The 213965-nt window shown below is 51.8% G+C and overlaps 49 protein-coding genes and 22 pseudogenes across 49 annotated transcripts; 37 read left to right on the top strand and 34 right to left on the bottom strand.

The window, feature by feature from the left end:
* Positions 1-1782: 1782 nt before the first annotated feature.
* SAPIO_CDS9812 (uncharacterized protein) lies at positions 1783-3857 on the bottom strand (the record flags this gene model as incomplete). Its single annotated transcript, XM_016791114.1, has 7 exons — positions 1783-1986; positions 2035-2182; positions 2291-2340; positions 2561-2761; positions 2859-2903; positions 2961-3641; positions 3702-3857. 7 exons carry the CDS (start codon positions 3855-3857, stop codon positions 1783-1785), a joined length of 1485 nt encoding a protein of 494 aa, XP_016639624.1.
* A 4704-nt stretch (positions 3858-8561) lies between these two features.
* On the bottom strand, positions 8562-13866 carry SAPIO_CDS9811 (uncharacterized protein; the record flags this gene model as incomplete). Its single annotated transcript, XM_016791113.1, has 5 exons — positions 8562-8799; positions 9356-10855; positions 11325-11398; positions 12327-13163; positions 13219-13866. 5 exons carry the CDS (start codon positions 13864-13866, stop codon positions 8562-8564), a joined length of 3297 nt encoding a protein of 1098 aa, XP_016639623.1.
* Positions 13867-16102: 2236 nt separating this feature from the next.
* SAPIO_CDS9810 (uncharacterized protein) lies at positions 16103-20928 on the top strand (the record flags this gene model as incomplete). The annotated part of the gene is made up of 7 exons (XM_016791112.1): positions 16103-16726; positions 16797-18073; positions 18142-18238; positions 18452-18465; positions 19135-19181; positions 19246-20083; positions 20169-20928. 7 exons carry the CDS (start codon positions 16103-16105, stop codon positions 20926-20928), a joined length of 3657 nt encoding a protein of 1218 aa, XP_016639622.1.
* Positions 20929-21619: 691 nt separating this feature from the next.
* On the bottom strand, positions 21620-22610 carry SAPIO_CDS9809 (uncharacterized protein; the record flags this gene model as incomplete). Its single annotated transcript, XM_016791111.1, has 3 exons — positions 21620-21913; positions 22092-22386; positions 22447-22610. The coding sequence occupies 3 exons, from the start codon at positions 22608-22610 to the stop codon at positions 21620-21622; spliced, it is 753 nt and encodes a 250-aa protein (XP_016639621.1).
* A 660-nt stretch (positions 22611-23270) lies between these two features.
* On the bottom strand, positions 23271-25655 carry SAPIO_CDS9808 (Uncharacterized protein; the record flags this gene model as incomplete). Its single annotated transcript, XM_016791110.1, has 4 exons — positions 23271-24795; positions 24962-25350; positions 25443-25581; positions 25642-25655. 4 exons carry the CDS (start codon positions 25653-25655, stop codon positions 23271-23273), a joined length of 2067 nt encoding a protein of 688 aa, XP_016639620.1.
* Positions 25656-26258: 603 nt separating this feature from the next.
* SAPIO_CDS9807 (uncharacterized protein) lies at positions 26259-28217 on the top strand (the record flags this gene model as incomplete). Its single annotated transcript, XM_016791109.1, has 7 exons — positions 26259-26665; positions 26741-27012; positions 27090-27135; positions 27201-27331; positions 27528-27775; positions 27875-27890; positions 27961-28217. The coding sequence occupies 7 exons, from the start codon at positions 26259-26261 to the stop codon at positions 28215-28217; spliced, it is 1377 nt and encodes a 458-aa protein (XP_016639619.1).
* Positions 28218-28706: 489 nt separating this feature from the next.
* Positions 28707-30449, top strand: SAPIO_CDS9806 (annotated as a pseudogene; the record flags this gene model as incomplete).
* An 829-nt stretch (positions 30450-31278) lies between these two features.
* Positions 31279-32196, top strand: SAPIO_CDS9805 (annotated as a pseudogene; the record flags this gene model as incomplete).
* Positions 32197-32954: 758 nt separating this feature from the next.
* SAPIO_CDS9804 (uncharacterized protein) lies at positions 32955-33741 on the bottom strand (the record flags this gene model as incomplete). Its single annotated transcript, XM_016791108.1, has 3 exons — positions 32955-33057; positions 33120-33394; positions 33475-33741. 3 exons carry the CDS (start codon positions 33739-33741, stop codon positions 32955-32957), a joined length of 645 nt encoding a protein of 214 aa, XP_016639618.1.
* Positions 33742-35963: 2222 nt separating this feature from the next.
* SAPIO_CDS9803 (Uncharacterized protein) lies at positions 35964-37787 on the top strand (the record flags this gene model as incomplete). Its single annotated transcript, XM_016791107.1, has 2 exons — positions 35964-36173; positions 36273-37787. 2 exons carry the CDS (start codon positions 35964-35966, stop codon positions 37785-37787), a joined length of 1725 nt encoding a protein of 574 aa, XP_016639617.1.
* Positions 37788-38411: 624 nt separating this feature from the next.
* On the bottom strand, positions 38412-40246 carry SAPIO_CDS9802 (uncharacterized protein; the record flags this gene model as incomplete). Its single annotated transcript, XM_016791106.1, has 4 exons — positions 38412-38897; positions 38957-39789; positions 39844-39999; positions 40162-40246. 4 exons carry the CDS (start codon positions 40244-40246, stop codon positions 38412-38414), a joined length of 1560 nt encoding a protein of 519 aa, XP_016639616.1.
* Positions 40247-42027: 1781 nt separating this feature from the next.
* SAPIO_CDS9801 lies at positions 42028-42714 on the bottom strand (annotated as a pseudogene; the record flags this gene model as incomplete).
* A 183-nt stretch (positions 42715-42897) lies between these two features.
* On the bottom strand, positions 42898-43863 carry SAPIO_CDS9800 (annotated as a pseudogene; the record flags this gene model as incomplete).
* Positions 43864-49933: 6070 nt separating this feature from the next.
* Positions 49934-51105, bottom strand: SAPIO_CDS9799 (Chitin deacetylase; the record flags this gene model as incomplete). Its single annotated transcript, XM_016791105.1, has 2 exons — positions 49934-50506; positions 50596-51105. 2 exons carry the CDS (start codon positions 51103-51105, stop codon positions 49934-49936), a joined length of 1083 nt encoding a protein of 360 aa, XP_016639615.1.
* A 5254-nt stretch (positions 51106-56359) lies between these two features.
* On the bottom strand, positions 56360-56788 carry SAPIO_CDS9798 (annotated as a pseudogene; the record flags this gene model as incomplete).
* A 3466-nt stretch (positions 56789-60254) lies between these two features.
* On the top strand, positions 60255-61871 carry SAPIO_CDS9797 (Ribose-phosphate diphosphokinase; the record flags this gene model as incomplete). The annotated part of the gene is made up of 3 exons (XM_016791104.1): positions 60255-60365; positions 60425-60572; positions 60625-61871. 3 exons carry the CDS (start codon positions 60255-60257, stop codon positions 61869-61871), a joined length of 1506 nt encoding a protein of 501 aa, XP_016639614.1.
* A 625-nt stretch (positions 61872-62496) lies between these two features.
* Positions 62497-66019, bottom strand: SAPIO_CDS9796 (uncharacterized protein; the record flags this gene model as incomplete). Its single annotated transcript, XM_016791103.1, has 3 exons — positions 62497-62658; positions 63548-65199; positions 65641-66019. 3 exons carry the CDS (start codon positions 66017-66019, stop codon positions 62497-62499), a joined length of 2193 nt encoding a protein of 730 aa, XP_016639613.1.
* A 1092-nt stretch (positions 66020-67111) lies between these two features.
* SAPIO_CDS9795 (Uncharacterized protein) lies at positions 67112-69408 on the top strand (the record flags this gene model as incomplete). The annotated part of the gene is made up of 3 exons (XM_016791102.1): positions 67112-68479; positions 68568-69057; positions 69149-69408. 3 exons carry the CDS (start codon positions 67112-67114, stop codon positions 69406-69408), a joined length of 2118 nt encoding a protein of 705 aa, XP_016639612.1.
* A 230-nt stretch (positions 69409-69638) lies between these two features.
* SAPIO_CDS9794 lies at positions 69639-70631 on the bottom strand (annotated as a pseudogene; the record flags this gene model as incomplete).
* A 740-nt stretch (positions 70632-71371) lies between these two features.
* Positions 71372-73693, top strand: SAPIO_CDS9793 (annotated as a pseudogene; the record flags this gene model as incomplete).
* Positions 73694-74084: 391 nt separating this feature from the next.
* On the bottom strand, positions 74085-75926 carry SAPIO_CDS9792 (Duf1237 domain protein; the record flags this gene model as incomplete). Its single annotated transcript, XM_016791101.1, has 5 exons — positions 74085-74143; positions 74230-74397; positions 74466-74706; positions 74764-75673; positions 75763-75926. 5 exons carry the CDS (start codon positions 75924-75926, stop codon positions 74085-74087), a joined length of 1542 nt encoding a protein of 513 aa, XP_016639611.1.
* Positions 75927-77027: 1101 nt separating this feature from the next.
* SAPIO_CDS9791 (uncharacterized protein) lies at positions 77028-80314 on the bottom strand (the record flags this gene model as incomplete). The annotated part of the gene is made up of 7 exons (XM_016791100.1): positions 77028-77906; positions 78035-78498; positions 78742-78767; positions 78889-79036; positions 79106-79928; positions 79995-80062; positions 80110-80314. 7 exons carry the CDS (start codon positions 80312-80314, stop codon positions 77028-77030), a joined length of 2613 nt encoding a protein of 870 aa, XP_016639610.1.
* A 1153-nt stretch (positions 80315-81467) lies between these two features.
* SAPIO_CDS9790 (uncharacterized protein) lies at positions 81468-82280 on the top strand (the record flags this gene model as incomplete). Its single annotated transcript, XM_016791099.1, has 2 exons — positions 81468-81519; positions 81679-82280. 2 exons carry the CDS (start codon positions 81468-81470, stop codon positions 82278-82280), a joined length of 654 nt encoding a protein of 217 aa, XP_016639609.1.
* Positions 82281-82560: 280 nt separating this feature from the next.
* On the bottom strand, positions 82561-84052 carry SAPIO_CDS9789 (uncharacterized protein; the record flags this gene model as incomplete). Its single annotated transcript, XM_016791098.1, has 2 exons — positions 82561-83929; positions 84003-84052. The coding sequence occupies 2 exons, from the start codon at positions 84050-84052 to the stop codon at positions 82561-82563; spliced, it is 1419 nt and encodes a 472-aa protein (XP_016639608.1).
* An 814-nt stretch (positions 84053-84866) lies between these two features.
* Positions 84867-85709, top strand: SAPIO_CDS9788 (annotated as a pseudogene; the record flags this gene model as incomplete).
* A 161-nt stretch (positions 85710-85870) lies between these two features.
* SAPIO_CDS9787 (Methoxy mycolic acid synthase 1) lies at positions 85871-87042 on the bottom strand (the record flags this gene model as incomplete). Its single annotated transcript, XM_016791097.1, has 3 exons — positions 85871-85981; positions 86063-86318; positions 86384-87042. The coding sequence occupies 3 exons, from the start codon at positions 87040-87042 to the stop codon at positions 85871-85873; spliced, it is 1026 nt and encodes a 341-aa protein (XP_016639607.1).
* A 2627-nt stretch (positions 87043-89669) lies between these two features.
* SAPIO_CDS9786 (DNA replication licensing factor mcm6) lies at positions 89670-92735 on the top strand (the record flags this gene model as incomplete). The annotated part of the gene is made up of 3 exons (XM_016791096.1): positions 89670-89956; positions 90020-92531; positions 92619-92735. The coding sequence occupies 3 exons, from the start codon at positions 89670-89672 to the stop codon at positions 92733-92735; spliced, it is 2916 nt and encodes a 971-aa protein (XP_016639606.1).
* Positions 92736-94003: 1268 nt separating this feature from the next.
* On the bottom strand, positions 94004-97988 carry SAPIO_CDS9785 (uncharacterized protein; the record flags this gene model as incomplete). Its single annotated transcript, XM_016791095.1, has 3 exons — positions 94004-97209; positions 97287-97788; positions 97926-97988. 3 exons carry the CDS (start codon positions 97986-97988, stop codon positions 94004-94006), a joined length of 3771 nt encoding a protein of 1256 aa, XP_016639605.1.
* An 872-nt stretch (positions 97989-98860) lies between these two features.
* On the bottom strand, positions 98861-99565 carry SAPIO_CDS9784 (uncharacterized protein; the record flags this gene model as incomplete). Its single annotated transcript, XM_016791094.1, has 5 exons — positions 98861-98886; positions 98942-99007; positions 99079-99229; positions 99418-99432; positions 99518-99565. The coding sequence occupies 5 exons, from the start codon at positions 99563-99565 to the stop codon at positions 98861-98863; spliced, it is 306 nt and encodes a 101-aa protein (XP_016639604.1).
* A 333-nt stretch (positions 99566-99898) lies between these two features.
* Positions 99899-100628, top strand: SAPIO_CDS9783 (NADH-ubiquinone oxidoreductase 21 kDa subunit, mitochondrial; the record flags this gene model as incomplete). The annotated part of the gene is made up of 3 exons (XM_016791093.1): positions 99899-100074; positions 100139-100249; positions 100319-100628. 3 exons carry the CDS (start codon positions 99899-99901, stop codon positions 100626-100628), a joined length of 597 nt encoding a protein of 198 aa, XP_016639603.1.
* A 527-nt stretch (positions 100629-101155) lies between these two features.
* Positions 101156-102345, bottom strand: SAPIO_CDS9782 (uncharacterized protein; the record flags this gene model as incomplete). The annotated part of the gene is made up of 3 exons (XM_016791092.1): positions 101156-101635; positions 101842-102049; positions 102272-102345. The coding sequence occupies 3 exons, from the start codon at positions 102343-102345 to the stop codon at positions 101156-101158; spliced, it is 762 nt and encodes a 253-aa protein (XP_016639602.1).
* Positions 102346-102805: 460 nt separating this feature from the next.
* Positions 102806-104488, top strand: SAPIO_CDS9781 (uncharacterized protein; the record flags this gene model as incomplete). Its single annotated transcript, XM_016791091.1, has 5 exons — positions 102806-102888; positions 102942-102969; positions 103043-103343; positions 103419-103658; positions 104175-104488. The coding sequence occupies 5 exons, from the start codon at positions 102806-102808 to the stop codon at positions 104486-104488; spliced, it is 966 nt and encodes a 321-aa protein (XP_016639601.1).
* Positions 104489-104866: 378 nt separating this feature from the next.
* On the bottom strand, positions 104867-106986 carry SAPIO_CDS9780 (uncharacterized protein; the record flags this gene model as incomplete). Its single annotated transcript, XM_016791090.1, has 2 exons — positions 104867-104883; positions 104952-106986. 2 exons carry the CDS (start codon positions 106984-106986, stop codon positions 104867-104869), a joined length of 2052 nt encoding a protein of 683 aa, XP_016639600.1.
* A 1531-nt stretch (positions 106987-108517) lies between these two features.
* SAPIO_CDS9779 (uncharacterized protein) lies at positions 108518-112724 on the bottom strand (the record flags this gene model as incomplete). The annotated part of the gene is made up of 12 exons (XM_016791089.1): positions 108518-109001; positions 109095-109326; positions 109517-109544; positions 109611-109696; positions 109759-109801; positions 109871-110015; positions 110141-110190; positions 110275-110641; positions 110708-110960; positions 111253-111293; positions 111367-112500; positions 112573-112724. The coding sequence occupies 12 exons, from the start codon at positions 112722-112724 to the stop codon at positions 108518-108520; spliced, it is 3015 nt and encodes a 1004-aa protein (XP_016639599.1).
* Positions 112725-113479: 755 nt separating this feature from the next.
* On the top strand, positions 113480-114512 carry SAPIO_CDS9778 (uncharacterized protein; the record flags this gene model as incomplete). The annotated part of the gene is made up of 3 exons (XM_016791088.1): positions 113480-113630; positions 114067-114345; positions 114457-114512. The coding sequence occupies 3 exons, from the start codon at positions 113480-113482 to the stop codon at positions 114510-114512; spliced, it is 486 nt and encodes a 161-aa protein (XP_016639598.1).
* A 306-nt stretch (positions 114513-114818) lies between these two features.
* SAPIO_CDS9777 (Ribose-5-phosphate isomerase) lies at positions 114819-115746 on the bottom strand (the record flags this gene model as incomplete). Its single annotated transcript, XM_016791087.1, has 2 exons — positions 114819-115243; positions 115344-115746. 2 exons carry the CDS (start codon positions 115744-115746, stop codon positions 114819-114821), a joined length of 828 nt encoding a protein of 275 aa, XP_016639597.1.
* A 932-nt stretch (positions 115747-116678) lies between these two features.
* On the top strand, positions 116679-117595 carry SAPIO_CDS9776 (Uncharacterized protein; the record flags this gene model as incomplete). The annotated part of the gene is made up of 2 exons (XM_016791086.1): positions 116679-116726; positions 116816-117595. The coding sequence occupies 2 exons, from the start codon at positions 116679-116681 to the stop codon at positions 117593-117595; spliced, it is 828 nt and encodes a 275-aa protein (XP_016639596.1).
* A 2054-nt stretch (positions 117596-119649) lies between these two features.
* On the top strand, positions 119650-124895 carry SAPIO_CDS9775 (Sulfite reductase [NADPH] subunit beta; the record flags this gene model as incomplete). The annotated part of the gene is made up of 4 exons (XM_016791085.1): positions 119650-119752; positions 120164-120312; positions 120412-124782; positions 124863-124895. The coding sequence occupies 4 exons, from the start codon at positions 119650-119652 to the stop codon at positions 124893-124895; spliced, it is 4656 nt and encodes a 1551-aa protein (XP_016639595.1).
* A 900-nt stretch (positions 124896-125795) lies between these two features.
* Positions 125796-126614, top strand: SAPIO_CDS9774 (annotated as a pseudogene; the record flags this gene model as incomplete).
* Positions 126615-127054: 440 nt separating this feature from the next.
* Positions 127055-130648, bottom strand: SAPIO_CDS9773 (Chitin synthase 2; the record flags this gene model as incomplete). Its single annotated transcript, XM_016791084.1, has 3 exons — positions 127055-128241; positions 128317-130078; positions 130151-130648. 3 exons carry the CDS (start codon positions 130646-130648, stop codon positions 127055-127057), a joined length of 3447 nt encoding a protein of 1148 aa, XP_016639594.1.
* Positions 130649-131542: 894 nt separating this feature from the next.
* On the top strand, positions 131543-132332 carry SAPIO_CDS9772 (uncharacterized protein; the record flags this gene model as incomplete). The annotated part of the gene is made up of 3 exons (XM_016791083.1): positions 131543-131615; positions 131717-131991; positions 132039-132332. 3 exons carry the CDS (start codon positions 131543-131545, stop codon positions 132330-132332), a joined length of 642 nt encoding a protein of 213 aa, XP_016639593.1.
* A 749-nt stretch (positions 132333-133081) lies between these two features.
* SAPIO_CDS9771 lies at positions 133082-134965 on the top strand (annotated as a pseudogene; the record flags this gene model as incomplete).
* Positions 134966-135387: 422 nt separating this feature from the next.
* SAPIO_CDS9770 (uncharacterized protein) lies at positions 135388-135972 on the top strand (the record flags this gene model as incomplete). Its single annotated transcript, XM_016791082.1, has 2 exons — positions 135388-135390; positions 135514-135972. 2 exons carry the CDS (start codon positions 135388-135390, stop codon positions 135970-135972), a joined length of 462 nt encoding a protein of 153 aa, XP_016639592.1.
* A 1078-nt stretch (positions 135973-137050) lies between these two features.
* Positions 137051-137947, bottom strand: SAPIO_CDS9769 (Uncharacterized protein; the record flags this gene model as incomplete). Its single annotated transcript, XM_016791081.1, has 2 exons — positions 137051-137202; positions 137323-137947. The coding sequence occupies 2 exons, from the start codon at positions 137945-137947 to the stop codon at positions 137051-137053; spliced, it is 777 nt and encodes a 258-aa protein (XP_016639591.1).
* A 3047-nt stretch (positions 137948-140994) lies between these two features.
* SAPIO_CDS9768 lies at positions 140995-141789 on the top strand (annotated as a pseudogene; the record flags this gene model as incomplete).
* Positions 141790-143040: 1251 nt separating this feature from the next.
* On the top strand, positions 143041-143715 carry SAPIO_CDS9767 (annotated as a pseudogene; the record flags this gene model as incomplete).
* A 228-nt stretch (positions 143716-143943) lies between these two features.
* SAPIO_CDS9766 (uncharacterized protein) lies at positions 143944-146394 on the bottom strand (the record flags this gene model as incomplete). Its single annotated transcript, XM_016791080.1, has 5 exons — positions 143944-143990; positions 144100-144305; positions 144393-145060; positions 145120-145266; positions 146164-146394. 5 exons carry the CDS (start codon positions 146392-146394, stop codon positions 143944-143946), a joined length of 1299 nt encoding a protein of 432 aa, XP_016639590.1.
* Positions 146395-147712: 1318 nt separating this feature from the next.
* On the top strand, positions 147713-150142 carry SAPIO_CDS9765 (uncharacterized protein; the record flags this gene model as incomplete). Its single annotated transcript, XM_016791079.1, has 4 exons — positions 147713-147960; positions 148037-148112; positions 148177-148541; positions 148660-150142. The coding sequence occupies 4 exons, from the start codon at positions 147713-147715 to the stop codon at positions 150140-150142; spliced, it is 2172 nt and encodes a 723-aa protein (XP_016639589.1).
* A 1331-nt stretch (positions 150143-151473) lies between these two features.
* On the top strand, positions 151474-153401 carry SAPIO_CDS9764 (Cysteine transaminase; the record flags this gene model as incomplete). The annotated part of the gene is made up of 3 exons (XM_016791078.1): positions 151474-151587; positions 151720-151779; positions 152322-153401. 3 exons carry the CDS (start codon positions 151474-151476, stop codon positions 153399-153401), a joined length of 1254 nt encoding a protein of 417 aa, XP_016639588.1.
* A 2291-nt stretch (positions 153402-155692) lies between these two features.
* SAPIO_CDS9763 (Uncharacterized protein) lies at positions 155693-156856 on the top strand (the record flags this gene model as incomplete). The annotated part of the gene is made up of 2 exons (XM_016791077.1): positions 155693-155737; positions 155804-156856. 2 exons carry the CDS (start codon positions 155693-155695, stop codon positions 156854-156856), a joined length of 1098 nt encoding a protein of 365 aa, XP_016639587.1.
* Positions 156857-157653: 797 nt separating this feature from the next.
* Positions 157654-158705, top strand: SAPIO_CDS9762 (uncharacterized protein; the record flags this gene model as incomplete). The annotated part of the gene is made up of 2 exons (XM_016791076.1): positions 157654-157743; positions 157812-158705. 2 exons carry the CDS (start codon positions 157654-157656, stop codon positions 158703-158705), a joined length of 984 nt encoding a protein of 327 aa, XP_016639586.1.
* Positions 158706-159125: 420 nt separating this feature from the next.
* SAPIO_CDS9761 (60S ribosomal export protein NMD3) lies at positions 159126-160743 on the top strand (the record flags this gene model as incomplete). The annotated part of the gene is made up of 2 exons (XM_016791075.1): positions 159126-159190; positions 159267-160743. 2 exons carry the CDS (start codon positions 159126-159128, stop codon positions 160741-160743), a joined length of 1542 nt encoding a protein of 513 aa, XP_016639585.1.
* A 293-nt stretch (positions 160744-161036) lies between these two features.
* On the bottom strand, positions 161037-162116 carry SAPIO_CDS9760 (annotated as a pseudogene; the record flags this gene model as incomplete).
* A 1414-nt stretch (positions 162117-163530) lies between these two features.
* SAPIO_CDS9759 lies at positions 163531-166499 on the top strand (annotated as a pseudogene; the record flags this gene model as incomplete).
* A 373-nt stretch (positions 166500-166872) lies between these two features.
* SAPIO_CDS9758 (putative Succinate-semialdehyde dehydrogenase) lies at positions 166873-168488 on the top strand (the record flags this gene model as incomplete). Its single annotated transcript, XM_016791074.1, has 3 exons — positions 166873-167277; positions 167415-168299; positions 168375-168488. The coding sequence occupies 3 exons, from the start codon at positions 166873-166875 to the stop codon at positions 168486-168488; spliced, it is 1404 nt and encodes a 467-aa protein (XP_016639584.1).
* Positions 168489-171434: 2946 nt separating this feature from the next.
* On the top strand, positions 171435-174971 carry SAPIO_CDS9757 (annotated as a pseudogene; the record flags this gene model as incomplete).
* Positions 174972-176075: 1104 nt separating this feature from the next.
* SAPIO_CDS9756 (uncharacterized protein) lies at positions 176076-179900 on the bottom strand (the record flags this gene model as incomplete). The annotated part of the gene is made up of 8 exons (XM_016791073.1): positions 176076-176089; positions 176140-176263; positions 176334-176747; positions 176824-177354; positions 177417-177560; positions 177718-178155; positions 178245-179716; positions 179789-179900. The coding sequence occupies 8 exons, from the start codon at positions 179898-179900 to the stop codon at positions 176076-176078; spliced, it is 3249 nt and encodes a 1082-aa protein (XP_016639583.1).
* A 634-nt stretch (positions 179901-180534) lies between these two features.
* Positions 180535-181538, bottom strand: SAPIO_CDS9755 (Uncharacterized protein; the record flags this gene model as incomplete). Its single annotated transcript, XM_016791072.1, has 2 exons — positions 180535-181350; positions 181434-181538. 2 exons carry the CDS (start codon positions 181536-181538, stop codon positions 180535-180537), a joined length of 921 nt encoding a protein of 306 aa, XP_016639582.1.
* Positions 181539-183013: 1475 nt separating this feature from the next.
* SAPIO_CDS9754 (uncharacterized protein) lies at positions 183014-184001 on the top strand (the record flags this gene model as incomplete). The annotated part of the gene is made up of 2 exons (XM_016791071.1): positions 183014-183345; positions 183434-184001. 2 exons carry the CDS (start codon positions 183014-183016, stop codon positions 183999-184001), a joined length of 900 nt encoding a protein of 299 aa, XP_016639581.1.
* A 370-nt stretch (positions 184002-184371) lies between these two features.
* SAPIO_CDS9753 lies at positions 184372-186627 on the top strand (annotated as a pseudogene; the record flags this gene model as incomplete).
* Positions 186628-187204: 577 nt separating this feature from the next.
* SAPIO_CDS9752 lies at positions 187205-187570 on the bottom strand (annotated as a pseudogene; the record flags this gene model as incomplete).
* A 1001-nt stretch (positions 187571-188571) lies between these two features.
* SAPIO_CDS9751 (uncharacterized protein) lies at positions 188572-191628 on the top strand (the record flags this gene model as incomplete). The annotated part of the gene is made up of 2 exons (XM_016791070.1): positions 188572-191352; positions 191545-191628. 2 exons carry the CDS (start codon positions 188572-188574, stop codon positions 191626-191628), a joined length of 2865 nt encoding a protein of 954 aa, XP_016639580.1.
* A 1913-nt stretch (positions 191629-193541) lies between these two features.
* Positions 193542-194855, top strand: SAPIO_CDS9750 (annotated as a pseudogene; the record flags this gene model as incomplete).
* A 110-nt stretch (positions 194856-194965) lies between these two features.
* SAPIO_CDS9749 (uncharacterized protein) lies at positions 194966-196694 on the bottom strand (the record flags this gene model as incomplete). Its single annotated transcript, XM_016791069.1, has 4 exons — positions 194966-195159; positions 195246-195713; positions 195781-196109; positions 196207-196694. The coding sequence occupies 4 exons, from the start codon at positions 196692-196694 to the stop codon at positions 194966-194968; spliced, it is 1479 nt and encodes a 492-aa protein (XP_016639579.1).
* Positions 196695-196807: 113 nt separating this feature from the next.
* Positions 196808-198522, bottom strand: SAPIO_CDS9748 (uncharacterized protein; the record flags this gene model as incomplete). The annotated part of the gene is made up of 2 exons (XM_016791068.1): positions 196808-197831; positions 197912-198522. The coding sequence occupies 2 exons, from the start codon at positions 198520-198522 to the stop codon at positions 196808-196810; spliced, it is 1635 nt and encodes a 544-aa protein (XP_016639578.1).
* An 844-nt stretch (positions 198523-199366) lies between these two features.
* On the top strand, positions 199367-200599 carry SAPIO_CDS9747 (annotated as a pseudogene; the record flags this gene model as incomplete).
* A 313-nt stretch (positions 200600-200912) lies between these two features.
* SAPIO_CDS9746 (Acyltransferase) lies at positions 200913-203590 on the bottom strand (the record flags this gene model as incomplete). Its single annotated transcript, XM_016791067.1, has 3 exons — positions 200913-201371; positions 201432-203289; positions 203424-203590. 3 exons carry the CDS (start codon positions 203588-203590, stop codon positions 200913-200915), a joined length of 2484 nt encoding a protein of 827 aa, XP_016639577.1.
* A 641-nt stretch (positions 203591-204231) lies between these two features.
* Positions 204232-204963, top strand: SAPIO_CDS9745 (annotated as a pseudogene; the record flags this gene model as incomplete).
* A 1693-nt stretch (positions 204964-206656) lies between these two features.
* Positions 206657-207484, bottom strand: SAPIO_CDS9744 (annotated as a pseudogene; the record flags this gene model as incomplete).
* A 538-nt stretch (positions 207485-208022) lies between these two features.
* Positions 208023-208350, bottom strand: SAPIO_CDS9743 (uncharacterized protein; the record flags this gene model as incomplete). Its single annotated transcript, XM_016791066.1, has 2 exons — positions 208023-208190; positions 208282-208350. 2 exons carry the CDS (start codon positions 208348-208350, stop codon positions 208023-208025), a joined length of 237 nt encoding a protein of 78 aa, XP_016639576.1.
* A 2307-nt stretch (positions 208351-210657) lies between these two features.
* Positions 210658-211986, top strand: SAPIO_CDS9742 (annotated as a pseudogene; the record flags this gene model as incomplete).
* Between the last annotated feature and the right edge of the window lie 1979 nt (positions 211987-213965).

Here is a 213965-nt window from a genome sequence, read left to right as displayed (position 1 = left end):
CAAAAGGGGGGGGGGGTCCAAGAGGGGGGGTCTAACTTATGACCAGGAGTATTGCTTTCGCTTCTGCGTGAATCTTTACCTCTTTTGATATTGGTTAGTCCTGAGATGTTCGCATCAGGGCCGATTCTTCGAGTCTTAGAACACTGGCCGTCATCCTCGATGACTGACGATATCTGCCCGTCAAGTACTTGCTGGACATTCTCATTCGCCCTTATAATCATGGGAAGTGCAGCTGTCATCCCATCACTCAGCCTCCCCGTGATATGGACCTACACAAGCAGGATTCGAGTCGCAAGCTCGTCCTTCGCCGCATGGAGCCGATGGAGAAGGGCGCCGAGGCGATGATCTTTGTCTTTGGAATATCGAAGAGCATGGAAATATTGATGGCCGATGGATCTCCACGCGCCCTGCTCCATTTTCCGGAGAGATTCATGCATCTCGACCGCGATCAGGTAAACTGCTCGCACCTGGTCTCTTACGGCCGGGGTATGGAGGTTTTTCTCTCGCTTGATCAAGCAGAGCGTATCCAGTAGGTCATCTAGGTCCTGCTTACCGTCCTTGAGCCGCTTGGGGACATTTTGCACAGTGTCTTTTGCCTGCCTGATGTGCTAGACCACCAAGATTGCCTGCCCGGGTAGCTGGGAAATGGCGGCTGCGGCGGAAACGATCTCCTGTAGGCGAGGTCAAATCCGTCACTGCTGCAGTTAGAAATTGCCGTTGTCTACTCACCATTATAGTTAGGCTTGGCTTCGAAAAGAAAATGAGTATGGCGTGTATACCTTCGGTTTGTGCTCTCCTTACTTAGTTACCGAACATGATGCATCCTTCCTTTGTCCTTGCTGATATTTCCCTCCTATCCTCATTATCTTCATTCCCAGTAGCCCTTCCCCTCCTTTCTTTCCGCCATTTTCTAAGCATCGAATGGTTGGGGACCGATCGAGCCCGGCAAATGCGTAGAATGGACGCAGGCATTGCATCCACAAACCCTGGGCAGATGCCAGACATCGTCCACGAACCCGTTTTCACTTTGGGCAATCAAGGCAGCCAGGCTGAAGTCCCTGGCACACATGGTGAGTCCAGGTCTCGCATGCACGAGGCGGCTTGTTAGGCAGCCTTGCAGCGGATGCTGCCCAACCATCTCACAGCCACCACACCCCCCATAGCCAACCTTGCCCTGTATCGGAGGATGGAGGGCGTAACCTACACAGGGACCAGCTGTAGGTACCTGACACGTACCAGTCAAGCCCACCGACAATACCAACTTCTCTTTTTCTTCTTTCTTCCACCAGGCTGCTTTCATTAATTTCCGCTAAACCATCCCTACCTAACTATTAATGGACATCTTCCAAAACTCCGAGGTATTTTCCTCAGTGTGTGTAAGTGTGTGAGGAGATTCTAACTCGATGAAGCAGGGCGAATTGTGACTTACGACCATACCTGGATTAGTCGTCACTGTGATCTGGCAGCTGTGTGTACTGGTAAAGATATTAGTATTGGCGATTGTGCGAAGAGCCATATTCCATTCCAGCCACTTTTCATCCCTCAACCTCTTACCCTCCATCAATCTACCTATCTACCTATTTTAGCTGGAGAAATGTCTGCGAACGCAGCAGTTTTTCGGCAGACGCATGGATTCAGACACATTAATTTTAAGCCTATAAAATTTTTTTCAATGCCCAAAGTCATCATTCTGACAGATAATTACTAATTATTCCATCTTAAAGCATAAAGTCTACCCTCACAAGCATGGTCCTAGAGCAGTAGTAGGTTCCCGAACACAGCTTATGTAGCGCGCTTCCGGACCTCCAGCATAGCTGTGAAGTCGGGTCTTTTGGCGAGTTGGTCAATCCCGTGGTTAGGCTGCTTACCGTCTTTCAGACGGATGTCATAGTGACGGATGAGGTCGATCATGAGGGCCTTAATTACATAGATGGCGAAAAATCGTCCGGGACAGGCATGCGGGCCATGGCCAAAGTTCAATGATTCCTAGATAGGTCAACACTGCGGAGTGTCACCTTTACTCAGGCACCTTACCTGACTTGTGGCGACGGCCTGGTGCTTCGTTTCACGGCCAGGGACCTCACGCAGTCTAGCGAAGCGGAAGCCATCAAAAACCTCGGGTCCAGGATTACCCGCTGCAACATTGTACTCGGGACTGAATGTGGTTGTCTCCGTGGAGTTGCTGATATCATGTCAGTATGATCCTCTCTACGAATCAAGTACTTGGTGAGCTTGGCTCTGTGGTTTCCCAAACGTTTGGGACGCCAACAACGGGCGAATTAGGACTCACTAGATTCCCCACATAGGCCAGGTAACACGCGTGCCTTTGGGCAAGGTCAACTATTCAACTCTAGGAGTAGCAATTTCCCCTCCTGGCAATAAAATGAGTTGTGCGGGAGTCAGTGTGGGAGAATGAGGCATGTCTCGCGAGCAGAGAACTCTGCCGGGCTACCTCGACTCTAAGTTCCGCCTTCAAAAAGGAAACTATGAGCTCCTGAAATACCTACTCCGTTCGATAACGTGAAGTCGGTCATAACTGTCCGAGAACCGATGTCTTTACCTTGTCAGGTGGCAGGGCCGAGACAACTTGTCGAGGGATCAACTCACCGAAGCCAAGCGGATTCCAGCGTTGACTCTCCTTCACGAAGCTATCGAGCTTCCACATCTTCTGGAATGAGGATTTTCTGATAAATGGGTTCCCGTATTCATCCAACTCCATACCGTCCTCTTGGATAACTTGCTCAACCTCATCTCGTAAGGACTGAATGTATTCGGGTCGAGACGCCAGGTCGAAGAGCACCCGCGGGACTAGTCAGTTTCTTGATGAAGAGGAGCATTTAAGCGTCAGGAAGCCTTACAAAAGTCCCAGTCATGGATGTCGTATGGATAGACGCAAAGGAGATCTACATGTCATCAGCAATGCGGACAATCTTAGCCATCATGCATTGGCGGGGACTTACGAGCATCTGGTTAGTGCCAACTGTCCCTGCAGTCTTTTTATGCTCGGGCAAGTAGTTGAGCATCCAAGAAATGAATGCTCCCTTTGTCCCAGCCTTGACAGGCCCTGACCTCTCGCCGCCACGTCCACTCATGATCTCGGAAACCAGGGGCGCCACCCACTTGAGGCCGATCTTTAAGTCATTCTGAGCCTTCCTAATTTCGGGCAAGAATGGAGCAACAAAAGGTCGGATGAGGTAATTCCACTTCTGAGACGCACGCAAAACCGCGCCGATATCAGTAGCGTAGTTGATGCTAGCCTGAATCCATTCCTCTTCGCGAGACACGGGCAATCCGACAAAGACTCGGCCGCTAAGGAGGGCAACTATGCGCAGCATTTTGGCATAGAGGGGAATTGCCTTCCATTCTGTGGGGTTTCCTAGCTCCTTGTCGAAGGCATGCCGGCTCTCGTTCTGGATCAAGGCGAGGATTCGGGGAATGTTCTTGGTCAAGTCGGAGCGGATGCTCATGATGATAGCAGGGTTTGGGATGCCAACATGAGTGTATTTGCCTTGGAACGAATCATAGACGTCTTTCATGAAGGAAATCTGGCTCTCTGGCGCGTGAATGGCCTCCTGGAAGAACGCCATTGGCAACACAACGCGGGGTGGGCTAACCGGGATGATGAAGGGGCTGTTGGGATACTGAATGGTCTCGCATTAGAATAGCCATGAGGTGAAATGGCGTTGGGACGGACGTATTACCTTCTGGTAACCCTCGAGGAGCGCGCCTGAAAAGTCCGTATCACCCGGCTTGCCGACGACGGGAAAGTCAAGCTTCGGAATTCTTTGTTCGTGGCTTTTCTGGATAATAACTACCGCGACGAGCAGCGCAGCTGCTAGCCAGACGTAGACGGCCATCGTAGCATAACTGGGGAGGTATGTGCGTAGTCAAAGATATCCAAGTCCACTGAGCAACCGGAGAGTGGGGAGCAAAGGCAGGCCGGGGATCAAATAATGTATGGAAGGCGTTAAGGGGTCGGCGAAGTTTACAAACGTCGAGTCCTGTGGGCAATAAGGGATACATTCGTGTATGCTCAGTCGTTATTCAAGGGTCCTGCTTCCTGCTTTCTACTTGCTCCTTCGGCTGCTTATCCCCTGGGGTACCTTGTGGGGAAAGTGTTAGAGATAATTGAGAACTGACAGTCAGATGGGATGATCTTTGAATGGGCAAAGACTGGGTCTCTCTAAGGAGGGGGGACAGTGTGCATGCGAAGGACAGCCAGACAGCTCGAGACAGACCAGTCACCAGGAGGGCAGGGAAATTTTGCTCAGACGATATCGAAGATAGCGTTCGTCTTGGTTGCCATACTAACGTGATCTTGTCTACTCGAGAAGCCTCCATTCCCACACTCTCAAAAGTCTGCGTCGCCCAACTAGAAGAGAGCAGTAGATAGCAGAGCCACGTCGACTGGATGGGACTTCAGCGGAGGCCCAAAAGGTGGGAGCACATGTTTGGAACCAGATGGGACAACGCATCCCCATTGGATGGGCAGAGACATGGAGGCAAGAAGTGTAAAACCATTTACTTCATTCTGACGTTTGTTTGTCTACTGTCGATAACGGCAAATGCCGTGTGGAGAAACCTTGAGTCCGTGCTCGGACTGCCTTCCAGCATTTCCTAGTCTCTCAAGGAAACTACCGAGCGGGCACAAGATCTCTTCCAAGTTCTCTAAGAGAATATGAAGAGGTAAAAGAAGTAGCGGCAGGTAAGAACGAGAAATGTCTCTGGGGCCTCCGACTGATGGATCCCCGCGACGACAAGCGGCGTATTGAGGCCACAAAAAGGTGGCCTATTACCGAGCGCAAGCAACTGGATTTTTAATAACGCCGATGTCCGTCGATAGCGCGACGACGAACAGAGTCGACTCCTTTGGATAAATGGGGATCCCGGCATCTTCAACAGGTGTAATTTGCACTTTGTGACAATTCCGATTTATATACAATATCTGAGATGCCTGTGAATCTGGATAGGCCAAAAAAAGACAGGGCAACCTTACATATAGGGACTCCGTCACTTGGACATTTTTGTCATCTTGCTTCCGAGCCTTAACTCTCCCCCGCTGCCAACCCATAAAGTAACGCGTCCGACAAGCAAATGTGTCTGCTCGTATCGAAGTAGGACCCATCACCTGTGAGTCGAGCACCAATGCTTCGGGTCATTTACACCGAGGGCACACTGGCAGTCTACACCCAGGACGGAAGACCCGAAGCGATATATCCTAGATGGGGAATTCACTTTGACCCTTTCCTTAGTATTCACCAGAGCCTGGAAGGCAGACTGACAGCTGTCGAAATATCTGTTCATCATTTGGAAGGTCTAGCTGGCATGATGGTTGACCTTCTGCAGCCAGAGATTGACTGGTGATATCAATGCCGTTTATGAGGAGTGCGGGAAAATTATAATCTCCAACAAGCTCCTCGACTGTTACTTTAATGTGCCAGGGAATATGGGAGATGACTGGGAATGGCATTTGTTTTCGTATAGGCGCCAACGAGCTCAGAGCTGTCCTCTTGGCTTCATAATTTTCTCCATATCCGACAGATGGATTCGCCTCCTTTGTATGGATACCCTTTATGTAGTAGGAGTCTAGAGTGTACTCCCCAAGTCGCTGACTTTTCATAATCAACCATATTTCCTCTTTATGGCCGGGCTCTATATTATAACGATGGTGAGACATGAAAAGGATTTTTTTGGGCCTAGCTCCTCCGGTCTCTCAACTATCACAAATCTATCGAAAAAGCCGATTGTTAAATATCTACTTACTACACAAGTTCGACACAATATCAAATAATATCGGCAATGTAAGCGTTTATAGGAAGCTACTGTAGAAAGAATCACAATCTTTCACAAAGCCCTTGGCATTGACCCCAACTTGAGGATGGCTTACTCATCCAGTTTTAGGTGTTGAGCAGGTGAGGGTGCGTCTGTTTAGGCCGTAGCCAATTCCGTTTAGTATCAAGAATCAACTACACGAACCAGCTGGGGCATGACAATTTGATGATGAGCCATATCACCCAGGGCAAAGTGTATTTTCGCGTCTATAGAAGCAGGGAAAAAGACACTCATTTGATTAAAAAAAGAACCTTAGTTGTGGAAGTTGGGTGCTTGTCTCAACCTGCCTCACGAGTTTGGGCATTTTGTCAGGCTCTGATTAGGCAGAGTGATGTGGTGCAGTCTGTTTTGGAAAGGCAATTGGGGCAGTGAATCACCTGGCCAGGGAAATATTATCAAGGCGCTGGGAGTCAACAATTAGACCGGCAGATTTTGGTTCCGGCCGGGAAGAACCTATCCCTTCGTTGTCAAAAGGAAATTGTTACACTGACCTACTATATACACACAACTCACTTTAAGAGACACAGGGTTATAAGGTAACCTCAAAGTGTAGCTAAGTATCTTACATATTAAACTTGCAAGGCAGTGACAAGAGTATATTGCAAAAAAAAAAAAAAAAAAAAAAAAAAAAAAAAGTGCAAACATGGTACTGACCGTGTACCCTAATGTACATAAAAATTTGTACGAGCCAGCTGGTTCATCCAAATCTAACCTCTTGCTCACCACCAACCAAGTACTCTCAGAATAAAACGCGCGGATAGTCTCCTACAAGGCATCTAGAAATCATCATGGTCTCATCAGATTCTTTGCACAGTTCGGATCCATGGAAATATCTGGAGTATTGCTGTCAAATTTGCGGAGTGAGCTTCAATATCAGCCGTATCCGCCACCGCAACGAGCCTTTTAGCTCATCCTGGTGCGGTAAAGACGATGCAGACTGGACAGGGGAGCCTCTGTTGGCATCTTCCTACGTCCTAGCAACGGATAAGTCATTTGAATCTTGTCGGGGTTGGACAAGTTTGACCCGCAGTCCGAAGACTTGGAAAGCCCCCTTTTCTATGGCACAGAACACATAGCAGGGAGGGAATGCCAGTGCCCGGAAGGATACAATGGCCACCGTATTTCCGCCGAGGAGATGAGAGCATGCACTACTGCTCAATTCCTTGTCCCGAAACAATACCTCTACGGAGGACCCTGGAACCCCGAACCGGACGACGAAGAGTTTGAAAAGGGCGACTATTTCTTAAGTGGTCTCACCGATATAGTCCCAAGAACAAATTCGCGGCATTCTCCGCCTGTATGGCCAAATCGTCACGGAGTATGGAGGGTGGGTGCGGGAAATTATCTTGCACACTGGGGCGCCGCTGCAGAGGTGTCTATGCCGTTTCATCCGTATTGTTTGGAGGTTTATAAACGAGCAAGTTTGCGACGCTTTGGCAAGCTAGGCCTCGAAGCCTTATTAGATTGGTATCGTCTTGAGAATAACGTTAGGGATTTCCATTCATTTCCAAGGCACCCCCCGGTATGGCGAGGAAGAGGGATCACATGGCAGCATCACGCCGGCGACGAATGGCTCGCTGCAAATCCCTGTTTTATTCCTAAGCTTCCGTCTCTTTTGGACTCTGTTAGGATCTCGGAGCGGGAGAACCTGGAGCTGACCAATTCGCCTTGCAACGTTTTCGCACGTTTGCCTACTGAGCTTCAACTTGAAATCCTTTCTTACCTTGAGGGGGTGGATATTGTCGTCCAATCAAGCCAGGTCTTCCGAAAAATGCCACAATCATTCCTCCGCAAGCGTTTGCTAGAGAACATGCCCTGGCTTTGGGAAGGCTGGTGTGATTTACCCTTTTCATTCTGGGCTACGACGACGGAGGCGGAGCTGCAAGCCCTAAGCAGTCGCTGGAAAGCGCAGCGCGCGCTGAACTAAATGATTGGAGGATTCCCATTCTAGTGGAAGAAAGCCAAAATTACAGAGTGGGTGACTTGGAGATGGCAATATCAACACTCAGAGCACAGTCTACAACTTCTCGCCGAGACGAGATGAAGGAACTCGACCACACCCTGCGTACCGCTTGCCCGATACCGAGGTAGATTGGCAGCGGCTATTCATAATTATTACAGGAAACCTTCCTAAGCTAAAAGGACTGCGAAATCGGGCGAGGATATGGGCGGATTGTGAATACATTCTAGATAGGATTGAGTTTCACCGAGCAGAAAAGCGGATGGGAGATGGGATAAGAGTTGATCCCGTAGCAGTCGCTCGGAACTACTTTAGAGAAAACCCAGGCCGCGCTGGGGTCGTTTACCGGCATTGAACATAGAGTATTTACGCCTTCAAGAAACCTAAAACAATAAAGTTCCCTTTATAATCACTCTCGTCTGCGCTGTGCCTACTTGGCTATTCTATTCTTTCTACTAATACTGCATGTAACACGGGGGGCTGATGTCGTGTCGGGCTTAAGGAGTTTGCTGACTCAAGTCCACTTAACTCCGGACAGAAATGTAAGCCGCTATGGTCAGCAATTCTTCGAAGGCTAGGATTCCCTGCGGATTGTGAGAACCAGCTGCCTGAGGGGTTTCGCGTGGGACGGCACTCCAACCGCCCACGTCGAACAGCTCACCGACCGGAACCAGGCGTTACGCAACAGGCAACAATAACGATGTTGGTATCCTGGAAACTCGTTACTAGGGCTAAGAAAGAAGGCGGAAACACCACAATGTCGAGCGCATTAGAAGGCATCTACAAACCAGACATCATAGACCCTAGTTTCCCCTCCCACAACAGCACCCAAACCTTCTAGCACTCCCAGCTCCATCCCCATGCACGCTACCAGTCTAAATGGCCCGCGGGCGTGGTTGACATCATCATCATCGGTGCCGGCATTACAGGCATAAACCTCGTACGCACCCTGTTCAAGAAGCAACCCAAATTGCGCATCGTCCTCGTCGACGCCTGGGGTCTCTGCTCTAGCACTATTAGCTGTAAAATAGTGGGCGCTGCAAGACTATGACTTAGGCTATTTAGGAAGAGTATAAGTATTCTTTTAGTATTGAGGAAGCTGTGTGTATTTTGGTGTTTGAGTATGTGTATTTGAGGCTATAGTGGGGGTTATTCGCGAAGATGGGATTGACTGCGATCTGGTAGTTATAGATGGTATATTATGATGTAAAGGATTTTGAGAAAGCTGCTAATATGCTAGAGGATATGTGTGCCTATGTGCTGGATTTGGCTGTGAAGTATATTATAGTTTATATGGATAAGAACCACATGTGCAAGGTGCTGGGACTTTCTGATCCTGCTGTGGGAGTTATTTCTGTCCTAGTAGCTTCGCTTTAACCTTATGAATGGATTGCCACTGTTCTGGGCTCTTATATTGACTATGGCAAGATCAATGTTCGGACGCATACGCTGGTAAGGTCAATCATTGACAATGCCTACAGATATCCATTGTTTCAGGCCAATCATACATTGCTTTAGTGATAGGCGGTGCCATACACTTTGTGTCTGCGTGTATCATGGGACCGCCTAGCAATAACCCTCTGCAAGAACTGCCGCACATGCGACCCCCTCGACAACACCGGCGCAGCCTTAAACTCAAAGCACCCGCGCTCCGCCATCTCGTCCGCCCCGAACTCCCGCGCCCAGAGCAACCCATGTGCCCCGCAGTCGCAGATCCGCCCCCACCCCCTGCGGACCCATTCCTCATTGAAAGACTCGGCTACGCGTTGGAGGCTGAGCGGCTTGAACGCCCCTGGGTCCGAGTTGCGGTTCAGGTAGGACAGGTCGCACAGGTAGAGGCTGGCCAGGCCAGCTGATCTAGATGCGAGGTCTGCCAGTTCGCGGCGCCAGTCGACGCCGTAACCCGGGCGTAGTTCGAGGAACGTATTAAGAAGCTCGACGCGCTCTAGGCGTGGGTGCCGTTCGACGAAGGCAGGGAGGTCTCCGGCTCGGATGCAGAGTCCGCGGAGGACGAGACGTCGTAGTTGCGGGAGCACGACGCGCCTGTGTACTAAGGCACCGAACACCCGGTGATAGTGGCATAGGCGGGAGCCTCTCGCGTAGCACTCGTATTGGAAGGTTTGATACATGTGCAGGTCCAGGGATTGTAGGTTCGTCATATGAAGGAGCAGGCCCGCGACGCCGGGGTAATTGCCGCGACAGAGCGCTTGGGGAAGGTCGTCTCCGTAGCGGCCGCGAATCTCAGAGCCCTTCTCGTTTTCTATAGCTTTATCGAAATCGGCATCGTATTCATCCTCGTCATCGGAATCCTCTCTAGAATTTTCGGCGCCATCTTCTTCATCGCTCATTATGTACTCTTCTTCGTCGAATATAGACGCCCATTGTCTTCGTTGCTGTGCGCGCTCGACCTCCCCCGCCTCCGCCCCATAGGCCTGTATCCAACCCTTCCAACCGTGGTCTACCCTGGTGGAGAAGCTCAAGGCCAGCGTCTCGATGCCGGAGACCGCTGCTTTAAACTTGAGCCCATTTTCGACCAAGCCCTTTAATCCAACGTTGATGTCGTAGGACGGTACGCTGCAACAAATCGTGTTGCTGAAGATCTCAAGGTTAGGGACTGTCGCACCGCTTCGCACAATTGCCGCCATCGTGAGGCGGTATACCTGCGATGCTCTGGTGAACAGCGCCTGCCATTCCTCGGGAACTATATGCGGTTCATGCGGTTTCGCGTACTGGTTTCCCGGACCGTCAATGAATCGCGCATCAAGTTCCACTCGTGGAATACCACCCCGCCCGTGTGCCTCCCACGCCACAATGGACGACAGGAGCTCTATGACGTCTTCTTCTTCGATGTCATCTGCCGGCTCTTGCATCCAGGACAAGTCCTCCCGTATCTTACCTGCCAGCTCCCCCGACGCCTCTAGGGCACTATCCCGGGTTGGATTGTCTTGTGTGTCGGTCTGGTTGGACAGTAAGGCTGGCACTTCAGCCATGATGCGGACATGTCGGACCAGTTTCCCATATCTGCCATGGCGACTAAGGGTCTGGAGGGAGCAGAGGCTCTGCCTAGCGAGATTTGTTGTTTGTGACTCAAAATGGGCCAGGTACCGCTTGCCGACTACCTTCCTGCCCAGTTCCCGACAAACTAGACGCAGATGTGCGAGGTCATCTAGGGGAAATTCTTCGATAATACTGTGTAATATCTCGGTAGGAAGAGCTGATAGTTTATTGTCCATTTCGTTGTATTACAGCGCAAAGCGAGGGTGATTGTTTTCATGCCGTCGGCTTGGATTAATATTGTTTTTTTTTGGGGGGGGGGGGGGGGGGGGGTTTCCGCTTTGCAGTCACTGGAATCTGCTTCGTAGGATAATGGCTGGGATGTATTTTGAGAGCCTCTGCCAATTAGAACCGAGGGACCAGAAGTGAGCTGCTGCCTGTTGCTACCTGGGTGTTATTTGACGAATTATATGATGGTATAATACTGGTCACCTCGAGAATAGGTCTTCCGCTGAAAATGGGCCAGGGTGGGGCTCACAGTCCCTGCGCGTGACGACATTTGAGCTCGACCTTCTGATTCGGAATCAACAGCCACCGCAGCGCCGATGTCGACTATTACATTGTAAGGAGTAGATGAATTACATAGCCAGTTCTAAATAGACAAGGCCGTGCCAAAGGTTTTGTGTCCCTTATCCCCAGCGGCACTCTGGGGCCAATATAAGCACAGACTGCCTGCGATCAGGTTGGCCGAGCATGACCTCCAACTCCCCGTTGAAGAGGCAGACATTTCTATCTCTAGATGTTCCCTCAAAGATACGCGACTTCCAATCCCGATCAAGGCTAACGCGGCGTACATCGCCCCTCTTTAGATATACCTCCACCTCTTGGTGAAATGCCACAGCGGAGGTTTAATTAATGTATACTTAGTGCGACACACCGTGTGATGAAGAGCCCCTACAAAGAGTACCCACCTGTACATGCTCCCTACCGAGGCAGTGAGCGTATTTCCATCTCTTGTTCCCACCGAAGACAACCGGACGCATCCGAAGATGACGGTACAAAAGTTGCGTTAATGCGGACATCCAGACGCTGCTATTATCTGGGAAGAGTATCTATCCCATGTCAGGTTGCCATATTCAAGAATGTTCTGGGATGGGATGAGGGTTACCACCTATTGGCTAAGCCCTGCGGTAACAGTTAGGGAGATCATATCGGTTACGGGAAACAAACCTTCGACTAACGTTGAGCATCTGAGGATTCTCTTATCTCCATGTCCGCTGATGCCTCCATCTTGATAGCTGCGAGCTCACGGGCTATGTTTCCGGCGCTTTTCCGGCCTGTTCTACCTCCTGGCTGAGTCTCATTCTCGACAATTAGAATTTCCTGTTGGATCATATCTAGAAACTTAACGAGAAACTTGGTGCACTTCGGGTGTGAACGAAGATCGTTTATGAACTGACAAGGAAGCTTACGTCAATAGCCAGTTTTGGAATCGATGCTGTGGATGACACTAGATTTCCAAAACTTGAAAGAGACGCACCTCTGTTACTGCCGGCTTCACCTTGGGGATGGGGGCCGAGGAACCCCGGCTCTCAACCGTAAAGAAGGTGTCGCAAGAAACGCCTACCCAGTCGAAATCGGGGGCAAGGCGTCGTTGCTCGAACTCCTGTAGGTACACAAATCCTCCAAGGTACCACGCGATGAACTCCAGATAAACGCACCCGAGAGTCCAAATATCATACGATGTGCTGATTATAGGGTGCGGGAGATCCCACTCTGGAGGCCGGTAAGTGGGGGAGTTGGGTGCTCGCCCTCTTTCTCTTGCTGACACTGAGTTCACAGTGGTAAACCGAGAGATCCCGAAATCAGTTATCTTCAGAATTTCTTTGTCTCGTTCGGGGCCCTTAGGAAACCACAGTATATTGGTCGGTTTGATGTCACCATGACGTCCAAACAAGATTTTCATGTTCTCTTCTTTTGGTGCTGAATCTGGTCCCATTGCGGTTCGAACGGTTTCCGTCTGGGTCTTTCCTGGAGAGGACGCCTGGAGGAGGGCACTGCTGGAAAGGGTCTGGTATCGATGGATCTTTGCGAGTCCACTCGCAAGGCCTAAGCATTGCTCTGCCAGCCACATGATGGTTTCCGTGTCATGGCGTGGCTTGGGATTGATGTTCTTCCAGTAATCGCGGAGGTCGGCTCCAGCCCATGGAAATATGAGATAGTACGACCCATTTTGCTCATAGGTTGCCAATAGCGAGATGAGATGACGATGGCTGTGCCTCGGTTCACTAAGCTTCCGTAATATTGTTGCCTCGAGGTCGCATTCTGCTTTATTTTCCACTGGCAACTCCTTGATAGCAAAGACTTGGCTAGAGCCCTGTTTTACTTTTAGCGAGAGTCATTTATACGACGGGGCGTGGAGTACGGCTTACGCTGACGTTGGGAAAGGTGTGGTGATCCTGGTGTATCTCAGTTTTATAAACTCTGCCCATTCCCGAGGCAGCCACCAGTTTCCAAGACGTAAAGGGCAGGATGAGGTCGTCAAAGAAGCAGTAGTGTTGGACTTTACCTCGCCTATCCAAGGTGAACGTGGGTGCAAGCATTTTCCACTGGGTTTTATAAAAGTCGGCTTGTGTCTTCTCGCTCCACTTATAACCGTTGATACAACGGACAGGGGAGTCTGAGGCGTGGCCGCGTCGAAGGCTGAACGATTCCCGCTGTGTGCCAGGTTGCTCCTTGACTTTGATAAGCGGGAGGTCGTCATCAGAGACGCCTTCTTGGACAAAGTGGTCTATTCTATTTTCTCGTTCTATCAGCAACAAAACGGCGAGGATTTTGCGGTACGACTTGGGCTCTCCGTCAGACCTGGGCCTGTCTTGTTCTGAGATGCCGCATATCCTTCGTGCATCGGATTCAATTTCTTCGGATGTTCTGAACGACGTCCCGGGGACTCTTACCCGAGACTTCTCGCAGGCTCGGAGGATCTCTACAACCGACTCCACGTTGATGATTCTCGAGAGTTCGCTCGTAGGAATGAATGACCGCTTATGATCAGGATGTTTGGGGCTGACCCCGACCATGGCATCAGAGAGTTTGTCTCGAAGCTCATACGAGACGACCGAGCTAAGAGGCCGAGTCCTGGTTCGGTTTCGCCTATGGCCTATTGCTAGAGCCTCAATGTCTAGCGGCCTGCGTGGAGTTGCGCGAGCCCCTCCACACCCTCCCAGGGAAGAAGACTGGACAGTAGCGACCTATAATAACTCGTGAGCCATGAGTACGATGAGTTTCGGTTGTTGTCAAGGTACTTCTTTTACCTGACAGCCAAAGCTCCCCGGTGTTAATCCGGTCCCTTGCAAGCCGACACTGGCGTCTGTACCTCCCATATTAGATGTTAATCCGAGTAGAAGTTGTTCTGACATCTTGTGCAGGCATGTCGGGTTACTTTGAAATCGATGATTGTTACGATTCGCTCAAGTTAGCAGGGAGAATGATTTATGAGAAGTCAGCAGAAACACAAGTACCGAGCCTCCATAAATAAATACAACCACTCTCAAGCCTCTTCGAAGTTGATTGCCGGCCGGCATGGAAGGCCTGGTCTGTTCGTAGGCGAGACATTGTTGCCGAGCAGGCTGCAGCTGAAATGACCCTTGTCACGGAGTCATTGGAGCCCTGTCGATGGTATGTCCGTGTGACCAATCCTGGCAGTGCTTCGTCGTATGTACCGGGGCATGGGGACTCGGAGACAAGCTATGTTATGTCACTAGGGTTTTTCTACTTTGAAATCATGCCCCAGTCGTTTCGTTCCTTTCGACAACGCTTGACAATCTCGTTGGATGATGATCTCGAAGCCCTACGAGGGACGAAGGGGCATAAGAGGGAACGATCACCCCCAACTGATGGATATTAAGGGTCAATAAAACATTGATCGCGAGGGAACCTAAAGATCAGCTCCAAACGTTTCTCCCTTTCCAAATATTTAAATTCACCCGTTTCCGTTCTCTCCTTCCCATCAACCTCTTCCCTTTAGCCTTTCATTCTCTCGAATCCGGGCAACACCTAGATGCAACTGATTTGCTCCCGGCTTGCTAATCTCTAGTGAAAGCAATCCCCGCCCTAGTACCATCCTCAGATTCGATCTGTGTCGCGTGCGTCACGTTGCCAGGCTACCGACATGGCGCAGCCTGGGAAGGAAGACTTCTCTGCACAGCAGGACTTAAGTGTCGGGAATATTAACCCTTCCAAGTTGGTCGAGAAGCTGCGACTTACATTTGGCTCCGGACGATTCAAAATAGCTGTATGCATATCCGCCCAGGAAAATCTATTCTGCCCTTTAAACATTTATTGACATTCGGCCATAGATGATGCATAACGAATACATCATCCAAGCGCCGAGGCCCTTGTCGCTGGTGAGTTGGAATTACCATAGTCCCATACGGCAATCTTCCAACCACGATCGCAAGCTGAGAGTAAACTGCTCACCTCGTCTGATGCAGGAGGAGATCGCCGAATGCCGATAGCCCGCTCGCCGCAAACCCTCTCTCCACCCTTACTGTGCACTTCTAATTCGTGCGGCGCCGTACTGGAGAGAATGGCTGATGCGGCGTGGAGACCAACGAAGGGTGACTCTATTCACGTCACACCAATGGAAGAGCATCCGCTGAACCCAATGGTCATGATAGTGGCGCAGGTTGCAGGTTCGGTTAGGCATTCCCACGCGCAGCCAGCCAGTAGGACTGGATGTGAGCTCATATTTCCAAACGGCCCGACAGGCTCTGCATACCGAAACTTAATTAATTATTCACTGATTGGCTGAGGTTGTGATAGCTCTGTCCCCTGTTCCCCCCTGGTCAATATGTGAGTAGGTCAAGTGTACAAGCCACCGCAGAGCCTGGTGTGGTCTAACCACCCTCACAACCTCCATCCACTTTCCCCTCGCTTCCTGGCCTCTGGCATCCGACGGGAGATATCTGCGAGCAGTCATTTCTCGTCCTTTTGCTTACTTTCCCTTCCTTTTCGGGAACAGAGGAGGGCTAAGATGCGGGAACGCCTTAGAAGAGTGGAAGGGACAGTGTGGCGGCGGATAGCAGGATTCGGATTGATTCGTAATTAGGAAAGATACGTGTGGAATTCGTAGTGTATTTTCTGGCCTGCCGGTGTGAACTTTTCTTTTTTTTTTTTTTTTTTCTTTGCATTTTAACTCGAGTTAGGCACTGCCCGCCTCCTCTTTGAAGTTCACAAGCTAATGGAAACCCCCATCTTGAACCCAAAGGTCCGCCCGAATTAGCTTATTTGCCGATCCAGTGCTTGACCATCGCCATGGCCCCAGAAGATGCCGCGGGGGATGATTCGCTGGGTACCGTCATAGAAAGATGCGCCTGCGAGAGTGTGTTCGACAAAAAACCATGCGACTTTTATCCAGAAGGCACCTTACAGGATGCAATTACTGAAAAAGTCGTTCAATGCTACATGTGGGAAGATGGAGGTGACTTGGACGCAGATGATCAGGAGTTGGTCCGATTCATCCTTTCGAAGGCGAAGAAGCTCTTCGCCATCGCAACCGCGATCCACTTTGAATTCGAGAAGCTGAGGAAAGTGATGGCATTATTCAAGAACAACGGAATCTGCGACGAAATCTTGAACAGTCCCCCCCAAACCACAAGCACCGACCCTGACGCCGTCCATTCAGACCCTTGGCCTGATCTGCTGGCGACACTAGAGCCTGCCAATACTGGTCGGAAAAAACTTTGGAATTCGCGTCGCATCAAATCCTTTGAAAGTAAACGGTGGGAATTTCTGGCACCCGTGTTCTCACCGACCAAGATGTCCTACGACTTGCCCTCGTTATGTATTCTCCCTTTCATATCGAAAGGTGCCGCGTCTAAGAACGGGTCATTTGGTAGCGTCCGCAAATACGAAATCCATCAGAATCACATCGAACTAGTAAGTCTAATGTCTGCTTCGGGAGATCGAGCAATGATTAAACGCCGTTCGTTAACGTTTCATTTATCAGGGGCAGCCGACCTCTTCCTTCTTCTTCGCAGTCAAGGAAATTCTGCCAAGTTCAGACCACGATGAAGGACGGCGGGACTTAACCAAGAACTGGGAAAAAGAAGCGAGAGCCCTGTATGACATGAATTCACGTAACCACAAACATATTGTCCGGTTCATCACAGCCTTCCGCCGTGGCGAGGATGGCAAAGGAGACCACTACCTCATGTTTGAGTGGGCTGACGGTGGCAACCTCGAAAATTTGTGGGACCAAAACGAAATGCCGGTCTTGAACGCGAACCTAGTCAAGGCATTAGTCGAGCAGCTGAATGGCTTGGTCGATGCACTTTCCGTCATCCACAAGGGATACAAAAAGACGGGTCACTATAGGCACGGGGACTTGAAGCCCGCCAATATCTTGTGGTTCAAGGATGGAGGTTTGATTGGCACCCTCAAAATCTCAGACTGGGGCATCGCTAAGGAGCACAATATCAACACGGAACTGCGAGCTCACGCAACTTCAGCCCGATACGGAACCGTGCGCTATGAGCCGCCTGAGATAGTGACAGGAGTGGATCCTACCTTCCTAAACCAGCCGCGGAATCGGAGATCGCGCCTATACGACATTTGGTCTCTCGGCTGTATTACTCTCGAGTGTATCATCTGGCTTCTTTATGGCACGCACGGACTGAAATTATTCACTCAGCGTATCAAAGAAGGTTCTTCCGAACCAAAATTCTACCAGGTCAGTGTCCAAAACAACAAGAAGGTCGCCAGAGTCCATGACGAAGTCATAAGCTGGATGAAGAACATGGCTAAGGACCCTGCGTGCGAGGTTGGTGAAACGGCGTTGGGGGATCTTCTCGAGATCGTCAGGGATGACATGCTCGTGGTCAAGTTGAGCGAGAGAAAAGGGTCTGACCTTTTTGACAACGAAACGGATGGTGTGCAATCTAATGAACGGCGTCAGGCGCCTCCGCCTGAAATTTCTGCACCAGCATCGTCGGGGCGTCCTTCCAATCCACAGCTCGTCTTGCCCTTACGTGGCAATGATACTCCTGAGAGCTCATTACCAGACCCTGAAACACTGGAAAAGGGACAGGAGCCACAACAGAATATCCCCACCTTCACCTTCAGCCCGCCACTAGATTCCGTTAGTGTTCCTGACCAACGGGAGTCACGGACGCGAGGTGGGCAAAACCTTCCGGGGCGCCTGAGAGCAGATGAAGTTCTGCAAAAGCTAGGTCATATCCTGAGCGATGAAAAGGACGAGACATACTGGCTTCCACCTGCTTCAAGGTCAGTACCACCTCAGGGGTTCCACGATGCCTTCCGAAGATGGATAAAACTAACGGCTATGAGTATAGAAAGGACTACAGCCCCGAGACATGGGCTTTGTCCGATGAAACAGGGAATTATAATCAGTCAGGTTCCCAAGTCCTGACCGTGCCTACTAGAGAACAAGTAAAAGATACCCCTGTCAATCTTTCATCCCTAATCTCTCTTAAACGCTTCCACCATCATTCTAACGCGGGAACTCTTACCATCCACTCATAGGTGGTAGGTCATACATAGCATCTGAGAAAATGTAGCTACCCTCACTAACATACGAGGGAACCATTATGCAGGATGTAAGTCGCACATAACGAACCATTTCCTGGCTAAAATCGGATTTAGGCTAACATGCAAAAGTACGTAAGTTATAATGGAGCTCCTAAACGCGTGGAGAGCCGCAGGCATATTAACAGTGGTTTTTCTCCCTCCCTAGGCAGTAAGTTCTATACTTTTTGCAGCCGCGAGCCAATCTTAACATCGGCAAATAAACTAAGCAGTCGTCATAGTATGTAAGTGATGTGTGCAGCAGGCCGGTTAGCTTCCAGTCGCGTTGATAGGGTTTCCATCTTTCTAATCGGGGAAAAAATATGTCTTAGCCGGTAAGATCAGGACAAGTCATGCCAGAGTGTTTCCATTCTAACTGACAATGACCTTCGCAGAATGTTCGTACTCTAGCCTCCTTAGAGATGTGTAGAGCGAGGTAGCTGACCAGCGAGACAGCTTGACGAGGTGTGGGAATTCATCGTAGACAACGAGTTCGCGTCAAAGATAAACTCCACTTTGCGAAACTCGAGGACCTTTGAAGTGCTAACCCACGGGGTCGAGAGCCTCTGTGCTGAATGTCAAGAATTTCGAGAAAGTCTTTGGACTCCAGCCTTTAGTGTCACATATTCTACAGCACGGTTGCGGATGAGGGCCATATCAGGAAATTGCAGCCTGTGCAGTCTGTTTTGGAGAACTTGCGAGCGGCACAATGCAACCGCCTATTTGTCTGCCAAGTTTGACCGGACTGATTCCTCGATTAGACTGAACAGCGGAACTCTGCCCGTGTTGTCCATTTTTAGAACTCCTGGTAAGTAGCGAAATTGGTGGTCATATCAGCATCCACCAACTTTTCTCTTGGAATGTCTTGTAAGCTGATGCACCGGGAACAAAAGCCACCAACCCAGGTCTGCGAAGAAGACCTGAGAACGAAATCCAAATCGGGTTTCCGGAACTCCCTCATGCTGGCAGCCCCGCTCATTTTGAGATCCTCCGGCAGTGGCTTCATGCTTGCGATACAAAGCACAAGAATTCGACCTGTAAGCAAATCACCTCAGGGACTCAAACGAAACCCGAGCAAGGTAACCCCGAAAAACGGCTGCCGACTCGGCTCATCGATGTTGGAAGAGAAGGGGACGGAATCGTCCGGCTTTGGGAGACCAGGCCTAAGGATAATGGGAGGTGGATTGCCCTCTCCCATCAGTGGGGGATTGGAAAACATTTCTGTACCACTCGCAAGAACATCGAAAACCACATCAAAGGCATAGCCTTGGACTCTCTACCAGCCACCTTTCGAGACGCTGTTATTACTACACGAGCACTGGGATGTCGATACCTCTGGATAGATTCGATCTGCATCATTCAGGGAAAAGACGGCGACTTCAAAAACGAAGCCAGACGAATGGAAGACGTCTATAGTGGGGCCTACTGCGTCCTCGCTGCCAGCCGCGTGAATAGTCATTCCTCTGGGTTCCTTCGACCGCGCAACGAGAGAGACTACGTCGAGTTACGCGATGAAAATGGAACCTCGTTCTATATTTGCGAGACTATCGACAATTTCAACAACCATGTTCTTGAGGGCGCACTTAATCAGCGAGGCTGGGTGCTGCAGGAGCATGCTCTTGCCCGCCGAACAATTTTCTTTACCGAGCATCAAACGTATTGGGAGTGTGGTGACGGAGTGAGGTGCGAGACAATGACCAAAATGCGCAAGTAAGTTACTATACTCTTGCGCTCCCGCCAGGCTTGCAGGTAATCTATTGCGCTCTTCTACTAACTACTACTTCTGCACTGACAGCAACTTGGCCGCTTTCATTGGCGATCCCAACTTTCCACGGATTGTCATGGACGCGTCCCAAGGCGAGAAGATTCTTCGCTACCAGAACTTCTACCGCACGTATTCCAGACTTGCCTTTACCAACTGGTTTGACCGACCGTTGGGCATCGACGGGTTGCAGAGTCGTCTCTTGCGGGCCATGAGAGCCAAAGGCGGTTTCGGTGTGCTTGAAGACCCTAAATCTAAAGGGCTACTTCGTCGAAGTTTACTATGGCGCCGTGGGCAAGACACGAGTAGCCTGTCCCGCATCAAGTTTCCGTCGGAGGCTGCAATCTCCGCCGTTCCGTCATGGTCGTGGATGGCCTACATGGGCAGCATCGACTACCTGGATGTCAAATTCGGTGGTATCGTCTGGTGTGACATACGCTCTCCGTGGTCGCGTGATCTGGAGGGCGGCCATGGGGGCACAGAAGGCCGTGGGTTGAGCCTATTCTTAACAGCAGAAGCTCGCGCGTATACGGTCGATCCCACTCTTGCTGGGAGCGAATCACAGGTTATTTTTGATAGCCCAGGCGGATCGAAGCAATCAGAGACGATGTGCGTCGTTCTTGGAAGGGAAAGGGGGCGCGGCGACTTAGGCAGCATGCTTCATTATCTGCTGATAATTACGCAGACCGCCTCTCAACAGCAGGAAGGATACAAAGTCTACGAAAGGGTGGGGGTTGGATACTTGCCTGGGCGGTGCATCTCGCAATCTGGCGAAACTGTCAACATTTGCTGAAGGCAGATCGAGGGTTTTTGTCACTCTCCTGGTAGACTCGCACAGCCGAGGCAATAAATTGAACCGAATTTGCCAACTTGTCTTACATTCTCTCTACTTTCCCTTCCACACTTACTCTAATGTGTTCTAGGGTACCAAGGGAGTCTACACAGTCCTTCTCATGATCTCCTCAGAAGTAACTTGTGGCCCAAATTGAGGAAAATGCCACACGAGCAATGTCAACAATTCCATCTCATTAAATTTTATGTATGACTCTGCCTAAAAAGCAGTAAGTGTCGTTAGGGAAGAGAATTAACAAGAAAGGTGTAGGATAATGCGGCCTGGGAATGAAGGTAGAAATTAACAGCCGGACAACTTGAAAAGCGCATGCCGCCGCGACTGCCAAAAAGACTTCGAGCCCGGTATAGTACAGTAGCTAATGTGGTCGATCTAGACGTAGGAAGAGGTATTTGCGTTTCGGCGAGGAAGTGAGTCCCGGTACACTGAGGCGCAGGTGCCTGATGTGAGGGCTGGGCAACGAAGGGGATTCCAGGAAGTCTCGCTTTTTCTTAGCGTTTACTGCATATCCTCTTCTACCTTCGTGAAGAAAGACTATAATCCTCCAACTAAGCGGTCGAATGTGATGCAGCTGTCGTCGTCCTGCCCCGAAGGCGTCGTCTCCTAACCTTTCTTCCCTGTCCGTTGGGGCGCACTACTTCACCCAAATAATCTTCTTCTGGTCCCTGCCCCCGCCAAACTGGAAGAGGCTGGAGGAATTTGACCTGGAGACCAGATAGTTGAGGATAATACGGGAATCGAAACCTAGGCCAGTTGAAACGTTGACATTCCACCTCGGCCGGTAGGAGAAACGGGCACTCTGGATCCTCGTCGCGGATCGCAAACCATTCCCACCGCATGGTACCAAAGTGATGCTCTGGGGTTCCAAGTCCCTTGATCCGAGGCCAGGTATGCTTCTGGGGCCCGATACTTCGATGTCCGCGTGGAGCTGCGTCGTCGATATTACAGAAGCACCCGTCTCTGCTTATCCTGTATCCCGGCGTTGAGCTATCAAAAATGTAGAGATGCGTAACATTCGGAAACAGACTGACAAATTTCGGGAAGTTGTCTAAATGGCAGGATGGGTAACACTCGGCTCCTCGGCAACGTGTAGGGCAATGAGGAACTTGATTAAAGACGGCCCGGTACTCGAAAAATGACATGGCCGAAATACCAAGATGCCTGATCCCATGATAGGTAGGGGTCCTTGGGTCACCGCTGAGATGAGCGTCGATAAACATTTGCCTATCTGAAAGCTCAGCGGCAACCGAGATGACGTCCCTCAAGGCATTGTAACGGAGAACCGACGAGGAAGGGGTGGGCCTCACGTCTGAGGATGGGGCGGGTGAGACCTGGTCCGGGTCGGGGAGATAAAATTCGATTGTGTCGGGAAAGATGCGATGGGCCAGTCTGCGGGATTCGCTACAGACTGCGGAAAGAGTCCTTCCGCGTCGAGAAGCAACCCCCATGGGGATAACGTACGCGGGGTTAATATACAGCATGCCGACGCGATGCCAGAGGGCTGGAGGTTCGGGAGCCAACGAAAATTCATACAACTGACGGGGCTGCTCGCCAAGGAATTCCATCCAGACGGAATCCCGAAGCTCGAAAGGCAAATAAGAGAATTTGTGGAAGGTTTTGGCCATGATGACGGATAGTCGATGATGCTGTGCCCGCGATGTTCGGGAATTTGAAAAAACATGGTTCAAGTTCCCCGACCGCGAAGCTTGCGAAGTAAGATCACTGCCTAATCTTGGACCCCGAACAAGCTTTTTCTATTGATTGGTCCGGTCCAAGAGTCAGCAAGATGGCGGCTGATCAGAAAGGCGAGTAATCCTCGTCTGACACCAAACATTTTTATCTGGACTACTGTACATCATCGATGTTTGTTTTCTATTTTTATTTCTGGTAAAGTGATAAGTTTGGTCTGGTGCAACCCCAGTTTATGGAATTCGGCCGCCGGTTCCTGCATGTACGTGGTCAAGTATTTGCCAGCAAATGTCATTTACTTCGCTCTTATTCTTAGAATTGCTTGATAGGGAGCCCATTCAGGGCAACTAGTTTGCGATGTTCCCCGGAATGGCACAGAAATAGACACTTGCCTCACCCTACTCAAGGAGAGGGTCCATACCTTTTGACCTCTTACTGTCGGCAATAAATCTTGTCTGATAAGCGCATAGAATCGTCCACTTCACTTTTTCCGTCTGGCCGGAGACTAGACACGGGGCCGAAAGGTCCTTCAGTGTCAGGAAAATTGTCCAAATTATAGTGCCGGACTGGATCCGGTTGGGTTACATTAATACACCTTATACACTAGTAATTGCCCCGGAAATCTGAGGTTGGGACCCTGTTGTCCGGCCAGTAGCTGCCATCTCGACGCCAAGACCCACGCCCGCCCTCCTCTGCCTCCTCTCCCGCAAGTTAGGGTTTGGAGCGATACCCTCAAGCGTCATGTTCTGCAACCGTGGGAAGAAGCCGGTGGCTTTTCTCTTTTTTCGGTCCGTCCGCGAAGGCGTTGTGTCCGTGCTAACCGTGGAGGCAGTATCGGACGCTGCATCATCCGCGCCTTCTTGTTGTTGATCTGCCTCTGCGCCAGTACTTTGGCCATTTTGGCCGGGCACAATACTGGTCTGAGCGGGCGCCACTGACTTTTCGGCCCCTGGTGCCAAGGGCTCTGCGGGAGGGGATTCGATATCTGCCGGTTTCCGGGGATATTGGACTGCTGGGAGATACCAGGATATGGCTGCCGCGAAAAGCATGAGCGGCATGCATACGAGGAGTCGGATTCCCAGTGCCCGGGGCGTATTCTGCGTGGCTCCAATAATGGCCCGGATGGTGATGGCGCCGACTTTGCCGCCGGCCGCTGCTATCCCGTAAAACGTCCCACGATAGACTGTTGGGAAGATCTCAGCCGCCAAAACGAAAATCAATGTGTTCGGCCCCACGTTGTACACGAAGTGGGTAAGAGCATAGAACACGAGAGACGCGGTGGGCTTCTTCCCATCCGCGCTAGCCTTGAGTAACGTCCCACCCGTTATCGTGAAGAGTAACGCTGACAGGCAGAACGTCACGGCGAGTATCTTTCGTCTTTGGAAGTAGTTGACGAGACAAATTGCAGTGATGCTGCCTGCTATCGACGCAATGGAAACTACCCTAAGTGACCTGACCGAGTTCAGTTCCAACATGTGGTAGATGGTGGTGTTTGGGTCTTCGAGCGTTGCGAGCCAGTTCATGGAGTCTGGACAGCTCGGGTCAACAGACAACGATTGCGATTGGGTGGCAGATCTTGGATCATTCTCGAGGGTGGAAAGAGCGTTTGGGCTATCTAAAGAGAGTCCGTAAAATCCCACGTCCATAAGACCCCATAGAACGCTTATGCTGATAAGCCTCCATAGCGCCCGTCTCGAGTCGCGGTTGAGATACGCCCAGGCCCCACTATACCAATGGTCGTTCTGATCACTGTTTTGTCTGACGGGACCCGCGGCGACAGGGTTCGTTTCTGTTACTTTCTTCGTCTTGTAAACTTGCAACGCGTTCTTGACGGCCTTGCGCAGATCCTTCATAATATCGACGTAATACCTCGGCGTCTCGGGGATCGTGAGTCGGGCGAGGATGGCGATTGCAGCTGGAATGACGGCAATGCCAATCACCCATCTCCACACGCTGTCCACGATTATTTTCGATTCGTTTATCTCTGTAGGCGTTGTGAGAGGATGTTTGAAGTCCGTATCCGTATGTCGTGTCATTTCTCTGAGAAACCCTAGGCCGACGGAGACCGCGAGGATGCGTGCCAGGGACTGCATCGACTTTACGGCGGCAAGCATAGTGCCTCTAGATTCCGTCGCAGCCCATTCAGCGGTGATAATGGCAGAAAGCGGGTACTGAATAGAACAAGTTAGTTCAGGTTCTCTCCATGTTGTCGTGGATGGGGGAAACACTTGCTTCTGCGCCGATCCCAAATCCGAGAGCCGTCCGCCACCAAGCTATCCATGCGTACATATTCATCGAGTGCTTGTATGTGATGCCGTCGTCGACTTGGTAGATGAATCCCTCTCCAGCTTGCACCATGCCGATAGTGGCAATAATGAGAATGGAAAGTTCGAAACCATAGAGTCTTTTTCGGCCAGCACGATCAGCCAAGTGGCCAACGACCAGCATTCCAACGATCGTGCCAATCAAGGTCAGCAAGTCGATCACCAACCCCGAGTCCTTGCCCAAGCGACCACATGCTGGGTAAATGTAATTCACGGCCGGGGTAATAACGTTTGTCGAGAAAAGACTGTAAGAAGAAGCTAAAAATCCGGACGCGGCGACGAAGAATACTTTGAAGTTGAAGCCGTTGTCATCGACGAGCCTTAGGATCTGCATTTCTCGTTCCTTGACGCTCTAGTGGAGGGGCACCAGTTAGCTGCCAGAATAGGTAGGGGATCGGCCGAAGAGGGACAATCCAGTGGATCACCGGAACGGGTCGAACTCACGTAGTTGACGGTGGTCAGGTAGCTCACTTCGTCGTGCACATCCCGATTCCACCATTGCCACCGGCGGCGTCTTCGGACCGCGGGCTCGCTGTCTTGTCGTAGGACCGGAGTCGGTTGCGGTTCTTCCATGCTCACAGACCTGCAAATGGCAGTGAAATGGTGACAATTGAGCAAACTCCCAAACCCGGAAATGTCTTACTGGTCAGCGTCCATATTAAGAGGAACCCAATTGATAAGGGATGGACCCTGGGACTTAAGCGACATGGCATCTTCGGGAAGCGGGTTCCCGCCCGACTCGTGCTCATGTCTACAGGGATGGAATTCTGTGTACGACCGGGGCTAAAGAGACCACGAGTTCAATATCAAGAGCCTGCTCGAGCACACGAAATAAGAAAACCCACCCCTGCACTGCCCTTCCGTCGTCGTTGTGGGCATATTGTCCAAGACCATGTGTCATTTTCCCCTTTGAGGTGCGGGCCGTTTATATCCAATCGACTAGGGGCGTGGACAGATTCGCAGATCTGAGTGGGCGGTAAGATTAGGCGCGGACAAGGGTGCAAAGAGCAACGCGAGAGTTCCTGGTGTGAGCCAAGACAAATGAGATTTGACAGGGCGGAAGCCATCCCACAGCCACGGTTCTGGCGTACGTTATGTCCCACGCGATGCATACCAGATCCGCTCAGAGCATGTCCACGCGAACATGATTCCTCGGGTCTCGGGCGATCAAACTACTACTTAGGTCTACCCTTAAGCAGAAGGAAGAGGGAAAGTGCCCGCCCGGATAGTCCCGTCTTGTCATCTTATGAGTAAATCGTCATGGCCGCGCTGGGAGTCGGTGATATTCTAGCCATCACTTCGCTAGTGCTGCAGGTCGTCGCAGCAGTAGACAAGGTGATTAAAGTTTTCGAGAAAGCACAAAATGCGCCGTCCGAATTAAGCCAGCTTCGGGTCTCGCTCGTGCGACTGTCGCGACATTTTGAGATGCTCCGAGCAGAACACGAAGCGACAGGATCCTCACTCATTCATAAAGACGATACAGACGAGATCTACGTCACACTGCAATGCTGTAAGGCATTATTTGATGACTATGACAGGGCGAGAGCAAAGACCGCTTTGCATCAAGTGGCGTGGAGCACTCGGTATAGCACTCAGCTTGCTCGGTACCAAGCCCGAGTGGATCGGCATTTTACCCAAATCCTGCTGCCACTCTGGCTTACGACTAGGTAAATGATCGCCTACCCTTCAAAATGCGCCATTTTGTGGAGCAAGTTTTCCGTAGCTGACCTCGCCCTCCTTAGCACTCTACATATTCGGACCACGGCTCAGACCGAGCTAGCGGTGCCCTCAAGCAGCAAAGGCAAGCAGCCCGAAGCTGTCTTTGAAAGGAAACCGTCCGTGGTCCCGTCGCAGCATCTTGATGATTTATCCCAGGGCATCAAGCAGTTGGAAACAGACCTAGACAGAGATCATGTGGAGAGAACCTTGCAGTGGCTCGATCAAACACTTCGAAAGTGCTGGTCAGATTTGGGTCTCGACGTACATCACTTGCCGGAAGTAGTCGCTTACCAGGGTGAGTTCAAGTTCTCGTTCAGCATGTAACACAAAGGAGTAGGGTTTTGGGATCGACACTGACAGATCCCCATGCAGAATTCCGGAATCGATCCGTGTCGTACGAGACCGCACCAACAACTCTGTGAGTAGTGCACCTCACAAACTGACTGACCATATTGGACCATCCACTAATTCTCTTGGCTTTAGGAAATTAGAAAATGCTCCGAAAAAGCATAAACGCCTTGACTTGGAACGAGTCCACGTTATGGCCAGGGACAACGAATCTCGCATTTTGCTTTACCAAAATCGAGATGGTTCCATCCAAGTCACACAAATTGGTAACTTTCTTCTAACTTCTTCAGAATTAGACCGAGATTCTAACTAGAGATATAGTTCATTTTGGCTGTATCCCTTGGACATCCACTAAGGACTCAACACGGGTCTCTTTTCTCCATACACACGTCATTACCGTTATCGACAACGACGGATATCACCTCTACAACATCGACCCTAAGTACCGCTTCAAAAATCTAGAATCATGTCTCAAGTTTCAGGAGACCCTGAGAGAGCGGAGGCACCTGGGTGCGTTTGACTTTGTTGAGCTCAAGTCAAATGGTGTTGCAATGGCTCGACGACAAGTTCTTAGGTTCTGGAGAAGAGATAACCCCGATGGGTCTCGGGAGTTGACGATGACTTTCCTGGCGTCATCTCTGAATACCGGCCCCGGAAAGAGCCATAAGGAGTACAACTTGGAAAACTACCATCCAGATGCCGAATTTTATGTATCTGCCACGAGATATCCCCTTCGGAAACCAAAGGAAACGGATACTATCAGGATAAGAGCGAGCTTGCCCTCACCTCATGGACAGATACGAATACAGTTTGAAACTGTTGATGGTAAGTGTTGGTGTTTCCTCGCTCCGTTGTTCCTCCTTGTCTACCGTCGCAACGTCTAACGAATCAATAGAGGCAAGAGACTTCAAAACGTTTTTCAAGAATCTTTACGCCCTCGCCCCCCAGATTGATTTCCCGCGGGCTTCGGCCGCATCTATTGCTTCCAGCAACACTGGTCCTACGCCTTCGGATGTCTATTGGCGCGACGGCGCTCCGCCCCCACCTCCAAGTGAACTGAGCCTCGGCGAATCGTATGATAACTCGTACTGGGATCCTTTATTCGCGCGGAGTCCTACACTCGTATTGACAAGAGACGATGATGATACCTAACGGCAACGCCGCCTCTTAGAGTTACATTCGTGGCTTTGCGTCTAGAATTACCAAGTTTGTTCCCATTACCGTCAGTCCTATCACGGCATCCGTGTCGTCATGAATACCTCTAGGAGACTGAATGGATATTCATTCGTGCAATTTCTCGGAAACGCGGACTCCCCATCGCTCCGACGGTACGAACAGTTCAAGATTTTCCTAAATGGCACGCGGGGCAGAATGCAATGGCTCCCACGGGTGTTGATTCCTCGAGCCTGATAGGGGCGCCTGTAATTACAACAGGCTAAATGGTCGAGCAATCCGACGCTGGCAACGTCTTCTTTCTACACAACTTGGGTCCGCTCTTCCGCAGGGAGGGTATGTATTACAGTTCCACGAAATGGCATATAACTACTCTTTATTCGATGGCCATCCTCGCCTCCTGTCGTGTGGTTATTAGCGAGCACACCAGTGAGGCGAAGCCCTAGAAAGGTTGATAACTAATGAAGAATGATGCATCGACGCGGATTTTCTTTCTCTATCTTCTCCCTCCTGTGGGCTTCGGTTACCGCCCAGTCAGAGAATTCCACCTACTATAACCCTGTCCTCCCCGGATGGCACTCTGACCCGTCATGTGTCCACGTTGATGGCATCTTCTACTGCGTCACGTCCACGTTCATCGCCTTTCCTGGACTCCCAGTCTACGCGTCCAAGGACCTGGTCAATTGGAAACTCGCCAGCCATGGATGGAACCGAGAGAGTCAACTGCCTGGCCTAAGTTGGAGATCGGAAGGGCAACAACGGGGCATGTATGCACCGACTCTTCGTTACCACGATGAGGAATTCTACCTAATTTGTGAATACCTTGGGATGGCAGAGGGCACGGTCGGGGTCGTCTTTAAGACATCGGACATCTTCGATGACGAGGCCTGGAGCGACCCGGTAACTTTCGCCACGGATCGCATCGATCCGGATCTCTTTTGGGATGACGATGGCAAAGTGTATGCAGCGACGCAAGGCATTCTCCTCCAAGAGCTCGACCTCGAGACTGGAGAAATGAGCCAGCCACCGATTGAGATTTGGACGGGAACCGGAGGCGTATGGCCTGAAGGACCGCACTTTTACAAAAAGGATGGATGGTACTACCTGATGATCGCCGAAGGCGGAACTGCAACCGACCACGCCGTCACGATTGCCCGTTCGAAGAACATCACGGGGCCGTATGAGTCCAATCCGAAAAACCCAGTCTTGACGAACCGTGGCACCAACCAGTATTTCCAGACAGTTGGACATGCTGACCTTTTCCAAGATGGGGATGGGAACTGGTGGGGCATGTGTCTTGCCACGCGTTCAGGTCCTCAGTACCAGATCTATCCCATGGGCCGCGAGGCTGTCCTCTTCCCCGTTACTTGGGAGGACGGCGAATGGCCTGTCATGCAACCAGTTCGAGGCGAGATGACTGGGTGGCCATTACCACCAAGAAGCCGCGACCTTCCCGGAAATGGTCCTTTCAACTCTGATCCCGACGAGTACGACTTTGGTGAAGACGTTGGTCTTCCTCCCCACTTCGTCCACTGGCGTGTTCCCAAGAACGGCACCTTCTCCGTAGCGGAAAATGGTCTTGAGATTGTGCCTAGTCGCAACAACTTGACCGGAATCCTGGGGCCTGGAGAGACCGCCGAACTCAGTGGTCGCCGCGGCCTAGCATTTGTTGGTCGGCGGCAAACCCATTCGCTATTCGACTTCACTGTCGATTTGAGCTTCGATCCCCAAGGAAACAACGAAGAGGCGGGGGTCACGGTCTTCCTAACTCAAATGAACCACATAGACCTTGGTGTGGTACGTTTGTCTGAGACAGACCCTCAGCTTTCTCTACGCTTCCGGGCCAAGGGTACCGGAATGCGTCCACAGCCCAAGGTTGTTCCGGTCCCCGATACTTGGCCAAGCGGGCCTATCCGGTTGCAAATCCAGGCCGTGAGCACTTCCCAATACGAACTATCGGCAATGCCTGTGGACGACCCAGAGAGTAAGATTGTTGTTGCAACTGCTTCTGGGCAGCTTTTGAGTGGCGGCACTGGATCTTTCGTTGGTAGCCTTGTCGGCGTCTACGCCACCTGCAACGGTGAAGGGACAGGAGTTGAGTGTCCTGGAGAGGGCAAGGCGATCTTCCAACGCTGGCGGTATACGGGGGAGGTACAATACATTACCGCGACGGAGACCGTTCCGGAAGATTATAACACCGGTGAGGCCTGAAGTTGCTAGCTTAGCTTCCATCGTCGCGGCGAGTAGAGACGATTCCGGCTTCCAGCTAGAGACGGCATAACTAGATTTCTTTCCATACAAGGAGCACTATATGGAAGTATTATTCGTGAGCATTCAGGCCTTTGACAACGGCTTTACCACTGGGCAATACAAAATACAAAATCACATCCCTCGTCTGATCAATAATTTCCTACCGTGAGACCGCAAACAGCGCCAATTTTTTTTTTTTCTCTTGCAACACCAAGACGACAATTTTATTTCTTTTTTCTATAATACAATGTTGGAGTCGAGCGCCGAAGTCAGGGCGTCGACGTTAATAGAACGTACTTGAACCTTTGAAGAGATCATTGATGTATTGCGTGATAACCTAGCTACGCCGAGATCGGGCATAGCTCTTATGGCGGGTATCTTCGTCTTATCGTTATCGATGGACCCCCCTTCGAGCTGGAATTATTGTTGACTTGACCTTCCAAATCTGAATCTCAGGTCCAACGATTACAAATAGCGCAAGAAACGATCCCCCTCGGTCATGGGTTAGCAGTCACGTGGGTCAGAACTCCAACCTCATCACCATAAAGTCGCATCTGGCCCAGGTGCTTCTCAAGCCGACTAGTTCGGAGTAGCACCTCGTTCGAAAATGTTGGTAGCAAAGCCTTTTCGCTTTAAGCCAGTCCCCTGTAGGCAAGTCGCAGGCTTCTTCACTCCCCTCTTGGACGAATTGGCTGGCGTCCCGCTAACACACAACAACTCAAGAAGCTCTGGTTCTGCGGTGATCAGAAAAGCAGCTGGACCTCTCTTTAAGCAGCCCCAGCCTTCAACCATGCGACATCAATCCGGGGCTGCCGCCGTGCAGGCCTCTTCTACTACTGACGAAAAATACAAGATCGTGGAAAGGGCCGACAATTTTGAGAAACTCGAGGCTGGCCGCCCCGACTTCGACCACAGCAATGCCCCCATCCCAATGACCAAATCTCCCAACCCAGGTTGGCAGTATGGTTCCGGAGTGCCCAGAGATATTGGCAAGCTCGATATCCCGCACAAAGAAATCGATCCGTATGCAGAAGATCGGCCAATGGTGAACAACTACAGACTCTTGATCTCCGCGATCTCCCCACGACCGATTGGATTTCTAAGCACAGTATCCAAGGACGGCAAAACCAAGAACTTGTCACCATTCAGCTATTTTCAGGTCATCGACCATGATCCGCCCATGTTTGTGGTCGAGTTTTCATCACGGCCAGGCCGTGTGAAAGACACGTACCGTAACCTCAAGGAGACTGGCGAGTGCGTGATCAACACCGTCTCCGAGAACATGATCGAAGCCGTCAACGCGTCCTCTATTGACGCCCCATATGGCGTCTCAGAGTGGGAGATATCGGGACTTCACGAGGCTCCGACCACAACAGTCAAACCATCACGAGTTCAGGAATCAGTGATGTCTGTGGAGGGCAAGGTTGTCGACATTAAGGAGTTTACAGACCACGGGCAGCCTGGGATGAGCGTCGCGTCCCTGGTCCTAATAAAAGCAACTCGGTTTTTTGTTCGGGAAGACGCGGCGAACGAGGACTACAGCCATATTGATTTGAATGTGCTGCGCCCTGTTGGACAGCTCGGGGGCATGGCTTATGGTCGCATCATGTCAGCTTTTGATCTGCCACGCAGGCGGTGGGTCGATGAGAAACCCAAGAGCGAGCTCTTGACACAACTACAGGAGAGACATGAGGGCGATAACCAATAGTCATGGGCCATATACAGGGAATTTGGTGGTGAACTCGGAAAACCGACCAAGTACAGAATAGCAAGCGGATACCATACTTTTCATTCTTGACCCGAGTAGATTTAAGACCTTTGCTTCTGATGTCGGAGTGTAAGTTGTTCATGTTCTGTGTACTACACTCTGTAGAAACAAGCAAGTCCTCATCATCATCGCTATTTGATAATACCCCGATCCCATCGTGGTAAAATCGCCGCCAATTATCCATCTGGGACTCCGGCCCCGGCGCTCTTATTAGATGTGAGGATGTTGAGACGGCTGTCGCAGGAATTGAGATTGGACGGCTCTCGAGGAGAAAAATCAACAGAATGCCAGTCCGTAAAGCCAGGTTGCCTATAATGGTAGCTGGGATTTTAGGAGTGGTGAAAGTTGATACTACATCTGCAATGATGGTGCCGCCCCGAGTCCGCTCGGAATACCATTGTGGGTCAAACTTCAGGACGACGTTACATAGCTGATAAGGACCAGCAAGACACGGGGTTTATTGGTGTCTCTTGGGAACGGCTTTAGTCTCAAATGCATCAATAGCTCAATTCTATCGTCCTAAAGACGTACCACTAAAACTAAAGTGAGATCAAAACATACCAAATTCCATCCTCCGCCCCTAATAAAGTTGACCAAGATCACCATGAGTGAAGAACTCTTCGGTTTCTCACACTGTCTGTCCCACTCCCTCTTCCAGCGACACACATTTCTGTGTATCGCCTGCGTTACTAAAAACCTCAGCCGCTCTCGCCTTCTCTGACAAGTTGAACTCGTAGTACCGGTGGCCTCGGGCGCTTCCACTGCGAAGCTCGAAGGAAAAGCAGCAGCGCATGAGTCACTCTATCAAATCGTTAGCTGGCAAGGCGGAGAAACGCTAGCGAAGAAAAGAAATGAACACGAACCCAAAAACGAAGGTAACGAAGAGATAAACCCAGAACAAAGGCTCAGCACGTCGCCGCCACGCCTCACACTCCGGGTCGGCGGGGCGTTTCTCGTCCCAAGGAGGGCGGCATCGGTTGGCGTGGTAGAGGAGCTCTTGCATACCATAGAGGCTATGGAACAAGAAGAATAGGCCGGCAAATATGTCGACGAGTATCCCTGTGAAGCCTTGCGGAGGTGGGACACCGTCTTTGGTGCCAGCTAGGGTGATAATGGAGTGTATGATGGCCACGATGGCCTTGACGGGGGATGAACGAGTCAGCGCTTTAATGGATCTTGCGTGATTTCATTCTTTCAGTCAGGGCTCGGGTAGCTCACAAATCCCGCGATAGGAGCGAAATAGTAATAGAGGTCAAACGGCGCGTGGTAATCGTCGGGCTGACCCGTCAGGACAATGCTACTTGCGAGGAGAAAGACGATGGTTAGGACGCCGGACACCACCGAAGTGATAGTAGCAAGAATGAACACCCTCTGCCACGCATCCTTTACGGGTGCTGGGCCGCCGTTCTGGCCCTCTTCTCTGTCCTGATTGCGCAGGAGAGGAGACGTTTCATTGACGCTGTGGCTATTCTGTGGTTCGCTCATGTTAAGAGATCAGGTGTCGAAACTTGATTAATGAGGGAGGGGTTTAAGAAGTGGACGAAGAAGAAAAGACAATGAATTTATTAATAAATTTCAAGCCTATGCGTACGCGTACTTTGGATGTGTATGATATTGAGACGAGGAATTAGGCAGCAGAATAAGGTCGATGCCTTCCTTCCATTATTCAGGATCCGATCCTTCTGGGTCCGCATGGAGGTCGCGTTGCTCTGCTTGCACGCCAGAAGCGCTGTATTGGAGGGGGTGGCGCAGAAGTATGCCCAATGATCTGATGTCTGGGGACTTCATCCCGTCGCAGAGAGTTGTGGCCGAATACAGCTACAGCAGTCTCTCGAATTCTCTACCAATATTTAATTTCAATTGCTTTCCGAACTTAAAACTTAATGCGCTATAATAGACTCTTCCAATATTTAGTATCGTCGAGTTGTAGATGAGCTGCTTTGCGAACTCCACAAAAACGCAAATAAGAAAAAAGAAAGTGCAAAAGTTAAGTCCTCGTTTCGAATCAGCAACGTCTCCAAGTTTTCCCGCTCTACCTCAACTCCACCCAAAACATCTCCAGCTCAAGATCTCAAAATATTACAACTGCAATAGAGCGCCCAGAGAGATATTTTCTCGGGAAAAAGGAGATAGAAAATATTTCCAGTATAATTTAGCCCAAAAAAAAATAAAAAAAAAAAATAAAAAAAAAATAAAAAAAAAGACGATAAAAAAAATAAAAATAAAAATAAAAATAAAAATAAAAATCCCACTTCTCCCTCCCCAAGTCCCAATTTCCTCCGCGCCTCATGGTTTGACCAGACCGGGTTCCACGCCGGCGCCTTGCGGAAGTAGCTTGTAAGCAGTGCGTCACCGCTCGACCACTTGAGCTTCCATGAGTCGTCGAGAATGCCGAGCTGGATTTTCATATATAACACACACGCGCGCGCAAACTGTCACACTCAAACCTGGGAAGGTGCGTTCCACACGAATTTCCACGCGAATTTTCCGCAACTCGGATTGTATTCGTTGCCTATGCAATGTTTGTAACGAGGGCTGGAAGGTATCCTCGACCGACCTACACAATAGAATCAAACACTCCCCCAACTGGGACCCGCGAAAGGGGGCATTAAGCCAAACGCGGAAACAAAGGATATCGGGAGCGTAGATAAATACACCATGACGGGCCGGTAATCCTTAAATTGTACCAACAGTCAATTAAAAGACCGGCTGGCAGCCGCAATATTCATCGTTTCGTGTTATTTTATATGCAATACCGTTGTGCAAAGAGAAAGGGTCAAGGGTGGAATGAGAGTCCCGGCTCCAGCTCTCCAACGCTAAGATCTCACTTGCATCGAAAGAGGTAAACGCTCCCAAACCACCACGATCTCATCTTCATATTTCTCTGCCAGGAAATTCTATCCTAGGTGCACATGTGTTGGACTTGGTATGGCTGGAATCTTCTCATCGATTTGGAAGCCCGGAAGATGCTCACATGTAGTTATTTAATAATAAGGGTCACACTGGCAGGGAGGATTCTATGGGGCATTGAAGATGATAGTATACCACCATAACTTCTAAAAAATGATTAATTGATGTTTCGCCAAGAGATTTGACCGGTCAACTAACGCCGTTTACGTCGGCTTCGTGGTCGACCGAGCTTTCCGAAGCCATAAGGTTACGTGGGGGGCGGATACCGTTAACCGGATCGACGTCATCACGCTCGTTGCCTACCCGTGGGCCGGTAGTACCACGAAGCCAACGGACTTCAGCTTCCCCAACGGCGGCCGCCCTGCTAGGGCTTCTAAACTCGTTGAATGGATGAGCACTGAGCAGTCGAAACTGGGGCATGTGGGGTATCTGGAGTCTTCAATTGCTCTGACTAGACCTTGTAGGCCCGATTAACGCAATGCAAGTGGTCAGCCCCCGCCCTGAGACGTAGCGACTCAACTCGGCTGACGGGTTACATCTCATCATTGTCTAACTGTTTCCTTGTCGAGTAGGACTAATTGTAAACGGCCCCAATCTCGAGAAAGTATAATAGGACCCGGTCAGGCCAGATCAACATCCTCTTGTGGTCGCTGGTAATAATAGACAAAGAGGACGTGATCGAGCTGACGCCACATTTATTCCGGAGGAGTAGCTGATACTCGTGCCCATCATATTTCAATTCCCTGCTTGTTCTCTATTTATATTGATATTACTTAAATTCCAGGCGTCCAGAGAAGATGGAATCCACTATCTATGATGTTATCATTGTCGGAGGTGGAACCGCCGGATGCATCCTTGCCGCTCGTCTCTCGGAGGACCCGGGGCTTGAGGTCCTCGTCATTGAGGCGGGCGCCGATCAGCTAGCCGATCCGCGGGTGAATGTCCCGGCCCTATGGCATACCTTGCTCAACGGTCCCGCAGACTGGACCTTCCGCACCACACCACAGGTACGTTTCATGTTTCTAACCTACTTTGTCAGATTCATTCGGGCCATCAAATCACGAAGGTCGTATTTGCACCCTGTTAACAGTGTTGAACGAATCTAGAAATACCTCGAGGGTCGCGAGCGCCCGATCCCCCAGGGCAAACTTCTCGGTGGCTCTAGCGCCATGAACGGCCTCATCTTCACGCCTACGCCCAAGTCCAATGTTCATGCGTGGACCCAGTTGGGCAACCCTGGCTGGGAATGGCCCAGCTTTTCGCAGTCTCTCGGCAAAGTTTACAGCTTGGCCGGCCGGCCTAACAATGGTCCACTTCAGCTTTCTTTCCCGGACAACTCCGATAACGAGTGGCCACAAGTCTGGAAAGACACTCTAGCCGGTCTTGATATCCCCGTGACTGGCGATCTCCTCACCGGCGAAGCAAATGGATTAATTGTGAACCCGGAAACAGTCGATCCTGAGACGAAAACGAGAAGCCATGCTGGAAGTGTCTACCTTGGGCCAGCCCTCTCCAGGGGCAACTTGACGGTTGTGACAGAGGCCACCGTTGAAAAGATTCTTTTTGACAAGTCGAACCCTGCCGAGGTCTTGGCGGAGGGTGTCCAGTACACCAAGGCTGGGGAGACGAAGGTTGTTCGCGCCCGAAAGGAAGTTGTGCTTGCAGCTGGTGCAATCAATTCCCCAAAAGTGCTCGAGCTTTCCGGTATTGGCGACGCCGGTCTCTTGGAGAAATTGGGCATCGACGTCGTAATCAACAATCCCAACGTCGGAGAGAATCTTCAGGATCCTGTCATGTGCATCTTGTCGTTTGAGGCCAAAGACGGCATAAAGACCTTGGACCCCGTGGCCCGACAGGAGCCCGAGGCCGTTGCCGCCGCCCAGGAAGCATATGCAAGGCTAACGGGACCACTAGCCACCAGCGGAACCTCGAATACTGCCCAGCTCCCATTCCCAGGCATCGAGACTGACGAAGGAAAACGTGAACTTGACCGCCTGCTGGACACCCTCCTCAACACCAAAGTCGATGAGGATAAGCCCGCGCTCCTGGCCGCTGAAGCTAACAAGAATTTTGTACGCTCCATCTTGGCTTCGCCAGAGGAGGCTTCTGGCTGCTACATTACACTTCCAGGTTACGTGGGCTTCGATGCCGCTGGCGCTATGGTTCCCCCACCTCCGGGCAAAGAAGGCTACTTCTCGATCGCCTTGCTAACTACGCACCCGCTCTCTCGAGGTTCGACGCATATTAAATCGGCATCCGCCGCCGTTCAGGATGTCGATCTTGACCCACACTACTTTTCTCATCCGCTGGACCTGGAAATCTTCGCTCGACACCTGCGCCACCTCGAGACTGTACTTGTGGCCTCGAGTCCACTCTCTGACCGCCTCAAGCCCGGCGGCAAGCGTAACCCCGAGGCGCCATCACCCGGAGGCTTCTCAGATCTCGATAAGGCTAGAGAGTATGCGCGGAGCACGGCGATGGACGCTCATCACTTCGTGGGTACTTGCTCCATGATGCTACCTGAGCTCGGCGGCGTGGTCGATCCGCAGCTCCGTGTCTATGGAACTAAAAACTTGCGGGTTTGCGATGCGAGTATCATTTCCTCTGATCCCGCGAGCTAATCCCCAGGCGAGTGTTTACGGTGTTGCTGAACACGGTGCCAGCATCATCAAGGCTGGTTTGTCGGGATAGGCGAGCTTTCGTATCGACGTTCGTGCGTCCTGGCAGTGTCGATTGTCGGGACCGAATTATTTTTGAATGAGCCGGGTTGACATTATACCTAAGTATATATAGCGATCCTAATGTTAGATCTCAATATATTTATATGTTACTAGTAAGATTACCAGCCACCAGGGTTCGGTCTGTTACGTTTCTTCAATCCAGTTCTTCGGAGTTAGTTCCGTCAGATTTGGCACCCGCGTTGTACTGACCTTTTACAGTGAGGTTGTGTGTAAACAAGGCCACCTCGAACCCCGTTTCAGTTTCCCATTCCGTTGAGAACCACTCTTGTGTGTTTCCCACATGATTTTCCGTTAATCGACGGACCCGGCGTCTGTCAGTTGTTGTAGAAGATTCAAAGTTCTTTATACGGGTTCTGGTATTGATCACTGGCCACCAAGCCACTGTTTTCTTCCTTATGTGTGATGTTTCGTTCAGGGCTGCACTGATACATTTTAACAGAAGCGAGCATGCTCGCTTCCAGAAAGGAAACTGAGAGCTTCTACCCCCGCCTCCTTTCCCGTGCCTCAGAGCTCCATCGCAGATCCCACCTCAGAAACAGGAACTTGGGCCTGAACTTGGGCTGCCCCAGCCTTGTTCTCATCTCCAAGTCTCTTTGCCGGAATACTTCTATCTGCCCAAGCCCCCAACGGCCTCTCCTTACCGCCAACTTCCGCACCCAGGCCAGACATCTCCTTTTCTTGAGCACCCCACTTCTCGTCCTCGTACACAACCATCTTATGCTTCCGCAGGAGCAACCCAACGCAGACGGGTCCGATTATGGTGTTCAAAATTATAGCCCAAGCTCCCGTGATGAAAGCGTTTTGTGAGAGGTACGATGTCTCGTTGAGTCCAACTTGGATAATGAGTAGACCAATTTCTCCACGGGCCACCATGGCCATGCCTAGGAATGTTGCGGGTTTCCAGGTCCGCTTCAAAATGCCACTTTTTGTTGCCTCTCCCTTTTTACGGGTCAAGGCATCCGTGATCGGGACGACAATCCCAACAGCGGCCTAGCAATTTCGTCAGCCTCGGGTATTCGTAGCGCATAGCCCAACGGGAAACGACTCACCTTGCCAACCACCATCAGTAGAGTTGTAACAATCCCCCTCCAGATAGCCTTGCCAGTCCACAAGGCCGAGAATGGGACGGCGAACCCGATACTAGCAAAAAAGAGAGGCTGCAGAATATATGTTTGCGCACCGGCAATGTACTCTTCGAATGAGTGCGCAAATGTTGGCATCTTTCCGTCCTTCTCCTCACCTTCCTCTTTGCTCTCGACGATGTAAGGCCCAGCAGGATGCGTGCTCGGCAGGGCGCTAAGAAACGCCCCGGCCAGGAACGACCCGTAAAGCACAGACGCGCCGGCGAAGCTCGAAATGGCGATAAACGCGCAAAGCACAAGTGTCATGAGGATGATGTTAGGCACATGCTTAAACTTGACGAGCCTTGGCTCCAAGTACCGCCTGAAGATGGGACTGAACAAGTACTTGCAGAACAGCGGCGTGCAGACGGCCATGGCGAAGCTCGCTACGATGGGGCGGCCGATGATCCAGCCGACGTTGGGAGATTGGGAGCCGGAGAGGGCACCGAGTTTGTGGACTACGCTAACCATGACAAGAGCAGAAATATCGTCCAATAAGGCGGCACTTAGAAGTACATTGCCCACAGTAGTTTGGATAAAGTCAAGGCCGGTGTTTGCCGGGCTCATTACGACAAACGTCGTGCCGAGAGAGGTTGCCGAGAGCGCAGCCCCAATGATGAATGTCTCAATGGGCCTGAAGCCGAAGCCGAGATAGAGCAGAAGATAGCAAAACGCGATAGGCGTTAGTATGCCGATGCAAGCGGCACATACACTGAGGATGAAGTTTTTCTTCAGCAAATCCAGGCGTACGGCGAGGCCACCTAGGCATAAGTCAGCACGACTTCTCCAACAAAGTGCAACCAATGTTGCGATACCTTCAAATACGATGAGGATGAGTCCTAGATAACCAAGAGCAACGAACGTTTCCTGCCACTCGATCGGCAGGATGTTCCCAATAGGGGCACCATAGATCAGACCCACAACAATCTGTCCGATCAGTCCAGCCCTGACGATGACTCCAGCGAGCCAATCTGACAAAGTCAAGAAGAACAGGAAAGAGACGAGAGTGAGTAACGGAATGACTACCGATCGTCAGCGAACTCGTTTTCCACTGAATATTACATAGAGCACCATTTCCTTCTATATCTGAGATATAGAAGATCAACCATAGAGTGGAGAAGGGAATAGCACACCAGTAGGCTCATGGTACTCGAGAAAGCCGCGCTCGGCTGCACCTTCGGCGCTCTCCGCCCTTACGAGGAGATTCAAGAAACCCATTTTTAGGATGAGAGATTCTATCAAGAAGCTAGATGCTCAAACTGGGAGAGGCTTTCTCCTATCGGCGGGAAATCGTCTTGAGATAAGATTTTAGCAGACGAATCCATTGAAAAGACTTCAGAACAGGTCGGGCGTAGCGCTCGGCCTTATTTCTCTTGCAGAAAGGAGCGAGGTGGCTTCGGTTAAGAGGGGGCTGTTTATAGCAACGTTTTGTTGAATATGAGCTTGTTCGAATGGTCTCTTTGGCTTGGTTTTTTGTTCGGAAATTACTTGCTTGAGGTCGAGGTATTTATTTAATTGAGAGTGATGAAGCTCTCCCGCCACATGTGGCTTCGCGACCGGAGAAATCTCGGTTCCGCATTTCCAACGAGCCACAGAGGTCGAAGACAAGGCGCTCCTAATCAAGTGCGGCCAGCCGCGACGCTCGAAGCTGCCAGATGCCCAACCATATAGCTACGATATCTGGAGGCGATAATTACATGGATCGGCACAAACTCCATCAACGGCCATCTACCATTAGCTGTAGCGCTCCACTTCGCCAGATCTCTCGTGGCATCGATGTTACAGTTTCATTCCACGCCATGGCTGCGTGAAACATGGCGCAGTCAGGACATTAGGTTCTTTAGCACTCGGGAACTATCCGTAGAGGATGAGATATAACTGTGACAACCTCATTTCAAGTAGAATTCTTCAAGCCCATAAAAAAGAGCGTGACACAGTATTCCGAGGCTCGGGATCTCACCTTGGTCAGTGGTGAGGAGATTTTGCTGTCCGGCGCTAGAAACGAAATGCTCTTCCGACTCGGCTTTGTCCTTCCCGAAGTTAGATTCTCACGCCCGTGGCATAACCTACGTGAAGAGATTCTCAACTCAAAGAAGCCGGCCCTCAATCATCGGACAGATTACCACATTGCGGTAAAACTATGTGCAATCTTGAGGAACCAGATGGGACCTAGATACCCACGGAGCATCCGCACATGCATCGGATGCGACTTTGGGCTTGAGGAACTGCAGGACGACTTGGAAGCAAGCGAAGAATCACAAACGGTGTTTCTGCTGGACGTGGTCGATGAGCTTCACCACCTAAAGGAGCGAGTGCAAGCGCTGGGCTGGGGGAGTAAAAGTCCATGACATCTCACGAACATCGACGACGTTTGGCATTTGATGAAAGGGGTGATGGCAGTACTAGGCGGATTATACGAGCCGGGAACAAGGGGCAATGGAGGACGACTGGTTGGGTAGAAATTATACGGGGGTGAGGGATATAAACTCTTTGCAAGTTTCGAATTTCAATCAGGGAGGTTACCATAAAGTATGGACCGATTACCAAGAAGAATAGAGGCTCAGTCTTGATAACTGAGGCATATTGTGTGCAAATAGCCTCCTCGAAATTTTTAACCATATGCCGCAATCCGTGTTCGAGGCAAACAGCCTTGGTTTGGTTTCAAAGATTAGGCATATCCGCGCTGTCTATCTTGATGAGCTTGACGTGAGCTCTAGTGATATTATTGGGGGTGAAGAGGCTAAACGAAGGGTCCAGCTTCTTCTCGAGCAACTTGCCGCACTAGATGTTGGGTCTGCTACTAATGCTCTTCCACCGCTAGAAGCGTCGATGCTACTGAGATTTGAACAAATTTTGAGGCATTGAAGAGTTGTTAGAAGCGAGGGTTGCAGAAAGTTATCTTATAAATTGTATACTTTTCCTAAAATATATATATGTAGAAGATATGAATCATCTTTTGTCCTCTCTTTATGTGATTCGATACAGGTAGGCATATCCATTCATGTCGACCTGGTTGCTTCAATCTTTGGTCGCACTGGCAGGCGTTCAAAGTACGTCGTAATTTTGTTCCTCTGACCTTCCCCATCCAGCGAAACCACGCTCTCCGAATCCGACTGATATCCAGGCAAGTGTGCGCCCGGCTCGGGTAGCGGCGTGCGTGGTGGCGGCGAGGGAGAGACGTAGCCTGGTGGCCTCCAAAGTGACTTGAAAATCTGCGATGCCCCGTTGCTCTCGCATGTGAGCCTCATACCGACAACCTCGAACTCTTTGGCCAGCGCGTCTATCCTGTCCCACGGGTATACCACGGTGGCTGCGTCGAACGAGTAACCCTCAAAATAAGGATAGAAGTCGATGTGCACGTGTCTCAGGCGCGACTTCTTCGCCATGGCCGTCCTCATCATGCTCCGTACCCACATCTCCTCGGCCTCACCGAACTCGCACGGATGGCACCCCATGCCGTCGATCATGCCATCGATGTTGAAGGACCAGGTAAGTTTTCTCAGACGCGGAGCCAGAAGATTGGCCTGTTCCGCCACCTGCGAGCCGGTGGACCAGTAGGATAGGTTGAGCTCTTCGAGATACGGAAAATCCGCTACACTGAAGCCAGAAAGGCCTGTATTATCCAGGGGAAGCCTCGAGATGGAGAGGCGACGCAACTTATCCTTTTGGAATGTGAGGATCGGCATCAGCTGCTGTAAGCCCCAGGCATTTATGTCACTGGTGCTGTCATAATGACACATAGACAAAGGTTCAAATTCCAACTCGGTAATGGCCTCCGGCCAGGAAACTAGGTGCTTGATTGTCCTAAGGTCTCCACCGAGGCTGCTTATACTCATATTTTGGATAAACATTGGGTGTCGCTATCAATGCTAGTCAGAAAACGTGCGCTCTCTCTGCGAGGAAGCGGCGATAAGAGGTTGTAGACAGGAAGCGAGGACTAGGTAAGGAGATGAAGCCAGGCAGAATGAGTCAAAAGAGTAGAAATGGGTGTAGGGGGAAGGGAAAAGGAGGGGGAAGGATGAGAGGCTCGCCTTTTTGACCTCCGCCGATGCACCCGATATCTCCGAAATACCCATAACTTGGAGGTATTTCAACGTCCCGGCGGCGCAGAGCGAGTCGCATATTGGACCTTCTATAGGGTAGTCCAACTGAGATAATTCGACTACTTCGAGCTTCGGCATATTGGCGGTCGCAATCCCAAGTATGATCCATATACCCTCATATCGGCGGATCTCGCCCGAAAAGTGAATGCTCTTTGTTCCGCGGAGGAGAGATGCCAACCCCGTAACGACCTCGATATCGACCTCAGCATTTTCGTCAAGCGGGACGTCTGGGATGCTCAGATGCTCCCAGTGATCTGACCCCATGTCCCTGGGATGGTTAAATCTGATATCCAATTTCTCACAGTATTCTCCAAGATGTGGATTCTCCTGGTAGCTTCGGAGCAATTTCCTCATGACCTCGGCAGACCATTTGTCGCAATAAGGGTCTGTTTTATCTGCACCCACATGAAAGATCAAGCTCGAATACATCATGGGCATCGTCAGCCGGTGGAAGAGCCGACAAGTCCTGATGAGCGAGAGAAAGTGTCGGTAATGGGTGACGCGCCCGCTGAGGTCGTACCGCGAGTGCCGGGGCACCGCCATGTTGAGGATACCCTGCAGTAGCTCGGCGGGGAGCCCCAGGATCCCCTTTGAGCCACGCGACGGTGGTCTCAAGGTCTTTTTCCAACCCGGGGCTGGAGGGCGAGTGAGGGACAGGCCGTTGGCGGCCGAGAAACTCATAGTAGCCTGGCCGATCCAAGGGCCATCGGGTGGATTGCGTGGTTCGTCCATCCTTCTACAGGTTCTGGGAATAGCGGCTCAGAGGAGTGAATAGAGCCTAGTCAATTGCTGCGGAATATTTCACGTCGGGCTTTGAATAAAATTGGGTAATGTCCTGCACGACAAGTATTGGCGAAAGATGTGAACGGCGGTGAGCCCCATCCTTCAGAGCCACCGCCACAAATTTAATCCTTCAGAGCCCGAACATTTGGGCATCGGACCTGCCATGCCGCCAGCTAATGAGTGGTCTAGAACAGGCGGTCAGACTTTATTATCAGATCTGCAGCGAACATTACACCGCACTACCAACATATTGATACTCTAGGTCACCAATTCGACAAGGTAGCAGGGAGAAAGGAGGCATATCACACAAGATTATGTCTTTTCATTTCAAGATTCGCAGGGAAGATCACTAATAGCCCACATTACCTTATATAAGAACTTAGGAGGAGCACCACGACTATAGTTGTACTAAAACAGTTTCTATTTCCCCTCTCCGTGGTCCTACTAGACAGCTCTGCTCCAAAATCTGCCGTTATGCAATAATGTTACGCCCATGGTCGTTTCTCAATACCTCCTGTTTCGAAAAATGGACTCACACGAAAGGAGCAGTATTAATATGTCCCACCACCCCGGCCTAGTTTCCGGTGCGTAGGCGAAACGAATTCCGTGCGTACGGGCATCTAGTCTGGTTTCAACAATCGAGGATCCTGGTGGGTGGATTGTTAATTTTGGCCCCCCCCAGCATCCTGGCATCTGGTGGCTCGAATAGAGGAGGCGGAGGAAAAACCAAACACCCTCCGTCCTGGATCTCGGTATAAGTAAAGAAGGTTGACATAAACCGTTCTGCAAGCCCAGTGAATATTACACTAGGGCTGCGGCGGCTTTTACTGAGAGGGACATGTTCAGTAATACACACGCCAAGAGCGGGAGAAGTCGGTGGTTTGGATATACCTAAGTTCCCTCCCATGCGCATTCCCTCTCGTCTGTGTTAATACTTCGAAGGCGAAGGTGGGAGAAGGAAGGGTTCACCGCTTTCTGGTCATGCAGCCCTAGATTTCTCCCTCTGATTTAGGATGAGTGCACGCCGGCTTGTCGCTGGTGTAAATAAGGTTATCGAACGTTGAAGATTCGCCTCTAGAAGCGGATGCACTTTGGGCCTGGCGGCAACAGGATGGCTTCTTTACCGCGCATGAATCTATGATCTGTTAAGCAAAGAGAACCAGTTCGGAAATGCGCCGTTCTCGTCGCAGAGCCGAACATCCGAGGAGGACTCTCGTTCCTCCTCAGACGGATTTGTCAGAGAGGAACACCATTTTGTTTTTAATGTTAGGTCTCCTCCGTGTTCCAATATTAATTACCGAGTTTATTAGCACACGCAGAAGGGTGACAGCTCTAGTGAATGATTGGGTCATGGGCGTGACTCCTAGTCTCCGGCTGATGAAGAAACCTCTCGTATTTCCAGAAGACCTTCACCACTCACGAGCCACAGGTTAGAACACAACCCCGCTCCCCTTGTCTGGTTAGATCTCCTGGCTGTCGGTAATACCTCGCTCTATCACCTTGAGCTCCATCATAACTGTATTCCTTCCAGACTAGGGAGCAGTTGGGAAGGGCATGCAGCTACCATCGCTGTAGCTACAGAGGAGGGGCTGGGTTTGGCCCTCAGTAACCCCCGCCATGGCTACACACCTTTTAGGGCCTGTACTTCGTAGTGGCTACCGGGTCTCGTGTTGCGGCAGGAAAAGCGAGCCAAGCCGTACAGGAGGCATTCCGCAAACCCACGCCCAGGCTGCTTGGCCGTAATCCCCAGATCGCCGGGGGCAATAATAACAAGGGCACTGGGGAAATGGGACCGAGTACGAGCCGGTACGTGTAAATTGTTGAAGGAGTCTATGAGGAAACGAGAAAAGAGTCACATCCGTGGGAGAGATGATGGTATTCATAACATGCAGTGATGAATGCAAGGTCTGGTCTTAGCAAATACTCGAGTGCCGTGAGCCGAAAGCGTCCTTCAGACACAGCAAAGGTTCAGCGTAGAAGTGTTTGCAGATCGAGTATTGTCGGGTCGTTACCTAGTTGTTTAATACCAGCTCATAAGCTCCTTGCTTGGCTCCTTACTTGCGTACATTTACACTTACTTGAACCCGGCTCGTTCCTTTAAGGCATCCTAACAGGGGTGTAATATCGTCCTATTTGGCAAGTATGATTGACCCTCTGGGCACTCGATGATGCGCTTTCCTTCGTCATCATCGATGATTGAGAGCCAAGTTGTTCTACCCACACAGGCGAAGGTGGCCTGGGATCTGATCGGCAAACATATAACCTTACTAAAGAAATGGAAGAAGGAAAAGAAGAAGAAACCTTCGTGACCTTCTCATTAATCAAGGGGACCCTATTTCCCCGTCCCTTTCCAGCCCAAGACCGTGCTATTGGCTATGCAATCGCCGCCGAGATCTTTGACTTCACAAAGAACTGGATACCCGCGATCGTAAAGGGACATATGGTCCAACCTTAAATCCAAAATGCGTCCTTTCCAGTCCGGTCCAAAAAAGGTAATTTCGATGTCTTAGAATCGTATCAGGTAATAATGGCATGTAAAAGTGTGCGTGTAAGAGTGCTTTTTCTTACATTTGCTTTCCTATCGCCTTGCCCATATGCGCGTTTTGGGGTACACTGACCCCTGCACCGACAATATTTCACATGCCATAAGCGTCTGACTGGCTGGAAACGATGCAAGCATTCATCGGGTGCATGTAGCTGCCACTGTCGTATTGGCAGTCTTAGAACTTGGCAAGAAGATATCATAATGGCAGCACTTGACCCACATGATAAGAGTTCAGGCCGATAAACTGGGGTTGAGATTGGACCGGGTAATGACTACTCGGTTCCGCCCGCAGACCAGTTTCTGCAACATTTGTTGGCCCACCGCTTTCAAAATGCGGGGAGGTACGTATAGGATCTTCTCACCGGGCAACTGTACTAGTCCGCCATGAAATCGAGAACTACATCGGTCCACCCTTCCCCAGCATTTCCGCCTCTATTTCCAAGTTAATTAATCAGATCACCGTGCAAGCAAGCTAACATGGCTGGATCACCAACTGCTCCAGCCGGGATCTCACAGGCCACAGATGCTTCTGCCTCCGATGCGGTCGACTCGGCGCCGCTTGAGGTCGACACAGCACATGAGGTTCTAAACTCCTTCTAGCCCCGAGTAGCCGTCGAGCTAACATATATCGCAGATAGGTGATAACGACTCCGCAATTGATGAACAACTATACGAACCATAAGGCATACACAAGTGCGTTGCTAACAAGTTATTAGCTCCTCGTATACAGCATCATTAACCTCAAGCGTCCTCAATTATCCAATACACCATGGGCGGCGCTACCATGCATTTCGAGCAGGAGGCAAGTAACTTTAGACCTTTTTTGAGGTTATTAGCTAACAGAACTAGTATAGCATATGCTTTTCTAAATGACAAGGTATCATCCGAAGCGGCTAGACATACTGCGAATTTGCTGACTGTATTTTTACACCTCAGAAAGAGATAGATCGCCTCGATATGACCTACTTGGCGATAGTTAAAGGAATTGGGAACAAACTCTTCCTCGCTCCGATCATAGAGGAGAAAATCCATCGGATTCTCGATATTGGAACAGGCACGGGAATTTGTAGGCATTATATCATATATCCCGATAAACTTAGCTATCTCCGAACTAACGATACCAGAGGCTATAGAAGTAGGCAACTTATTCCCAAATGCCAAGGGAAGTTCCTATAAATATATTCCTACCTTGATATTTCCATACTAACTAGCAGACAGGTCATTAGAAATGATTTAAGCCCTATCCAGCCAGCTTGGTACGCAAAATCAAATCCTTTCATATTTATACAGTCATTTGACATTTGCTAACCGGAATATAGGGTTCCTCCAAACGTGAAGTTTGAAGTTGATAATATTGAAAGTCTGTGGGTAGGAAACACAAAGTTTGACTTCATTTTCTGTCAGTATATGGCTGCTTCTATTCTAGACTGGCCGAAGCTAGTTAGATATATCTCTGAGTAGGTTCTCCTTGTATATTCCGCTTAAGGCTAGCTCCGCTTATAAGTTATTTAGCAACCTGAATCCGGGCGGCTAGGTTGAGTTTCAGGATTACAACCTGCGGCTCTATTCAGAAGACAGCTTGCTTACAGAGGAGTTTCATACTCTAAAGTGGGATAACTATTTCCTTCAGGCCGCTAGGAAACTCGGCCGCGACCTGTCTCCAGGGCCAAAACTCGAAGACTGGGTCAATGATGCTAGGTTCCAAAATGTTGTCCATCGTCGATTTAAGTTTCCACTTAGTCCATGGCCGCTAGATCCCCACAAGAAGGACCTAGGTCTTTGCAACCTGGCACAGGTTCTCGATAGACTAGAGGGGTTCTCGCTGCAGCTTTTTTGTGGGGTACTCGGGTGGAAGGAGGAAGAGGTGCTGACGCTACTTGCCCAGGTTCGGAAGGAGTTGAAGTGTGGTGTGTTTCACGCGCAGTTTGATTTGTAAGTGCCACCTTCTAAGTTACTACTAGCTCTTAAGGCTGACGGGTAATGCAGTCATGTCGTTTATGGCCAGAAGCTGTAACAGTCTTCTTTTCCTCCACCATGGTTGAGGCCTATAGGACCAATGGTGCCTCGGTTTGCATTTCGATGCATCCGGAATACGATCAGTGGAGTAAAGAGTATAATGCAGTTTGAAACCCACATCTTAGTTATATGATAAGAGATCTCCGCTCTATCATCCGATTACTATATATCCGTATATCCTCCTAGATCCATCGTGTGTCCGCTATGATAGAAATCATAATGTACTTCGCAGGAGCTTAACGACTGCCTCGTGCCTCTCCGCTGCCGCCCAGCTTAGCGGCGTCCATCCGTCCCTGTCCTTGGCATCTGGGTCGATCTTTCGGGTATCGAGCAGCAGCTTGACGGCCGCCTCGTGCCCGTTTGCTGCTGCTAGCCACCGCGGCGTCCATACGCCTTTGCCCTCGATAAGTAGATCTATTATTTCCTCTAGCTTTTCTCCCTTTCTCTAACGGCTGTGATCCGGGTAAGTTACCTCGAGGTTGTTTATGCTTCTTAATGCTTTTTCAAAAAACTCCATTGCTTTTTGCAGGTTGTTCTCTGCCTCTTCATATATTTTCATGTCTCGCAATACTAGTCCAGTATTCCGTAACCTCGTCGCATTATCTAGATAATCTTCCACCTCTGTCTTTGGACACTTGGGCACTCGACTCCGCATAAAGTATTTGTAGTCTTCTCTATCTTGCGACTTGTCTGGATATATATCCCAGTCCTAGACAAGCAGAAAATCATACGGAAGGGTTGTTATATCTCTGCTCCTAGCTTCTAGATCGTCCGTAGGGGTAACTGCAATCATTATAATAGCCTAATAACTATTATAATAACCTGATGATTGTAGGCGTAGACGCTTCTTGTAGAAAGCAGACTGCATCCCCTACCTAGATGGATTTCGCTATCATCACAGAATCGCTCGATTAGTCGAAGTTGGTCACGGTTCACGACGAGAAAGTCGTCGTCGAGGGCGGTGGAGGTACTAATAATAACAGGGGCACTGGGAAAATGGGACCGAGTTCGAGCCGGTATGTGTAAATTGTTGAAGAAGTCTATGAGGAAACGAGAAAAGAGTCACGTCCGTGGGAGAGACAGAGCTAAGTTGTTCTGCCCATACAGGCGAATGTGGCCTGGGATCTGATCGGCAAACAAATAACCTTACTAAAGAAATGAAAGAAGGAAAAGAAGAAGAAAACCTCATGACCTTCTCATTAATCAAGGGGATCCTATTTCCCCGTCCTTTCTACCACAAGACCGTGTCATTGGCTGCCGGCACATGCCTCGCCAGCCATCAAGTCACTTTATATATACATGAATTCACTAACAGTAAGAACGCCGTTTCTATCCATATGCAAACCCGCTTAGTATTACACAAGAGCCAGCAATGGAAATGCATCCACTGCATGGAAGATTAATAGGTAATTACGGAGTAAGATAAAAGGTTCAGTGAGAAGGGAATAGTCGAAGACCTTACATCCACCACAAGGCCATGCCGAGGAGGAAAGCTAGGGAAGGGTATACACCGCGTGCGGCCGCCGACTGCTCGCCAACTGTCTCAACTCCCTTATTCTCGGGAGGTCCTGGCAGCTCTCCATCGGCAGTCTCAGTTGGGAGGGCGGCAAAGGACGAAGTGGGAGCTGTGCTTTCCTCCAGAGAGCTCGTGGCTTCAGCAGAAGTGGACGAGGCTTGAGCAGAAGACGTAGTGGTCGAAGCAGGAGCGGAACTCGACGATGAGGGGGTCGGCTTGGCGCCGGCATTTCGAAGCCTTGATTCATCCACAGGCCCTCCAGTCTTGGAATCGCGATACCAGTTGACTTCGGGATCGCCGAGACATTCACCAACAGTGACCAAGTTGTAGCCAGCAGCGCGGGCCTTGTCGATCATGAACTGGGTGAGTTCGCGAACGGTGTTCGCGTGAATGTCGTGAGCGAGGGCGATGACGCCGGACGACTGGGGGCTGAATCCGCCGAGCAAGCCCGCGAAGTTGTCTTTGGCTTGCGACACGCTGACCTCCCAGTCCTTGGTATCGAGATTGTAGTTGGTCTAATTACCAGGTTCAGTTAGAAGCCTATCCTCGCTAATGCAACCACGAGAAGGCTCATGGTCATCCATAGATCGCGAGGACAACATACAATGTGATAGCCGAATTGCTCAAGCACGGCGAAGCACTCTCCATTACAGTGGGTATACGGAGGGCGGTAGTAGGTGGGGAAGAATCCGAACAGCTTGGTGAAAGCAACCTCATTAAGAATAACTTCCTGACGCTTCTCCTCGGGGCCGATAAGATCCGCGTCCTGATGGCTCCACGAGTGACTTCCGATCTGATGTCCCTCGGCAAGCATACGTTTGAGGAGAGCTGGGCGGCCAGTCGACGGGTCGTCAATAGGTCCCGCATCACCGTTGAGACCCGTAACGAAGAAGGTGGCCGCTACATCGTTTTCGGCGAGAATGTTGAGGAGCTCGCCAGTATATTCGGCGGGGCCGTCATCGAAAGTGAGGGCCAGAGTTCCAGGGACCGAACAGGCTGTGATGTCGACACCATAGGGCGCGTTTCCAATCCTCGGCCTTGGAACATCCGAGATGTCGGCGATGGCGGCCCCGGCTAGAGCCAAGGCCAGACTGAGACCACGAAGGGATATCATTGCAGCAGTCGAGATGGACAGTTGTTTTTGAATCGAGTAATGAACGTTTGTATCAAAAGTTAAACGAGTGTCGTTGGGTCGTCTTAAGCCCCAGAAAGAATGTAGTTTGGTCGGTTGGGGTATAAGACTCAAGAGTCGATGAAGAGAGTGTAAGTATCCGGCTAGATCATGTCAAGTGAGTACGACCAAGTGAGTGGACGGAGAGACGAAACTCGAACCCGGGTTGATTGATGCTTGGGGGTAGTCAAACGAACCGGGCGACGGGTGTTACCTATATTCTTCGGGTGTGTGTCCCAAGAGTTGGGTCCCGGGTAATGCACCTCGCTTAGCGCCGAGAAGGGGGACTCGAGTGTTAATTTTTTTTTTTTCTCTTCTTCTTTTTCTTCCCATTTCTCATTTCCTTAGTTTGGGCCCCATGGCCACTCTCGTTCTCAATGATCAGAACACGAGGTTCTCGATGGCACCACACCCCCGAAACATGAACGTGGGGCGCGTGCAACCAACAGAAATCTCGCGCCAAGCACCTAGCGATGTATTAGCACGGAGATATTGAAGACGCACAAAACTTTTGGAACAAAGACATTGTTAGTCGGGCCCCATGCCCCATGAAGAGATTGCCGTTTTGTCTCTTATTGGTTCTGCACACCAATGCTTGGTCCCCATTCACAAAGTTCATGATTGTCAACAGGGGTAATATGTGATGTGTGAGCTGGGGATGTGCGGATCCCAAAAGACGGCAGGGGATTCTTGACTGATGTGAGCGAGAGCCAAGACAACGCCAAGACAACCACGGCCCATCGGAAGGTTTTTTCAGGGGTACCTGGTTTGCTTATCCGACAGCGCATTCTAAAATAAGCCCAACGTCAATGGATTTCCAGGTTCGGCCGAGAAGCGAGAAGATTGGCTCGTGTGTACCTCACATCAGATAACCCCCTATCAAGGCTTCCTATAAAGTAGTACTGTTATATGGGGGAAGTCTGGGACGTGTGGTTGCGGACGGCAGACGCGAACCTTTTGTCGACTCCTCATCGCATGATATGCGGGTTGGCAGGTTGGCAGGTCTCATTTCATCCTGTTGTTGTGTCTGGGTCTAGCCTCTCAGACAACCCCTTGGCTGCCAAGAACCTAAGACGAGTCGGAGGAGTCAGGGCAGCTTTCTGCTACGATTTTTTCTGATTCAGCAGCCCCATCTTCGCCATTAGTTTGGATGATCATTTTCTCGCGTTTTTTGACGTTTTTCTTTTTCTTCAATTTTTTTTTTCGGTCCCCTGTCTTCTTCCCTTCTTTCCTTTTCATTCTCTAAAATCCAAACTTTCCTCTACCCCGTTTTTTCGATTCCATGCATTTACACAAGGAGTTTGCCGACAATGCGGGGCAGCCATGATTCCTTGGTTCCTAGCCTGGATTGTCGAGGTGTGCCTGCCAAGACGTTGGACTAGGCCTGCATGAGAGGTGCCGGGGTGTACTTCGTCCTTCGAATACGAGGGTGCATTGCAACTGAGCGCTCGGTTAGAGGGCTTGTGGTAGGCCTATCTCGTACCTCACAGAGTACGACGGGAGATGAGGGCATGAAATCTCTCCCAAATTTTTGATAGCGCAATGCGGGGGGTCAAGGTACGACTCACGTCAAACGAATGATGTGATTGTTAATCCTGGAAGCCCCGTTCGCTACGCTCGGGGAGAAGCGAGCGACCTGGGTTTAATGGAGTGTAGTTTATTTCCCTACGCATATTAGCTTAATTACCACGCGCCCGTGGTGAGTGGCCTGGTTTGTCCCGGCGCCAAGCCCTGTGACCTGACCAGGCTGTAACACGCTTCATCTTGCCAATATGAAGTAGCATTGAACATGAGGAAAAACACACCAAATTGAGCCAACCAGTGATCAGCTCAGTGTTGGTAATGTATTAATTATCCTTGATGAGTGCGAAAGACGTCGTATTCACCGAGCTACGAAATAGCGCGTGGGAGTTTGGTGTCCCTGAAAACTGGCTGAGAGTTTTAGTTTACTGAATCTCCCTCCTGTCTTCTTCCTAAGTTATATATAGACCGCAACATGTCTTCAAATAGGTTTACCGTCGACCTCGGGCCAGGCCAAGCGCAATGTAAACTAATCAACACTACTTCGTACAGTGGGGAACGATTCCGTAGTCGTCGATCCTCCGATTCTGGACCCTCATCTTGGCGCCCAATGATAACAATATTACCTAATTTCAGCGGTGGCATGGCTCCGCAAAGGAAGTGCCGAGGTGTACGAAGTACTCCGTACGAGGATAGGGCAAGTATGCCACGATTATTATGATCTGACATCATCAGGGAAGGGGCCTGAGGGTGTCAAAGACGGCAGAAGGGGTAAACATCGGGCCGACGACCAGTCCCTGAACCAGAGAACATCAACCGCTTCTGCCCAGTAAACCGAGTGCTCTGGGTTGGGCATGCCGCGCCACATCACCCTAGAGGCGAGTTACACTGAGTATTAGAGCTTCCACGTTAACAACTCCTGTCCCGTACTTGCAATGATCGTGTTAAGCAGGCCGTCAACCAAACTTTGGTAAGATTGTCGGCTACTTGGATTTCGGCCGTCAGAAGGGCGAGAATATAAAAGAGGCCTGGGGGACCACACCTTGCGTCCTTGGGGGACTGGACTGGGCTCACGCTTGCCATCGCCCGCTTGGAGGAGATCTAGACACCATCAATACGCCGAGGATGAGATGAAAACCTTGAAAACGCGGAGAGTTTGTTCGGCGCCCACTGGTGGACTCGCGGGAGAATTGAGTGAGGACGACAAGACGACATTGGCACGACCACGTCTGTGTGTGCTTGGGCTGAGAGGCTCCAGATCCAGACTGTATTGCCCACAGTACTTTAAATGCAAGAGAGGACCACCCCGCTGCATGGAGATGTTAACAGAGATGTGCATAAAATAAAGTGGGGATATGTGGACTTGGGTCTTTGAGCGCGTTCCCTAGTGTTCTGGCGCTCAATTTCACTATTCTTGGAAGGAATCATCGTAATATTACACCTTTCGCTACTTTCGCTACTTTTTTTTTTTTTTTCTCCTTCTTCATCTTTTAACGGGACATGGCTATTATGGGTGAGATAGTGCTCGCTAGAATGATTCCCTTTTGTCTAAGCTAGCTGTACGTTGTGTCCAACCTCCAAGGTGAGCCGAAACAAGCCATTCATTCTGTCGTTGGAGCGATACTTCGGCACTTCAGTAAAAGTGCCGTTTTCATCCCGGATTGGAACCACCCAATGTCGCTTTGCCTCCCACAGCCCTCCGGCAGACGTGAGCCCGCAACGAGGTGGTGTTCGTATTGCATCCAATAGAGAAGTGATAAAACGCGACCGGTGCGGCTTATCTGAGGTCAGGCTCTGAATGTTGCACAACGTAATAAACTCGGCCACGTCACAGTTGTCACCCCCTCACTTTCCCGCCCCTACACATTCCCAGCGGGCGAGCCTCATCATTTCATAAATTAGGGAGGGGTAACATGACTCCAATCACTTGGGCCTCATAGCCATGGCGTACTACGGACGCACACTTGTATCGTGGCGAAGACAGGTTTTAACGTCTGTCTGGCATCCCCTTTGTTTGCACTGGATATAAACATGTCACTTGGGACTTAGACATGGTCGGATTTATTCGGTTTTCGCATTCCCGGGATCCTGGTCATCGGCATTCAGATTAAGATGCCCGTTATCATTTCTCTCTTTGGGTATATAGAGTAACTTGAGGCACGAGTCTGTATCTAAATAATTTTACTAACACATGCGAAATGACCATAATATTGTATGATGCATCGAGCCTTGCAAATCCGATCTGTTCCAGATCGAATCGTTCCCCAAACTCCAATCCCGGACTGATAACGGCAATCATGATGGCCCAGACAAACAGTTTATCGCCATTTCGAGTAACAGCCATTTGCAGTCTTCCTTTCTGGTTCTTCCAGTCTCACCGGATAGGAAAGTGGCGCACGTAGTGACGTAAATTGTCCTGGCTAGCGTTGACCGAGCAAACCCCCCATCTCACGTCAACGAATAGCAGCCTCGTGCCGCAACCGTCAATATCATGTCTGATCATCTTCCCAACGGCGTCGAGCACAGTAGATGGGGCAGTGTAATGGCCTTTAGAGTAAACTGTGATCAAGTTGAAGACAACTGCCTCTCTTGTAGACTTCTGACCGTATAGCTGGGAGAGCTCTACGACTAGTAACCTGCGTGCGCAAAAGTGGAGGTGTTCTTGAGCCAAGAACATGACGGCGGATGCTGCCAGGTCCGTGTACTCGTAACTCTTTTGTGTTCATATGCCAAACAGTATTGAATTTCTCTGTCGAGACGAGCATAAATTCGTTTTACGGATCTAACAGCAGCTAATGGACGAGGGTGTCCGCTCGTCTGCCCATCAGCTTCCTTGCAACCCTCCGGTCACTGGCTTGGTCACAAAGCAAAGAGCAGGCGATAAACCGGCAAGCGGTGTCGCTGATCGCAATGAAACTCTTCAGCGATCCATAGAAAATCGAAGAATAGATATCTCATAGGCATGGCGAGAGAGCACTTTTCGCAGTTCGCCGGAAACAATGTCCTGGAGAGAGACAGAGAGGAAGAATTAACCAGAATCGTGCAGACTCATACTTGCGACTTCCACTTCTTCGTTTTCGATGCCTTTAATAATGGGGTCGCATCATTCTGCGGTCTCTGTTGCGCGGTCATTTCCGGCCAGCTCCCACACTTGCACAGGGTCCCACGAACATCCAAGAATCGGAGATTATCCGCGCTAAACGCGATACCGCGTATCCCGTGGTCGGCGGCACTTACTCGGTAGGACAGTTGTAACTTCGAATTCTAAGAGTTGGACCATCCCATGTGACTTACCAGTTGCCGATGTCAAGCCATCCGGGTTGCAAGCCACACTAGTTTGTGCATTGACCTCGATCATGTTCAACTGTACGAGATCTTCATAGTCGAAACGACATAGATCACACCAGTCGTAACCCCGCTTGCCGCTGTAGGCTAACCCAATGCCCTCCCCCCAGTTAGAGTGCTGTGGGATTGGATGGTCCTGGTGTGTAAGAGGATGATGCCATGTCAACGATCAATGTGAGAGCGCTTTAGCCATCAACGTGAAAGTGAAGGTTATTTGATTAAGATTTTTGATTCTCTCGAGGGTTTCACGTCGAGGAGCACGTCAAATTGCGAGATCTGAGTGTGGAAAAGTATGTAAGGCCTCGCCCTTCGCGTCTTTCCCAAAAGCATTCTAGGCATCACCACGGCGTGCCTTAATAGCCGCTAATTTTGCCTTGATCTCACGCGCTTTCTCCGCATGCTCCTCTCGACGCGAAATTCCCTTCTCAGGATCATAATATTTATCACCTTCAATTTGCTCCCTATGGAAATCCTTCCACTCCCAGTACTTATGGATATCCGCCGGCCGCTTCTGGATCCATTCATCAAACGGAGGATATGGCGATGGGTCCATGTGGAGGCGTAAGGTGTACCAGTGACAATATCCACACCCATTGTATTTAACGGGAAACGTGCCCTTGTCTAGCCGAATGCTGTACTCCTTAGCATTGAAGGCTTCGGGGGCGAGGGTCGTGTCATGGAGCTCTGTCCATTGTTCGTGGTCGGGCAATCGACGTTTAGACATGGTTATGGTAATGTCCACGGGTGGGATTTCGCCCATATTATCGACTTCGATGACCTGATGAAGGGATGCTGCATCTCTTTCTGACAGGGGCTTCCAGTCGATTACCGCGGCGATAAATACCCACATCATATCCCAACTCAAGTATAACTGGTTCCAGTATTAGGAATGGCCGGGAGGGATCTTACAGGAAACGGGAAGTTTAGTTACCTCTCCTGTGCCATCCTCATTGAACTTGATCCCAGATGTAGTGGCACCCCAAATCCACGGGTCTTTGCAAAGGATGCAACGCAAGGTTGTTGCCATCATGTGAGAGAGGACAGGGAATTGTGGTGGAGGGAAAGTCGAAGTTTTTCATTGTGTAAATCCCTGCGCTTTATGCCATTCGCGTAATGATCTGACTGGCCAAGAAATGGCTCGACAAAATATTACCCCTCAAATTCGAACGTCCAACAGCTCTTCCAAACACTATCTCCGGACAGCCCTCCCCCTTTCGCATTTTTCTCCAGAATGGATCAGGCGATTCAAGACTTACTTGGTATGTCTGGGACGTGGAATGACAGATGGACTGTCGGTGCATCCATGCTACGTTCTATTTGAGCATCATGGGGCGCCTCTTCCATCCTAGGCCTATTCGCAATACTGCACCATCTTCCGCCCCAACTGGACCAGGACTACGCCAAGTGGATTATGCTTTTTACCTAATAAGCATCCTCCGGTTTTACTGACACATTAGGAGTAGGATGCAGTGAGCCCGTGATTCGGATATCCTTTTAGATCCAGGTTCGTTTATGTCTCCACTGCTAATTAAGATATTTAAACATATTACCTTCCCTCGACAACCGAAAGTTACTCAGTATCTTACACGATGTTAATTATTTTATATGAATCCCGAACTTGAAAACTCTGCTACCTACAAGTGGCCCCGAGAAATATGTTACCTGACCACTATTATCTATTCACCGAGTAGGCCACGGTCCATCACAAGATTTACCATAGTCCCGTTGTTTGTAGGTACAAGAAAAAAAAAAAAAATAAAAAAAAGAAAAATTCCGAACGGGAGGCAAAAAAAGACAGTAGGTCGTACCCGGGTTCGAACCGGGGCTGCCGGAAATCATGTTAGTCAATGACTAGTCAAAATCCGGAGTCCTAACCACTAGACCATACAACCTTAAATTTTTAAGTCCTTATTTGTATTTGTCAAGCATTCACGTTTTCCATCTTTGTCGTGGTTGTGGTTTACTGACTTACAAGTCCCCGACACAAGCAGCTCACAAGAAACAAGGCAGAATGAGGGTAGCATTTTCGCTTTTCTTTTATATTTCTCTCTTTTTCTTCATTGACTTCCTTTTCTTCTTTTAATATAGGCTATTTATAACGAAATTAGATCATTACTCGAAGCCAAGGGCATGAAATCTGTTAAGAGATGGCGAGTGCCTTTTTCTTCCATTGCTTTCGCAGACATGAGCCTCCTCTCGTGATAATAGACCGGTCGGAGCAGCACTGCCTTCTGTTACGGTTTTGGACTGGGTTGGATTAGCGACCGGCCGCGGCGGTATCAAGCGAGCCTGCAGGTGGTGTAAAAAATCTAGTGTAGCACCTAACGATGGAAAGTCCCGAAGTGGTGGAATCGTAGCCAAATAGGGCTGTAGAGAGGCATGCGCATTTTGAGCATCCTTCCCTGGCTTTCCATGAAGTGACAGAGAGAGTATTTGCTCGAGAAGCCGAAATGAGTAGCAGCACGCCTGGATCTGGGCGCAAAAATGTACCAAGTCCCACGGCATGTGGGGAACCTGTGTTATGCCCAGTCCCTGGCTGTTGACCAGGGCCTCAGCCAACCCCCTTTTGCTATTAGAATGTGCGTAGTCATTTTCTAGGTGGAATGTCACGGCTGGCCAGAAAAATCCGTCATGCTTTAGTCGAATGAATGAGAGATCATCAGCCAGTCTGAGGACGGAACGTTCCAGTTCCTCACTGTTAAGAAATGAAACGTGAGACCCCTTTCCCTCGATGGTCTGAAGGCGCGTGAACTCTTGGACACCTTGGATATTCCCCAATGAGCCAGGGCGGAGAAGAGAATACGCAATCTGCCTCACCCTGATGCTAGGGCTAAAACAGTTAGAGCGCACTGGGTTTTCCGGTATGTTAGGTAGAAAGATCCTCGCTATTCCGCACTGATGAGTGGCCTGTTCCAGGAATGGATATATGCGCTTGCCATGGCCGCACTGCAGCACTAGCTCTAGGAGCCGTACATCTAGCTGGGGCGTACCAACAGCTAGAGGTGCCGCGATGTCAAGATGACATGTACTTCGATAGGGGGTTAAGAACCTGTAAAATGTGCCTTTATCTGGTGGGGTCCGACAAGCTACTAGAAGCTGCTGCAGCGTATCTCGAGGTGCCTTTTGGAGCTCAAACGCCAGGCGAGCAATGATACCCTCGGAGCTAGGTTCTTGAAAAAGCAGTCTTTGTGATATAGACGTTGGCCAGAAAACCGAACATCGGATGCCGCGATGCCCATCGCAAAAGTCCATGTCATCGAAAAACACGACCTTACTACCACCTGTGTCATATATCAGAAGGTCAGAGTCCCCGGTTAAAATCAAGCTGTCCGTGGTGTGACGAGCCTTTTCGGCGCAGAATGCATCGGCTTCGTCTGGAACAACATGGGTGATATGTTTGTAGTGTTGGGATTCCTTCAAGATATCTATGACACATTGGACCGTAAAGGGGTTATGCGGAAGGCGGTGACGGGCTCTCCAAGATGAGCGACGAGGGGGAGTACCGCTGAATGCGCTACTGTGCAGCTCGGGAGGCTGGCAAGGCAAACCGCTCGGACTAGAACGGTATAGGAGTAGGGATTCTGCGGTAGTTTTCAGAACCCTACCCATGCGAACGGGAAGCTTTTCCTGGGGAAGATATCCATCGAAATAGATGGCCTCGCTAATAGAGGAAAGTCAGCTAGGGACCTCCCGAATCGGGATGTGGTCTATACTCGCATCGAAATACCAGATGAGCTCAGCTTATCTAGCCATCTGACACATTCGGTTTCAAGGGTCTCGCACGACGGGACTGCAGGCGAAGCGGATGTGCAGAGATTATGAACATGATAAGCAAAAGCTGGGCCATCGATGATTGCCCTCCCATGGCTTAATTCCACTTGAACAGCAAGAGGCTGGAGACAGCGTCTCAGGCCTTTTACTCCCATATCGGAACTTTTGCGTCATCCAATAAGTTAATCAACGCTCAGAGGCCCATGATATATCTTCCAGGGCTATATTTGATCGGTTTCCTCAAACAAATATTGTGGAGCAGGCAGATTGTCAAGGAACAAAAGAAGCGGCAAGCAATTGTGATGGGCGTCGTTGTTTGTTACTAAGCATGCATTAAATAAGCAGAGCCAGGATCAAAAATCGTTCCCCAAACTAATAAGGTTATTTTTTTGCTACTCTAGATCCCTGCTATTTTTTTTTTTTTTCCAATCGTTCTTTTCCCTTCCCCAGAAATCATGCGGAACACGGTAATCTTCGCCGGGACATCCTGCCCAGCCCTTGCAGGTCAGATATGTGAGAATCTCGGGATGGCACCGGGAGATGCGGAGCTCTCCCAATTCTCCAATGTGAGTTTACTTCCGACAAGAGTCTCTTCGGTGCTACTCACACAACTCGAATCTTGCAGGGCGAAACCAGCGTCAGAATCTTGACAAGTGTCCGGGAAAAGGATGTGTTTGTGGTGCAGTCTGGGAGTCCCAGAATCAATGATACGATAATGGAGCTTTTGATCATGATATCTGCCTGCAAGGGCGGATCCGCAACCAAGGTGACTGGTAAGAGGCGAACGTAACTTTGCTACCATTTCTAAAACTGATCGTCAAATAGCTGTTGTTCCCTACTTTCCGTACAACCGCCAATCCAAGAAGAAGTCGCATCGTGGGACAATTACTGCTCGACTTCTGGCGAACCTAATGGGGGTTGCCGGGGTCAAGCATGTCATTACCGTGGACCTCCATGCGTCTCAAATGCAAGGTTTCTTCAAATGTCCTGTTGATAACCTCCATGCCGAGCCCCTCGTTGCCAGATGGATTCGCCACAACGTCCCTAACTGGAGAGAAGGTGTTGTTGTATCCAAAAATGCTGGGGGAACCAAGCGTGTGACTTCGCTGGCGGATGCCCTCAAACTGAACTTTGGCATTGTGACAACTGATAAAAAGCGGGGTCCAAACTTGACGACTAGCATGATAATGAATCATCTAGATGGAATTGAACGGCTGTCTATCCTCGAGTCCTGGAGCCGGACGGGACCGCTGAAAGCTGGAGATAACGATCCTTCTTCGGCTCCACATCGGGTCCCTACCAGACCTTTGAGAACTCTAGCCGATTCCAATGGCTCCCCAGTTAACTCCAGTCGTGAGCCATTGCTTCAGTCTGAGGCGAGTCGGTCATCCTCCTCACCGCACTCCTCGTTATCCAATGATCCATCTTCCCAGGTGGATGGTACTTCTGAAGACGCCGACCTTGGCTGTGATGATCGCGCAGCTGGTGAAGTTACTCACGGGCGACTTGTCCAAGGCCATATCGTGGACGATGACTTCCCGTCACCTGCTATATCTGCATTGGATGCGAGTCAACCCGATTTGGATCCTATGACTATGTCACATGCCTCCTCCTTTTTCGCAGCGGAACCACATCCTTTCGGGCCGCCAGGCGGCGAAGACCCCGTTTCCTCAGACGAGGAGGAAGAAACTTTGAAGGATCCCAAGATAGAACATATGATTACCCTTGTCGGCGACGTGAGGAACCGACCGGTATTTATTGTCGACGACATGATTGACAAACCTGGCTCCTGGATCGCGGCCGCCGAGACTGTTGTCAAGCGGGGGGGTGCCCAGAAAGTATATTGCATGGCAACGCATGGCGTCTTTGGAGGCGATAGCCTTGCGCAACTCCAAGCTTGCGAATGCATCGACACCATCGTGGTGACCAACAGCTTTCCGATTAACGAAGAGCAGGCCCGAAGCACTAGCAAACTGGTTATCCTTGACTTATCCTCCTTATTGGCAGAGGCCATAAGAAGAAACCACTATGGCGAATCCATCTCGCCACTATTCCAGCACTACGCGGATTGAAGGAGTACCCAGAAACAAGGTTAACAAGGTTCACAAGGCTGGGTACTGCAGCCCTTTCCTCAAACCAAGCTCACATCTTCCATCTCTTATCTTTCCTCTTGATCATTCTGGCGAGGGTTTGTATAAAGTATTATTTACTGTTCCTCTAGCTTACTGCAGTGAATCTTGCATTGACGGGACGAGGCGAATGGCGAACATGGCAGCAACTCTGAGGATGACGCCAGTGATCGTGCTAACTGTTTGACCTCGCATGGCGGCATTGTGATCTGGCCTGAAGTTTATAGCGTCGTCGACCCAACGATGCTGTCTGTGGACAGCAAGAGCCCCATTCTTACCTAGAGATGGGTTCTTAACGGAGCGTTGGTATATTGAACTCGCGAATGTTGAAGGCCCTTTGCTTATATCACCTCGAATTGGGTTTCCCCAAACAAGGCGGATGGGTAAGGGGTAAGAGAAAATTTCGCACAGGCATCTCCTTTTACTTAGTTTTATTACTTGCATACATAGATTCACCCCCATATATTCAATTAGAAGCACCCTTCTTAGGAGTGTTGATGACTTGGCGATAGAACATGGCATCCTGTGCATCTGGCACCATGCCGGACATGCTATGGGGGAGGTAAGATTATGACCATTCGGCCACGTGAATAGTGCGGTACAACTTTTCTCCATTTTCAAAGATGAGATTGTCAAGGGGTCCGTTCCAATTGGCCCCGATGCTGAATCCCATTGCGAAGTCTGCGAGGCCTTGCGCATCACATTTGGCTCCCGATTCCGATGCCATAGGCTGTAGGAGGTCAGGTAGCTCCATGAATTTCATTGATGAGGCCGAGGAATGCATTCCTTGTCTCTTGTTTGCTCTCGGATTCAACAATTTCCAGGAGGTCTTCATCCGGACGACCGTGACCAGCGTTTTGGATAATACGCCATGCTCTTCGAAATTCATCTCGGATGGAGACAATTCCGTTATGTGTAACGGTACGGGCAATATTGTGGTCAACCTCAAATGGATCCTCTATCGCGAAGAGGTACCGGTGACGTATCTCTTTCACTTCGCAACTCTTTTGGGGCCGATGGGTAGGCCGTAGTGGCGCCGAGCTCGGCTGAGACCCCGCTATAGAGGAGGTTATGGACGAGGAGGCGAGATCTGTTATTCCATGAGCGGGTCTTGGTAGCGTTGACTCGATATGTATCTGGTCAACGACGGTGACGGTCTTGGCTCCGGTCCATCCCTTTTCTTGCTTTGTGAGAAGGCCTCCAGCAGTGCGAATGCTCACGACCTCTCTACCCCAGTCGAATCCCCTCCCCGAAAGCGTCGACAAAGCCCCGCTTTGCGCATAATATTCAAAGAAGCCCCGAAGTAGTTGCCCAATGGTTTCTCTATTCTGGTTCAGACTGTTACACTGCGCGAGCCGAAGAATTTCCTGTTCGTCTCGCCAGAAGCGTACGTCCCTGCCCATGCATAGACTTTGTTCCTCAGCCTCAGTGGTAGAGAGGCTGGCGTGTGAGGTAGGTGCTAACATCTGTAGGTTTGGGCATACGAAGGGTTGTGCCACGTTAATTAGAAAATGTAATGCCATTATCACGTATCCGTAGCTACTCAGCGTCCCACGATAAGGAGAGTTGATCCCTCTCACTTTCGACCAATGCTTGATAAACAGAATCATGGGTCTCACCCTGGCATCTGTATGAGAGTAACATCGGAGCAGGAGCGTATTCTGGAGCGCAAGATGGGCAGCGAAGTTAATATCGCACTGCACGCCGACCCCGGCCTTGGGAAACTCTAGCTTGTCGTTGTAAGGATCCTTCGGCCTATTCGGCGCGAGGATGGCTGGGTCAGGGAGCTCCCGAATGGCGGCGAGGACCGACGCCGACTCATTGGTGACCGGTACGACCCACAGCTCTTCTGTACCTCCAAATGAAACTGACTTCAAGGGCCCACGGAGTAGCAGCATATACTTCTCGATGTTCTCTTTTTCCGTGTCGGGGTATAGACCTTTTACTAAAGCCCTCTCAAACTCTCGAGCTAGCTGGAGCGTCTTGTGCCTGAGAAAAGTGCCACGGAGAGAGGGGTTTCCTCTCAAGCCAGCCGAGAATTCCGCAACTGCCTGGCGGATATCGCAGTTCTGTATGCCGGTGACATATTTTTCAATTACGTGTCGTCTCAAATCCGCATCAGTGTCGGGCTGCTGCGGAGAGAGCTCAGCAAGCAACTTCAGGGTTCGGTCCGAGTAGTGGTTTGCCGACTCGTATTGCCCTTGTTCTAAAAGAATCAGTTGCATAGATGCGAACTTCTTCATTTTCTCGAGGGATGATTGCAATTCCTTCGTGTGATGGGCCAAATTGGCACCAAACACAGCTTTTTGGCGCAGAGTCTGCCAAGTTTGCACGACGCCGATCAGACTTTGTTCCCGCTCCTCCACCCTCTCCCTGAATCTGCGACGTTCCCACCCTATGAGCATTGCTTCACCTTCCGCGCAAATATATAGGGCAAGAAGGCTACGTGCATTTTGTTGTCGTTCTGATGGTGGGTGAACTTGGAGAGGTTGTTCTCTCCCTAGTCGATTTCGCAGGGCTGGGTCGCGGAGCCCTGCGACGAAAGAAGAGCATACCGTGTCGAGGACCTCACAATTCTTATCGGTAAGGATTTTTGAGTTTGAGATGGATAGGTCATAGCCACCTAGCCTTCTTAGGACACGCTTCGCAGATGAATAATAAGCTGAGAGAGATTGTGCTTCCCCCTGGTGGAGTGGGACTGAAGCCCGGTCTGGAATAAGTACAGGGTCGGATATATCCTGTATTTGCGAGAGCTTGTGCGACTCTGAAGGATCGTAGGAGGGAACATCTCGCAACTGCGTGAACTGAGGTGCGATTTTCGAAATTCCCAAAGCCATTCCGCTCTCGGTCTCTTCTTGCACGTCATCGGGTAGATCAGCATTATCCGCATTGTCTAGCCCACTCTCCCATTTCTCCCGCTCATTCCGCAAGTTAGCTAGTAGCTGAGGGGGCGGTTTCTCGCATATCTTTATAATCGGGACCCTCGTGCGCGTCAGGAGGCGAGCACCAAGGCCGAGGTCTAGGAAAGCTTTCTCAAGAAGGCGCGGTATGGGCGAGCCTGGCGCACACGGCTGGACTGATGATTTCGGCGATAGCAGGCCAAGGTCCATGTCGGAGGATTTCGTCGCAAAGCCAGACGAGAGGCTGCCGAAGCACCTGAGCTGAACGGAGTGTTCCGAGAAATCCGATGCCTTGCCACACTCGCGCTCGAATTTCGAAATGACATCCCGGCATATGGACTCAAGAACAACGCGAAAAGCCTCTTTCTCAGCTATGTCACTCCGGTCAACTTCAGCTCCGGCTAGTATCCTCGGGTATAATTCGTCTAGAAGACTGGCCTGACGTGCCAACACATCGCTTTTCCGCGCATCTCGGTGGCTCTGATGTATGAAATATTGATGGATTTGACCCGGTCTCTCTAAGTCATCTGGATGCATAACAGGGATGGATCCCATCGAACGGTGTATCCTTCGTCCCTGCGGGTGTGAGTGCGTGCGTTGGCGGCCTGGGGACGTGTATGGGGTCGCCAAATTTTCAGGCAATGCTTGATGCGGTGCGCTTGACCATGGCGATGATACGTGCACATGATGCTGCCTGCCGCCAAACGTCGCTTGTTGGCTCCAGCCCTGGTTCGAAAAAGTGTCCGAAACCGTGTGGGAAGTATAATGCTGAATGTTAGATTCGAGGGGACTCGAATAATTGGTGAAATTACCATTTGAGCGGGCCGTGTAGGGCGCTGAGGATGGCGCGGGGCGATGTACCGGGGGCCGAGTGTCGATCGGTAGGGTCAATTGAGCACTCATCTGTCGCCGCTGAGCTTGGTTCGGGCGTCTTCTTGGCGTTCTCGGAGAAACGGGTCCGGAAGCTTGCGTATGGGAAGCGGTGCTCTGACCGGACGGGTTTTGCAACGGTGCTTGCAGTCTAGGGTTCGGGGAGAGACCAGGGTGGGCGGGCTGTGTGTCTTCGTGAGAGGCAGCGTTGCCGAGTATCAATCCTCGGAGATGGTGTTCAAGCGTATTGCGCTCGCCCTGCAAATGGGAACTATCATCCATTCCCGCGATGCCGGGGACCTCTTGGGTCTGATGTCTCATTGTAGACCATGAGTGGGATATCGACTAAGAGAGGTAGAGATGCCCATTACTAGCTCTGTGCGAGGGGCAAAATAAGTTAGACTAGAAGTTATCCTGGAGGGGAGGGCGAAGCAATCCAGCGTTTAACGTGATCGAGTCGTGTGGGATCGCCCTCGGCATAAGGGCGCAAGAAACGACGACAATAATATTGATGGCAACCCCACTTTCCTCAACTCAGTGCAATTCGGGTGATTTTAAATTGAGTACGGAGGTAAGAAGTGGACAGTTGATAATAGCTGGAGGAAGCCTGGCGCAGCTGCTTCGCAGAGTTCAATGTTACTTGGAGAAAATGTGGAGTTCAAGTGGCAGTTTGAAGGCCCCCAAAGATAAAAGACAATGTACCTTTGAGTCTTTGACTCCACCTACGAAGGTACCGAGGTACTTCGTAGTTTACTCGTGCTACTTCATCTTAGCCTACAGTATCAGCTTGTCATCCTGTCTTCGTGTGGTGTGTAAAGGTAGTACGTACGTGGGTACCTCTTTACTGTCATTGTCTGTGGTTTGCGTCGAGGCGTTGTTACGTAATCACTATTCGCATTCCATCATCCAATGTCGCAAGCCATCATCACCACTGGAGAGTTTACAGCAGGCAGACTTCAAGTTCCCATCCGCCTCCTTCACTCTCGCATCCAAGATATCAATTCTTATTCTCATAATTCTCAACGACATCAGCTCTAGCCACCAACCCCGCTACTAGGCTAGAGTTCCATCATCCATTGCCACCAAATTTCCTCCAACCCGTGTGTTCTTTCTTTTTTCTATTCTCTTTTCTTCTTTTTTTCCCTGTTCACCACCTACCATCACTTCGTCAACTTCGCCTTCCTTCCTCCAAACATCTGCGTGTCGCCTTTCCAGTAACTTCCTACTCCCCCCACGATACCGCCCGTAAATACCTCCATCGACAAAATCCCACCTCTCCTCTCGCTCTTACCTCCCAGCTAAGAGATGAGTATCTTGGGATAGAGTTGAGCTTCACCCGCGCAACCCGCCCGCGCGAGTCTATATTGCCACACCTGGTATTTTCTGGTTGCCTCCGTCGTTTTCGAATTCGCCATGAACCCTACTTCATCGGCTCCGCGCAATGGCCAACGCCAAGACGCCTCACATGTAGCGGCCCCTCAGGGGTTGAACGCCGACCTCCGTCGTTTTAATCGTCCCTCGAAGAGACGTCCCGCCGACCCGTTGGTTCGTCGGAGAAGGAACCCAACCGCTCGGCCGTTAGGGCCACCACGGCCTACCGAAGGCCCGCCGCTCGGTCTCAACCCCCTTGGCGAGGCCAAGTCAGTTGCCAACTTGGAGAGTCTAAGGAAACAATATGGTGGCTGGTCTGAACCCGCACCCGAAAATTTCAGAGATTTTCCAATTGTAACTACCGCTAAGGCTCTACGAGAGGGTATCCGCTACCACGTCATGAGGTTTTCTCGTCCTACAGCAACCGAGGAGAGCAAACCCGTTGATCCAACTGACCAGAATGCCTTTACGAGACCTGTTACTTTGCATCGTCGGGATCCAAGACAGCCGCCCCCCGGCAGAGCAGTACAGGTGAAAGAGGTCACACCTGAGCCCAAGGCCGTCGATGACAAAGAAGCCGAGAGGCTACAACAAATCAAGGCAGAACGTGAAGCGCAGCGAGCTATTGATCAGGCTAAAATTGCACCCACTGTCAAAGACATGATTACAAAGAAGCAAAAGAAACCGAAGGAGGAGAAAATAAGTTTCAACCGCATGCCTAGAACGGAAGAAGGGCGAAAAGAGGCGGACTTACGCTACGAAGAAGCTCTCCCGTGGCACCTGGAGGATGTTGACGGGCGAAATGTTTGGGTTGGAAACTACGTTGCGGCCTTATCTGAGACGAACGTCGCCTTTGTAATTGATGGCCCCCGTTTTCGCATGGTGCCTCTCGAGAAGTGGTACAAGTTCACAGCAAAGCCCGCCTTTGAACGTATTCCGGATGATAAAGTCGAAGACTTCATGAAGAAGACCACCCTGCCTGGCCGTTGGATGATGCAGGCCCTGGAGAAGCGAGAGGAGGAGAGAAAACTTAAGGATGAATTCCGCAATTATGGAAAGCGCCTTCCCCCGCGCGCTGCATCGGCAGCCAACGAGGCCAGGGGATATGACGAGGTTGATATGGAAGGAGATGAGTTTGACGACGATGACGAAAACCCGGGCTTTGAAAACGATGATGAGGACACAAAGATTTCAAATGCGCGTATTCGACAAAACCAGTTAGGGGCAAACCTCTTCGGGGCTGGTGATGAGAATGAAGTTGATGCGCAGGAGGAGAGTGAAATGCGGCGAGAATTGGAGCGGCGTAAAGCTACGAAGAAGCTGAAGAAGACTTTGATCAAGAGAGAGAATATCAACGACATCGAATCCGATGACTCCATATCATCCGGCGATCCGTTTGCCGGCTCTTCGGTGAGTAGATATATCGCTAAATCCGAACCCGCGACTGCCGCCGCCTGCCATATTTTTGAAAGATTTGTAGAAGCGCTAACATGTTCAGCAGAGCGAGGATGAAGACGAGGAGGACGAAGGTGAATCCCAAGTCAAGGCTGAAGACGAGGACAAGTCTAAGGGTGATAAGGATAAAGCCTTACCTGGCGCTGCACCACCCAAGGGCTCCACAACACCCTCCGGGAAGCGGCATGTCGACCTTACCAAGAAAGGCAAGGGATTGAAAAGACCCGGTTCGCCGCATCTCTCTGAATCTAGTGGAAATGAGTCTGGCCTCAGAAAGAAGGCAAAGACGAAGTCAGAGTCAATTCCGGGACAGAGTCGTTCCACAACTCCGCTACCTCAAGGCCAACCGGCTCCAAACCAAGCCGGCCAAAGAAGGAAAATAATGGGCGGCTTGGCCAGCGATGGCGAGGCCACTGCAGGGGAAACGTCGGACAGCCAGCCGAGAAAGAAAAAGATCAAGCTCATCGCCACGAGCGCTAGAGGGACACCAACTGGCTCACGGGCTACGAGTCCGCTCCCAGCACAGCCAGCAGGTATGCACTACGCTCGACAGAAGCTTTCCCTAACCCACCCTTGTAACTCCCCGGCCATCGTCTTGGGTATTTTCTGCTAACATTTCCTCAGGATCGCCGTCTGTATCACCCACGAAGGATAGCCAAAGCATGCGCCTGGGCTCCCCGAAGCCCGCTATTGAAGCATGGGAAATTGTGCAGGCACTGCCTCAACTTCCCGATGGCATTACTATAACAAATTTCCTGAAACTTTTCGAGGGACGCGTCGGCGATAAGGCTGATGGGGGTAGGATGGCGAAGTCGGACTGGATCAAGTTGGTCAAGGAAAACTGCAACTACGGGCCAGACAAGCTTTTGCGCCGCAAGAGTTGAGACTCGCACGGCATTAATGCTCCAACCTCGCACCATGGCACTATGTCCTAATATAACGAAATAGAGGATTTGTTCTTATGAAAAATCTCGGGGGTTGTACTCCCGGGTCTTAGGGTTGCGATCGTGAGCAAATCTGAGAGGTGTAGCAGTATACAGAAACCTTGTAGCTAGAAGGCATAAAATGGAGGGAAGTATTAATATATACGAAGTACATATGCTGGTATCGTAATCTACACATCTATCTGCCACGAATAATCCAGTTCCTTATTCATCTCTCGTCTGTTGAGTGCCTTGAATCGTTCAGCTTCGAATCCATTTCCCCGATCTACGCCGTCCCATCGGTACCCAGGGCGTATGCCATAACGATTCGGAGGTGCCGGGCCGGGATAAACTGGGTGGCTGCTCTTCTTCCCAGGAGCCTGGTGCATCCGGCGTCGCGTGTCGCCCAAAAAGCGCATCATGGGATCGTCCCACCTCTCCTGCTCCTTTAATTCGCGGTTCAATTCTTCATCATCAATGGTCCGAGCTAGTGGCATGAATTTTGCGTCTTCGACTCTCTCTCGGCGTTTACGAGCCTCTATCTTCTGGATGTCTCCTTTCAAGGCTTCTTTTGCAAGACGTTCCTTTTGCTCGGCCTCCATGGCGGCCTTCCTTGCTTGCGCGCGTCTCATAGATATGTCGATGCGATTGCCCGCGGCATCACGGTATGCGGTTTCTTCCTCGCCACCTGCTTGTACGTGCTTGAATTGTTCATGTTCCTCGCGGCGTCTTTTCTCGAGCTGGGCCGCGATGGCGGCTGTGCTCTGAAGGCCAGCATGTGTCCCATCTTTCATCTTGACAACATCCGAGTCTCCTGCAATAACAGGCGCATCATCAGCAGCCTCACAAACAGCAAGCTGCTCGGCTGCGGCTGACGCGATTATTGCTTCCGCGACCGTCGCATCTTCCTGGCGTGGAGAGGGTCGAACTCCTCCACCAATGGACTTCCAGTTTGAGTTTTTCGTCTTTCGAAATTCGAAAGTCGTTCCGGTTACCAGGACTGGGCCGTCATCTTCACCATCTGCCTGCGGCTTGGCTTCGAAATGTCCCCAGCCAGACTCATCCTCCTCAGTCACTACTAAGCCAGCCTCTTCGGAGGCTCCTTTCCGTTTCCTCTTCTTACTTGGCTTGGGGTCTGCGACAAGATAGCGCGTGGCGATGTAAGAGTCTAAGCTTGGAGGCATACCTAAGGTCGTGGGTTGCGATGTGGCACGAGGTGCAATGGATGATGGGAATCGTTGAAAGTAGCGTTGAAGTGTTTGGAAATACTTCGAAAATAAAATAAATACTGTTGCCTTGGTCGCCGCCTGATGTAATTAATACATGATTAAAGAATAAACCCGGTTTAAAGCACGGACACACATCATTATAAATAAATATTTATGTCTCGGTTCTTGCATACATATAATATGTATGGGATACACAGTGTCCATGAATATAACCGTTCACTCCATCTCTGTCACAAATTATTATTCATCTGGCACTGATTTTTGGATCGGACATCTACATTCTGGGCTTCCACCACTGCTTGTACCAACCAGGTCTCCTTTGCTCCTCGAAGTAACTCACCGTCGCCAAACCTCAGTGCTGCATCATGAGAACATGAAGCTGTTGCCTATTCCATGATTCCAGGGGAACCGTTTACATTTCTTTTAAATCTCAAAATCTCCATCAGCTCCGTACTCTCTTACCTGTGGACTGTTCCTTCTACACTCTAACCTGCTGCGCTTCCCACTTCGATCATCCCTTTCGAAGCACTGCTCCGGGGCTGATATAATTTGATGCAAGGCGTGGCTAAAAGCGCCATACTCGGGCATAGGAGGGACCATGAGGGCCACTGATAATTAGACCCCATTAATTCGAGCCAACAACGCGGAGACGTCGCACCCGACCGATCCCACCTGCTGCATAGCGACCGTCCTTCATGAAGTCTAACCACAATGAAGTCGCCACTCAAGCAATACAGTCGTTACCCCCAGCCGCATCCACCACAAGGCCGCAAAACGCAAGGAAATTGGCCTCTAGTATGAATGAACTGGGCAGTTCAGATCCGACGACTGTTCCTCGCAGGCGGACAGGCCGACCACCAACCTCCCTCTTCGCGGCTACTTTAACCCCGCCCGGTTCGCGATCCATGTCGCCCGCCGCCGATGGATCGCCGTCCAGAGCAGCGCCGGGATCTATGGCTGGCCGCGATGTTCATACCCCGTTGAGCGAACGGTCCGCCAGTAGCGTTGGCGAGCCTCATAATTTAATCCTTCAGGCCTTCGCGCCCCATGTGGCGGTTGTTGCCTCAGAAGACACTGATGCCTTGGTCAAGGGAAAGGGGTTCGAGCGTGGACTTTGGCAACTTCTCCGGCCCTTTGGCGACATCGTTCTTGGGAAGGTCACTATAAGGGATAGCAATGGTTCAAGCCGTTCATGGGAGGATTTCTCCATACGTTTTATCCGTACGGGGGAGATCGGGGAGAACCCGGAGCCGGCGAACACGTCGAGACCCGGGAAAACTGCCCCTGGCAACACCTTAGCGAATACAGAAATATCGAAGTCCAGACTCCGAGATGCCGATGCTGTCGTTGAACGCCATCTTCAATACGCCGAGGATTCGTTGCTCGTGGCACGCCGGCCCGATGCATTGGCGGGACAACTACCAGGTTCTAACTCTAGCTCGCCTTATTACTCTCTTTATCTACGCCGCATCCTTTCCGGCATCCCGCTTGCGCCACACACTACTTTCTCCCACCCTGTGGCCTGTGTCATTGCTATTAGCTCCAGGAACGAGGCGCCGATTGAAGAGCTTAGACGGCTATATAACGAAACCTCGCAAGGATGTCATAAGTTCCCTGCCTGGGTCGATGGGGAATACCTTCGCTACTATGTGCTCGTACACGACGAAGAGAACGACGATATTAAGCGATCGTTATCACTATTCGAACAGATGAAACGACACTTGGGTCTTCATTGTCATCTTCTGAGATTACGGAGCAGCCAGTGTGCTGAGACAGATGACGACGGTGAAGTGCTGCCAGAGAGTGCGTGGCTTACAGCTGCAGAGGAGCTCGAAGCAATTCGGCGAGGAGAGGCAGAGGATGACTTTGTCCACACACCATCTTACGTATTCGAATCTGATATTACTGCCATACGATCATTTGTTCGCGAGATGGTAACACAATCCATCATACCTACCATGGAGCGCCATGTGGCCCTGTGGAATGAGAATGTTGCGTCGCGCCGACGGGGAATCGCTGGGCGGCTAGTAACTTTCTCTAAAAAGTGGGCAGGATTCGGAACTACCTCCCGTGCTTCAGGCCAGTTCGCTCCCAATCTATCAAACGGTTATGACACGCTGGGTTTTTATCGACCAGAAACACCCGAGGCAACCATGCGGAAGCTTGCCGATTTCGCGTTCATGCTCAGAGATTATAAACTGGCGCATTCGACCTATGATCTCGTCAAGAGCGATTTCCACGAAGCTAAAGCCTGGAAATACCATGCAGCGGCTAGCGAAATGGCTGCAATAAGCCTCTTGGTAACTCCAAAACACTTGGTGTACAAATCGCGCGTAGAAGCAACGGATCAAACGTTGGACGCCGCATTCTATTCTTACCATGCTCGCTGCAACGATCCTTTGGGTGCTCTGCGATGTGTAATGCTTAGCATGGAGCTCCTCAGGCTTCGCGGCGGGAGCAGCATCGATGAGGCGGCAAGATGGGGCGTTAGACTAATAGAGTCAAAAATCCCCGGCCGTGTAGCCGACGCATTACTCAAGGAGAGGGTTGCTGTGTGCTATTCTTCCAAACGTGGTATCGGAAGCCACTCTTGGGGCCAGCGACGTCGGAAAGCGGCATTATGGAGCATCTTAAGCGCAGAGGCCTGGGTAGCCCAGGGGAAGTACATCCAAGCTCAGAGATGCCTCGACCTGGCGCAGACGGTATATTCTGGAGAAATACCGGAAGGGCAGATACACAAGTTTTCCTTTGCTAGTGATTTCATGGGCAATCTACAGGAACACCTGGCGCAGCATCTGGAGCCGCCACATCCTACCAATCTAGAGAGTGGTGTGGACTATTCAACGCCAGTGGTCGATGAGGAGAGCGAGGCGTTGGACGTACCTGTTCGGCGCCCGAGGGCAGGCACGCTGACCTCCGCAACCGCTGGGGCAGCCAACTTAGAAACAGCTCCTCTGAGAGACGCAATGGGCAGCGATACTGTTGAAAATGGTCCAGCTCAGGATGCATTTGACTAATCACGAATCGAAGTCTTGGGGGCAGCGGATAGCTTGCCCTACTCTTTCTGGTCATGGCGACTTTCCGTCAAGGCGCACCGGGTTCGGCCCGATAGGCCTGTGCCGGCAGCATGCCTCTTACTTTCTCTTCTTAATTTAGAATCAGAAGGGTGTAAATAATACCCTTCATCGGATGATGATGTGCTTATGAATAGACAGCCGATGGAACATTGCCATGCATGCTATTACTAGGAAAACTATCGTGACTGGGATGAAATGTGCTACATGCGAATCAAGCTACAGCATGGCCCGGCCCCTCGTAAGGTGTGGGATCCGTAAAAATTAGATGAGGCTTTCGCCTCGCAAGGTCTAGTATTGTCTCCGCAAAAACGCCGTTACACCCTGGAATTGGTTAAAACCTGCTCGCTTCACTTTTGGGGCTGTCGGTCAACTTACAAGCAAACCAGCTCCCTGTGGTAGGTAGGAGGTTAAGTATGTCAGCAACCTTGATAAATCCTGCCGGTGGGTGATCCACACGAGATGGAGGGCGAACTCACTAGTATATGAGGCAATGTGATTCACATTAACGCTCTCGTGCATGAGGCCCAGAGGAGCTGATCTGATAACGAGTTCAAGGCACTCCTCAATCTCCTCATCGTCATCGGAAGTCTGGGCCTGAATCAACAGGCTCATCGGCCAGGCATTACTGACGCCAATATGTGGTCCTAGTGAACCGCATCCTTAGCCCGCTATTCTTCAGCCCTCCCCAAATGATGTCGTTTATGGATCTTACCTCCGATGCCGTGAAAATGTCGGCCGGTCAAGTAATACGGGTTAGATAAGTGAGAAAGGAGCATTCTCCGCGTATTTTGGTACACCGGATTCTCTCTGTCTAGGAAGCCCATCCGCGGGAGGGCAAGTAGAGACGGGTAGTTTGCATCATCCATGAGTATATGAGAGCCGTATCCGTCAACCTCGAAAGCAAACACCTCTCCGAACTTGGCATGCTTGATGACACCGTGATCCCACACGCCCTTTGAGATTTTTTGGCTCCAGTGAGACAAAGATTTCGATAAGTCCAGCTTACCTACATCCCCAAACATCTTTGCAGCTTTCCGCAGTTCAACAGCCATCATGGCATTCGCCGGAATCAAGAATCCGAGGATAGTGGCATCATCACTGGGCCGGAAGGCTGATCTGATAAGCCCGGTGCCGTTGTTGAGGGGATTGCCGATACCCCTGAGGTTTAAGGTCTCGGTCCCGAGTTTTGTTTGACGCTGGAAAGTGTATTCATTCATCCGATGCTGGCCAGTCGCGGGGTCAAAGGTAGGCAGGGATTGCTGCTCGAGAACGTCGAGCAACCGTTCAAGAGCCGCCAGCCATCTCGAATTGAGAAATTCGGTCGATCCGGTGTGTTCATAGAAATCATTGGCGAGAGCGAGAAAGTGGGCCAATGAGTCAAGTTCGTATTTGCATTCAAAGACAAAGCTGGGCTCGTACATCGGATGGACGGTGTCATCTTGTCCGTTGGCTACCGGAGGCAAGTTGCTCATAGGAGGTGCCTGAAACGCATTACAATACGGCGATTCAATGACGTACTCGGCCTGAGTGTTGATGGCGCCAAGAAGAAGAGTATGGAGATGGGGATCTAGCTTTGCTAGGAAATGATATGGCGACAACTGGTTCGTAGAGTCTCGCAGCCACTCCGCGTTGATATCACCGGTGATGACGAACGTTTGGGGGCCTTCCCACTTTCCTTCGTTGTTCGGCTCTCCGGGATCAACATCCATGAACCTGATTGATTTGCCGTCTGTGTAGAACTTGATGGTAGTGTCAGTCGTGGACGGAAAGGTGTTTTCGAAGAGACGCGCCAGGTCCGGGTCTTTCATTCTGGAGGTGACATCCTTGATGACCTTCTCGATGGCCTGAGAGCGAAATGTTCGACATGCCTCCGCCGGACGCTGAAATGGCAGTCGGCGCGGTCCTTCGCTGAAAGGTGGACTGGGAAGTGGTGTCAGTCTAGGTGGTATAATACTCCCGAGGACGACTACTACCCTCTCGACGAGAAGATAGAGAAGGGAGAGGCTTACTGCGGGTACTGGGAGTACAAAGCATAATCAGGGCACTCTGGATCGCCGACGCCGACGCCGACGCCAACGTTGCCGATCGGCCTTTGCGCGTCATGACCGGAAATGATACCCGCGAAGAGGGCCATCACCAACGCGACGCAGGGGGCTGCGGTGCGAAGCACCATGGCGGCGATTCGAGTTGAAAAGAGAGAAAGAAGAGAAAGAAGAAACGAAAGAAAAGGGAAAAAAAGCCCGAGATCCCCAAGTGCCAGGTTTAAGGGCTCCAGGACAAATTGTATTATTTGATGTTCGCTAACGCAGCGCGCTGCATACGTGAGGGTGTTGAGGCCTGAAGCCGTCAGCTCGCGCCTCCACAAGTATCAATTGATATTAGTTGATGACCTCTAATGTGGGAAAATGTGAGAAGCGAGGGTGAGAGGTGAGAGATTGGGCCGAGGGTGCCAGCCAGAGTGGTGGTGTGTGAATTGTGAATGGGAACATTGAATGGACTCGGTCAGTGATCTCATTCCTTATTAATTTTAATTTTATTTTGAATCCCGCAACCCGCCCAAAACATCAATGATCTAAGTCATCGTCGTTCCTAACCTTCACGGGCTCGTCTCGCCCACAAGTTACAGCTCCGCGGTGCCCAGTGCCCAGTGCGGCCAGCAATCACGCTCCTTCGTGTTCCGGCTTTGGGTGAAGGAGCACCGAGAAATTCAAATTGTTATTTCGTCGCACAGTCTGCCTAAAACATTGATCATAAAACACCACTGCCCCATTTATTCCAACGTAAAAAGAAATCGCCTCCGGCCGACCTCACAGATTGGCGTTTGAGACTTGGTGGTGTATCGATCAATGAGACTGACCGTTGACGAATCCAAATAAACACCAGAGGTGTATATCCCCGTGTATGACAGCGTCGCAGGGGAATGTTCATATTATGTCCGGATTTTTTGGTCAGACTCGGAAGCGTGCCAATACTGATAAAACGTCACGGTGATCCTACACAGCATTTGACGATAAAGCAACGACGTCCAACACGGGCGGAACATAATCGGCCCAGGGCGAGTGCGGTGCAGCGAGAGGCGAACATCACGGATATATGGCGACTGATAGCCGATAGCGGCGGTAAATGCCCTGGCTCCATTTGAACTCTTGGGCGGGCGAGATGCGAGATTACTTTGTTGACAACGAATGCGGTACCCGAGACACTCGATCTCGGTACATGAGCCAAGTAATGGAGCTTTGAGCAAAGCCCTCCTGGTCCTTTTCCTCCCCTGCATCTACTGGGACGGGATGCATGTCATGGACTGCTCTAGCTGTGACCTCACGATATTGCCCAATCTTTGGATTCCTTCGGCCAGAGCCTCCTCGGGCTCCCAAGAAAAAGAGAGCCGGATGTGATTCCTGAACAAGGCCGAGTCCTCGTCGCCTCGCACTTCGAACATCTTTCCATGCCCAATAGTCAGATTCTCCTCTCTCTCCGCCCGGGAGGCAATGGCTTCAGAGTCCAAATTGCTCGGTAGTGTTAGCCATACAAAATAGCCCCCATACTGCGAACTGCCTGCAGCGTGGTTGGCATCGTCGAGGGTTAGGCCTAGTGGAATCAAGTGTTCTCTGATACTTCTCAAAAGTTGCCTGTGCCGCCGCTGGAGCCCCGGGATGATAACGGTCTCTAGGTGCGCGTCTAGATCGCCGCTTTTCAAAAGTTTCCACATCAGCGTAGCTCCGAATTGGCTCGGGCTTCCGCCGGAACGAGTCGATCCCGTTTGGGAGAGTGCATAGGTGAACTTGGGCGTCGCTTCTGTCCACCCTGTCCGCATACCCGGTGCGACTATCTTGCTGAAGGACCCGTTGCTTACGGTATTCCCAAAATGACATGGATCATCTGGAGAAGGCTCGAGAGCAAGATCTATGTCACACAATCGCGGCAGAACTTCTGGAGCAGCTGCTCCGTTGCCGTGGCCCGGTTCCGTCAACAACGACCACTGGAGGGCATCATACACGTCGTCACTAATGACCAGGGCGTTATGCTTTCGAGCAAGATGGACCAAGTGCGTTCTTCTTTCGAGGCTCATGGACTTGCCCGACGGGTTGGCGCTCGTGGGGACCACATAAATGATGTGCCTATAAATTCTAATCTCGTCCCTGCTCTCGTATTTCTAAGATGAAATGTTAATTTGATTGGACCCAGGCGAGAGAGGGGAGCTCCCAGAGTATCTTTCCCATGATACTGCCGGCTCATCGCCACTCCAGGCTTCACCCATAGCGTGCTAGAGCGTAGACTTACAGGTGCGTCGGCTGACAAGTCGGAATCCGAAAGGGCTAGTCCTCTGGCAAGATAGGCAATATCAATGCCCTCTGGGTCCTCGGGAACAGCCCGTAGTCTGCCAGAAAACCCAGCATCTTCAAAAATTGGACAGGCTAGATAGTAACACGGCGCCACCATCCAAACCATGCGCGTGAAACGAGGATCGGTGAATCTTTGTAGAATGCGCGCCAGATTTTGACTAGCCCCGCCAGTAATGCATATCCTCTCAGGGTCCGGCGATACAGAATACATTCTTGCAAGCCACCGGGAGAGCTCCTCTCTCAGGGCTTGAGACCCCGGATCTGGTCCATACTGGAGCGCAGGAACGTACTCTGTTGGATTGGAGAGAAGATCCAGAGCCGCTTCACGAAGCTGACCTGCAGGCAGTGACTGGGGCGCTGGCCAACCCCTGAGGAGGTTGACCCGTGCCTTGGGACTGCGGACTGTTTCACCCATTGTACATTGGCACGCAAGATGCCTCGAGTAAGTCGATGCAGAGTTCGGCTCACAGGAAGATGGTACTTCGTATTTGTTGTAACTTGGATTACAACATCTCGTAGTTACACTTAAATATGCACTAATCCGCATTCGATAGTGTGGGCCCAAGAACCATCAGAAGGTCTATTTCTATATTGAAGTATTTGATTAAATCGAAATAGTTACTCTTACTTGCTATGGAGACATACCAAAGTCAATCGAGAGGTATTCGCGCCTCGGGTCAAATCGGTTGTAAACGGTATTGCCAGACCAGCGCCAAACCGAAGATTGAACAACATCAATCCATACAATGTAACAACCTAATGTGGGGAACCCCCGGTTCCCACCGAGCTCACGGCTTCTTCGCAAAGAAGGACATAATGCTTCCCTGTCCCTTCGGGGCTAGCTTCTTCGCCTTTGTAGAGGCGGCTGCCGACGCAGGCTTCCGTGGCTGGGGAGTCTCGTCCTCGGAGAACGATTCCCAAACAGGCTCCTGGACAGTAACTGGGGTTGGGAAGATTGTCTGGTTAGTTCTCGTAAGAAGGCAATTCTGTTTCATTCGGCATGACTTACTAAGATACCCCTCTTCATCCTGGATTTGCTTCTTTTTCATCACTCGCCGCTTGCCTCTTCTCCGCCCCTCACCGTTGCCTGATTCTGTGGCTATAGGTTCTGCCTTAGTCTCCATATTATCCGGAGGGGCTTCTTCACCTCCGTCCCCCGTGGTCTCCGCCTGAGAATTGTCGGATGGATTTTCCTTTTTTTCGATGTCGACAGTGGTAGATATCCCGGAAATTTCGTCATCTTCGTCCATCATTCGCCGTAGCTCAGCTTCCCTTTGGAGCCGAGATTTGCGATTCTCCGCGTCGTCGCCAGTGATTTTCGGCCGAGGTAAAACGGCGCTGTCGTCGTCGTCATCGCCACCATCATCATCATCATCATCATCATCATCGTCATACATGGCCGGCTGCTGTGAATCCGCATCAGAGCCTGCTGTAGGGGTGGGGGCGGGTTCAGCAGCACTGCTAGACTTCGAAGCCTTGACAGAGGCTTTCGCAAAGGATTGCATGATACTGCTTGAGGGTCCCTTGCTCCCACTTTTGGCTGGTGCCCTGGCAGATGAGGATATTTGCCGAGAAGAACTAGCAGCAGGTTTAGGTGACTCGGTTTTCTCTTGGGAGTTGCTTGAAACCTTCCAAGCTGATTTCTTTTGCGATGGGGTCTCTTTGGCAGCAGCGGACGCATTGATCACGGGGGGTTTGTAACCCCGGCGATCTCTGAGCCGGACCCGGGAATTTGCAACTCCACCAAAATGATTCTGAGCACCCACAGGCCCGAGGTTGGCCGAGTAACCCGACAGACCGTCATTATTCGATTCCGAGAGTAACTGCAGGTCCTAGAGAAGTCGATCAGAGATTCATGATGCCAAAAAGCACCTAGTAAACAGAATGGTTATAAATACCTGACCTGCATGGGGGCTTAAACTGTAGACATGGATCGAATACACAGAGTTATACTCTTTGAGAGCACCTAGAGCGAAATCTTAGTTAACATTCGACATTCCTGTCTGGGCGTACTTTTTTGCAACTTGCCTTGTAGCTCCTTTTCTTCAACCAGTGTCAAAATTGTCCTCCAGCTCGTATCGGTATCCGCAGTGCTGCTCATCTCCACGTCTCCATCACTGGCAGGAGAGCCTACACTCTTTTCTCCATAGACAAGGTAGGTTGCATAAACACTGTTCGGCGACTTCTGATTCTGAAGCCTATGGAACTCGAAGAGCATTCTTGAAGCGAGTGGCACAATTGTAAGTTCCCCACATCCACGTTCAAAACACAGGTAGGTTCATCTGCTCAGCTCAACTAACTGTTTAGCAGTATTTACGTGAACTTTCAGTGCACGACTAAGTACGCGATAAGTCACCTACGGGGTCATCATCAGCAATACGAAGTTATCGTCTAGGGCAAGGAGATTTAGTTACCGGCTTTGCGGAGGAAAGAATCTCCGTAGCGAGATATTTCTGATACTCGTTCATGATGGCGGCTACAAAAGAGTAAGAGAATGATGGTGAATTGGTGGTTGAAACCGGGTTGGCCACAACTCTCGCCGTTGACAGTCCAAGACCGCTTCAACGTTAGCCTCAAAGCGCGACTGCTGCAGACTCTTGCCAGAGGCTTGGGGCGGTTTGCTCGTCAACCCTCTCTCAGCAACAGAGGATGGCAAGTCAATGCCTGGAGGAAAACGCGAAATCATGTGACTGAGAGGGACTCTCCTGGTACCTACTAAAGTGCGCCTTTACTGTGCCAACCTCTCGCAGGTGGGATGTAAATAGGAAGTATTACCTTTATCGAAGTATTCAAGTCACCCCTAAGTACCCATTATATAATCCCCATTGCTGAAAGTGCTCCAGTCGTGCTTCTTTTGCGTCGCGCCCAAGGCGCGCTACCAAAGTGATTTCGGAATTTGAATATTATTGACGATAATGACCACCGAGAAATAATTAACGAATCCATTCTCCAACACCCGAACTGCTCCCTTAGATTCCGGCCTTCCTCCCTTTCAACTCTTCCCGCTACGAACTCCTCCCGTATCGATGGCCGAACCGGATTTTTCCGCCATTGCAGATTCCACTGACTGGCTTGCGACACCCCTCAGCGGCCTAACCGCCGTCGAATCCACCCTTCGCTGTCAAGTGTGCCGAGACTTCTACAAAACACCAATGCTAACGACATGTCTGCACACATTTTGCTCCCTCTGCATACGCAGGTCTCTCGCCAATGACGGAAAGTGTCCCTTGTGCCGGGCACCTGACCAAGAGTCAAAATTGCGGTGGAACGGTGCCATGGACGATGTGGTTGATGCCTATGTCAGGACACGAGCTGCCGTCCTTGACTTCGCCAGGAATACAAATGAAGGCGAACGCTCACCTAAACGCAAAATGGACACCGAAACGCCTGAAGACGATGACGCTCCTGCACCAAAGAAGCTGCGTTCGTCGACAAGATTACGAACGTCTCAAGGACCTCGTCCCCCCGTACAGATCGAAGACAGTGGGGACGAGGAACATAGACTTTCCGGTAGATTATTTTGCTGTCTTACCCCCCAGTGGATTAATAGTTCTAACATACCCTTCGGTTTTTACTTTTCAGACGATGACGGTATGACAGCATGTCCAATTTGCAGCCGTCGAATGAAGGAATGGCAGGTGTTCAGCCATCTAGACAAATGCTCCGGCCCAACTCCCTCTTCTCCATCCTCCTCAAGGGCCTTAGGCAATCTAGAAGCCGGTCGCCAATCCAATGCGAGCCCCCGAAAGCAGCAGAACAATATGGAGCGTTTGCCAGCGCTAAATTATTCGATGATTAAGGAACAGGCGTTGAGAAAGAAGCTAGCCGAACTAGGCATATCATCTACTGGGCCTCGTGCGCTCCTAGAAAGACGGCATAAGGAATGGTGCACTATGTGGAATGCAAATTGCGATGCTGTCAAACCAAAGCCGAGAGCACAATTATTGCGTGATCTTGAAACTTGGGAAAGAACACAAGGCGGTCGGGCTCCGCCTGCTTTCCGAAATACTACTTCGATCAAAGACAAGGAGTTTGATGGGAGCGCATGGGCCGCGAAATACGACGAATCCTTCAAGGACCTTATTGCTAATGCGAGACGGAATCGACCGCAGAAGCCGGAATCCCCGAAGAAGGATGGGGATGCTGCCGATGACGCTTGCAGCAACGAGGTCCTGAGTCTGTAAGCAATTAATTGATGAGAGTCATTTACTCAAAGAACTTTTCTCTTCCATTTGTTACTTCTTTTTGTAAGCATGGCAGCACCTCGTAGAAGAGTGCGTCCCCTTATCAGAACAAGGCACACTTGATGCTATGAGTTCATAGAAGCTTGGGTGCCAAACATGCCGGCTCGGCGTTGAGGATCATCTCTGACCGCGCAGATGATATTCCCAGGAAACCTGTTGGACATGCCCGTGTAGATGTACAATTGGTTCTATTGGTTCTTTAAGCCCTCCTCTCGTGCTCCTACTTTCCCTCGAGTTGTAACCCCGCAGTGCGCTGCAGGACGTCATCCGTGGGGCTCCCTGCTCGTTCACCCAGTGCTGCTTCCTGCGCTTCGTGCGCAATGCCGCCCTGTTGAATTACCGATGGTACCGCTGGTATTTGGTCGAGCCGTCGTTCGAGATCCGCTGCGTCCTTGGCGCCTTCTGCCACGGAGGCACCTTGTGCTTGCTCCATCTGAGGCTTCTGCGCTGCCTCCATCTCAGCAAGTTCGCTATCCAGCTCCGCTTCGTCAATTACAACTGCTGCAGTACCCGCGCTCGCGAGAACGTTTCCGAGTTCATCAACCTCCTCCATCTGCTCCCTCAGCTTATCCACGGCCTCCTCAACTCTATCGACCCCGCCGACTTGCTGGTTAAGGGAGCGTAAGATTCCAGTTGAGGCCTCCATGACCTCTACTAGTTGCACTTGATTAGCAGCTTGCTGAATTTTATGGGCCACTTCTTCGAGTTGCGTCAGGGTTGCGTGCCGCTTCTCGAGGGCGGTTTCGGTAAGCTTCCGAGACTTCAGCAGACTCAGGGCAGAGATCTTGTTGTTTCGCGCCACGCATTCTTTCGCTTTTGAAGTGAGGTCTTCTATTCGAGTTTCCATGGCGGCTACCTGAGACTTGATATCGTCCATGAGCTCCTTGAGTGATGAGATTGCCGCATCTTCCTCGGTAATACTGCTACGGTCGGGATTGGTGACATCTCCTCGTAGCCTGATCGTTTTGCCGTCGTAGGCTATGATGTTCCTGTCACGGGAAGCGTATTTGAGTAACACGTCCAGGTCGCGGTGAGAAATACGATGGCCGCCCATGAGATTTTTGCAGAATGTTTTGTAGAAGTGAGATTTTGTAAACGTGCGATCGAAGGGCGATGCGGAGGTCGACGCATACTCGGCCAAGGCTTTAGCTCCCGCTTCAACATTCTTCAGGACAACAAAACGACCCTGAGGCAGTCCCTCATCCCCCTTCGCCGAATCCGAAGACCATAGTTGCTGGAATGCCCAGGAGACAACACTTTTCGGCACAGCTGTCCAGGAACGGCTATATATGCTCTCCCTAGACCGTAAAAACTCGTCTAGAGGGAAAAACTGCTTTTCAGACACAGCTTCTTTGACTACGGACCCGAGCGCAATTGGACGGCCATACTGCTTGTATTCAAGGCTGCGGAGGAGATGGTCGTTTACCGACAAGATGAATAGGTCGGCGGTAGACGCATCGGAGGATATCCGACCCTCCCTAGTGGCTCGCGCGAGGGCGTCCCTCCAAGCAGTAATATTGGCGTGGAAGCCGTCGGGGTTGAGAGTGCGCTGGGACCTAAAATCTGAATAGAGAGCGGGCAAGCGAGCTCTGCGTAATAGATTAACATTTTAGCTTAGACCACGACACGTTCAGCTTTGGCGGCTATCGTGCGGAGGCATACCTCCTAAAATTGTGATCGTGTTGAACTAGGAACTCGGCAACGTCACCCATATCCGCCGCTTATAGTGGGAGTTCGAGGATGGCGTTGATGTCGATCTCGAGCAGTCTCGAGTTCATGGACGATGAAGGGGAGCGGGTCTGGGAGTATTTAGACTACTTTGTAGCCGGGCAACAATGACGTTTTGTAGTTGATTATTTAGGGACAGACGGCCAGGCTTTTAGGGATGAACGGCGCTAGAGATCAATGATTTGAGTACTTTCGGGGGGGACGCAGTTTGTCGTTGCATCTGTCAATGGAAGGCTCGTCGCGCTGAAGTACACTCGCGTAAACTGCACGGGCCGAGCTCAAGACAGCTCAAGACATACGTTTAAACTACCTGTGTACGATGCAGTCGTCTATTTGAGCCATGGATGTCATGGAGGCCATTTGGTGACGGTGATCGTGGGAGTGGAGGAGCAGGTCGCACCTGAGTGTAATCTCAAAGCCAGGGGTCTGTCATCATTGAAATCAAATTGATCTTGGGCTGGATCCAGTCCCTGGATCATGTGAAGGCAACCAAAGCACGTCCCCACTTCGCTACTTCCCAGGGTCGACACCTCAACTTCGCGAAGTACGAAGTACACCAAACCTTGAGGAACAGGTATGATTTTCATCAGCTACTTTAGTACCTATTGCTCCAATAAAAACCTCTACCATCTTCCCCTCGGAACGGCATAATTGCCAACTAAATATTGGAATCACTCTTGGATTACCGCGAAAGATGAACGGGAGCCAAATTCGCCATGGCACAACGCAACTGAGGAAGTAGATTTCATCTTGGCTTTCGCGAGGAAAAGAAAACTTCCGCCAACAGATTCCTGCCCAATGGGGCACGCCCAAAGCTCGCGAATTGAGATCACCGCGCCGTCCACCAGGACTCCTGCGTCGGTGTTACGGCTGGCGGATTATGGCGAAATCTCAGCCGAAGATTTGGCTGATGCATATGGCCTTGGCCTTAGGGATAACGCAATGCTTACCTGCGAGGTCGAACAGATGAACCATGGCCTAACACCTGGTTTGAGACTCGGTAACTATGTGGCTCTCGACTGCGAGATGGTGGGCGTCGGGCGAGGAGGCGTCGAATCTACATTAGCTCGTGTCAGCATAGTAGATTTCCACGGCCGCCAGGTCTACGACTCGTTCGTGCGTCCGAGGGAGGAGGTCACTAACTGGCGTACCGATATCACCGGCATTGGACCACAACAGATGAGCCATGCTCGTGCATTCGATATCGTCCAGCCGCTCGTCGCAAATATTCTTAAGGGGAGGGTCTTAGTCGGGCATGATGTCTACCATGACCTTGGTGTGCTACAACTCAAACATCCAAAACGGGATATACGAGACACCGTCATGCTTCGGGACTTTCGCCGCTATGCCAACGGCGGCAAACCTTCGCTGAGGGTATTGGCGTATGAAATACTAGGTCTGGAGGTACACCAGGGTGTCCATTCCAGCATAGAAGATGCTAGGGTTACCATGGCACTCTTTCGTTCTTTCAAGCCGCGATTCGACTCCGACCATATCGCAAGATTCCCCGATTCCTCGTCCGCGCGGTATAGAGGGTCATCGGATGCAAAATCGGAAAAGGGGGAGAAGAAGAAGAAGAAGAAGAGGAGTAATAAAACCAACAATAAGAAGAAGTCAAAAGGTCATGGCAAGAAGTCCTAGACTGCATATTCATTGAGGACACACCTACCCCAATCCTTCATTTTCAGGGACATCCATGCTTCACGGGCCATGCGGCTGAGGCTATTCTCGTGCCAATCTTTTCTACCTACTGCTGCTCGCCGTTCACCTTCCCACCCCCAGTGCACACATTCCCGTTGATGTTAGAGTGGGATGCCCTCCATCAATTCCACCGAGCATTCCCGCCCAACGGTAATGATGACGTCTCCGAGAGTTTTGGTGAGAAAGCCTGCCTCGCAATAGGTGAAATAGTACTTAACGGTTTCAATTATTAGCTTCCCTGCCAAGACCGTGTCCCCTTCCCGGGGCGACTGAGCGGAGGTTAGTGTACTTACCTCCCACTTCCTCCTGAATACTTCCGCCTCCTCTTCGCTCATCCCTGGGTTTTCCTGTTCAAGGGCGGGGCGAATCTTCTCGTCGAAGTTGGCGAGGAACGCCTCCCTCCACAGCCTCAGGGTCTTCGCGTAATGCCCGCCAATGTTTTCCACTTTCTCCACAATCAGTGTGCCCTTGGATGCGGTGCTGATGTGATTGAGGAGTTGGGTTATGGATGGTAGATAGCCACCCGGAAAGATGTAGTGGTTGATAAAGCTGCGAAACTTGTTAGCTTTAACTCTCAGAAGACAAATCAGGGGCGCTCGGACTCGGAGACTTACTCCTCCGAGGCCGAATACGCAGCGTGGCGGCCCTCGGGCATAGTGATACACTGAAACATCGCAATGCCCCCATCGCTTTTGAGAAGACTATCGATGCATTCGAAATACGTGGCTAAGTACTCTGGCCCAACAGCCTCAAGCATTTCTATGGAGACGATTTTATCAAACGGGGTCGAGGGAACCGTCAGTGCTCGGTAATCCACTAATTTCACCTCGATCCGCTCAGAGAACCCAGCCGCCTGAATGCGCTTTTCCGCGAGGACCTTTTGCTCCTTGGACAGAGTAATGCTGGTTACACGGCAGCCCGTTTGCTTGACAGCCTCGATTGCAAACGAGCCCCAGCCCGTTCCTATTTCGAGGACGTGGTCTGAGGGCTTGATTCTCGCACCATCAATGAATCGACGCAGTTTCCTCATCTGTGCGTCCTCTAAGCTCTCCCCGGTCGAGCCCTCAGTTGGGCCCACAGGGGCCCAGATGGGGCACGAGTAGGTCATGTCTGGGGAAAGAAACGCAGAGAACATGTCATTACTGATGTCGTAATGAGCGGATATGTTGAGGAGGGCATTTGAAAGTGTATTTGTGCTCCGTGCAAGGCCCGAAGCCGCCGACGAGAGGATTGAGATCCAAGTTGTCCCGTTGCCGAGTTGGTCTCGGTTCATGATGAAGAGCTGTGCCGCAAGACATGTTAATATGCGCGCCTTCTATGAAAACGACTTGGAGCATCTGCGCGTTGCAAGGGATGCGCCGCGCATGGGAGGAAGTTACCTGGAAGAACGAGGTGAGGTCGCCACAGGTTACCTCACCTAGCATATAGGCTTCGGCGAAGCCCATGTCGGCAAAGAGAAAGGCCCGCACCCAGAAAGCATCGCTCCTCACCGTTATTTGAACCCTTGGAACACCATCAGCTCGGCGGAGGAGTCGGGTCCCATTGGTCCCAGTACTGGACTTAGACGTCAGGTTCTGACCGAATATGTGTCGATCCCCTGTTGTCTCATCGGTCAATATCAATGTTCCAGCTTCAATCCGCGAGAAGACGGAAAGAATTGTTGGTTTTGCTATAGACAAAGCTGGGCCCCATGTTAGACCGCCAACGGTACTTCTCACATTGTCGACACCTCGCGCAAATTGTTTTGCAACTACGGATGGGAGTATGGGCCACATGGAAAACAAGATGCGGAGTCAAAGGTGTTTCCTAAGCAGGGAGAGGCAATCTAAGGGGGGCGGGAGCTTCGTTTAGAACAAGGCAGGAGAGTTTAGGTTTTGGAGAGGGGGGATCGGGCTGCTTTCTATAGTGTGGAAGACATCGCCGCTCCCTCTTTCTGGAGAGAGGTACGAGCAGCGTCGGAAAGCCAGGGTGAACGAGCAAGTGACGTGGGGGAAAGGGGGGGATGGTGTCACGACCCTGGCATTTCACCCTGTGTCGTTCAACTTTGATTTGTTTTAGCACCGGCAATCATTTGGCTTGCGGTCAGATATCCGGCTTATAGAGTGGCAGGTAATATATGGTTCTGTGTGTATGAACGGGGTTGATCTATGCTGCATGCTGCGTCCAGCATCAAAGCGAGATCGGGATTGGGGTCCGGGCCCGGGGATTCGCTCGGACCGGTTCTAGGACGATAACCTGAGACAAGGAAACCTCGGAAAGCGCTGTTGACACAGAATAAATCCCCCGGCCCTGGAGGCAAGACTACACTGATAGATCATAATACTCAGGGGAATACAATTGCCGCTCCTGTCGGTTGGCATGGGCACGTACGAGGCGAGGCCAGCTGCAATTGCGATGTCGAACCTGGACTCTGCAGGATGAAGTTGGTCTTGAGAGGTACGGGAGGAACCCGTGCCCTCGTAGCGTGCGGGGCACGAGTCCTCGTTGCTATTTGTCCTGGATGCCCTTTAAACTAAGTGGTTTTTGTGATGTTCATATCAAGGAGGTACCTGGAACAAGGTCACGTGCAAACAATTCGTCATGCTTGGCTTGCTGCTGCAGTGCCACCAACCTTCTTTTGCCCTTTCCTGGGACGCGACGCGTCGAGAGATTGATCTCTGCTCCGGATGGGATTTCTATACTTCGTACGAATTGGTATTAAAAGTATTAGAAGTATTACTGGATGAGTACGGACCAGACCCTTCTCGGACCCTTCTCTTTCCTCCCTTCTTCGCCCTTGGTTCTATCTTTTTCCCTTCGGAAAGTACGTAGTTTCACGTTTCGCTTGAATTCGGATTCGCCCTTCGAACGAAATGACACAGCCGAAACACTTCATCCTGGATAACCAGCCTCAGACATCAGTCGCTGCAAATTTATTACCCTGCAAAGTGCACCATAATGGCCCCGTCTCTGCGAACCAGTCCCACTGGATGACTTCAAATTCTACGACCGCGAGAGGTATTATTCAGTCCAATATCATGTTGCGCCGGTGGTAACGGTTGAATTCTTGTTCTGCCGTCGTAAAAGAAAAGCCTGACCTTCATGATAATAGACGGAATGCAAAGTGCGTATTTTCGAGGCCGGGAGCTTCATGGCCAGGCAATCCCACTGCCGAAGGACCATCGTGGACTCCTCGTACAAAAACAGAGTGACCAGTTAACAAACGGAACTACTGAGGCCGGGCGTCCTGTGAATGAACGCGAGGAAAGAAGCCCGGATGAGGGGGAAAGATTGCAGACTCTGGGAGAATTCCAAGACTTTATCGTCTGGACACAGGAGACAAGTGTTGATGCATCATCAGATCCGTATGTCAGGTCTGTAGACGAGCTCATACAGGCTTCTCGGAAGGTAAGGAACGGTTGATTGTTTTAAGTCAGCTTTTCCCAACTATTGCTAACTCGAATAGATCCATGCATTTTCAGGAAAATAGTCTGGGCGTGGGACGGGTGCATGACGATAGTGCGAACAGGGAGCAAACACACCTGAAGAAGCTTAGGTGTAACAATAGCACGAGATAGGAAATGTGCATATTGAATATTATGATTTTTATGACCACTTGTGTACCTTGTATAGCGATTAGTGCTACTTCAGTTGCAATTGCCTGTGACTATTCAAGACATGTCAAGGTACGAAGTACCTGTGTTATGAGGTATATCGGTACGTACTCGGTGCTATTCGAGTTCTCCTGTCCAGGGCAACGCGCTTTGACGCGAGTGGGACGCGAAAATCAATTTAACCCTTCTCGATGCCTCTAGACCCCTCAGCAAGGCTTCGTCTCTCAGTGTTCTTTTCCCCCATTTTCATTCACAACAGTTGTCCATTCACTACTTCGCCATTGCTTGTCCTCGGGTTAGTGCGAACATGGCGCCATCCAGCGATGTTGGCTACATGATGTCGGATACCTTGTCAAGGGTAGGAACGGCCAGGCGACCGGCCTTTCCCAGCTCCTCAGGGACGCGGCCAAGAGCCCCTCCATCAGAGTCTAATGTCGGAGCCCCGAGCGACGATGAAGGCGATGGTTTCGGCGATGACCAGATACCTCACCGGTCCCGTCGCGCCGGAGCGGCAGATATCCCGCGAGTCGAGGATAAGCTGGGCTTGACTGTGCAAGAGAGTTTTGAAGACTTTATTGAAAAGTATGGCATCTCGTCCGCAGCTGCATTTTTGTTTTATGGTTAACGAGAATCCTCGACTAACCCATATTTTCGTAGATTTGTTGAAGATCCAACCTCATCCGCAGCGCCTGTCTCCAGCGCCGTCACAACAGACAAGTACTATGTCGCCCAGATCAATAACATGCGAGCCTACCAATTGTCAACCTTCTACGTTGATTTTAGGCATCTGCTTGCGTATCAGAATGGCGGCTTAGCGGATGGTATAATGAATCAATACTACCGATTCTTACCTTTTTTAACTGCCGGCCTACACAATATGATCGCCAAACACGAACCCCAGTATTTTAGGGAGCACCGGCAACCCACCACGTCGAGCAATCTTGCGAGCTCTGCTGTGAGCAATGCGGGATCCGCGAGCCAGTCGGAATTGGGGAACCGGACGAGCAATCAGCAAACCGACAAGCTCTTCTCCATTGCGTTTTATAATCTCCCCTTGGTGTCGAGAATCCGCAGCCTGAGAGCGAAAAATATCGGCATGCTTCTTTCCATCTCAGGCACAGTAACGAGGACGTCCGAAGTCCGACCCGAACTGTCGTTGGCCACTTTTGTCTGTGAAGCTTGTCGCACCGTTGTACCCAATGTAGAGCAGACATTCCGGTATACCGAACCAACCCAATGTCCTAATCAGACCTGCTTGAATCGGCAAGCCTGGCAGCTCGACATTCGCCACAGTACCTTTGTTGATTGGCAAAAAGTGCGCATTCAGGAGAACAGTTCAGAAATCCCCACCGGTAGCATGCCTCGCACTATGGATGTGATCCTTCGCGGGGAGATGGTCGACCGAGCCAAGGCTGGCGAGAAGTGCGTTTTCACAGGAGCATTAATCGTGGTCCCCGACGTTAGTCAACTCGGTCTTCCGGGTGTTAGGCCGACGGCAGTCCGCGACGACAAAAGCGCAATGCGTGGAAACGATGCTGGCGGGAACGGTGTGACGGGATTGAAGACTCTCGGTGTGCGGGATCTTACCTACCGCCTCGCTTTCCTGGCCTGTATGGTTACCCCTGATATCGGGAATACCACCGCAGCAGCTGGCAAGGGGTCTGTAGCCGACGTCATCAGTGCCTTGACCCAAGGTTCCTCGAACGAAGCTGAGTCTGTTGAGGAGGCCCAGGCAGCTGTTCTTGCTTCCATGAACCCTTCTGAGATCGAGGAATTGCGGCAAATGGTACACAGCGACCACATTTACTCCCGCTTGGTTCACTCTATTGCGCCGATGGTTTATGGTCATGAGATCGTGAAGAAGGGCATACTACTCCAGTTGATGTCGGGCGTTCACAAGTCAACGCCAGAAGGCATGCAACTCCGAGGCGACATCAACATCTGCATTGTTGGCGACCCCTCAACCTCAAAGTCTCAGTTTCTAAAGTATGTCTGCTCCTTTGCCTCTCGAGCCGTTTATACCAGTGGTAAAGCCTCCTCGGCAGCTGGTCTTACCGCGGCGGTCGTCAAAGATGAAGAAACTGGCGAGTTCACGATAGAGGCCGGCGCCCTCATGCTTGCCGATAATGGCATCTGCGCCATTGATGAATTCGACAAGATGGACATTGCAGACCAAGTCGCTATTCATGAAGCTATGGAGCAGCAAACTATCTCAATCGCGAAAGCTGGTATCCAGGCAACACTTAACGCGAGGACTAGCATTCTTGCCGCCGCAAACCCCGTTGGAGGCCGATATAACCGCAAGACCAACCTACGATCTAACATTAACATGAGCGCTCCGATCATGTCTCGCTTCGATCTCTTCTTTGTCATTCTTGACGAGTGTAATGAGCAGATTGATAGGAGGCTAGCCGACCACATTGTTAGCATTCACCAATTGCGCGACGACGCCATCGAGCCGGAGTTTAGCACGGAGCAGTTGCAACGATACATACGCTTTGCGCGGACTTTCCGTCCCGAGTTTACCGACGAGGCCAAAGACGTCCTCGTCCAGAAATATAAGGAACTCAGAGCAGATGACGCGCAGGGTGGTATTGGGAGAAACTCGTATCGGATTACTGTCCGTCAGCTCGAGAGCATGATTCGTCTATCCGAAGCCATCGCCAAAGTCAATTGTGTCGAGGAGATCAGCGCAACCATGGTGATCGAGGCGTCCAATCTCCTTCGGCAGAGTATCATCTCAGTCGAGCATGACGACGTGGAGATGGATGAACCAGATGAAGAAGAAGACGGAGAGACTCTCCGTCGCGCCGCTGATAAAGCTGCCGGTCGCTCCGAGGGAGGTTCACCTGTTGGACCTACCGGTGCTGGTTCCGACGTGGACTCTGATTCGGATATGGAGGGGCAGCGACCGCAGGCCACACCACGCCCCAGCCAGACGCCTGCACCGGCACGCCCCAAGCAGACCATCACGTACGACAAGTATATTAGCATGGTTAATCTGTTCGTCCAGCGTGTGAACGAGGATGAGACAGGCTCCGGTGAGGGCGTCGAGGGTGACCAGCTCGTGCAGTGGTATCTTGAGCAGAAGGAGGAGGAGCTCGATGGTGAGGAAGCCTACAATCGGGAGATGGCTCTAGCCAAGATGGTATTGAAGAAAATGGTCAAGGTAAGATTGGCTAATATTGTTTACTCTTTCGGTTTCCCCCCTCCCTTTGTGTTCAGCCTCGTCGCTAACTGTGGGTGTCAACTCTAGGATAACATTCTCATGGCCATTCGCGGAGATTTAGCAGACGAGGATGAAGGTGCCCCGTCCCAAACTGCCAAGGTCGTTTATGTGCTTCACCCCAACTGCGCTTTGGAGGAGTATTGAGTGTAGATGGATGATAGATATTGTTATTGGCAGAGGGGCTGGAATGGTTAATCTACGAGTTTATATCTTGTCTTGGAGGGGCGAACAAGGGGGTATTTAAGGTGTTTGGCGTCTACGAATCTGTTGTCTGCACTGCCCTGGTAAACCATATGTAGAGATGAATGCATGACTTTAATTCTCAACTTCTTCTGTGTTTGAAAAATCTACGAACGTTGACTGCCCTCACGGGTTTCATCAGGCTTTTAGGCATGAAACTATACACATATACCATGCATCGGATCAATAGAAACGAACCAATTTCAAAAACAAGCTCAGATCATAGTTCTCATGTATTTTGTAGGTATCAGCTTCGCCGCGTCGTTCTTCTCAGCTATGACAGACTTTGCCATCACGGCAATGGTACACCTCTGGCACCTGCTGCCCGGCAGAAGTATGGATTTTCCAGGGGCACCCACTCCCCAACAACAAGGTAGATATAAGAGAGAACTGCAGTGCTCCTTTCACGCCTTGTGCACCACAAGATTAGTCCCAATCCCGAAAATCACTAACACTAATTCCTCCCTTTTTCTAATCCATATGCATCATGACCATTCATTCAGCCAATACTAAAAGTTTCCTTCTAACACTGGATTGACCGAGAGAGAGGTAAATGGTGATGTAGGAGGGCTTGGGGGCCGAGGTGAGTAGGCGAAGCCTGATGACCAGAGGATCGAGGACAAGGAGAAAGACAGAGAGAAAAAAAAGGGAAAGAGAAACGCAGAGGGAAGAAGAGATAGAAACAGAACCAAGGGGTTGGATACTTCGCCCAGGATGATGGGTATCCTTCGCCACACGTTGTTGCTGCCTCCTGAGAGTTGTGCCAAGTCTCCAAATTCCGTGTGTTATGACTGGAATAGACTAGGACGGCAGGGTAGTCGCGCGAAGAAGAATAGGTCGGAAGAAAGTAAGGAGACTAATAGGACTGAAATTGTACACACTGCCGTGATCATTAGACAAGATCGGAGGCAGGGAAAGTTTCACCGGCGGAGCCCTGTGGGCTCGGCAAAACTATCAAATTGACGACGAGGTCTAGAGCTGGAAGGCCAGGGAACTGATAAGGACGGTGTGAAAACTATGGCGAAAACCCCAGTTCCCTAATGACGCGTGACTTGAAAAGAGGTTGATGAATACTAGACATGTCCACTGGAGCACATTCAAGCTTCAGGATAAGGGGATATAGAGGTGACCTCCGATTCCGTCTTCTTGTTAAGATAGTTTAGGCCGTCCGATTAGTTGTTTGTCGAGTGAGTGGATCGCCGCGACCACGTCTCTCCCGCTCTAGTGCGGTAGCCTCCACGGCCCCTGGATCCTAAGGACGAGGTTGGGCCTTGGGCGCTACTCGTCGATTCGTTGGTAAATCCACTGGAGGCGTCCCTTTTCCCGCCGCTCCCGCCTCGATAATTTGAGCCCGAAGCACGATTGCGTCCACTGGAGCGGCCATGCCCTGTGCTTCGACTACTTCCTCTATTGCTAGAATGGAAGGTAACTGTTTTGACTTCCATAGGCATGCCTGGGAAGGAGATGCGGACCACCGAGTGATCAGATAGATCGAGGTGCTTTGCCGTATTTGCGACCACCATGAAAGTCCTCGGAAGAGGCTTGTTAGCGGGCACGGCCGGCTGCCAGGCTGCATCTGGTGCCTTATGCGGGATTCGAATTAGGGGCAACGAGCCCATTTCCTGTTCCTCAAAGCACTCATCAGCCATGGGTTTGCTTGTCACTTCGCCCTTGTCCATTTCTTTCACTGCAATGTGGCTGGGAAGTGAAACTGTGGCAGGGTTGTGCTGGGATGAGTGGTCGAGCATGGTTCGGCTTGCGGATTCAACCGCCGGCGACTTTGGTGGTGCGGCCCTACGTCCGGTTAACTCGTATATTTTCTCCTGCCATTCTTGCTGAGATTGTGGTGGACTATGTATGGTTATAGAGGAATGATGGGCCGCGGTTGAGCCACTTGTTGAAGAGCTGTGAAGAGGCCTGTGATGGGTGGAGTTGAGCCAAGTCGAATCTGCCTTTGGAGCTTGACCAGATGCCGACGTTGGGGGAGCAGGTGGCAGTTTAACAATGGGTTGAGGCGGGGGCAAGGACACATGAGGGTGGGATGCATCGCCATCGTAGGCAGGATGATCGTCCATTGTAGGGGGTGGAGGTGATGGAGACTTTGGTCGTTCGGATTCCGAATTGGTGTGTGTGCCGGCTCGTGTGTCTCTTTCCTTGGGTGGGAAGAACCTCGACGCGCGTGGTTGCGCTGATGTGGCGGCCGAAGCGTTTGAAGTGAGAATGGCGGCTGCCCCGGAACCGCTGATCACACCATTGGGAGCGTGTGTGTCCGGAGATATCGAATTACTATGCTTGCTACCTTCATCGACGGCTCGTCCCCAGGAAGTGGCCGCTACACGAGACACTTGCTCAGGTCGGGATGGGCCTGAATCTGGGCGCCAGGATTGCTTAATGGTGGGTTGAGCATCATCGTACGTTAAGCCCTGCTCAGCAAGACGCTGGTCAAAATCGGCTCGCTCCCTTGCCCGCTGTTCCCGTAAGGAGGCGTCGCTCTGGAGAACCGATGCCACCCACTGATTCTGTTTCTCGCTGTATTGGCGCGGTTCAGGTGCGCCATATCTGTCCAGACGAGCGGCCGGGTAAGCTTGCGTAGGTGGCTGTTGGCTGAGTACTCTTGCGCTGGGAGGTCCAATCGGAGCTGGCTCTTTCGCTGGGTGTTGGGGGAGTTGAGTTGCTCGGGATTCTGGTACCCGCCCTAAATCTGGATTGAAGGTGCCGTTCCCTAAGCCGCGGTCATTGTTTGGAGAGCCCCATACGTTGCGTGATGGTTGTTGGCTACTGGATGGCCACGAAGTCAGCCGACTGGAAGATGGCTGTGCTGGAGCCTGCCAGATATGAGGCTGGCCCATGTCTTGCTGCATCGTAGGCTTTGACTGTGGCTGGGAGTCTGCAGATAGCTCGCTCGGAAGACCAGCCGGCAAAGTCGTTGCCGTGGAAATGGTTGCCGGTTTGGAAGTACCTTGGTCTTCTTGAGAAGCGATGTTCTGATCATTCGCGGTGGTGGTCGCCTGGCCGGGAACCGAAACGGTGCTATGGGCGAGGGATGGGGTGGTGGTGGCGGCGTCCGCGTTGTCCGCAGTAGTGAGCTCCTTTTTTGCACTCTTCCTCTCTGGGGGAGGTCCCATAGCCTCGAGTTTCAGGCGAATACGTTCAGCCTTTGCGGCCTCTTCCCGTGCCTCTTCTTCTAATCTCCGTCTGATTGCTTCCTCGCGCCTTTCCCGCATCAACCGTTTCTGGAACTCCACTGTGTCCTCTTCAGATTGTAAGGCGACATTAGACCCGGGTCCACCCTGAGGAGTAGGTGGCTTTTCCGAATGGGCGTGGGAATAATGCGGAGTAGCATAGGCTGCGGCCGGAGAAGTCCTAGACGGCCAGCCATGACTGGACTGAAGCCTTGCTCCGGCTTGACCGGACGGCGAGAAATTCCTCGGTGAAATGTGACTGTCGGTAGAGGCGGCAAACGACCCTCTTCGGGTATTTAGAACATCTGGTGGCGGCATAGAGCCAGCGTCGTAACCCTTCCCTGCCCTCTGCAGAAGTCCACTGCCACCACTAACGTTGGAAGAGCCACGGCGTCTGCCGAATGGACCATCTTGTACTGGCCGGGAGGCTTGAAAAGTAGGGGATGGTTCAGTGGAATCATGGTGGTGTGGGTGAGGGCGTTGTAGAAGGGCCGGTCGACTATACACGTCCCCTCTAAACGAGCCTCGGCGATCCTGCACTGGCTCGTAGCGCCCGGACTGGGAGTTGTAGAGTTCCCTGCTTGCCATGTTGGGGCCATCTCTCCAAGATGACCGGCTAAAGTCGTCTGCGGCGATTTCCCTCGCTGCTGGGTGCTGGAACGACTTATGGGCGTGGGGCTCCCTCAGCGGGAGGCGGGGGCTCGTATGTAGGGGAAGGGAATCTACGACCACCGGAGAGGCTTTCTGAATAGGTGGCAGAGGCGCCCATGGAGACTTGGCCGGGGGTGGGGGTGCGGAAGGCTTGGTGACTAGAGTGACCTTCTCCGTAGATCCCGCTTTCAAGATTAAGCCTTTGCCGGATGCTAGACCACCTGATCTGACAGAAGGCGAAGCAGTCCTCGACGGCGCCGCTGATCTCGTCTTGTCACTCGCTGACTTGTCTTTTGCAATCGCGGTTCCACCAGCCTGGGCGGGCCCCACAGAACTGTTTTGCGTCTCATCGGGAGGGGGTAGGGTTATCTTTGTGCCGTCCGTCCAAGTGATGGTCTCTGGTGCCCAGTCGTCATCGTCGTCGTCGATATCGGCCCAATTTGACTGGCCCTTGTTGTCCTCTGAATGAAGTCGAGTTGCCATGTGGATACCGTACTTTTTCAGTTCTTCGTCTGACATCTTCTTGGTTTCGGGGGTAGGTGTTGCTGTCGTGATTAACTGTCAGTAAAAAATAAAATAACACCAAGCGGACGCATTTGTTTTAGAGGATGACAGAGCTTACGTCGATTTTTGTTCCAGACGCTAGTTGGGTCTGGTGCTGCTGCAGGCTTGCCGCCGTTTGCTGCGAATCGTGGAATCGAGTCCCGGCTTCCGCTGCCAGTTTTGGCGATGAGCCGTGGGCGGTTGGATAAGAAACCCGAGGAGTTCAGCGGCGAGCTTGACATGCCCGATGCTGCTGAGTTCTTGTCGCTAGATTTAGCAGCGGCTGTTGAACCTCCAGCCTTGGACGCCAGGAAGGTCTTGTTGACAGAAACCGCCTTGAAGGTAGTCGGTTTCTTAACAGTAGATGAGGTCCTTTCATGGCCTTTGTCGTCATTCAGAGGCTTCGACGAGTCCGCTCTAGATGCCTCTGTGTCCGACCCTCCACTCACGCTAACGTCCGTGGAATGACTCTGGTCTTCGACGGCGGTGATGCGTTTATTCTCGATGTCGTCGCTGGAGCGGCCGCCGTTTAGAGATGGCTTCTGGACACCATCTTGGCGGGTAGTTTCAAAGTCAGGAGTCTGAAGAGAGTCAACCTAGTAAGTTAGCGATGAGAATCGAGCGGACACGGGAAGGAAGCTGGTGTAGCCTAGTGCCCCAAGTTATGGAAGAAGGCGCAGCAGAGGGTAACTAATGCCCCATGGATAGTGTGACTTACGGGTTGAGAATCGGTCGAGGCAGGAGCATCGGCGGGCTTCTCAAGAGTGGCTTCAGTGGCCATCATACGTCGTCGACACGCGCCGTTTTGAACGGATTTGGAGTCTCGAGTCGCTCGGGAGGGCTCCTCGAGGTGACGGCAGATGGAAGGAACGCTATGCGGGATGGATTGGTAAAATGAGATTTATCGGCGGGATGATGCGCGTGGCAGCTGTGTTGTCAGAGATATCGGTGCCTCGATGGCGAAATAAAGTTAGGCGTAAGGGCGCAACAGCCAAGCGCTGATGGTTGATGATTAAGGTGCGGGTAAGTAGGAAAAGAAGGCTGAGATCGAAAGTCTTCCAATACTACGTATCTGAGTAGTGTACAAATGAGGGATGCGTTTAGTTTTGGGGAGTTGGTTTCGAACAGCAGCTTGTAGTCCTTCCCAAATTGGATTAGCGCCAGTTCATATTTGCGAAAGAGACGTGTTTAGCCGAATATAAGCCGGCCTTTCTTTTCCTGGCTCTTGTGGGAGACGACTCCTGCCGTTTGTTCGACAACACAGCATCGATTGATCCAATTGTTAAATTAGGAATGCGAGAAAATTGGTCTATCAATTAGACCAATTCAGCCCGCTTCATTTGGGTACGAAATACTGGTAATTCAGGTCCGGCTTGATTCCCCATTGGGGTCCGTGAAAGAGAGGGAGGTAGTGGGTTACGATCCACCATAACATCATCCACTGCCGAGGCATACGCACACACACATCTTAAGTCTAGATGCTCGATATGGACATTGGGAGTTTAATACAGAGAAGACATTTCTATAGTCATATATCTAGACACCGCTGAAACAGAGCCTTGGTGAGCTCTGGTGCTACCTAGCAGACGGTCCCGCATCTTTTATACATCTCCAACTTGACGACATGGGCATCCTTATCCGAACAATGCGGGCTTAGTGGGCGTTGTTCTTATGGTGGCCTATAAGAGGTAGTTAGCAGGGTGTTATCGACAAGTCTGTCTACTTATTACTCACGAAGATGGTAGTAGTAGTTCTGGGCATAACCAATCGCAACTAGGAAGACGACGACGTGGATAATGGCTAGACGGTCAAAATGAATTAGAAACATTGGACCTCCATAGTATAGAGATGTGGGATGTTGTTGCTCGTACGCTTGGCAGTGGGGGTCTTTCCGAAATGCTTGGCCTGGTATCGGCCTAGAAGACCGGTAGCCTTAACTTCAGGAGCAGCACCTCGGGGGAGCTTCTCGTAGAAGTTTACTACCCTCTGCATTCGGACGGCATCGGGGTTGGCTCCAATGGCCTGTATTGAATAGCGGTTAGCATCCAGTCCCGCGAGAAACCTCAGCCACGACCCGAGGATTTAGTTCAGCAGGGTCGATCGATTGGGAGAAGAAAAGTCGATGTTCCTTTTCGGAGTCGCTTGCAAACGGGAGGCTCGAGGGAGTGTTCGGTAACAAAAAAAAAAAAAAAATTCAAGGGAATGAATACCTTAGGAGACGCAACCTAGAGACATTGTTAGCGATTGTTGTGTGTGGCTGGATGGACGTGGCCTCGTCCCAGTACAGGCGCCAACCGAGGAAAGGCATACCTTTGGGGGGATGAGCGTGGACAACGCTCGCTTAGGTACGTAGCTCATTTTCGCGGTACTGCTCAATTGACTTCCGTACGCCGGTGTGTTCAGGTCGAGAAGAGAGGCCGGGGACGAGATGCGGCAGTATCGGCTTTGAGAATGATTTGCGTGCAAGGAGGAGTGGAAGCGTGATGAATTGGTCTGCCGAAGTTCCCTGCAAAACCACGCAGTTTTCGGCACAACGTTTTTGCGGGACAGCCAATCAGATCGCACCAATCATCAACACCACCTCGCCCTCGGAAAGAAGTCCTTTGCCATAATATCGCCTGTTCAAAGAGCGCAGGTGTCGACGTCCAACTCGAATCTTTGTTTTCGTCGACAGCAACTAAATCGACAACAATGGCAACTCTGAGGACGGCAATTTCTGCTGGCGTCCTTCGAAGGACCGCCATTCTCCGACCCGCAGTGGCCAATCGACGGTTCCAAGGTTCTCTCTCACCAACGGAGCAGCCCGCAGCTCCTGGCCTCCGCCAAAACCAACCCGACTATAGCATTGAGGCTGACAAGGCGACATCGTATGGTTTCATACCCGATTGCACATCCAAATGACTTTCCGAGCGGTCCTGACATGTCTTCTAGGACTTTCACCCCCGTGCCGAAGCGAGTTCAGGATGGAAGCGAGGAGAGCGACATCATCCCGGCTGCCGTGGTCTCCGGAGCTCCGATCGAGCTGCAAGCCAGGCAGGTGAGGTACGTGTTCTTCCATGATACCGTAACTTCTCCTTGCCCATTGTTCTAACTGAAGCCTGTCCACCTCAGAATCTACAAGGAAACTAAGCCGGCTACTCAATCTGGCAACTGGAAAGGCCACCACTGGCGAATGGATTGGGATATCCTTCCCAAGGGCCACCGATGGGAAAATCCTCTTATGGGATGGCAGTCGTCGGGCGACATGATGCAGGGAACCAGGATCTTTTTCGAATCCAAGGAGGATGCGATCCGGTTCGCTGAGAAGCAAGGCTACGAATACTACGTGCAGGAGCCGAACACCCGTGCCTTTAAGCCAAAGTCATACGCCAACAACTTCACCTACTCGGCAGGAAAGCTCAAGATGGCCCGCACGAAATAATATGGGGAGCTGACAATACACGTATCCACCTCCATACAATTGGAGAAACGACACTCACTTGCCCCTGAGATTCGTTGACCCTCCCTGGTTCATGATGGGCACATCAGTTCGAAGACCTTGCAAACGGAGCCAGGCCTCCGCATAAGAGACTCTTACTTGTATACTCAACAGGGGCACTGCGTACTTTTAGAACAATTCTTCAAAAAGAAATTATATTAGAACATCAAGCTGATGAAGTCATCTAACCGTCACCCACGCTAGCAATGGTAACAGACGGTGAATTCCCGTCGCCAGCGAGGACAATTCGTGTTCTCCGCTCAATGATAGGTTCGGAACCAATCCGTTTAATAACGCATGCAAATCCTAAATAATCCTGCCGTACCCTCCCTTAAACTCCGTAAAAGTGCCCGTTCCCGTTCCCATTCCGTGCCCAATATTCGTAACAATCATACATCGTGATTACATCAAGGATTATCCCGATTTCCGGTTATCCCCCTACAAAGCTAAACTCCCTGACTAGGGTTTGGTTATAGCGAGGTATTCATTTCTTCACTCCCATTCTCAGATGCCCTTGAGCGGTGTCCTAGCAGGTCCAAGCTCAGGTCGAGCCCCATTTGTTCGGAATGGCTTTTCCCTGAGTCTTGAGCGGTCTTGCCGGCCCAAGCTCTCGTGTGAATAAGCATTCTAATGGCTGCTTCCCGACGGTCTGCCTGTCTCTGAAGAAGTGCTTTGTTGACATTATCCGCAACTTCTCTCCGGAGGTTGGGATGGAGGAGAGGTTCCAAATCTGGGCCGAGTTTGTCATGAGGAAACACGATTAACGCCATTGTATTCTCAAGATCCTCTAGAAACTGGGGACTTGTGGGCGCTCTAGGAGCCAGATGTGTCTGTGCGAAATGCAGGGCAGGCGTTATATCACCGTCCGGGCTCGTAGTGCACTGCCGGATGAGTTCAACAAGCTGGAGTCGCAGTAGAGAGAAATGAAGGACAGGGTCGCCATCGAGGATCTGATAAGAGCGTTAGACAAGGTCAAGCCACGCAAAGATCAACGGTATATCGATAGGGATAGAGCAACAAGTCATAAAAAATGGTGGTTGGTTCTCAGCACAGCCTGATGCTTCAGAGTGGTGCATGTACAACTGGTTTGTAATCATGGAAAGTTGGGAGAGTTTTTCAAGGCGACGAAAGAGGGCACGCCAGGACATATATTTACCTCTGGGTCAAGGTCGTTCAAAGCCTCGATTGCCTCGTGGACATGGCCTCGGTGAATGGCATTTTGGATCTTCTGGCGGGTGAGGATAGACTGGTTGTCTTGGTGAGGATCGAGGTTTGCCTCGCGCGAGAAGTTTGCTGCCGCCCGAGAATAGCCGGATAGCGTCAAGTAGTCGAGAATGAGGGCGTTCATCTCACTATTAACATCGCTAATTGGCCAAGCTTGTTAGAAAGGTCGATAGATGCAGAGGCGTGCGAGTCGGGGATCGGCGGTGAAAAACATCAGAAAAGAAGAAGATCGATCAAAGGATTTCCGCATGAGAAATGCTAGGAGAGATTCCCATTGTTGATTTGTTCATCAGGTATCGAGGGGTGGTGATGGACACTCAAACCCGCAGACGAGGGAACTGATCCACGGAATGTAGACTCACCGATTATACGGTAAGGCATGTTCAGAACGCCCAGAAAACAAATGGTTTATCGGCGTTGTCGTCGCAGAAGACATGGTCGTTGATGGGAAGTCTCTGGCGGATAGCCACCTTAGATCTTGGGGGAAGAAGGGAGAGATGCAAGGTGCAAATATTTCAAAGGGTGGAGACTCCTTTTATTGCCATCAAAAGGTTGCCATGCGGTTTTGTAGGCAGCTCGGTCATGGTGGTGGGGAAACAAAATGAATGTGTGGGTGGGCGTGGGGAGGTTGGGTTTTGGAATCCTATGCCTCGGTAGTCGAATGTCATTTACCCGATACCCTTTTAGATGCATGACTCTCACCGCCTGATAAGATAAGCAGCAACCTGATTCTGCCGTCGCAACTATGCGAAAGATGCCCTTCTTTTTTTTCCTTTCTCCCAACTCAAGAATCTCCTCCTGATCGCTCATCGCCGTCCATCAAAGGCATCGAGATCCATCGAACCCATCACGCCCGTCGAGTCATTGGAGCCCGGCCGATCAACTTGAACGCAATAATGAGTCCTCCACCAAAAGATGGCCCGGTTGTGGGCTCAGATGTACCCCGCCAAAAAGCCATTGCCACACCCGACACAGTCAGGTTTGTCTCTTCCCGCCCCATGCCGTCGCAGGTTCGCTGACAGTTTGTCCCAGAGTAGGGTGTATCGCAATGGTCGAGAAGGTTAGAGAATGCGCGAATTCACATCCGTTGACATCTTTGTTCTCTCTTCTAACCGAAATGAATACGTGCATAGGACGGTCAACCCCGGCGCGCCGAAATCCTTAGTATACGAGATACCAAGAGCGGACGGCAGTTTTACTGTAACTTCGACAATTTCAATAAGCGATTGGATGAGTGGGTCCCTGTTTCGAGGATAGACTTCACAAAGGAGATCGAGTGGCCAAATCCAGAAAAGGACAAGCCCAAGGAAGGGAAAGGGAAGAAGGGTTCATCTCAACCCGCAAAGAAGACGGTACCCAAGAAAGGCCAGAAAAGACCTTCGAAGCGCGAACAATCCGTGACGTCTGAAGCCGCGACGCCGCGTCCTTGGTCGGGTGAGTTGCCTCTCTTGAACATAACTTGCGCCAGAGTGACAGAAACAGGGAACTAATAGTCTGGCGATCTTGCAGATTGGGCCGAGTCACAGGACCAGACCCCGAGTGCGGTAAACGGCGAGGGACAGGATGCCTCACAAGTCGGTACACCCCGAAACGGAGTACCACCAGTCGGTCCTGATGGGGATGTTGAGATGACCGGAACAAACAATTTCAACCGCGAGGAAGAGGTCGAGAAGCTACGCACATCTGGATCGATGACGCAGAACCCAACGGAGATTGCTCGAATACGAAATATCAACAAGGTTCAATTCGGTGAGTGGGATCTCATCCCTTGGTATTTTTCACCATATCCAGAAGCTCTTAATGAGTGTGATATGGTGTATATCTGTGAATTCTGTCTCTGCTATCGCGGCGACCTCAAGGCTTTCGCGCGACACCGTCAGAAGTGTACATTGCAACACCCACCTGGGAATGAGATTTACCGGGATGAATACGTATCGTTCTTCGAGATTGATGGTCGAAGGCAGCGTACATGGTGTCGAAATCTTTGTCTCCTGTCAAAGATGTTTCTCGATCACAAAACACTCTATTACGACGTGGATCCCTTTCTCTTCTACGTGATGACTCGCGTCGATGATAAAGGTCACCATGTCGTAGGGTACTTTTCCAAAGAAAAGGAAAGTGCCGAAGGCTACAACGTAGCCTGTATTCTTACCCTTCCCCAATATCAGAGGAAGGGGTACGGTCGTCTTCTTATCCAGTTCTCATACGAATTGTCGAAGATTGAAGGAAAGCTAGGGTCCCCAGAGAAACCCTTGTCAGACTTAGGTCTGCTAAGTTACCGGCAGTATTGGAGCGAGAATATTGTCGAGATGCTATTGGAGATCAATGAACACGGGGAAGGGTGCACGATGGAACAAATTTCCAATTCCCTCGCGATGACTATCAAGGATGTCGAGCATACTCTCCAGTTCCTTAGGCTTCTGGTCTATCATCGAGGCCAGCACAAAATCGTGCTACCCGACAAGCTTATCGAGCAGAGAGAAAAGCAGAAATCGAAGCGGAGGAGGTTCATCGATCCTTCGCGGATCCAGTGGACGCCGCCAGTCTTCACTGCGTCTGCCAAGACTTGGGGTTGGTAGAGGGGACAAAAGGAAGGGAAAAAAGCGAAAGTGCAATTCACAAGAAGAAATGAGACGACTGAAATGGAGGACAAAGCAGCCTATGAGACACGAAATTATGGATAATTAATTAGAAGGAAGAGCTTGGCGTTTCTGCCCTTTCTTGTATGGACAATTTCATCGCGCTGGACGCTGTGAGACTCCCAATAATGCAGCATTGTCCATTGATAGCTCGACTCTGTATGTATTGACTCTACTCATGGGCGATTTCCACCAGCAGCTGTGATCTCGATTCTGCCTTCGTCGACTCCCACCCATAATGGGGCGAGGAGTATGCGAGTTGGGAATAGAAGCCATTAACAACGACAAAAGAAAGTCCTTACCCCAGTCAGACAATTCTCAATAACTCACCAGATCTGCATCGTCTGAGTTAGCGAATGGTAGTTGACAGAAAGAAACACATGCAAATATAGGAAATACACACCTCTACCAAATAAGCCTCGCTTAAGCCAATCCATAGCCATAAGGATTCGAGTCCGTATGCTAACGCTCTGGGCGAAGTAGACGGATCTCCAAGCATACACTGCCCAAAGGCCGCCCGCGAGATTCCAGCCCTCGCCCAAGTCAAAGACGGCCGAGTTTCCGATATAGGCGAGACTGCCAAGGTGATGGTACTTGAACGCTTTGTACACAGCCGAATCGAGGTCTCCATGGCCGGTATGGTCACCCTTTAGAGCCGCTGTAGCCTTGGCCATGCGATTGAATTTAAAGGCTAGGTACTGGCCTTGCTGATGGGCGCGCTGGGCGGTTGCGGGCAGGGAAGTGAGCCTGGAATCGATCTGCCTGAGAAGCTCACGAAGCTCGCCAAAGTCGAGAGTCCCCGATTGGTCCTTGTCAAACTCTTCGAAGAGCTTATCGAGGCGCTTCAGGTGAGCAATAGCCTGGGGAAACTGTTTCTTCACCTCGGCGGCAACCTCTTTCCAGTCCTCGAAGCGAATTTGGAGCTTCTCGGGATTCCTCCCGTGCTTCCACGACAACGTTCGCAAAAACGAGACGACATGGTCAGCGACGTTGTTTTGCACAGTGGCACAGTCGCCTATGGCATACACATCGCCGAGAGGGGCCCCAAGCAGACGGAGATGAGTATCGGTCTCGAGGGCTTTCTGGTTGGACTGGTCCGGAGCAAGCTTAGCGACAAGCCGTTTGCTGAAGTCCCGTTGCGAAACACCAGTGGACCAGAGGCAGAATGCAGTAGGAATCTCCTTGGTAACCACACTACCGTCGTCGGCAATCTGGGTGAAGATTATTTTATCCGCTTGAACCTCCTTTACCCTGGCGTTGGTCATGACATTAACCTGCTCTCGGGCAAAGCGTTCCTCGGCATATTTGGATACCTGTTCGTCGTAGGTGTTCAGGATGTGGCCCCTGCTCTGGATCAAGTGCACCGAAATTTGGTTCCGGAGTAGCTTTGGGAAGTGCTGTGTCAAGTCCTCGTTCAGCAGATCGTAGAGCTCGGCAGCAAATTCGACACCGGTAGGACCGCCACCGCAGATGACGAAGGAGAGGAGACGCTTGCGCTCTTCTTCAGATGTAGTGGGTAGGCAGGCGATTTCGAAGTTGTGTAAGATCTGGTTGCGGATCTTTCTCGCATCCCGCACATTCTTCAGGAAGAAGGCGTGTTGAAGACCTCGCACGCCGTGGGGGTTGGAGTGACACCCGACAGCAATAACAAGCTTATCGTACGGGACATAAAACCTACTCTCGAACCCATCGTCATCCACGTGGGAAACCTCAACGAGCTTATTCTGGAAGTCAACGTCTTCAGCCCTTGCTCGGATGAAATGGCCGGAAACGCGATTAAGAATGCGACGGATCGGCTCGACAAGGGACCTAAGCTCGACGGTACCGACGGTCGCGGAGGGCAGCATCGGCGTGAAGAGGAAGTAGTTGGTAGGGGAAACAACGGTAACGTGGTAGTCGCCCGGGTTGAGGTTCTTGAGCATGGCGACTGCTCCCCAGCCGCCGCCGAGAATGACGAGACGCGGCTTGCCAGCTAGCATCTTCCGCTCTTCAGTATCATAGTCATCAATGAAAGCATCGGCGATGGGAAGATTCTTTGGTCCGCCGCGTCTCGGATTCAACGATAGAAGAGACACATTGATCTCGCGGCTTGTTGAGTGCTCCTTGTAAGTAGATGCATCATAAATAAAGAACGCCACGACGCCAGCTCCAACCAGTAGAATAGAGCCTCCAAGAAACAGCGCAGTTTTGTAGAGTGTGGTGATCAAGCGCGACTTCCGCTTCGGGGAGGGTTTAACTTCAGAAGAGATATTTCGGCCATTCTGACCTCGCAACACTGGGGAAGGCCTGGAGGCGAAGTAGAGTGGACCGAGAACGGAGGAATTGGGCGTGGACCGGACGGGACGGGTGCTAGCAGCGCGGTAGAAACTGGGCGCATTGAGGACCGCAACTGGACGATAGGCTGGCGCCGTCCGTAGAAATCGAGGAAAGCACTTCATGGCGGGCAATGGGACGGGCACGAATGCCGTGACATGTTGGGAGTGCGAGAGATGACTCCGGAAGCGACGGCGGCGCGATGTGGATATGAGAAGGGGGAAGAGGGGGGGGGGATAGCAAGATCAATGTATTAATCCGAAGTTGTATGGAGTAAGGAAGCTAGACCATTCAGCTCTGCAAGGATGGATCAATTAACCATGAGGTGTTCCACTGTCACACAGCTCATTGTCGAGCTGGCTGCCCGCTTCCCAGGTACCGAATGGCATCGATGCACGTACGAAGTACCCCGTACTTCGTACACTTGATGTTGGCAGGACCAAGCACCGAGACACGTTGAAGTACATCGATGGAAGGTCCAACGTCAACATTAATTGAAGAAATACTTCGTAACAACATGGTACATATCTAACCCCCCTTAATACGTACATTAACATTGAAACCGAGCCAACTGTCTACTTCGTCCCTCATCTATCTCGATGTACTTCAGACGTCATCGGCCCGGGGGGCTCACTTCAGCTTCTGGGGATGGCCTGGGGATGTGGGGATGGACCATTGCATTGGCATTGACTGACATTGATCAATCGATCAAATAGCATGACCGCTGCCTGCGGAACTGGACGCCAAGACGTCTGGTCTTTTATTTTCTTAGGTATTAAACTCACCAACTCTAAGGTATAAGAGTTACAATTCATCATTCATGGTTCTTCTGGGGCTGATTCCCTAGGCCCAGCGGACTTGATGCTAATCGATTGATACAACTTAATCGATTGATTGTGAGACTTCGACAGCGATGGCACGAGACCGACCACAACCAGTAACAGTACCCAATCTATTGATCCATCGAGCGTGTGCTTCTTAAGTACGCATACGTGAGGAGTACTGGTTAATGTTTTGTATTGTTAGTATCGAGGAGAACTAAATCGGTCAACTCCGAGGACCACACATTATCGGATACCCAGCTTACGAACTTACAAACACTGCAGCAACGATGAGACTCTTTAAAGCTCTATCAGGTTTGGGAACGTCTGCTTGTTTGCCGCTTGTGAGCGAGCCCCGAAGTGACGCTCATTAGGTGGGCGTCCCTTGGTTCCTTCACCTTAGGCAAGCAAAGAGGGAGTCATGAATAAAATGATTCGATTGACCCATATTCCTGAGCTACAGTTTCGGTCGCAACCACTGATTGACCAGTTTGCGAACGGACAAGGATTGGCTTTCATGGAATATCAGTTGACATGATCCGACCCTAGCCCAATGGATTGGGTTCAGTCCCCGTCCATTGAACCATCCACTCAAGCGACATGGTACCTATAAGAGCTTCCCGAGCTACTTCACTGCTATCAAACTGACCAATGTCTGGTTGTCCAGTGGTCCACATCCTCTGGATCCTCTGGGAACGGACGCGGTGTCTTTTGGTTTACGACAGTTGATACTCAGAGAGTTGATTGTCGCTCTATCAAGATCTGACGTGACTCGAGGACTTGGAAATATGGCCACCTATTCCTGAGCCCCGAAAATGCCTCGCAAGTGCTGAGATCAACAGCGGAAATATCGTTTTTCAACCCACCGTTCCTCGATATCCGGCACCACGCTGCACAGCACCACCGAGATTTCCGGAAACACCATGGTCAAGCGGTGAAGGCCCATCCGACCGGCACTATAGGTGACGAGCACAATCTTCTCCTGCTCAACCCCATGGTCAAGCAAAACCTGTACGGCCATCAGGGCCGACCCTCCGCTTGACATCTGCGCATCCAGCAGCAACACACTCTCGTGCGTGCTGATATCTTCGGGTAATTTCAAAAAATGGAGCTCCGGTTCGCCGGTCCTCACGTTGGATTGGATCAACATCCGGCCCATCTTGCAGTCGGGGATGACCCTCTTCAATGCCGTCTCAAATGCGGCGCCCCCGCGCAGCACGGCTACGGCGCTCACTTCGCCTTTGGCCTCAAGACCGCGATACGTATATCCCGCCGGCGTCTCGACGACCAGCTCCTTGAATCGCACATTGTTGAGGGCCCTTCATGTAAATGTAGAGTGAGCCCCCATCCCTGCTCGACGCTTGTAGAACACTAGGTCAAAAAAAGAAAACAAAAAGAGAGAGCCAACTTACAACTCGATCAAAAGGCAAGCCAGCCTGTCAAAGTAGAAAATAAAATCCTCTGGCGACGTGTCGATGTCCCTGATAATCGTGTTCATGCCCCTTCCTTGAGGAGTACCCTCCAGGATGGATACCTTCTTGGAGAGCGGCTGGCTTTTGGATCCAATTTCCAACTCGTAAAGAGCGGCGCGATGGTGTGTCGATTTCTCAAGCAGTTTTCTCTCAATGTATTGTACAACCATGCCTGGTAGTATTAGTTAGCAGCCGCGGGATAGAACTCCTCGATGGTTTTCCTCGGCCGGTGGACGGACTCATCGCGACGTGATTTTCGATGCCTCTCGGCACAATAATGTCTTGAGGCTCTTAGCGTTAGTATTCGGGAGAGAATGCACGGCACATCTCTGGTCATTTCCTGAAGAAGGGAGTAGTCGTACCTGCTGATTTCCGCTGCGGCTCAACGTACTGTTGGCAGAAGCATGAAAATGTCAGATAGTTTCAAAAACGTGAGAGCTGGTATCGCGGCTAGACCTTTTCAAAGTTGGGCTTGACAAACGCAAACCACTGCTTAATGCAGCCTTCTACGTCTCTGCCTCGTTCCCTTACGTCGCGTAATACTATAGTGGCGAACGAGTATCAGATAAAGACTTCACTACAACAAAAGCACATATTGACTAACTTCGTCTCGAGAGGCAAGTATCCAGGTCTGCCTCGCAGAAGATCTACCAAGGCAGTTAGTTTAGATCTACAGGAATAGACAAGCAGACGATTGGGAACGGTCATCTTCCTACCCTCATGTCGAGCAACTCCAGAACTCGGGGGTCGTACAAGGCAAATATACCCTCTAGGACCAAGACATGGGGCGAGTAGATCGATGTCGTTTCCGCCATACGTTGATGTTTGGCAAATGAGTAAATAGGGATTTCGGCCCTCTTACTAGATGAATGACCATCATCAGCAAGAATGGGAGTTGGTGAGAGCAAAGACAGCAGTCACTTGCAGCCAAGATAAATCCACTGTTCCGATAAAGCGAAGCTGTATGGTGGGTTGTTCAAACGTACCCTGCCTTGAGATCACGCAGCGCTTTCACTAAGACATCGAAATCAAGTGCCTATGGTCATGGTTGCCATGAGTCTTTGACCAGTCCGGGGCGTTTAGACCGAGGGGATGGTAAGGGGGAGCGAGGAATTGATACCTCGGGCGAATCGAAATCGTACTCGGACGCAAACGCCTTCTTGGATTGCTCTTCATTTAGTGACTTGTAAAATGAGTCCATCGACAAGATAACAACCCAGGGCAGGTTCAGCTGCTTCACAATGGCATGGGATAATGTCGACTTTCCGGAGCCAGAGCTCCCCGCGATACCAATGATACTAACATCGGCCCATGGAGGAGAGTAATGCACCCGCTTCTTTATGGAAGCATGCACACCGGCCTCTCTGCTCGTATCCATATCAACAGGTGGGTTTAGGATGTGCCGACTGTGTTTCTCGATTCTGAGTATATGCAAGTCCCCGAGGCTCAAGCTACGACGGGTCACGATAAGGACCGGGACGGTGAGGCTGAAGCGGAGAGAAGTACAAAGGTATGAGATCCGTTGAATCAGGCTCTCCCGTGGTGGAGCTCACGTTGCCTCGGGGTCATGCAGGTACTCGAGGGGGGTGGGTGGAGGCTGGGTTCTCAATCCCACAAAGATCAATAGAACGTTCGAGGTCGAGGTCGAGGTCGAGGTCGGGGTCGCGTGAAGCGATGAAGCGATGCAACGGCAAAGGATCGGCTCGGTTTTTCGCCAGGAGGCGCCAGTGTCGAGATAGTCAACTGTGCCTGGCCCCTGACCTATTTCGTACAGCCGATAAGCATTGACTGCCTCGAGATCCTCAGCTGGGCTTGTGAGGGATGAAGCACGACTCTGGAGTACTTTTCGTACTTGGTGCACTAATACTGCTGGCGCTAGCCAAACAGATAATGATAATAGACCCTAGATCGACTTGCCCCTAGTCGGGGTCCCACGATATGGTTTCTTTTATTTTGTTCGTTTAAGCGGGTACAAAGAGATAAAGTTAGCAGAACCCTCGGTATATGCATGTTCTTATCTCGGTACCTGGTGGATCATACTGGACCCAGACCTTATTACGCTGGGTACACACGTCACAAAAGGCACACGAGTTCTTACCCGTAGAGGGAGCCAGAATCAGAAGGAGACGTGAGTCGTTTCTAATAAGCCGTTCAACATTGGTTGCCGGGGATATCTACTCTCATCTCTTAAAACAAAGTAAAATCCTTGTACGTCCACTTCTCCGTCATCTTGCCCCTCGCCTGCTTCTTGAATGGAATGTGCTTGCGAGACTCTAGCTTTCCGCGGACGAGCAGGTTTCGATACCTGTCTCTCAAGAGGTTGCCCTCAGGCCGTAAAAGTCTCAGCGAATCTTGAAGTTCGTCGGGTAGCACAAGCTCCAATTCCTTCTCAGGCACCTTCGATTTGCCAAATCGGCGCCGCCTTAGCCTCTCCTCGTCTCCCTCGCTATCACTCTCATTTTCTTGCGCTTTAGCCACAATGGCCTGCTCCTGCTCCGTTGCCTCCCGTGTGAATTTCTTCACAAGATTCAGTTGAGCCTGTTTACGTTTCGCTGCTGTCTCCATCTTCTTCTTCCTCTCTTCTTCCTTTCTTCTCTTGATCTTGTTTCTTTGGGCCTGTGTTTTCCTCTCAGGGCGCTTAGAGGGTTTAGCGTCCTCCGCACCGCTCTGGAAGCCCTCCCATTCCGAATCTTCATCCCATTCTGAAAGCTCTGCCTTAGCTTCGGCTGCCTCTGCCTCCGCGGCTGAGCGAGCAGCAGCCTCTCGCTTTAGTTTCTCCTCTTCTCTAGCAGCCAAGCGTTTCATCTCCGCGTCAACAGCCTTCTGGCCCTCTTCATTGAGCCGCTTCTCGTATTCTGGGAACGAAGGATTGTAGCTGTAGCCTCCAGTGGGTTTGCGCACGGCCGGTATTTCCCTCCCGTTCGCTGCCAAGGATATGGGCTTCTCACGGAGTGATCCAGGCACCTTTGCCTTCACAACTGGAGGAATGAACGCAAACTTTTCGCCATCAGTCTTGGCCGGAGATGCGGAGCCCCAAATATCGTAGGTGGCATCCTGGACCACGACGGTTTGGTCATGGTGGCCATCTGCCACTTTCCTCAGCCTGCTAAGCTCCTTGTGAGAGACGTAATTCGTTCGGAGACGCTTCGTGGGAATCAAGCCGTCCGTAGTCTTATCGGACGCCCGTTTTCGAGAGGAGACGGCGGGGACTTTCGACCTCTGGGCGATAATCTCGTCTGCTTTGAGGGTTGTCCGTAGTTTCCTGGGCAGTTGCTTTTTGAGGTTATGGTCTCCGACGGTGTCGATGGTGAAGAGCTCGGTTGAATCCCTTTCTGCAATTGGTCCACTGGAAGAAAATTAGAAAAGCTCGACATCTGACTGAGAAAAAACTGCCGAGGGGGCCAGCACTAGGACATACCCTCTGATAATCTCCTCGTTCAGTTCGACTAAGCCCTTTTCTACCTCAGAGATGTCGACATTTTTCCTCCAGGCCTTCTTGCCTTTACGAGATGGTTGATTGCGCTGCTGTGGTCGGTCAAGAGACCCGGTACGAGCTTCTAAGACAGGCATCTCTACACGTCCTTGGATGGCAGACTGGGTAAGTTGCTGCTTTGCCAATGCTCCAAACACTGTTGAATGGAGGCGCTCGAGGTTTATGCTTTCCCTGCGAAGAGGAAATGTTTAGTACTTTGTATTGAAATGGCAACAGATAGTAATGGAGGGGCGCCAAAATTTTTCCAGCCTTATCGCAGTAACGGAGTTAGCTTATCGGCACGTGCGATCTTTAAAACTCCAAGAAGAGTACACAGGTACGATGAAGGTACCCAATCTATGCTTGGATACCTCCGGACTTTGTACAAGTACTGTTAATGGTTGGACCCTGGTTTTGGAGAGACTTCCGGGGTACGTCGAAGACCAGGAAGTAACATTCGAATGATGGATATTATTCTACCGGGGAGGTGACCAAGGTACAAGCAGAGGTCCAAGGCAACATCGAATGGCAATGACATATTTGCCCTTAGTCCAGCCCAGGAGGCCAACTTCGAATATCTAATTAACCAAATATCCTGCATCACTGATCATCGCCTTCTTCAACCAAACTCGGAAGACACGCAGGCTCCACGACTACCAATATTCCTTTATTCTGGAATCTTGAATGTCCTGCGCATGACCTTGCCTGACCGAACTTGCCGCCTTTTGCTACCCCACCATCCTGCTATAACCCACGCAAAGGGAGCCTCGACGAACTCCCTCCCCGAGGAGTGCATCTCCGTTGCTGAGGATTCGATTTGCGCTCAAGTCTATATTTGATTCCGCGTTTCACCATGGCGCACGCGGGGAGCTCATACAATGCTCCGTTGAAGAAGTTCAAGTACATCCTCACTCCTCTCCTAACACGCTTTACATTTCCCGATGGTTTGTGGGGCGAGACTGACTCTGGAGTTCATAGGCTAGTCTTCCTCGGCGAGCAGAGCGGTATGCATATCGCAGTTTTTTTTCATAGGCACAGTATTTCACGGACCCGTACTGACCGGCTCGGACCACAGTTGGCAAGACATCGCTCATTACGCGCTTCATGTACGATTCGTTCGACAACATGTACCAGGCAACCATCGGAATCGATTTTCTCTCCAAGGCATGCATACTCCACTCGTTCCGCACTCGCACGCACCCACCAGGCGTACGGATGCCATGCTAACTCTACCCGCAACTAGACCATGTATCTTGAGGATAGGACAGTGCGGTTACAGCTCTGGGATACGGCAGGCCAAGAACGATTCAGGAGTCTTATACCATCATATATACGGGACTCGAGCGTTGCGGTGGTTGTTTATGACATTTCAAGTGAGCCGAGATTCCTAGCAGGTCTCTGAGCCTGACCTGTTGACAGACCTTTTTCTTTTCTACATAGACGCAAAGTCCTTTCAAAACACGAGAAAATGGATAGACGATGTCCGAGCGGAACGCGGCAACGATGTTATTATTGTCCTTGTCGGAAACAAGACGGATTTGAACGATAAGCGCGAAGTCACGACCCAACAGGGCGAGGAGGAAGCCAAGAAGAACAACTTGATGTTCATCGAGACGAGCGCGAAGCTTGGCCATAACGTCAAGACATTATTCAAGAGGATCGCGCAAGCCCTACCAGGCATGGAGGGGACCGATGCTGCAGTTCAGGCTTCGAACCAGAGTATGTCTCCCCTCAGCAGCGCGTTTTGCTCGGGCGGCGGGACTTTATTCCTACGCTCCCCCCCTTCCCCCTTTTTTTCGCTTTTTCTTAGCTATTGCTAATATCGTGTAGTGATTGATGTCAAAGTGAATACTACCCAAGCGCCGCAAGAAGGGTGTGCTTGCTAAGCTCTCTCGTCAAGCTGGAGGGCTAACAAGCCGGCCTCGGTTCAAGGATGGCTTCACTGGAATAGGATATCTAAGCATAGCGTGTCACAGGAGCTGCGGAGCATGGGGTTGGTATAGTACAATAATAGTCAGTCTCAGTCTCTGACTGAGCCACCTGCATATTTCACATATATTTATTTCTATTTTATACGACCAAAAACCTGCAGTGAGATGACACAAATATGACTGCATGGCGGAGAGTTTTCTTTGTCGGTTCTTTACTCCATGAAGTTATGTTCCCGCAACGGCTCCAATGGTGGAGGACTTCTATTGCGCAGTCTTGACTTCTACCTCGCCGTTTTCCATTCCGAAATATGCGGCGACGGGCTTCTGGGGAGCCGCTCTCCGGCCGGTGAGATTCGCAGCCTCGATTCCGTTGATACCCCAGAACAGTCCGGTTTCCACGACGCCCGGCAGTTGTTTAATGGCAGCCCCGAGCTGCGACACTTCCCAGCCATCGCCGGCGGGATCGCTCTTCAGTTTGAGGGGCTTGAACGGGGCGTCAATGATCCAGTTGCCGTTATCCGTGACACATTCGCCAGCCTTCGCCGGGAGTCCCAAGCGGATTTTGGGCTCAATTGATCCCAGTTCTTTGAGATCGACTAACACATCCAAGGCGAAGAATGGATCTACCTCAATAGGGATGCCGGAAGTCCATTTTGTGCACAAACGATCCGAGATTTTGCGGTAGTCTATCGGGAAAGAGAAAAAAATTGGGTTAGTACAGCCGCGCGAGAAATCGGCAAACACGTCGCCGCCCAATGGAGGGCGGACGGAAGGCATCAAACATACCCGCAACAACGACGAACTTCTTCGCCCTCACGGCGACTCCCTTCTCCTGCAACAGACAGCCACCACCACCCTTGATAAGATTGAGCTCGGCATCCACCTCGTCGGCGCCGTCAAACGCCACGTCGAGAGCAACGGGAAGGCCATCGGGGCCTGACGGTCGATCAGGCAGACTACAGAGCGTGAGGCCAGCATTCCTGATGAGGGCCTTGGACTGGCTTCCCGTCGGGAGGAAGACCATGTTGGCGTAGAAGGCGGGGCCCTTGGCGGCAATTGCGTCTACAACATAGACGACGGTGCTGCCGGAGCCAATGCCGACGAAACGAAACGAAGGGTCAAGGTGCTCGTCGACGGCGCGATAGGCCGCGGCCTTTTTAGCGGACTCCACGAGATTGGCGGACGACATGGTTCTTGGTCTAGCACTGTTGGTTGCGAAGGAGGGACTGGCTTGGGGGCGGAGAGGAGGGGCAGTCGAAGAATTGAGACGTAGTGGGGCTAGCTCGATGGTTTTTGTCGACTTCGTTCGCCAGCTCCGGCAAGAAACGCGACCGGAGCAGTGGATCCAGGCTTGGGCGTTTGAGGATGTCGGGCGGGTAATTCTAAATGGAGCAGAAGAGAACCTGGAAGAAACAGCGTGAGGGCCTACGAGAGGAAAGCGTGCGCAGAATTTAGTCATGAGTTGTGAAGCCGTCCGTAGCGGGCATCAACTGATCAATTGATGTTAGTTTAGGGTTTGCGCTGAGAGGCTACATGAGAAACTAGTTAATTAGTTGGCGTCGACTCGCAGCAGAGCACACACGACAAAAGCAATTGATGCTCAGGTATGCTGCATGTGGTGACGGCTGGGCGAGGATGGAATCGTTTGAGGACGATCGCCGAGGAAATTCTGCCGGATTAAATGCAAGACGTATAATTTAGGAGCATCATAGTTCTGTTCTTATTCACTAGAAATTATTGGTACAGAATGACCAGAGCTCGATTCTTGGGCAGATGGGAGTCAGAGCAACATGAAAATGAAATGATCAAATCCATCAATAATAGATGACGAAATGATCGACCTTGGAAGCAGGATCGTTTATCTCCGATATGCAATTAAGAAGTCTATTCAATATTCGGGTGGATCCATCCGCACTTTCCGGTTCGACGTTATTTGCGGCTCCTTGCCAACGGGTCTTGGCAAAGGCTCTGCAATATTATTATCGACTCACAACCAGACAGGAATCTCTGCTGCACTTTCGCCGGCTAGGTTTTCCTCCCTCGCTCGCGTTTACGAAGGAAGACCTCTTTCCCCTGGCTGTCGACATTTTTACGCGACTGCGGTCGAACACGGTCGGTCCAATGTCCAGCATGCGATCGTTTCTCCACATCCGCGTCCCGCGGCCAAAGGTAGGCCTTCCTCATCCCCCTTCCACGGCTTCACAGAGTCCCTCGGGAGGGTTATTAGTGGCCGAAGTTCTGACATGGCGGTTTACTAGTCGCTCCTTGGATTGATCAGCCTTCAAACAGGCACGGAGTTCATCTCTCTTATGCTCGCCTTCAACAAGCTCACGGGGTTGTACGGTATCCTCGCTATCCTGACTGGCTTTGAACTTTCGCTTTTGCAACTCACGACCTACATCTATTCGATTCTTGTCCTCGGTTTACTCGCGATCCTTATTCCACACATAAAAAAACAAAGCCCGTTCGAGTGTCTGTCGTTGGCATGGTTACATATAATCGATACGCTCATTAACTGCGCATGCACGACCTTCTTTGCCGTACAGTGGTACTTTAGCAGCGTAGCGGAGTCGGATGTGCTCACGCAGCAACATGGAGCCGGCGAACAGCTAAACGGCACGGCTCTGCCGTTCGTGTCGAGAGGGGCGTCGACAGTGTTGTATAAGCGACTCCAGAATCTTCAGGGCGGAGTGCCCGTTGCCATGCCTCACGATACGGCTTTCAGCTTCGTCCTCATCACCGCCTTTACGCTTGTCCGGATTTATTTCAGCCTTATCGTCGCAGCCTATGCTCAGCAAGTCCTGATTCGACACGTCGACCTTGAAATGGAGAACGACAGGCCGCGGGCCAAGGACGCCAACGGACCCTTTGCGGTCGGTACCGACGAGGGCGAGGGCTGGAAAGGCAGGGTTGGGCGAGTTCTCGTTTCCCTGGGAAGGAGTTATTGGCTCGATTACAAGGACCAAGAGGAGTGGGCGAAATCGATGAACGAAAGATTCCGAAAGTCGTCGACGTCCCTAGCCTCGGCCGAGGTTTGATAGTCAGCCACGGAGCAACAACCTATACACACTGCATAGCGAATAGCATATCAAGCATTTACAGCAATATATATGGTGTCACCCTGCGAGCATGATGCGGGAATAGGATGGGTCTTTCCCAGGGTTGAAGGACAGCTCACGAGGTAGTGAGACCCTAAGCATTTCCTTTTTTTTTTTCTTTTGAGATACAGAGAGTATACGAGACACAATCACGTCTTTTTGTTTTATTATGGACCTAACCCGACACGGCATCTTGCATCACCACCCGGGTCGTACCTCTTTTACCTCTCCGGCTCGCGGGCGTCCGAGAGCCGCCGCCAGCGGAGTTTTCTCGGCTATCGGGGGAGTTGATCTGCCGGTATATGGTGTGGAAACGCGGGAGTGCGGGAGCGAGGAGCGATGGAGCGATGGCGGGCAGGGGAAGAGAAATCGGAGGGAGGATCCAATGTGACAGTGCAGCAGTGGGTAACTGCAACTACGAAGTAACTAGTATTAACGACGACCCAACCTTGGGTGTATAATTTCTAATCAAGGAATGTCTAGCGCGGCAGAGCGCTGGGCTGGCATTCGACATTCGACTCAGACGAGATGTTCACTAATCCGTCGATTTTACAAGAGCCAGCCATTGTCTCCCGTCAGCCATATATGATCTTACCACGCATCTGAAGCGGTATTGCAGGCCCTTGCCTTATTCCATGAGACAAGAGGGAAAGAGAGAAAGAGAAAAAAAAAATTGAAATAAAAAGGAAAGAAATTTCGTAAACCCGAGAAAGGGCAAGACAGGGCGGAGTTGACACCAGTTCGGATCCGAAAGAAACCCTCAGCCCATTCTCATCTCGTCCGGCCCGTGAGATTTAGCTTCGATCACATCATCAGGCCTACAAGGGCGCTACGCGAGAGAGGGCGTTGAATTAACAAGCTAATGTATGCTTGTTCTGGCTGTTGAGTTGGAATAAACGGCAGTCGGAGACGCTCTGGAGATGCCTTCGCAAGACTTGAAGACTTTAGCCGGGTTTTCGCTGAACCTCTGTCCCTCCTTCTAAATGTGCTTCTATACCCACGGCATGTACTTGTACCCACCCACGCCGCCACAGTGTTTGTCCTCGAATGGCACTGATGCTTCGTGGTTTTGGTGTAGTTCGAGAGTCTCCAAAGGAAATAGCCTCCATCGCAGACGTTGCTGACTTGCATGAAATCTCCCTGCCCTGTCTTCCCGAGGAAAAAAAAAATTAGTCATAATGTGTGCATTGGCGAATTCCCCCATTCTACCCCTTACTTCGAAATACGTTGAAAATAGTCTTGTCGCTCTTGTTCTGGAGTCGAAGAAAACAGTCAGTCATCAGCAACTTTTTGCTTGATAAAGCGGTCATGTGTGATGTTCTCTCACGAGGTAAAATCCCCAGAGCGTTCTATCGGCACTGTACGCTAGCACGGGAAGTACATGGCTTACAAGCTGCCAATTGGCCTGTGCCTTCCGTAATTGAATTCCCGCGAAGCCGTACTACGGGTCCAGGGCAGGCAGGACCAGGGAGGGTCCCAGCACTAGTCGATCACGCAATCGGACGCCAGAATAGAGGAATCGCCGGCCCCCCCCGCAAAACCCACGAAACCCACGAAACCGCAGGGAAGTCCGGTGAGGGAAATATGAAAGCGACCAAATATGAGGCAAAGACTGGAGAAACCAAGGGGTAAAGACCGAAAGAGTCGCTTGACCTCCAGGCTAGCCAAGCCTTGCCAGGACCAATCCGCGAGCTCGGGTTGCACCATTGCAGGACCCTTCCAAAGCTTCCACCCCTTCCACCCCTTCGAACCCTCCATTCGCGGGGGGTCAATCTATTACAGCCGAACCGATCCAGTGTCTGGCTGTCCTCAAAGTATTACGAAGTATGCGGTAGTCTTAGTTCTTGGGAGGGGATGTGCCATGTGGAGAGGCGAGTTCGCAGGAAACCAGCAAGAAACTCAAAAAATTTTTACCTTTTGAATAATGACGAGCGTTTTATTGGCAGCGACGAAAAGAAGACAAAAGGCCGAGCTCGTCCTCTCCATCGTCAGTCATGTCGTTCCTGTTCAGGGCCTTTGATTCCTCCACATCCTCTCCCACCTCACCAACTGCTGTAGAAGCCATGGCTGCTCGCATCCAGACGCCAGAGCTGGCTGGTAAGTCATAGTGATACGCTGCTTCCTGCCTCCCTGCCCTCCTTCCTTTGCCCTTCGTTCTCTTGTTGTTCGTCTCTACTTCTGAAGTTGGAGGTTGAGGTCATCGCCGTGTGGGTCATGGAGCGCGTTCCCAGTAGCTTACACCGGCAATGATTCAACTTGGTTCTCCGAGGGCTCAATTGCTACAGAAGCTGCCGAATTGGTTCCGGATTTCGTTTTGCTACGCGTCCGAATAATTTCCGTTGTATTTGTTCGAGGTCTAGAGGTTGTCTCGTTGGGGGAATCAATTTCCTGCTCTGGTTTTGCGGTGCCGCTCGATTTCGGTGACCTGTCCGATATCACTGATTTCCTCTACCACACGGCATTGGCAACCATTGTCTCCGATATATCATACTAACACACCTGTCATAGTTGCGCGGATCGCCTACCTTGCTAGCGATGTCATCATCTCCGTTCAACCCTCAAATGCCACTGATTCCTCCTTCTCAAGCCACCTGAGGCAGCTCTCCACAAGTGGGAGTCGCAGCTTAGTGGCAACCACCCCAGACTCTATCCCAGAGGTATGTGCAAGCCGCGGGGGGGGGGAGGGGGGGGAGAGAACACCTTGAAGTGTCTCGTTAACTTTCTTGATCCGTCGGGGTTGCTAACACAACGACTAGATTCTAACCACCCGACACAATGCCGATCCTTTGCTCTCGGCCTACCAACTAGCTCGATCAGGCCGCTTGCTCTCCGTCACGACACCCTCTACCATCCTTCTCCCATCCATTGCCCATCTTTACAAGCTCGCCAACCTCCCCGTCGTCATTCACGTCTCCCTCTATCCCACCCCCAATGCCGATTACTCTCCCATCACAGCAATTCGTGGCTCAGGATGGACCTTCTTGCAGTCCGAGACCCTGCAGGAGGCTCAGGACATGGCCATCACTGCCCATGCGCTAGCTTTAAGGTCCGGGAAGGGTGTCATCCACTTCTTCTCCCCTGAGACCTCGGCCCGTGACGAGCCCATCCCAATTGAGGATATCCCCTTGGTGCGGGAGCTGCTTGATATGGACACCGTTCGAAGGCTCCAATCGTCCTCCACACCGGGAACCACCATCTACGCGGATGATGGGCAAGTAGCGGTCACCCAAACCCAGCCCTTGCCTGTAGCCACCGCCCAATTAGATATCAATCGTCTCCACCTTGATGTCCAGAATACGCCCTCCAAGTCAGGCTCCTCCAGGAATTCTGAAGGCCACGGAAGCCAGTCTAGCACTCCTCCCCACACATCTAGCTCCCCCGCCACCTCCATTGAACCGCACGCCTTCCAGGTGACATCGGAAGATGTCTACAAGTATGTCAATGGCATTTGGCAGCAGATGAAGATCGTCTTCGGCCGCGAATACCACGCTTTCGAGTACACCGGGCCGGAAGATGCCGAGAACTGCATCTTCGTTTTCGGAGCCGACACTGGTCTCTTTGCCGAGGCCATTGACAACGCCAAATCCGACGAGGTATTTGCCAAGATCGGTCTTTTGACGCCACGGCTTTATCGCCCGTGGTTGGGTGCTGTCCTCCTCGAGGCAATTCCACGAGCCGTTAAGAGGATTGCAGTGCTGGAACAGACTTACAGGAAGACGACGAAATGGGGTCCCTTGCTTCTAGATATCTTGTCTACCGTCAAGGGTGGATTAAGCGGCGTCAACACCGTCGTTGGATATCAACTGGGGCATATAACGGCTGAGACGGCGACTCAGGCGCTTAGGGGTGTTGTCCAAAACCTCACCTCCGAAACCCCGATTCAAAATCTCCCCGTTGGCCTACCTGAGGCTGCCCCTTCAGCGAACGAATATAGTCTCGAGAAGCCAAAGGTAGAGACTGCCTACATGAAGATTCTGGACCAGCTGTTCGGAAAGCGCGTCTACCTTGCCAACGCGCTCTCGTCTAGCAACGCCGGCATCTCTGCCACTATTTCCGCGTCCCCCGAGTTTGGATTCGGATCTCTCTTGGCCCGGAGGGAACACCGTGGCCGGTTCGTGAATGAAGTCAAGGATGCCATCAAGAGCGGTGCTTTCATCACAGACGCCCCTTCGACGTGGTTGACGAGGTGGTCCCTGAACGCAGAGGACCCCGTGAAGAGCGGGGAGCTGGCTGACGATGTGATTTCGAGACTCGAGACTGACGGATCGTCCCTTGCCAAGAGTCTTCTCCAGCACAAGGGCCTTTTCCGAAAGGAGTCCCTTTGGCTAGTCGGATCCGATGCTTGGGCCTACGACCTGGGCAACTCCGGTGTCCACCACGTCCTCGCTTCGGGAGCCAACGTGAACATGCTTATCATCGACTCTACGCCTTACTCCGAACGGGCTGCCGCTGACGCGAATCGACGAAAGAAGGACATTGGCCTTTACGCGATGAACTTCGGCAACGCTTACGTGGCCTCCGTCGCCGTCTATAGCTCGTACACACAGGTTCTCCAAGCTATGCTCGAAGCGGATAAGTTCGAGGGTCCTTCCGTTGTCCTAGCCTATCTTCCCTACTTCGGAGAACACGACTCTCCCTTGACGGTTCTTCAGGAAACCAAGAAGGCTGTCGACATTGGCTACTGGCCACTTTACCGCTGGGATCCAACCAACGAGAGTCGAGGCGAGCTTAACTTCTCTTTGGACTCTGAACGCATCAAGGCCGAGTTGAAGGAGTTCCTTGACCGCGATAATCAGCTAACCCAGCTGATGCGGAAACACCCTCGCTTCGGGCCTAACCTGGCGGAGGACTACGGCACCGAGGTCCGCGCTGAGCAGAAGCGCAAGGCTAAGGATGCCTACAATCAACTGCTAGAGGGTCTTTTCGGCGAGCCCCTTACCGTCCTCTTTGCTTCGGACAACGGAACGGCCGAAATGATCGCGAAGAGGTTGGCGAACCGCGGTAAGGCCCGCGGCTTGAAGGCGGCTGCCCTGGCGATGGAGGACTACCCCGTCGAGGACTTGCTCACCGAGCAAAATATTGTCCTGGTCACCGCCACTGCCGGTCAGGGCGAGTTCCCTCAAAATGGCCGTCCCTTCTGGGATGCTATCAAGGACTCTACCGATCTTGATCTAGCCACCGTCAAGTACTCCGTCTTCGGCCTCGGTGACAGCCACTACTGGCCTCGCAAGCAGGATAGGATCTACTATAACAAGCCTGCCAAGGACTTGGACCGGGTTCTCACCAACTTGGGCGCCTCCCGCCTCGCGGACATTGGGCTTGGCGACGACCAGGATCCCGATGGCTACCAGACGGCCTACCAAGAATGGGAGCCCAAGATCTGGCAAGCGCTCGGCGTGGATAACGTCGAGGGTCTACCCGAGGAGCCGCCGCCGCTGACGAACGAGGACATCAAGCTGGCTTCTAACTACTTGCGCGGAACCATTGTCGAAGGATTGAGGGATACCTCTACCCTCGCAATTTCAGCTGCAGATTCACAGCTCACCAAGTTTCACGGAACTTACATGCAGGATGACCGCGACATTAGGGAAGAGCGCAAAGCCCAAGGTCTCGAGCCGGCCTACTCGTTCATGATTCGATGCAGATTGCCCGGCGGTGTCGCGACGGCCAAGCAGTGGATCCAGATGGATGACATCAGCACGTCTCTCGGAAACGAAACCATGAAGCTCACCACCCGACAGACCTTCCAGTTCCACGGCGTTATCAAGACCAAATTGAAGCCCGCCATGCAAGCCATCAACCGTGCCCTCCTCACCACCATCGCCGCCTGTGGTGACGTCAACCGTAACGTCATGTGCAGCAGCCTTCCGACGCAGTCCAAGCTCCACGGCGAGGTTTGGAAGTGTGCCAAGAAGATTAGCGACCACCTCATCCCCGCTACCTCGGCGTACCACGAAATCTGGCTCACGGACGACAACGACGAGAAGACCCAGGTTGCTGGTGACGCCGTACAAGATTTCGAACCCCTCTACGGACCTACGTACCTGCCGCGTAAGTTCAAGATTACTATTGCCGTACCGCCGCACAATGACACGGATGTGTACGCGCACGACATCGGCCTGATTGCCATCAAGAACGAGGATGGCGACCTTGAAGGATTCAACATGCTCATCGGTGGTGGTATGGGAGCTACGCACAACAATAAGAAGACTTATCCCCAGATCGGCCGGATGCTCGGCTTTGTCCCCAAAGACCAGATCGAAATTGCCTGCGAGAAGGTTATGCTCGTGCAGAGGGACTTTGGCGACCGGAAGAACCGCAAGCACGCCCGTCTAAAGTACACGGTCGACGACATGGGCGTCGAGGAGTACAAGGCTAAGGTTGAGAACCTGTGGGGTCACACCTTCGGAAAGGAGCGACCCTTCAAGTTCGAGAGCAACGTGGATACCTTTGGATGGACCAAGGACGAGCTCGGCCTGAACCACTTCACCTTCTTCATCGAGAACGGCCGCATCGAGGACACTCCGGACTTCCAGATGAAGACTGGCCTACGGGAAATCGCCAAGGTTCACAAGGGCGAGTTCCGCCTCACAGGCAACCAGCACGTTATTCTCAGCAACGTCGCAGACGAGGACGTCGGCGCCATCAACGCGCTGATGAAGAAGTACAAGCTGGACAACGTCAAGTTCTCTGGTCTGCGCCTCAGCTCGTCCGCCTGCGTGGCTTTCCCCACGTGCGGTCTCGCCATGGCCGAGAGCGAGCGGTATCTCCCGGTGCTCATCGGCAAGCTCGAGGCGACCCTCGAGGAACACGGCTTGCGCCAGGACTCCATCGTCATGCGCATGACGGGCTGCCCCAACGGCTGCGCGCGTCCCTGGTTGGCTGAAGTTGCGTTTGTTGGCAAGGCGTACGAGACGTACAACATGTACCTCGGCGGTGGTTATCACGGCCAGCGCTTGAACAAGTTGTACAGGGCTAGCATCAAGGAGGAGGAAATTCTGACCATTATGAAGGGCCTCTTGAAGCAATATGCTGCTGAGCGAAATCCCGGTGAGAGGTTTGGAGACTTCTGCATCAGGGCGGGTATCATCCACGCCACTGCGGAGGGTAGAGATTTCCACGAGAATGTAAGTTCTGGCCTTACCTGATGAGTATAACTTCGGCGAGGAAACAAAGAAGTTTTGCTAACGGGATTTCTTTACTACAGGTTGCCGAGGATGATGGATCTGACGAGGAGTAAAGAAGATTCGGGAAAGTTGCATGATAATGGACATATTTATACACTTATACATACCAGCCACCATTTGCATGATTTTTGAGAGGTTTCTTTCTTTCTTTTCTTTTTTTTTTCTTCAAGATTTACATCCGATAAGATTGGGAGGGTATTATTTTCTTTTCCTTTTTTTTTTTCCCCATTCCTTTTTCAATGATGTTGTTCGGGGTTATAGCGCATAGTTATCGTGTCGATCAACTAGGACCAGACTTTTTTCTAAATATCAAGTGCCGTAAAGAGCTTCAACAACAGATATGAGTCCATGTGTATAACATGATACATTAGACGCCAACGCAGTGACAGCCAAGAGAGAACGAATCAAGGTAAATCCGTCACAGAGGCGAGGAAGAAAGGGGTATGTCCCGTTGATTCCTCTTCTAAAGGCGCGGAGCGTGAGCGACCGTGATCTCAACCCAGCTTTCGCCGAACACGGAGAATAAACATCAATTGATGTCCTACGTCAGACGACACGTCTCTTGGGACTGGTGGAAATCAACCGACCTGATCGTCCTCATACATATGCAGCATGCGCGCAGAGTTCCATTCGATTAAAGAAAATGAAAATGGGATAAGACAGACAAGGAAAGCTAAGCTCCGATTTCGCCTGGATTCAATATCAAGAAAGGATTTCCAAGCGCGGATCTACGGTCCGGCGAGAGACCTTCGACGTCACTCTGAAGATTGTTCCTTCATTGATTTTTTTTATTCCTGCTTCATTTTATTTGATTCCATTCTTTAACTTGCCCGCCATCCTACTTTCTTCTTTTCCTTAATACCTAACCTGACCAGTTGCCTTAGCTAGACTGTCCATACCTCCAGAATCTTCCAGTGGTCTAACTCCCACAAAACCCATCCAAGGACGCAGCCATGTCCGAAGAGCCAACGCACTACATCCACGGGCACTCGTCCGCCGTCCTCTCGGCCCACGCCCACCGCACCGCGACAGGATTCACCCCCTACGTCCTCCCCCACATTAAACCAACGATGACGATCCTCGACGTCGGGTGCGGACCAGGTACGATCTCGGCGGACCTCGCGGCGCTGGTCCCGCAAGGCCGCGTGATCTGTTTCGACGCATCGGAGAAGGCGCTAGAGAGTGCGCGCGCGACTTTTTCGGAGCGGGGGTTGACGAACGGCGAGTTTATGAGGGGCAACGTGGAAGAGTTGCCTTTCGAAGCGGAGAGCGTCGATCTAGTGCATGCGCACCAGGTGGTGATTCACCTGATAGATCCGGTGCGGTCGGTCAAGGAGATGACGAGGGTGTTGAGACCGGGTGGTATCCTGGCGTGCAAGGACATGGCCGTCTCCTCGATGCGGTACTATCCCGATCTTCCGGGTATGGAAGCGTGGAAAGTTGCGTTAGAAGGGACGATGAGAGCCGCGGGGTCGGATCCGGACATGGGGCTTCGGCTGAAGGGGTTGGCGATGAGGGCGGGCTTTGAGGCGGAGAAGATCGCTTGTTCGATTGGGAGCTGGAGTTTTGCTACGGAGGAGGACGTGAAGTGGTGGGGGGAGAGCGTGGCGGAGAGGATGGAAGAGGAGTCGGAGCTGAGGTGGAGGGTAAAGCAGTTGGGTGTGATGAGGGAGGAGGAGATGGAGGATGGCGTCAAGGCCTGGAGGAAGTGGTCGACGTCCAAGGAGGCCTGGTTCGGGGTGATGAATGGCGAGATTATTTGTACGAAGTAGCATCTCGACATGGGAAGTATGAGAAAAGCCGTCATCAGAAAGCCAGGATTGAGGTTAGAAGGAGAGGGAAGGGTATATGTGGATTTGATTCTTTCCATACAGACATAACTCTAGAACTGAAGCCCCCGAGATTCTCGTACCCATTCATCATTATTTTGACTTACATGCCGAGTTTCCTTCAGTCTCTTCATGTTGCCATCTCCCATACAATCAACCACATTGCGAGAACGGAATCGTCTAACACCTCAAACAAGAGAACAAAAAGGCGAAGAAAAAACACAAATGAACAAACAGCATTATCATCAAATGCCCAACAGAAACCCGAACCCAAATCCCAGAAAAAATGAAACAAAAAAGAACTCGAACAAGTAGCCGAACAAAAAAGACAACCATGAACCCCGAAATTCAAACAAAACCCTTGCCTCAACCATATCCCCAGATCACCTCCTCACGCTACTCCCTATGCTACTCATAGTCTCCGACATCTTACTCCCCAACCCGCCCACCCACTCGGGTACCTTCAAACTCATCCTAACACGACCCTCAACAATCATATTAACGGCATTCAGAATCGCAAACGTCGTGCTCCCCAAAGCTCTAAAGAGCGCCAAACTAGCCACGCTCCAGAGCAGGAACCGCACGTAAAAGTTGTCTCCTATCACACGCCCCGCGTACGCCTCCGACACGGCCATGGCGAGGATGGCGTTGGCGATCATCCACGTGACGACCATGTAGGTCCTCACGCTCTTGTAGTAGTCCTCCTGGAGCTGTGCCTCCGAGATGCCCGTCTGCGGCACCTCGAGCCTGTCGCGGAGGTTGCGGAGGGCCTCGTCGTAGCCGCTGTCGATGTCGAGCTGCTCGGATGGCATCTCGAGTTCGACCGTCGAGCCTTGGCCGACGGCGCCGCCGAGGTCCGTCTTCATGACGTTGTCGCCCTTGGTTCCCCAGGTGACGTCGTGTGTGTTGCAGAAGGCGTAGACCTGGAGCGTGCAGACGTAGCTCGGTAGTAGGAGGAAGTATTGCAGCGAGGAGGTGAACATATGCCAGGGGTCGAGGTAGAGGAAGGACATGAGGAAGTAGAGGCCGATTGTTGAGGCGATGGAGACTACGAGGTTGGTGAAGACGTTACTGCCGAGCTTTAGGCCGATTTCGTTTCCGTCCTCGTCGAGTTCTTTCTTAGTGAGCTGCCGAACGATGATGTAGATACAGCCAAACGTCGTATACAACATGATAACGCAGTAGACAATCATGCTCGTCAGGTAGAGCTTCTTAGCACCCTGCGGCCGATTACCTAGAGACAAGATGAACTGAGTGGCGATGAGCAGAACGCAGGTGTACCGTAGAATCGTGTAGATATATTTCGCAATGTTGTGACCGAACGGATCGACGGTGGGGTCTGCGAGACCGCCGGCGATGAAGTAGAAGGCGAGGTAGAAGTTGGCGAGAGAGAAGTAGGTGAAGAGGAGTTGCAGGAATTGGTAGAGGAACTCAATGTGCAGGAGGATCTTGCGTGCGATTGTGTGGTCGGTGTTCCAAATTTGCCTGAAGTGAACGAGGGAATAGACGGCGGCGAAGAAGGCGCCGTTGAGCCAACGTCTGCGTTGGGATATGAACTCGGGAACAGTGTCTGCGGAAGAAGAAAAAAAAAGAGTTAGAGAATGACAAGTATGGCTATGGCGATGACGAAGAGTGAGAAACTTACCCGGTACATCTGTCTCTCCGGTACAACTCTTGACATATCTCAGCACCCACCTCTCTTGTCGCTTCGCGACGAGCTCCCAGCAAAGAATTCTGTCCTCGGCGAGATACATGTTTGCAGTAAACACATCCGCATGCTGACCATGCAGCGTCTCACCCTTGAAGTACTGGCTAAGGGGCCCGTGGCCGGTCTCGTCGTTTTGAAGAGCGTGATACCGATAAGCGCTGAGCGCACCGGGAAGCACAGTAATGTAACCGAAAACACTCTCCAGCGGCTTGTCGAGGATGTTTGAAATCTTGTACTCGAAGTTCTGAGAGGCCACCAGCGGGTTGAGCAGGTTGCCGCCGAAGCGGCCCTTCATGGCTTTAATCTCGCCGCAAGCGCCGGCGACGTTGGAGTCGGTGTCGAACGCCTTCCAAAGGTGGTACAGCGAGTTCGTGCCGGGGCGAGTACCGACGTCGAGCAAGATGCACACGTTGGGGTTCAGGGCCTTACCGAAGGCGTTGAAGAACCACCGATGCGAGTTGAGCTTCCTCTGGTTCTTTTCCTTGAGGCAAAAGATCATCTGGCACGGCACGATTCCCTTCTCGGCGCCCTTGAACTTGAGGTCGGAGTCTAAAGAGACCTGGGTGGTGTACTCGTACACGTGGGCCTGGACGGCCTTTTGGTTCACGTAGTTCTTGGCGATGCCATGCTGGTAGACTCCCATGGCGGCTAGGGCGTCGAGGGTACGCGGGTGGATCTTCTCTCGGCCGTCGGAGACGATGCAGACCACAATCTTCTGCCAGCCGTTCTCGCCCCACGTCCTCGACTTGCTGCGGCTGCAGAAGTGAGATACGTTTTTCATGACGGCGTGCATGGTACGGGTGAAGTTGAACTCGTCCTCGTTGTACATGGTAATGCAGATGAACAGCTCCGTCTCGCGCATCGTCCGGCCAATGTTCTGCCTCAGCTTGTACCCGCGGTCGACGAAATCGTCGGGGTCGCAGGTGACGGCGGTGTATCTCATGTGGGTGAATTCGATCTCGTCGCGGCGCGGCAAGAAGCTGTAGAGGATGGTGGGGATCTTACACTCAAGCACCAGTTCGCCGTTGATGAGTTGGACTTCCTTCTTGGAGGTCTGAGGGGCCCTGACGCCACGACGTTCCTGCTCGCCCTCGGGGGCGGGTCCGTAGTGCGATACCTTTTCGTTAAACTCGTCATCGTCCCCGTGGCCAGCTCCGCTCAGAGTTGTTTGAGAGTCCCTCCCATACGAATCTCGGTCATGGTTGTGGTGATCACGGTAGTCGTGGTAGTCATGATGATCATGGTGGTCATTGTCGTCGTGGTGATCATAGTGATCATGGTGGTCATGGTCGTAATAGTCATGGTGGTGCGACTCCACATAATCACGATCGGGACCGAAGACATCGTCGTCGTGATCTCCATCGAGAGGTATTGAGACAGTAGCGTCATCGGCGAAGGCAGCAGAGTTCCTCGCTCCGGTCGAGAACAAGGGCTCGGGAGGCAATGGCCGCCGAGGGCTTCCGCCGTATCTGGATGAGGGTGTTCCCGGACGTGGCGATCCATTGAGTTCTGAAGGTTCGTAGTGAACACTCGACGGAGGAGAGCGCGCATAGCTTCCAGACATCCGCGATGGGCTCCAGCCTCGGGAACTGGCGATGCTGTCTCTTCGTTGAAACGGCACATAGGTGGAATCTGGCGGGGGCATGCTCGGCGGATCGAGGATTGAAGAGGGTCTGGAGTGAGAAGAAGCCACGGAAGGCTGATATGGCCGGTGGAGTGGTCGCGTGCTAGAGACATGGTCTGGTGAGCTTTGGTTGTCACTGTCACTTACAGGTTGTAGACCACTGGCTGACATAGCAGCTCTCGGGCGGACCGGGCTGCCTGTTCTCTGTTCGCGAAGGAGACTTTTCCTGCGAGACGGCCCGTCGGGCAGAGTGGGTAGGCTCTGGAGAATCTCCGCTTGCAAGATGTGTTCGGGCTTGTTCTTCTTCTGAAGCTTTACGGTAGGAGAGCCGTCTACGGGCTTCCTCCTCAGCTCGGCCAAGGAACTTCCTGGCGTGCGGACTGGCGACTGGCCAGTGAAAGAAGGATGGGACAGCACACGCCCGCCTGGAGAGAGAGGCAAAGGAACAGGGGATTCGGGCTGCATTGCCGATGCGAGCGGCTCCCTGGTGGGAGAGGTTCGAGTCACATACTGTCGGCTGTCAAGAGGATCATCCATAGAGGTCAGCAGCCTCACACCGCTTCCATGGCCGGGTGTGTCTTCATCTTCATAGGCGGGAAGGGAGTAATCGGGAGGCCGCGTAGGAGTGCTGGGATGGTGGTCCATCTTGCTGTTATCAAAGGGCTGTTGGAGTTTGTCGATGCGCCTGTGTCTGTGGATGGACGATGGTCCTTTTCAACAGGCGGAGCGCAGTGTAAACACGGCGGTCGCGCCGGGAGGCTGTGGGGTTGGTCCCTCGAATAGGCGTTGCGTAGCTGCCCTGTCCTCGTGCTCGTCAATTGGCAATTACTATGGGAGATGGTGCTTCTGGTTATAGTTGGAGGTTGGGCGTGGAAAGGAGGAAAGAGGGCAGTGTGGTGTGGACTGGCTTGCAAAGGCTGCAGCTGGACGATTGTGCTCCTCGTGGGATTTATCGGAGAGATTTCCAATTCCAAGTTGCTGTGGGTTCGTGGTCCGTTTTGGGTGTGGCGGCGGGGAGCTACAAGGAGAACTGGAGCTGGACGGATTTGGCTCGAAGACTGCAGTCCGGTCGTGGGAATATCGAAAGTACACAAACGGTTGCGTCGGTATCGCATCCGTCGCGGTTAACGGGGCAACGGGGCAAACCACCAAAAATCAAGCTTTCTCTAATTCTAAATTTCTAATTAATCCAAGTCACTCGAGGTCACTTCTGTGAGCAAACACCAACCAAAATAACCTTGCATGCAACCGCTCTTCTGTTTCAACATTTCAAGGGGCCAAGCCAATCAACGATGCACGACTCCGTCATTCGTCTCTGTTGATCCAAGGAACTGATCCGTCCGGTTCCTCCGGGCAAACAGCTAATCCATTTGGGGATCTTCAAGTTATCAACACAAAGTAGAAACCCAGCTGCGCCTCAGCCAGTCGTCAAGTAGCCTGTGGTTGCCCTCAAGCTGCCTTGAAGTCGCGTGAGTGCTTGGATTCAACACGTAGTGTGCTGCGTCAGACCTACAATGATTCAATTCACCCTTACCAAAGATGGCACCTCCAACAAACCAGGAGCTCAATGATAAACGTGAGGAGCACTGCGTAGCCATCACACCCGAAGAAAGTATTACCGCGTTGGGGGAACAACCCGGATTAAGCGCAGCCTTCGCCCGAATGAATGGCAGACACAAAGGGGATATTTGCATGTTCCACTGTTTAATACAGAGCGCATTCTGAACGAGGGAGCATGTCTCAAGTTTCTTACCGAGAAAACCAACATCCCATTGCCGAAGCTTTATGTCTGCTTTAAGGATGATGGCGCCGCTTGCTTGGTGACCGAGTATGTCGAAAGGACCGCGATGAACGACCTGGACGAAGAAAAGAAGACCGTCGCCAAAGAGCTAGAGCTTCATCTAGAGACTCTCAAGAAGCTGACATCTGACACTTGGGGAGGGCCGGGTGGCATGGCAATCCTCTCTCCAGGCTTTAATCAAGACTCCGTACTTAGCCTCAGCGAACCCGAACCAGATCGCTAAATCATAGTTAGATGCTCCCACCATACCGCGTTTTGCGTACGTCGAGGGGCGGAACCTGGAAAGTGCGAAACCGAGACAAGCGCGACCTCGTCTTCTGCCATAACGATCTCTCGGCTAGCAACGCCATTGTCGACGCTGATAGTCTCAAGATCAAGGCCATTATCGACTGGGAGTATGCGGGCTTTTATCTACCTGAGTTGGAGGCCCCATTTTATCGGAGACCCGGCCCATCCTTTGCACTAGAAGGCGAGGTGGATGATGTAGACATGCTTCTAAAGATGATCTCCCAGGAGAGTGAAATCTAGACAATGCCCCTCGTGAGATTTCTGGGAAGCTTGCCCCTTTTGAGACGTTTCCCTCGCGTCCACTGTCCATCCAGCTGTCCATAATAGCGACCTTGGCAACGATCTAAGTTAGGGCGAGTCGACCCCGCCCCGTGATGGTTGTTGTCTGGCAAATCTTCTCACAACGATGTTCCCCCTCTCTCGTACTCTAAAGCAAGAACAGAATATCTGTATCTATCTATATGTATGTGGTATTGAATAAACAGCACGTACTTCGTAATGAAGATAGAATCCAAACACCAATGGTGATTCCAAAAAGAACTCTCGGGCTGTCTTTAAAGGAATAAACGAGAGATTTCCTTCGGGGAAAACGGGCACACACGAAGCATCACTTCGGCAGGAAACCGCTCGTCAACAACCACGGCCACTATTTGCCCGTCCCTTGAAATGAACGCCCATGCCCAGGCTTTTATGCCTCCTGCATACATCAATGGATACTTTTTCACACAAGATACTTCCGCGGTCAAAACATTGAGTCATCGCGACGGTTCTGATCCGCGATCGGTCATTCTTCGCCCTTTGAGAGCCTATTTTCCTTAACCCCGTAAACTCCGCTGGATCATGTCCAAGCGACCAGTGACTTATTTCAACCGAACACGGACAGCTGCCTGTGTCGTGTGCCCTACGGAAATCGAAAAGAGCAGGAGAATCACCATGAGATGAGCTACGTTTCTCCTCCTTAATAAAGAAATCTTCAATTGGTCCTTACAATGCGGCCTCAGCTCTTCCGCTCCCCCGTCATTCGGGTCGCAAATGGCACCTTCTTCCGGCGACATCCCAACGCCCTCGCGTCGGCCGCAAACCCACCTCTCTTCTCTAACCTCAACTTCGAGCTGCCCTCCTTCTCTGACTCGCCCCAAAACTGGTGTGTCGTCGGTCCTTCTCTCTCGGGAAAAACGACCTTCCTCCATATCCTGCGCGGACGTCTTCTCTGCGACCCTCCAACGGCTAGATCCTACCCTTACCTATCCAGCGATGCCGTGCCTCATGACCTAAGGACCCCCGATCGCGCCATCGCCTACGTTGGCTTCGATGGCGAGCGCAACGGGGGCGGTCTCACCGATGGTGTCACTACATCCGCCTACCTCTCCGCACGCTACGAGTCTCTCCGTGAGTCCACCGACTTCTCACTGCGGGACTATCTCCTAGGCAACACCGAGCTTAACCCCTTATCCAAGAACACTCTTAGTCCCGAAATGTCTAAACTCCTTGACCGTGCTGTTACGGATCTACGCCTTTCACAGCTACTGGATCTTCCCGTGGCCTTTCTCAGTAACGGCCAAGGCCGCCGCGCGCGCATTGCTAGGGCCTTGCTGACAACCCCCGAGGTTCTTCTCCTCGATGAGCCATTCATGGGGCTTGACCCACCGACTGTGCGTTCTCTCGACCCGCTATTGGAGTCCCTTGCGAATCAGGCAAATCCGCGTCTCGTACTTAGCGCGAGGCCCCAGGATCCTCTACCTGACTGGATCTCGCATGTCGTTTATCTAAAGGGCGACTGCGAGATCGAAGCTATGGGACCTAAAACCGAGGTGTTGTATGGGCACAAAGAGTATACTAAAGGAGTATGGACTGGTGGCTTACGGAATGACGCCGAGGTGCCTACGACGGGCGGACCGGCTGCATCTAACTCTTCCTCGAACACCCCAGACAGCAATAGAGACGTGCTCGTGGAAATGGACGGGTGTCAGGTCAAGTACGGGGACAAGATTGTCCTCGGAAACTGGTCAGAATCTACACCGACAGGCGCCAAATCCGGCTTACAGTGGAAAGTGAGAAGGGGCGACAGATGGGCCGTCTTCGGGCCCAACGGCTCCGGAAAAACAACTCTCGTCTCATTACTGTGTTCCGATCACCCTCAAACCTATTCACTCCCCATAAAACTGTTCGGAAGAAGTCGGCTCCCCGAACCGGGCTCCGCACAACCCGTCCTCACCTTCTGGGACATTCAATCTCGAGTCGGCCATTCGAGCCCCGAGGTCCACCAGCATATGCCCCGCAGCCTGACCGTGCGGCAAGTCGTCGAAAACGCCTGGGCAGACACTTTCAAGAGTCGGCCTAAGCTCGACGGTGACGCTTCGTCTAAAGTAGAGGCGGCTTTGCGCTGGTTCGCACCCGACTTACACCCGTCATACCACCTAGCAACCGAACCTACGCGAGACCTCTCCTGGGCGGACGAATATCTCCTAGGCGAGCTCTCGTTCAGCGCTCAGCGCGTGGCGCTCTTCATCAGGGCCATGGTTAAGAGTCCTGATATCGTCGTTCTCGACGAGGCCCTTAGTGGCATGGATGAAGCTGTCAGAGACAAGTGCATCCTCTTCCTCTCTTCGGGAGAAGAGAAGATCATTCGAGACGGAAATGTCGTCGACAGCGAGGTTAAGAAGGCTGGAAATGTTAAGATTACTGGACTTTCTAATGATCAGGCCCTCGTTTGTATTAGCCACATCAAGGAGGAAGTCCCCGACTGCGTGAGGGAGTGGGTGTGTTTGCCCGAGGCCAACTCGGGGCTACCTGCGCGCTTTGGTAGGCTTGAGAAGCCGCTCAGGGGCGACAACAAGGGATGGTTGGATATATGGAACCTCAGCGAAAACTAGACTGAGGTGGGTCTAATAAAAATATCCAGATTTCCTCGCTCTGCTTCTGTTAGAGGAGGGTTCGATGTCCGTAAAGAGTTATGCGTGTATTAGATAGAGATATACTCATTAATCGCATATAGAGATACCCGCCATGCATATTTCATTTCCGGAATAGACAGTGCGAATATCGAGCACTGGGCACCAAGGCTAGCCAATAAGCGCTGCAGTGCAACGTCCATACGCATGCCTGCAGCCTACGCATTAGAGCTACGTGCTTGGCTCCCAAGCTCTCCTCCACGTCAAACCTGATCAACTTCACATCCACATCCAACCCACCATTCTATCCCAAACAGCCATTGAAACGAACTCATCGCCTTCTCTATACGCATTCCCCCATATTAATCATCTTGAGATATAAACAGTCGCGAGAAACCTTCAATATGGTAAGCTAACTCTCCAACTAGCTGGCCCACGCCTGCTCTCTCCCCCTCCCCATCTCGCATTAGCACTACAAAGAAAATGAAATAAAGGCGGCACAAACGCTGACTCTATACTCCCAAACCAAGTCGATGCGAATCACCCCCGCCAGCGCCCCCGCAACAAGCTTCACCCACACCACCAAATCCACCTCCGCCCCCTCAGCCCCCGGCCTCCACGACACCCTCCGCGCGGGCGTCGGCCCCTCCAGCGCTCCCACTTCCACCGACGCCCCGGCCCCCGTCGACTCGGCCCACCCCCTCGAAGCGCGCCTCAAGAACTGGGACGCCACGCAGGAGGCTCTCCGCATGGAGACGCTGCGTCGGATGTTCGGCATGGCGGAGCCCATCCGCCAGGGCATGGAGCTCAAGATCGTCAGGGATACGACGTGGAGGCCCGCCGTTTTGGGAGCTGCGGGACCGGGTGTGCATGAGGATATTTTGAGGGGAAGGGATGAGAGCGTTACTTGGGAGGATGTGTTTACTGGGGAGGAGAGTAGGCCTGTTGCTGGGTTCCATGATGAGATGGAGAAGAAGTTGAAGATGTAAATGTTGAGGAAGGACTGGGAGAGAGAACAATGATGGTAGAAAGTGGATGGATCTGGGGACTTTGTATCATAGACCTATTATTGATAACAACTTAGAGGACACTGGATCCCCTTTACTCGAAACCTTCGCGTGATACTACACTCGGCCTTGTACGTACACAACTCTTACGCTTGATATTCCTGCTGCGTTGGAGAATAGCAAACTATCTCAGGTTGCTAGCGTGTATTTCAAAGCCCTCTATACACCTATAGACGACAAGAGGTAAGCCCTATAACCGTTGCTCCCTTAACCAACAGAAAACAAAAATTCTCGCTCATGTCATAGGTGCAAAAGGGGGATGGAATAAAATGGACGAGAGGAACAAGAAAGAAGAAACAACTAGACAATACATATTGTGATATCCTCGAGTCAAGGACGCCAATTCCGCTCATACCTTCGATACCTTCCTTCTCTGGCCATGCCATTCCGAATTTCATTGCAAACAAGAAAGGGAAATGACAAGAAAGCAGATATGAACAACAACATGATATAAAACACACGTAGACACAGAGAATAACAAGAAAAGGGGAGCACAATCCACCCTCAAATAATCACGGGTAATAAAGCTCTCATGTTAACAACCTCATGCGCCAATCCCTTGAAAATCCGCTTCAGAAACAAAGCTCAAAAAACCATTGACCCCTTGTGGTCATGTGCCTTCAACAAAAATCAGCTTGACTTTGTGAGTGCTGGTATGTACTGGAGCTTAGGTTGGATGCTCAAGAGGATCCTGAATGCTCCCGGAATTAGAGGGGGGAAAATAACAGATGTAAAAGAGTGTCATCAAGTTGGTGTTGTCTCTCAATCTATAGAGGAATGACAGAAAAGATGAGGTCCAAGTATCGCGGAGTCATCGTCTGACTTTCAAGAGGATCGTGGTCTAAGAGTCGTAAGCCGTCACGATTCGTATGTCATAAAGAGACGGATGCATGAATCCCCCCATTAGAGTCCTTCGATGGCCATAGCGACCATGCTCTCGGCGCTATATCGGAGGGAGGGGTATATATCCGTCGCAGGGTAGAACTGGGCATGGGACCGTTCATAATATGACACAGCACCGGCTTCCGCTGTCCTGGCTCCTGGAATCCCGGCCGCCTTTTCCTGAGCCCTTGGGTTCGTCTTCCTCGACAATCTCCTGAGGGCGAACGGACATGTGGACGACGTTGCTGGTCTCAGCGCTAAATTTATACTCTAGAGAAAAGAAAGGAGACACAGGTGTCAGTTCTCCATTTAAAAAAGGGAAGGGGAACGGTTAATTCCCGAGGGAGACGGCGCTGGCGATATGTAGTGCGGATGTGAGGATATACTTACGATTTAGCTGATCTTTGTCGGCCAAAAGCTTTCCGAAGTGAATCAACCGGATAAGAGTCGGGCTGGAAGGTTTCGGCTCCCACTCCTCACGCCATTCCCTCAATATTAACTCCTTGAGAGTGTACACACTGATACTAAAGGGATCCTTGTGACCCGACTCGGTGGTGCCGGGGATGTGGACGTTCCTCTTCGTGAGATATTTCTCGTCAATCTTGTAGGGATGCTTCTTTCCCGACGTCACCAGCAAGGTTATGACGCAGACGGGGCCCTCGTCCTTCGATGCGACCGGGATGGCCTTGGTTGCGTCCTCGTTCGTCGCCGCCTCAATAGCAGTGCCAGAGTAGTCGTGCTTAGCGGGCGGCGATGGCGCCGTCGTCTCTTGGGAAATTACCAAAGAGTCTTCTTGTTGGGCCGGAGCAGGGACGGCCTCGGGAGGACTGGGGGTTGTTGTATCGGTGGCAGCTGCGAGGGTATGCGCATTGCTATCTGAAGCCTCGACACTTTGTCCTGTGACGTCGGGCTGATTGGAGGGAGAGCCGGATGGCAGGTCGGGGTTCGCCATCTTTGAGGTGGTGGTGGATTGTTCAGGGATATCAGTCTTGGGGCGATCCGACAAATCCGTCATCGCGCAGATGGTTGGTCAATAAGGAGGTGAAGGAAAAGGAAAAAGAAGACGGCGGGGAAATAAAAGAGAGGATGAAGATTCGCCCGTCGCGAGAGGGAAAAAAAAAGAATGCGAGGTGGAATTAGGAGAAAGGGGTGTGTGGTTTGGCGTCAAGGGGAAGGCGCTATGGCAGGCTCGAAATGAAGTCAAGAGCAGCAATCGATCGATGGCGATGATGGATAACTGGAACCTTATGGGGCAATGGGCCAGTCAGATGAGGAATAGACGAGATGTACAAGTACTGAAGCCGAGTACCTGGAGCAGCTCGATTCGAAAAAAAAAAGAAGGTGCGAATGGACCGCTAAAGCATCAAATGCTCCGCTTCTCAGGCCAGAAGGGTTTCCGTCTCCTGCTCAACGAGATGAGGCAAGCAACGCAAAAAATTATAGAAATTGAGAATGTACGAGGGAAATATGCAGGGAACAGGAAAGGATCGATGTTGCAAAGGTCAAGATGGATTGGGGAAGGGCTTTAGTGGTCGACGAAGTATACTTCGTAGGAAACCAAGGGGGCGTTCTGGTGGTGCAACGGAGCCGCCGCTAATTCGATCGTACTGTAGTGGCCGGCTTGTGGATCCGGGGACGAGGGAAGGAGGAGGGGAGGGGGCGTTACATGAAGCAAGCAATCATTGATCGCTCGCGTCTTATGATTGTAGTGCAGTACTTGGTACTTTGTACTTGGTTTGGTCCAATGCCAGTTTGCCATTATTGATCCATCATCAGCACAGGGCGGGCTCTATGCCACCCGATCAAGGTTAACAAATCGAGAGTTTAAACAACATTGAAACCTTTGCTGTGTTTGTGGGACCGCATAGCCTAGGTGGGCTCAAGATAAATACTTGTACACGTTTCTCACTTATCACTTTCATCATCCTTTATCCTCCAGTTGTACATGGGACATGGGGCGTATGAACGGGTTTGTCATGCCTTGAAAGTTCATGTTGACGGCCATCATCAGTTGACACCAGGGACAACTGCCATCAAATACCTGGTTGATAAGAGAGTGGGCAGGCAATTCTGTACATAACCTACAACTTCGTACATGGACATCAACGATGTATTACAAGTAGTTTCCCTCATAAAATGCCAACCGATGAACCATTGAAACCTTCATCGCATGGCAAGGTTGACCGGAGCCACTTTCACTGTGATCTGACTGATGTGAGTTACTGTTACATTAAATCAATCAGAACCAGCTTCGGTACCCGATTGGGCTGCCAAACGATGATATTAGGTTCAGGAGCATCGGTAACCTAGCCTGTAAGTGTCATCATTGATCATTAAGATATTTAATCCATCATCAATTAATCGAGCGCGTTCCGGTCAATTGGAGTCTAGGGATTTCCTGCGGGCCCTATATCTGCCCTGCTTGTACATTAGGAAAGGCTATCCGGGTGAAGGAAGCTCAGATGATGGATCATGGGTGTTCCAGAACAAGAAAAAGGAAACAAAACATTTTTCAAGAAATTCGCAAAAAGAACGAAAAATCCAGAGATCCTGCGGCGACATGACTCTGACGAGGCAATGCACGAGTACGTTGCCTAGATAGAACCCGGCCGTACATAAAGCTGTTAGTTCGATCTCGACTTGTCTCAAGATGTTTGAGGACCACAAGATGTGGATATTATAGCAGATGATATGGGTCCCCGCGGATCAGAGAAACAGGGGACTGATCATCAATGGAAGGCAAATTGAAAATGCCCGCTAGGCTGCCCAATTGACATCAATGCGTTCTAGAATGGCGGAACCTTTTCCTCTGCATCTGTCGATCGGGTTGGGCTCTCTTAACGTTAACGCCTCTCCCCTTTCCCGCACGGCGCACACCCGTAATAAAGCACTGCAGAACTTGCAGCCGTATTTTCCGATGATGGCTTTCGTGTCAAACTCGGTGACCCACCCACACCCACCCTTCCAAGGCGATCTCATTCTCAAACGCCTAAGTCGGGAAGTATGGTCGGGGAGATCCGCCACATTTACACTACGAAGTACTTTCTTGTGTAGTGGGCCTGACGTATGATATCAAGCGGACATCAAGGGGAATTATATTAGTTGCTCGCTGTTGATCACGTTATTATTTATTTCTTTTTATGATGCTTCTCACCTCCATGACCTTTTCGTCCAAGGCTGGATACGGTCGTCATTGGCGGACTTAGCGGATCGAGGTAAGTGCGCTCCTCCAACCTAGTCCGGGCGACCTAGGGCCAACTCTAAGCACTTCCGTCACTTCCGGAGCCATGCTTCGTAGCTTAGATGATGGGAGTTTCGGCTGGTGAGGAATTTGGCCACCCATCCGAACTTGCCCGACGCCATGGCTATGCCCTGCAACGCCAAACCCCGTTTTCTCTGCCGTTGATGTGTTCCCCAATGCCGGAAGTCCAGGGAGACCGCGTAGCGCAGAAAGGTGTGACGGGAAACACTCTGAATCAGGATTCAGCATCAAATACGGGACGGGTCCGAGCAACCTTGACCGCAGCGTCACACGTAGAAGAAGAGAACAAATGAGTGGCCAATGACATGAAACAATTGATTCCTGCCAAACCACCGCAAAGCCTCTATAAGAACTGTCGAGTGCGGATTCTATTGATCAATGGAATGAGGGTGGTCGTCGGATTCGAATTCGAATTCGAAAATCCTGGCGGCCAGCTGCCGTTATTGGGGAGGACGGGACAAATCAATTAATCAATTAACATTAAAATATTTTTAATCAGGGCTGAGGAGGATTATGTGATAAGCTATGGGTACTTTCGGTTGCGAAATTAGAGGCCCAAAATATCTCATCAATGTCTAGTCCTTCCGCAGAGAGGCCCCCAATGCATCGTGCCAGCACGCTCTTAGCGTTAGGTACTAGTCGCCAACCAGCCTCTTCTGTTCCGCGCACCACAACTTCAACCCCGAAGGGACGGGCTGTGATACGCGAGAGTCCCTCTGCCTTCGGTGTGGCTGGGTCGGGGGTCGAAAGTGTCTTGGATCTCAAGGCAGACAGCTTCTCAAACACTCTCTTCCCATAGCATGGCCGTCCAAATCCTCTCGGACCTCCATCTGGAGGCTCCAAAAGCCTACGACATCTTCGAGATCGTACCAAGAGCGCCCTATCTTGCGCTTCTCGGCGATATCGGCAACACAGCATCACATAAAGATGACTACCTCGCCTTCCTCATCCGACAGCTCAAGCAATTCCGCGCTGTATTGCTCGTCCCCGGGAATCATGAACCCTATCACTCTAACTGGCCCGAAACGCTTGCCATCCTCCGCGCGTTCGAGCAGGATGTCCGCAAGGACCCGTTGTTAGGGGAATTTGTCCTTCTCGACCGCACAGCCTTTCGTCTACCCGGCACAAACATCACTATCCTCGGTTGTAGCCTTTTCTCTGCTATCCCTCCTGAGGCCGAGATGGCTGTTAGCTTCGGCCTTAATGACTTTTTCCAAATCCTAGACTGGGATACTGGCGCGCATACTGAGGCACACAAGCAAGAACTTGCATGGCTTAACGAGCAAGTGGCTGCCCTTAAAGGACGCGACATCATGATCTTCACACATTGGAGTCCGTCGAGAGACGTACGTGCAGTTGATCCTAGGCATGCGAATAGCCCTATTATAAGCGCCTTCTCAACTGAATTGTCAGGAGAAGAATGCTTTAGGAGCGATAGGGTTAAGCTCTGGGCCTTTGGCCATACGCACTACAACTGTGACTTCATGGTCGAGCGGGACACGGCAGCGCCGCCCCTGAGGCTCTTGGCAAACCAGAGAGGGTACTATTTTGCCCAGGCTGAGGGATACGATGGGGAGAAGACGGTTTCAATTTAGCTGAAGAATGGTCAGCACCGTCAAGCCGAGCCGGTTACTCTCTGACCCGCAAGTTGCGCTGCTGCAGACTCTCCATGGACTTGAGGGGTGGTTCATCTTGCGAAGCAGATATTTTATATTAATTGCTAAAGGGAATCTAGCTACTGCGATATTTGAAGAGCTCTCTTTAACTCCACTGTCCATGGGCGAACTGGCTTTCGCCCTTCCCTTAATTCTCCATAAAACGTCCTAAACGGCTCCGGAAGTTCGCTGACGTCTAAGAATCCGTCATCGTCGACATATTCCTCGATATATGCAACCATAGACAATCCGAACGTACCCGCGCGTGTCCCCGCATCCCGTGCATATATTCGCATCAGGGCCTCCAGCAAGACATGTGACTTGGGAGCAACAACTTTGTCTCCACCCTCCTTGAAAAAGCCCGATCCCCGACCCGGTCGCCAGGGCGGGAGAACTGTATCGTCGGAGGCAAGAACGAAATGCGGGGGGAGCTTCGACTTCTTGGGGAATAGAAGCGAACCGTCTAGCGGTGGGAGGTACCAGAGGACATCAGCTTGCGGATACAGCCTAACCGTGACTTCCGAGTCCTCGACGTGGACATAGACAGCTGGAACTGGTGTACACCGATCTGACGAGCTGGACGGGCAGAGTTTATCATCTGGACACGGGGAAAGGCTCTCAAGTTGGGATAGGGCTTTCAAGCCAGCCCCGAGACGATCGTCTGGGACGATGAAATCAATCGACTTGGAGCTTGTTAGCATAAAACCGTCCCGTCATTTTTACTAGAGGGTTTACCTACGCCGACGATAGACCGGAACGCCATGAAGTATCAGGAGGTAGTGACCCCAAAGGACCCAGGGAATCTGGGCCCAGTTGAGATTTTGCGCAATCGACGCGACAAAGGATTCTGACAGGCTTGTCATATTTTCTCTTTGTATTCTCGGCACGGGATGGGTCGTATTAGAGGGTAGGCGATCGATTTTTTTTTTCTTTTTTTTTTTTTTTTTTTTTTTTTTTTTTGGTTTGTGAATGAGAGATCAGATTGTTTGCGGGTGGGAGATCTGGTACGGAATGTTTGGAAGATACCTGGAATGAGGCTTCCTTACAGCGGTGTCCGAGTCCCATATCATCATCGATGCATAGATCCCCATTACTTGACAAAGCCCACTAACTGGTCTATAGAGTTATATTTAGACGGCCGTCCTGGCCAAGCTAACATTGAAATCTCTGATCTCCAACAAACATTCGAAAATGGCCACCAGTTTCCCCAAGTTTGGCGCTCTGCCGCCAATGCTTCAAGACCAGATTTGGGACGAGGCGCTCGCCGTGCCGACCGTCTTCTCTGTGATTAGCGCGCACCCAACCTCCGATGGAGTCAACACATATCAGCCGCCCCTCAACGTGGCCTTCGTTGGGCCAAAACCATATCTTGTAGGTCTGTCCTGTCAGGTGGCTCGCAGCAGGCTTGACCGGACCTATGGAGGCCCCGTCCACCTCCGAAATGACCGAGCAGGAACCTCTGGTGTCTACTGGGTCAAATTCGACTCGGCGGTCATTTACATCGGCTGCTCTGCCCGCACGGCAGCGGTTCTGGGGAGTTTCAGCGAGTATGACTTGTCGAGATTCAAGCACGTCGCTATCGCGTGGTCCGGGTTCCAGGACCTAGCCAGAGCGTGCCAGCGTTTCGCGACGTCATGTCCGGCTCTACGCACCATCATCATCCAAATGCGCAAGAGCTATTACGGCGCGGATGACGGCTCAACCTTGGACCCGGAAACGGCCGCCCACTACGCGGCCATTGCTACGGATAACTGCCCTGAGTTGGAATGCGGGGCACTGGATGATTTGCCCTTCCGAGGGCTTCTTCCCAAGTACTTTGGTGATTCCCCACCTCGATTGGTAGTCGTTGACCCTGAATCCTACTAAGCGATCGTGACGGCGCTCTTCTGATTTTGATGAAACATCGTACACCATCTCTGCGCCAGGTCAGGGCTGTTGGTCGTTGGTCGTGCCACCCATGGTCTGTCTCTCCGCCTCGATTCAATATAACGTTAAGGGCTGGCTTTAAGTCTTCCGCGGGTGACTCCATAGCTTACCAAAAATGAATATGTTATATGCCATCACCTTGTCTCTAATAATGCCTCCTCATATCCATCATGATAACCACCTCGCTTCGGTCTCAATTCCCCAATGGTGACCGCCTGGCACCTGTGAAAGTAGACTCGCTCATTGTATTATCATCGCCCCGTCCCGTCCTCATGATTCTATTGCACAATTAAATTACAAGGTCCCACACAATCAAAAACATACACAGTCCGCTCGCCGCGAAAAACGTGTACCTGGCCGCGCTGGGACGTTGGGTTGCTTTCTTGAGCTCTTTGTTGCCTCCTCCTACGTTGTCTACCATGTTGTCGGAGTCGGCGACGAGCTGTTCGATATGGGCGGATTGAACGGCTAGATTGTTTACCAGGACGGTCTGGAGCTCCGCGATTTCTACGAGTGATTGTTCCGCAGTTCTGTGGTTTATCAAGTTAGTCGCCTCGTGTTCTCTCCAGCAGTTGTAAATTGTGATCTTTGGTTTCGGGGTGGTGGAAGAAACGCACCTGACTTTGTCCAGCGTCATTTGGTAGTGTGTCATCATGTCCTGGTTGCCCTTCTCAAACATTTGCACCTGCTCCTCTGTCAGGCTCGAGTCCGGCGCGAAGGACTCGTATTGTGGAGACGTAAAGTCGGAGGAGCTACTGGATGCCTTGACGGCAGCCTTCTCCTGGGGAGCGGTATACCCTGGTAGGGGGATGCTGGCGTTGGCTAAGACGCTGCGGTTCCTCTCCATTTCCCTCGTTAACCTCGCCTCCATCATGGACTGTTGGGTCGCACAGCACAACTCCAACCTCTTTCTTAAAAACCAGAGAATCCCATCCCTGTGTATTCCAATGTCCCGTGCCCTCGACTCTGCCGCCTCGTGCTCGTCCGTCTTCTTCCCCCCCGCTGCCCACGAACCCAAAGCTCCCAGCGCGCTCCCATACTTTTTCCGTATCGCCGCTTCTTCATCATGCCGTCGTTTGCTCTCGGCGTCGTCTAAGATGCGTATACTCGCATTGAGCTCGCGTATTATTTGCTTGGCATTGGCGTCGATTTCTTCTCGGTCCCTATCGGTAAGATATCTTTGGGCCTGGCCCATCCGTAGATGTGTCTTTCGGGGCTGAGCGGTGGATAGGTACGCTTGGCGGACGTCTTTAAGTTCGTTGTGGAGATTGGAGATGTGCGAGTTCTGTGATGAGGACGCCTGTCAGTATATGCCGACCGAAGGAATCGCCACATTTCACGTACTATCCTGTAGGCCTCTTTCAGGAACTCCTCGAGGTGATCGAGCTCCGGCCTCCGCTGGATGGGCGGAGCTTTGTGGGCTTGCAACAGCTCATTAAACGATGCTGACAAGTCCATTGCCCCCGAGAACTGCGTGCGATAGCTTGGACGCTGAAATGAAAAAGGATTTCCTGGAGTTTCTCTCGGGTTCTGTTGGCTGGTGTGGCCCTGGTGTCTATTCTTGCGATTTTTTTTGCGGTGTCGTGTGGTTGAAGTTGCCAGATGTTCAAGCTAGTGTATTATTGCGGCATACCAACATGTGGAAGCTTGACCGCGCTGTGATGTGGTGAAGGATCAATGGATAAAATGTTAGTGCACAGGCCCACCTCACAGATGACTTGGCATCTTCGAAGGCTCTGAAGCTAAACGTCATTCGTCAAAGCTGCAAACGAGGATAGAGTCAACGCTTAAAGGAATATTTTATCTCCGCCGGGGGCTTCAAAAGTAAGGATGATATATGGCTCTGGCGTAGCTTTTCCGCTTGTTCTGATCTTTTCGGCCAATTGTGGTTATAATTGTACTATGACCCGGATCTACCTAATCATCATGCAATCCAGCCCAGCATCGCATCTTCTATCACAAGGGATGAATTGGGGCCACCATCCTAGCCTACGACGTATCTACGATTGAATGATGCACAGGGCCGGCCACGATGGTGAAGCTTGGTAAAAAGAAAGAGTATCTCTATAGGACTCGTGCCATGCAAACGATCAGAGACGTGACACGGGTTCCAAACCCGTTTCCCTCCATCCGTCAAGTCGTAACACTAAACATATAATACAATTTCAAGCCTCATCATAAGGTTGGGATTGCGTATTCTGTAGGCTCCCTCTGCGTTTCCCAAGCAAGCCAATCCGACCGGGTCGTCCTAGAAGAGGCAAGTCAGCACTTGTGATAATGCAAGCGATGCAGTCGAGTCGTTGATCGGAAAACTTACGGAAGCAATCCCATAGAATTTATCTTCCATACACCCACTCCAAGAGCAAATATCTGCATTGCGACGTATACCAGTTTGATGGGGACTATCTGGGAGCGGTTGGTTTCGGATTCGAAGCGTGCAAAGGCCTGGTTCGTCGAGACGAGTCCCATGATGGGGTTCTTGAAGGCCATCCACACCATCATGATGCTGAAAATTTGTAGCGAATTTCCGGACATGTACATCATAATCGCGGTCATGGGCAATGACTTTACAGGCGCGAGGGCCACTTCCCACGCCTTCTTGACCTTGAGCGTGTCCATCTCGGCGGGGGTCTGGGGCTGTCGCTGGTGGGTCTTGGCATCTTTCGATGACTTCTCTTTCTGTATTTGAGCAAAGCAAGAAAGTCAGCACTTTAATTCTTATCGCATCTGGTTATTTTGAAGGGCTAGGGGGGTTGCTTGCCTTGGATGACTTGTTGTGAGAAGGGAAGCCTGGAGGGTCAACGATTCCGGACGACGCATGCTTCGGTAGCGGAGGATTGTTCAGGTCGGCAATCCATCCGGGGAGCTGCGCCTTATTCTGCCACATTATGTGAAGTGTAATTTCGCGACGTAAATATTTTTGGGTGTCGATGATTCGAAGGGTGCAGAGATCGAGGCCGGAAAGGGCTGGCGTTTTCGCATTGAAGCTCTCTGGGAGCTCCGCAGCCTGCGCTTGATTCTTGTGGTGCGGTGACGATTTGAAAGGTCAATGTTATTTGACCCACTCTTAGTAATACTGCCAATGCCCGAGTCTGGAACATTTGAACCGTCCGCTTGGGGGCAACAACTGAATGAAGTCAGGGGCCAGTTCAACCACACTCCCTTTGGCATCTCGAGTCTGTCCATCATATATTGAGCAACTGCATCCCATCCAAAAATTTTCCTGGGGAGTTCATGCTTTGAGTTGAGTATATACTAAAAGCTGAGCAAGAGTGAGCTGCTGGAGATACGCGCGGTTGCTTCGGGGGAAATTTCTTGTCGGTACATGCCGTCGCGCCGCTGCACTCGCATTCCCTCACAGCACTGTCTATATTTCGATATCTCACAATTCTCTCTCAATTGGGCACACAATCCTCGCGTGTATTCTTGGTTTTAGCCACGGTCGTTGGAAGGGGTGAGAGCCAACTTACACGGCGCAACAATCTTTCGAAACTGGTGACCTCCATCCTCGCGGTTATTCCAGGAATCAGGGGCTACGTACATCCCACCACGAGTCTCTGCACCCTCGATTTACTGCCACACACCCGCCGGACTACTTCATCGCCCAGACCTTGAATTACCGTTTAAGGGAACTGCACCATGTCGAGTTCTCAGGGAGGCGACTCGAAGCTATTTGCTCGAGTAAGTTCATCGCCCCTCATTTTCTTCATGTCTCCTGAGTCGCCCTTGCGGCCACCCATCATGATCTTCCTCCTCCATCCAGCCTCATTTCCCCTTGCCTCGCACTATTTTGTATCTGGGGGAACCATCGCTTTCCACGCTGGACTGCGATGACACATCAAATGTTCTGTTGCATTTGCTCTCTACTTGTTGTTCCACATTCGACGAAGCCTACCGTAGTCTGTTTCTGCTTCCCTCTCTGCTTCTGATATTCACCATGTTCCCCCTGTACATGCCTCCACCTTCTTTCTATTCCTCTTCGAGACTAAGAAATTCGCAGGGCAAAGTAGCGGAGCTGCGCCTTGAGCTAAATTCTGGGGGGAAGAAGGACAAGAGTTATTCGACAAAGAAGATTGCTTTGAAGAAGATCGTGGCCAACATGACTATGAGCAACAATGACATGGTTGCCCTCTTTCCCGACATTATTGGCTGCATGCACATACAAAGCCTGGAGATAAAAAAGATGTAAGTGACAGCGCGCGTGACGGAGGACTAAACATATGCATGACTCGATAGTGCGATGCTAATGGCGGACTGAAAGGTGCTTCCTTTACCTTGTCAACTACTCGAGGATGCGCCCTGAGATTGCCGTCAAGGCGATTCCCGTTCTCGAACAGGTATGTCTGCATCTATCCTACTCCCAGGCGTTCTCTCGAGTACCCCCTCCTAACAGTTGTCTAGGACATGGCCGACCCGAGCCCTCTGGTTCGAGCTCTAGCGCTCCGTACCATGTCGTACGTGCATGTCAAAGAATTCGTCCATGCCACAGTTCCTCAAGTCAGGCAGCTGTTGAGAGACAACGACCCGTATGTTCGAAAGACAGCGGCCTTCTGTGTCGCCAAGCTGTACGATCATGACAAACACATGGTAGAGAAATCGGACCTGATCGACAAGTTGAACTCGCTGCTCCGAGATGACAACCCGACCGTGGTTGCCAGCGCGCTCGCCTCGCTCATGGATATATGGGAGAGAAGTGAGGCCATCAAGCTTACCATTGATTATAACAATGCCTCGAAGATGGTAGCTATCCTTCCCGACTGCTCTGAGTACGTTCAGCTGCTCCTCCTCCTGTCCCCACTCCTGTCCCCACCCCCGCATCACTTTTGCTGCCGCCGCCGCCGCCGACAAGGCGGTCTTAAAATCCCGCTAACACGCTACATATAGATGGGGTCAAACGTACATCCTGGAGGCGCTCATGACTTATGTACCCCAGGAGTCCTCGGAAGCGTCGCTATTGGCCGAGCGCATATCCCCGCGACTTTCGCATTCAAACTCGTCGGTTGTGCTGACCTGCATACGCGTGATCCTGTACTTGATGAACTACATCTCGGATCAGAAGCAAATAGCGGCGCTCTGCAGAAAACTGTCGCCACCGCTCGTCACTCTGCTGGCGAAAGGACCAGAAGTGCAGTATCTTGCGCTCCGGAATGCTTTACTCATCTTGCAGAGACGCCCGGAGGTGTTGCGCAATGACATCCGTGTTTTCTTCTGCAAATACAACGACCCCATTTACGTCAAGGTCACGAAGCTCGAGTTGATATTCATGCTGGCCAACGAGAACAACATTGAAGAAGTGCTAACCGAACTGCGGGAATATGCAACAGAGATTGACGTGCACTTTGTCAGGAAAGCTGTCCGGGCGATTGGAAAGTTAGCCATCAAGATAGAGCCTGCAGCAACACGATGCATAAACCTCCTGCTTGAACTGGTGGCGACAAAAGTCACATATATCGTGCAGGAAGCGACGGTGGTGATTCGCAACATTTTCCGAAAGTATCCGAATCAATATGAGTCAATTATCGGCACGCTATGCGAAAACCTCGACTCTCTCGACGAACCCGAGGCCAAGGCAGCCATGGTGTGGGTGATTGGCCAGTACGCCGACCGCATCGAAAATTCGGATGCCCTTCTCGAGGATTTCCTTTACTCGTTTGCCGAGGAGCCGGTCGAGGTCCAATTAGCGTTGCTCACGGCGACCGTCAAGCTCTTCATCCAACGACCGACGAGGGGCCAGGAGCTCGTGCCCAAGGTTCTAAAGTGGGCGACGGAAGAGACGGACAACCCGGATCTACGAGATCGAGCCTACATGTACTGGCGCCTACTCTCCACGGACATGAACGCAGCCAGACAGATTATAATGGGAGAGAAGCCACCGATTACGGCGGAGTCGGAAAGGCTCGACCCGCAGACCCTCGAGGAGATGTGTTTGAACGTCGGGACCCTGGCGACGGTCTATCTAAAGCCAGTGCAAACCGTTTTCCGCTCAGCGCGGCCGCGGAAGCTGCAGGATTCGCCTTGCCTGCAGAGGGACTCCTTAGTGGCGCCCGGAGACGGACAAAAGACCCTCAGCATGTTCGGAAAAGGAGGACAGCCGTCTGACATCGACCTCCGGAATAGACCGGCGGCGGCGGCAATACCTTCCAATGGCGGAGCTGCGTCGTCGTCCAGCGGCTTTAACGATGCCGACGCATACTTTGCCAGCATCGGTCCGCAGCAGATGGCAGCCATGAGGATTGACCAAGGTGACGTATTCGGAGGAGGGGGAAATGGGCAAGAGAGTGGGTACGTAGTGAGTGCACATGCACCTCAGCATGTGCTGCAGCCGGCGCAGGGCCAAGGCAGCAACGGTGATCTTCTAGTTCTGTAAGGAGAATAGGAGGAAACCGAGGGACGCCGGGCCTTTGTGGACTCGTGCCATCTACATAGAAAGAAACGTGATGTCCGATTTCACAGCATTGACCAACCTTGGTGGTTCGAGGCGACAGGGAACTCAACCCGAGAGGGAGCGTGGATTGACAAGTGGGTAAAGGAGTTGGAAGTTGGAATTAGGGGGGAGCGGGCCGCTTGGGGGGGGGGGGGGGGGGGACAAGGAGCTGCACATACTAGTACTGTACACTTCACTGCGCTACGATCAGTTGAGCCAATGGTTCGACCAACCGCGCAAATCACGGGGCTCTAACGATAGGCATCGCTAGCGTAATTTTTTAGCTGAATGGGATCAATCAATGTCAGTGCTTTCTCTTGATTATGACCTGTATCGACTTAGCGAAGCTGCAAGGGTTTATCGAAAGGGACCGAAAGGGGGTGTCGCTCGAGATTCCAGAACGTGTGCTCAGCGACAGGCGGTTACAATTGCAGGATTTGAAAGCTCATGTCCCTTCCAATTACAGAGGTATCCCGCGTGCTTTTTTGGGGGTGGAGGGAAAAATGCAGAAGTCAGCCGATGAAGGGTCAAGGAACATTGAAGGGAGCACGGAGCTCTTCATAAAATGGCTAAAATTATGGCTTCATCGAGCGATACTTGGAAACCGGGCGATTGTACTCGTAAGCGCAAGTATATCTCGTGTACTCGGTCAAGTACAGCGTGGTATTTTGGGAGTTGGGTGGTGTATTTTGTCATCAATAGTGGTAATAGTGGTGGCAGGAGCAGACGATGTCAAACGGACGGAGATGACGCTCACAGGAAAGGCAGGAGCGAGGAAGCACATGCAACTGGGAAGGGATCCGGCTCCGGGCGCAGTTCAAAAGGTACGTAAAAGCCCCGCCTCTGCCAGTTTTAGTTGCGGCTTGCGTTGGGACGGAAGCCGCGCTCCAGTAGTTTCACTTCGCATCCGACTTCGTACATAACCTACATATTTCAACCACGTTTGGTGCCACACACGGCAAAAACCCATTTGACTCATTTGAACTCTAGAACACATTGTCCGTGGCGGGAAGGTGTGGTTGCAGTTTTACACCAATTTGCTTGATCCCAGTTGATCCAGCAAAACCAATCCATTTGCAAACGTTTTTCTTCCCGAGTTGTCCTGGTGCTTCCTTCTTGCATGACGGGACGAGCTCAAAACCCCCTCCACTGCTTCAGAAAAAATCCCAGCTTCCATTTGATTTCCTCTTCTCCAAAGTGTTTCGAAGAACGACCGACGAAGAAACACCATCATCTTTTTTTCTTCTTTTCCCCTACATAATACACATATCACCATGGCTTCGACGACCAACTTCACAGCGGACATTGTCCCGCAAGCTCCGGAGGATCCGCTCTTCGGCCTCATGAGGGCGTACAGGGCTGACGAGTCCACAGACAAGGTCGACTTGGTAAGCTCTCCTCTCCCAAGCTCACCGCTTCTCCCATCCCGTCGCCCAACAGCTCAAGATCATTTTTTCTTTTCCTTTTTGCAGTTTCTCTTTCTCCAGCTCGACTGACAAGCTATTTTCTCTGTTATCTAGGGTATCGGCGCCTACAGAGATGATAATGCGAAGCCCTGGATTCTTCCTGTTGTTCACAAGGTAAGAGAGCTCCTTGTTGCTCCTTTACTACTCTTGCAGCTCCCCGTGCCCCCTTTTTTCCTTGGTTTTATTCCCTCTCCTCCTGCCCGAAGCTGCACAACCCCTATACCCTGCTCCTCTGCCATGGCCTCTAGTGATGGGAATCCATTTTCCTATGGATTCCTAGCTCTACCTCCTTTTCCTCCTGGTCGTGTTTGCGGTCTCATGCTCTGCCGAGGAGTCAGAACGGATCCGCATGTCACCTGCGGAAACTGAAGCTCGGTAGCTTTTCTTGCATGGCCATTTTACCCCACTATTGCGACCAATTTTGAACTACGGAGCAAAAAAAAAAGCCCCACCTTCATAGAATCCGTTGCAGCACATTTGCAGAGATGCACTGTGCCCCTCCCCCCACTATTTCCATCGATGTTCCAATGTCCTTCGTCCATCTATCCCAACCAAGCCTGCACTAAAATTTTTACCCCAGCTCCTTAGCTGCTTGCGTCTCCTGCTTCTCTTCTGCTTCCCAGAGAGCTTGCTAACAAGTCAATTCAATCCCCCAGGCTGATGAGATCCTTCGCAATGACCCCGACTTGAACCACGAATATGCCCCGATCGCGGGTATTGCCTCCTTTACCAGCAAGGCCGCGGAGCTGATTCTTGGTGCCGACAACCCAGCCCTCAAGGAGAAGCGCGTGGCTTCGATCCAGTCCGTCTCCGGTACCGGCGCTCTGCACCTTGGTGCTCTCTTCCTCTCCAAGTACTTCAACGGCAACAGGACCGTGTACCTGTCTAATCCCACTTGGGCCAATCACGGCCAGATCTTTAAAAATGTCGGCATTCCCAATGCGCAATACCCCTACTTCTCCAAGGAGACCAAGGGTCTAGACTTTGCCGCAATGAAGGGAGCCCTAGCCGCCGCCCCGGAGAGGTCGATTATTGTTCTCCACGTCTGCGCACACAACCCCACCGGTGTTGATCCCACCCCCGAGCAATGGAAGGAGCTTGCGGTAATCATCAGGGAGAAGAATCATTTCCCCTTCTTCGACTGCGCCTATCAAGGCTTTGCCTCTGGTGATTTGGCTCGCGATGCCTGGGCCGTCCGATACTTTGCCGAGCAAGGTTTTGAGCTCGCTCTTGCTCAGAGTTTTGCCAAGAACTTTGGTCTCTACGGCGAGCGAGCTGGATGCTTCCACTTCGTGACGAGCCCTGCTAGCGATGCCTCTGATGCTATTTCGAGGATTGGCTCTCAGCTCACCCTCCTCCAGCGAGCCGAAATCTCCAACCCCCCAATCTATGGTGCTCGTATCGCCAGCATCGTCCTTAACGACCCCGCTCTTTTCGCCGAGTGGGAGGACAACCTCCGCACCATGTCCGGTCGCATCATCAGCATGCGAAAGGCCCTGCGCGCGAAGCTCGAGGAGCTCGGCACGCCCGGTACCTGGAACCACATCACGGATCAGATCGGCATGTTCAGTTTCACAGGCCTTTCTCAGGCGCAGGCCCTCCAGATCCGTGAGGAGTCTCACGTCTACATGACCGGAAACGGCCGCATTAGCATGGCTGGCCTAAATACCCGCAACATCGACTACGTGGCCAAGGCCATTGACAAGGTTGTGAGAGATGCTGCTGCTAAGCTTTGAACATGAGAAAATGGAAACCAAAAAAGAACCCCCCAAAAATTATACAGGAGATGGGTGATGGTGGTCGAGGTGAGGAGATGAAGCTCTCTACTCTTTTTACGAACGAGCCTGGTTGAAGATGACGACGGGCATATACACCGCAGACGATTTCCGGTTATGGTTATGGATAGAGGACGGGTTAGTGTTCCCGTAACGCTCACATAGAGAGCGCGCATTCTAAGACCAGGTAGAAAATAACAAAACAAATGCACATGTGAACCTTCCTTCGCGTCACTCTCCAAGGTTGTTTGTTACGTGCGTAGTTGAGCAATCGTGTCAACTTTGTTAAGCTTATCCCCGTGCCTCAGTCCGGTGTGCAATCCGAGGGCAGAAATGTGATAAGCAGACTCTCGCACCTTCTTTGAGAATACACCGTACGATGTCAAACCATAGATGGACCGTGCAAGGTAACCAACGCCTGGGGGACAGGGAAGGGGGCTTATCTCTCAGTCGAAGCGTCCAGTTTCGCCGACGCGGGAATGCGGGAACTAGCGTAGACTTTCGAAAGGCTTATCAGACTCGTTGGGGGAGGGGTTAGGATTGCTTTTTTGGGGGGCGCGCGAAAGCTTGATTTTGAGGGACGCATAGAGGTGAAGAAGAGTAAGACTGGCTATGTCTCGGGGAGTTGCTCGATGAGAGACTCATTCAAATTGCTGTTTCGAAGTGAGGATGCGTTATAAAGGCAAAGAGAACAAAGGAAAGAAGGGGAAAAAAAAGTTGCAAGCTGCCCCATGGCGATTACTTTATTCTTATCTTTTATTTCTTATCACTGGCAGGCGCAAACATGTCAACCCTAGAGCATCCTCCATTGACACTCGTGCGCACCTGTAAAGATGTAACTGGCCCGAGGATCTTGACAGTCGGAGATAAGGTGCGGACCCGGTGAACGAGAATTGAAGATGTCGGCATCGGGCTTTAGGTCTTTATTACACGACCTGGGCTGTCGGGAGGCCAGTGGGGCCACAAAGCCGTGGTTGCAGGTCTCGTATGTATGTCGGGGACTTGTTAGAGACGAGTCTTGCCATGTTCCAGGGCAACGGAGAGCTAAGACGTGAGCCTGTTGCATCGTGAATAAAATGACAGATGGGGTAAAACCAGGCCAAAACCTCCCGAGTCCCACTGTGACTGGGGCAGCTGATGTATGTCCTAGTCGTTGATGTAGACTAGCGCAGTGTTGTGATCTGCGAAAATATGAGTCTCAAGAGATGGGATGCGCACAAAGTAAGAGTCGTGATGCCCTCAGAAATTATCCGTCTGACATGACACGACGGAATCGGCTTTCGTTCATCGTCTAGAAACACGGGGGAGGACGTGGCACAAGGCAGGCACCGCGTCACCAGGTCCTTGGGAATGGACTCGAAAGGCTTATTATATCCCAAGAACGAAAAAAGAGAACAAGGAATGGACAGAAGCAGAAGAACATCATGCCAGGCACGCACAAGGATCCGCAAGTTGGGTTGGCCCCATGGTCTGCCTTCGCTCTTTTCTCGTGCTCAGATCGGCTCCGACGTGGCCCGCCCTCAGGCGCATCAGTCATGCTCAGTGCGCTGTGAGGCTGATCCATCATGTTGACGTCGGCGAACCGGCACCGACTTCGCCGACTTCTCCCCTCCCCCTTGCCCCTTGCCACCACTACGAAGGAGCGCTACGGGTTGACGTTGACGTAGCCGGCTTCCCCAGCCGACTTGTTCCTTCCCCCACCCCCTGTCAAATAAAAAGAAAAAAAAAATTGAGAAGGAAGAGATTGAACCAGCAGACCGGTTCGCGGGCGATGTTCCCAATGTTCTTTTTTCGTTGTTGGTTGCCCTGCAATAGGCGGAGACTTTCACGTTTAGTACTTGTATATCGTTGCGAAATCACCGACACCTACAATTATTATCTCCGATCCCGTTCGCGCTCGAAACCGGTTGTGTAGGTGATGTGTGACTCGGAGCAATTCTTCTCCACTGCAGCTCGTAAACTTCGCATTGGGAGACCTAGGCGACATCACCTTTCGACATATAAAGCTTCATTTCCTTGGAATCTATTCCTGGATGGAGCTAACGTCCCAACGATCAAACTCGCCCCGAGAGTTCTAAGAGAACCTTGAATTCAAATCTTACCGGCGATAAACAACGGCGCTATGGTAACTAGCCGCACTTTGAAACTCTCCGACCATACTTTATAACGACTTATCCCACGATATAAGTTGCGAGGTTGACAATTCGAGAGCACCCCCCGTCCCACAACAAGCACAACCTCCTTTTCACATCATGTCATCACCCAATGGAGCGCCTTCGGGCGGCGCACCCACCATGGTACGTTGAATCTCAAGAGAAAGGAAAAAACCTCACATCCCTTCTAACCTAGATTTCACCATCTAGCCACAGGGTCCGCCATACCTACCAAACGCCGCAATCCTAGGTGGAGTGCCAACACCATCCATCGACGACCCGATATGCGGCGTTCTCCTCGCCCTCTTCATCGCAGCCGCCGTGTTCAACATGGCCGTTCTCCAAATCAATCTCCGCCGAGAGCACAAGTTCATCATGTCCGGCCTCCTCTTCGGTTTCTGCATGGCTCGCATCGTAACCCTGATCATGAGGATAGTCTGGGCGAGTCGGCAAACCAACGTTCGCATTGCCATCGCTTCCAACATCTTCAACCAGGCTGGCGTGCTTTTGCTGTTCATCGTCAATCTTATTTTCGCCCAGAGGCTTGTCAGGGCGTACCATCCTAAATTCGGCTGGCACAAGATCCCCACCATGTTCTTCCGTTTCTTCTACTTTAGTGTCATCGCTCTGCTCATCATGGTCATTACCGCGACGGTTAGGAGCTTCTACACCCTCAACAAGAACATCCTCCTCATCTGCCGCGACATCCAACTGTTTTCCGGTACCTATCTCGCTGTTCTCGCTTTCCTACCTATTCCCATCGTCCTGTTGGCCTGGGCATGGCCCCGCAAGAATAGGATCGACAAGTTTGGCGAGGGCCGCTTCAGGTCAAAGGTCAGGCTGGTGCTATTTACCTCGACCCTCCTCGCTTTTGGTGCAGGCTTCCGTATTGGCGGCTCCTACGACCTAAGGCCGCGGAATAACCCAGGCTGGTACCACCACCGGGCGGCGTACTACTGCGTCAACTTCGTCATCGAGCTCATCGTCGTGTACACCTACGCCCTCCTACGCTTCGACAAGCGATTCCACATTCCCAACGGTAGCTCGGCTCCGGGCCACTACACTAACGGCGTCCCCGCAAGCAAGGAATCGGGTGGGCTGGATGATCGCATTAACAGCGAGGCAGATGCGTTTGGTGGCGGAAGCGACGAGGATACGGCCGTATTTAGTCGGGATAATGAGGAGGCTAATGAGCGGAAGTGGGATAATAGGGCTCTGGCGGACCTGGAGAAGCAGGACCAGGGTCGACCGATTTCATCTTGAGTTTTGTGGGGAGAGGAGGATTGTAATGTTTTTCGATGAATATTGACGGCGAGAGTATGGTTATTGTCCTGGGAAACATAGAGCGCTGTACTTTATGCATGGTTTTTTTTTTTCTCCTCTCTCTTCTCGCGTCTTGATGTATTAGCGGTATACCCCAACTCGTAGGGAACGAGTTCTTTAGGAGAATACATAGAAGGGATTCTCCTATGCTTTCACATTTAGATGAATAGGGTTGAGTCGAGTGGTGGTAATATGAAGGATTTCCCAACGCCTCTGGCAGCTTTACGCTGTTCTTTGGCGGGATTAAAACAGGATTTTGTACCTCTGCTACTTTCCCGCGGGGATTAGTGTATTTCTCAAAAAAAAAAAAAGGGTCTTCCAATTTAACGGCTCACGTTGACGTGATGTCAGTTTGGACTTGGAGATATGGATGTCGACCCTGTGAGCCCCCAGATGGCTTGCCAGCTGTCAACAACCGCGAGACCTACCAAAATGCGACTGAACCAGCACGTCGGATCCGTGAGCTTTCATCCTCTCTCACCTTGCTTGCATCCCCTTTCCTGTTATTACGTCGAGATATAAAATTTCAGTGTTGGCCCGGAAATTTTGGATCGCGAGCATGGGCCGTAATCTTCCCTGGAATCGCCGGAGGACTGAAGACCCTGGACGGGGCTCTCGCAGTCTGCATCCTTCTCCAACCGCGTCAGATCGGTCGCCGCGTCCGAGCTGTGCTTCGGTCACGAGAACTAGCACTGCGAGCCGACACATTCGATCTGGTATGAAAGTGTTTGGCAGCGATGGGAAAGGAGGTATTTACCGGTTTGGCTGATGCGATTTATAGTAAGAAGTCCCTCAACTTCGCCACCCCCGGAGCCCCCAGCAGAAATGTAAGTGTCTTGTTCGTGAGACGGGCCCCTTTCACATCGCTTACGGATTACTCAGATGTATGATTGAGGGCCTGGAGAATGACGACAAATACCGCATGGTAGAAGATGAACTCATCTCCATCGCGAGGAAATTTACAGTTCACCTCCACGCCGCCGAGTATCACCGCCTAAAGCAACAAGCCAAGGCACGTAATGCCGAGGCGATAGATTCGATATCACGGCCCGTTGTAGGGCGGATGAGCTTAGCTGTGCAAGCCAGGAATGACCGCCTGGAACGGGCGCGAAAGAGAAGGGATGGCCTCAAGGCGGCCCTCGCTAAGGGCAAGGGCAAGGGATTGGAGGTCGAGAGCGATGATGATGGGGCGCTGATGGGGACCTCGCTGCAAGGGTTAATGGAAGCGCCCAAAAAGTCGGCAGTGAAGCTATCGCGTCTCACTTCCGTAGCGCCGAGCACAAGGGACATTACAAGGTTAGAGAGTGGCGAGGCGCGCAGTAGTCGACGAACACATTTGACGAGGCCACCTGTGAGAGTGGTGGACAATACTATGGAGGAGAGCAGCGACCCGGATGACCTGGACGTGCCTGTGCGCAGAGCGACACTACCCCCTCTTCCAGCGCCGAGACGGACTCCCTTAGAAAGCTGCCATGATGCGGTCAACCCGGGGCTGCCTGCAGTTAAGCACCCTCGCCAGTCAACTTGGCCCTCAATTTCGCACCCGTCCAGGGAAAAGAGACCGGCCGTAACGAGACAGGAAATAAAAGAGGAGCGGGAGACTACATCTATTATTCTTTCTGATAGCGACGAAGATCTCTTCGCCGGGTTGAAGAAGAAGCGCAGAGAGACTAGGCGGACGATACCCCAGGCACGTCCGAGGGCGACGGGAGCATCTTCGGCGTCAGCAAAATCGGAAGGAACCTCCAAGACGGCTCCTACAGATATAATACCGTCGTTCTTATTTTAAGAACTGAAAGAGACCCCTATCGTTTTGGCCCAACCTTTTGAAGCGGTCGATCCTAATAGGGCGGCAGTGATCCTTTGGGGCCAAGCCAAGCAAGGTCTCGCTCGAGATGATGACAAATGCAAGTCTTTTTAACAGTGCAACTGCTATCAAATCCAAGACTTGATTTTTTTAGGGTGCGACTAGCTGCACTAAGAATTTTAACGTCGATTCTGCTTATCGATAAAAATATTTTTGGAGGGGCAAACTTGAAGTTTTTGTTGCCTCTGCCCCGCTGTTGCTGCGATTCCTCCGCACTTCGACTTGAGATTAACGAGGTAACGATATCGAAGGCTTTCTTTTCATCTGGATTAGCAGGACTAGGCCTCTACGGCAATAGCAACAAGCAGATTCTTACGGGATACGATTGACCTCAGCTTCAACATGGACTTGGACGACGTCGTCCCGTTCAACCCCGCCGACGCGCCGGCTCAGCAGCGAGTAGCAACGTATGTATCGTCGCAACATCCTGCACCGCCATCCTCCTCCGCTTCTTCGAGTCTGCGAACTAACATCGAGACACAGGATTCTATGCTATAACTGTGGCGCACCTCTCGACGGCACCGTCTCGGGCGGCGCTCTCTGCGATGACTGCATCAAGCTTACCGTCGACGTCTCACAAGGCATCCCCCGCGAGTCCTTTCTTCATTTCTGCAGAGACTGCGACCGATGGCTCTTGCCGCCCAATACCTGGGTCGTTGCCCAGCCCGAGTCCCGAGAGCTCCTGGCCATATGTCTCAAAAAGCTGAATATCCACAAGGTGCGCGTCGTCGACGCCAGTTTCATCTGGACCGAACCCCACTCGAGAAGAATCAAGGTCAAGATCACCGTCCAGGATAGCGTTGCCCACGGTGTTGTGTTGCAGCAAGCCTTCGAAGTGACGTACGTGGTATCCACTCAACAATGTCCCGACTGCCGAAAGAGTTACACAGCCAACGTCTGGAGGGCCTCTGTCCAGGTGAGACAGAAGGTGCCGCACAAGAGAACCTTCATGTACCTCGAACAACTCATCCTGAAGCACAACGCCCACCGAGAGACTTTGAACATCAAGGAGGCTCGGGATGGTGTCGACTTTTACTTTGCCGAGAAGAATCAAGCCGAGACATTCGTGCACTTCCTCGAGTCTGTCGTTCCGGCTGATATCAAGTCGTCCAAGGAACTGATTTCCGAAGACACCCATACCTCAACGACGAATTACAAGTTTACCTGGGCCGCGAAGCTTGTCCCCATATGCAAGGACGACCTAGTGGCGCTACCCATAAAGCTGGCCAAGAGTATGGGGAACATTTCGCCTCTCCTACTCTGCCACCGGATCGGAACCCATGTGTATCTGCTGGACCCCAACACTTTGCAGACAGCCGATATTAGCAACAAGATCTACTGGAGGGCACCGTTCACATCCCTTGCTGACGCAAAGGAAATGGTGGAGTTCATCGTCCTCGATATCGAATCGACGCCAGTCCAGAAAGGCAAGTGGCACTTATGCGAGGCTACCGTAGCTCGTGCTGCGGATCTCGGTGTCAACGACAACACGTACTTTACCCGGACTCATCTCGGACACCTGCTGCACCCGGGAGATTCTGTCATGGGATACATGCTCTCGGGGACCATGTTCAACAACGAACACTTCGACGCCATCGAAGCGTCCAATACCTACTCTTCTACCATCCCTGACGTCATCCTCGTAAAGAAGCACTTCCCCAACCGCAGGAAAAACAAGCGCAGGAACTGGAAGTTGAAGCACATTGTCAAGGAGGAGGATGACTTGTTCAACAGGAAGGCCAACATGAGCAAGGATGACAACGAATACGAAATGTTCCTCCGCGATGTGGAGGAGGATGAGGAGATGAGGGCAGCGATTGCGCTGTACAAGGCGCCGAAGAAGACGGATCCCGATGAGATGAGCGTTGCAGAGACGGAGGAGGATGATGAGGTGCCGCGTATCAATGTGGATGAATTGCTGGATGACTTTGAGGATCTGACGGTTCAGGACAACCAATGATTGTTTTCTTTCTCGTTTCTTGATATTCTTCTTCGCCTCCGGCTTCTATGTCAGGGCAGCAGCCGACAGTGGATAGGGAATGCAGCATGACCGCATGACTTGAAAGAGTTTCTGAAAACAAAAGCCCGTAATGAGATGGGTGAGCTCAAACAAATCTAAAATGTGTTAAAAAAATGTGAAACTACCAGAACTCCATGCCAAAATACCAGTAACTCGCCACATACGCTTTGGGAACTCCCCGGCGCGCCCTTGGCTCTCGTCTCTTTCTTTTCTCCTTTTTCTTTTTATCTTCTTTAGAAAATCTTGCTAAGAACTCTCTTGACATTTTCCGCCGGCTCGTCATTACCTGCCCCGGCCTTCTTCTTCGACACCTGAGCCACCTGCTTAAAGGTCCTCGCCGGCGCCGTTTCAGCAGAACTCTCCTGCTTCCCCTTCTTCTCCTTCTTCGTCTTGATGCCATCCAACTGCTTCGCCTGCTCAACATTCCTAACAAACTCCAGATTCTCCCTCGTAGCCTTGCTAATCTCCGCACGCATCCTACTCTCCCTCTCGGCATTCTCCTTCTCAATCTGCGCCGTCAAATCGCGCCACTTGAACCCCTTCAGATAAACCAAACTCCACACATCATCCCTATAATAACTCCCCTTCTTCCCACCAATAGTCCGAGCATTCAGCAGCTCGAACGCCTTCTTCGCGTCCTTCTTGTCCACGAACTCGACCCACCCCTCGGTGAAGAGCTTCTTCTTGTTGCCACCGGCGCGCACGCGGCGCTGGTGGCTCGCCGGGTCCTCGGGGGCCAGGTAGGTGCGGTTGATGGTGCCGAAGGGCTCGAGGAGGGTGCGGAGTTTGTGGGGCTTCATGAAGGGGGGGATGCGGGAGACGTACAGGACGCCGGACTTTTTGATGGCGGATTCGGTGGAGACGAGGTTCTTTTTTACGAGGGTGCGGAGGGGGTCGGTTTTGCTTGTGAATTTGGGGAGTTTGGACTTGGCGGACGCGGGGTCTTCGTCGTCGGAGTCTTGATCATCGTCTTCGTCGAGATTGCCCCCGGGTGAACGTTGCGCAGCATCTGCTTCCTCGGCGTCGGAGTCGTCTCCCTCCCGTCCCTTGGTTGAACCTATGGAAGCGGCCGACTTGCCCTTGCTCTTGGCCTTGCCCTTGCCCTTGCTCACGACTGGGACGCCGCCGGCTTCGCTGTCCGAGGCACTTTCGTCATCGGAAGATGCGTCCGTCGGTTCATTTAGTTTCCTCCGCTTGGCGGTTCGTGCGCCTTTGCGGATTTCGTTGTCGGAGGAGTAGTCGTTTTGGGACTCGGCGTCGTCGTCGCTGTCGGAGGCGGTGTCGAGGAACTTGTTTCGCTTCTCGGGAGCCATTGTGTAGGGGTTGAACGGCAGAGGAGGGGTTGGCGATAGGCTCGACCGAAGGGGGAGTCTCAGCTCTCCTTGTGGGGGGTGAGGATGGGGAGGGAGTATAGTACGGGGTGTGGTGAATATGTGGTTGGTATTGCTATTTTTCTTTTTTTTTCTGTTCTTCCTCTTTTCTCTCCAGTCTTTTTTGATGGGTGCGAGGAAAAAGAGAAAAATGTCTTATCGATAAGAATTTTAGCATGGAAAGCGGAGGACAGTGCGTGTCTTGGTCCTCGCACCTGCTCATCGCCTTTTAGGTACAATGTCGATAAAATCGCTTGAGATCTCGCTCTGATCCTCCATCTGCATTCTCCCTAATCCGAAATCCGCAAGTCTTACTAAAAGCCCTGGCCGTGGCTACGAGCCTCAAATGCAAGGGAGGAAATCCGAGTTTCGTCTCCAACAAACAGTTCCAGCATGCTGACCGGACCCTCTGTCATCTTCCCTCCTCAGGGAGCAGCAAGCCTCGGTGGACGATCCTCTCCCTTCCGCTAGCACCGGAGGGCTTTTTCTTTCTCTCCCTTGCATGAGGACCCGTGCCAACAGGGATGGCGGAAAGCCCGAGCCCTGCTCTCTAATTCCGCCCCGATTTCATTCCTCGCTTTTTTGCTGAACCTGCGACATCCGAACCAGGTGGCTGTCGGGCTTGGGGGTTGGGCTGACCGGCCGTTGGGCCCATATCCATGGAGTGGGCCTGAAGATGTGGCTTGCAGCATTCCAGGCACGCTGGCCTGGCTTCTATATCGGTGTTGGCATGGCGTGATGAAACCACGGCGGCGGGCCGTCGTAAGCTAGTTGTTGAAGAGCGGACTGGATCTTTGGCTGGGGGGCGTGTGGTATGCGTTGGGAGAGTGGACCGGCTTGGGATTACGGGACATAATATTTCTATATATATATATATCTTGGGTACTAGCCCTGAAGTTCCAGAAAAAAAGAAACGGAAAATATCCAGAGTCAAGGCTCCTCTTGTTCTTCACCGCGGACCCTTCCGCGTGTGTGTATTTTTATTTTACATTCCTAGCTCCCAGAATTATTCGCCCTGAATGTGTCACATGCCTGAGCCGAAGACGCACTTCCAGACTCATCCTTGGCCGTCATCGCTCATCGTCTCGACTTCAAAGGAATCCTCTCTTTGTTACCGATTCTTTTTCTTTATAGTAGCCAGTTTGAGGACTTGGCAGCTTGATAGTTACTCCTCATCTCATGTCTTTTGCATCTTGGTCATCATCGCCTATCCTTCCGTTCAAAGCCGTCCTCGTGTTTTCTCGTCCTTTTTATTCTTGGTCTGCCCCCAACACTTCTTAGACAGTGTCTTTCCAGCCTCTCCCTCGAATCTCGTATCGAACAGCTATCATTCACCAGCCAGAGTCAGGGAGTCAGCATGTCGCTGGGAGAGAACATCAAGAGCTTCTGCGCCAGAGTCCAAGCCAGAGTCTTGGGGAGGAGATTGAAGTCGATAAGAGGGCTCCAGATTGTAAGTTTACCTTTTTTTTTTTTTTTTTTTTTTTTTTTTTTTTGATAGTGACGCCAAAACCAGCTCTTCTCCATGAGTTCTAGTCTCCCCAAGTCCTTGCGGTCTCCGCTAACACGATCTTCGCCAGTCCACCCCATTCGGTTTCAGGCATGAAGACACGACACTCCCAGGCATCTCCCATCTCGAGTAAGCCCAATCCAACCCTCCGTGCCTGACAAAGAATACTCGTTTCTAACCGTGCCTCTCTTTTCGCGGCAATGACAGACTCGCACTCCTAAAAGAGAAGGCTGCAGCTAGCCGCATTGGCGTTGTGGATTCGCCGACTCCCGGATCCTCGAGTGCACTACACCCGGCGTTTTCCTTGGCGGGATCGAGACCGGAGAAATGTACGACTGGCGATGGGTGATGTTTGGCATGAATAGAGTTTTTTTATGCCATCGCAACTACAACAGCAACAGAGTCGTCACTATACCAATATCCATCACCATACTTTTTACTACATTCATACCTCGCCCGCCCAAGGCCAATAAGGACAAGGCTGCTGCTGTTCCTTTGCCTGTTATGCCCGCTGTGGCTTCTCGAGCTGTTGAGGTTGTCAGGAGACATCAATGGATTTAGTTATTTATTTATTTATTATTTCCTTCCTCCAGCTGGAAGGAATGTGTTATCTAGGAAGACATGATTTGGGAATTGGAAGGAATCCGGAACATTGGGTGTCGGACGGGATAAAGGGTGAACAGGGTATAGCAGGAGTGAAGACATCATCGGTGTTACTTTTGAATTTACCAAGGTTTAAATAAATACAGTTGCATCAACTTCTGTCGGCTTGAAATTGTAACTGTGCCTGCGTTGTGATGTAGTGAGCAGGAACTCGGTGTTTTCCGGGTTGTTGTCGTCGTCCGTCGTTGTCGTCATAGCTTCCCGAGGTCTTTCGCGGGCTTGGAGCAAACAGAGACCAAGAGACTTTCTGATTAAAGATGCTTGGCCTTGAATTTCACGTGTGAGCGAGCCTACAAGGTTTTTCGGACCTTGAATTTAACATTTTGTCAACGATTGCGCTCTCCTTATCCTCGATCGATGATGGGAAGTCGTGGATTAATTTGATGTGAAGATTTGAGGAAGTCTCAATGCTGGTCCAGTGCCTCTAACAATTCATCCCACTTTTTGCTTGCTCCGAGCTTTGCGCTTTGCGCTTTGCCCCTCACTTCAATTCGGAGCTCTCAAATAACCTCAGCTCACCCCCACCATCAGAAAAGGATAGCAACAGCTCCGAACCTCCAATTCCTCACCAGCTCTACCGCTCCCACTCCTTACTAGCTGCTCTACACACCATCTCCGAGGAGCTTCTCTCATCTGCCTGTGCTGCTTCCACCCAGTTTTGTAGAACTTCCACCTCCCAAAATTAGCCCGCAGAATCCAGACCAATGGAGCCAACCGTGGCGGTGTCCGCCCCTGGCAAGGTTCTTTTGGCTGGTGGTTACTTGGTCCTGGATCCCGCTCATAACGGCCTCGTGCTAGGACTTGATGCCAGGATAAACGTAGTTGCTGGGACGATCCGGACCGGTGAAGGCGTGCAACTCTCCGAGATTGTGGTGACGAGCCCACAGTTCCTGGATGCCGTGTGGAGGTTTGGCTTCCATCTGGCGGAGAATGACGGCGGCATCAATGTCACTCAGCTCCAAAGGTATGGCTTTTTTTTCTCTCCCCTTTTTCTTTACATATATATGTAAATTTCTCTATCCTCTTTGGCGTTTTACTCGTACGCTGGTTGTTTTGTGCGTTCCAAATATTTACTCGAATTCTCTCCCAGCGGCAAGACGCTCTCAGCAAAGAATCCCTTCGTGGAGACTACTTTGACCTACGTCTTGACATTCATCCACCGTCGGCTTCGCCTGGAGAGCCACCAGAGCCTGAGCCCAACCCGCCTAACGATCCTAGCGGACAATGACTACTACTCGAATTCGCACGAGGAGACTCCCAAGGTTGGCCTAGGCAGGTTCGCCAAGTTCCCCTATCCGATCCGAGAGGCCCCTAAGACTGGCCTCGGATCGTCAGCCGCCCTAGTCACGGCCCTAACCGGTGCGCTTCTGACGCATTACCTGCCCGGCGCATTCGACATTTCTTCGCCCGAAGGCAAGAGGACTTTGCATAACCTCGCTCAGGTGGCTCACGGAGCGGCACAGGGCAAGATTGGTTCCGGTTTCGACATTGCCGCCGCTGTATACGGCGCTTGCAACTATCGGCGCTTCTCGCCTAGCATCTTGTCTTCTCTACCGGAACCAGGAAAGCCTGGATTCTCCGTCGCGCTTGAGGACGTGGTTTTGAGGGAGTGGGATGGGAGCATCGACGACTTTACGTTGCCCGCTGGCTTGGCGATCCGCATGGTAGACGTCCATTCAGGCACTCAGACCGTGTCAATGGTGAAGAAGGTGTTGGAGTGGAGATCGAAGAACCCCGTCAGGGCAACCGAGATCTGGTGGAGCCTTCACGGATTGAACCTCTTCCTGGAGCAGCAACTTCGGGCCAAGGACGGAAACCTCGAGCATCTTGCTGAGACGATCTCTCGCTGCCGTGCTCTCATAAGGACCATGAGCGAGGAGAGTGGCGTGCCCATTGAACCACCCCAGCAGACGGCGCTGCTTGACAAGCTTACGGCCGTCGAGGGCGTGTATGGGGGCGTTGTCCCTGGTGCTGGAGGTTTTGATGCGGCGGCTATTGTGGCTAAGGATGATGAGGAAACTTTGAAGAGGATACGGAAGTGCTGTGAGGATGCGAGGACTCCTGATTACCAGGTTGATTTGATGAGGGTTAAATGTGCGAGTGAGGGAGCGAGGACGGAGCATCTCAGGGACTTTGATGGCTGGTTGAATGTTTAGATAGCCACTCTTTATTCAACAGATTTTATTACATGTCGTGATATGATCGCCACAGACATATATCAGCAAAAATGATTATACCAACGTCTTTTTTAAAAAACCATTGGTCGCTTGCAACGATCCGGAAGTTCTGTCGATCCAATGTCGAGGATGAGCTCGGTGTCTTATCTTATCATTATGGCGGGGCAGCTAAGCTCCAGCAAGGAAACCTTGACCTTGAGCGGGGTACCGAGCACATCAACGCAAACGGAAGCGCGCAATCAACCTGATATCTTTTCCTCCCGCTCCGTCCGAGATCGAACTTAGAATTATCTACCCGGCCGTCAATTCCACATCAAAGAATCTAAGAAAGCATTGGCACGAGGTTCCGACAATGTCTGTCGAGGTCATCACAACCATCTCCCCAAACACCAACAAGCCCATCCTCACCCGGAATGGTATCTCCGACGTAGACATCGAGCTCCTCCCCCAAGCCGCCACCGAAGCTTTCCAGAGTTACCGCAAGACCTCGCTCGCCGAGCGCGTATCCATAGTCAAGAGGGCGCTCGTCCTTCTCGAGGAGGACAAGGATGTTTTGGCCAGAGAGCTGACGGAGCAGATGGGAAGGCCAATCGCGTACACGGCGAAAGAGATTACGACGGCGGTTAAGAGGGCGGAATACCTCGTCAAGGTCAGCGACGAGGCCCTCAAGGATACCGAGGGCGAGCCGGAGAAGGGGTTTAAGAGGTTTTTGAGAAAGGTTCCGGTTGGGCCGGTGCTGATCATCTTTGCTTGGAATGTAAGTGAACCGCGGCTGACCGGTCCCTAGGGTATTCAACCCCCAGGATTCTGAACCAGTCCTATGTGCACTCTACAAACAAGCCCGTCGTAATCCAGACTGCATCAGTGGCCTAACATTTACGGATTGACGAGCAGTACCCTTATTTGGTCTTGGTGAATTCTCTAATACCTGCCTTGTTGGCCGGCAACTCGGTGATACTCAAGCCGTCACCTCAAACGCCTACGGTCGCCGAACACGTCGCTCGTATATTTGACAAGGCAGGTCTGCCGACGGGTGTCTTGCAGTATTTCCACTCCGGCTCTCCTTCGGCCATCGAGACCATCGTCCGGGATCCCAAGATTCGACATATTTGCTTTACAGGATCAGTGGCAGGAGGTCTAGCAGTCCAGAGGGCTGCAGCGGATCGGATCGTCAACGTCGGGCTAGAGCTTGGTGGTAAGGACCCTGCATACGTGCGAAAGGATGTTGATGTTGCGTGGGCGGCAGAGGAGATTGTCGACGGTGCAATTTTCAACTCTGGTCAGAGCTGTTGTTCCATCGAGAGAGTCTACGTCGACGAATCGATACACGACCGGTTCATCGAAGAGATACAAAAGGTATTGAAGGGATACAGGCTTGGCGATCCGTTCGATCTGGCTACGCATATTGGACCGGTCATCTCGAAACGGTCGAAGGAGACCATCGAGGAGCACATCAAGGACGCCTTGGATAAGGGCGCGACGGATTCAACGCCTCAGAACGACACTTTCGAGAACCCACCAGCTGGTGGTAATTACGTGAGACCGACGCTTCTTACCGGGGTCACACATGAGATGAAGGTTATGAAGGACGAGTCGTTTGGGCCAATCATTCCCGTGATGAAGGTCGCGGGAGATCAAGAGGCCATTGAGAGGATGAACGATAGCGAGTTCGGACTTACTGCCAGCATCTGGACAAAGGACACGGAGACGGGGTATCGGATCGCCGATGAAATCGAAGCTGGAACTGTATTCGTCAATCGATGTGACTATCCAAGCCCGGTAAGGACCAACACGAGCCCTTCCTCCTTGATGACCATCCCCACAATCTGCATGCTGACGCCAGAGTTTGGATAGGATCTTGCATGGACGGGGTGGAAGAACTCGGGACGGGGAGTGACGCTAAGCAAGTTTGGGTTCGACCAATTTGTCAAGCTCAAGAGCTATCATCTCAAGGATTATCCAAAATAAGGGATGACTCTGCTTCATAATATGTAGTTACTACGAGTGTGCAGATGCGCAGGTCCCTGTCCTATCGCCATCACATAGACTAATACCAAGAATGCCTCATTTGCCAATGTACTTGCTATTGGTTCAGGACAAGGAAGTGGAAGAAGCATCCGCGACGCATAGCAGCGGACCTCAATTTCCACAAAGTCATCGAAATCTGGGGTTTGGAGCGCACTAAAACAAAAGCGACAGGATCAGCCACGAGGCAATGTCGGCGACCATCCCCCGTCGGCCTAAAACCCTCCGCCGGGGCTATGGGGAAAGGAGGGTATTTGGAACCTCGGAAGTCCCGGAGGTTGCAGCGCAAAATCAGCAAAATCAGTGACTTTGGACGGCTATGATGTCGACGCGCAGGTACTTGCGCGGGGTGCGGCTGGCTTGCCACGGCTAAAAGCCAAAAGGGTAAGAAAGAAAAAAAAAACCTCAAGCATCGACAACTTTTGCCGTCTGTCCGAGGGTGCACGGCGGTGGCGGGTCATTTTCGTGGGGCGGACGGCATGTGACTTGTTAGAGAAGGGATGTTGTGATGGGTGGAAAACTTTAATAATAGCTTCAGGGGGCGGGATCGAGATGAAGGGAGTGTTTCTTTTGGTAAGGGGTGACGAGGGGGAGGAGGGAGATATCTGGATTGATAATTTTGATAATTATTTCCAGTTTCATGCTGCGGGTTGACGATACTACCAGAGGGAATTACTTCGTAAGGGGCGTCATTTGGTTTTTGCTATTTGGTTTCTGCTCTTTGGTTTTTCTTTTTTTCTCTCGTGATGCACCGTGATGTCCAAGTCGAGGTCGATCAAATCCAACTTCGAGCTTTGCTTTTCCCCAAGCGAACGTTGAAAATCAAGTGATTCTTGCATGAGAGCTTGTGCAGTCGATCATGAAGCTATCCAGACCGTTGTGAAAAAATTTTCACTGCCCTTTTCCGACAGGGACAGGGATGTTGTGGCGAGCACATGCCCTTTGCTGCACAAATCCTTCGCGCAGCTGCTCTCATCCATGCTCGTTTAGTCTCGCATCCAGAAACAGCATGAAAAGCAAATCTCGGTCCAGTCACAGTCGACGTAATAATCCTTGAATCCTTGAACCAGAGGTACCATCCTAAGCCGGGGCACATGAACTGGGATGGTAGGACCAAGTATACCCACTAATACTTCGTACATGATGTCTGAATACACCGAATCCCGACAGGCTGGTGCTCATCCATCTGCTTCCGGCTTCTTCCTTCCCTCCCTCCCTGCCGCGCAGAGGTATTGGTCCAGCGGGCGTCGGCGGTGGCACTCGGACTTAGACACGCGGGAGCGATTGGACCGGCACCAGGGCCGGGGGCTAGAAGGAGGAGAAGAGGGTCAAGGGCTCCCTCGTTTTTGGTCGTATTCCCTTTCCCCACCACGCGTCCGCCCTGGTCGTCATTGGAAAGAAGATGATGGAATTCCATTTTCCTTGTCCTGGGCCAGAACAGCCAGGAAAGAGGCCAGGTCATCTTGGTACTGTTACTTCGAACTTGTACTTGGATACTACTACAAGTGGTCTAGCCTGGCCTGAAGGAGCAATTTGTGCAACATCTACTGTGAGTTTAGGGGTAGTGTAGTGTATGCGTACACGTTCGATGTTTCTGCCTGGTTCTTGATTCGTCATCAACCAAGATCAATCAGTGATCTGTCCAGATTTGGCCGCCAGGCCTCCTGTCACTGTCAGAGTACATTGAGTCGACTTCTAGTGTATTTGCGGTACCTTGGCTAGCTTGGTACCTGTAATACTGGGACTTATTCGAGAACTCTGACTTGTGCCTGTCATGGTGATTATCGCCAATCTCGTTGATATCTGAAATGCGCGTAAGATGCACTGCCCTTGAAGTGTCATTCGTGACTCTCATCGTCACTGCCGTCATCAGAGGGAACCAATTGATGCCTGGGGCTTATCGCAGTACTTGGTACAACAGAGCTCATGTGGTCGCGGCTGCAGCTGTCCCTCTGCTCGCAATGCACGCAACGGCTAGCGAACGTGGGCAAGAGCATGCAGTACCAAGTACAAGTACGGCTGGGAAGTAGCCCCTAGCTGGAATTGGACGGCCCATTGCAGTATGAACATCAACATTAAAGTACTGGTACTATTGCCCATCCTTCAGTGGGTTCAATTGTTAGTGGCACCTTGCAGTGGACTCTCGCCTCCCCGCCCCACCCCACGTTTTCACACCTGAGTCATCGACCTTTGAGCCCCGGTCCAAATTCGCCTCGTCCCGAGTTCTTCCCGGTACCTTCGTACTTGTGGTAAATTCCTTGTTCCCATTTGTATCAGCGCCAGGCCCGAGGCCCCTTCCGCGAAAAATTTCCCCCAACCACCAATGTAATTGATTGTGTCTCACTCCAGCGCGACTTCCTCGTTAAATCAACACCGAAAAAAAAAGAGGAAATAATACCACAACCCTCGCTGCCTTAATCCCGCGGCTTCTTGACTCTCGTTTCTCTCTTTTGTTTCTTTTTTTCCTCCTTCCCCCTTCTTTGGAACTTCACGACTTTACACTTAATATCCCAATCCAACTTTTTAATACCATCCTAAGGTAGCGCGTTTGTTTGACAGCGTGGGTTGCTGTCAAATGAACCTGCATTCAAGCTTTAACCCTTCTTTTCATGTAAGTTGACGCTTCAATTGTCTTGCTCGTCCGATCGATTCCGTCGAGTCGTTTCACCAAGCTCCCTGGCTCCGTCTTTCTTGGCCTTAGCTGCCCCGAATATTCCCTACCTGGCCGGATATTGAGCTCATGTGGCACCACCTCACCGGTCCTCATCTCTCTCAGCTGGAGACGGACACACGAACACAGGCACACACACCCTCATTGCTTGGCCCGTATGACGATATGCATACTAACCTAAGATTGCCTTGCTTAGATTTCGTAGCCCATCCATCTAAATGCCCGCTCCTTACTCATCGCTGTACCAGAATTTCATCCGCTCCGGATTAACGAAATCTGTTACCTACGGCTACGCCCAATCGGTCGTTGCTGTCTCTCACCCTCACCTCCTCAACTCCCAGAACCGTTCCTCCTTTGCTCGTCGACAGAGCCACCGCTTCAGCAGACTCCATACCCTCCAGACCCAAGCCGCGTCCGCGTTCCACTCCGAGAGGCAGGCTCTTGCCAACCTCTCCACCGACAAGCGCCATGATCGCACACTAAGTCACGGAGGCCTCGATGCCTACTTCGAGGCCCTGAAGAAGCGTGAGGCGGAAGCAGATGAAGAAGGTGCTGAGGAGGAATGGACCCAATTCGAATTCCAGAAGCGTATCGAGTGGAAGCCTACCCCGGCTTCGATTCTTCTGGGTGAAGTCAAGGTTGGCCCTGACGGCCAAGTGACTGAGCAGAATGCCGGAGAGGGTAGCATAAGCCCCGAAGACCAGGCAGTCCTGGCGCACATTGACGCTGCTCTAGAGGAGGCTATCGAGGAGAGAAGACGCGCTGAGGCCATTGAGGAGGAGCCAGAGACTGCAGAGCGAATCGCAACGCCTGCTGCTTCTGCCTCTGCCCCGGTTTCCCGTGCTCGAACCCCTGATAGGTCGAGGACGCCTGCCAGCATTGCCCGCACAGTCACGCCCCCGATCCATCCTCAAGCCCGCACCTATGCCGACCACCTTCTCTCCCTCGCCCAAGGCGGCCGGTACAAGGAGATCCCCCCGGTCTTCGAGGCCATGCTTGTTGCGGGTGTGAGGCCAATTGCCCCTGCCTACAATGCTCTCCTGCAAGCCGCCATCCAGCTGTCGTCGGAGAAGAACGAGGTCGTCTCGAAGGCGCTGGACGTCTACGCCGACATGCTCCGCCGCAAGGTCTCTCCCGACAGCGAGACCTACAACATTCTCGTCGATCTGCTGGCGAGCCGATCCCTCGAAGTTTCTCATCTCAAGAAGTCCCTCGAGGAGAAGAGGATGCGATACGGTGGCTTTGAGGAGGCTGGCAAGTTCATGTTCGCTTCCCACGAACTCGAATTTGCCATTCTCAGCGAGGACGATCGCCTCGATCTCGCCTTGCGGCTCTTCGACTCGTCCGTTGCCACCCAGAACGCATGCTACTCATCCGAGACCTACACGCAGGTCATCACTGCGTGTGCTACCGCCGGCCGTGTTGACGACATGCTTCGACTCTTTGAGCACATGGAGGAAACTGGTGCCATCCCGATGGCGTCCATCTTCCCCGCCATGATCACTGCCTTTGCCAAGGCTGGAGACCTCATCAGCGCCGTCGAATGCTACAACGAGTACCGGGCTCTGGCCATTGCCAACGACCAGGGCGAGGCCACCATCGCTGCTCGTGCGGATTCTATGGTTTACGCCGCTGTCATTAATGCTTACATCGTTTCTGACAAGATTGAGGGTGCCATGAAGTTTTACAAGAAGATTGTCCGGGAGTATGGCGTTGGCGTCTCCGACATCAACAATGCTCTCGTTGCCAGCGGCTTCGTTGACGGCTTCATTCGACGCGGCATCTATCAGCATGCTCTTCGATGGGCGCTCTCTGTAGAGAACGAGGCTAAGACTAGGGTCATGTCTCGTGTTGCTACCGCCGCTGCCGACCGGGGCGACAAGGCGACTGCCGTTGCTGCTTTTGCCCACATTCCTCTCGGCGCTTCTGAGATCACGGGTCCCACGTCGGCTCTTCTCGCTCTCAGCATCCGGGAGGGCGATGTCGCCGCGGCTACCCGCTACTGGCATGTCTTGAGCAACCCCGCTCTCGTGCCCACTCAGTCCTTCATCGAGCCCACCGTCATGTATGCTGTCGGTCTCATGTTGACTGGCCAGGTTGCCGAGGGCTTGACGCAATCCGAGATCATGTTCGACAGGATCCGGGCCGCCGCCGGAAACCACAAGGATATGCCTTTGGTGGATGAGATTGAGGAGGGTGTTGCCTACATTGCTCGATTCATGGAAAGCCGGGGTCTTTCGGACCCCCGAGAGATCACTCCCCCGCTCTCCACCATGTCTCCTGCCCCCTTCACCAACTCCCCGTACTTGTCGACCCCCACCGTCAGCAGCTTCGACGACAGCTTCGATCCTTATGCCCACAACACCGACTTCAAGGGCTCGTCTTTGATCTCTGACGAGCTTGAGGGCTCTCATGGACGACGTGGTCCCCGTCTCAACGAAGCTCTCACCCGATTCCGAAATATCCGCCGGGCCGGTCGTCACCCGCGCTACATCACCTACGCCAAGCTCATCTCGGCTGCCGCTCGCGAGGGCAAGTTCGACCTCTGCAACGACATTCTTGCGATGGCTAGGAGCGATGTTCCTCTCCTTCTCCAGTATGCTGTTGTCCGCTACGGTTGGTCGTCCATTCTCGATGCCATGATCGGTGCTTGCCTTAGCGTCAGCAATCGTGCCATGGCCGAGACTTTCCACCAGGAGCTTCTTAGCATGGGTGCCACCCCCACCGCCAACACCTACGGTCTCTACATCACCACCCTCAAGGAGTCGACGAAGACTTTCGACGAGGCTACCGAGGCCGTCAAGATCTTCCACCGTGCCCGCGCTGAGGGTGTCGAGCCCAGCTCCTTCCTCTACAATGCTCTCATTGGCAAGCTCGGAAAGGCTCGCCGCATCGATGACTGCCTCTTCTACTTCGCCGAGATGAGGGCTCTTGGCGTCAAGCCTACTTCGGTCACCTACGGAACCATTGTCAACGCTCTCTGCAGGGTAAGCGACGAAAAGCTTGCCGAGGACCTCTTCGAGGAGATGGAGTCGATGCCCAACTACAAGGCTCGTCCCGCTCCTTATAACAGCATGATGCAGTTCTTCCTTACCACCAAGCGTGACAAGTCCAGGGTCCTCGCCTACTACGAGAGGATGAAGTCGAAGGGAATTGCGCCCACCTCGCACACCTACAAACTCCTGATTGATACTCATGCCTCTCTCGAGCCTGTGGATATGGAGGCTGCTGAGGCCGTCTTGGAACAGGTGCGGTCCGCGGGTATGCGACCCGAGCCTGTCCATTATGCTTCCCTCATTCACTCCCGCGGCTGCGTGCTCCACGACTTGGAGGGCGCCCGCAAGGTGTTCGACTCGGTCATGGCGGACCCATCCGTACCGACCAGCGCGTGCATCTTCCAGGCTCTGCTCGAGGCCATGGTCGCCAACCACCGTGTTGCCGACTCTGAGCCAATCCTCGCACTCATGCGTAAGAAGCGAGTGGAGCTTACCCCTTACATCGCCAATACGCTGATCCACGGTTGGGCTGCGCAGAAGGACATTGCCAAGGCCCGATCCATCTACGATGTCGTCGGCCGTGACAAGCGAGAGCCTAGCACGTACGAGGCGATGACCCGGGCTTTCCTCGCCGTGGAGGAGAGGGATAATGCCCAAGGTGTCGTCCGCGAGATGCTCAGCCGTGGATACCCCAGCGCCGTTGTCAACAAGGTTCTCGAGCTCTTGGGCGGCGGTGAGGAGACTGCAGCTGCTGCCTAAAACGGAGAAGAAAAACAAAAAAGGCCCGTAACACGGCCTTTTGGGCAGTGAATCGCCAACTGCTCGCTCCATCCCCCAAGGCTCGAGAGATTTGTGACAGTCTTTCACTCTAGCCATTCCTTTTCTCCTTTTCTCTTTCCAATTGCGTTGCTTTCTTTTTCCTATGTCAAGTCTGTTGACTCTCCCATCTGACTGTAATATGATACCCCGGGGGACTGGTCGAAGAAGCATAGAAGGCAATTGTTTTTTCTGTTTGGGATAATTTTGGGTTGGTCGATGGGAGGGACCTTAGACTCTTGTTTGTTTGTGTTTCAAGCTCATCGAGCATCTCGGCAGCACGGCCCGATTTCTTTTCTCTTCGTTTCTTTTTACTCCCATTCCATTACCTTTTTCCTTGTGTCATCACCATTTCCTTTGTCTGAATCTCTCGCAAAGTTTGTTTTCTGGCCTCAGAACATTTCTACAAAGGTGGACAACGGCGTTTTATCGAAGGTGTACCAAAAAAGAACAACGGGGTATTTCATTTTTCAGGTCTCTCGGGGGGGAAATTCTATCAAAGGGCAAAACCAAAAAAAGGGATCTTCATTTTCGGGCTTGTAATCCACTAATTCGGACAAGACCCCCTTCATATGGACATAAACTCCACTCTGCATAACAGCACGGCGAAAACAAGCGAGATCTCTGGGGGTTTGGGTTTCATGATATTTGATAAGGGCAGCATAGAAAAAGGGGATCCGGATCATGGGAAAAACATTTGTTTGTTTTGATTCTTCGGGTGTTTTTTTACATGGAACGGTCCTTTTGTTTGGCTGCATTGTTGGATAGGAAGATCCTGCCCGTTGAGGAGAAGATATATAAATGGCTTAACAGGCCAAACTATTTCGCTTTCCGTTCTGTTCCTCAGCTATTCGATTCCTCTAGTCTGGTGTGGTGAAGTGTGAGATGAAGAGAGTCCATTGATCCCAACTAAACAGAACACCTTACCGTCAACGACAACATATCTTCTGAACGCTCTCTACCCGGAGCTTAAACCTAGGAACCAGTTGAACCTGCGCCCAGAATCCACCCAGTCTCGTATCTTCGACTGTAGTAGAATCGTCGGTTTCACCCGAGCTTACCTGGGGCGCTTTCGTTGAGACAATGATCGGCAAAGGACGTTTCCACCTACTGCCCCCGCCAGCGCCACCGCTCTCGGTTTCTGGGGAAGGCTGGTGGCTAAGACGAACGTACGGGGTGTCTGGGTGATGGAGCGTGATGTCTCGGCCTTCGCGAGAACCACTCATGGTCTTGATCTTTCGTTGTGATCTAGGTTAGCTTGCCACCGTCCTGCCAGTTGTTAGGGTTTGTGAGGATGTTTCTTACCACCAGTATCATTGCCTCAGCTCGTTCGTTCGTTTCCAGGGATGCAAACGGATACTTCTCCGTATATACATTCTCAAACAACTCGCCGGTCCCCAACTGTACGGACTCACAATGGCCTTCGAGCAACCCGATGGATGATGTCACCACCTTGCCCCCGCTGCCGTAGACGAACTCAATGCCGTTTATAACCTTATCCCCGAAGAAGGCACGAATGCCAGTCATTGACAGCGTGTTACCGGCCGTGTCAACCTCGGTATAGGGAAAGATCCGAGCCTCTCGCTTCTGCCGTTCGCTCAACGGCGGAGAAGATGCCGGAGGTGTGAAATCAAGCCGTTTTCCGAAATATCTTGGTCGGGGCCGGCGGACGACGTGGAGACTGTCCCAAGAGGCGTTGATGCTCCAGGAGATTGCGTACTTGAGCGAGTGTTGTCAGTTTCTCTTTCTTGAAAATAAGAAACACATCTACCCTTGACAAGCAAAGAGGACTTACAATCTCTTCCATGGTGTTGGTGTAGAAGTCCAGGACTACAGTGTCCTCCACATCTCCACAAAGAACCCTCTTCGAAGCACCATCCCGAGTCGTCAACTCAAGTCCCATAACCCGGCCGTTATTCTCGTCCGGCATCATATATCGATGGAAGCCATGTTCCTGCTGGTGATACCACACACGCACGTGTACAATGGCGTCTCGTTTCCCAATCTCGAAGACATCGTCTGTCTCCTCCATCCACTGGCCGACGATTCGACGATGCTCCTTCTCGCCAAACTCGAGCAGTAATCCCGACAGACAATTCTCGCGCGCCCTGTTCCTAATGCCCCGGGAAAATCGGATGCGTCGTACGCCTTGCAACGTGGAGCCTGTGACGCCGCAGCCCTGGCGCAGCATGTATGCGTCAACCCGTGGTGATGATTTCAGAAATTCCAGGGCCCTCGTTTTGACTGGATGAACATAGGGCTGGCTCAAAATATCGAGGTATGGGCAAGTAGCGATCCCGAACGATTCAATAGTATCCTCGCGGGGCTGGAATGCCTTTGTTAGTATATTGTGCACATATATCAAGGAAAGTCTACCGAGCATCGTACCTTCAACTCGGCTTCTATTCCGGTAAGCATCTCACCGGGCGGAACCTGAAATATCTTCACGCTCACAGGCTCGTAACCACCAGGCGAGTTTTCTTGGCCTTTCTGCATTCCGACCCAATTCGATTGGCCCATATTCGTCAGAACCTAATATATGGGTAAGGCAGGTCATGCGTTAGCTCTTGTAGGTTTTAAATATTTGAACAACGGAATATTGATGGGTATATGTAAAAGAGGTGGACGTCACCCTTAACGATCTCAATGGCGGTCCCCTACGTCCCCGGTAATGTTTGTCCCCGTAGACTTCTATGCAGGTTATCCGCTCCCCGAGGCGACCGAGGATGTAAAAGGACATCTCGATCGATGGTGTCCGTCGGGGATGAATCGACTGATCAAGTTCGTACGAGCCGCATGACTCTTCCGACCCGTCATCGTAGAAGAAACCGAACCCGGTGAAGAGGTTAGATTTCGGATCCATGTAGAAAGACACGCGGTTCAGCATCGACAGCCTTTCGCCTTGGTATCCTCCAAACTCGATCCGAAGACGTTCTACGTATGGAGAGGGAAAACCCATATCCAGACTATCACCACGCGTCACGAGTAGCCTGGGGATTACCCAGACGTCATCGGGCTCGTCTGGTCTCCAGAGGATGCTGGGGGTGTGTATCGGGGAATGCGGCTTGCCTGACTCCTTGGGCGGCGGGGCTGGCTCGACGACTTTGATGGCTGAGCACTTGCACACCTGGATTCCAAGTCAGCCTTGAGTATCAATGAAAAAAAATGAAAAAAAAAGGGAATGATGGAGATGAAAAACGAGAAGAATCATGGCACGGGAGATGTTCGTGAGTCGTGACTTGCATTCGTTCGAACGATCAGTCCATTTAAATGGCCTGGCCCTTCTAGCCGTGGTCCCATCTCGCCAACACGAAGCTGTTCTTTGTACTCTGGCAGGGACGGGTCGCCGAGATAGAGTCTCGTCACGTCGACATTCTCTTCGTTACGGTCAACGAAAAACGCAACGGCAACCACGGCGTCGTCCACCAAGTATGCTCTGATCCAACAGATGCGGTGCTCGGGCTCGACGTCGATGGATTGCTGGTGATCCTCGTTAAAGACGCCAGCCTCCGCGACGAGGCCGTATGACCCGTCCTCCGACTTGGAATGCACACGGAAGCCCGAAATGCAAAGTAGCTCGTTGGCCGGCCACCGTATGAACGAAGCAGTGATGAGAAGAGTCGATCTCAGCGGATCCGGGAAGAGAAGCAGTTCCTCAACGTAATGGCCCGTGAACCTCGAGTTGACAAACTCACCAGCCATCCTGCCTCTGGGCACAGGAACCCGAACATCACTCAACATAGTCCATACATCCTGAGGCCAGGTCAAGCCCTTGCAGGCCATGAGAGGATCTAAAGCTCCGCAGAGGCGCTCGAGGCATTCCCAGATTCTCCTCTTATTGCGGAGCCAGCCAGCGTTGCTCTGGGCACGGAGATGTTTGTACAAGGCACCCCAGTTGACGTTGGGCTTTGACGTCTTCAGTGAGCTGCCTGCCAAAATAAACTCCATCTCAAAGCCGGGAGTGAACCGAGACTTCCAAAAGGCCTGAGGCAGGGTTCGGTCGGTACACAATGTAGCTACGGTCCTGGACGCCAGGCGGAGGTTGCAGACGTCGGTCGAGGCCATGCTCGTGATCAGCTCGTAGATGATGTCCAGAGGCAGGAGACGGAAGGGATCCGTGGCATAGGAGAAGCTGCTTCCTTTTTCTGACGCCTCGCTCATCCAGTGCATGGTCCAATCCTTGGTCGCTTGGTCATTCGGGAAGCGGCCAGCCAGAGTCAAGGGGTTTTCCGAAAGCGGATCTTCGGCGAGAAAGCCGAGATGCTCGGGAAGCCCTCGAGAATACTGTGTCAGTCCGATGATGCGTCGGAACTGCGAGGCCCCGCCGAAGGTGTGGTCGATTTGCATCAGGCCGTAGCCGTCCATCTGGTGGGCGTTGAAGAGAGAAGAGAGGTGATGAACGAGTGCCCGGACGAGTTCCCGGGGCTCAGTTTTGTCCCCAGCAATCATCTTTCGGAACACTGTCCTCGACACTAGCATCCGCCAGCAGGCTTCATGGAATGGATACGGGTCGAGGTGGCCGAATTCCTCCACTTGTTCGATGGGCTCGTCGACCAGCTCGTAGTCGTTCCTGGTACCAATGTGATCCTCCCATTCATCGGGGAACTCCATAACTATATCCTCAATGACAGTGGGCTTTGTGAGCCGCGGAGATCTGCAATTTGGGCCTGTGCCTGTGCCCATCACGACTAATATATTTTTCGAATCATTAGCAAGGTATTGCGAAAAAAGTCAATTACGAAGCGGGGAAAGGCACTCACCGGCTCGGGCTCGATTCATCCAAGGCAGCATATTCATGTCCGGAACAGGGTTGATGGTGACATTTGGAGAGAGTAAAACCCCACAGAGGGAGCAGAAGATATTAGGGGGCATCGCGATCTTTCAAATCGTACGGACGACCATATGAGAAAGGGAAAAACAATGCGATGGTTGTCGGTGTGTGATGCTGCGTTTGTGCGATGAGGGCGAGAGAGGGCGAAATGTCGTGGTAAACCAGCGGATTTTCTATATTCGTCCTTGTTTGTGTCGCTCAGGTTGTACAACCAACATGATCAATAGGAATCGAATGAAAAGGCCAGGGCGCGTTTGCAGATTTGCGCCACAGCGGGGGATTTTTTTTCTGCAAGCAAACAATCTCGAGGCTGGTTGGATTCGTTTGTAGAAGATCCTGATGAAACGTGGGAAATACGTCGTCTCCCTGTTGCCCAGCCCTACGGATATAGATGCTGGGCAGTCACCGTGTTTGAAGGAGAGCGAGCCAACGCTAAGCAGAATTCACATTGTATGAATATCCAAGTGCAGGTTTGGAGAGATTGGGTATCTTAGATTGACTATTGTCTTGGAGAAAACAAAAAGAAACCTTGATAACATATTAGGGTAGAGGATCCTCTATGTAATGGTATCTATATCTATATACATTTATTCGTGAGAGAGAGAAAGAGAGAGAGAGTGTGTGTGCGTGTGTGTCTGTGTGCATGCTCGGGTGCGTGGTGTGTGTTGCCCAGCTTCAGTAGGCCCGCCGACGTCCTAATATCATCTTCACCTCCGGACACCACTCCTCAATCTCCGTCATATGGCCCGATTGCCATCTCGACGGCTGATGATAGCCAAGGGGCCGCTCATGGTATATCGACTCAACAGCGAAATATTTGGCCGTTTCCTCAGTAGGCAGCACGACACCCTGCCCTACCCGGGCGGACGTCTGGTTGAAGAACCACTGGTCCTCAAACTGGACGCCGCTGTGCTCAAAGTCGGACTCCTGCGTTATTTGCAGGAAGAGTTTCGGGTTCCGTATCGATAGGCCGCCGTTGTAGCCTTTGCCGTACGCTTTCTGGATCGGTGCGCCGATATAGTCGTAGCCGAAAAAGTCCTCGACGGCCTGTTCGGCCTTGGAGCAGATGATGCTGTCGGTTTGCCATAGGAGGATACGGTAGGCCGACTGCAGCTGCTCCCAAAACCAAGGGCTGGTTAGGAATAGCGACACCGCGCGACTGCTTTTCAGTTGGGTTTCGGGAGGCAGGAAGCGGACCTCAATCCTGCCAGCGTCGAGTGCGCGGTCAAAGGCCAGGCTCGATGGTGATTCCCAGAACTCTTCTAACGTGAAGAGAACAACGGACCAATGTGGGCCGAGAACATTGGAAAAGTGCAGCATAAGAGGGATGAGGTTCGGCGTCGCTTGAGTCTCTATTACTACCGCCAACGGCCTGCCGTCGTTGATGTTGTTGATGTCGTTTGATTCGAAAGTTGGAGAGGCATCACCGGGATGCTCCGTTGCAGAACCAGCCCCCGCTGCTTCTGGTAGGGATTCTGGTATGCCATCATCCTGAGTTAAGGTTAGCAGGTGCCGACGATTTTTGTTTACCGGAACAAGGATGGTTGGCGAAGCATTAAAGCCAAGACACTCACATTTCCACTAGACGTTAGGACCACAACCCACACAACCACGAGGATCAGTAGCGCAATAAGGGATCGCGATTTTGTGGATCTGCTCTCGGAGAGTATTACCGCCATCGTCCAAGTGTCTAGTAAAACAACGAAGGAGAAGAAAAAGAAGACGAAGGAAAAAAAAAATTGAAGTGCAAGTATACTCGAAAAAAATAAGTGAAGTTTTAATGAATGTATGTATGCTCGTATCTGCGGGAGCCCTCTAGCGCTTCATCAAGCTAGCTTCGCCAAAGGTAGCGTGGATCGTCCGAGAAAAGAAGAATGAACAAAAGGAAATGAGGAGAATGGGGAGGACTTCATATTCAAGAGTCTACGAACAGAGGAAACTGCCAAAATTTTTTTTTTCTTTTTTCTTTTTTCTTTTTTCTTTTTTCTTCTTTTTTTCTTTTTCCTTTTTGTTTTCATTTTCATTTATTTATTTATTTTTTTCCTCCTTTTGCTTTTTTTTTTTTTTTTTTTTTTTTTTTTTTTTTTCCACCCTGCTACGCTGGTTCGTCTCGAAACCAGCCACCGACCTTCTATCGTTCGATAGCGTCGTTTGCCATTTGGTCATCGCCAACATGATTGCGTCTTCGCCCGAGGAGGACGCGTCGCCCCCCTGTGGGTGCTCAGTGGAGTGCGTTGTTTCGTGTTCCATCTTCAAACAGCCCTGCGGAGACGCCCGAGATAAGCGCCAGGGGGAAATCCTTCAGTCTGTCCACGTGGGGGTCTCCGGCTCTCTGTCTCGCGGAGTGTTTTGACATCGATTGTTTAATTTCATTCGGAAATCCCAAGCGGGCGCTTCAAGCAGGGGTTTCGTTCGCTAGAAACCACAAAACTGAGCAAGACTCTGATATGAAGACTCGATGAGCGATGCCCTTATTTCTTCACCCCGCTGTCAACTGTCAATGAGACTCGGGTAGGTTTTAAGGTTCCGTTGCCTTTTGCCGATCGGTGCGACACTGTGACGGAACCGTCTCATTCTTGGCCTTGGCCCGACAGACCGGTAACCCCAAATAAGTATGGGTGAGCTAATTGGGGCTGTTCGCGCCAGACATGGCATGGCCTCGGGTCGGTCGATTAGGCAAGCGAGCATGCGGTCAATTGAACGGCCTAGTCTTAGGCCTGCTGCAGGTCTCGTCTCAACAAGGGGGGAAGGAGTAGAAAAGACTGGACGATGTTGCTCGGGAAGAAGCCCAGGACCAACACTGCTTGCGGCGCAGTCCCAAGACGTGGGTTGTGTTATTTTTGGATCTCGTAGACATACAAACATGGCGTGAGAACGCCAGAGGATGAAGATCGACTACTACTCGGCGAGGAGAGAGGGGACTGGCGGCTGTTCAGGGTATTGATGTTCGCCGGATCTTGCCCACGCACCCCTCGCGTGTTTATCATGAGGGAGAGTTAAGTTCTGTGCTACTCAATATCCGTCATCGCATCGTTCCTGTGTAACTCTCTTCCTGGCACTTCTCACGCCCGGTGCCTTGCAGCTTCAAACCAGGCTGCGGGAGGCTTGATTTCTTCTTCTCCGTAATTGTGCCCCGATCACCTCGCCGTTCGCGATGGCGACAACGCCGACCGAGATCGTCGTAAGCGGAACCTCCGTCACCCTTCTTCCACTCCCGACTCCCTGGCCACAACCACCCGAATGCTCTACGTTCATGTATCGGCAACTCGAAGGGACTCTCCTCGCCTGGGATCCCGTGTACGGCATCTCCTTTGCGGACGCTGCTCGCACATGCTTTCCACCTCAGGTCACTTCGTGGAGATTTCAGCAGGCGACTGGCACGGTCTTCACGGCGCTGGGCCCGACCTTTGCGTGTCCGGAGGCGTACAAACCAGTTCAGACGCTTCTCGTCGAGGAAAATATCCAGGAGATATTCTGCTGTCCCACGTATGAAGCCATCGGTTGATCTCTTTCTTTTATCCTCTGGCATATCGATTGGTGAAAGCGGTTAGCTAACATGACCGGAACTCAAAAGGTCATACAGGCTTCTAGTGGCACAACCGATCTCGCCAGAGTTCCCGTCCCAATGTATAAGCACAGCGACACGCGGACAGATTTTAATCTTCCTTAATTTCGGCTTGGTATCACCATCGGAAATTACAGCCGCGACCACTGTCTCGACGGTGGCAGAGGACAGGGTCACAATATTCGCCGGGCCCGTGAACGGCTTCAACGTCGGGAGTCAGGTGACGAGCACAGGAGGACAGGACGACACTAATACCAGCATTCCCGAACCCGCAGGCGAAGCACCCAGCGAACTCTCCAAGGAGACGCCAGGGTCAGGTCCGTCGCTAGGATTAAGCGTTGGAGTGTCCATTGGTACTGTGCTGGGGTTGATCCTCGTTGGACTTGGGGCGTGGTTGTTCTGGAGGAAAAGGAGACGCAGACATGCGACCAAGCAGATTCCCTCCGGGGAATCGTGGAACAGCAGTGCCGTAATGCCCGTAGCGACTGGACAAGAGATTCAGTGGACGGGATGGACGCCGAAGGCCGAATTGCCGGACCAGTCGCAGAAAGTGCACGAATTATATGGAAACGGTTAGGGGGGACGAGAAATAATTCAATACTGTATATAATCTTGTTAATAGTCTAAGTCGTTATATATCCTAGGCAGGAGCAATTGGAATGTTAGATTTCCAGGCTTGAATCTGGTGAGAATTGGGAGAATCAGCCAAAGATGTGGCTTTCCCTTTCTGCTAGATCCAAAAGCGGTGAAGGGACAGCTTATCTAATCTTATCGCGATAAGGAACCATCAAAAAAATTAATTCTGCACCGTCACCCCGCCAAAAATTTAGATTCTACAGAGGTAGAATTTAGATAGAATCCTTATTTCATCGTGGGAACCTTTCCCAATCCAGTGCACCTCGACACTCCTCCCATATCCGAGGTATCGAAGCGCACTACAACTTGAGATGGCGGACGATGGTATGATTCTCAACTTTGAACTGGGGGACGCCCCTTTGAAGCCCCGGGTCAAGGTAAAGGGCGGGCGCTGGCGAGATCGGGTGGAGGCCCAGCGGTCGCTGAAGGGAGGGACTTCGTCGTCAGCGGGGCCTGCTAAGGGGTCGAATGCGGCGCGGCTAGGGAGGAGAGGCGGACCCGAAACGAATGGGAAAGATGACCGTGGCGAGGACGAGAGGCCGGTGAAGAGAGTCAAGTTCGACGGTCCTGTTGGGAAGCCGGCTCAGAACAAGGGTCCAGGTCAGAACCAAGGGGGTAATTCGGGCTCGGGACGTCAGATTACGTCGAGCCTTTTCTCTTACAATCCCACGCCGGTCACGAAATTCGGCGAGAAGGATGCCGAGGAGGAGGCCGAGCCCGCGGAACCTTCGAATGCGCCGTTGGCCGAGGACTCGTTCAAGGCTCTAGGCTTGTCGGATCGATTGGTGAGCGAACTCGCGAAGCTCAAACTAGACAAGCCAACTGCGATCCAGAAGAAGACGATACCCATCATGATCAACACCACGAGCGATGCGTTCCTGCAGGCTGAGACCGGATCCGGAAAGACCTTGGCCTATGTGCTGCCGATGCTTCATCGCGTCTTGGCTCTTAGCCAGACCTCACGTCTCCATCGAGACTCGGGAATTTTCGGTATTGTTCTCACGCCGACGAGAGAATTGGCGAAACAGACGTACGCGGTCATGTCTCAGCTGTTGAAATCGACGCCGTGGCTTGTGGCGTCGCCCGTCATCGGTGGCGAGTCGAAGAAGTCCGAAAAAGCGAGGATACGGAAGGGGGTCAACTTTCTCATCGCTACGCCCGGTCGTTTGGGCGATCATTTGCAAAACACCAAGGTGCTGAAGCTCAGCACGGTGAGGTGGTTGGTTCTCGACGAGGGCGACAGGCTTATGGAGATGGGTTTCGAAGACGACATCCAGAGGATTTTGTCCCAGCTGAAAAAGGCCGAGGTTGCGCCAAAGACGTACGACGGCGTTTCCCTCGCACAGTTGCCGGATCGGCGGATAACGGTTCTGTGCTCGGCTACGATGAAGATGAGCGTGCAGAAGCTGGGAGACATGAGTTTGAAGGATGCCATCCATATCGAGGCTGCCAAGGAGGAGACGAGGAAGGACGAGGTGCAGGATGCCGCCAACTTTTCCGCCCCTGCTCAGCTGAAGCAATCTTACATCGTTGCGCCGGCGAAGCTTCGACTCGTTACGCTCCTCTCGTTCCTCAAGTTTACGTTTGCGCGGAAAGGATCGGTCATGAAGGCCATCGTCTTTATTTCCTGCGCGGATTCAGTTGATTTCCACTACGAGTTACTCAAGGCGCCCGCCGAGGGCCAAGCCTCGGAAAAGGCGGGAGAGTCCTCATCCAACAACTTGACTGCCAACACCGTCGCCAACGCTGCCTACATTACCTCGGCGGCGAACAAGACAATCGTCCTGCATAAGCTGCACGGCTCGCTCCCACAGCCGGTGCGGACTGCTACCCTGCGCGCCTTCTCCGACTGCGGTGACCCGGCGGTCTTGATCACGACGGACGTGTCTTCGCGTGGTCTCGATATTCCGTCGGTCGATCTCGTCGTCGAACTCGATCCGGCGTTTAGCGTTGCGGACCATATCCACCGAATCGGTCGAACAGCGCGTGCTGGACGACCTGGAAAAGCCGTCATTTTCCTGCTCCCCGGCAGCGAGGAGGGCTACGTGTCACTGATGACGTCCGGCGCGTCCGTTCCCACTCCGCAGCTCTACGACGGCGTTCTCCAAAAGGGACTCTCCATCCCTATGGAGCTGCCGTTCGAGACACACTCGAAGGTAACCGAGAGCCAGTCATACACGGAAAAGGCCGAGGCGTTACAGCTCCACTTCGAGCAGCGTCTCCTCGACGATCGAAAACGGCTCGAGCTCGGCCGCAACGGATTCAAGTCGCACATTCGCGCGTACGCCACGCACGTCAAGGAAGAACGGTGCTACTTCGACATGACGCAACTGCACCTGGGCCACGTGGCCAAGAGCTTTTGCCTGCGCGAGGCGCCCGGTGGTATCGGGAACGGGATCGACAGGAAGGCGGGCAAAGCCGGGAAAGCGACGGCCGGTAGGGGCAAGAGGGGTAGGGATGACGATGAGGGGGATACGGAGGTGGATGTTAAGGCTGGGAGGGATTTGTTTATGCGGATGGGGAGGATGGCAGCGAATGCTGGGGCGAGTGAGTTTAACTTGGGGTGATGGGGGTATAGATGTTGGTGGTTGTCTTTGCATGTTGTTGGCGTTGGAAGCTGCTTTTTTTTATGTTTTCTTTATGCATGAGCGAGTTGATGAAGATTTTCGTGGTCTTGTTGCCTCTAGATGACATCTATATACTCTTATCTCTTGTGAGAAATGATTTGCGCTCCTCCAGTTATCCATCGTACAAATCCTAAGTCGCTTGAGAAACCCTGTCTTATATTATACACGCACCAAAGTTCCAGACGTGCGGAGCCCCGGTCCCCGCCCGAGAGAGGTGTTGGTGTCTGAGTTGACGTGAGTGACTGCGGATCTTTTAGGAGCAGATTGCCGTAGAGGCTGGGGCTGGCCTTACCGATTAGAGGGATGAGATTAAGTAGCCCACTCAACAGAAGAGGGTACGCCGGTGTAATTGAATCGATGACCCAGCGAGATGAGAGGCACTGATGTCTCACCGCGTAGATCTTCAACAAACCAGCCTCTTCGCAAACTCCGCCCATAAAAATACCAGCTCCATCTCCAAGAAGAAAGTCATGACGCTTGCTTCTCCTCCCATCCCAAACTCCCTCCTCCCCTCCGCTTAAAAAGTCTCAAACCACCTCTCCGGGCCCCCAATAACCCATTCAACCCCCTTCCCCGCCAACCCCCTCGCATAAGCCCACTCCTCCCTCCCATACCCGCCCACGCCGAAAACGTGCAGCCTCGCAGTGATGGCGAAAGCGGCGACGCTCCAGGGGGCGCAGGCGTCGGACTCCATGCCGCGGGGCACGGCGGCCGTGACGAGGGCTCCGACGGAGCAGGCGGTGTTTGTGAGGACGGCGGCGTTGAGGGCGTAGGAGGTGGTGCGGAGGACGGTGGCGTGGGGGGTTGGTGTTGTTGGGTGGTTTGCTGTGCGGAGGGTGAGGAGGGCGACGAGGAGGAGGGATAGGAGGAGGATGATGCGCATTGTGTTTATAGTTTAAAGGGGTGGGTTCGGATGAGAAAGGGGAAACAGTGGAGTCTTACGAAGAGGGGTTGATTTGATCGATGAGTGTATGAAAGAGGGGATTGATGGATGATGAGGGATTCGAGAGTGAATGAAGCTTTGGTGATGTTGATGGAGATGAAGTTTCAAGATTCAAGGGTCAAAGTGAAACGAGAGCTTCCCCAGAAAACGCAACACAGAGACTGACAACAGCTGCCAGTTGCCATCTCTAGCCGCACATCACAGAGGTCTTGTTTCCTACTCTTTATTTTCTTAAAATAATCTTACAATTTTATTTCCTCTATAAAATAGGCAATATTTGGGGTAAACTCTTTTTTTTTTTATTTTTAAAAAAATTCTTTTTTTAAATTTTTATTTATATGGTTTATGTTGATAGTGCTATGGTGCTTTAAGGATGTTTGTTGATCGGACTCGAGTATTCGCTGCTTTATTGTTCCCCACATCGTCTTCCCCATCTGCGGACATTGGCCATCGCTCTTCCCCGATTTCTTCTCACCAACAATATGGACATAGCAACATCTCGACGCAGATTTTTCCGACTTGGCAGGCCCATGCCTCGACCATGGGAACCGTGAATACTTGGCACGGATCCTGCCTTTGTGGGGTCTCGCAATTGAGGGTGTCTGAATTTGACTAAGAGATTGTCAGGTGCACAGTAAGAATGAGTTCTATCTAGATGGTAAAGACTGGGGTTGGTGAGGAGCGGCTCTCCATTTAGGGAAAGGCCAGCGATTTCAGGCACTTGCGCTGCCTCAGAATTTCAAAATCCTGCTCGCTGCCGAATGGTTGGCTCTCTGGTTGGTGACGCCTTTTGCCCAATAAGAATGTTAGCCTCGTTTTCTAACTCTGGCCCAACGCAACCAAGAGACGAACGATGGATTCTGAGCAACCCCTCTTCCACAAAGTGGCTCGTATGGAAAAGCTGCGAGATGGCCTGTGGATATTGATACGCCTCAACAATCATGGAAACAGCCGGGCTTGTGGTCGGAGTCGTCGCGCTTCTCGGGCTTTTCAAAGACTGCCTCGATTACCTTTCCATTATCTCCATTGCCCGCCAGGCGGGGAGGGATCTTGATATCTTAAAGACGAAACTAGACATTGAGACGACTCTGCTGCTCCAATGGGCAACCAGGGTCCGCCTCCTCGAGCGAGATCATGACCCACGACTAGATGATGGTCTAATTCAGCAGGCAGTTTTCAAAATTCTCCAGCAACTACAAATTCTTCTAGCAGATGCAACAAAAGTCGGGAACCGTTATGGCCTTGAGAATACTTCGGAAGGATATGAAGTGTTACCGAACTCTGCGGCCATTAGCGGGCGCCGCAAGCTCAATTTTGACAAGTCCATCGCCATTGTGAGCGCCCGGGTCAAGAAGCTGAAACTCTCGCCATTAAATCGTGCGCTCTGGGTCGCTAAAGACAAAGCCAAACTTGAAGAACTGGTTGCCGACGTCTCTTACTTTGTGGACCGACTTGACAAGCTTGTTCCCGACATATCCGACGGGATGCGTGTTACACATCTCTTGATGCGGGAGGACATCCAGAGCGGGCTTCCTACCAGAGAACTCGTGCTAGTATGCGATGCCTCTGAGGATGGGACTATCGCTGCCCAAGCAGCCATAGAAGGGCTTGAGACACAGTTTCACGAAAACATGTTGAAACTGCTCGCGTACCCAGAGATGCAGTCGCGCGAGTACAGCATCTCCCCCGCGCATAAGGCAACATTCCAGTGGGCTTTGCGAACCCCCCGAGGCAATCAGCACTGGGATGACTTGTCTAGATGGCTAAAACGCGAGACAGGAGTCTACTGGATACGGGGAAAAGCTGGGAGCGGCAAGTCTACTCTCATGAAATACCTATGGTACGAGCGCCGCACGAAAATGCTCATCTCGGAATGGGCCGGTGACAACCCACTCCTGCTGGCGAGTTTTTACTTTTGGAGGATCGGCACAAACCGCCAACATTCCATTGAAGGCCTCCTCAGATCCATAATCTGCCAGATATTACGCTTCTGTCCTCGCTCAGCGCGGATGCTCTTTCCTACGCTCTGGGATACAGTGCGTAGTCGACCAGAAGAGATGACGCTGGAAATGCCTCGGGTGCAAGAGCTCAAGGACGTTCCTCTGAAGATGAGACAAGTCGACGCGTTGAAGGATGTCAAAGTGTGCTTCTTCATCGATGGACTTGATGAGTTTTCCGGAGATTATAGAGAAGGTCTTGATTTCCTGCTAACGCTTAGTGCCCGGCCAAACACCAAAGTCATTGTCTCTAGCCGCCCCGAGCCAGTTCTCGTAGACATACTAGGACATAGGCCCAACCTCCGCCTTGAGGCTCTGACAAATGAGGATATCAGCACGTACGTGCATGCCACGTTGACTCCTCACCCTTATATCGGGCTACTCATCGACGTGGACGCTACTTCGGAAAGCGCAGCTAACGAACTGATCGAGGACATTGTAAATAAGGCGTCCGGCGTATTTCTCTGGGTCGTTCTCGCTTGTCGGTCTCTTCTCGACGGCTTTGCGGCATATGATACGATGTCTGAGTTGCGGAAACGAGTTGACGAGTTACCTCCGGATTTGGAAGAGCTCTTTAAGTATATGCTAAACAAGGTTGATAAACGGTACAAGACCCAGGGGGCCAGAATACTCCGAATCTGCTACCACCATCAGTCTCTAGGCATGGGAATTACTATACCCGCTGTTGGACTCGCATATCTCGAGGAACAAGAGATGGGTTCGGCTCGGAAGTCGTCCATGGGGCCAATTTCGGATCGCCAGGCCGGACAAAGGTGCGTCATCTTAGAAGGGCGGCTAAGGAGTCGGTGCGGAGGTCTTCTGGAAATCCGCTCGAGGACGTCCCCGTGCCGATGCTCCCGTTGGTCCTCGCCAGACGCGATCCTCTCGGGCTCAACGGTGGAGTTCATGCACCGCACGGTTTTCGATTTCCTGAGATGCGACGGCGTGTGGTCTATGGAAGTTCTTAGTCTGGGCGACCGGCCGTTTAATCCAGATGCTGCTCTAGCAACGTTGTTGCTCCACGCCGCCCGCAACATAGCATCGAAAAGAAGCTTGGCCTGTATATGGGAGGCCGACGAGTCACACCAGCACTATATTGCGGTCGCTATCTCTTACATCACGGCATCAGTCCGTACGTGTGAGGACACCGCAATCGCTCTTCTGCTGAAGTTAGAGCAACTTCTCCGCGACAATTCGATCACGGGAACGTGCAGAAATACTAGAAAAGGCACTACACAGCAGATGGGGGCGAAGGAATTCGTTTTCTGCCTTGCCGTCGAAATGGGGCTCTGCCCTCTCGTCCAGCGATACATTGAAGAGCTGAAGTACTCGGATTATAAGCTCACACCATGTTATCCTCTCCTTGTCCATGCGTCCGGGCGCTACTTCGTCAAGAACATATATCCGCAGGCGTCCGCCTTCCTCATCCATCCTCGGAACACTGGTTGCTCCCTCCGAATGCTTAAATTACTCTTACCACTAGGGTGCAACCCCGAAGAGAAATTCGTATTCCACGGCGTGAAAGTCTGGTTCGGGGAACTTCTCTCGTTTGAAGTACCTGGAGATCACAAAGCAACCAGATCGCCAATGCAGATAACGTGCGCAGCAATTCTCACGAAGCGTCAGGAGATCCAGGAACTACGCCGCCTTGCGCTGTACGTTACGGTTGGGAACGCCAAAGTTGAGGATAACGTCGCAGCAACAGTTGAGGGCTTTAAGAAAGAGGTAGAAAGTGACTGTCACCGATTCAACGCTCGAGAGAAAAGCGAGATACGTACATTGGTAGACTCGATATTGAGATGTTCGTCGAAAAATGCCAACCGTGATCTGGACGGCAAGCGAGTCCTGAATATGTCGACAAGGGATGGAAACGCAGTTCCAAGGGAAAGTCTACCACCGTTGCTCATTGAAAAACAGCCTAGCTGGTGGGAGCAGATCTGGGCCTTCCCCCTCTTTCTAGACACCTACGTCCCGTTCCGAAATTCTGAACCGAGCCAATAACGCAGGGTCTCCCTGGCTCAAATATATATATTCACACCATCAACTCGGAAAGCTTAACTCGACTTGCAGGTCCTGAGTTTATCAAGCTACGACCTACGTACCCTGGGGTGAATCGGTGGCCTAGGCGATGTGACGACAAGGTAATTTCGACTATGAGGCCGGGCGGCACTAAACTCGTAACTGCATGATATGGACCTTGTGGTTTCCCATATACAGATAGTCCCCCTGCCGTGATGGCCGATAGTTATGGAATCTGCTGAGCTGATTGAATACATGAAGATTTGATCCTGAACCTAGGATTGCCGAGTTCTTCAAAGGATAGTTAGTGTGGGTGAAATCGATGTTATTGTTCTTCGGAAGAAATTCCCCAAAGGGGAAATTCTTCCCATGGAAACTAAGAACTACGAGAGGTCATTTAGGCATCTGGCAACAGTTGGCCCAAGCTGCCAACCTGCCAACAGTTAGTAATATAGAAGGCGGCGAGGTTACTCACCAATGTCTGAAATAGCAGTTCGGGGTTACCGGGATCCTGCAGTCATTTCTTCTTCTTACATTGCTCAACCTCTTCGGCCCATGCCAAGTCCTCTCTAAGGCTATTCTGGATCATCTGGGTCTTAGCTGGATTCGGGTTCCAACGCTTGGGAGCTTTGTCGGGGAAGAGATGGAAGCAATCGCCCCAATGATGCCCTGTGATATCACAAGCTTTGCAGGTAGCTGATCTAGACGAGTTAGCAGCCTTAGATCTTTTCCTCTTGTGATCCTTCTTAGGTTTAGCCTTCTTCTCAGGAGTCGAATCTGGCTCCTGCTCATCACTGCTGCTAGTAGCTTGGTTGTCTTCGCGGCCATGATATGCCGGTCCAAATGATCCCTTCATCCAACCTCCTTTTGATTTCAGTTGGGTTTCCATTTGCAAGATCTTGCTTCTTAGGGCTTTTGTGACTTGCTGATAAGTGAGGGTTCGGTCGTCCTTAGCCTCATTGAAGATAGCTTCATATGTAGATACCCATTGAGGTAATGGCTCCCTCCAGGCATTACATAGGTGCTCGAACTAGTCCGAAGGGGTCTGGGTTTCCACCACTTTGTTGCTTATCCCCTCGTTCATAGCTTCTTCCCATTCCGATATCCAAGCCTGTGGATCCTTTGGGAACCTAGAAAGTGGCTTGATAGCTCGATGATAACGTCGGCGGGCTATAGCTTTCTCTTCTGATGCAGTTGTTCCCAGGGATTCCTTGAGATTGGGATACCACTGATCAGTTGGTTTATCGAAGCAGTATGTTGAGAAGAAGGATGGCGAGATGCTGTCGGTGATTCTCTCCATTATCTTTCAAGCGTCTTTTGCTGTTTATCGAACTTTGCCTTCTTAACGCTGGATGCAAGTGAGAGCTATCTGATAATATTTGAGTCCCTGCTCACTGATATGCATAGTCGCTTGGCCTGGCTGGATCTGTGATAAATCAGTCCCACGGGATGCGGCCCTTTGTGTAGATTCCGCCGGGGGTCTATCACATGATGGTGAAGTTCGAGCTCGTGGGAATTCTCAGGCGAATTCAACGTCGTCAGGAGCATCTGGGTTGTCTATGGGCTTTTGCCCTTCAAAGATGATATCCTGGATGTCCTTTTGAGTAATTGACGATCTCAGCTGTTCATTCCAGACCTTCCAATCAGCCTTCCTATCCAATCATCGGATGGACGGGTTCTTCGAGGTCGACATTATGGCGTATTGGACAATGGATGTTTCGACGTTTCGACGATTCGAGACGGGCATCAGAATCGATGGCAGTTTCGACAGAGGATTAGATTCGAGATAGGATTAGCTTCCTTCGATGATTTTGTGCACAGATCGATGGGTTTGAGGTCAAGACGGTCCCAGCTTCACTCCCCTCTTGGCCGCGTCACGATATGGCAGGCGTGAAATGGCGCATCTGTTCTGGGGACTCGTCGGTCCCAACGGCCGGTTCTACCCCAGTAAAAGACCTGAGCTTACCTGTCTTCAGGTCGCTGCTCGAAACGGCCATGCGGACCTGGTAGTAGACCTCCTCGATGTATGGGATGGCTGGCCTGCTGACGAGAAGCGTCGGGCGTTGTATGATGCTGCGTCGGCGTGGCGCGACCATGTCGTAGCCTTGTTGCTAGACAAGGTTCCCTACGACGCTGATAACATCCAATATGCTCTAGAAAGGGCCGTTGAAAATAGGCTAATCCTGCCCGAGAACGAAAGAGAACCAAGCCCTGGTCCTAAGGACTACCTTATCCAGCAGCGTCTGGTATGTCGCCTCGTCGACGCAGGCGGAAACCCCAAAGGAATCGATAGCATCATCAACCAGCCCCTGGTCCACAAGGCTGTAGTGTCCAAGCAGCGAATCGGCGCCTTAAGAGGACTACTCGAAAGGAATGCAGATCCCAACGTTCAAGACTCCCACGGCAGGACGGCCCTCCACCACCTATTCGGCGCACCGCCGTCGTCCGTGGACGCCCTGCGCATCCTCTTACAGTACAGCGCATCACCCGAGATAGCTGGCGACGCGGGGGAAACACCGCTTCACGTTGTTGCGAACCCGGGAACCCTTCCGCAGTTGCCGCTCTGCCTCAGGTATGTCCGCGATGAAGATGTCGCTGTCCACCTACGAAATCTCCACGGAGAATCGTTTCTGCATTACGCCGCAGCTGGAGCGAGGGAAGATATTTTCGAATTCCTTCTTAGTCGCGGGCTGCATATCAACGCATCGAGCAGCACAGGGTGGACGCCTTTGATGTGCGTCCTAGCGCCGAATAAGATGAAGACGGACCCTACCAGATTCCGCTTCGCGAGCGTCCTGCTTCACCGGGGTGCGAGCGCCCGGGTGGTGACCGAGGAAGGGTGGACGCCGTTGCACGCTTTGGCAACGACGTATCCCCTCGCCTACGTTGGAGCAATCCCTGAGGGGAGGGATGGCGCTGCGGGACTTGCGCGGGAGCTCATCTCACACGGTGCACATGTCGACACAGAATCTGGAGTGATACGGAGCCCTTCTGTCAACCCCAAGATGTTGGATGATCTATGGGGATATCGGATGCAGAGGTTCGCGGAGGATGTTGCGGCATCCTCCCCCACTCAAGTCCCTGGAGGTGCTACGGGCACCGACACTACGCCACGCGCGTGGGCTCAACGGAGCAACGCAATGGACATCTTTGACGTTCTCACGGTGCACTTGACCTCGACTACTCGAGAGGGCGCAGCAGTTTGGTGAGTTGGACAGTTTCTGTTAAGTTACTGTGTTCTTAAGACTACGGTCCCCCACGAAAGGAAAGTTTCGCATACCTCGCAAATGCTGCCAATATGTAGCCAGGTGAGTGAATCTTAATCGGATATTTCCCACGTGTTGAGCCACGGGTCCTCGAGCAGCTCTCGCGCCGTCTTGCGATCTTCGGGTCTCCACGCTAGCATTCCCCTTACGAAATTGAGGAACACGGCCTTGTTCCTCCCCGAGAGGACGTGTTCGGCGGTTTCTAGGCTGTGTCCCAGAGGAATTGGGACGTCTGCGATCCATTGGCCTGTGAGGAGTGTTAACATAATGCGCCCCTGTCTCTCTCACACACACTCTCACTAGTACACGTAGAGCCGCAATAGTAAAACTGACCATCTTCCGAAAAGAACTCCTTGCTTCGGACTCCGCGCTCGAGGAGATCTAGGGGAGGCGGCCCAAGCATTCCAACAACTTCAGCGAGGTGCGCGCGGGTCGTGTAGCCCTTGCCAGTGGGGTCCTCGCCGTAGAACAAGTGGCCGCCCTCAAACACGTCCCAGATCATGGCCCCGACATTCCAAATGTCGACTGGGTAGCTCCACGCAGCTTTAATCATCACCTCGGGCGACCGATACACGTTAGGCTGCGCGTCATGGTTCCGCTTCAAGTCTCCCCTTACCGAGGACCCAAAGTCGCTGAGGACGATCCTGCCGAAGTCCTCGGGTAGACCGAAACGCCGGGACATGTAGACGGGGGCGCCGTCGACGTATTTGCGGGGTGAAGGGCTCTCCATCTCCTCTTTGACGAAGGCTTCGAGAATCCCCTGGTCAACGATGGCGTGTAAGATGTTGTCTGCCTTGATGTCTGCACCGCCCCAGTCCCGCGTTAGAATCAATGTCCCCGTATCGACGTGATTCCGTCTGTAACATACCTGTATGGACAAGTTTGCACTCGGTGTGTAGGTAGTCGAGGCCACGAAGGAGGTGCTGCAAACCGCCCTTGAGAAGCGCCTCGGAGAAGCGCCCTGCTGGGTTCCGTAGGAGTAAATCCTTCCAGCTATCCCACATGGGCCGTTGGACGAGGCACTGGTGATCCCCTCCGGGCCGGTCGATGGTGAAGGTGTCCAAGGCGGTTCTCACGTGTCGGCGGCCCGGGTGAGATGGGTTCGCCTTGTCGATAGTCTTGTAGGTCTGAAACTCGTCCCTACACGTGTCTCCGTGATCTCGCGCAAAGATCTTCAAAGTGACATAGTCACGATCACTGCTTTTTCGTGTTATTCAATATTGCGTGAGCACTTGCTTAAAGGGTGGAAGAAACATGCTGGAGGTCCCGGGCCAGCCAAACGGTCGAAGTCGACCCAAATCCTAACTTGCCAACGACCTGGTACTTGTTGGAGGCGAAGAGGTCCCCGATATTGGCCGGGTAGTAGTTGCCAGTCTTGAACTCGTCGAACCGCTCTTCCTCCAGTAATTTCGTGGCGGGAACGACTTCAAAACCGGCCGTCGGAAATCGCAAAGGGCGCCACGGGGTTCGGCGCAGTAGATTTCTTGCCCATTTTAGGAGCGGTGCCATGGGAATTTCGAGGTGCGTAGCCCTGACCAGATTTGAGTCCGGATGTTGGTGACGGGAGCGGTACTTCGATGATGGAGATGATGTTGCAGGGCAGGCTGCGACAAGCCATGGAGGTTTGACCAGGGCCCGTGCGGGAATCGAAATCTCCGAGTCCGTGGATCTGGTCGACCTTTTCCCCATCAACCAAACACCCCGACGAACGAAGATGTGTCCCGTCATGCACACATCCTCTTCGACATTGATTCTCTCTTCTCTTTCTCCAATATGAGGCATTTTCCCGTGTGTTCCCAAAATAACTCCCACTTCTCTCCTTTTCCGTCGTCTTCCACACTTCAATGTACAATCCATCAACACCCCACTCACCCACTTACATCGTCATCGCCTTTCTACTCTCTAAAGTCAAACACAACGCAGTCCCCGCAAAAGCGGTCCCACATAACCGTAAAGTCTTCATCGTGGGAGAATCTACGATGGTTTCCCACCGCGCGTGGCTTGGGCCTGCCCTTATTCTCGTGTTCCAGAAGGTACAAGTCATTGCGCTTTCCTAGCTCCGTGCGGGTTCTCTCCTCGCCAACAATGAGATTGATATCACGCGTTGTGATAGTAGGTCTTAGGCCTAGAACGCCATCTTTGTTATAGTTCATGCGGACAAGTTGGTTGTTCCTTAGCATCGAACCCCGCGAGGCCCAATCGGTATTAAAAAGACCGTCCTCGCCATCATCAATAAGGGCGCCCTGGGCTCCCCACTGCTTCGTAGTCGTGCAGAAAGTAACCGAGATCTGCTGGTGGATTCCCCACCCGAATCGGGGGGGTTGACCGGGGCCGGCAAGGTTCTTGGAATTAAAGGCAAAGCGGAACACCTCGTACACGCCCTCATCGCCGCCGAAGCTCCCGGGCCACTCATCATGTATGCTTCCCCAGTCAAAGTCCCACACCTCCATCCTCGACATGGCCGCCTCTAGCTCCTGTTGAGCAGACTTGTTATCATCTTGGTTAAATACGGCCTCCATCGCCGCGACCATATTTTCCCAGACGTCACACGAATAAGTCGCTACGTGCGTAGTACCGTTAAACTCTCGCACTAGGAAGAAGGCGCCATCATCTAGCTCGGACTCGAGGGTTGTCCCAGCTAGCACAATGAATACCCCATCTGGGTTGCGCGGGTGGGGGAGGAAGTTTGTCTGATGTCGGTCGAAAAGGTATCTGTTTCCGGTTGTGCGGACAAAGCCGTGCCATTCGGGCGGCAAGGAGCCATAGGGGTTAATAACGTAGGTGAGGGAGAGGTCGGCTCCATTATGCGAGAATACATGGACACTTGAAGGGCCAGAAGCTATAAAGACCTTCTCGCCCCAGGTGCGAATACTCAGCCAACGGGTGAGGTCGTCTTCGAATACATACTTGACTCCAACACTTGTTTTCAGATGATATATGAATCTAAGCTGTTGCGTAAGCATCATTTCCTTAATGCGCGCTTCTCCAAGTCGACTTACACGGGGAATCCGCTCTCGGCATGTCCTACCTGCGTAGCCAAAAGTGAATTGCCTACCGCCGACGTATATGGGAAAGCCGAGAGCGTGTTGAAGTTCCAGTTAGCTCCCTGTAGAACTTTCCGTGTCCGCGTGTACAAATTATCGATAAAGATCAACTCTTTCTTATCAGTCCGCACAATATTGCCATCACCATAGACGAGAATGTACAGTTGATCTATTTCTGGTTCCGGGAATTGGCCGTCAGGATGGACGTTGCGATCAGGCTCAAAATGACAAGGGCGCCCAGCCTCCCAGTCCCCCCAGGTGATGTCCATCGCAGCCGCATACTTCCCATGCCGTCGACGGAAGAATTTGCGGCATGCCTTCTGGAAGGTGGAGAACGTGTGAGGTTTAGACTGCGTGCTGATGGGGAAGAACCTGCGACAGAGCACAGCGACCATGCCTGGCTGGGACCATGATGCGTGCCATTGTCGAGAGACCTGGGCGCAGGCGAGGAAATCCTCGAGAACGAGTTCGGAGGCGATCTCTAGTAATAACTCGACGGGTAGGTTCCCGAGTCCCACACGTGGTTCTGGGTTATGCTGTAGACTGGCGGGTGCAAGGCTACCCATTGCCCAGTGATGTGAAGGCTTCTTGGTCTAGTACTCGGTTATAAGGTGTTTGTGCCGCTTTGGGAATGGAAGGCAAATCAACTGATGGCGCAGTGGGTCAACCCCACGAGTTGAAGGACAGGGATGGACTGGATGGGATCTCAAGATTTCGCTGACGGCGATGCTCCGTCCCTCGGGAGTCGCTGGGCAGCGCTGATCGTGTTTGAAGAAGTAATCTACAATAATGAATGGCGAAGGATCGATTGATGTAATCAATCGCAAATAGTGACAAGAATACAATGTATTTTACAAAGTATTTTACAAAAGAATAATAATAAGAACAATGAATACCAATGTAAATCTAACTGCCTCAGGACATCGCGAAACTTACAAATCAGGTACTCCCAATATCTCACTCATCCAAGTGTCCAGGTCTCTCGCCTGCATATTGATCTCCATCAATTCCTCCCTTCGCCCATTCACCCCCGAAAACGATCAATTGATGCCTCTCATCACCATCACATGCCTTCTCGAAATTGATCCTCTAAATGCGGCATTTGTCCGCGTGTCCTCGTGTCCGCCCCTCCTTCATCGCCCAGATCGAATTCCCTTTCCGTCGTCCTCCAAACTTCGCGGTACAATCCGTCACACTCGACTCCACAATGTCCCCTAAAACCAGGCTCCCGCCCTGAACGGCAGCGCTAATCGCAGCAAGATCTTTCCTCCTCTCCCCGCCAGGGAAAAAAAATTGAAATAGCAAAAAGAGCCAACCCACCCGAGTTTCCATCTGGAACCCACCAGCCCAACCCTTCCCTCCGACGCGCCCTCCTCCGTCCTCGGCTCTCCACAGAAAAAAATATCTCCAATGATGGGCCGGCTGCCCTCGCGCCTCGGCACCGCCCTCCTCCGGGCATCCAAACCCTCCCCAACCCTCTGCGCCGCCGCCGCTCCTCTCCAGTCCTCCACCTCCGCCCTCGCCCTCCGTCACTCTCTGTCGACCACTCCCCGAAGAACACTCACCACCAGCCCACCCCTACGCGCCTGCAAGATGCCCTCCTCCCACGAAACCATCCCCACCACCTCCATCCGCGTCCTCCGCACCGTCCCCTCCCTCCGCGCCTTCCGCGACCCCCTCGTCCACAACCACCGCCTCGTCGGCCTGGTCCCCACAATGGGCGCCCTCCACGAGGGCCACTTCTCCCTCATCCGCCTTGCCGCCCGCGAGAACCACCACGTCATCGTCAGCATCTACCTCAACCCGGCCCAGTTCGGCGCCTCCGAGGACTTCGCATCCTACCCTTCCACCTGGGCCGCCGACGTCGCAGCCATCGCGAAGCTGGATCGCGAATTGGCCGAGGATGGGGCGAACCTCGGTCGCGTGTCGGCCGTCTTCGCGCCCTCCACGGCGGACATGTACCCCGAGGGGTTCCCCGGACAGGAGGTCGATTCGAAGGGTAGTTTTGTGTCCATAACGCCCGTCGGGGAGGTTCTGGAGGGAAAGAGCCGCCCGACCTTCTTCCGCGGCGTCGCCACCGTCTGCATGAAACTCTTCAATGCCGTCCGCCCGGATCGAGTCTACTTCGGCCAAAAGGACGCCCAGCAAACCGTCATTATCCGCCGGCTCGTCCGCGACTTCCTCATGCCCATCGACGTCGTCATCGGGCCCACCATGCGCGACCCCGATGGCCTAGCCCAGAGCTCGCGGAACGCCTACCTCGGCACGAGGAGACGCGCCGTCGCTACCGTGCTTAGCAGGGCTCTCAAGGCCGCCGAGAACGTCTACGTCGGCGCCGGCGTGGCTGATAGCGCGGCCATTCTCGATGCCGCGAGGGGTGTGTTGCAGACGACGCTTGACGAGCAGAATGCGCTGCCGCCGACCAAGAGGGTGCGGTATGTCGTGGACTACATCTCCGTGGCGGACCCGGATACCATGCAGGAGGTCGAAGTCGTGGATCCTGAGAGGGGTGCCATCTTGAGCGGGGCTATTAGGATGCTGGAGGTTGAGGAGCCGTGGGAGGGTGAGGACTTGGGGCATAGTGGTGGGCCGCCGGTGAGGTTGATTGATAATATTCGCCTGCTGCCAAGATCAAAGGAGTGAGCGGAGTGAAATAGATATTTTCGTTCTATATTCATGTATATATACGTGGCGTGTGTGTTTATTCCTTCTATTTTTGTTTGCATTTAACTCCTTTTGGCATAGAAGCCGAGGTGTGTTATGGAATGCTGCCGAAGGGCCATTCTGGATATAGCCTGCTTTGGACGACATAGACTAGATAGAGGATGCTTGGAGCTGATACAAGCGTCGAATGCATATATATAGTTACATTATTCATGTGAGATACAACTTCTGCTCCTCTCAATGCTAACGTCACAATAGCTACTCTCACACACTTCCACTGCTACTACTACAACTACAAATGCGCCCTCCCCGCCAACTTCTTCCTCCCACTCCCCTCCCTCACCTTCCTCCTCAACGTCTCCGCATCCTCCCTACTCAACCGGTGCGGCACATTCCCCTTATCCTCCTTCGCTTCCTCCATGAGCTTCCTCCCCAACCCATCCGTCAAATGCAGAACCCGCGTGCTCACCGTCGCCCCGTCGCGCCTATTCTTCCCTTCGCGCCGCGACGACGCGATCTTCTCCGTGAAATCCCAGAGCCGGCCCGACGCGAGGAGGGATCCGTCGGAGGAGTCGCGGGGCGGACGCCATTCGGGCGCGAGGCGGAGGCGAGGGGGAACTTTGGGGATCTTGGACGGGACGACTTGGAGGATGCCTTCTTCTTCGAAGCGCTGGAAGGAGTTTTTGAGGGTTTCTTTGTTGACGGCTTCGAAGTAGCTGAGGTCGCCTTGGTGGTAGAGCGTCTTGCCGAGCTTTGAATTGTGTATTAGTTTTCGATGTCAGGATAGAGAAGAATACAGAAGGAAACATACCAATTGGGCGCTGTTCTGGGCCTTCGCTACCTCGACCCAGACATCCTCCTTCTCGCCGACGGGAGGCGACAAACCCATCAGCGACACAGCAGCAAGCCAGCTAGCCTCAATGAACGGCCATATAAGGAAACAGTAAAAATCGTAATTCTCCCTCCCAGCACGCCGCTCTTCATCCGAAAGCCCCGCCTTGACAATCTTACCAGTCGCCGGGTCTCGCTCGAGGTAAATAACGTTATCAGCCTCGAGTCCCCGCAGCGTCTTCTCGAGATTGACAACCAAGCCCTCGCCCGAGAAGATAAACTCGCCGCGGAAGAGGGACGACAGGAAGAGCACCTGATCGAGGAGGTCCTGGTAGGAAATGTCTTGGTTCGCGGGGCCGCCGCCGAGTTTTATGCGCGTGTACATGGCCGCGCTGACGAGGGCTTCGGAGACGAAGAGGTGGATCGTCATGTTGCGGTAAAACGAGAGCTGGAAGCGATCGACGGCGTAGTAAGTGGGTTCGGGCAATCCTTCGACGACGCCGACGAGGTCCTTGCCGAGGACGTCAAGACCGCGTTCGATGATTTCCGACAGCGGCGCGTTGCCGAAATGCGCTACTCGGCCGCCCTTGGCTCGCACTCGGCATGTTAGCCACTCGACGCGGCGAACTAGCTCGGCCTTTCCGACACCTCGACCTCGAAGCGTCAGGAGCACGGTGCCGATCAGCGCCGTGGGCATGACGACTGAGACGTCGTTAATGTCGGACAGAACTCGGTAGCCTAAGGTCCGAAGCAGCTTATGCCGCACTGCGACGACCTGCGGGTCTTTCATGTTGAGTTGGAAGCTGGAAGGAGACGGTGTCAACTTGGTGAGTTGGTCGTTGATGAATGTGCGTAGACTCCAGGGCTCGTGGAAGCGCACGTCTACCCTCCCTAGCCGGAGCGAGAGGACAGAGGAGCCCCCCGTGAGGAAATCGGCCAGGTTCTCCTTCTTCTTGGGAACACCGAGGAGCTCGGTCACGTAACCCTCGGTCTCAATGACCTTGTCGTACTGCGTGCTGACCGGGCAGATGATCGCATCCTCAACTCGTCCGGATAGAAGACTGTCCAGGATAAAACTCAAGATACCGAACTTGGGCGGAAGGAGTTTGCCAGTCCGAGACCGGCCGCCTTCGATGAAGCATTCGAAATTGTAGCCGCCCTGCAGCAGCGTATCGATATAAGTCTGAACTAGAGTGGTATAAAGCATATCGTCTCCAAAAGACCGCCGAATCCAAAAAGCCCCGGCATTCTGCAGGAATTGCCCCACAATGGGGAAGTTGAGGTTATCGCCTGCGACAACGTTCGGTAGCGACAGGCCTAACCTGTAGCAAATGACTTGGAGCGAGACGTAGTCGACATGCGACCTGTGGCAAGGCAAAAAGATGATGCTCTGCTTCTTCCTCTCGGCAATCTCGGCCACCTTCCTCAGCCGCACGACCTCCTCGCTGGACACGTGGATGCCTTGGTGATATGCACGGAGCGTCAACTGCGTGACGAGGTAGTACGCCCCTCTGATAAACGCCTTGCTCTCGAACTTGCAAATCATGTTGTCTGTGAGCTTCTCGGCCACCTGCTGAAGACCCGCCTCGAGAGCGGACCGACGCTGGGAGCGCTTGATGGCATAGTTCGGATCCTGCTTATCCAAAAGACCTTCCTTCTCTTCGACCGCTATCCGTTTCTCGGCGAGCTCGGCGATGCGCGACTGGAGGAGGGGGGCGGAGAGGATCTGGCCCTTCATCTGCTCGGAGAAGCCGGGGTAGAAGACGGGCTGGCCAATTATGTTGTCGTATGCGCGCCATCCTGTGCCGGAGACGTAGAGGGAGACTTCGCGGAGGAATCTATGAGGAGGAACCGGGAGTGGTTAGCCGTGGTGCTTCCCGGCTGCTTCGACAAGCTCGAGTCATAAAACACAGGAGAAAAAAAAAAGAAGTAAAAAGTTGAAAAAGAAAGGGGACAATGGTGGCTAGCTCACTGCAATGGCTCGGATCGAAAGCGAACAGTGTTCTTCATAAGTGCATGTTCCTTCTCGCCACTGCGCTCCCTCGACTCGACAAAACCGCTGGGCTGGAGAATGATTTCATCTCCGAGGATCTGAAGGTCCGGGGCCAGGGTGTCGGAGTTGTCGCTCGTTGACGCCATGGCTGGCCGAGGTGCGATGTGGGTGCGTGCAGGGAGGGCGGAAGCAGCAGTGGCGGTATGAAGAATCTGGAGATTTGGAGAGATATCAATTGATGGGAAGGGAAAGCAATTGATGGGCGCAAGTTCTTCACATTGATTTGCAGCCAAGGAAATTGGAGAAGACAGGGTCTTGCAGGCAGAATTTAAGAGTCCGAGTGGTCGAATGAGAGCTGGGGAAAGAGCAATGGGGTCGGGCTTAAAAGGACTGGGGAATGTCGGGGATTGTCGAGGGGTTCTCCAGATTTCGGCAGGTGCTCCTCTCGTGAGCGGAAAGTGGAACCGGGAATATCCACTCGAAGCATGTGAATTGGGTGACGCTAACGCAGAGAGGAGGAAGGTGCTGTGGGGTAACCAGATGGATGGATACGTACCGATTGTACGATTGTAAGTTTAGTTTAATCAGCGCAGTCACCACCTTCTGAGTGTTGGTCAGTGCTGTTGCCAAGTCGTGTCCCCGCCAGGGAAAAAAAAGAGCAGTCAAAAAACCACAAATTCAGCACACTGTTTCCCGCAACGACCAGGAAGCCTCTATTCCTGGCGACACGACGAGCATCATCCGCTCCCTCCAGCCAGCCTGCCATGGGTGCTCATACCCCTCCGATATGACGAGCAATACCGGACAGCCCGTAGTGCAGGCTCTCCTCGCCCGCGCGCACTCCCCCGACAGCGCCAACCGAATCTACAGTGAAAAAATCCAATACCGCCCCCTCCTCCTCCGGCCCTCCTCTCCACCCCCGACAAATGCGCGAGACGCCCGCCGAAAAGCGCGCCAACTCGAGAAGCAAAAAAGGAAGCAGAAGCCCAAGCCGCTATCGGCGAGCGAACGCCGCCAGCTCGGCCTCTACGACGTGCCCCGCGACAAAGCCAAGTATGCTCTCTTCGAGCCTCTGAACAAGCTCTGGCTGGGGTATATTCGCGAAATACTGGGGAATGACATTTATAGACGGAGTCCGGACACTGCACAGAAACTTACGAGCGCGGATTTTCACGGCGCCGAGGTGGAGGTTTGTCGCAGCGGATGCGTGAGTAGGGTGGGTGTGAAAGGGATTGTAATCAAAGACTCGCGGTTTGTTTTTGATATCGTTACGAGGAAGAACCAGATTAAGACAATTCCTAAAGAGGGAACAGTCTTTAGGGTTGTTGTCCCGGTGGAGGTAAAGGTGCCGCCTGCAATAACGGAGGGGGCAGTGGAGGGCGAGGCGGCCCCAACGGAGTCGAAGGAGGAGATCAAGGTGGAAGACTTTGTTTTCGAGATACATGGGGATCAATTCCTCTACAGGGCAGCCGATCGCGCCAACAAGAAGTTCAAGAGTCACTTTTCGAAGGCTCTTTGAGTGCTTAGGATAGCACCAGGACAATGCCTTTGAGGATACTGGGAAGATGTGGCGATGAAGTCATGGGTTGGCTGCCTGTGCCATTGCCATCCCAGCCTGGCAGCATGACATTGCATGCTCTTCTTCTCTCTGGATCTACAAGCAGAGCTGCAGAATGGGTTATAATGTAATGGTAACAATTTTGAATTTGAACAATGAATCATTATTATGACCATGCATTTCACTCATTGCCACAACGTTCAAAGTGCCCTTTCCTTGACTCCTACACCTTCGTTCTTTTTTTCTCTTTTTTGAAGTGCAGGAGACTCGCCACATCTTTTGTCCTCTTCACTTCAAAGTTGCTACTACCCTTTGATTGATGGGTGGATTATGAAGTAGTGGATACTGATTTAATCCCTGCAGAATTTGCTGAGGTGCAGTGGTACTTGGTTAATAGGGCTGGATAAGAAAGTGCAATGCCAACCAACAAGCGAATCGGGCGGCTGGCGCAATGGTAGCGCGTTGCTCTCCTATTAAGAGCACCAAGCAAAGGTTGCAAGTTCGAGTCTTGCGTCGCTCGCTTCTTTTTGCCTCTTTAATCTCCATTCCGCAACAGAACAGCAGGGAGTCAAGTTGATCGAAAACAGGTCGGTCGAAATTTAGTCGAAGGCCTCAATTGACCTCGATCAATTATAAGCAAGTGCGTTGTGCTGAGCCATGCTCGAGGGTCAATGCAATGACGAGGAGGCTGACGCTCGGTGACACTTCACATTTGAATTTATTTTTATTTTTATTTCTTTATTTTATTTTATTTCCTTCCCTTTTTTTTTGTCGTATCGCAGGTCGCGGGTGCGAAATATAAATGCCCTTCCGACTCGAAATTTGGCCGTCTTCTTGCCGTCGTCACACGCCTACCCTACTTCGTAGATTCGGGTTGCTTGAGCCGCAGCCCTGGGTAGCAACACAGCTGTCAATCTCGATGACCGAGAGATTAAGATCAATGAATATAGATCCAGTCATTCGGCGAGTGCCAATATATTTTAGGCAACCAGTCCTGCCTCGTCAGATTCTCCGGGTAAGCGGTTGGGTAAATTGATGCGTCAATCCCGCTTGCTGCAAACCGCCAACAACACCCCCCGTCCATCGACGACGTTCTGTCCCTTCCTCTCTCTCCGTCTCGCCGAGCAACGGTGTCTCTCTGGGCGCTTTGTTCCGACGTATGGTGGGTGTATAGGCATCAGTGGTAGTCTCGCCCTCTTCGACGCTTTTGACGTATATTCGTGCGCTCCAAAGAGTGACGGGTGACGGGTGACGGGTTTGGTTCCTACCCGAGGACCTTAGGTATCCTACGTATCCTCCTCGCCTTTTCATTTCATGCAAGCATGTGAGTTTGGATTTGTCGCACTCATCGCGGCAGCACATGTAATTTCTTTACCCTCTTCCTCTCCTCGGCCCTCTCATGTCCCGAGCGTGTGGCAACGGTATTTCGTGGACGTGCCCGTTTAGAAAGAGGAGGTGTTAGTTGAGGTGGAAGCATGGTAGAGAAGATTCGTTTCGCCCGTAATAACCATGTTGTAATGACAATATTTTGTGGGTGTATGCTCCCTCCTCAATGACGCTGGACAATATAACCAGGCCTTGAAGGGAGCGTGCATGGGGGGTACTGTTCCCATCCAGCTTGAGAGTGCGAATACCTTGTTGGAACCCAGGGCCGTCATGAATCCTCTAGTACCTGGAAGACTGTGGTATTCCTCACCATACAGTTCGAAGAGTCCTCACAGCCGAGAGCTTGCCGTGCCCGACCTTCATCACTGTGGCCTTGCACGCCAGCGATGATTTGCGCTGCCGTATTACACGGCATCTCGTGGGGCGAAGGAGCGGTCGAAAGGCTAGATGGTGACAACACGCCAAACTCTCTCGACGTGGGGGATCTAGGTTGGGTGACGAAAGGGTGCGGTTCAAGGTGCCTCGGCGCCATCGACGGATTGTATCCTGGCGGGAACGTCCCAAGAGGATCCAGAGGCCTTTCGGGGCCTCTAAGAATAGGCAGCGCATGCGGCGTAGAGTCATCCTCGTTTATAAGATGCTTCAACGACATGGGCCCAGCAGAGCTCCGGTCCGTCCTACCCGCCGGTCCGGGACTAATACTGCCCCTCGCACTAGGCACACTCGCCTCGCTCGTGGCCGAGATGCTCCGGCGCGACGATCCCGGGCCATCCGCCGACCTCAAAACATCGGGAATCCCCTCCCCTCCCGCCTTGAGCGAGTGAAGGTACCCCTCGACCTCCTCTTCCGAGACGCCCTTTTGGGTCAGCAGCGCTCTTAACCTCGAGTTCTCCAGGGCGACATCGCGGGCCGCCCGCTGCATCTCCAGAGTGGCCTGCACACCCTGGCGCTCGTACTCTTGGACTTTGCGCTGGAGGGTCTCGACAAACTCACGGTGGCGGGCGCGGGAGCGGCGCTGGTTGTCGCGGATGCGTATCGCTGTTGGGTTCTCTGCCGGCGGCTGTTGCTCGGGTGGCGAAGAAGAAGGGAGGGACATGTTAGTGTGACGGCGGGTTTGGGAGAGAGAGAAGGGGGGGCACTTTTCTCGCTGCTTTTGTGTTTCCTTGGGGCTGAGTGAAGTGGGAAAATGGGGGGAATGGGGGAGAAGAACGTATACTTCGCATAGAGTAAGTCGAGTGTGGGTAAGAAATGTGGCAGCCTAGACTTACCTTGGAATCCTTCTTCATTGTGTGAAAGGCTCGGGCTGATTTGGAGCCGGTTATTCACGCAGGGAAGAATGACGAGGAGAAGTTACTTATTAAACAGAAACCGAGTATTCTCGAGTCCACAAGGGAGAAAAGGTAGGCAAAGGTAAAAAAGGAGAAGAAGAACAAGAAAAAGAAAAGTCCAACATTAAAAAAAAGAAAGTGATCAAAAAAAAGGAATACGGAGGATGAGTCCTCACAAAATTTACAAAGTTTGGTTTCGGACTTACTTCGTAATACTGCTTTCTCTGCTCCAATCCCAGCAAAGAAAAGCAGCACAGCACAGGCTTGCTTGGCGGGATTTTATGTGGAGAGGGACTCGGGCTCTCATCAACTCGCCAACGCTTTCCGGCCGGGTCTTCGGACTTCGGACCTGGGTCCGTCCGCCGAGAGAGGGGCGAGGAGGCCGCCAAAGCTGAGCACATTATTGGGCAAGCAGAGCGAAGAGCTGAGGGCTTGGCTGGGCCGCTTCGTATGTCTATGATTGATTTCGTATTCCTGTTATGTTCAGATAATATGATGAGATGTGAATATTCCTCCCCACTGCCCCAGCGAGCGTTGTTCTCTTTGGTGGGTTCTCTCCACTTACTCTTTTGGGTCCCATCTCATCTGTCATGGTCTCGGGGGGTGCTAGACTGTCCTGGGTAAGGTATGTCATTGCGTCTTCGAGGAGCAGATCAGCCCTCGTATCATTTCGCGGACATTTGGTTGGCGCATGTCGAACGTTGCAGCCTGTGCGGATGACCTGGCTGCACCTTGAGGCGTGTCATCTCCACTTATACGGACTTCCAACCTAATTATCCCCCAATTCCCCCTTGTTCTAACCTTAATCCGCCATCGCCTAGCGTGAGCCCCCCTGAAAGGCCCTCCCCAACGTCAATATATCTGCCATATCGCACCGTGACCCTTGTCTGTTATCCTTTTGTCGGCCGCGTTGATTGGCACTCGGACTAGCCTCTTTGCCTCTCATTGGCTTTTCGAGGCGTCGAGGACGTCAGGTCGGCACCACTCCGGTGCCGACTCGTCTTGGCAACTTCAGCTGAGTATATTTAGAAACCCAGGATGATATGATATCGTCTCACGCATTAATCCTTGCTGGAGACAGGTTAATCCCGGACGGTCTGGTCCGCTTCCAGCGTTGGTTGCTTCTTCTAGAAAGTCCCAAACTTCTGGCGATGAAGAGCCAATCTGAGACTCGAGGACTTCCCGATTGCTCATAGGCTCGCCGCAACGCTCAAGGTTTCTCAATAAACTACTTAGTCGCTCTCTAGCCCTATTCCTTTGAGGAAGCCATCGCGAGGTGGCTTCGTTCGGGAACAGGGGACAGGCTCTCAAACGGTCCATTTAGAGCCTAGGGCTAGGGGGGGAAGCAGACTATTTGGTCCTTTTGTTAGTTTCGGGCCTTGCATTGCATTGCGTCGTCCCGTCAAGCCACGAGCCACGCTCTTCACCGCGTGTCTTCCGTTTTGGGTTTTGGAGAGGTGGTTCAGCACCTGAGTTAAGACACGCTTCTTCGTGCGTGCATCTGCTCCTGTGTATCACCTTTCAGCCGTACTCTAGACTCTACCGCTTGCCCCTGCTCATGAAGCGAAAGCGAACCTCATTCACGATGTTCCAGGAAAGGGCAAGCTCGAGGAAGTTCAAACACAACATAATTCCATGTGTACAGGCTGGAGACATATGTGGTCTGCAATGCGACGGTGCAATTTTCGCATGTCCGCATGGGCTTGGACCAAGACCTTGCTCTTGAACCGACAACGTGAGAATTCACATACCAACCGTCTCTAGCGAGGTGAAGCAAGTTTCTGTTTTGCGCAGCACTACACCAGCTGTTGGCCATAGTCGCGAGGAGACACAGAAAAATACGAGGGAAGGTGGAAACGAAACAGCCCTCGGATACACCGAGTTTGGTTTTGGCCAAGTGGATGGGCGTTATGTTGCGGCAACAAGATGATGAGGACAACATCTTTCCCGCGTTCGACAGTTGATATCAAATGATGAGGTGGCTTGTTTGTTTTCTGCGTAACACAGCATTTTCTTCTTCAGATTTGCCGGAGTGTCTATGTCAGCCTCGTGTCTAACCCCGCCCTCACGAACGTGCCTTCCTCGATCTCTCGACGCCGCCTGCGCCTCCTTCCCTGCCGCATCCGTACCTCCTCCGTGTCTCCTTCCGCGTCTCTGCTCCAGCTCAACCCTGCGTTGCTCCTTCCCAACCAATATCTCCCTCGAAAAAACACTCGGAATAGCCTCATAACATGCAATAATGTCGCAACCTTTCTCCAAAGACCTACCTCTTTCCTTGAAAGCAGCTACGGTCAGTCCGTTGCCTCTCGGCCCCGACCGATTGGGTTCGATCCTACCGCAACCCAAGTTTTGAGTACAGCGGGCCGCGAACTAGTTCCCAGGGATCGAGTAAAGCAAGCTCGGAAATATCCTGCAGTAATGGAGATCCCCATCTGGACGCCGCGCCAGTGGTCCAAGCAGTAGACGCAACCCTTGGAGTAGGACTGGGAAGGGCCTTTAGTGAGAGGTTTATTTTTTGGTTGATTCAATGCTCTTTAATTAAGTCTTGTTACCTAGACGTAAGTTGTTCGTTCTTCCAATGAAAAACCAGGCTGTGCTATATTAAATGCTATATGTCAGGAGACGATCTACTTCTTCTGCTCTTATTTCCCGGATATCTTCCTCTGCCTGAAATCTGCCGGTGACTGTGGCGGTGACACTGTAAAGTAAGTAAGGCTGATCGCGATGGAATTGGGGACTGAGATGATTGAGAAAATCAGCCTTGAGATTCTAAGGACTAGATGTGTATTAAAAGGCGACGGATAGCTAACTCTCTTTTTGCCTCGTAATGCTATGAGAAGAGCAACGGGATGAGCTGTGAGGGAAAATCAGACCTACTCTTGAAGAACTAGAAGAGGGATCACTTTCATAAAGTTCGATCGAATATATTTGAGCATTCACGATGCGGCAAGCTCTATCTAGGTTCCTCTCGGCTCTCATCATAGCCTCCGCCACGGCCAAGGTCATCATCATCCCCGGAGGCGAGCCCAAGCCGTACACGGGCCCGGCAGCCCTCACATCAGCAGACACCTTCTTCCAGGAGAGCGTCGGCGGCGGGCTCATACAAGTCGATGCCGACATTCTCATGTCATCCCTCGACTTCGAGGACATCACCGAAGAGACCGGTCTGCAACCTTCGTTAGATAGCTTCATCCGCGGTGCGATCCATGCATGGGGGCAACACCTACATTTTGTCATCCGGCCCGAGGAGGTTTGGTTCACCATTCTCGTACAAATGAACTTTTACATGAACACCCATGCCGAGGAACTCCGAAGTCTCTTCGTTGACTCTGAAGGTCGCGAGACTATCAAGATCAAGGACGTAACGTGGTACCGAGTCCTCGAGCGCTTCCAATATGAGATCCAAGACCGCGTCAAGACGGATTGGCTCTTGGATTGGATACAACCCAACTTCACCACGACCACCGAGTCAGACCGCATGACGGCCAACGTCCTCATGATGGGCCTCATGAAGGCCTACTTTCGGTATGAAGGCGGCATCATCTGCGGTTTCCCCTCCGTCACTTTACTCGGCGAAAAGAGTGACTGGGAGCAGCTGCACGACAAGCTCGACCGCCTCTCTGAATTCGGGGATGAGCCAGCAGAGTACCAGGCCCAGTTGCGGCCCATTCTATCGCGGTTCGTCAAGAGCTTCGACGAACCGGATAGCGACGAGATTAAGGATTTCTGGAACAGCATCGTCATTGCCGAGTCGGGCGGCATGTGTGGCGAGCCGCCGTACTTCCTCAATGGCTGGCTTACGGGGTTCTTTCACTGGGATACGGCTGGCAGGTACACACGCATCAAGAAAGGCGATCCTGGTTACGATACTGCGCGGCATGATGGTGCTCGGTTGGATGGGGTCACGTATGCAAGGGTTCCGATCAACGGTCTGCCGGTTGGATACGCACAGGCGCCGTTCGTCATGGACAACTTCAGAGACGTTGAGAAGTTCCAGGCCATGGTACTTGCCGGTACGCTTGGCAAGAGGATCACGGAGGGATATCCCGATGGTTACCTCGACGCTTATCAAAGGGCGGCAAAGGCAAAGGCAGGCGATGATGGTGAGGAAGCTGAGGTAGACGATGACCCAGCTCACCACGGGACGCTCCAGCCTAGCTCGGGCTGGCTCCTCTACGGTCCAGTAGAGCATGAGCGGAACGCGACACAAGTGATTGACTTGGAACTTCGTTCACTACCTGACTATTTCAGAACTGGAAACTGTCAATAGCGTGAGAGTTAAGTTCGTTTTGTTTTGGAGGATGAGTATCAAAGCGGTGCCGAGATCTGGCGAGAGAGGTGCATGACGATTATCATCTCTCTGTGTGTACATCAATTCAATCTGATATTAGTTCCTGCAATTTTGTAATCACCAGACATGGTTAAAGTCCACCCTTTGATGTTTCTTCCCGGAGAATGCCAGAGTTTTCTGAACTAAAGTCGTCAATATCTTGATGATTGTATGAAGGAGCGAGCGCAGATCCCTGTGGGTGTTTACACGACACTTCCATCAGAGGCGACTCGGCTTCGCGGGATCCACGTCTTGGTGATAAACTACACAACCGCCGGAACCCGCAGAAGCCCAAAATCAGAGTCAGTTTAGACGTAGGTCCGAAAGCTGTTGGGTTCTACCCAGCAAAGCACTCGGTAATAAATTCAACTTGCCCTTGGAAATGCTGCTGTCTCTCCAACAAATCGTGCCATATGGCAATCCTGTCAAACTTCCCCGAGGCAAGTATTAACGCGACCGGGCATAAGTTGAGATGAGAACCAGGGAACCGGGAGATTGCGCTTGCTGCAGGCCAAGGCGAGAATCTGGTGAGAATTCAAACTGCCAGAGTTATTTCATGAATCTTCACATCAGTAAGAAATTAGTCAACAATGTTTCCTCAGTTGACGCTTTTTATTGAAGATCATCTCCGCCAATGCTACTTCATATTACGAAGCGAGGTAGAGGAGGGCAAGAAGTTGACCAGGTTCATGCAGACGAACACGACTCCTTGCTAGACTCAGCACCAACTTGGAATAAATGAGGATGATTCTCCGGCTTGGCAGCAACTGAAAGATGCGGACCAGGCCAAATGGAGCCGGCTTCAGGGATCTTCTGCAGTACCTGCGTCAAGCGTGCGACCAGGAGCCTCCGCGGCGCTCGCAGACTCTCACTCACACTGCTCGCAGGACGTCACTGCCCGATGTAACGGCCTGCGGTGACATTCCTAGTGCTTGGCATTCCTTCCATGATGATGGTGTCGTTGCAATTTTGGGTCAATGGCTAGATGCGTAGATGTCACCAAGGCCAAGACGTTGGGGGTTGATCCTGGTTATTGGGCCGTCTCTCCAGCACCTCGAGGAAGAATACGCATCCGGGGGCGGAATGCGGGGGACGTCGGCATGGAGAAGCTGTTGGAGAAAGGAAGAGTTACGTCTCCGCAAAGGACCGCCTTCATCAATTGCATAGGCCTCATCAGTCCAGGCTGGAGATTTACGGAAACATGGGGATTATGTGCCAACTCCTGTTCGGAGAAATTGCTTTATGCGAACGGACGCCTCGGGATTTACGCCCTGGATGGGCGGCGCATTATCTCGTAAAAGTCGGCGCATCTTTCCAAGGTTGTATCGGCATGCAACATTGGGATTAATGTGATCGGTCGAGATTCCGAGCTTCCCGCAGGCCTGACCTGGTTTACTACTGAGTGCTTCGTAGATCTAGCGATCTAGCGATAATAACAGCCAGGCGTTGGAATCAAAGCGATGCTGTATCCGGTAATAATCAAGAAGAGAATTGCGGAACATGAATAGTGCATATTGGTGATATCGTCCCTTTGGGAGCAGGGAAGGCGCGGCGGTGTTGGTGAGAATCAAGGCAGTTCATCGTCATTTCTTCTTCAGATTCCGATAGTTCAAGAGGCTTTTGCGAGAGAGATTCCACTTCATGTTGCAAGTTCAAACCGATATATATTGTCTAGACTATTTGGTTTTGACTTCCATAGTTTCTTTGCAGCGTTGGCATCGGACCATAGCTCTCGCACACTTACACTAGCTCTGGGTTGGGATGCCTTGAATTTATCCATCCTCAAGTCTTCTCCCCACCAATTTCCCCGACCCACGGTAGCATTGAATACTCCGGGCCTGGGCACTCTCTCCCTCTCTCCACTCCATCGACAAAACCCCCGTTCGTTACTCGTTGTCAATTGAGCCTGATGGCGGGGA

This window comes from Scedosporium apiospermum (assembly GCF_000732125.1).
Source record: "Scedosporium apiospermum strain IHEM 14462 chromosome Unknown SEQ_SAPIO_0143, whole genome shotgun sequence".
NCBI classification, from domain to species: domain Eukaryota; kingdom Fungi; phylum Ascomycota; class Sordariomycetes; order Microascales; family Microascaceae; genus Scedosporium; species Scedosporium apiospermum.
Note: the sequence above shows the minus strand (reverse complement) of the source record. Positions and strands in the feature narration are given on the sequence as shown.